The sequence below is a fragment of the Equus caballus genome, chromosome 5 (genome assembly GCF_041296265.1).
Source record: "Equus caballus isolate H_3958 breed thoroughbred chromosome 5, TB-T2T, whole genome shotgun sequence".
Lineage (NCBI taxonomy): Eukaryota > Metazoa > Chordata > Mammalia > Perissodactyla > Equidae > Equus > Equus caballus.
Genome location: NC_091688.1, coordinates 80,526,952 through 80,770,744, shown reverse-complemented (window position 1 = coordinate 80,770,744; position 243,793 = coordinate 80,526,952). Strand labels below are relative to the sequence as shown.

Below are 243,793 nucleotides of genomic sequence, written 5' to 3'. Positions count from 1 at the left end.
GTGGAATGAGTGTTTCCTCCTTTCTGATCCCCTTGGGCTGTATACACACCTCCATCTTATGCTTGTTTCATTGCATCAGTGCAGGGCATGCCTTATTCACCTCTTGTATCTTGTACCTTCAGACTCATCACAGTGGAGAATCAATGACTGGCCTGCTTTGCTCTATACAAAGACATTTAGAATAATATAAAATATAAAAAGTTTCTATTAGTGATTGAGATCCAACCTAAGATCCATTGTTGATATGAACTGCAGTTGGGCTCCAACATAACAAGGTGTCCCTCTGACAACCAGAAGAATCAGCCCTTTTCTAAGTTCAGCCCTTCCTAATCTACAGAGAACTTCCACACATGCCGTCACTTGAAACTTACAAGCATTTTGAAAATCAGCACATGGAGGCAGCAAGAGGCCTGGGCCTAGTCCTCATTTTGCTACTCACTAGTAGTGTGACCTTGGACAAGTCATTTCACCTCACTAGTGACATATGTACATTTCACCCTAATGGTCTCATCTGTAAAATGAAGGAGTTATAGTGTATCACTCATTTTTAACTTCCCTTTTCAAACAAAATCTTCCATGTTCTTCCAATGCATAACAATCAGAGCAGAAGCAGGCTGGCAGCCCAGTCTGTCACTCACTGGAGCTACTTCTGAGGTCTTCCATAGAAGCCCCTGGCACACAGTTTGATGTCCATGCTACTAGAGAACGCTTAAAATGCCTTTTTAGAGCTATCATTGAATATTCACTATCTGCAATATGCAGATAGAAAAAAAGGATGATAGACTCAAAGTCACAGCACTAAAATGTGATATCAGGGCCGAAACCCAGGCCCCTATTACATACTGAAGAGCAAACTACCCTTCGCGTTAACAGATTAGAGCAGTGAGGGGGCTGACTGCACAGCTGATCATCTTTATCGAGCCACAGCAGTGCAGAAGGGGGCCGAGAGTTCTGAGTCCATCAGTAAGTTTTCTAGTGTCTCACAGCCATGGAGCTGGAAGGAACCACAGAGGCGGTAAGGTGATTCCACAGAAATCTCTGACAGATCAACCAAGTCTCTGCTTAAATACCTTCAGTGAGGTCTTCCGCATAATTGACGTGTTCATCTCAAAGCTCCACGTAGCTTTTCCAGCCTAGACCTGTCTCTTGGAACAGGATAGAACAAAGCAGCCTTTCTAAAATTTCTAAGAGCACTAGACCCAATTCTTTGGTGGTTTTAACTTTGTCTCTTATGTCAATTTAAAGCAAAGTATCTTTTAGCAGAATCTTAAATTCAACATCACTTCAACTTGCTTTTTCTTACTCTTAAGGACTTTGCATGCCAGTGATCCTCCCTGTCTCAGATGTCTCAGAACATTTACCATTTCAAACAATGGCTGTGCCAGCCATATGCTGTTGCAGATCAGAGAGGGCATGAGAACGTCTGACACTGCAGAGGAAAAGAAAGCTTTACGGTCACCTTTTCCCTCCTCCTCTTTCACCAAGTGCGAGCTTGAGCCTCCCAGATTGGCAGAGTCCCTCCGGCTAGAGAAAAGCCAGTGAGGGTTGTGAGTGGAAGTTTACGCCTGTGAAAGATGCTGAGGCTTCTATGGCCTAGAGATCAGCCGCACAGTACTTTTGCAGTGACACTTTGAAATCTTGCGATCCTGATGAAAGGAGCGTGTATGTGTACATATCTGGGAGCAGGAGAGTGAGGAAGTGTTTAGGGGGCCAGGGAGTCTTCCAGTAGCTCCACAATTGGCAGATGAGATAAAAACTGCAGCAACATGAAAAGTCAGGGCCATTGACAATTGAAAATATTGGCATGGGACACAGAGGCCTCTTGGCTGGATTAGGACCAGATGGGTAATAGGCCTCCTCAGCTGTTCATCTTGATAATTAAAGTAAATCTTGCACCTGTGATACAAAATTAGCTCAGAAACCAAAGATAACTATGGGTAAAGTACGTTTGTTGCTTTGAACACAAAGGCTTACTATCAAGAGGAATCTAGTTAAGAAGCATTTAGTTCGGAGGAAAACTAAAGAACAATTTCTGGCTATTAACTCCTTGTCACCTGGGCTGATTTAAAAGTAGTTAAAAAACTCACTCTGAAAAGCTTTCCCCAAGAAGCCAGATCCAAGTACTGCACTGAATGATTCCGTTAATTTAGTAATTGAACGTATTTGAAAGCTACAACTAAAGCCCGTCCTGAAGCAGCCTCCTGTGAAATAAGCTTCAATAGTACGGCTCAGGGCATGAGAGCACTGGACTGAGCGACCAAGCGACCTTAGTTGGTCCTATCTCTGCTGCTAAGTGAACTTCGACAGATCCTTTGGTTTCTCTGATCTACAAAACGGGGAGATTGGACCAGGGCACTCAAACTCAGATTCCATGAAACTTCTAACCAAAGGTTTGAACTCACAGAGCCCTAGCAGAGAGTGTCAATGAAAAAGAGGCTTCCAGTGAGTCTTCGTTTTAAATACCTGGATGGAAGGGGCCACAATAACCAAAATTTCAACTGCTTAAAGATGCTGGCACACACAGGATGGATGCATTTTATCTTCACAGAAATTGCTTTGCATGGCTAATATTCCTAACTTGCTAAAATGTAGGCCCAAACAGAGGCTGGTTTCAACTTGTATGATCAGCTCTCAACAAGGTAGCTGTCCACCTACGTAGGGGGAGATTTTCACACCTCAAGTGAAAAAAAGTTATGCACAATTACTGGTTTAGAATGTATTCTTCTCAAGGTATGTTGGATTCCTTTCACTGGTTAGTAAGACCTGGGTGATTTTCTGAATTTCTAAGTATTAGTAATTTTGCCATATTAAATATGATCAAGTTGCTGAAATTGAACACTCCACATCTCAAGTGGATTTTAGTAGCAAATCAGCCAACCACAACCTCCATGTATGATATAAGAGCCTGGGAGGAGATGGACAAATAAGGACTAGGACTTGCTCAGGTGGCCAGAGAAGACTAGAGGGAGCTGAAGCCCAAATATGGCATTGCTGTGGATTCCCTCTTCCCTGCTAGGTGAAAATGTTCCAGTAGTCAGAATAAATGTCTCTCTGAAAGCGTCATTAACAACACATCCAATTCCAAACACACCTGTCCCTCTCAAGAACACCCAGACTGTGAGGCCAGGGGTGGGAGCAAAGAGGAGTAAACAGCACTGCCGCTCCTTCACTCTTCGGGCATTTCTCCTTATTTCAGTATCTGCAGTTGAGTTAAACTGATTAAACTACATGGGTGACTTAGGGAGAATCTGGAAAAACGAGCATTTTAATTCCTTTAGTTTTAATACTTACAAGAATATAAGCTCCATTCCCTTAAAAAAGCAAACATATCCTCTGCCCCAGATTAATCTTTAAAATCAGTTCTGCTGATCCAAGCTTTTTAAATGCATAGAAAACAAAAAATAAACCAAGATGTTGACATATCTGAGTGGCAGGGGCTAGGTGGGTTTTTTTTCCCCTTTATGCTTATCTGCATTTTTCTAGTTATCTAATGCATTTTTGTAACCAGGAAAGTGAAAAGATTAAGCAAATCATATTACTCTACCTGAACCACAACTATATTTAAATAATGAGCATAGCAAAATAGCAGGAAAGAAAAAATTACCAGTATACTGGTAGTTATTTTGGGGTGGCTTATGGGTATTTTCATTATGCATTTTCCAAATGTTCTACAGTTACTTGTACTGACCTTTGAAAATTGCAAAAACAACTATTTTAAGATCTAGTTAACTGGTTGCCGCTTGCAGATATTCTTTACCGAATGGGAAGTTTTGTGATCAATCACTAGAATCTGGGGAGCACAGAGGGGGAGGAGGACCGCTCTCAGTCCACACCTGGAAAGATGGAGAAGCGTGGCACTGGGGACCACTGATGGTGCCCAGGAGGTGCCAATGACCTAAGTTTTCTTCTTTCTGGGTCTCACTCTGGGTAGGATGGGTTCTGACTGCCTGGAGTATAAATTTCATCACTGGCCTTGGGATCTTGTATTTGGGTTATAGTATGCCTGTGATGCTCTCTCTGGTGTTCTCCCCCAGCTTTGAGGGTCATACATTTTGCACAAGGGAGAAATACCGTTTGTCTTCATGGTCCAATACCCACCCCCATTCCGTGGTCAATAGAAATGACAGTGGAGGTCTGATCTTCTAGAGGGAAAGTCTCTCTCTGGACCAGAGTCTGCATCTGCTCACCAAGCCACAATAAGAGATTGTTCTTCTCACCTAATGATAACCTCTTTATGTGTAAGAACCACGACATCTGTTTTAAACCAGTGCAGTTGACAGTGGTGACGGTTAGCATGGATTCAAGTCCCCTGCTCAAATACCTAGCTGGTAAAAGGGCAAAATTTTGTTGGTCTTCACTTACATTGCCTAACAGTCAAGAGAACTGAAATCAATGTTCTTCAAAGAGTGATATGCAAAACACCTACACATCACATTCACCTGGGGGGGGGGGGGGGCTGCTTGTTAAAAAAAATTCCTGGACATTCCCAAGCCCAATGACCTTCATTTCAAATATTCTTTATGAATATCCCAAAAAGTAAAAATAAGAATTGTAGATATGCAGATTCTATAAAATGAAATGTTAACATCCAAAAATTGAAATCTGTTGACCTACTGCTAATTATTTGCCAGCATCATCATCTCTGCTCAATAAGCTCACTGAGGAAAAACACATACATACTTAACATTTTTCTCTCTCTCAAGCCAGTGCCTTTCAAGGTCCAGTTCATCACTTCTTTTTTAATATATATATATAAATAAATCACACAGACACCCTTTCAAACTGCAAACTAAATATGTTCTTGATATCAAGAGTAGTTCTCAAAAGCTTTTCTATTGCCATGATTTTATTAACATAAAAAAACTAAATATATATATGAAAAAAACCCAGAAGACAAGGACCTCTATCAGCTTCATTAGCTGCAATATGTATTATTTGTAATTGTATATTATAAATTATAAATTACATATAACATGTAATTTACCTTAACAAAAACTTTAGTTTTAAAAAATGTTTTATTCAAGAATTACATAATTTCAAATATCTTCCAAAATACAGTTTCCTAGATTGCTACAAAAGAAAGCAAATTCAATAAGAAATTTAAATCATTAAATAGGTTTTGCTAGTATATACATACAGAATGCCAAGCCATTAACATTTAGCCCTGGAATGCGTACCACGTCTTCGTTCCCTTGTTAAAGGCTCCCTCCAGCACTTCGGAAAGGCTGTGGACAACAGGCCAAGTTCAGTGTGCGAGAGTCTGGCATTAGCTGCCTCGATTTATAGCTGTGGTAGTTTGTCCACAGGAGTGTCAAATTTGAAGTCTGTGGGAAACAGATCTGGGGCTCGAGGATAGATCAGTCTGTAGGACTGTCTGATTGTAACATCAGCAACACCAGCAATATCTCCAATTTCTAAAAGACAAAAATCAAAATAATAAGTATAACTTCCATCCTACCTCCCTTCTATTACCTGCATTCCAACTTGCGAGATATGGTAGTATAAAAATGCAAAAGTGAAAAAAACAAAAACACTGATTTTTAAAAACTGATAATGGAAATATACACAAAAAAGTAGAAAGCAGGGCTAAAGTTAGTAACAACAAGAATAAGGGCAATAGTACTTAATACCTCAAAGGGCTGCCATATTAGTATTAAAAGGTTCACTATCCGTAAAACATCTGAACAGTGCTCAGGGCAGAGCACTAAGAGTGATGACTATTAGACAGTCATGTGTCGCTTAACAACAGGGATACATTCTGAGAAAAGCATCATTAGGTGATTTTGTTGTTGTGTGAACATCAGAGTGTACTGAAGGGGAACAAAATTTGCCACCCCAAAATGTGTCTCCTTAACATGAGGATTATTTTAGGCTGAATATTTTTAAGAAACAAGACTCAAAGTTTTTCTTGTTACTTCCCCCTTAACTGCCTAAAAGAATTCAGATTAAAAAAGGACTGTCTCAGGAAGTGAGCTGTCACCTTAGCATAACATGGCCTAGGTGGCAGACAGGGAGGAACCTAGAAAGGCCAGTTTGTTGGGCTTCCCTCTGTGTTCTTCTGTTTCTGTGTGGCCAAACACTTGTTTTCCAAACATTTGCTCGTTTTCACCTACCTGTGAATTGCCTGCCTTCCCTTTGAAGTCCCTGACTCTCCCCACCCTCAAGGTCTTTTGTCTTTAGCTGAGAATGGTATTTAAGGTGAGGGTTTTAGCCATTTGGGTGAGTTACTCAGTTTTCCTGGGTTTCTCCCATGTGTTATTAAACTTTTGTTTTCTCCTGTTAATGTGCCACGTCAATTTAATTCTTAGACTGGCCAGAAGAACCTAGAAAGGTAGAAGAAAATTTCTTCCTCCCCTGCAGTACTTACACAAACCTAGATGGTATGGCTTATGACATAGCTAGGCTATGAGGCACGGATCTTATGGGACCACCATCACATATGCACAGTCCACTGTTGACCAAAATGTCATTATGCAGCACATGACTGTACTGGTCATCATACTTAGAACTGACTTCTTTTTCTTCACAGTAAATCTTCTTTATCCATGAATACATTCTTGTAAAGAAGTTCACTTTATTAGTTCTCTATTTAAAAGTTCCCCTGCAACATCTCCCCTAGCTAACTTCCACTAAAAGTTTCTTTTGTTAAGATGGTAAAACCAAAATGGGATGATACTATAAATATTGTTCTACAACCTCTTTTTTCTACTTAATACATCTGAGATCAAACAGCTGTACATTATAGCATAATATAGATGTTTTTCACTTACAAACACATACTTGAGCATATATATTGAGTTCATATGAGTATTTCTACAGACTATTATAAAATCCTAGGATCCACTTTTATCCTTCAAAGTCACTGTCACTTTTTTCCTTTTTTCAATTAAAAGAAGTCCCAAAGGGGCCGGCCTGGTGGTGCAGCGGTGGTTAAGTTCACACATTCCGCTTCTTGGCAGCCCTGTGTTTGCTGGTTCAGATCCTGTGCGCGGACATGGCACCACTTGGCAAAAGGCATGCTGTGGTAGGCATCCCACATACAAAGGAGAGGAAGATGGGCATGGATGTTACCTCAGGGCCAGTCTTCCTCAGCAAAAAGAGGAGGACTGGCAGTAGTTAGCTCAGGGTTAATCTTCCACACAAAAAAATAAAAGTCCCACAGGATTACCACTTAATAATTTGGTTAGTTATAAATACTTAACCAAAATGGACTTTAAAACACACCCTTTAGCACAAACTCATTTTACCACCTTTTCACAGTCAGTTCAAATCGGTGAGGTTTCATGGATTTTCGGTGTGGATGCCTGCCACCAGTGTGGAATTCGCTCATTTTACATTTTCTTATCTCATATTGCATTACACTATTCTAGACTATTCTAGACAGATACTGATGAACGTCAACTACGTGAAGGTCAACTGCCTGCTGGGGAGGGAAGAGAAAGGCCTTAAAATTTCAAGAAAACTCTTCACGTAAAACACAAGCTGCGGGAAGCGCCAAGAGAAACATTTCTGTGTTGCTGAAAAACTTTACAACTAGGAATGAAGGTAAGGATGACATGCCTAAGCTGCAACTTCTCAACTGCACCGGAAGACTCAAAATTTCCTTAAAAAATATGAACGGAGGCCAAAGTGAATAGATAACGGCACATTTAAATAACTAACGGGTGGCTTCTTTTTTGTAGTCTTTCTTCTACATATGAATAGGGTATCACAAAGTTATTGCAGCAAGTAATTTCACTACCTCACTTTTAAATTTAGAATTGACTGCTTTTTCTTTATAAATCATTTTGAGGATCACAGAATTAATGAATACATGCTTATAAAGAAATTCACTTAATACTTCTGTTTCAAAGTTCCCCTACAACACTAAATTAAAAAATGGCTTTAGATGGTCAAACTACTTATGTCAGTATTTTCATTAAGAAACTGTGACTCTGTACAAAAGAACAAAGAGAACAGCTTCTCAGCATGTTAAAGCTTGAGGGTCAACGTCTATGTACAGTGTGCCTATCTACAGGGTACCAGGTCAGGAGCTGAGAAGGCAAGCACAGCCCCCTCAAGTTTTAAAAGGTAAGTTTTGAGAAGAAAAGGACTATTCAAAATAACCAGGAACATTTAAGGGAAAAAATAAAAACAACTTCTAAAAATGAAAAATGTACAAAGTGAAATAATTCAAATGGAAAAAAGTCTGTACACAGGATTATGCCTCTATTTTTATTTCTGAGCCACTTAAAAGCAAAACACTGGATTTTCTTGTTCGGATGCGAAGGAAATACCTCTTACATGAGTTCTGGATATTAACCTGTTTTCTACTTAGAATGGAACTAGTCACATGCTCCAGCCTTCACAATCTCATCACCACTCTGCCTGAGGAAGATTCCTACCTTTTTGGGTCCTCTTCTCAGCTGATGCCTGTGAGGCCATGTAAATGGCTGCTGCCGCCACAGATATTGGGCTCCTTCCAGGAACCAAGTCCAATTCCACAGCTTTACGGGCTATATGTGTAGCTGCCATCTGCACTTGTTTAGGAAGACAAAGGTTGGAACAAAACCTGGACATGAAGTCCCCAGTTGTAATCAAATCCACACTGGTTTCTAAAGCTTTCAAAATAAGTTTAAAACATCGACCAATTTCTTTCTTAGAAATTCGTGATACAGCACATATTTCTAAAAGAAAAAAAAATTAAAATGAATAAATCCACATAAGCCATATAGTTCATTTTAAAATCTATCACTTCTGATTCTAATTGCAAAAAATTCCATCAGGCCTTACAGATGAAATCTCTAATTCTCTCAGTGATATTTATGATAGAGCTAATTTAAAATTTCTCAGTTAACATAAATTTTTTTAAAAATTTCTTTAAAGTTTGATAAACAAGTTAACTATGGTCCCAATATTTCAAAATTTTAACTTCTCTGAAGTTTCAACTCATGCAAGTAAGTTTCTTCAACTAATCAGAAACTCTGATATTTATATATTAATCTGCTGTAATGAGCATATCAAGGAGATGGAAGAAATACTCAAGCTAAAGAACACTCCTCAAGCTGCAGCCTGTCACGTGTACACGCAATCCCTGCAGTTACGGCTACAGCAAACAGGACCCAATCGTTGACTCTGTTCTTCTAAAAATTCAACTACCAAACACTTTCAGAATAAATGTAACAAAATCCTTAATTTTAGTTGTAATACCAAAAATGATGATGAAAGCCACTTCCTCTTCCCTTTGACATTAAGAAAACTTAAAAAAATAAATATTCATGGATGAATGGAGGGTAAGCTAAAATGCACTTTGGCAGTGAAAGTCAGTGTGAGTGTCACAGCAACGTGGCGTGAATAAGATGGTCATGGGTTCTTGGGTAAACTGCCAACTGGATGAAAAACAGTAATCCTCTCAAATCCTCCAACTTGAGTATGAAAGTGCAACCCATGTAACTCAAAAGAAAAAACGTCACTGATGCTTTCTAAAGCTTGACTCCCTCACTTACAGAGACCTGTGCTGGGAGCAGAAACTTTTCTGTGCATCAAGTGTACAGACTTACTACAAAGGCCTGCTCTGGCTTATGGTGCCAGGCCTCAAACTCAAAGCCCACAAAATACAGTCAGTGAAAAGATCTTACTAGCAAAGAACACAGGGCTTACATGAACTAAAATGACTTTACATGGGAAAACAGCCTGAAAAGAACATGGCCAACAAGATCACAGAATGATCAAAAGGAACAAAAATAAGTAGGCATTTGAAAATGAATGTAACCACAAAGACACAACTGAGCTGCTTAGTGTCAAAGCTGCTTGACTTTGGTCTGTGACTTTAAGGTGACACAGATAATGTTTTTACCTATGCAACTAAAAACTTACCTTTAAACGTCCTAGGAACCCCTTCTTGTCTACAGGCAATATAGAGACAAGCGGAAGCTATGGCATCATTAGCTCTTCCCTTCAGGCTCTTCTGCTCATACACTTGCTTGAATAAATTATTCGTTCGATCCTTCAAAGCAGAGAAACTAAGTTTAATAAACTCTAGGCCATTTAATTAGTTGCAATATCAAAATTTCATGTCTTCATTAAATTATGCTAAGTCAAAGCCAGAATGGCTTAAAGGAGAAGACAAGAACTTACAACTATATTTCGAGGGAGGTTGATTCTGTCTGCCATGGTAGTAATCTCCTTGAATGCATTCATCATTGCCCGATCAGAACTACTCATTGTTCTCCGATTTTGGTACTTAGAATTGCCAAATTCATCAAAACTTGCAGCTCCTGTGCCCTACAAAACAAAGTTTTATAATTTTGTGCAAAAAAATTTTGGAAGCCTGAATAAACAATTTCTAAGAAAATATACCTTATATGATCTGACTCCATGTGCTCAAGAAACCTACCCTGTGCATCTTCCCTATTCCTCAATAGAAAAAGTACCAGGTTAAGATGGTTTTAAACAGGTTTTTCTATCACATGCTTTACATGTAAGAATATCTACTATTAGAGAATCCAATAATATAAACTATCATATTAATAGACCTAAGGAGAAAAATCAACTGATCATCTCCAAACTCACTAAAAAAGACAAGTAAACAAAACTCACAATCCAGTTTTTGATAAAAACTCTTAAAGCACTACAAATGGGGACTTCATATCAGGAAATCGCTCTCCCAAGCCCAAAGCCAGCACAGTGATTAAAGGAGCGTGAGCAGCGCCACATTTCTCCACTGAAGCCAGAAGATGAAGGCGCCTCCTACCACTACCCCTTGTAACACAGTACTAGAAAAACTAGCCAATATAATGCAGTTATAACTACATGACATAATTCTATTATTTTAGTATAAGGATATTAAAATTAGGCAAGAGAAAAATTAGAAGTACAAATTTGGGAAGGAAGTGATAAACTCTTTGTAGATAATATCTTTGTATACCTAGACTACTCATGAAAATCACTGCAAAACTGCTATAGAAAGAGAACTGATTAGAGTGGCAAGGTCAAAACTGACAAATTAATAGCTTTCATGCGTATCATCAACCAGTTAGACAATGAAAGAAAACACTCCAATTACAATACATTGAAAAAAATAAAATATCTAGGAATCAACTTAAGAAACATGCAAGACCCTCGTGAAGAAAACTTTAAAACATCCCTTGAAGGACACGTACGACCTAAGGAGAAGGAAAGGCACGCTAGGTTTTTGGACAGGAAGTTCTATCATGAAGAAGCCGATCTTCCCTAACTCAATTTGCAAGTAAATCTAACCAAAATCTCAGTGAAAAAAACAGTAACAAAGTTTTTCTGGTATTTGTTTTTTTAACTAATCCAAGCAATCCTAACCCTAAAATGGAAAAGACCAGTGAAGAAAACGCTGAAAAAGAGGAGCCACGAAGGAGGACTGATGCTGCCTACAGGCTATTGAAACAGTGTGGTATGGCATCTGATTAAGCCGGGAGAGAGAAAGAAAACAAAGTCCAGAAATATTCCCAAAAACATACAGAAATTTACTATATAATAAACGTAGTATCCTAAAAAAATTCTTTTTTGCCATATAGGCATAAACTTTCAAAGGACACAGGAGAAACTAATAAGAACGGTTACCTGTTTTTGACAGGGAAAGGGGGTTGCAGTGGGAACTGAGAGTTTGGGGGTCAAGAGTGAGGAAGAGTTACTGTGTTCTTTTTACATTTTTGGTTTTGAGTCAAGTATTTCCTATTGAAAAAAATTAAACATTAAAAAAAGGTTGCAGTGTCAATTAGTTGCAATCTTACATTTAAAAACGTCCTTAAGTATACCTTTTTTCCAGCTTGGAAGGCTAAAGTGAACACGGAAATCACCTACTTAAAGATATTTCTGAATACTGTAAACTTTTTAACTTAGCCTACACGTTTTTCAAATTTGATATGTAATTTATAGAGCATGAAAAAATAAGTAATGACCTGTTTTTTAATGATACTTTCTTAAAAAGAGACTATGCAGTAGTATAGATTACGTCCTAAAATAGCATCCACTTCCTTGATTAGTCCTTTGGAATACTGCCACTACTACTGCCAATTCAGATAACAGCAAAACAGAGCCAGGCTGCCCAGAAGATGATGGTACTGCCGTACACAATAGCAGTAGCTACCATTTACTGAATATATACAACACATTACATGTTGTGTGATAAATACTTGACACACATTCCCATGTAACTCTCAATATCTCTATGAAGTACTATTAATCTCACTTTACTGATGAGGAATGTGAAGCTTAGATAAGTCATAAATTCACTGATATTAGAAAATAGGCTATACTGAGCCCAATTTATCTTAGGTGGTATGGAGGGAAAAGACAAGACATTCCCAATATTCAAGGAACATATCAATATAAACTCATAAAGACCATTTATACCCAACTTAATTTTTGTGCAAAATGTGCTTCTTGAAAACAAGGGCCTGAGATACAAAGGCTCGGTAATTTCGATATGTTGGTCTCCCCTTTAAGATGGAAGAAATGCCTAAGGCAACCATCATTCACAATTCTATTACTGGCAAATCTTATTCTCAGGTCAAGACTCCTCACCAGGACAGTGACTGATACTCTTCCCAAAATCCCAAACTCCCAGGTCTTTGGTCAGTCTGCACTTGGTATTTCCTGCAGAATGGATTCATTACCTTGCCAATCATGGTAGACAAATCTCCATCACTCAGAAGAGGATTCTGAGAATCTCCAACTCGAGACGGATCTTTTGTTGCTTTATCATTGCTGAAGGTTCTCCATTCAGATCCCACATCAATAACCCGGTCACCTAAGGATATAAGCACAAATCTAAATTGCCTTGTCAAGATAGGATTTACTTAACACTGTCTAATGCTCAACTCAGCCCTTTCATTCCCAGGAAATCTCAACATGGACATCTAGGCTCCAGCTTAAGCATCATGTCTCACAGAGATTGGACTGGTGGTTACCAGAGGGGAAGCAGGGAGGGAGGAGGACAAAGGGATGATCAGGCACATGCATGTGGGGATGGACTGTAATTAGTCCTTCAGTGGTGAACATGATGTAATCTACACAGAAATCAAAATATAATGATGTACACCCAAAATGTATATAATGTTACAAGTTAAAAAAAAAAGAGAGAGACAGTGAATTATCAAAGGTTAACCAATTGGCTAATCCCAGCAGTGGGATTTGAACTACAGACTTATTTTCTGTTATATGGAAGTCTGGAAATTTTTCCAGCATTTTGTATGGTTTTGCTCATTCTAGTACCATCTTTCAAGATGTCACTTAAAAATCTTCCCATTAAAAAAAAAGGATCACATCTCAGATTTGTCCTAAAGCGTTCCTTTAACTACTGTGCCAGTCCAATAATAACCCTCTTTATACCTTATGCTATGATTAGTCACAGTCTAACTCTTGGAAGAAAAAACAATTAGTCAAAATAAAGACAAATAGCACAATAAAGCTATTCACATGTGATGCAACGATAAAGTAATATAATGATTCATAACCAGGATTTGCACAAAATGTGCAACAGGCATGGAAAAAAACAGAAAACACGGTTCACAATGGTATTAATGCACATAGTGTAATATAAAAAAATTACCAAGTTTTCAAGGGAAATGCTTTACAAACAACTAAGTCTAAGTTTATGTTTTACTGTTTGATGAAAAAATATTTTTGGCCAAATAATTTATATAGAATAAACTAAGCCTAGAATCAGTGAGAAGAAAGCCAGGTAGGAAACTTTTCCATTTAGGTTACGAAGCAGTGGCTAAATATGCCAAGAAACCAGAGAGGAACAGACCTGGCTGACTGCTGCTTTGGGGGAACGCTCAATGGCCAGTCATATCTCCACAGGAGCCAAGAGTTAACACTGAGCACTTGCATGTGTTCGTCACTGCGCCCTTTGTAAATGTTCTCTCTCAATTATCACAGCCTTATAAAGGTAGGTACCACTTTTACTGCCACTTTAGCAATAAGATTCATTTGCCTAAGATCACACAGCTAGAACTGAAATGCGCACTGGATTCCAGCCTGTTCTATACTGTATTTGTAAAACATGAGCTTTCCACCAAAATGTGCTAAAATTGAAAGCAAGAACCAGACTGTTTTCATCTCTACCTATACACAACCAACAGAAAGGAGAAAGGAATGGCAGAAATCACTTACCTCAGCAATTACAAGTTCTGGTACTGACAAATCAATTAATATAATGGTCAAGACTGTGGAGTCGGCCATTTGCCACTCAGCCTTGGACAATGTACCTCATTTCTGTGCCTTCACTTCCTCAGCTTTAAATTTCCCCAATAACTTCATATTTTAAAGACTGTAAAAATTAAATAAGCTAACAGATACAGCACACATAAACTGCTTAAAAAGTGAGTGCTGAGTATTAGCTATTTATTGCTATGAAAATAAAAATAAGATGACAGATATTCTGACATTTCCCCCCTTTTGGTGGGGGGAATAAGGAGAGGCACCAGCTGTAAAACATAAATCTCCATATTAGACTTTAAAAGTATCAGTCTGCTGCAGGTAACTGATCAGTAAAAGACAGCAAAGGAGGCAGGGAGACAACAGAAGGAAGGCACTCCATGTAGACTATGTTAAATCTTCTAAACTGTTTTATATCTAGTACATTAATTAAAATGCTCATAAACACTAGCGTATAGTGATCATAATCTAATCTTAGCGTTATATTTAAGAAAGCAGGTAAATGCACAACGGGATGATTCATTCCTGATGATTTTGGAAAAATTCATTTTTCTCCAAACACTCGAATCACTTGGGAATAAACAGATTTCACTGGACTATCATGTCACAAGAGAACTGAGAGGAGAGGTAGGGCCCCTACTGGCCACACCTGTGTGCCACGAGAAGGGCCAAGGAAGGAAAATCAGAGAGGTCAGATATGTAAGGCAACCTCAGTAGATGAGAGATTGAGCAGGTGGCCCAAAATAAGGAGAAAAAGAACGTGAAACGGATGGGACTGTCATGGATTTCTCTGCTTCCTCCTCCTAACTAACATCACTAAACTTGGGAAGCAATTCTAATTACATAAATTAAGATTTTAAAAACTTACCTGAAAGTAACATTAAATCTGTAATTGTGCACTGAAGCCTTACTACAACACTAAATAAGACCCATCTCAAAGAGACCACTATATAGAGACGATTTTTCTTCCTTTTCATAAAAGAATAATACTTGTTTACAAAAAAAATAGATATATGAGCAAAACAAAATTACTTGTATTTCCAACACCCAGAGACAGCCACAGACAGTAAATACTTTGGTATATATTCTGCTGTTTTCATTCATGTGTATACATGCATTTTTTCCTAAAATTAAAATTAGATCATATCGTGCCTGTTCCATGACAAACTGACACTAAATTTGTATCATAAACACCAAAACAAGATTTTTAGACAAAGTTTAGCCCCTTTAATAATATCCACCAATTAAAGTGATACCACGATGTCTCCAAACACTTATGTTTTCAAAGGGAGAAAAGGGAATCTAACTTTCCTAGTCAGTGAAATAAACACACACATAACAAAAAACCACTGTAGCCTTCAAATTTGGAGTTATTTGCTAAATTCTAAGTTCACAAAAAATGTCAAATGTCATGATTAACTTGTAATATTTTAATTAACACCATGAATGTATTAAGAGGACACTGCAAATGAAAAGGCAGGTAGGTAGAATATACCTATTAGTAATCTAAAGATAAAGTACTAGTTAGCCAAGATGCTTCACTTCATAGCATTTTCCTTTTGGCCTCAAAGTAACTTACCATGAGTTTCTTTTACTGCTTGCTTTGTACTGCCTCAAAAAAAACAAGATGCATTATGGGGAAAAACAAAACAAAACAAAACGAAGCTGGCCTAGGATAGTATAAATAGAAAACCCCAAATTGGGTAGTGAGGTAATTTTTCCACATACGTGGGAGTGATCTACATGACTCATTCAATAATCTGTGGTTTGTGCTAAAAGCCATTCCTCTTTTCATATTTTACTGCTCAAAACACAGCATTCATAATAAATAAAATTTCCAAAATAACTCAAATAGCACATCATGAAACTATAACTAGACCATCAGATTAAGGGCATGAGTAACAAGAAATAGGGTGGACCATTCAGGAAGAAAGTCAGAATACATAAAGGATTTTCATTCGAAGAAAACCTAAACGAGGCAGCATTTTCAAAGTTGCTCTGGAAGGAAACTGCAATACAGAATCCTTTTAGGGGTTAAGAGCACAGGCAGCCATGTTTCGGTATAACCAACCTCTGACAAGGAAGAAGCCTGCCAATGAGCGCAGCACACACCACTTCACGTATCCTTTAATGTTCTAGAAACAGAGAAACATGCCAACTTTTACTAGTTTCTTTCTTAACCACACACTGATTTGTCTAAAATTAACACCAGACACAAAGTCTATATATGAATATTTATAAAACCAAAATAGTAGCACTACTGTAATATACATCATAGCCCTACTCCTCCATCTACCTATAGAGTATGCTCTCTAACACTCTGATCAAGTTCCTCACCCAAAAGTAAACATACTCAGTACATATGTATATTCACATATTACACACATGTACAGTTCTCAATCCATGTGAGTGGTATCTAAAGAATGTTAACTAAGACATTTAACCATATTCTAAAGAGAATGAGCTTCATCTCTTTATTTTTCAGGAAAAAATTGAGAACAGCCAAAATCATTTACACCAGTTTAAAATGGTTCCACTACTTTGGCACCTATGATTTGGCAATTCCACTCAAGTATTTACCTACAAAAGTCTCATACAAGAATGTTTATAGCAGCATTATGCATATCAGCTAAAAACTAGAAACAACCCAAATGTCTAGCAACAGGAAAATGTACACAATGGAATATCCCTCAGCAAATAAACTACTGATACATGCAGTAACATAAATGCATTTCAAAAGCACTATTTTGAGTCAAAAAAGCTCAGTCACAAAAAAGAACATACTATATGATTCTATTTATAGGAAGTTCAAAAACAGGCAAAATAATCTATGAGAACAGAAATCAGTACAGTGGTTGCTGTTGGGTGGAGGTGGAGGGCAGAGATGACTGACTAGAAACAGACACAAGGGGACTTCTGAGGTGAAGCAAACGGCCTAACCTTCTTGGTCAGTGTGCTGGTTACACCAGTATATACAACGTCAAGATTCAAACTGCACCATCTGGGATCTGTGCATTTTACTGCATGCAATTATACTGCAATCAATTAAAAATTAGAATTCACTCCCACCAAAATACCACTGATTTTGAATTAAACTGCGTCAAACCTATACATTATTTTGGGAACGAGAGAACAACTTTCATCAATCTTCTTGGACAAGGAATATACTCTTTCTCAAGGTCTTCTTTCAGATTATATGTATTTCACATTAAAGACTAGACCTAATTTTTTTCTGTTAAAAATCTCATTTTCTAACTAGTAATTGCTGTAATATTTTACATGCTTATATTCAGCCACTTTTAATAGACTATTAATTTTTAAAATTTGATCTGAATATTGTAGATATAGAATCCCATCAGTGGCAGAACTTGTTCCCTTTCCAATGCTTAACTCCCATTTCTATTTTATACCTAAAGCACTCGTCAGAACTTTCAAAACAATGCCTTCCATTTAAAACAGAAATGTCTCTAATATTTCAACATTATTTCATAAAAGTAACAGGTGAACTGAAATAGTCTTAAAACATAATTCTACTCTAATTCAGAGTATCTTATATTAGAAACAAGTGTTGAGTTAATTATCATCTTAGCAGACCATAGTGTTTCTTACACACCGTCTTCTTACATTATGAAAGCTAACCAGAGTCGTCTGTGGCTTATTCTTCTTCTAGTACCTTTGTGTTAGGATAAATTAAGTTATTCTGGGGTAATGAATAATTTCAAAAGTTCAGTGTCTTAAAACAAAGATTTCTTTCTTATTCATACTATACTTTCTTATTCATACTCTAAAAAGAGACAAGATGGCTTTTATGCAGTCCTTATTCAAGATGATGGAATTCCTACCACTTGACACATGCCAGTCACCATGCTAGGGAAAAGGGAATGTGGTGAATTATGCACTGACTTAATGGTTTCTAACAGTAACATTTCCACTCACCTCCCACTGGCCAAAGCCAGCCAAGGGTAATGCTTAACTTCAAAAGGGGTGGGGAAGTACAACTGTACCATGTAGCCCAAAGAAGAACCAGAAATACCAGTGAAGTGGTTCCACAAGACAATTAGCAAACAGATTTCAGTACCATAGTTTTGGGGATTTATGTATAAGTTCATTAAAAAAAGACTGTTCTATGGCTTCCTTTTTATGCCACATGACAAACTGAGGAAATCACAAATATTAGTTATTTTCTATAACTTTCTACTAGCAAACTATGTCAGGGGTAGAATTTTCTGTTAAGTCCATAGACTTAATCAGGATCACTATTCCTCTTCCTTGTAGTTTATATTCATAAGCCCCATGGTGATTTTTATGCTTATTCATCCTGTAATACAGAATTGTCAATGCAAGTCCAGTGATGGCAGTGACGCTGGAAAACCTTCCAACTCACCACCACCAGTGCTCTCAGTCTCTCCAGATACTCACAGTCCCTGGCAGATAATAGATGACCCAAACAAAATAAACTCCCCATACGATTCCAGAAATGTATCAGGAAGGAAACAGGTAGGTTTGTAATCAAAGCAAAAATTATAGTGATTTAAACAAGACACAACTTTCTCATGTTAACAGTCCACAGTTAATAGTTCTGGTCTAGTGTGACCCAGACTCCTCCTATCTTTGTGATAAGCCATCTTTATCATGGCTTGCATTTCGCAGCATAAGATGGCTGTTGGTAGGTCCCTCCATCATGTCTGCATTCTAACCAGTGGAAGGAGAAAAAGGGAGGGCACATCCCTTAGGGCAGGATCTAGAGTTGCCAACATCTCTTCTACTGACAACCTACCAGTTAGAACTTAATCACACAGCCATACCAAGCTACAAGGGAAGCTGGGTAATACAGTTACTAGGGCAGCCACATGCCCAGTTCCAACTTGGGGATTCTATGGGGCTGGCCCCATGGCTGAGTGGTTACGTTTGAGTGCTCCACTTGGGCAGCCCAGGGTTTTGCTGGTTTGTATCCTGGGTGCGGAGATGGCACTGCTGATCAAGCCACACTGAGGTGGCATCCCCCTTGCCACAAGTAGAAGGACCTACAACTAGAATATACAACTATGTACTGGTGGGCTTTGGGGAGTGAAGGAAAAAAAAGAAGATTGGCGACAGATGTTGGCTCAGGTGCCAATCTTTAAAAAACAAAAACAAACAGGGATTCTATTAGTGAAGAAAGGGGGAATAGACATTGGGGAAAAAAGCAGCAGCCTCTGCCACAGGAATAATGGGGCAGGGAGAGAGGAGATGAGAAAGAACATCCAGCAGAATCAAGGTACTGTGCCTTATAGTCTAAAGGAAATAGTACACAAAGACAAATTAAACACACATTAAACCTTATCATGCAAACTATAAACTGTAAATTCAACCAAAGGTATTTCATGGTACATTATTAAAACCAGAATGGCTTAAGGTAGCAATCCTAACAGTGCAGGGAAACACTGCAACATACCAAAAGCACCAGGAAGCCAATACTGGAGAGTGTGACTTTCTAGCCTGACCTAGACTTACAATGTTTTTGTTTTCTCTCTCTTACTGTAAATTAAGAAAGGAACTTTAAAAAGGGTATATGAGCAGGAATTGCCCCATATTTCAATTCTTTATGGCATCTTACCGAAAAATGATCTTATTTAAGCATTCTGGCATACAACCTGCAGTAGAGAATTCAGAAGCAGGGGGTCTTAGAAAAATATTGCCCAAATTACTTGTTTTTCTCAGGCTAGATTTGTCTAACACCATTTAGTTTAAAACTACAAAATTTTTCAAAATGGGCTAAGTCTAATAAAAGTTCAATAATCCGAATGTATTACTACTCAAGATGGACAAACCCCAAGCATCAAATTTTTGTAATTAAAGAAAACTTAAGGTGCTTTGAAAAATGTTTAAGCCAACACATTAGATTCATAAAAGCTACTGCTCGAGATGAAATGCATCATTAGCTTCCACAACTTCCTCAGTCATTTAACCCTTTCCCCCATTCCTTCTCATGATATTTCAAAGAATCCTGATTTTTAGCCTACGGTTACTATAGATTCTTAGAAATATGTGTTAAAGACAATTTTGAAGAGAACTTTGATCAAGAGATACTTTATGAAGATATACTATTAATAATATAGCCTGTCTCTAAATCACAGTTTATGTTCCCAAAACGTAAACTGGGTACAAACTCAAAACGAATTATCCCCTAGAAACAAACCACATCATGATTAATTTCCAAGACCAGCCCATAAAAGCCTACTTTACCCAGGATGCTTAGACTCCCCACCCCCTCAAAAATGTACAAGTTGACAGTGTAATTACCATTTGGAAAATAGTTTGTAAAGGAAAATGCATTGTAAGTTCCATCCCTGAATACCTGAATACATCTTGTTTTTCCTCAAAAACAGGCAAGTCTGCAGCAGCAGAATCTAAGCCAATGAGCTTCAGCTCTGAGGGAAGATGATCCTAACCTTGGTCACAGTAAACTTAGTCATTCAGGAACTAATACTTTCAGGCCTCTATCCTATGGTATATGTTTCTTTTCCCTCTACTTGGAATGACTTTCCCTCCATAAACCCTGACTCATTCTTAATGACCACGTTTCAATGTAAATTCAACAGTAATTTCCCCAGGAAGTCACCACTTCCTACCTTTGTGTTCTCCCCAAACTTGAAAGAACTGTAATAGAGCTTTTACCATGTTATGCTGTATTAATTTACCCTCATCCCTTCCACACACTAGCCAGAGGTGCTCCAGAGCTTGCTTATAGGGTTTCATCTTTCTATCACTCTCCCTGACCAGCACAGTCTTAAAAGAAACATGTAGTAGAAAGACCAAAGGCTTTTAACTCGTATAGATCTGGATTTAAGTGGCTCTGTCACTTACTAGATGTGGAATCTTGAGCTAATTACCTGAGCACTCCAAGCCTCAGTTTCCCTTTCAGTAAAATGGAAAAAACTACTGCAAACAGTGGTTGTGTTAAATGAGTAAAATTAGTAATTTTCCGATGCTTAAGAGAAAGTAGCATCTAAATTAAAAATTCTACATTAGGCAAGAAGGCTGTCTCTGAGGGCTTACAAGAGACGCCAAAGCAAGAACGTGAAAGGGAATACAAATAGTCCTTAATTTAAATATATAGATGGGCACATTAAACTAAACCTGAATTTTTTTCCTTTAGGAAATATTGCTAACGTAAATTTAAAGATGGTAGCACAGGAATCTTTAAAATACTACAACTGGAGCATTAAATATGCCAGACCCATTTAAACATTTTGCAATTGACTTGCTATGAAGAATGGCGTCTCATACTTAGAATCATCCTCTTTTACGACAAGGTTAAGGAAAAAGGAGTAACTTGTATCCCCAAAATATATTAACACTAAAATGTCATACTAAAGCCATACTATATACATTATCTCATTTACTTCTTAACAATTCCTAACAATTCTGAGATGTATGGTATCTGCCCTTTTTTTTGTGGGGTGGGGGAGGAAGACTTATTTTACACATGAAGAAATTACGTAACTTTACTATAGTTACATAGCCTATTACTAGTAGCCAAGCCAAGTATAACTAGGGCCACTGACTCCTAATTATACTAGGAGCTACGGAGACACATAGGATATGTACCCTATAGGAATTTGCAGTCTAGGTCTGGAGACAGAGAAAGTATGAAAACTCTACAAGTAGAGAAGATCTTAAAGAATGTGGTAAATTATAAAGATAACAGTACAGATATGTTTCTTAATGTATTATCAACGTATGACCTGAGCTAGAATTTCTGGACGTGAGGCCTGGAATCTTTTTAAACATATTTCCCAGCTGATTCTTAATGCACATTCATACACTCATGTGTCAGATTTAATACCAGATTCCATTCATGTTCAAATATCAGATACCAATAAATAATATCCAGAATGAGTTTAAGAGGAAGAGGTCAAATTGACTCATTTTTCCCTTTCAAATCCACCTAAACTATCTTCTGGTATTTTCCTTATATTGCTTTAAAGAACAATGAAAGAATTCAGTTTTAAATGGTACACGAAAAGTGGCTTTAACTAGAAATGATACCACTACTTCTAACCAACACCTCATTATGAAAATCCTAATTTATAGAAGTCTTGATAACCAATTTCATGTTTTAACAGCTATTACAGCAGCTTACTAACCTAACACTCTGCTGACTATAAGTCACTGTATAAACAATGAACAAAGTCAAATTTATGAACAAATTGACAATCTAAATATGATTATACTGCCACCTAGTGCTCACCCTTTAAAGTGACACACAATCACACAGGATTTGGGGGAAAAACCCCACAAAACAAGCTATTAGAGCCAATAGTTTCATGGTGGAAATGACAAAGCTTTGCTTTAAAAATTGGCTCTATTTTAGAGATCACTACCAATATCTTAAGGATCACTGATGAGACAGCCAACCACAAATCATAACATTTCATATGTTTAAAACACAAATCCTGTAATTCAAAGAGGAAAGTCAATTAGATAACTATTACATGTTAAACAGTATTAAAAAATAGCACAAAAAAATTGGAAACAACCTGAGTTACAAGAGAGACTAAATACTACACAACCATGTGGATACTGGGAAAAAAATTAGACGTTAAACATGTGACAAATTGTCTTTTCCAAAGATGGCTGCAATATCTCCCATCCACATGTTCTTCTGCAACATGACCCTATCACTCACATCAGGTGAAGCCTATTTCTCCAACTCCTCCAAACTAGGCAGGTCTCATGACTGCTAATAGAATACAGAAGCAATCCTGTTCCAGGCATAGCCTTTCACGACCCAAATCCAGCTTCTACTCTCTCTCAAAACACTTGCTCTTGAGAGGTTTCTCCTGGAAATCAACCACTATGTATGAAATAGGATTACTCTGAAACAACTATGGAGAAGACCTAGAGGATGACAGACCCATGTAGGGAGGCCAAGGAGCATAGAGGCACCAGAAATGCAGGTGACGAAGCCATCACAGCAGTGGATCCTCCAGGACCTGCCAGTACCATGTGGAAAGAAACAATACCCCAGATGAGTCCTTCCCAAATTACTGACCCATAAAATCAAGAGCAAAATAAAATGGCTGCTATAAGCGACTAAGTTTTGAGGGAGTTTGTCACGTAATTGAAACAAAAATTGGTTCCTGAAGGTATAATGTTGCTTTAAGAAAATCCTAAAACACGTGGCACTGGTTTTGAGACTGACTGGTGGGCCTCAAGGGGCCTATGAATGAAGGTTTAAAGGACAGTGAGAAAAGTGTTACTAGAGACTAAAGAAAAGACAGTTTATATAAGATAAATATATTTTTTGTATTATGAATTATTTCATTAAAAAAGGTGATAATAATGGACTCTCTTAGTGCCGACTCAGTTGAGGGGGTAGCACATGGCTCTGAAGATGACAATTGAGTGGTATCTAGTTTTAAGTTTGAGATTAAGGGGAGTTAGTGACAAGAGGCCGCCCTAAGTTTCAAGCACAAATTAAACGTTAATTAAGTACAGAGTTGTCCAAAAATAATTCTAGCAGAGTTTGTTTTTAAGTTGTCTGGTGATTAAACCAAAGGTTATTCAAAAATGCTTATTCAATAAATATGGTATAATCTAAAAAGTTTCAGAGAATGTGAAATTTTATGGCAAGCACAATCAAACCACATATACCAAGATTACTGGGAAACACATGATGATGATGTCCAGATTTAAATCTTTATGAACAGCAATATCTCGAATACGAGAAAAGGGACGAATTGTATGCCCTTAGTGGATTGCAGAATATTTGACCAGTTTAAGTTCTTCCTCTCTCCACAGCATAAGAGATAAAAGCTAAATTAAGCTGGCAACAAAGAGCACATGCCTTTAAACCAGCAAGATGATGCAAACCCAATAAAATATATAATACAATCTAAATTTATTATTGATAGATGACAGTGATATATGTTTGTGTATATATGTACATATGTATATGTATTTTTAAAATTTAGACTCATGGAGTGTCATGCTTAATTAAGCTATTTTCAACATTTGATTGATGATATCTTCAGCAAAACAGAAGTCTGTCAGCAGAGTCTTACCTGCCTGCACTTGTTTGGTCATGGAATAATTCTTCGTTTGCAAGACATCATATAACACATTTAACCACAAATATCTGTGAATGAGGCTACTGTATATTATAAGACAAGTATTTGTTATATTTTTCTCAGGAAAACCAGTATCACAAAGAGCTATTTCTATATATAGAAAGGAAGTTTAATCAGATTATATTTTCAAATTTCCAGGCCTTAAAATTCAGCCTAGTAGCTTTAGTTAGAATAAAATATACTTCTGATGCTGGTGTTCAAGACTAGTAATTAACTAAAGGAAAACTAAAAGAAAATATACTTTCTTTGGTTTGATACAGCAGAAAAATGCAAGTAAAAATTAGGGATTCCAAACACCAAAAAGCATATAAGGCCTGTGAATTCTATCCTCCTCCTCCAGTTGGTTAATCTTACCTATCTGTCTTGCTGGTCAAAGTGGAAGTGAAGCTGATGGAAAGGCTGGAAGTATAAGGCAACATTTTTGCACTCCTTCTTTTTAAATGCCTACAGAGGTTAGGACCTCCAAGAAGACGAATTACCTTCAATATTCCATCTCTGTCTCACTGTTACACATTATTGGTTTGATCTTAATACTATGGAAGAATTAGAATGCTCTCATTTAACTGAGGGGCCAGCAAACATTTTCCGTAAAGGGCCATACAGTAAACATTTTAGGTTTTGTGAGTCAAGAGGTCAAACTGATGATATTACATAGGTATTTACACCAAAAGAAAAAAAATCAACGAATAATTTTTATTGATGGAATGAAAAATATAACAATAATTAAGTATAATTTTTTGTAATACATATCTACTACTGAGAAGAATGATATTCTATTTTTGGGGGAAAAACTTCACTTAATTGAAATTCAAAGTTAGTGTTCCTTATCATCAAAATCAATTACAAATGTTCATCTGTCAATGCCGTGTTAACAAGACTTCATGCATTTCATTTTTTAAAATGTCTTTTTCACATAAGTAAGTACTGCCAAATAGTGATATTAATCTGCAAGCCTATGATTTAATTGAGCATATTCACTGCTTGGAAAGCATTTATGGAATTTTATTACATTCTCCTGATATTTGCCTTTTAACATGTCATTACATTGTAGATTAATCATTTCCAATTGAAGGTTAGGTGGAAGCTCCTTAACTACAGTTAAGCAAATCTTGAAATATGAAAATTTCATTTGCATTTGCATCCTGATCTGGAAAACACAGTTTGGGTTTAGAAAAATATACCTGCTGCAGATCTGTGCGGGGATGAAGATCTTAGTTTTTGTTTTAATTCTGACAGCAATGAAAGTACATAAAATATATAAAGCAATTTGATATTACTTGTGATTCAAATAAGGTTAGTTGTCAAATTGACTTTACTACCGTTTAACTAAGTTAAACACAGGCACTGCTTTGCCTTGAGATTCTAGGTTGAATTCAATTAAGACATATTAGCAAGTCTGCAGCAAAAGCTAATTTCTAAAGCTATTCCAAGTGCAGCAACAGTGGGTGAAAGCGGCACTGATTCATAGAACTGACTGATGACAGTTAAGTCCAGGAGAGTGAGTGAAATTCACTATTGACACTACTGAATCAATAACAAATGACAGATTCAAACTTTTTCCACAACGTATCTACTGGTAAATAACACGACGAATAACTATAGGCTTTAAAAATCTTAAAATTTTTCACAATCTTTGTAAATTTGTCTCACTAAGTCTTCCACTCCACACATATTTTTACCACCATCAGTTACAAAACATCTTAGCTGATTCCACTTCAGGTCGTACTGAATCAGTAATTTTGCACCTCTTTGAAAATATTTTCTCCTGTAGTTGTTCCATGCAGATGATTCAGTCACTTCCAACTGCACACTGCACTGACTTCTTGAATAAACAGCTCAGCAGTATCAGTAACATTTGCCTAGTCATCAAGAGTCCAGGAAAAATACTTGAAATAATTTGCCTTGATTGTTAATTGACTATTGCTGTTGCTCCCAATGTCCTCCACTCTTCAAGCAACTCTTCTTGCTGAGACGCTAACAGTCTTAAATAAGTGTATTTTCTCTGAACACATTTCTTTAGCTGCTATAATCAAACACGAATTAATTAACTCATCATGCTAAATGGCTTTCCTTGCTTGGCCTACCAAAAATGAGCCACTCAGAAACTTACTTTAGCTGCAGCCTTATTTCCATTCTTTTACATTTGCGAAGAAATTCTGCTGTGATGAGATACTCCACTTCACATTTTCCAAATGTTCTGACCATTGTTTTCCTGAGTTGGGAGTACTGTGATGAGTGCCTAGTCTGGTTATGTCAATGTTTACGGTATTCTTTTAGCATAGCTATAGTATCATTGCATAATAAACACAACGCTTTGCCATCTAATTCAATAACAAAATAACCCACACTCTGCTGTGCCTTTTAAGCATGACATTCAAAATTCACATTTTTTCGTGTTTTTGACATGATGGGTACGCAATGGTAACAAAATAAATAAAATGTTACACTGTGGAGATATGCTGGGCACTCCAAATGCTGTGTGGGGTTATAACTGCATCACTGGGACTCCTAGTGCACTGAGCAGCAGTACAAAGCAATGAGAGCACCACATATGGTTTCTGTTGCGGCTACTAAATTCTGCTGTTGCAATGTGAAAGCAACCACAGGCAACATGTAAATAAATGACTGTGGTTGTGTTCCAATAAAACTTTATTTATGGACATGGAAATCTGAATTTGATACTATTTTCGCATCTCAAAATATTCTTTTTTTTCAGCCATTTAAAAATGTAAAAGCCATTTTCAGCATTCAAGCCATATAAAAATAGGTGGTGTTAGTAATTTCCCAATCTCAGACTGAACTCATTTTATTATGAAAGGTAGGATAGAAATTTGGCTCCCATGCAGACCCTGGAGCTGGACTGCTAGACTTCCTAAACTTCAGTTTTCTCATCTCTAAAATGATATGCTAGTACTCACCTCATAGGTTTCTCTGAGGATAAACTGCACGAATATGTAAATCATTTAGAACAATCTCTAGCATACAATAAGTGTACTAGCTGTTAATATTTTTACGAGTAGAATACAGTTGCAAATGGATTTCTATTCCTATTAGCAACTCTGTATGATTTAAAACTCCCAGTGGAGGTCTGAGGCAAACATCCTACTTGGAGGAATATTACAGATGTCCTCCAAGTAAGATACTCCCACAGTACACCACCACCAATGTTTGTTATACTTCCCACAACCCCACTAGCATTTTCATTCCTAAGTATTTCAAACTGCTAAGCATTACTCCTTTTCTCAGATACTGGCTGCAACCTCACCATATGAATAAGTCTTGAACAGACCATCTCTAAAGTTCTGCTGCATATCTAGATTAGCGAGCAAGTAGGAATAAAAGTGAAATTTTAAGTAGCAGTATTTTTGGCAATAACAATTTTATATGAGAAATTAATAAATAAATCATTCTACATGAGCAAATGCAAATTACAATAAATCTTTTTGCTGACTAAAAGGACTCAGTTGAGACTCAGTACAAATACATCTTTACTACTCTGAAATAAATCATGTCTGCCTAGCTTTATATACTCTGAAATAAATCATGTTTAAATATATGAAAGCCACAAAAGTTGGATTACATTTATTAATTATTCCACACGCATAAACGTCATCCCCTTGTCCCAATGCCCCATCAAATATTTAAGACTAAGGACTCAAGAGATTAAGGACCGAGGGCCTTTTCTCTTGGATGAGCTGTCTCATTTAATGCTCCCTCCTACCCCACACTATGAAATATACACATTTGGATAGATAATAAAATATAGTTTCTCTGGATGATATTACTTTTACTTGTTTCTTTTTAATTATTTTTTTTTTTGTTTTACAACAAATGTAAATTACCTGTAAGGAAAAAATTCAAAATGTATTCACTAAAAGACAGTTTGGAAAATAAACAAAAGCAAAGTATCCCAAATAGTGATTTCAGTTAAAATCATAATAAGTGCTCACCTACAACCAGGCCACACTCAGGACAGATCATATCACCAGCTCTGTAGTCCTCCACTAAAATCGCATCTGGATGGTTTGGACATGTGACTCTTGGAAGAGCATCCAAACTAAATGAAAAAAAAATACATATGTATTCTTATATCCGCCCAACCAACATGTAACCAAGTAGACTTTATGGAGAAAAAAGAAATATTTGAACACTTTTCCAATACTATAAGTTTATAACACATTTAAGCTAAATTTTCAAAGTAAACATCCCAATTAGGTTACTTTAAAATTCTAGCTAGTAATTAACAGGTATACTCTATTGGAATTGTTTTTTATAAGAATACTTACTGGTGTGCAGACATGGAAGGCTTTAAAAACTCAAATGGAAAACAACTTTTCTCTCTTAACATACAAGCTACTAAGATTTTTAAAAATTTTCATTAGCATAGAAATGACTAGCTACCATAATAACCTGTGACATTTATATATAACCATCTGGCTTGTGCACCTTGCCACTTATTTCTCTGGTCAGAGAATAAATTTCAAGCCTGTGTCTTTCTACTTGCCAGTTACCTTAGTAACAGATTTAGAGTAGTACACTGAAAGGAACAGGTATGTAAATGAGGGCTGCAGATGTGGCTCTGCTGAACCTAAGATGTGACAATTTCATTTGCTCCACAATTGAGCTTGTTAGCATTCAAGAAACAGCTTCAAAAGCTACTTTTTACTCTACTTGTGATATTAATAATTTGCTCAATTATTTTATTTTGAAAATAAAGCAGTGTGGGGAAGACATGTTAGCATTAAATGACTTGATAGAATCAGTTTTTAAAAGCAACAAAGATATTTAACAGAGATTGAGTAATTATTTCTGGGAGTATGACTTCAAAATCACAAATGTTTGGTATCATTGAAAATAAGCCCTCTTTAAAAGTTCACTTGAGGTAACACAGTAAAAGGTTATTTTATGGCCATCTCAAATATACATCTAAAAGACTTCACCAACCATTCTTATAGCATGTAAATAGGTATTTGTGGTTTTGGATAAAGTTTCTCACGATAGCAAATATGATTCAGAATATTAACTCAACATAAAAGGTGATTCCCACCAAAAAACGGATAAAATAATCCATATTCCCCAAATTTATATATTCAAGTTAACCAGAACATGTCTTCGATCTTTTCATTGGAAAAATGGGGGCTGGGGCCTACTTTATACTCATGCTTATTCCATAAATTCCTATTGGGCAGCCACGTGGCACACAGCATACAAAGAAAAGGACTGATATATTTTGCACTCTTAAAAAAGTAGATAAAGTATCTTGTAGAGTGCGTGTGTATATACACAAACGATACGGAAACATCTCAAAGATACGCTAGGTGAAAAGAATAAGGTAGGGATTTTATACAAAACTGGAAAAAGTATGAACTACAGTTATATGCAATAACATGGATGAATCTCAAATGCTGATCAAAAGACACAGAGGAATATACATGCCATTTACAGAAACTTTAAAGCAGGCAGACAAATCTACGGTGCCAGAGCCACGATGTGGTTATCTTTGAGAAGGGGTAATGATTGAGCGCACAAAGCAGGCTTCAGGGTGCCAGCAGTATTTGATTCCTTGACCTGGGTGGGTGTTCTGTGTACGTGCTCACTGTGTAATTGAGCTGTGCACTTAAAACGGATGTGTTCACTTCATAAGAAAGGTAAAAAGCAAGGTAGCCAACAGTGTTTACATTAGACTACTTTTCTTGTTCAAGCACAGAATCACTAGGAAAACACGGAGAATCTGGTTACAATGTCTGTTTCGGGGGAGAATCAGATGGTTGGGAGCTAGGGAAGGAGGGAGAATGCTTTGTATTTTTCTTGTTTTTCTACTATTTGGATGTGTACCTATCCAAAATAAAATGAAGTCATGCTAAAGTAGTCAATTTTTAATCAAATTACCCACAAGAGTAATATTAAAGAGGCATCACAAGAGTGGGTGGTGAGGGAAATAGGGGAGAGAAACCATCAGGAAGGAACGGAGTAAACAACCACCACGGACAATACAACTTAGACTACTTAAGGAGCCAGCTATTCCCGACCTCATTTTAGAGCTATCACGTATTCGGGTGCCTACTACGTGTGTAGAGCCATACATATATTACTAACCTTCACAGCCACCCTGCAACAGAGGCATTCTCCCTATCTTAAAGATTATACTCAGAGAATGATTTGTCTGAGGTCACAGAACTACTAAGAGATGGAGCTTAGGTATGCACTCAGGACATCTGTGCTCTTCTCTGTAAAAACATCAGACATTTTCATAGTCTAGTAATTGTACACCTTCCTCAGGGAAAAAATTGCTAAAGGTAGACATACTAACATTTACATTTGTTCTCACTGGTAGAAAAACTCGAGATGGACAACATATATTTAAGAGCTGGATATGTTTAGAAAAAATTTATTTCAAACATTTTTTTTAACAAATGAGGAAAATAAAGGCATACAAAGCAAAGTACTTTTCGGGTAAAGAATCTATAAAGTCAATTTACTGTATTTTACTACTGCAACATTTCCTACAAACACAATTTCCTATTCTATTACATGCAAAAGCTGTGCCCAAATATGACCACATTTACCTTTCAGATCTAGGGTCGTGAGAGAATATGTCATATTTATGTGTCTTTGGGAAGGTGACATTTTCCATTTACCTACAAGGAAGCCTTACTTGACAGAGCCACACCCAGATAGAATGATTGAGCAGTCAATCATGGAATTAGAATCAGTAAACAAGAGTGTCACCGGCTTTGAGAGTTATTTTCAAACAGTCCATTAGCTAAAGCTGCCTCTCTCCCTACCCCGACCTTTTAAAAAACTACAGTTAACATAAGCAGTAAGTCTTGGCAGTAACCAGAAAGGGCCCGGACTTCTCTAGCTATTTTGTGATAATGGCTTTCTGTGGGAACTCAAATCCACAGAGGATAACAAGTTGAGAAAAATTATCCCAGACTTGCCTTCCAGGAGCTATAGAACTTGATACTTTTAATACATTATGAGTTAACTACAGGCCAATTGTATGATAACAGGAAATACATATCTGAGACTCTACACTCTAACACCAACTTTGGAAAAGTCAACACTGGCGTGACTCAGTTCACACTTATGCAAAAATACTAACATCTACCTCATAGTGGTAACGAGACAGATAATTAGGCTCTGCAAGCATTTTTCAGGTCACAGGATTAAAGGTTGTCTCTAAGGACATTCTGCATGCACTTCCTGTAGGTATGTATACATCACATTTTAAGAAGATATTAAAGAGTGACTTCCCAGCACATGTAAGTAATTTTCTGCCAGCAAGACTTCCTTTAGGAGTACGCAGAAGACAACATTTGTAAAGAACTCTATTAGAAAGGAACTGATCAGCTGTTCGGAAATGCCCCGCTTCCACCTTCAGAGGGCCTCTGGGATACCAGTTTCCATCAGGCTCAACAATGCTGCCGTCCCTAACTCCCTGTCAGATTGACAGGGGCCTGGAACTAACCCTCTCCTGCTCTTTGGACTCACAGACCCTCAAGATGACTGAGCCGTAGATGGAAAAACAAGCGCAGAAAGAAGTAACAAGAAAAAAAGACAGTTGAAACATCTTCAAAAGACGCGAGGCCGGGGCTGGGGACACAGAGACCCACAGGATGCTGCCTGCATAAGACGCCCTAGGACGCCGGGGCGGGGACGCCGAAGGCACGGTAGCCCCTGCGACAGCCCTGACAACCCGGCAATCTGGGAGGGCCTTTGTCCGCGCCGGCCAGCGAGCCCTGCCGCCTCTCCGCGCACCTCCGGGGCGCCCTGCCCGACGCAGCAGCCCCGGCGGCCGCCGAGCGAGCCCGGGCACTCCCGCCCGCCCCCAGCTCGCCGGGCTCGGCCGGCCGTACTAACCGGCTGGTAGACGCCATCTTCACGGCCACTGCGGTCCCAGCAAAAAGCAGCAACGAACGCTGCCGCAAACAGGAAGAGCTTGTGGCGACAAAACGCGCCGAGCTGGGCTTTTATAGGCGAACCGGGCACGTAGCCGTAATAGGGCGGGGCTACGGGTCGGGAGAAAGGCCAAGAAAGATGAGATCCTGTATGCCACGTGCTTTGCGTTTCCTTATTTTTGTATTCCGTGTCTGTAATTTGTTCTGTTGCTGGGAGAATCAACAAAACTACCCAGGAAACCTTTCAAGGGAGCCTTGAAAACGGGCCACACCAGAGATACCACCCACTTGACTGAATTAAAACATAAAAACAACCCGAGCTTCGTGGTAGGAGCAAAGCCCACATCCGCAAGGGCTAACTACCCCCTCCTCCGGGAGTCAGTGCCTCCAGTTTGAGGCAGTTCTTACTTGCCCAGAGGAGTGATTCTCCTAAGGAATTTTGGGCTAAAAAGAGAAATTCACTTAGGTCAGCTAGAACTGGTATCAATTCAGCCTCTGTCATCAGCTAGCAAGCTGTGTCTTCTGAAGCACGTCCCTTCGCCCTTCGGGGCAAAGGGTAATAGTATCTGCCTTGCATACCCTTTTAGAATTGGCAGGAGATGAAACAAAACCATATGAGAGCACGGTGCACCCGTGAGGCAGGGAGATGTGGGGCCCTACCCTGATTGTTTTTTTCCATGGCCTTTGCAAATTTGTCTGATAGTTGGAGAACTTAGCAGAACGTTTGGATACCGCAAAAGGTCCCTAGATTTATCCATTGGCCAAACGAACGTCAGAATAGTAATAATGATAATAACAATAATAACAATAACACTACCACCACTTTGCTGAAAACAGACCCCACCCTTGACCCTGTGGGGATCGGAGGAAAGAGGGTGCTTCTGGTTTCTGTGAGACTGAGGACTTAGACTCAGTGGCTGCTTGGTTCATTTGGGCATGGGACTTAAATGTCACTGAGCACTCTTTGTTTTCTTGAAAAGTGGGGAAGACTCGCTTCCATAGAAAGAATAAGGGGTGTAAGAGGCAGGAATTTTGGAACTGAAATCTAGATGGGGATGGGAGAAACTTTTTTTTCGGTCTTCCAATCTGTTGTATTATAATTTAAAATTTTAACTGTGCTCGTGTATGTGTGTGTGGGTAGGCCTCTTAATATTTGGAAAAGTTTTAGAAATCCCAGTTCATTTCAGCTGTGCCAAGTGCAACCACGAAAGGGCTTGGGGATGCTCCACCCCAATTCAGTAGGAAATTTTCCTACTAGAGCATCTTGGCTTGGGAGAGGAAAACGGAGAGAACGAAGAGGGCAACTGGGCACCTACCACCTAATGGATTCACGGTAGGCATTCAGTAATGTTTGTTGAGGGAAGAAACCATCAGAGAAATTGAAACCCCAGAGAAAGGTAGCCGGGCAACTGGTTAAATTACTCCTGCCCCACCTGGAGAGTCTCTTATCTGTCACAACCTAGTTAGATTTCTTTTATATTAAAATAGAAGCAGCTTAGGTAGGTCATTCCTTTTCTTTCGTTAATGCAGCATTGGCAATTTATAAAGCGTTTTTATCAACATTATCCCATTTAATGTTTATAGTTGATTCTGAGATTAAAACACACACACACACATTCATCAGTGGGTGATTAATTATCCTGCGCCTGCTTCTTGGTGGTTTGGTTTTACCAGGTGGCAGGGTAAGGCCCTGCTGAAGATGGCAGGGAGCTAGAGAAGGAAAAGGGAGGGACCCGCGTGGAGCTGCAAGAAGCAGGTGAGTTCTTGAAAGTAGGCCTGAGGTTCTTAGGCACTAGGCCATCTGTCAGGCACCTCACATTCATTATCCTATCTGCTTCTTGGCTATCTTGTCAGGCAAGTATTATTAGTCTCCTTCTAAAGGCTTAGAGAGGTTGCTAGGTAAATTGCCCAGGGTCACAAAATAAGCTACTGGTGGAGGCAGAATTCAAAGCCAGGAATGCCTCACTTTAAGAATTTCTCACTTTTATGTTTGCCTACTATGTGCTGTTATTGCAAGGCTGTATTTTTAGACCCAAATCACTGTGTCCTGGGAAATATAGGTTATATTTGTAGAAGCATTCACTATCATTTTGATTCTTTAATAAAGGCATAAAGCTTTATTTAAATTCAGATAGAAGTAGTAATAAAAATTAATAATCATGATGTTAATAATAGCACCAAACACTCATATATAGTGCTTACTATGTGCCAGGTACTATTTTAAGGCTTTGCATATATTCACTTATTTAATCTTTCTGACAACTCTATGAGTTGGATACCATTCTCGTCCCCATTTTATGGATGGAGAAATTGGGGCACAGAATGGTTAAGTAACTGGCCTGAAGTCATACAGGTAGTAAATGGCAGAGCTGGGATTTCGACCCCGGCAATTTGGCTCCAGAGTCCATGCCGTACGCCTCTTAATAGAAACTCAGTATACAGAAATTCACTTTCCAGACTCTAAGATCAAGGAGCGGGTTCAACAAGAATGTACCTGCAGCAGTCATGCGAGCTTGAGGTTGTGCTCGGAAGTATTCTGGCCAGCTGGCCGCATAAGGACACTTGTGTCTGTCAAAGCATGTGCTACCTAACCTGAAATGTGCCTGGCTCATGTCCCATCACCAAATGGACTTGCATATGTGAACCTGAATTTAACTTTTCCATTTGTTTGTTTGTGGATTTATTTGAAATCTTTGATTCCTACGTATTGGCAGCTTGTCCTCCATTTGAGAATAAATCCAGCTTTTCTCTGAGAAAAGCCAGCAGCTTCTTCAAGTGCTAGGAAGTAGAATAAAAGCTTAAAACATTAATAATCTAAATAGAAAATATTAACTGTCAGATTTCCTTATACATTCAGGGAGGAAGATTGCTAGCAATTAATTCACTTTTTAATTCAATGTTCAGTGAGCACTTTTCTCTTAAACTTCTAAATTACTCTGATAAAACAAAACAAAATATCTCTAATGGGCTCACGTGAATAGCTTGTGACTTTTGAAATTAATATTTTTTTCCAAAAAGATATCATTGGCATTAAGTATGTGACTTCAAAAGTTATGCTGCAGTATTTCTTGTTGTTTTATTATGTCTTGAAGTTAATATTTTTCCCAAAATAACTTTCTCATTTTATAATTAAAAACATGGAGAAATTGAATGATATATGAGACTATAATTTCCTAAAAATGTTTTCCAGTACATTTATTTTAGTGTAGATAAAGTTTGCCTCTAAAGTCCTATTGATGGTTTTCAAGTGCCCTCATGAACTATTAGGGAAAAACGAGAACATGAAACATGTTCATACTCATGTGACCTGTTACTTGACGCTTTCTTAAAGACTGAATTTTAATATTAGATGTTTATTGTTTCCATGAAAATCACATCCTAAAAACCTTCTTATGTAACATAAGTACCTATTTGCAAATACTCTCATACTATTTAAATATTATAACTCTGAAATTATTAATTATAAAGTATACCATGTGATGAGAATATAAAATTGCTTCTCTCCTTGCTGTCATGCATTGCTCACCGTGTTATAAATTGATACAATCCTTTTAGAAAGCAATTTAAAAATACTCCAAGAATGACTTAAATGTTAAAGCCTCTTGGGTCAGTAATCCCACTGCTGAGAACCAGAGTAAGGAAATAATCTAAAATGTGGAATCCTATGTTCATGAAGTTGTCCATTGTAGTGTTGTTTATAATAATATAACATTGAAAGCAAGATAAATGCTAAAAACAGGAAAATTGTAACTGGTTATAATGTTATCAAACAGGAAGCAACCTTTACTGTTGAAATAGCAGAATGAAATACAGAAGGTCCCTAAAGTCTTGGTGCAATTTAGGTGGTAAAACCAATGCACGTACCAAGGACCTTTTCTAAGCAACACTTTACCAGGGCCCATTCTGTTACTGCAGGGGCTTGAAGGGAGCTGCATTGCGCTCACTTAGGGCGGAAGCACCCTCATTTTCCTTTGCACCTTTGGTGACTGACTAAGCTTTTGTACACAGAATACATCCAATAAATGTTGGCTTGTGTGAGTTATTGGTTGATTGAATGAAAGAATGCATTTTAAAATATCATTATTCTGACCATTCTTCACAATAATCAGACCAAATTAGCGAGGCTTACCAAGAGGGTTTTCCGATTATAGCTAGCTTTCCTTTTTTTCTTAGTGCTTTCTTTCTTCTACAAAATTGTCCGTTAATACCTGCTCATTCTCACTAGTTTCTGACCTTTCCTACCTAGGATTTTGTTCTCTCACATTCACGAGATGAAAGGACTCTGCCCCACGCTTTCATCAAGTAAAGCATTTGTCACCAACTGACCTATCACTGATCTTAGCCAAAATGGGCAATCTCCGCTCAGTGTCTCATGTTCAGACATCACAAGAGTCCATGAGATCACTGCTAGTATTATTATTATCTGAGTATTAACAATGTACACACTACTAAACCAAGTTTCTTAGTGAGTGTTTTGAATGACAGAAGAGAGGCAATTCCCAAATATAGCTTAACAGAGGTGGTATTTGGTATACACCATCAGTTACATAGAATACTTTCATTGGGGTGGATCTATTCAAGTTAAAAAAAATTCAGTTAACTTGAACGTAGCTTTTCTATTAAAACCACAAACCCCACAATGGTTTAGCGATCTTTCACTGTTTTAATGACTTTATTCTATGGCATTTACATCAAGAAGCAGTATAAAAGCTGCATAAAGGGCCGGCCTGGTGGTGCAGCGGTTAAGTGCACACGTTCCCCATCGGCGGCCCAGGTTTGCCAGTTCAGATTCGGGGTGTGGACATGAAACCACTTGCCATGCCATGCTGTGGCAGGCATCCCACATATAAAGTAGAGGAAGATGGGCACAGATGTTAGCTCAGGGCCAGTCTTCCTCAGCAAAAAAGAGGAGGATTGGCAGCAGATGTTAGCTCAAGGCTCATCTTCCTAAAAAAATTAAAAATAAATAAATAAATAAAAGCTGCATAAAAAGCCCATGCCACTTTTTGCACTCATCTCTTCTAGCCCATTGTTTTGACCTCTCAAGCTAATTTTGTAGCATGCTGATCCAATGCTCACTCCTGACATGTCTATAGATTATCATCTTTACTCCCTCAGTTATGTTAAACTCTGGCTATAGTCTTACAAGATTGTCTATTTTGCGAATGAGGGATTTCTGCTTTCTTTTCTGTTATGTGGAAGCTGATGTTAAAGAAAATGATTCCACACAAACTCAAGGTCAATAGTTTGATTTTACAATAGAGATCCTGAGAATTTCCCACTAAACTAAATGGTCACAGATCTCTACATCTACAATAACTAGATTTTTTTGTTTCTTTCAAATTTTCATAAAATTGTTCTAGAGTAACATTACATGAGCTACACTCTAAGTTATTGAGAATTTGGTTATGGCTTGCTTTCAAACCACTAAACTACACTATGATAGATCATACGTTTGAGTACTTTTATTTGGAATTCAAAAGTATTTGGATCTATTAATATTCCATTTAACTGATTGTGAAATAAGGAAAGAGAAAGATTAAGTGACTTAAGATCCTTCGTGCAGAGCTGTAGACAGCTACTCCCATTTCCTGCACAAAATGCTGTGCCCAAAAACTGGGGGGTCGCACCACACTGGCAGTCATGCTGTTCCTCCAGCTTCCTGAGCTCCTTCCCACCTCAGCACCTTGGCCAAAAGAAGGTACCGTTTACAGCTCAGGTGACACTGCCATGTTGCAATGGTATAAGCACAGGGCCTGCCAGTCTTGAAATTATGTATTTTTTAAACAAATATTTTTATTTGGGGAAATTAAAATTATATAAAATTCTGAGCACAAGAAAGACTGTATTAATATTTTTACATGGTCCCATATCTGATGATTCAAATTCATGTATAGATGCAGCCATATTGTACCCATGCATATTAACCTATTGATGTATTTTTGTTTTATTTGCACAAACAGATCATATTCAATAGTCTATTCGTTTTTTTCAAGTCACAGAGGTGAACTGCCTTCTTTGACTGGATACCATAATTTATTTACCTAAACTGCCAATAACGGAGTTGGCTGTTTCCAGTGTTTTGGTATTATAAACAATGCTGTCATGAACATTTATGTTCATATTTGTGGGCGTACATTTGCATGTGCTAAGCATAAACCTAGCAATAGATTCAGGACAACAAAGGACACGCTTACACAACATTTTGATAGATATTGTGAAATTGCCCTCCAGAGATGTTGCACCGATTTGAGTACCCATTCCCCCATGTTTGGACAGCAGGGACTGAGACATCCTCTCGGTATTATTTTGGACCAAGAACCAGACCCTGACCAGAAATAACTGTTTGCCAGGCACAGGCAGATGGGTGTAATTCCAAGCTTTTGTGTGTGCGTGTGTGCACATGTGAGCTTATGCGCGTGTATGTATGCACTACACGGCTTAAAAATGCTTGCGGACCACTACTCTATTGAATCTAACTGTCTTGAAGCTAGGAGCCAAGTGCACCTTTGAGTCCTGGGATTGGGCTTCCTGAGGTCACACAGAGTCCCGCGTTATTGATCAGCTGAATCCCTCAGCACCGGTGGTGGAGAGCCTGGCTGAAGTGACTCGGAGACATCCAATCAGATCTGGGCAGTCTTAGGAACAGGCTTTGGCACTTCAGGAAATCATTAATAAGTGAAAGTCAGGGCCCAAGAGAGACCTGAGGTTAGAAATGAAACACCAATAAACCAACGATATTCTGAGGGCCAAATTCAATTTGAGAAATTCATTCATTCAACAAATGTTTGTTGAGTGCCTGCTATATGCAGACTCCACATTAGGTGCTGGGGATGCAGCAGTGAACAGAACGATAAAAATCCCCGGTCTCACAGAATGTATATTCGGAGGGGCTATGGATGATAAATTAAATGAGAGAAACATATTGTGGGTTCGATAGTGTAAGTGCTAAGGAAAAAAGTAAGGCAGGGAAGGGCATGGGGAGAGGCAGGATCTACAATTTTAAGCGGGAGGTCAGATAAATTCTCCCGAGGTGACGTTTGAGTGAAGATCTGAGGGAGCCAGACGGACAGTGGGGGGGACAGTATTCCAGGCAGAGGGAAGGCCCTAACCGGGAGGGGGCCTGGGGATCAGGGATCGGCAAGGAGCGCCTGGGGGCAAGGGAAGCAGCGGGAGATAAGGTTGGGGAAGAGCAGCTCAGGTTGTGCAGGGCTCCAAGGTCAGAGTGACGAATCTGGCTTTTACTCTGAGTGAGAGAGAGCGGCGTTGAGAGGTTTTCACCAGAGAAGTGTTGCGAGCTAACTCTCCTTTAAAATGGTCACTCCCCGCAGTAGAGCAGGCAGACAAGCGGTTACCAGGAGAAGGGCATTCTAGAGAGAAAAAACTTTGGAAAACTGAACAGTTTTCATGAGTTTTGTACTCTTTCAAGCGTCTGTTGGCCCGCACACTGCTTCAAGAATAATAATTATGAAAGTAGTGTTATTGTAAGTCATCTCAGGAATTGACACAGAAAGTGGAGTTTGGTGCTAGAGGATATAGCTCTAAGGTTTCAGCCAAAATATGATGTTTATACTTTCAGTGGATAATTAATGAGAGGAGTAAAGGAGTTTATGAAATTAATACTTCAGACAAGATAACCACGCTCATTGCTACAATTGAAAAGTTTTCCATATTATATGAAAAAAAATGCTGTATCTAAATGTAAAAGAAAGTAGCAGTTGTATAATATGATGAAGTTAATATTGATTAGAAAATCCAATTACTCCTACCATTTATTCTGATATATCCCAAGAGAGCTGTTTGTCAGCGGGTGAACTTCCCGTTGTTGGGCCTGGTTGAGTAACTGGATGGATTCTCAGAGCAGCAGTGAAATGGAATGCTCACGTTCGGGGAGCTTGGCGGAGGGTTTGGTTTGGTTTGGTTTGGTTTGGTTTGATCCTTCGGCTTATCCAACTGAGACCAAGGAGACTCGTTGTTTTATCTGGGAATGATTTTTGATTGAAAATATTTGATCATTGTGTGGTTATTTAATTGCTTTCATTATACGAATGATAGGAAAAATTCAAGACTTTGACAAAGATTTGTGATTTTTTGCCTTTCTCTCGTATTAAATCCTTCTGGCCTTCCCCATCTTGTCCTGGATTCCTGCAGGAGCCTTCTGATTAAAAGGCTTCCAGGTCTTTTCATCAGGTCAATTTATCTTCTAGAAGAAACATTTGATCTTTGTACCATATCCTTTATGTCAGGTAGTAATGCGCTCATCTGTAAATAACAGAAAAACCCTACTACAGTGGCTTAAACAGAGGTTTATTTGTCTCATGCATTACAAAGCCTGGGGGTAGGTACAGTGGCTCCAAATTGCTTCCAGAGTCCCCATCTCTTCCCATCTTTCTGCTCTGCCATCCTCATTATGTAGGCCTTTACTCTCATGCTAGTTGCTGCACAAATGCGAGATGGCTGCTGTACCTCCATACCTCACTTCTACATTCCAAGCAGAAAGACGGGAGAATGGTAAAGAGGACAAAAAAGTCTCAGAATGACCTTGCTTTATATCTTATTCCATGAAGGGAAGCTCTTCTCAGGCACTTTTGGCTAGTTGCAAGGAAAGCTGAGAAATTGAGAATTTTGGCTTTTAGCCTCTATGTAGTAGTAGTCAAAGGAGAAGGTGGATATAATTGGCTTTTGGATAGCCAAACCATAGTTGTTTCCGTACTCCCTCTCTTCCATAAAAATCTTCGGCAATTCACCATTGCTTCCTGTATGAAGTCGATATCTCTTATTACTGTGCAGTATAATGTCATAGGATGACCGTCTTACCTAACTTAGGGAATTTATAGACAACTCATCTTCACTTTTGCATATCCACCTGTATGCCTCAGACTTCTCCAGAGAAACAGAACTAATAGGATGTGTTTATATGTACATATATATGTATATATATATATATACATATATATATACACACACACACAAAGAGATTTATTTTAAGAAATTGGCTCAGGTGATTACAGAGGCTGGCAAGTCCAAAATCTGCAGAGTGGGCCAGCAGGCTGGAGACCGAAGGAGGCAATGCTGCAGTTCAAGTCTGAGTTCATCAGCTGCAGAATTCCCTCTTGCTCAGGGGAGATCAGTCTTTTGTTCTATTCAGGCCTTCAACTGATTGGATGAGGCCCACCCACACTATGAAAGGCAATTTGCTTTACTCAAAGTCCACCAATTTAAATGTTAATCTCATCCAAAAACACCCTTACAGATACATCCAGAATAATGTTTGACCACATATCTGGGCCCAGCCAAGTTGACACATAAAATTAAGCATTATACCACCTAAATTAAGCATGCTTGAACGTCAGGAAATGACATGCGCTAAAAGGCAGAGAGAAAAGGGCTCATTTAGGAATTGAAGGGAGCTCAGTCTGTCTAGACCTTTGAGTAGGAGAAAATGACTGGGCAAGGTGAGACGGGAAGAGTGACAGAGACTACATCATGCAGGGCATTGTAGGCCCTGATGAGGGGAGTAGCCTCTATGTTAAGAGTGATGGAGTAATTAAAGGGCTTTAAGTTACTCAAGATGTTTGCTGATCCATTTCCTCCCTTCTCCATTCTGTCCTCTGCCAATCAATGTAGTGCGTGTGGAGTGGACCTTGGATTGGCCTAAGTTATTTAGCATGTCCGATCCCCTTGGCCTCAGCAGGTAGCTCAGGGATGGGCCAGTACAACACAATATACTGTTTGCTGGAGCTTCGGAAAGAGAAAGTGTCCTCTTTTGCTGGATTTGCTGGTGTGACCATATGATACTTAGAAACTGCTGAAGCCATGTTGCTATCACAGGATGTGGCAATCTGAAGATAAAGCTGACACAGAGAGGACAGCACTGTGGGATGGAACTTTGTAACAGATTATATTCTGAGTCCTGGATCAAGCTGTAACTGAAACTAGGTTACTCCTCAAATGTGCAGTTGAGTCAGAAAATTCCTTTTTATTTGATTTAAACCCGTATGAGTTAGGCTTTTTGCAGCTGGCAACATGAGTATTCTTAGCTAATATACGTAACAGATCCCATTTGCATTTTATAAAGCTCATTTGGTCTACAAGGATAATGGCTTGCAAGGAGCAAGGCAGGGAGAAGTGTGAGGAAGTCAACTAGTAATCTAGCTGAGTGATGATGTTGGCTTGTCCCAGATTGGTTGCAGTTGGGGCAGAGGCGAGTGATGGATTTAAGAGGCATTGAGGATATACAGAGGACTTGGACATGGGGAGAAAAGTTAAGAATGGCTTCTAGGTTTTCTACTTGAGCACCTGGATTGGTGGTGTCATTCCTTGAGGTGAGGAGGCCAGACCGGATAGGGTTTGCCTGTGAAACGTCCACGTGAGATGACAAATGAGGTGTTGGATATATGGGTCTGAAATTCAATAGGAAGGACTAGGCTGGAGATACAGATTTGGGAGTCACTAGCATATAAAGAGTCAATGAAGTTATTTAGTAAGGAAGACAAAATACCATTATTCAAGGAACAGGTAAAGGAGACTGAGAAAGAGCAGCCAGAGAGGTGAGAGGCAAGTCATGGATGTGCAGTGTCACGGGAACAAGAAAGAATAGGGTTTAAGAAGGCTAGAGTGTCCGCAGTGATAAATACGGAGAGGTAAAGTCAGATGGGACTGAGAAGTTTCCTTTAAACTTAGGAACATGGAGGTCATCAGAGAACTTAGAGCAATATTGGGTGTAGAATCCAGATTGCAGAGGGCTAAGGGTAAGGAGGTGGGAGTGTGTGTGACAGTGGAGGCATCAAATGAGAAAACTCTTTCAAGAGTTATTCCACTTTGCAGTAAAGTTTCTCACAACTCCAGAGCTAAGTCATCAGCACTCTTCTTGTTGCTGTCACTGACATATTTGGTGCTCCTATCCAGTCTCACGTCCTTAACTGTTATCAACAGGCCACAGACTCTCAAGTGTGTTTATCTCCAGCCTCTTCCCTAAACTGCATACTTAACTCTCCAGCTGCCTACCCAACATCCCCACTGAAAGCTGAATGGGCATCTGAAACTTACCATGTTCAAAACTGACCTCCTGATCTTCCCCAAGCCTGCCCCTCCTGGAGCCTTGTTGACCTCACTGGTGGCACTCAATCTTTCCAGTTGCTCAGGCCAAAAATTGGACTCATTTTTGATGCCTCACTTTCTCTCATGTCTGTTATAAACTTTGTTAGCAAATCCCGTTGGCTCCACTTTCCAGATACATCCAGAATCTGATCATTTCTTACTTCCCACTGCCACTACTGTGATCTTTTACCTGAATTATTGTAATAGGTTTCCATACCTTGAGCTTTGCTGCCCCACAGTCTATTCCCAACATAGCAGCCAGAGGGATCCTTTGAAAAGATGCAAGAGCCTCAAGAGTCTGGGGGCCCCTCAAGAAGAGTGAGAGGAATATACTCTCAACAGCAGGAAAGAGGAAAAAAAGGATGAAGTCTCTGTTTGAGAAGACCAAGTACCCAATCTTCAATGAGGGAGGAAGAGGCTGGAAACTCCAGCCTAGATGAGTGCAAAGGCAGGTGTGATTTGCAAATTGAGGGGCGAAATACTTTAAGCAGCAGCAGCAACAACAGTGCTCACCAGGGGAACTAGTTGAAGACAAGGAGCTGGGTGCTAGTGGGGCCTGTCAGCCAGAGCTGATGCTGATGCTATTGTTCTGCGATTCTCAGGTTCTTGCAGACTCCTCTGTTCAACCCCTTTGCATTTTGCATTGTAGCAATTACAGTCTTTAACAATTAGGCCTGGATGTCTAGTTAGGCGTCTGGAAGCCCCAGGTCTGGCCTTGGTCTCCAAAGTCACAGGGACGTTAAGCCAGACTTTAAAATTTTCCTTGGTCCAATATTGCACTGTTCACCCACACCCTATATTTAAAATCCATACCTTGCTCCTCCCCAGGTCAGCTCTCCTCATCCCAGCCAAGTGGAAAGGATGGTAACTTCTGTCCCTTGGATCACTCAGAAATGGAGTTCACTATGGACCAGTCCTAGACCTGACTGTTGGACCAAAACATGGAAGCCCTTACTCCAGTGGGCACAGAAATTCCAGGACCCCCAAGATTGGGGCTGGCATGTGAGGCTTCAATGATCACAGTATCAGATTCTAGTATTATAGAACACTCTGCTGACTAAGAACTCCAGCTTATTCTTTGAAGATACTGTGAGGAAACCCTATGAAAAATGTTGATGAAGTTCATTCACGTTACGTGTGTGGCTGTATTTCTCGAATTTTCATTGCTGTATGCTATTCTATTGTATGAATATACCCCCAAATATTAGACTGTTGTTGGACATTTTGGTTGTTCCCAGTTTGGAGTAATTATAAACAATGCTGCAATAAACATTATTTTACATATTTAAAAAAAGTATGGATGGAGTGGCACCCTGATCCTCTGGATTAAACCATAATTCTTACACTAGTCCTTGAGGTCCTATGTTACTTCTCTGATCTAATACCTACTACTCTGTCCTTTGGTTATTCCATCCAGCCATCCCAGACTCTTGGTATCATCAAACATGCCAGGCACTCTCCTGTCATAGAGCCTTTGCACTGGCCGTTCCTTCTCTCTAGAATCTTCCTCTCTGGGATCTTTGCATGGCTTTCTCCCTCCCCTCCTCTAAGTCTGCTTCTATGCCCCCTCCATGAGACCTACCCTGGCCAAGTGTTTAAAATTCCAATGTGCTCCCTAACACTCTCATTCCTCTCTATCCCGCTCTACTTCTTTTCTTCATACAATTATCATGTATAAGTTTAACATACAATATATCTCATTATGTTTATGATGTAGTCTCACTCCCCTGGGGGTCAGAAGGAAAGCCCTGGAAGGCAGGGATCTTTATTTGTTGACTGATATATCCTAAGTGCCTAGGATAGTGTCTGGCATATAATAGGAATTCAATGAATATTTGTTAAAGGGAGAAATGAAGGAAGGAAGGAGGGAGGGAAGATGGAAGGAAGAAACCTGAACACGTCTCACTGAGGAAGGGAGCCAGTAGAGGCTGAAGATACAAGCAAATGGACTGAACCAAGCCCTTGAGAATATGAGAAGAAATGGGATCTAGAGCACAGGTGGTAGGATTAGTACCGGACAAGGCTGTGGCTGCAAAGAGCAGACTTACACCCTGGTGAAAATTTTATCAAGTCTCCAGCAAGAGCAGACAGGCTAAAAATCATACATGGGATTTATATTGCTATGCAATAGTTGGCTCCTGAGGTCCTGGGCCTCCTTCTGCATGGCTGGCTCTGGTTCTGTCTGCCCACCATCCTCCCCACTCTGCCCCCCAATCCCAAGAGGAAATGAAGAAAGGATGGATGTTGATGCAGTGAAGTCATAGGAGTATTGGGAAGATCCCAGTTGGGAGTGCTGTTCTGGTAGTTTGTTTTTTATTTTGTTTTGTTTTTCACAGAAGCGGGAGATGAGGTCATTTTCTAAGAATTAATTGGGTGGCAGTGGTGGGCTTTGAGGTGTGAGGAGAACGGAGAAGTTTGGATATTTTTATTGTGGAGAATGGGAGAATCTTAGGGATTGCTGCTGAGGTAAAAGGTAGAGAAAGGTCGTTAGGGTATCACAGAAGAATTGAGTTAAGGTCAATGATGTGCATTCATGGCTGTCAGAACCTGCCCAATTGTGCATTTTGCTACAGCAGTGCCCAGCAGCCCAGGTGCCAGCATGGAGCTGCAACCCCAGGGTTGAGTTCTCTTTTTTTGACCAGGCAGGTGAGATAGAACAATGGGCAAGTTGTTCAAGGCAGAAAAGTATCTTGGTTGAAGTGATCGATGATTGAATCTAAGCTGGATGAGGAAGGGAGTGAAGACGTAAAGGGACCAATAGGAATAAAATCGAGGGTTCTATGGATTACAGCAGTGCTTATCAAATTTAGTGGGTATAAGAACCACCTGGGAAGGGCCAGATCCTAAAATTATTATTCAGTGTGTCTGGGTGAAGACCAGAATATCTTCAACAAGGATCCTGGTTGATTCTGATGTAAGAAAGCCATGGACCATTTTTTTGGACAAATAGTGGATTTTAAGTTATAGTGAGTTTAAAGAAGTGATTTTTGAGAGGAGCTGAGAGAGAGAATACTGTAAGTGATGTGGATTAAGGCTGCCCCAGCTAGAGAAGCCCAAGGTGACCTGGCCTACATGCCAAACTATATGACCCAGTGGACTTTTTTTATGGTATGAATTAGGACTGCCCCAGGGAGAGAAGCCCGGGGCATCCTCAACTGCATGCCGATCTATATGGCCAGATTCGTATCTAAAGTTATATGACCGCACAATAACCAGACCCCATCTGCACTGAAATCATTTAATGACTTTTACATCATCTTTTCTTTTTTCCAGTAAAAATAAGTCACGTACCCATGCCTTATAAAATTAGCCCTAACCGTCAACTCAGGGCAGCAGAAGCTCTGACTGCTCATGGGTCCTGTCCCCATGCTATTCCACACTATTCTCTAAATAAAAAGCACTACTACCAGATCTTGAGAGTCTAAGAAATCTTTCTTTTGACTCCTCGGCTCACCGACCCCGCATCATGGTTACAGTGTGAGGTGACTAATTTATTATCTCAAAGGTGGAACAGCCTCGAATGATGAAAGGCTCAGGGTGTGCCCAAGAGAGTGGGTGGCTGAAGTGGAGGTGAATGTCACCACAGGTGAGGAGATCAAAGTACCGAAAGCCTAGATAATCCAAGTGGAGCTTAAAGCCAGCCCAGATGATGGCAGCACTTGGACAGAGGCAAAACTGTGAGCAAAGTTCAAAGTCATTGGTAAATGAAGGCGAGGGAACTGCAGGCGGGCAGACAAAACAAAGATGTGGGGCAAAGGCGGGTGTTACTGGCTAAGAGTTTTACACAATGGCTGAGAAGTGAAACTGGCTAATGTTAGTTGAGTGTTTACTGTTTGCGAGGCTTTACACACATCAGTCCACTTCACCTTCACAAACCACAACTCACAAATTTCACATAAAGTAGGTGCTATTTTTTATCTCCTTTTTATGATGAGGAAACTAAAGCACAGAGAAGTTAACTATCAAGAAGCATCTCACAGTTCTTATCCACAAATGCTACATTACCTGTCATAAAGTAACAGTGGCAGGTGTTTTAATACATTTCAACTGAAACAAACAAACACAAGATCTCCTGAATATTGTTAGGACTGGGGTTAATTCTTTGGGAAAATAATGGAAATATTTCTTTAAATTTCACTTGTTCAGAAACATTTATTCTGGCATGCGGTCCGCCTGGAGGGGTTGCCGCCGGGCCGGGCATCAGCCGCGCGCAGCCGTTTGGCGCACGTGGCTGCGCACCCGGCCCCCAGCACCCTGGAGCCGCCGGCCTCGGTTGGCCTCGGTTGTCGAGGCGGTGTCATCCCCGACCATCGTCGACGCGTTCACCGCGGGCCGGCGAGAGCCCCGCGGCGGCGGCCCCCGCGCTCCCCAGGAGGTTCATCTGCTCCTTCCCCGACTGCAGCGCCAGTTACAACAAGGCCTGGAAGCTCGAAGCGCACCTGTGCAAGCACACGGGGGAGAGACCATTTGTCTGTGACCGTGAAGGGTGTGGCAAAGCCTTTGTCAGGGACTACCGTCTGAGCCGCCACATCCTGATTCACACTGGAGAAAAGCCATTTGTTTGTGCAGCTAGTGGCTGTGATCAAAAATTCAACACAAAGTCAAACTTGAGGAAACATTTTGAACGCAAACATGAAAATCCGCAGAAACAGTATGTATGCAGTTTTGAAGGTTGTGAGAAGACCTTTAGGAAACAGCAGCAGCTGAACATCCATCAGTGCCAGCACACCAACGGACCACTGTTTAAGTGTACCCATGAAGGATGTGGAAAGCACTTCGCTTCTCCCCGTGGGCTGAAACGGCAGGGGAAGGTCCACGAGGGTTATATATGTCAAAAAGAATGTTCCTTCGTGGCAAAAACATGGACAGAGCTTCTGAAACATGTGAGAGAAGCCCATCAAGGGGAGATAAGATGTGAAGTATGCCAGAAAACATTTAAACGCAAAGATTATCTGAAGCAACATAAGAAAACTGATGCCCCGGAGTGGGATGTGTGTCGATGTCCAAGAGAAGGCTGTGATAGAACCTACACAACCGTGTCTAATCTCCAGAGCCATATTCTCTCTTTTCATGAGGAAAGGTGCCCGTTTACACGTGAACATGCTGGCTGTGGCAAGACGTTTGCAATGAAGCAAAGTCTCACTAGGCATGCCGTCGCACATGACCCTGACAAGAAAATGAAGCTCAAAGTAAAACCTACTCGAGAAAAGCGGAGTTTGGCCTCTCGTGTCAGTGGATATATCCCTCCTAAAAAGAAACAAGAACAAGGCGTATCTCTGCCAACAAACGGAGAGTCACTGCGCTGCCCTCCAGACCGGGCGCCCCTGACCATTGCAGTGCTCGCCCTCAGCCAGAGAGCATCTTGCTTTGTTTAAAAGGACTACACATCAGCCAGCTCAGTTATTTTTTTTCTTAGCAGCACATTTTTCTTTATTAAAATTACTGATGCAGAATATCTAAAAAAAAAAAAAAGAAACATTTATTCTTCACTATCCAGCAGGTGGCAGCACTAAATAACAATTGCATACTAATAGGTCATCTAAGAGAAAACAACACAGTCTGCACATATCAAGACTTCTGTCTACTCCATGCCTTGAAGATTTCTTCAGCAGCATCCAGTGTACTGTCTTTCTGTAAATAAATGAAATAATCATCGTTACATTTCAAAATAAATTCAAGATGAAGTAAAATTTAAATATCAAAAATACAACAAACTCAGTCTCTCGGGAAGAGTGGTGCAGTGATTTAGGAACCAAGTGCTCCTCGACCCTTGATAACCTGAGCCGGGCTGGGTCAGGCCCCAGCCTGTCCTTGGCCTCCGCAGTGATGACAGAGCCCAAGAGCACTCATTCAAGGGGCACATCTTCCCAGCGACTCAAGTCACTGGCGCCTTGCCTACATTAAGTGGGAAACCCAGCAGGGGCATGGACAGAGACTGGGAAATGGTGTCTGCAGCATCTTCCCTCACCTCAGGGGTCTAGGACACAGGTCCCAAGTGCTTTAAGAAGTCCAGAGGCAAATCAATCAATCCAATTATTTATAATGCTATATCCCATTGCCATCTGGCTGGAAAAGTGAATGAATTTCACAAGAATTCAGTATTAGAGGAGCTAGGAAGTGTGAGGCCAATCACTGTTCTTTACTGCTCCTCTCCTGACACTGAAGAAACATACAGATTAACCAGCATGGGACCAAAGAGCATCACCAAGAAAATGACTGACAAACTGTATAAACACAGTTTACAGTTTCAGTCTGAGTTTACAGCTCAGACTGAAAACGGTTTAACCTGATCCCAGCAAAAACCATGTCCATCAGTGTGGATGCTCTCATTATTCATAACCACTTGTGGCAGCCCAGGCGGTCCCCAGTGCCAAAGATGACCCACACTCATGAATGACACTAATGTGGCAGACAGCCTGAAGGATGTGTTGATGGGATTGATATTTATTATTTTCATCCATTTGGGTATGAGTGTGCAAAATCACTGACTTCCTTCAAAGAGGCTTCTAGACAACAAAAGAAAACCCCTCCCTTATCTTGCAACACATAGAGGATGCCAGGTGTAGCGAGAATGGAGGAATAAACTCCATGTTTTTAATGGTTCACAGCTGCTGTGGTCACTGCTATCTGTGAAAGCTTTCAGACGAGAGGTGCACATGTAGAAAGGTCTCTAGGCAGTGGATCCCTTTAAAGTTCTCCTTCAATATAAATCAAAAGTGATTTACTTTGCTTTCTTGCCTCTCACCTCACCCCCTTTTGCACATGACCTGACACCCTCAAGCAGGCCAGCTATAATCTCGTGAGATTGTAGGACTGAGACTCAATCTCGTGCCAGGGTGTTTGAATGTCTTTAGGAAAGGAATTTGTACTGGGGAAATCTTTTTCATTTGACAAATTGTATGACATTTATTGACTATGTCTATGGCCCACGTTGATATACAATTCCAAGATTTCTGAAAGAATCCCTATACCTTGCTGCTCAGAAAAAGTTTACTGAAAATGCTAGTTCAGTAAAATCACTGAAATCTGCAAAGCCTGTCTTCTGCTAAAATAATGTTTGTAGATATGGAGATGATTCTTTCTGACACAACTGTGGTGAATGGTACTGTTAACTGGCATTTGCTTAATTGAAAATAGGCAAGTTGAGCAAATTACAGCCATCATTCATTAAGTTTTGGATAGTACTCTAATAATTTGTTCCCTTTAATGAAGATAGATTTGAGGAGAGTAGAAAAAATAGAACGTAATAACTAAATGAAGATTTAAGTGAATATCTGATCTCAAGTGAAGAGAATTTTTCAAAGTAAGAATGCAAAGGGAGACTCCCAAAAGGAAAACAATCACAGTAATATATGCAGTAGTCTTGCCTTATCTCACGGGACACATTCCAAGACCCCCAGTGGATGCCTGCAACTGTAGATAGTATTGAATCCTATACATAACATGCTTTTTCCTATACATGCATACCTATGATAAAGTTTAATTTATAAATTAGGCCTAGTGAGAGATTAGCAACAACTAATAATAAAGTTGGCTTTGGGTCCATTATTAAGTAAAATAAGGGTTACTTAAACACAAGCATCGCAATACCACCAGTTAATCTGATAACCAAGACAGTTACTGAGCGACTATCTGGCGGGTAGCATATGCAGCGTGGATCTGCTGGACAAAGGGATGATTCAGGCCCTGGGAGGGATGGAGAGATTTCATCACACTGCTCAGAATGGCACAAAACTTAAAACTTATAAATTGTTTATTTCAGGAATTTTTCATTTAATATTCTTTGGGCCAAGGGTGATAGTGGGTAACTGAAACCATGGCAAGTGAATCTGTGGATAAGGAGGACTACCGTAACTGCAGAAACAAGTCAAACTGCAGCAGAACTTACACTGAAAAATAATTGTCTGCTCCTCCCCTCCTCAGCCTTCCTGTTACGCCCGCCATCCCCCAAGGCAAACTTTCATGGCAATTTCTAGTTTTAGTTCTAGCGCTTACCACTAATATCTAAATAATGCATATGTTTCTATTTCCTTACTTATCAACTTTAGACAATATTCACCATTCTCTGCTCTGAATAAGGAAAAATTAGTGCATTCACACTACTCTGTTCCCTCCCATCAAAGTTGCATAGTTACAATTACTGATAAAATTAATTTATTTTTTGAATAGGTAATACCTGCATATGGTATACAATTAAATTGATGGGTAAATAGTGAAAATCAAGCCTCCTGTTCTTCCTCTTCTACTTTCTCTATTTCTCCTTTTCCTTTCTCTTCCTTCTCTACAGAATTATTTAGTCCAAAAGCCATTGGGCGCAGCTGAGTGACGTAGGTGCCCATGTCCGGGGGCAGGGGAAGCCTTGGCAGCCTGGTACAGGACGTCAGAGTCAGAGTGGAGTGAGGAGGGTTTCCAATGTGCGTGGCACGAGGTGGAGATGATGGCAGTGGTGGTGCTTACCAGGAACAGCATATCAAAGTCCACGCAGGGTAAGCAAGCCATCTGTATGGCAGGGTGTTGGAGCCTGGATGGGGTGAGGCAGGCATCTGCCAAGGCAGACTGGCATGGGGTGTCAGAGCCCATGACAGGTCAGGGCTTCTATCCAGTGGGTGACAGGGGTGGCTTGGTGTGTGATGTTGGAGAGTTAGAGGAGGGCAGCTCTGCAGCAGGAGGGTGATGGCAGCAGCAGCCTGGTACAAAGTATCAAAGCCTGAGTAGGGTAAAGGGTGCCCGTCGGGGTGGTGGATGGAGGAGCAGTGGCATTGACACAAGACTGGTCACATACCAAGGTACTGATTAAAGAAATGATTACATGATGACAGCCAGGGTTTTCACTGTCAAAGAAGGGTGTTACAAATACGGAAAGGGAAAAAGCTAGAATAAACCCTGTGGTGGTTTTAATATAGTTAGACAGACATAGAAATAAATGCATGTGTAAATATGTGTATTTATGTATAGATGCGTGTGTAGGTATGTATATACTTTCATATATTCCCTATCTCTGTCCACTGGGAGGGCTTGGGAGCACCAATACCCCAATAGCAATGAGCACTCCTAATGCCCAGATCTTGGTTTGTAAATACCATTCTCCAGTAAAAGTTACTCATGATCGGGGTAGATAATGACAAGAAGAACCTGGTGCACCTTGCTATGCCAGTAAGTAAGGAAATGCTCAAGATGATGGAACATGTCAAAGGAAACAAAGGCCGGCCTGAAGGGGCTCCTCATGGTCAAATCTGGGAAAACCTGAGCATCAAAGTAAGTAATAAGAACAATAAATTATAACCCACTGAATAAAACAGGAATCCATAAATCTTTACATATATCAATCAATAAATGAATAAATTGCCTAATGAGATACAGAATATTTTCACAGTTTCAAAGTACCTCATCACAAAATATTGATTATTTATCAAGGGAAAAAGTGGAAGTTTACAGTAGAGAAGCCTGGCAGACACCACCTTAATCAGGTGATTAAAGTTGACATCATCAGTAATAGGAAAAACTAAAATCATGTGCTTCTTGATAGAATGCAACAAAATGAACATAGCATCAGTAGCATGGTTTCCTGCCAAAGGTGCACAACCTGAAAGTAATCATGAGGAAAAACAAACGTTGAGGGACTTTCTTCAAAATAATTGGCCAATAATTTTCGAAAGTATCAAGGTCATAAAAGTCAAAGGGGCCGGCCCAGTGGCATAGTGGTTAGGTTTATGCACTCTGTTTTGTGGCCCAGGGTTCGCCGGTTCAGATCCTGGATGCGGACCTACGCACTGCTTATCAAGCCATGCTGTGGCAGGTGTCCCACATATAAAGTAGAGGAAGACGGGCAGGGATGTCAGCTCACAGACATTCTTCCTCAGGAAAAAGAGGATTGCTGGTGGATGTTAGCTTAGGGCTAATCTTCCTCAAAAAAAGAAAAAAAGTCAAAGAAAACTGAGGAACCATTCCAGCTTGAAGGAGACATGACAACCAAATGCAACGCATGATTCTGGCCTAGATTGATTGATGATTGATTGACACAACTCTGGCCTGGATTTATTTATTTATTATAAAAAGGACATTATTGGGACAATTAGTTGAAATCTGAATTGGGTTGGATCTGAGGATTAGATAGAATGATACAGCAATGTTAACTCACGATTTGATGGTTATATTGTGGTTTTGTAGGAGAATGTTTTTATTTACGGGGAATATACATTAAAGCATTTGGGGGTGATAGAGGCATCATCAGTAATTAAGTCAACAATTTGCTCTAAAATGTTTCAGAAAAAAAGTTCTTGAACCATATATATTGAGAGTACTTTAAAAGTTTTTCTTTTTGTGAGGAAGATTCGCCCTGAGCTAACATCTGTTGCTACTCTTCCTCACTCAGTTCTCCTGAGGCAACGCTGGGATTTTATCACATATCCTTCCAGAGACAGTTCAGGCCTTCAAAAACAACTGTCTTCCTCCCTCGCTCCCTTCCTTCCTTTTCCTTCTCACACAAATGACAGAGTTCCATACCAACTGTTCTGCTCCTTGCTGTAAGCTTATGCTTTATCGCTACCTGGAGAGCTGCTTCATTCTTTTATCGATGTGAAGGTACCACAGTTTATTCAAGCAGCCCTCCCCGGTGAACATTTCGGTTGTTTATAATCCTTTGACATTACAAACAAAGATTCACTTAAAATCCTTGAATACAAGTCAATCCACAGACAAAAGCATCCTAGAAGTAGAATTGTTGAGTCAAAGGGTGTGTTTGTGCATTTACATTTGGATGGAAATTTTCAAACTAACCACTACAGAGATTTTACAAATTCTACTCCCACTCTCATCTATGTGAGTGCCATACAGAACTTTTTGGTTATTTTGGTGATTTCCAATCTAATGGATAATATACAATCTCAATGCAGGTTTGCATTTCTCTTCTTACGAGTGAAGTGGAGGAGCCTTTCATGTATTGACAGCTACTCAGGATTTTACCCATAACCAATGTAAAGTGCTGCCTTTTGGCTTATTTTGCCCTAAATTCAACTTCCTTTCTTTCGATTTCCATTTTCTTGGTATGTTTTGCCATCCTTTTATTTCTAGCCTCTCCAAGAGGTTGAGTTAGGTGTGCCAACTTTCCCTGGGGACTTCTCGGTATTGCTCTATCTTCCAACAGTGAATGTTGACGCAAAGGATCTGGGTTCACACTGATCCTCTTCTGCCCCCTGGAGGCCCGGATCTTTTTGTCTAGATGCCAAAGGATCATTCTTTATCTTTAAAGTCCAAAACAGTAAACAAAGTATAGCTCAGTGCTAATTATTCCGTGACAATTTTTCCTGTGATAAGGCATTCCCTTTCAATTTTTAGATTTGTTTGCTTGGTTTTTTAATGGAAAGCATTCTCAAAACAAAGCTATAAAATTCTTTCCTGTTTTTCCGATTTGTTCTGTTTTTGTTTTTCAGCGACTTCACGTTTCTTTCTTTCTTTTTTTCTTTTTGAGGAAGATTAGCCCTGAGCTAACATCCGCCACCAATCCTTCTCTTTTTGCTGAGGAAGAATGTACCTGAGCTAACATTTGTGCCCATCTTCCTCTACTTTATATGTGGGATGCCTGCCACAGCATGGCTTGATAAGTGGTGCATAGGTCTGCACCCGGGATGTGATCCAGTGAACCCCAGGCCACCAAAGTGGAGCGTGCCACCTTAACTGCTATGCCACTGGGCCAGCCTCTACTTATTTCATTTGTATTCTGCATCTATAATTTTTCTTTTTAATATTTTTAAATTCTTTGTTCCTTCCCACTTTTCTTTGCTCACTTTTCTCAATCCTTAACGTGTTTACCGAAGTATTTAGTACTCTTTGTGCAGTTTCCAATGTCACTACAATTACCAGTATCTTTATTTTGTGCCTTCAATTTCTTACCTGAGCTCTGAGAGCTGCTGTTTCATCTTCTTATATTATCTTACTCTATCTTCCCTGAACTTTAAAAATCTCTGCTTTAATTTCATTTTAAAGGTTTTGAATTTGAAATATCCTAATCTTTATTTGCTCTATGGCAACATTTTTCTGGTTGAATATTCTCTGATACTTGTTTTTCCTTGTACCTTTCAGCTTTTTTCCTCAGAGCATCTCTTTATAAATTCATAGGTGATTTCTTTTTATGACTTATTTTTGATTGAGTTCTCTTTGTAAGCTCCCACTGATGGTGCATCTAATGTTCCCATTGTTCTAGGTAATGAGTATGCTACCTGCTGGCTTTGTCTATGATTTGAAGATGTATTTGCAGGTCTGTATAAGGGAGGAGGCAGGACGGCAATAGAAGAGAGCAGATTCTCCTTGCCTCACAGTAAAGTTTAATATGATTGATGTAAAGTTCAGTGAGGGGGAGTTCCTTTAGATTCTGTTTCTTCCCAACTAATTTAATCGACTACTTCCAATTTAATACAACTTCTTCACATTGCCTCAACACAGCTTTTAGCAAAAATGGCAGGGGTGAATGAGCAAATCTACAGCCCAAACAGAATCTCCTTTCGACCCTGCCTCACATAGGTTTCTACCCTGCCTCTCTCATGACGCCAAATGGGTCTGGAGAAGCTCCCACTGCCAGTGCACTTACTGTTCCGATTGTTGTAGATAAAGAACAGGCTAACTCCTGGCTCTGTCGACAATGTGAAGACGCAGAAGCAGGAGCCTTTCCAGGCATATTTCTTCTACCATTACCTTCACTGTATTTGGCAACTCTTCCTCATCTACTGGGGAATTTGTTTTCCACTGTCCTAGTTATTTTTTAATAATTTCCAAGAAGAAAATGGGGGAAGGGTTGTATTTATCATTTTAAAACTGGAAGTCTTACATTACTTTTTCTTCTATTAGTTCTGTTTATTATGTCAAATAATATACCTATACCTCTATTTCTAGATCCACTGTAAGATGAGAATATTAATAGCCTTACTGTTTCTTCTACATTTTGGTCAACTAAATGTTGACATTGTTAGGTCATTAACATCTATATTCTATTCGGGATAAGTCTTCCATGGTTTGTCTCTAAAAGTTTAAAACAGTGTTTACACCATGTTGTCTAGGTTTATAGATGAGTATGTTGGTATAGAGTGCCATGATCTCAGCAAGATTGTTTTCAGTATCAATAACATCTTAAAACCAGCAATAATAAATTCAGTTCTTTTTAGTACAGATCTGATAGTGATGAATTTTCTCATTAATCAGAGATGTATATTTCACTTTCAGCTTTAAAGGATATTTTTCAGGATATAGAATTCTAGGCTGATATACCTTTTTATTTCAGCACTTTGAAGATGTCATTTCATTGTATTCTGGTCTCTGCTGTTTCTGATAAGAAGTTAGCTAACACTCATATAGTTGCTCCTATGCATGTGACGTATAGTTTTTCTCTGGCTGCTTTCAAGATCTTACTGATACTTTTGGTTTTCAGTAGTTTGATTATGATGTATCTAGGTGTGGTTTTCTTTATATCCTGTTGTAGTTCACTGAACTTTTAGATCTCTAGGTTACTTTTCACCAAATATGGGGAAATTTTGGCCATTATTTCTTAAGGTACTTTTTCCACTACATTCTTCTTTTTTTGGTACTCCAATTATATGTGTATTATACTTGATATTGTCTCATAGATCCGAGGCTCTATTCATTTTTCAAAAATAATTTTTTCTTGTTTTTCAGATTGAATAATTTCTACAGATCTGGATTCAAGTGGACCCTTTTTTCCCTAACATCTTCAATCCTCTGTGTGTTAAGCCCCATTTATTTTTCATATCAGATATCACACCTTAAGTTCTTGAATTTCCTCCCTTGATTCTCTCTTTTAGTTTTAATCTGTTCACTCACTATGACTATATTTTCCTTTAATTTCTTGAATATACGTAAAGTATCTGCTTTAAAGTCCTTGTCTGCTAATTCTACATCTGGGTCACCTTGAGTTTCTTTCCACTGACTGCTTTTTTCCTTTAGTAAAGGTCACATTTTCTTGGGTCTTCAGATGTCTAGTAATTTTTGATTGCAGGCTGGATATTGTAATGTTACACGGTAAGAAGACTGATTATGTTGTAGTCCAATAAACTCAACACCTCAAAGAGTGCTGAGTTTTGTTCTGATAGGCAGGTAATTTCATGGCAGCAAAGCCAAAATTTAAAACCTGCATATGAGCACATCATGTCTAGCAATAGAAAAAAAATTGTGCTTTTTAAATCAGAAGGAAGGATATTATAAACGTGTTTTTCAGTCGAACAGGGAACTTACCTTAATGAAACAAAATCGCACAAACTTCTCAAACTGTAATTTGGTCTCTGAATTACAGAATGCTGAAACTGGGATGGCTGACAGTTTCTGAAAAATAAATAGAAAGCTAAAATAAGAAAACTACTTACACTTCAAATATTAATTTTAGGACCATATAAATTAGAAACAGATACTTCTAAATATTCAATACAGTTTCCAAAAAGAAAAATGTTTTTAAAATCTTCCAAATAATCACAAGCGGAATATCACGCAACAAAACTACAGTTAACATTGTTCAAAGCATGTGAACAGGTTTCTTTCATAAATTAACTACAAAATACAGCACAATATCACAAAGGCCAATAAACATTACCTTATTTTTAGTCATCCATTTCACAAATTTATAGTCATAAGGTTCATTGTTGTTCTCCATGTCAGAGAGGTCTGCATCTAAAACAACAGTGAAAATCAGACTACCTATGCATTATATCTGAGGCAATATGTATTTCATTTAGGTCTATAAAGATTCAAGATTTTCTCAGAAGATATTCACAGAATCTGCTGGAGTCTTATACTGTATGGTGTGCTGGGAAGTGAGGAATTCACAGGTAAGCTTCACTGATAAGACACTACTCATAGATACATTTGGTTGATGATGCTTGTGCATACAGCTCTTAGCTCTTAAGACAGTAGGAAAGGGGAAGGAAAGAGAAGTGTTGCCTTTCCATTCAGAAATAATATAAGACTGTGATCATTATTTAGGAAGTAACACCTAAATTTATAAAATATTCACCAGTAATAATTATATCTCCAAACAGTCATTCATTATGATTGTAAGCTCCACAAGGGTAAAGTGTCTGTATCGCAAGCTATCATTATCCCCAACTCCTATGTCAGTGTCTAGCATACAAGTAATGAAAATTATATTTGTTGAATGAATAAATTAATATTATTCATTATTTATAAAAGGAGAATGTCTGTGTAGATCTTTCTTTCAAATATTATGCTTTTTAAAAAAAATTTTTAATTTGGGGAAAAACTTCAAATATGTATTTCTATTCTTATCTCTTGCTCCAATCTTGCTTTAAGGTCTGGGCAAGATATTTTTTCTCTGGCCTTCAGTTTCAGCAATCTACATTTAATATTGTTCTATTTTATTGACTCTTAGATCCTTTTGAATGTTGCAAAGCAACTGACAGTGATAGTGTAATCAAAGAAATTTTACTATTTATTCCTCAAAACAAATTGAGGCAGTTATCCTCTTTCTTTTATTCACGAAATACTACTGGGTCTCTTCATATTAACACCATAAAAACCTTGATGCTGAAGAAAGTTTCATCTGTATTTTTTCATCTGAAAATGTTCTTACTTAATGATTTTATTTATGTTCTCCCTTGTGCTTTAAGAATGTAAAATTTCCATATAATAATGCTAATAATTTACTACCTTTACTGAGCACTTACTATTTGTTAAGCATGTTACATGATTCTCTCATTTATTTGTCCTACAACACTGAGAGGTCATTAACAATCTTCACTTTATAGATGAGGAAGTTAAATTACTATTTAAGTTATATATATGCATGTGTTTTAATTCAGGTCTGGCTCTAACAAAAATTACAACTTAAAAAAGTCAGAGTCTAATTGTAAATTACGTGAAAATGCCATGTGACAAGTACATAATAGTAGTGTATTCAAGGGGAACCCAGAGAAAGGGTGATTATGTACAGCAGTGGAAGGAAGAATAGGAGGATATTAACTGTAATTGACACTGGCTATACAATTCATTTATTCTTTTAAAGCTTAGAAAAGAGGAGTTTATTGTCATGGTGCTCAGAAGGAAAGAAGGGAATAAACACAATTATAAAGATTTTATAGTTAGAAGAAAGTCTGAATCTATTTCTTTTGAATGCTTGAGTCAGAGATCCTCAAAGGAACTAAACAAAATATTTCTTTATGAAGGTAGGAGTTTGAGCCACATTATGATAGCATTAGCATATTTAAGCAACCTATGAAAGTCAAAATTGGTTGTCGCATTCCCTCTATCTCCTCCATAATTTTGGATCTTATTCTCTCGCTAGAACATCTATAATAATCTCCTTATTTGTCATCTTGTCTTCTATTCAGATGTTCCCCTTTTTAGTTCTAGAATGCAGCTCATTGGTCTGGAAAGTTGATTAGTGCAGGAGAAAAAAGATAAGTTCACTGGTTAGGACATAGATCTCTGGGTTCAGAGCCCAGTTCCACTACATATTAGTTGATTAACTTTAGTAAATTTCTTGATTCTCTCTCTATCTCATCTTTCCCATCTATCAATGGGGACATAGCATCAATCTAATAGGGCTTTTGTGAGAATGTGATCTTTGTAAAACTCTCAGCATAATACATGCTATATCATAAACACTGAAAAAATATTAACCAGTTAGTCATTGCTATGAATTGTAAAGGGAAGTAATCACTATGTTCATGAATCTTACGGTTTGTTTTTATTTTCAAGCTATCATCAAATGAGAATTGGGATTTTTGCGTTTGTCTTTAGCAAATGGTGGGACCAACCTCTACTATATGAAAGAATTGCCATATGCAACTTAATCTGAGCAGATGAAGGAGTAAAATAAAATGAGCTTGTCTTCACATGTAGGAGGGTCTTACAGACATTAACATTTTTCCCCCACAGGTGAAGGAGGACGATAAAAAGAGACATCTTTTTTTCCTATCATCACCAAAGCTTTTCTAATCAAAACCCTTTCTGCTCCTACTATTACACACTACTTCAAGATCTAAGACCTAAAATAGTATTGCAAGCAGGATGGATCAACTGAAGATAGAATGGGAAAGTATTTAAGAGCCTAATGCAATAATCCTAGCAAAAGTGGCATCACTGTCTTTTTGATATTAATGTCACAATGTGATAAATTCCTTTTAGAATTTACTATCTGGAAAATTTGGTTCCAGGAAAGAATTATTCTTATCTAAAAAGCTATTAGGTTTCCTTTTTTCCTTTTATCTAAGAATTATGTAACTAATTCCATTTTTCTATTTGCCTTTGCTGCCATGAAGTTTGGTTTCAAGTTAATGCTAATTACAATACTCTATGAACCTAGGTGACTGAAATATTTGCTTCCTCCCCCTTCTAATCTAAAATGGAAAATATTCCCTGAAGGCATCAACATTCTAGAAATCTTATTTTTCTCAAGCAAAAAGGAAACTAAAATTTTACTCAAAAGAACTCAGGGTCCATATATTATTTCATGTACCTGTGTTTTAAATTACACAGCAGAACAAGATGACAGCAAATTCTATGTTTAAAAGAACACCCAGAACAACTGACTCCATAACCATGTAACAACAGTCACATTTAAGGTCAAGGATGTAAAAGCCAAGATGACTGTAGAAAAACATCGACATTGTGAAAATTCATTTTTCCATAGATAAAATGCTTATATGGCTTTGACACTAATTTTTCTCCCTAATTCTGATATAATTTCACACATAAGTTTCCATATATTTGAAACAATAAAAATGTTTACAAACCCATCAAAGACACATCAGCAATGATGAAGTAGCCCCCATCAGGAACTATGGGTTTTAGGCCAATACTTTCAAGTAAATGTACCATCCGATCTCTTTTCAATTCTAACTCTTTTGGCAAAGAATTAAAGTAACACTCTGGGTCATCCATGCGCTTGATGTCAATCCAAAAAGCGTGAGCCAAGGCTTCCTGTATGTTAACATTGAAAAATGCAGAAAGGAAATATGATAATGTTATTTATTGCTGGATTTATTGGTATAATAAATAAACTGAGTAATTTTGAGTAAAATTGAGTAAACAATGTCTGAGTAAACATTGTCTTGACAAAAAAGTCATTCAGGGAATTATAGACAAATTCCCGTGAACCTATGTTAAACTCCATAGATTAATAGAAGAATCAGTTACATGTAAGTGATTAAAAATACTGTGAAGAACAGAGAATGAACCATGAAAATCCAACTTGAAAAAGAGGTATTATATAAAGATGGTTTCCTTGGAAACGAAAAGACATTAAGTTATGTTCTATTGAGGTAAGCTTAGAATGACTTGCTAGATGCAAGTGTGAAAGATGACCAGAGAAATGATGAACTAACCAGCCTTTCCTCATTACCTTGGAGGATGTAGTGGAAATGAAAGCTGACCTACTGTGTCATTCTCCATACGTGTGCAAATCCCTGCTCTAATCGTTCCTATTCCAGGAAGGCAGTCTGAGTGCCACAAGGATTAGAAAGGAGTTTCTGGGGCATGTGGAATTACTGCTCTACTGTTCTTCAGGAAAGGCAGATGAGACAGGAGAGAAATTGAGCAAAGGAAAAAAGCCAGTGTTGTTAAGGGTCAGGCAGGCGTCCGGGGAGGCAACAGGTCAGGAACAGGTAAACAAGTCCGAATCAGGGCAAACCTAGAGAACAAGGTCTGAACAAGCAGGAAGGCAGAAGCTTGGCAGACAAGTATGAGCTGGGACAACTCAGAAATACTGGTTCTCAGAGCAAACCAGGAGATCCAAGCAGATAATCAAGAACCTGGAATGGTTGCGATAGAGGGGCAGAGCAAAGTGGCCCAAGTTTAAGGAAATTAATCAGAATCAAGAGATATCAAGAATTAAAGGATAAATTGATTCACTCAGTAAATATCTATTGAGTGCCTATGTTAAATGTGGCATTGTGGGGATACAGTTAGGGATACAGCGATAAACAAGATTAATATGGTCCTTGTCTTTATGGAGCTTCCAATTAGTGTGTTTTGACAGGCGCAGGTGGGAGGGATGAGAAAGAAAACAATACGTGAAAAACGCAGGGTATAGTTTGTTCTGTCAGAAGAACTGAGAAGTCTGGTGTGGCTGAAGGGTAGCAGGAGACATCATGGCAAGAGATGACACCTAGAGACAGAGAAGGGCAAGATCGTAGAGAAGACTGCATGCCAAGAGACTTCAGTAGGAAAAAAGAGGTAATAATAATCCCCCAGCACTAAAAAAAATCTTGGATAAATAAGGATCTGTTGGTTCAGTCTAGGAATCTGTGGGTCTCCTGGAAGCACGGACCAATTTCAAAACATGAGTGTCTGAGGACATGGGAAAAAAACAGGCACTTAGCTGAAATGGAGAATAAGATGGTTCAGAAAAAGAGATGTTCCAGATTCTTAGCTGAATCTTTCTTTTTCTCAGCAACTTATTCATTCCCTGTAGTAGGAGACACTGCCTTGGAAAATTCAAAGCCCAGGAGACATAAACATGAATCCTAACTGTAGAATTATACTGGACTACCCTCTTTTTCTCCTACGTATGATTCATCTGCAAATACTGTCAGCTGTACCTTCAAAATATATTCAGAACCCAGTCACTCTCTACCACTTCTACCATCCCCATCTTGGTTCAGTCCACTGCTGTCATCACTTCAATAGTCTTCAACTCAACAAAGCAGCCAGGGTCCCTTTGGTAACACAAGTTGGGTCATGTCACCCCTGTGCTCAAAACTCTCCAGACGCTTCTTGCCTCACGCAGTGTTTACAGTGACAAACACGGCCCTGTTGGATCTGGCTCCCAGTTATCCCTGATTTATTTCCTCCTACTCTCCTCCCTTAATGAGCCCATCACAGCCTCTGTGCTTTTCACTGATATAAACGTGACAGCCAGGCTGCTTACCCCAGGACCTTTGCACTTGTTGTTCTCGCAGTCTGGAGGGTTCTTCTCCAGGTAACCATGTGACTGCTTAACCTCCTTCAGTTCATAGATCAAATGTCACCTTCCTCAGTGAGGCTTTCAAAGATCGCTCCATTTAACACTGTATATTCTCCCACTTAGCACTATGTACCCTTCCTCTTCCCTACTTTATTTTTCTCCAATGCATCTACCAAAATCTGACATATTGCATTATTAAAATATTTATTTGCTTATTATCTGTGTCCCCCTACTAGGCTATAAGCTCCACAAGGACAGGAATTTTTGTCTGCTGTATCTCCAATCTTCAGTAAATATTTGTGGAATAAGTGAATAGATTTATTTTGAGAGGATGAAATGAGTTTAATATATAATAAAACAATGTCAGAATGAGCCTTTATCATGATATTACTTTACAGAGTCACTGGAAAAAGAATTTTAAAATAGAACTTTTTCTCATTCAGTAGGTATTTTTCAGGAAGCAAAAAGGTAAGTTTACTGTAGTCAACATATTTCACTCTTCTAGCCTTTTAACTGCCTTCCAGAAAAATACATTTTTTTCAGTGTTCTGATTATTCACAGAATGACAGTACGTAGATCCCTGTTTTGTAATTTTTTTAAAATAGCAACAATATAAAAAAGGATACACATTAAAGTTTTGCACCCATCCCATCCCTATCTACTAATTTCACCTATTTCCCTTATTCCTAAAAATAGCCACTTTTACTAGTTTCTTATGGATCGTTCCAGAGATTCTTTAAGAAAATATAAGCAAACAGTTTCCCCCCTTTCTTATACAGAATATAGCATAAATATACACTGTCCTATATCTTGCTTCTTTTACTTTACAATATATTCTGGAAATCTTTCCATATCATTAATTATTATAGTACTTCCTCATTCTTTTCCTTTCCTTTCTTTTTTTTCCTTTTTAAACAGCCATGGTGATAGACAGAATAATGGCCCCTAAAGCTGTCCATGCCTTAAAACCCAGAATCGGTAAAGATGTTACCTTGCATGGTAAAACGAACTTTGCAAATGATTTAAGTTAAGGATCTTGAGAGGGAGAGATTATCTTGGATTATCCACGGGCCTAATGCAATCACAAGGACCTTTATAAGGGAAAGAAGGTGGCAGCAGAGTTAGGGTCACAGGAGGATATGTGTCAACAGAAGTAGAGGTTAGAGTGATGTGACCATGAGCCAAGGAATCAAAGCAGCCCCTGGAAGCTGGAAAAGACAAAGAACGGATTCTGCTTAGAGCCTCCAGAAGGAATAGCAATGCCAACACCTTTCTTTTTGCCTTGTAAGACCCATTTTGGATTGCTGAACTCCAGAACCATAAGATAAAAAATGTGTCATTTTAAACCACTAAGTTTGTGGTAATTTGTTACAAAGATATAGGAAACTAATATAGTCATATGATATTTAAATGTTTGGACAGACCATGGTTTATTTAACCGATTGTCTGCAGATGAATAACAACTATCTCTTATCTTCTGCAATGAATGGCCAAGTACCTACAGAGCTTCTTACATGTACAGTTAACAGTTACAGGGCAAATTCCCAGAAGATGGACTGCTGCTCCGTAGGACACACACATCCGTAACTTTGCTTGGTGCTACCACTGTCCTCCAGAGAGTCTACAATACTCTGTGATCCCACCAGCAATGTATGAATGTTCAAAGCTAAATCTTGACAGATGAAAAAAACCAGTGAACCATCCTTGATAGCAATGAATATGTATCTGCTCCTAAATTCCCAAACTATACTAGAAAGGCCTGGTGAAGAAAGACATGAAGGGAAGAACTAAGCCAATTCAAATATGAAATATAAAAATAGCACCTTCACCAAGAGGACTGTGCTCCAACCGCAAGTTACTGCCACACCTACCTGCAAAGGAGTTGCACAAGTATAAACAGTGTTTTGCTGAACTGTCTGTAAGTGTTTTATCAAATGATCAGGACCAATGGACCAGCCAAGCTGGGAAAGGAAAAGATAAAACAGATTTCAAAAAATGACTTTAATTTTATGTACTAAATCTGAGAGTAGTTAGAATAACTTCAGCACTGTCCTTTTTGTGGAAAAATTTCCAACTGGAGACATTAAACTCTGCCTTCAGAAGGTGAACGGTGCCTCCATTCATGATCTTTACCCATGCCTCATATTTGCTACTTCGCATATTCTTGGAGGTCTAAAAACCAGTAATGAAGCTTTTTTGAATTAGATATAAATAAATAAAAGCAACTCTAGGGGCTGGCCCAGTGGTAGAGTGGTTAAGTTCCCATGCTCCACTTCAGTGGCCCAGGGTTCACAGGCTCGGATCCTGGGCACGGACCTACACACCGCTTGACAAGCCACGCTATGGCAGCGTCGTCCCAAATACAAAACAGAGGAAGACTGGCACAGATGTTAGCTCAGGGCCAATCCTCCTCACCAAAAACCAAAACCAAGACCAAAAAAATCCCACAAAACTCTGAATGAGGGCCTAAGGGACTCTTCCATAATTTGGTTCTGCCAGCATCATTTCCGATAATCCCTGCTTCTTAGGCACATTCCACAGAGGTTAGGTTGGAAGCTAACCAAGTCTCAACCGGATAAACTGTTACTGTGTTACACAGTACAGGGTTACGTGCGTGCATGGACTCTGAAACTGGACTGCCTGCCCTGGCTGGAATTTATTAGCAGTGTAACCTCAGGTAAGTTACTTAACTTCTCTGTGCTTTAGTTTTATTTTCTGTAAAATGGGGACAATAAATTATACTCACCTCATAATGTGGTGAAGAGAATGAAAGGACTCAGTAGGCATAAAGTGCCGAGAGACTGGCACATGGCAAGTGACAAAACATTAGCTATTACTGTTTTTTCTACCTTTACATTAATATGCACTAATCTGACCATTCTTTTCAAAGAAAAAAGTATCATTAGTTGATGACTTATAAAATGAAAGATTACCTAATTTTTCTTATTTTTAAAGAAATAATTAGGTCTCAAAAAGGATAAAGACCAACATGAAAGCTGAATGAGTAAATAATAAGCCCAAATCAGTACATATAAAAACTTCTGTGAACTGAATATAAATTCATTTAAAACACAAAAAACTCTACAAAAAATAAAATACATACCTATTTTTAAGCAATTAAATTCTTACACATCTTACCTTCCAGCCAGTTACACTGAAAGTCTTTCCAGCACTTCCTATTGTTATTGTTCTCTCCCACATACCAGGAAAAGTGGCTAAACAGGAAAAAGAAAAAAAAAAAGCTTTCCAATCAATCTACTTTCAGTATAATCTAGAAACATAAAAAAGATACATGACTTCAAGGAAAGTAAATGTGTTATAGTCTAGTCAGTATAGTTATTTCAATAGGTTTTTTTAAGATAATGTAACTTTAACCCAAACACAGTTGAAAATGTTACAATGCTTTAAAACACTGCAATATCACACCAAAGTAATATGTAAATAGATCGAATAATTTTAAGTAGCAAAATTATTTCAAGGGGCAGGAGTGACAGAGGTGCCAGTAGGCAGTGTTCCACGCTGGTTCCGTGTGACACCCAGCGATCAGTGTTAGTAGTAGCTGTGTGTTCAATATAATTATCCTGCAGCACAGTTTTGGGTGTGGTCCTGGCTACGGTTTAGCCCACCTCTACCCATTTTCTGAATCCATTTCTACAGGATTCCTAGTGCAATGGTTCTTAAAATGTGTTCCCCACACCAGCAATGTCAGCATCACTGCGGACTTTGTAAGAAAGGCAAATTCTTTTTTTTTTTTTGAGGGAGATTAGCCCTGAGCTAACATCTGCTGCCAATCCTCCTCTTTTTGCTGAGGAAGACTGGCCCTGAGCTAACATCCATGCTCATCTTCCTCTACTTTATATGTGGGCCGCCTACCACAGCATGGCTTGCCAAGTGGCGCCATGTCTGGACCCAGGATGTAAACCAGTGAACCCCGGGCCGCCTGAAGTGGAACGTGTGAACTTAACCGCTGCGCCACTGGGCTGGCCCCCTAAACTACTGTTTTCTTAAAGTAAGCTGCTCATAAGCAAGTTAAGTGCTCGTTAAAATGTAAGGTAGCTAAAGAAATTCCCAGAGCGGATGCATACATAATTTCAGTCCATCACAAAATACCTGCCAATATTTGTAAAGGAAGGAAAACTATATAAATCAGACAAATTATAATTGTATTCTCTGTGAAGCATACCAAAAACCAAAACAATAAATGAAAAAAATATTTAGAGGGTCCATTTGAAGAAGGAATTTTCTAACATTTGATATAAGTCATTACATCCCTTCAAGTTTTGAAACTTTTCTAGTTTTCTAAAGTATTCCAAAAGAACACCATGACACATATTCCACTTTTCTGACTAGAGAAAATCTAAACTATGAATAATGCAGGGTAATAACATGTGTCCAAAGTCAGCAAGGCATATTAGTAAGAACATTTAGAAATCAATTCTTTGAAAATAAGAATTACCCAGAGAAACTAATACAATCTTAACCTGTTTTCACTAAAAGTTACATATGAAGGAAATCAAAACTATTCACATGTCAAACGTAGGTTTTGTTCACAAAATATCAAATCTAATTACCATACTTAAAAGGAGAGCTAAATAATTTGTTAATGACTATTTAAACCATATAAAAGTGGATGCCTTTTTTCAAGGAGTGAGCTGATCAGCTGAATAACTTACAAGGAATTTAATACTAATTTTCCAAATATCAATGTATTAGTATATCTCTCTCCTAGAAGAGGTTTTTTTGTTTTTTGTTTTTTGTTTTCAGCCCTCAATGAGCATGGTTGTCACATAGTTCTTACAAAAGGAGAGTTTTCTTCAGTATGGAGATCTCTCAAAAAGTTAAAAATAGAAATACCCTATGACCCAGCCATCCCACTACTGGGTATCTACCCTAAGAACCTGAAATCAGCAATCCCAAGAATCCCGTGCACCCCTATGTTCATCGCAGCATTATTCACAATAGCCAAGATGTGGAACCAACCTAAATGCCCAGAACCTGATGACTGGATAAAGAAGATATGGTATATATACACAATGGAATACTACTCAGCCATAAAAAAGGACCAAATTGTTCCATTTGCATCAACATGGATGGACCTTGAGGGTATTATGTTAAGCGAAATAAGCCAGACAGAGAAAGACGAACTCTATATGACCCCACTTACAGGTGGAGGTTAACATATAGACATGGAGAACTGATCGGTGGTTACCAGGGAAAAGGGGGGGTGGGGGGAGGGCACAAAGGGTGAAGTGGTGTACTCACAACATTACTAACAATAATGTACAACTGAAATCTCACAAGGTTGTAATCTATCATAATCTTAATAAAAAAATAAATAAATAAATAAAAAGGAGAGTTTTCTTTTTGTTGACTGAAATCTGGAGACATAATTTGAATCAAGAATTTGGTCCAATAAGAATAAATTCTACTATTTCAACAAAAAGGAACTTCAGTAATTTTAAAACATCTAGATGTTCATATCCTCTCAATCTCAGAGATTTGGAAAGCCACAGAAATTAATGCAAATGGATGACCACACCACTGCATAGGCCAAAAAACAATCTTTGCAGGTCTGATGCATTTACAAAACCATATCCAGTATATTGTCAGTTTAGCTTGCAGTTGTATCTGAAAGGCACCTGGTCTTTGCACTTCTCATTTGTGACCCATGAACCTTAAATCAGCCACAGCTGTAACAGTTATTCCTAAGTGACACAGGCTTCAATAGAAGTCAGACAGAAATTAGAGACATGACGAAAAGTGCGACACCAGCAAAAACTGCCTGTGCGACATGAAGATGATGCTAATTTCATGATGTATAGCTAGAAAGCCTCATTGTATTATATTAAAGAACTATTATTACACTCTGCAAATTGATGCAATAGCCATTTTGCATCTTTCATGTAACAAAGGCCACTGTATTTGATAGAATATCTAAGTTTTCACGCAACTGACTCATACTCTCTAAATAATGAAATACTGAATTCATTTTTTCTTCTTTTAACTTTATGGGCTGTTATAACAACTAAAAAGTCTGAGTTAAAAATATGTGTCTTGATATCTTCAGCAAATAATACTACAGTTACACTTTTATCATGAAAGGCTTATAAAACTAAAAGTTTAAACAATATACTAACAAAGGTTTAAACAATAAATTTCAAGATCATTTAAAGTAAGCTTTTGGAAAAAATATTGCTAAACTGAGTTAACTAAAATTCTAAAGCTTTGAGTCATATCACATAGACATAAATATATATAAAATAATATTTCTTCATTTGATAGATGCCTCTTCCTCTCTGGTTAATATAAAAAAATTACACAAGTAATTGTCCATGTTGGTCTGATTTTCAATTGGGGGATAGTTCAAATGACCAGAGACAGAGATCATCAACAAGACAGTGAAGGTGAACTCTGATGCAATTTTGACAGATAACCACAGTTTGCTGTGTTAAGGCACCATGCCATGCAAATTTCTGGACTTCTCTGTTTATACATTCTCCCTGAGAAAATTCATTCTCTTCCATGGGTTCCACTATTAACAAAAATTTTTTTTAAGGTTTTATTTTTCCTTTTTCTCCCCAAACCCCCCTGGTACATAGTTGTATTTTTAGTTGTGGGTCCTTCTAGTTGTGGCATGTGGGAAGCTGCCTCAGCGTGGCTTGATGAGCGGTGCCATGTCGGCGCCCAGGATACGAACCAGCGAAACCCTGGGCCACCGAAGCAGAGCGTGCAAACTTAACCACTCGGCCACAGGGACAGCACCATACTAACAAAATTTTGATGACTGGCAAAAATATATCCGCTCATAATTTGATGCTGAGTATCAAGCCTGTAATTTCACGTCTCCAGATGTCTCCTCCTCTCTCTCTCACAGACACTGAAACTTAGCAAGTCTAAAGCATGAGAAGCAGGAATTTCCTTTGCTCAGCTCTTCTCCACTTATCTGCTCCTCCTCTCTCCACACTTCTGTCTCTGGTTAAGGGCCTCATTACTGCTGAGTGGACAGGCCAGGATCCTAGAATCATACTTGCTTGTTCCCTTCCCACCTTCAAATGCTATACTCTGTGCCCTATCAAACACAGTGGCCTTTGTTATAGTTTCTACTTGCAAACAGCCCCCATGTATCATGTCCACTGCCAGGACATCTGACTTGCTTAAGATCCTCACCAGTAGCTGGCTCTGACCTTTATAAAACAAACCCAATCATGTAACCAATACCTCTGCCTTGTCAAACTTCTGTAGTAGTAGTACTCAAAGTATGCTCATTGGTAGTCTGGTGATCAAATTAATACACAGAACTTTTTTAAAAAAAATCAATTTTAAGTTTTCTTCCACAAAATCTTCTTAAGCCACAAAATTTTCTTAAGCATTTAAGGTAAGTGCTACCACTTATCTAATACTGAATGCTGCCAAGAGGGAAACAAATGAGCATTTAGTAAGTGAATATTAATGGCAAAATCAGAAACACTCAGATGTGTTTATTTCAATAGCTCTTGGTTACAGATAAATATGCACAGAATTGTGATCTTCTCCTACTTACTGGATTTCTGTTAGGAAAAACTGCTTCTAGTTTCAGAATGGAATGCAATCTATGACTATTTCATGATGTGAACATGATGGCTTCAAGGTGCTCTACCACTAAAATAAGTTTCAGAACCACTAACCTCCTCGATAAAGTTTAGACTCCTCATTCTCCTATCCAAAATCCTTCAGAATCACTCTACTTTTCCACCTCATCTGTGCCAGTTACTACAACACATCTTAGAGACCACTTACTTTTCTTAAGTGTATCTTGGTCTTTCATGCCTCCTTGCCTCAGAACATGCTGGTTTATATGATAGGAATTTTCTTTCTACTTCTCTGTCTACCTAATTCCATCTTTTGCCCACTTGTTTGCTGACCTCCTCAAGCATTTGCTTTCTCCTGTGTCTCTACAACAATATCTAATGTACCATTGGGGTAATTATGATATGCGCAACAACTATTTACACATAAGTGCACTAATTTTTTTATTTATTGGTTCCTACCACAGTGATTTTACTTATCCTTCCCTTATCCTTTTCATACTTCCTAGTCATTCATTCAACAATTACTTTCTGATTGTCTACCACGTACAGGATCCCAGTCTTGGAACTGGGGATTCAGAAGAGACCAAAACAAACAAAAATCCCTACCTTCTTGCAGGTTAGAAATAAAGTATGTTGATCCTGATGTTTGCTATAGAATAAAAAACAAAACAAAACAGAACAGAAAAAGGACAAAGCAAAAGCTGGAAGGAGAGGTGTAATTATCTTAAATGCTGTGGTCATAAAAACTGACCTCTGAATAAAGACCTGAGAAAGGTGAGAGACTGAGCCATGTGGATGTCTTGGGAAAAAGTGTTTCCAGGCAGGGAAGGGCAAGTGCAAAGGCCCAAGGTTGTACCCAGTTTATAATCCTATAGTTGAGATAAACATGGATTAATCCAGAAGACACCATGGCATTTATGAGATGGCCTGGTAGTAATGGTGAAATCTCAGGCAAGAGCCAAGCAGCAATAGCCTACTGTCCCTATAATCTTTCCCTGTTGACTTGCCATTTTGTCAACTTATTCAGCAGAGAGAGTCCAGCTGAGGAACAAGTAAGTCCCCTGTGTCCTATGTACCAAATAATAGCTGGTTTCTTGATAAAATCCCAAGGATATAGGCAAAAGTACTACTTCTCTGGTTTCATAGCTTTGTAGTGTGATCCAGAATCTCTTCCCCTAAGTTTGTACTATTTGTCCTTTAATGCGTTCATTAATCCACTCAGGCGTCATTTATTCAAATCCCATTTTTAAGTGCTCATATAGACAGATACCCATTACAAAGACTACTTTAAAGCTGTTCTGGGATCCTTTCCAATCAGTTGTTCAACACATGCCAAACACATTTCGATTTGTGACTCTATGTAATAATCAGTACCTATTTTTAAATGCTTATTTCCAGCATATACAAGCCATTCATAAACCTCATCACTGATGCAGAGCGTGTCATATTTGATGCAAAGGTCAGCGATTACTTGGAGCTCCTCTCTGGTATACACCTACACATATTAAAGGAAACAAAAGAGCAGAGCCAATTATGATTCAACATGTGGGAAAATGATGAGTGAGAAGGCTGTGTAAAGGCATCAAAGACTCACTTACCTTGCCTAAGGGGTTATGTGGGGTATTTAGTATAATGGCTTTGGTTTTGGAGTTAAATTTACTTGCCAATTCTTGAGGATCTAATGTCCAGTCAGAACTAGACCATTTTCTCCCATCAACAGGTTTCTAAGTATGAAGAATGAAGATGTGATTTAATTCAATTAATTCATGTTTGCTGTCTTACAAATAAATAACCTAATAAGGAAAAAAAATTAGAGAAAAACATAGCAAAGGTAACTTAATAAATGACTAACAAAGGAAACAAACAGAAATTACTAAGCTTTAGCTCTTCCTTCGGTGCCAAAGAGCACTTGAGTCTCATGCTCACACCTGTTAAATGGAAAAATGAACTCCATCAACAGTAACAGCTGTTAAAGGGCCTATGTTCCTTCAAAGGAGCCACCGATAACTATGGTTAACATGTCTGATACTGTAAGGCTAATAGAAGATTCTGTGATTCACCTTAGGGTATTACTTATTTTGATAAGATTTTTAAAAAGACAATGGTAGTAAACTTTATCATATTCCTCAAGATAATAGCAGAATAAAAAAAAAATCACTTCATTCAGAATTCAACAAGCATTTACTGAGCACGCAGCATATACCCTGCACTGTTTGTCACTGGGAAGCAGTGCTGTAAAAGTGCGTCAGAAATGGTCTCTGACCTGGCGGTGCTCACTGTCAGTGGGGGCGACATATAACCACAAAAGATGTTATATGCAGTGTGGATGCTGACATAACAGACACATGGCGAACGAGGACCAAGTAACAAAAGTTGTCTTCTTAAAGTTGTTGATGACCTTCAGTCACAGGAAAGATATACAGTAAATCCCAAAATGTAATCAAAGTAGAAACTTCATTGGTGACAAAGCAATTGGTAATTTCAAAACTTCTTAAAGCACGTGAGTCATATTGGCAAACTTACAGATCTCAGAGGAACAAAAACAGGAGTTGCTCCAGCCATTCTCACCATGGGCTCATAGCAGTCATAGAAAGGCACTATTATTATGACCTGAAAGAAAGCCAAATATGAACATAACATACCAATCATTAATTCATTTAACAAACATCAGGGGGCTGGCTCTGTGGTGGAGTGGTTAAGTTTGCGTGCTCCGCTTCGGCAGCCTGGGGTTCGCCAGTTCAGATCCTGGGTGCAGACCTAGCATCACTCATTGAGCCATGCTGTGGGGGCATCCCACATGGAAGAACTAGAATGACTTACAACTAGGATATATAACTATGTAGCAGGGCTTTGGGGAGAAAAAAAGGAAAAAAAAAAGAGAAAGATTGGTAACAGATGTTAGCTCAGGGCCAATTTTCCTCACCAAAAAGCATACCTTAAAAAGAAAAAGAAAAAGAAAACCCAAATATCATGCACCTACTATGTGCAAGGCACTATATTACATACTGAGATGCAGCAGTAAAAAAAGCAGGTTTTGCTTTCAAGGAGCTGACATCCAAGTGGTAGAGACCTTGAAGATAAACTTGTCCACGGAGAGTTACTGGAGTCCTTGGTCTCTTAGGGAGATCTACGGATGGGCTTGAGTGGAGACCCTTGAAATTGTATGCGAAATTTTATATGTGCATAGGTAGATTTTTCTGGAGAAAGGGGTGATAGCTCTCATCACATTTTCAAAGGGACGTTCCAGTCAAAAACGTTAAGATTTTCTTTAAATTTCAAATTAGAAAATAAAATATCACATAGCAGCAGAAGCAAGACTATAAGCGAAGAGAACACTGCAATGTTCTCTGTTATGGAGTACTAATTTATAAGTATTATCCTGAGAGTAAAGATGTTTCTCTTCTTAAAATCATCCTGAGGGGCCAGCCTGGTGGCGCAGTGGTTAAGTTCACACGTTCTGCTTTGGTGGCCTGGGGTTTGCTGGTTCGGATCCCAGGTGTGGACATGGCACCGCCTGGCAAAAGCCATACTGTGGTAGGCATCCCACATATAAAGTAGAGGAAGATGGGCATGGATGTTAGCTCAGGGCCAGTCTTCCTTAGCAAAAAGAGGAGGATTGGAGGCAGATGTTAGTTCAGGGCTAATCTTCCTCAAAAAAAAAAAAAAAAAAATCCTGAGACAAAGAATGGATGCTGGGAGACCAGTTGGGATGCTATTGTTATTGTCCAATACCCACAGTTTCCCTCCAGGTGACTTAGCACTGCATTCTGTCTTTTTTCCTAGTCCCTTGAGATGTACTCCTTGTCCCTTTGCCCCTGTGTGCTCTCTCTCAATCACTTGTGACCTGTTGGGTCAGTGAGCCAATCTAACCAGCCCAGTCAGTATCCCACCTGCAGTCCACAGCCTAGATCCAGCATCCCAGACCTTTTGCTTTTCTATAAGGAGAGCCTGAGCACATAATTTGTAACTATCAGAGACATTCAATTTTTCTATCTTTTTAAAACATAGCAATATGTCACAAAATTTCTAATTATTGTAGTTTTAATATTTATTATTTTAATGGCTGAGAGGCTACTGAATTCTAGAATAATTTTATCATTTGCTTGCATAAATAACAATGCTATGTTCTTTTGTGAGTATGTGTTGCTTCTCCATTTTTAAACAGTTTGCTGAATAAATTGACATGATTGCTATTACTAGATTAAAGGGTATAAACATATTTTTGGCACTCTATTTATATAGTCAAACTGCTTCTGAAAAACCTGACAACAATTTATATTTTCACAAGTCAACACTAAGTTGTCTCATTTAACTTTTTTTTCCCCTTTTTCTCCCAAAGCCCCCTGGTACATAGTTGTGTATTTTTAGTCGTGGGTCCTTTTAGTTGTGGCACGTGGGATGCAGCCTCAGCATGGCTCAACAAGCGGTGACATGTCTGCACCCAGGAGTCCAACCGGCGAAACCCCGGTTTCTGCTTCTGCGGAAGCAGAGCGTGTGAACTCAACCACTTGGCCACGGGGCCAGCCCTTCATTTAACTTTTTGTTAGTTAAATTAATGAAACCTAATTATTGTTTTAAATTTGTACTTTTTACTGTTTGTATTTCTTATGATGTGAAATACTTGTTCAAGGCCTTTCTCACTGGAGTCACATGAGGCCCTTCCATTCTAAAGCCCCTTTGTTTGTACTAGTCATTCAAGGCACGTTGAGTACCTACTATACAACGTGCTGTTAGGTGTTAGGTACCGTGGAGGACAAAGAAATGAACCAGGAACGGATCTTTCTGTCAAGTGGACTGTAAGTTCTTAATTAGTCTGTAACACTCTAGGGACTAAGATGACCTCTCTTTGCAACCCTGGTGAGAAACACACTGCCTGATATGAAGTGAGAGCTCAATAAAGGAAAATAAATTGGGGAGGCAGGGAGGTAAAACTGAAAGCTTATACTTGGCATTCTTTGCTGTAATTTCTTTATTTTTATAATGGGAATAATTCCCCTTTCTTTCTGAAGAGTATTTATTGTGCACTCAATATTTTAGATGCTGGCAGTACAGCAATAAATCAGTTCTCCTGGAACTTACATTCTACTGAGAGAGATAATAAAGAAAACAAGGAAGTAAATGAGATAATTTCAGATAGCAATAAATGTTACAAAGAAAATAAAATAGGTCAGTATGATAGAAAGTGCCATGTGTGTGGTTTCCAAATATTAGATAAGGTGATGAGGGAAGAAAGACTAGAGAAAAGAAGGCCAAGGGCTGAGCCTTGGGGTCTCTGACAGAGAGCAGAGGGGGAGGACGCAACAAAGGATTAACACCCAAAGGATGAGAGAAGACTTTCAACTACTTTATAGGATTAGAGGAGAGGATCTATATGACAGTAGAAGTGTACTTCCTTAAAACGTTTCCTTAAGTAGCTCATTGTCTGACAGAGTAGAGGGAACTAGAGACGTAAAAGAATAACGTAACACAGAGCAATGGGGTATCTGTTATAAAAGAGGTATAGGTAAAATGCACGAGCATTCAAAGAAAGAAATTCACAAAATAGACAAATATTCATTCCTCAGCCCCAGTGTAAGAATGCCTCTCTGGAGCTGTCCAGACCTACATTAGCAGACTGGTTCGCTTCTTTCCTTTGCCACCACCATAACTTATACACTCTCCACTGTTGACCATCGCCCCACATTCCTATTCATCTGTTTACAAGTCTGTCTCCTCTACTAGGCAGGGAACTTCCTCCAGGTAGAAACTGTCTTTTAAAAATCTTCTCTCCCACAGGACCTAGCACCTAGGAGATCCTCAGTAATTTCTGAACAAATGAAAGAGGTCAGGAAGTAGTGAAGCAGGGATACTGGAATGACAATGGGGAAGTAGGGGCAGAGCTGAATGAGCTCCGTGTCAAAGCGGGTCACAGTACTAAACAGCAGAAATCACTCAACCTTCTTGTTACACAGCCCCCACGTGGTGCTGCCAATAGTACTGGGCACAAAAAGACGCTGACCAAATACTTATGAATGCGTTCAGATGAAAGGTTATTCTAGCAGTGCAAACTAAAGATACATTTTCCCCATCATTGCTAGCCCTTCCACTTGCCCTTATCTAAATAAGCTATAAAAATAAGAACGAACTACACACAACAAAATGGATAACTCCCACAGATATAATGACAAACGAAAGAAGACAGACTCGAGCACATACTGTATGATTCTATTTATATCCAGTTAAAGAGCAGGCAAATGAACCTATGGTGACAGGAGACAAAAGAGTGGTTACTTCTGGGAGGGTAGGCTAGGAAGGGGCAAAATGGAGCCTTCTGGGGTGCTGGAAATGCACTGTATCTTCACCTGGTGTGTGGTTACATGGATACACACATGTAAAAACTTATCAAGCTGTACACTTAAGATTTGTGAATTTTATTGCATATGCATTCTACTTCAAAAGTAATTCAAAATAAAAAAGAGCATAAAACAAGTAAAAGATTCAGACAGGACAAATGATAATGATTAATACAGGTAACATGATGTTAAAATACTTACTTCATCTCCCTCATCAATTAATCCGTGTATGGCATTAAAAAGAGATCCATATGCTCCTACTGTCACAAGGATTTCTTTATCTGGATTGATTTGATTTTGATAAAGTTTTTCATAAAGGCAGGACAGAGCTTTCACAAGTGATGGATGACCCTGTTGAATAAAAAAGAAGAAAAAAAACCTTGAATTTGATTATGGGACCTCCTTCTTAAGGTAATTTGGCTCTAAAATGTAAGAATTGTTAAAGTTTGGGTTTTATAATTATCCAAAGAAAACTTGTATTTTTAAAAGGCAGTAAATTAAAAGATTTTTTTTCCTGCCTTTAGAGGGTTCCTCCCTGGATGGTCATGAAGACTTCCTCATGATTAAAAACTTCCTATTAACGACTGGTTTTGGAAGAAAACATTTTAAGGTATTTGCTTTGAATAAAAATTGATTTCAATACCAAATATATTGTTGACAGTATATTTTTTTTTGTTTTTTTTTTTTGAAGGTTTTATATATTTTTTTATTAAGGTTATGAAAGTTAACATCCTTGTGAAATTACAGTTGTACATCATTATTAGTCATGTTGTAGGTACACCACTTCACCCGTAGTGCCCTCCCCCCACCCCCCTTTCCCCTGGCCACCACCGATCAGTTCTCTTTGTTGACAGTATATTTTTTGATAGTAACTAAATCACATTTGATTATTTTTTGACAGTAATTAAATCATATTGAATAGTTGGATTTTTTCCCCAGTTAAAATAAGCCAAAAACCCTTCATTAACTGCATATCCCCTGAATTGGTTCCTCCAGTTGCTGAAGGGAAGGTTATGGCAACCAATGGACTATGGAGAGAGGACAAAAACAAATGCACCAAAGAAGCGCACATTAGCGTTGGTGTGGTAGTACATGGTAGGAGGGAGTGGAACGTTATTCACACTGACAGCCAAGAGAGCAGCAGTTACCTAGAACTTTCACCAGAGGAACAAGAGCTTGTAAAGTCACAAGGTCTGAGACGTGTGGGGAGTCTCAGGACTCCTTGATTAGCTTCCTCAATTCTTCTCTTCTTCTGTGTTCTCTACCCTTCCCTCCTCTTTCTTTTCCTTCCTTTTCCTCTCCCTGTCTTATTTGTTATCAAAGTCATTATTTCTTCTGTCCAGCATGTATTTCTTCTGTTTGCTTTTGAGGAACCACTCTGATTTTCTGTCAGTTGTGAGCGAGAGTCCAAGTGCAGGTCACGTGCCTTTGTTTGGAAAGCACATTGGGCTCTGGAGGAATAAAGCAGGTTAGGATGCAGAAGAGTGAGGCTGGGTGGACACACCCCAGGTTTGTGAGGTCAAAGAGCCTTCGGTTCCTTCAAACTTGTCCATCCCAGTTGAGGTGAAGAAAAAGAGGCACGTTGTGTCAAAGATGCATGTATTTGTCACCTTTTTATTCCTTTCAGAACATTGGCTAGTATGTCCCAGACACTCACCCAGATAAAATCAACAAAAACAAAGCTATAGCTCATTTTTCATATTTTGAAATTAGAAGATACTATAATATTAAAGAAACTGGGTACAATCAATAATTGAGGAGGCGACAGAATACAGCCAGCAAACTGAAAAATATCAGCAAAAGGAAAAGACCACTTAAATTCAAGCTCAAAAAATATATATGAATCGTGGAAAAAGCAAGAGAAGGTTGTCACCACTCCTAGAAATCCAAAATTGCCTTTGAATTTCATTTTCACACCAGGTCTAACAAATTCCAGCATAGGGTAATCTGAAAGCAACTATCAACATTATACATCTTTCCTTAGAATAAGGGTCTGTGTTTGTAAAATTTTTTAATTACAAAAATAATTCATGCTTCATATAATACGTAAAACTAGGCAAAGATTTGTAAAGAAAAATTATGATCTCTCCTCAACATCACTTCTTTCCCATTCCCCTGAGGTGACCAATGTCCACAGCCTGGTGACAGTGCAACACCACTCCCCGTGCTGATACCAACATAAAAACACATACACACTCACATACATTTACAAAAACTGGAACACACGGAAATGAATGGGCATGGTTACGTTCGAATAGAATTTTATACAGTATACAGGGGTGGGTCAGCTTTGGCCCAGAGGCCACAGCTTGCCAAACTCTGCTATAGATCAGTTTAGGGGAAAATGACATACTAACATTAGTCTCCCAATCATGAACCTTGTCTATCACTCCATTTACTTAGGTATTGTTCAATTCCTCTCAGCAATGTTTTGTAGTTTTCAGTGTACAGATCTTGTATATATTTAAAAAATTCAGTTCTAAACATTTCATGTTTTTGGATGCTATTGTAAATGGTATTCTAAAAAATTTTACTTTTTAGCATGTATATAAAAATATAATTGATTTTTGAATACTGGCTTGTGTCCTGCAACCTTGCTCAATTCACTAAGTTGGGGTAGTTTTTTTGTAGAATCTAGGAAATTTCTGGATATCCTAGGCATTTCATCATAGAAGGATGGGGGTTGGGCTGAGGTGGAGAGAAAGAAAGTACAGTCCTCCCTCAGTATCTGAGGGAGATTGGTTCCAGGACCTTTCCGGGATACCAAAATCCTCACGTGATCAAGTCCCTAATATAAAATGGGGTAGTATTTGCATATAACCTACACATATCCTCCCCTATAGTTTAAATCATCTCTAGATTACTTATAATATCCATACAGTGCAAATGCTATGGAAATCGTTGTTATACTGTATTGTTTAGGGAATAATCACAAGAAAAAAAAGTCTGTACACGTTCAGTACAGACACAGCCAGCATAGGTCTTTCCATCTGTGGACGGCTGACTCTGCGGATGCAGAAGTGTGGATATGGAGGGCCAACTGTAACCAGTTGGAAATAGAGGAGAATAATTAAGAGGCAAGTGCTGAGGCTGCATAAGTGTTAATGGGAGAGAAAACACACGATTCCAGAGAATATTCTCCCTCCCTTGTGTCCATAGGACCCCACCCTAGAACAACAGCCAAGATGAAGACAGGACAGTGGAGGGGCTAGAAGTAGAGGATGGCTTAACCTGGGAGAAAAGGGCAAGTTCCACTGGTTATCAGGTTGGATCAGCTGGTCCCAGAAGGTCAATTACATAGGAGTGACAGCAGTACATTCACATACAGCACAATATAAAATACAAGCTTATGGCCCACAGGGGCCTCATATACTTACAAAGCCCCGGGTGTACTGATTCAGGCTATCCGTTGTTGCAATCTTTGACAATTCTTCCTTTATGTACATAGGAAGGGATATATCTGGAAGGCCTTGGCCAAGATTCACAACAGAGGGGTCTGCAGCCAACTTGGTAAACTCAATCCTATGATAAAAAAAATACTAATATTAATAAGTACTACAATTACAAAATTAGCTTTTTAGACCTCATAGTCTTAGTACGAAACTGAAAAATAAGACCTAGTTGGGTCTTACAGATGAAAAAAAATGAGTTTTCAACAAAAATGTTACCATCTACAAAATGACTTTACCTAATAAAATGATGGCTGAACTAAAGCACTTAATGTTTCTTACAAATCTCAATTCCATGATGCCCATATTATAATCATAGATTTTTTTCCTCAACCATATGGGTTGTTAGGTTCTCTTATCAACCATTAGAGAGTAGAGCCGATCAGAAGAGTTCACAGATTAGAAGGTAAGTTCCATGAGGGCATCAACCAAATTCGTCCTTTTCTCTGCGTATTTCCAGTGCCTAGCACAGGGCTCAACACATTTGCTAAAGGAATAAATCAGTGTGTAGATTTTTAACTTCCTTCCATTTCCATTTAATGGATGAATTAAACTAAGCGCCTTTATTTATAGACTGTAGAAAAGGCTAAAAATTCCCAACTAAGGATATAAAAAATGTGTAGGAAGAAAACCTCACCAAATTATTATTGCTTATCCTAAGGTACTCACCACACATTACTATCAAGGCCTTCTATTCGTTTTGCATTTTTGAATTTCGAAGACATTTTCTGAAAGACATAAATATTGAAAGGGCCTATAAATCTCTTTAATCAAAATACAAAAATGCCAGAAAACCTTGGGTAATGCTTCCCTTTCCTTATTGTCACCATGGAAAAAGCAGTACCATAGAGGCAAATTCCAGACTCCAGTACAAAATTCTGTAGAAGAATTCATCTCCCACCGACTGCCCTAAGGAGGCTTTTTCTTACAAACTTTAGATGTTTATCTTCTCACATAAGAACAAAAATGTCATCCCAGACTAAAAAATAAATCAGTGTAAAGGCCTCAAAGGCACTAGAGAAAACAATAATGATACTAAAAAAATGTCAGTTTGAAAAAAATATCTTGAATTGTGCTCTGAAGATCACTTTAGGTAAGATGCTGAACAGTTCACAAGTGAATCCCTTGGATGCCATACAGGAAGCACTCAACAAATGGTTTTAAAACTACTCAATAAGGGGTTCCAAATAATAATACAGCTAACATTAATGAGTACTGAGAATGTACCAGGCACTGTTCTAAGTGTTTACATAACCCACTTAATGTTCACGCCACCCTCTGCAGTGGTTCTATTTTAGCCATAATTTTCATCTGAGGAAAGTGAGGGACAGAGAGGATAAGATAGCATAATGTTACAGATCTGCCCAAGTTTACAAAGTAGTAACATTTAAACCCAATAGATTCAACTCAGGATTTGAACCCAGGCAGTCTGACTCCAGAACACATACTCAGAACTATTTCCATATAGCCCTTCTAAAAAATATTATTGAAAGGCTGCCTCTTAAATAAGTATGTTAGACATTTAGATCAGGTCTAATTATATCAAGCAAGCCAGGGCTGTGGTAGAAAAGCATTAAAAGTTAAAATTATGGTACAGTATACAATTTTTTAGTTCTTTAGAATCCAAAATAAAGTTCATACTATTTCTCAAAAGCATTGAATTCGCTTCAAGTTCATTGTTAACAAGCTGCTGGAAATAAAGAAAATGATCGGCAGCATTTTTGTAAAGATTTCCTAATAGAATATTAAAGTCATTTTAATTTAATCTGGGAGGAAGATAATGATAATGGCTACAAAATAGACCATTGTTCTCATTCTATTACCCATAATGGAATCAAGAAAAACACCATTTTGCTCTCATATTTTTAATCTTTAAAACTCCAGTAAAGTGAATCACATTCAAATTCCCCAGAGGTGAATGTGCTTCCAGAACAGCATTAGGATTAATGCCCACCTGAACACAATGCTATTCCAGAGACCACAATTATAAAACTGAAAAGTCCCAGAATGACAGACAGAAAAAAGATATTTTACCAATTGTTCCTTTGCCATCTCTAGAAAAATGTTAAAAACTTAATGATTCATTCATATGTGACTAAAAACACAAAGAACAGATTCATATACAAAAAGGTGAGCACAGTCTGCAGTCAAGAATTTAGACATCCAATCCAAGTTTACTTAAAGTACTTAGATAATTGAGGTCACAATGCATTTTCAGATGTAATTTTAAAATTTGTGTCTAGAAGAGCCTCTTCTCTCGGTACTCTCCCTGCCTCTGCTCCCTCCCAACACTGTGCCTCAAACATTCTACTATTCCCAATACTCCATGCTCCCTCTCATTTCTGTAGCTTCACACGTGATCATTCCCTCTACCTTAGTGGTCTTTCTTTACCCATGTTTCTCAACCTCTTTTTCATCACTGCCCCCCAAGGAGACATTGTAGACTTTTTCCCTAATCATCCCCCATTAAATATTACAGGATAAAATTTTGTCAGATAAAGTTGAGCTCTGCATAGTCACAGAACATTGTAAAGTTAAGGTTCATTTCACCTGCCAAGCACAATTTTCTCCCCCTTGGGGGCAACACCGCCCCTGTTGACAATGCATGTTCTCTACTCAGTCTAATCCCTGGTCCCCACCACCCTGTCCCAGGCCTTGGCTAACCCCTAGTCCACCTGCCACCTGCAGTTCTCAAGTTAGCCCTGTTTCCTCCAGAAAGCCTTCTCTGATTCCCCATGACAGAGTTCGGTGCTCCTCCTTCCTATGTGCTCCTATTACATGTAATACTTTCCAGTATTTACTCCACATCATTGTAATTTCTCTGTTTGTCTGTATCCTCCCTTAGACCATAAGCTCTATGAGGACTTTGTCTAGTTTGTTCACTGATCTGTGTCTCTAGTAATCGGGTTTCTCCACAGAAACAGAACCAACAGGATGTGTATGTGTATATATAATATTTATATATTATATATAATAAAATGTATTCATATATATATACACACACTGATATATTTTAAGGAATTGGCTCCTGCGATTTACACGGGCTGGCATTTCAAGATCTGCAGAGCTGTCCAGTAGGCTGGAGACCCACGGAAGAGCTGATGCTGCAGCTTGAGTCTGAAGGCAGTCTGGAGGCAGAATTCCCTCTTCCTGGGGGAACCTCAGTCTCTTAAGGCCTTCAACTGATTGGATCAGGCCTACCCACATTACGGAGGGTAATTTGCTTAAAGTCTACTGATTTAAACGTTAATCTCATCTGAAAAATACCTTCACAGGGACATCTAAACTGGTGTTTGACCAAGTATCTGGGTATCATGGCCTAGCCAAGTTGACACATAAAATTAACCATTGCAGAGTAACACAGAGTATTACGTCTAGCACATGGCAAGTTTTCAACAAACATCTGATGAATAAGTGAAAAAACCACACACATTAGGAATGAAGTTATGGTGTTAATTAGCTTAAGTTATGTGAGGTACTTATTGTTTCAGTCAGCTTGAGTTACTTTATGCTTCAACAGCAAATGACCCTAAAATATTGGCAGCTTAAAATCATAAAAGTTTCTTTCTTTTTCATGCTACACATCCACTGAAGGTCAGCTGCTGCTGTGTTCCATGTCACTGTCACTCTGAGACATAGACTGATGAAACTGCCTTATCTGGAGCACTGCCAGTTTCATAGTAGAGGGAAAAAAATTCTTAAAAGTTTCTGCTTAGTTGTACACACCTCACTTCTACTCACATTGAGCAATTCCATGGCTAAGCCTGACATCGACATGGCAGAAATGAAGCCTAGAGGTATAATGAGATAGGTGGTTATTATGGGTTCAGTTCTGTTCCCCCAAAGTTCACATGGTGAACTGTTAACACCTAGTACCTCAGAATGTGACTTTATTTGGAAATAGGTTCACTGCAATGTTATAAGTTGAGGGTATTAGGGTGGGCCCTAATCCAAGACGACTGGTATACTTATAAAAAGGAGAAATTCAGAGACAGACTGCCATACAGGGAGAACGCCACTTGAAGATGAAGATGGAGGTGATGCTGCTACAAGTCAAGGAACGCCAAACATTGCAGCAAATCACCAGAAGTTAGGGGAGAGGTGACGAACAGATTCTTCCTCACTTCCCTCAGAAGGAACCAGCCCTGGCAACACCTTGATCTTGGACTTCTAGCATCCCAAACTGAGATAATACATTTTTGTTCTTTAAGCCACTTCGTTTGTGGTACTTTGTTAAGGCAGCCCGAGGAAATGAGTAAGTGGTGAAAATGTGTAAGACACCCTACAACGTCCAAAGATGTCAAGATTCTGCAGTAGGTGCAAATGCTCACTGTCTAAGAATTGCTTTTCAGAGTGGATCCAGTATTAGGAAATAAACCTGGAATCCCATGGGGAATTAAGTACGAGCCCAGGAGTCTAATTCTATAGGGTCCATACAATTTCTGGACCAGCTAACTCCATGAAGTGGCTTCTGCTCCCAGGTAGGCTAACGCCTGGCATTCATATACTGTCCTGCTATGTTACAAACACAAAACTGCTAGTGAAATAATCAGCACATCTGTTTTTTTTTGAGGCTGAAAAATGCAGTTCTACAGAATCAACAGTAGATGCCACTCCTGGTGGAGATGAGAAAAAGCTTATTGTTATTAAGTCTTTTAAAATGTTTACTGCAATGGTGCTGGAACAACGACAGTTTGGAAAGATGAAAAAAAGAAATACTCCCCAGTATCCTAGAACCCTAGCATACTAAGTTCCAATGGCATATATTTTGAGGACTCTGCCTGTGAGACCTGACGCATTCAGGTGGGATACGACAGTGCAGAACGTTTTCCCAAATGGCGGGTTGAAGCGGGGGAAATCGAGGCTGATAAATCAAGACAGGCTATAAGTCAGGTCTAAAAAAGATAAAAGACTGCAAGACGAGGCCAGAAACAGAAATAGCACAGCTAGTGCTTGGATATGTGAAGAATCGGGCGTGAGAAGCCAAAAGCCTCAGCTACTTCAAGACTAGGCTGGGGCAGAAAGTGAGCACCTGCATAATGGGCACTCCTTTAATATGGTGCCCGGCTGCTGGGGTAGCCAAGACATCCATTACCTTCTAGAGCTATGAGTTAGATATGTATAGTTGTAATCATTTGTAATGTTTTTATATATTTTGCCTTTTCTCTCCAGAGGATCAAACATTTTATGAGTTTTCTTAGTCATCATAAAATTTTCACTTTTAATTAGTAGGTAGTACTTCAGGTTGTTCATGATCACACTTTACTCATTCATTCCCTGATTGTTTGGGTATTCCTTAGCATTACACCACTTCCTAGATGTCTTTTTTGTTTAAATATAGATTTTAAAAAGAAACTTTGTGCATTTTCCCTTTGGAAAGGTAATTTATTGACCCATTACCAGTTTGAGAGTTTCCTAGAAATTTGATTGTTCCCAACATGACTAAAAAGAAACTGTTATACTCTTTCCCAGCTTTGAGGGTAAGAAACATTCCAGTGCATAGATCCTTTGAAGCTCCAAAGCTGTGTTAACCAGATCTCTTAGTCATACAGACAGAGACTCAATCTGAGAGTTTAGGTGAAAAGAACTTATTAGAAAGCTCATGTCAGCATGACAAGGAGAGAAGTACAGCCAGGCTCAAGAGTATGTGAAACCAGAGACCTGAATCTCACTAGGACTCTGCTTCATCTATGTTTCTACCCAATCTTAGCCTTTCTCCACATGAGGCAAGACACAGTCATTCTTCACACTTTCACCACCATAGAGGAATTAAGAGTTGCTTTCTCTGGGTCCAGCTTCAAAACTTCTACGGAAGAGCTCTGAATGGCCCAGCCTTGGCTAACAAACTGGCATTTCCTCCCAAATTTAAAAAGTGCTATATTAAAATGGTTATTAAGAGTATGATGAAAAAATATTACAGAAAACAGCGTAGAGTAAGACTGTCAGAAGTGTAGAGATGATTGACCAAATGATGATGTCTTTTTTTTTGATGATGTCTTTAACGTGCTCACCACCCAGTCAAAAAATGGTCCAGACCTGACTCCCCAAGCCCCGGCCCTTCCAGGTGTGCTCCCTGAGCTGGAACCTGTCAATGCCCCTGGAGAGTATCTCGATAAATATACCAGCACCTATTGAAACACATGGTTGGAATGAGGAAAAGAGTATCTTTCAGAAAAACAGGAGGAAATGCTGTCCTTAGAAGGAGGGAGCATCTCAGGCCACAGCAGTCTGTGAAAGTCTCTCTAAATGGGAAGTCTAATAGGGAGAGTGGTGTGGACACTCTGCCTCTACAGAGAGCTGAAGGTATGGAGCCCAAGCTCCTATTGCTTGAACAGAGTTGGGCGAAAAGCTGACTGGAGAACTAAATTCTAAGGTAAGGGTGAAATTAAGTTTCCTCTTACATGCCAACTCATTGATTACTAGTGACTGCAATCTCATGTCTCACTTATAGTCTAACCACACTGGCTTTCATTCATTCATGCAACACTTATTTACTGAATACTTACAATGTGGAAGGCACTTTTCTGCTTGGGATATATCAGTGAGCGAAACAGACCAAGATTCCCCATTCTCATCGAGCCTTTTTTCTTTCTATGCCTTAAATGCTACAGGTTTGTTCCCAAGTGTCGTAGATTATATTACTCTATATAATTATTCACCCCTCCTTTCCAGTAGGTGAGATTGGCCACGTGATTTGCTCTGGTCAATGGCATGTGAAGGAATGTGACATACACTATGTCAAGGAGAAGCTTTAAACGCTGTTGCGTGGTTTTGCCTGGTCTCTCATTCTTCTGTCTTCTACTAGGAGAAGACCATGTCTCATGTCGGGGCTACTCCTTTAGCCTGGATCCTGGGATAAGAAGACACATAGAGCAGAGCTGCGACCTGAAGCACAGCCACAACTGACTCGTAGCCTACAGGTAACATGAGTGAGAATGGAATGTTTACTGATATGAGCTAACTGACATAACAGCCTTTGCAATCACTGTGTCCTCTGCCTGGAATGCCCCTCTCTTAGATCTGCACACGGCTGGCTCCTTACGTTGTTCTATTCAATACGCTCTCTACTGAAACAGAACTTTCTCAGAGAGGGCTGCCTTAGCATTAGCCATCCCTTCTCTCCTACTAACACCACTGAGAATTTTAGCATGTTTGTCTATTGATGTTTCTTACGACATTCACTACTATTTGAAATTGTTGATCTTGTTAATTATCTGACTCTCTCACTAAAATGAGAACCTCAGAAAACAAGGACTTGTCTTCTTCAGAGCCGTATCTCCAGTCCCTACAATGGGGTATGGGAGGTAATGTGTTCAAAAGTATTTTCTGAACACGTGGATGAAATCCTACCTCTTAGATATCCTCATCTTGAATTACTTCAATGGTATACTGACTCTAATCCATCATTTGCAGTGCTCCCGAGTTATGTACGTAAAACACAGATTAGGGGTTGCTACTATCTTGCTCGCAAATCTCCAGTGACTCCTCAATCTATGGATTGGAATTCAAATTCCAGCCTGCCATTCAAGTCCCTGAATCTATGTCCAGCCTTCTCCCCGACCAGGCACCCTGTTACATAAAGTGATTCGATAGCAGAGGACCACCTGCCACTCTCTGATAGGGTGTGTCTAGTTCCCATAATTTTCGTTGAGTTCTTTCCTGTTTGATATGATCTTCTCCATCATCCCCAATGTAGTAGGCTCAGAAATGATCTCCCCAAAGATATCTGCATCCTAATCCCTGGAACCTGTGAAAGTGACCTTATATGGCAACACATACCCTCATATCCTAATGGATGTGATTAGATGAAGGATTTTTTTTTTTTAAAGATTGGCACCCGAGTCAACATCTGTTGCCAATCTTTTTTCTTCTTTTTTTAATTTCCCTTCTTCTTCTCCCCAAAGCCCCCCAGTACATAGTTGTATATTCTAGCTGTGAGTGCCTCTGGTTGTGCTATGTGGGACGCTGCCTCAGCATGGCCTGATGAGCAGTGCCATGTCCGCGCCCAGGATTCGAACCAGCAAAACCCTGGGCCACCGAAGCGGAGCACATGAACTTAACCACTCGGCCATGGGGCTGGCCCCTAAATCAAGGATCTTCAGATGGGGAGATTACTTTGAATTATCCAGGTGGGCCCTAAATGTAATAACAGGTACCCTTAAAAGAAGGAGGCAGAGGGAGCCTATACACACACAGAGAAGGCCCCTCGAAGACGGAGCAGAGAGAGATATGAAGATGCTGGCCATAAATAAAGATTAGAGTGATGTGACCATAAACCAAGGAATGCCTGCAGCCACCAGAAGCTGGAGCTGGAGGAGGAAAGGAATGGATTCGCCCCTAGAGCCTCTGGAGGGAGTGTGGCCCTCTGACGCCTTGATTTTGGATTCTGGTCTCCAGAACTGTGACAGAAGACATTTCTGTTGTTTTAAGCTGTCAAGTTTGTGGTAATTTTTTATAGCAGCCACAGCAAACTAATGCATCCACCTATTTAAGCACAGTCTACCCAACAAGATATACATTAGATCGAATGTCTAAGGAATGTTCTCAGATCCCCAGTTACAAGTAATCTTTTCTTCCCCTGTTCTCCCCTAGATCTCTTTCCTTCTACCTTCCCAGTTTCGATGGTACGTGTGCACGTCTGTGTTTAGGTTTTCTTTTAGAACCTGAACTTTGTCTCATTTCTCATATCTTTCAGGTAGCCTAGAAAAAAAGTATACATATATTTGCACATATATCTAAATCTTTATGTTCATATATTAGATTCTCAGTAAAATATATTTATTGAATTAACAATAATCTTGCTTAGGGACCTACAGTACAGTGATGAAAAGCATTAACAGTCTGAGTAAAGAAAATTACTAAACCCTTCTAAACCTACATTTCCTTATCGGTAAATTGGAGATAAAAATGGTACTTACAATATAGGACAGTTACAAGGATGAGATATCATAAAAACGCTTAGTGCAGTAGCACATGGTGAACACTCAAATATTGCTTGACTTAAAAAAATCTATTACGCTATTCTAAGAAATCAGCATAAGTCACCCCAAAATATGCCACTTTCATATAAGGACATTTTGAGCTGAAGGTAATAAGCAGCAGACACAAGAAAAACTCTGCCTCCTCCTCTCTACTAGGGTAGGCAGGACATTTTTAATCACCAAAGACATTTCTAGACTCTTATCAGCTGAGACAGCACCAGAGGAATCTATACAATCAAGCTTATTAAAACAACCCTACCTTTCACTCCTAAACTCCTTTTCCTTTGTCTTGTCACTTCTCTACAAATTTACTGCTCTTTGTTAAGTTGCTATAGAAGCCCAAGTTCTTACCACCCCTTTGAGTCACTCATAACTGAGTTCTCCTGTGTTTATTATGTGCAATGCACATGTTAATGAAATCTGTTTTTACTCTTGTTTTAATCTGTCTTTTTGTCAGTCTAATTCTCAAGGCCTCAGCTAGAAAACCTAGGAGGGTAGAGGAAAAAGTTGTCTATTTTCATCCTCCATAATACCATTCAGTGGGCTGAAATATCTCTTAAATAGTTGTCAGATGAGTCACAAAATGAGAGAAAGTATTTACAATACCTATATCTTACAAAAGACTTTTATTTATTTATTTCTGAGGAAGATTCACCCTGTGCTGACATCTGTTGACAATCTTCCTCTATTTTGTATGTGGGTCACTGCCACAGCATAGCCGCTGCTGAGGGGTGTAGGTCTGTGCCTGGGAAGTGAACCTGGGTTGCCAAAGCAGAGTGTGCCAAACTTACCACTAGGCCATGGGGCCAGCCCCAAGACTTTTATTTAGAAGATAACCTCTTGCTGTACAATCTGGCAATCAACTCCTTGGTATTTTACCCAAAAGAGTTGAAAAATTATGTCCATATAAAATCCTACACATGGATGTTTATAGCAGCTTTATTCGTAATTGCCAAAACTTGGAAGCAACCAAGAGGTCCTTCCGTAGGTGAATGGATAAATAAGCTGTCGTACATCCAGACAACGGAATATTATTCAGTGCTAAAAAGAAATGAGCTATCAAGCTTTGAAAAGACATGGAGGAACCTTAAATGCATATTCCAAAGTAAAAGAAGCCAATCTGAAAAGGCTACATACTTTATGACTCCAACTATATACATTCTAGAAAAGGCAAAATCATGGAGACAGTGAAAAGATCAGTGGTTTCCAGGAATTAGGGGGAGGAGGGATGAATACATAGACAGAGGACTTTTAGGGCAGTGAAACTATTCTGTATGATACTATAAAGGCAGATTCATGTCATTATACATTTCTCAAAACCCACAGAATGTACACCACCAACCGTGAACCCTAACATAAACTATAGACTTTGGGTGACAATGATGTGTCAGTGTAGGTTCAATGTTTGTAGCAAATGTACCAGTCTGGTGGGGGATGTGGATAACGGGGGAGGCTATGCATATGTAGGGGCAGTGAGTAAATGGGAACCGCTCAATTTTGCTCTGAACCTATAATGCTCCAAGAAAATAAACTCTATGAAAAAATTAAAGATTCTTTAAAAACTGAAAAAAAAGAGCTGCCAGGGTACTCGAAAATCATGTCTTTTTTCTCCCTTTGGACAAAATGCTCCTCAAGCAAGCAGATATTAACAGAACTATCTCATAGATTTTAGATGTTTTCCAAGGTGTGACTATATATCCAAAAAGCCAGACAAATTACATTCTTTCGCCACTAGATGGCATAGGAAAACAACAGAATGTACCTGTAATGGTAGAAGAACCGAAAGTAAAACTCAGAAGTGGACATGCAAAGTAGGGACAGAAAAATCCAATCATAATGAACTCAGAGGAGCACATATTTACCTGGAACTTTCCTCTCTTTTTTTTTAAATTTATTTATTTTTTTTTTGGAGGATTAGCCCTGAGCTAACATCTGCCACCAATCCTCCTCTTTTTTTGCTGAGGAAGACTGGCCCCGAGAGAACATCCATGCCCACCTTCCTCTACTTTATATGTGGGATGCCTGCCACAGCATGGCTTGACAAGCAGTGTGTACGTCCACACCTGGGATCCGAACCGGCAAACCCCCGGCTGCCGACGCGGAATGTGCGAACTTAACTGCTGCGCCACCAGGCGGGTCCCCTACCTGGAACTTTTAAGCGACACATGTTTAGTTGCTTTACTTTATAATTACTGTGCCTGATATGTTGTAGTTATTTGATACTTGTTGACTAAACAAATGAGTGAAGGGGAAGGAATTTTGATCCCCTCTGAGAGATATATTGTAGAAAAAAATGTGTACTTCAATGGAAAACTAAGCAGTGGCTATAGCACACCCTTACAGGGCTGATTCTGGCAGGGCTAGCACTGGTCTTTGACTCATTTGCACCTTTGTAAACCAAGGTAACTGACAGGCATGCAAACTCTGCTCCTAGAGTTTTGATGGACTTCCCTCCACCCTGTGCAAAAACCAGTTTTGACTTTATTTGCATTCAATTTCTCCACTGCATATAAATTTGTGCTTTTCAACTTTTCCTTTGAACTGGTTATAACTTCTGCTTTGTTCTCTCCTATCAATAAAATAAAAAGGTGACCTTGCCATAATCAATCCACTTTTTGCTCGTCTACCTTCTTTGTTCCCACTTCCTTCTGCCTATAAAAGTCTTTCATTTTGCACAGTTCCTCAGAGCTCCTTTCTACCTGCTAGATGGGACGCTGCCCGACTCCAGAATCACTGAATAAAGCCAACAAGATCTTTAAAATTTACTCAGATGAATTTTGTTTTTTAACATTGGAAACAAGGGTTTCTCTAACCTTGAGCTCTGACAGAACAGGTAAATATGCAGCCGGAATACCTGGAAAGAGAGTCAGGTCAAGAAAAAAACAGTCTGATTTATTCTCTTTGAAAACTGAGTTCAAGCAAAGATCTGATGTGAGTAAGCTGGTAGGCAGTGAGTTTACTGCCCCCACTCAAATTCATAGGAGTGAGCCCTTCTGGGTTTCTAGACTGTGTAATCCGATTCACCTTCCCCCACCCCCAAACCAATCAGAATAGCTCATAGAAATTAGGGTTGGAGACTGACAGGCAGGTACTTTCTGCCAGGCACTTAAACCAAGAAGAGGTGTAAAGCAAGATTTGGGGCGAGCCTGTACACAGTCCCTCACAGACCTGCCAAGCTCTGTGCTCTGTAATAGATGCCTACATTCTAATTAAAATTAAAATATTCAAGCTTGTTTAATGCAAAGAGCTTTCAAGCCAGGGAGATCTTAGTTCAAACTTAAATAACAAAACTCCTGTGTGATAGTAGGCAGGTTACTGAAACTGTTTCCTCATTTATTAAAAAGGAAAATGAATGCCTACTCCATGCAATTGTTATGATGATTAAATGAGTTAAATTCATAGTGGAAAAGATTCTCTCAGATACAAGAAGGTTGAAGACAATCGTGCACTGCATAATTATGTTTTGGACAACAACAGACCCCATATATGACAGGGGTCCCGTAAGATTAGTATCATATAACCTAGGTGTGTACTATGCTGTACCATCTAGGTTTGTGTAAGTACACTCTGATATTTGCACAAAGACAAAATCGCCTAACAGTTCTCAGAAGGTATCCCTGCTATTAAGGATGAATGACTGTAACTTTACACTGACGAGAGATTTTCACGTATGGAGGTATATGGGGTAACTATTCCCATTCAAAACTGATTCAATTAAAAAAGCCTGGCTTATGGCCTATCAAACATACATTGTACATCAGCTTAACCATTAAAGCAAAGAATGCATACTTCCCTTCCTCCCCTCTATTGGTAACGCCTGGATTAGTCCCTTTGTTGACATCATGGTCATGTTGACCTGCTAATTTGCAACTGAATATCTCTTTGAAAATTTGATGAAAACTTATCCTGGGTGTGTTTAATGTATGTTCTTCGTTCTACAAAGATATAAGACTGTACTGAAAACCAACCTCCTCCAGAATGCCTTCCAGGCCTTCCCAGGTTATAATTCTCACTCTGGCTCATAATAAACTCACCCCAATTTTGATTTATAGGTTGGTTATGGATTCTTTGTGTTGACAACACCAAAGCAGGTAAGAGGATGTGGGTATGGACTAAATCTACAACAGATAACGTTTTTCACATCAAAAAAGAGGGCTGTGATTTCTTTAGGGAAGGACAGATTGAAAGAGAAGGGAAAGTTTTTGTCCTAATTGCTATATAATAAATGTTTTTGTGCTTTTCTCGTGGGCATGTAAATTCAAGAAGACCTTTTTAAAAAAAAGAATAATAATAGGCAATTTTTTAGAACAGTTTTAGGTTCACGGCAAAATTGAGCATAAAGTTCAGAGAATTATTCCCATAATACCCCCCTGCCACCCCCACAGACTCCCCAGCCAACATCCCCTCAGAGTAGTCCATTTGTTAAAATAGATGAAGCAACACTGTCACATCATTATCACCCAGCACCCACAGTTTATATTTAGGTTTTGATGAGGATCAAGGCTGCCACAGGGAGAAAAGCTCAAGGCATCCTGCCCTACATACCAAACTATATCATCCTCCAGCCAGCATAGGATGTCCTGACCTGATCCGATCTGATTCTTATCCAAAGTTATAGGCCCACCCAATAATCAGACCCCACATGCGCGATTACCATTTTAATGACTTTTTTTTTAAAACATAATCTTTCCTTTATCTTGTAAAGAGATAACTCACATACCTATGCCTTATAAATTTAGCCCTACCTCAACCCATTGCAGCTCTTCACTGCCCATGGGTCCTGTCCCATGCTACTTCATGCTATTCTCTGAAAAAAAGAGCACTGGGGCTGGCCCCGTGGCTGAGTGGTTAAGTTCGTGCACTCAGCTGCAGGTGGCCCAGTGTTTTGTTGGTTCGAATCTTGGGCGCAGACGTGGCACTGCTCATCAAACCACGCTGAGGCAGCGTCCCACATGCCACAACTAGAAGGACCCACAACGAAGAATATACAACTATGTAGGAGGGGGCTTTGGGGAGAAAAAGGAAAAAAATAAAATCTTTAAAAAAAAAAAAAAGAAAAAGAAAAAAAGAGCACTACCATCAGACCTTGAGAGTCCAAGAAATCTTTCTTTGGACTCCTCGGCTTGCCAAGCCCGCATCACTTTTACTCTTGGTGTTCTATGTAAATGTGTTACATGTACCAACCATTATAGTATCACACATAATAGTTTCCCTGAGAATTCCTATTTAGGAAGGCTATTTTAAGGATAAGCAGACAGGAAGCTATTAATGGAAGAAGAGGAGAAAACCAAAGGGCTAAGAATTACAATCTGAATGACTAAACCTTAAATGAAGACTAGACCAAAAAAGGGTGACACTATCAGATAGTGGGAGTTGGCGCTCCATGAGATCTCTCGAAAACAATGACTCCTTCCTTCTTTCCATGCTTCTTCTTCCCTTCCTTCCTTCTATCTTTCTCTTCCTGTCTCTCTCTCATCTATCTATTAATTTGTTCTCTGGCTTTGTGGCACCAGAGGATTATATAAATTTTATCTCCCAGTTTCTATACCTTTAAGATCTAAGTGCTAAAATAGGGGATAGATAGTGATTTTCATCCTGGGTGCCTCTTATTCTTTTCTTGCTTTATAGCAGTAATTGTTTTCTTAACATTTAAAATATTATTTATTTAAAATTACAGAAGCAATAAAAATGAAACTTTTTTGGTAAGAAAAGCAAATGATCCAGATAAAGTGCAGCCATCCCCCATTATGTTCCCTTCCTCAGAGGTAACTTGTAGAGTAAGTTTTCAATTTTAATGATGGTATGGATGAGAAGAATTTTCCAGTGAAAAAACAGGTTTACAGTAAATAGTCTGGCTGGTTCTAGTAAGCCTTTCTTGATTTAAACTTATCACTACTACTCTTGATACACTGATCATCTGCTTTTATCATTTGCCCAACAGCAGGAAGAATACTTATTTACCTGCGTGACTATTTAACTGCAAAGACTCTGATAAATAGGAAAGTAGGGACTTTTCTGACGTGGTTGTCAAAGATGGACAGCGTTGAATTCTGTCTCAGACAATCTGCAGATTTGAATAATGAACTGTCAGTGGTTCTTACCCGGGATGTACATCCAGAATCACCTGCAATACACTCCAGATGAATCAGATTCTCTTATGATGGGTCCTGGGCATGTACATTCTAACAGAGCTCTGCAGCTAATGGTTCTGCACACAAGCAGCCTCAATTTTGTACTGTGGCTTCATGTGACAACCCTACGTGACTGCACCCACTGCCTGGCTTCAACCAACTTCTCTGCATGGAGGAGGACCTGGACCAAGGTAGTCAGGGTGGTATCAAGAGGAGACAGAATTCAAGGCGTTTACAAGGTAGAAGTTATAGTGTTTATGTGTACAGGAAGAAGTTGATGATGGTTTTTATAAAAATTTCAAACCTATATAAAAGTTGAGAGATTACAATTAGGTTGAACAATTTCAAACTGGCAACATTCACCCATTTTTGACCTACAAAAATAACAAGTTCATATGATTCAACATAATACAAAACACTCATATACATGTTACCTAGATTCAAATTATCAGGATTTTGCCTCTTTTGCTTAATCTCTCTCCTTTTTCTTTTTGTTTTTTATTGATGACTAGTTCTAAAGCAAATCTGAGAGCTTAAGTCATTTTACAGCAATATACTTGGTATACATATCTAAAAAATATTGACATTTTCTTATACAACTTCAATGTCATTATCATATCAATTAATAATAATTCCTTGGTATCATCTAATACTCAATCCACATTCATATTTCTCCAGTTGTCTTTAAAAATGTCTTTTTACACTTTGATTGGACCAAGTTCCTCAACAAGGTCCACACATCATGTTACTGGTTGTGGTTCTTAAGCCTCTTTTCGTCCCAGAGCAGTCCCTCTGAAACACTCCATCCCACTTTTCCCCCATGCCACTTGTTGAAGAAAACGGGTCAGTTACCCACCCTGTGGTTATGAACCACATTCTAGATTTGTTTGCTTTTCCATGTCACATAACCTGGTCCTCAATCTGCCATATTTCCTATAAACTGGAAGTCACGGGGCCTGCACTTATAGTCACTATACTATCCTTTCTTGAGTATACAGAGCCAGCTCTTTAGACCGCTCAAACTAGACAGAGGTGAGTGTAGTATTCTGGTTATGCCACTTACAAGCTGTGTGACCTTGAGCAAGTTACTAAACCTATCTAAGCTTCCACTCTCTCATTTGTGAAACAGAAAGATAACAATTCCTAACTTGAAAAGTTTTGTAAAGATAAGATAAGATAATGAATACACAATGCCCAGCACTAGTCCTGATACAGACAGGCAAGCAGTTGCTCAGTGAATGTCAGTTCTAGCCAATGAAAGAGACGACCTCAGTTTACATAACAGAAATATTCACTCCCACAAAATACTTATAAAGTATTTGAAAAATTCCATCTTTTTTTGACATAGCAGAATATGTACAATATGTAAGTGATTAAGCAATACCTACAGCAGAAGTAGAGAGTCCCAGGATTTTTGAAGAATAAATTGTCTTCAGGAATTTAGTTCTACTTTCAAGGGAGCCGAGTCTCCTCTGGGCCAAAACTATGCTACAGGATAAAGAAAAGTTTTTAAAAGGAGTAAATGTGTAATATTTACATCACTATCAGACACCTGCAGCTAACTGACAGATCACCAGCTTATATAAAATATATATATAAGTTTTTGATAGGTGTTTTCTGTGATATAATCTCATCACCAGAATCATTCAAATCATTCTAATAGACTCCTCATTACCTTATACAAATTTATGCATATGCCATTTTAAACTAGGGATCTGAAAGGATACTGTGAATTAAAAAAATTAGGCTCTATTTAGTCAACTGCACTAAACTACAGTAAGTAAAAGTTCCATTTCTCACAGCTGTAAAATCCAGAATATTTCAATCTAAGAAGTACTCAGATTTCAGAATTGTCTGGATAACAGTCACTAGTAAAAGCACAATTTGTAGTAGTAAATTAAAGTTTTTAGAAACAGATTATTTAGAAAATGAGGGGCTGGTCCCATGGCAAGTGGTTAAGTTCACGTGCTCTGCTTCAGCAGCCCAGGGTTCACCGGTTTGGATCCTGGGCACAGACCTACACACTGCTCACCAAGCCATGCTGTGGTGGCGTCCCACGTAGAAGAACTAGAATGACCTACAACTAGGATATACAACTATGTATTGGGGCTTTGAGGAGAAAAAAGAAAAAGAGGAAGATTGGCAACAGATGGTAACTCAGGACCAAGCTTCATCACTGAAAAAAAAAAAGAAAGAAAAGAAAATTATTTTAGAAGGATTATGGTAAGTCCTTGATAAATATAAAAAACATACGAAAGAATCTTAGGTTATTTTCTGAAATAATACTTCCCTCAACATTTCCATAGATAGCTAGGAAGCCATTTCAATAGATTCCAGTTACATAATAGGTGTGCATTCTGAATTACTTTTCCACCTGTAGGGATATCATCAATCATGGGTAAATGGAGGAAGATCAAAGCAATAGGAAATTCTATTATTATACTGCCACTTAGAAGTAGAAGAAAACTCAGCTTTCTAAAAATGTTCAGGTAAACAGAATCATCTCATAGGGTTTTACTCTGAGTGTTCTGTCAGTGAATGGCATTTCCTCTATCTCTAATAGTTAAACTTTAGAAAAAGAGCTATACTCTATGGATTCAAAGGGACCACTGAAGCTAGCTATGAATCTCTTTAAGTTCCCAAAATGTTAAGGCTTCAGAAAGCACTGGATGTGAAAAGCAATATATTGGAAGTTTATTAAAAAGTGAAATATAAAATCCTCACCTTGTCAATAAAACCTCAGCTTAATTGACAGCCTCTTACTCATTCTACATCACATCAGCCTTTTTGTGTGTGTGTGTGAGGAAGATTGGCATTGAGCTAACAATCTGTTGCCAATCTTGCTCTTTTGCTCAAGGAAGATTGCTGCTGAGCTAACATCTGTTGCCAGTCTTCCTCTATATGTATGTGGGTTGCCGCCATAGCATGGCCACTGACGAGTGGTGTATGTCTGCGCCTGGGAACCGAAGGGGCTGCCGAAGTTGAGTATGTCGAACTTAACCACTAGGCCACGGGGCCAGACCCTAAAAACAGGTTTCTATCCTCAGACAAGTCACTGACTCTTGTTGAACCTCAGTTTCCCCATGTTCCAAAACAAATGAATCATTAGTTTGAAGGCAATCTCAGAAGGTACTGTAAGTCACTGGGTGGTCAGCGTGACCTCAAACTGCAGCTCTTGGGAGATTTCACCCCACTGAGGGTGAGCCATGCCCTCTGGCCACCAGGCCATTCTCCTTAGGGAACTGACACTAAATCCACCTGCTTTCATCTGGAAATTCCAAAGCATTCTCTCCCCTACCTGTCTTCTACAGCACATTACCTCTGAATGCAATGTACTACCTGGCAACTGACCCAGCTCTTCACTTCTTTTCCACTTTCCAAACCTTCCACTGTGTCTTTTGAAACAGCTGCACCATAATCAGCAAATTCCATTATAACTTTATGTTCTCACAGGGTTCTTGCTTTACTCAAACCTTACTGTTCCCTGAAGATACCACATCCATCTTCTGCTGTGTTGGCTTTTTCTTATACGCCCCACCTACCTCTTGCTGTCCATTTCCCATTGCAAGATTATTAGTTCCCTCCTCTGCCTCACTGATGTTCTTTTGACCTGGTGATAACGCCTGGTCATTCATTAAGGACTGTGTCATTAGGCACACAGCTTTCTCCTCAACTCAAAGGACTGTGATCATCCCAGGTAATTTCAATGTCTTCAGAGATAACCCTTCCAACAACTGACACATCCCCATGTCCACTGAGCTTCTAATCCATTTCACCTTAGTCACTCTCTCCTACCGTCACACCCTGCACTTTGCCATAACCTCAATCTGGTCTAATTCCAAAGTAATTAACTGAAGCAATCTGCTCTTTGACCATAAACTACTGTCCTTTCAATTTGTGTAATTATTCCAACTATTGCTGTTCTTCAATATCACCAAGATCTCTAAGAGGTTGCCTCTCCTTTTCCCAATCAGCCCTCATCTTTTATTTTCCAGTTTAGATGCCAGTTCTACCATCCCAATAAGGTTCTTGACAATGCTCTAACCACCCCTCCCACCCCAAGTCTGTCTTTTCATCTGTTTTAAAAATCCTCACCCTGGATGAACTCAGTTAAAGTCTGTTTCTCCTACGGTCCAAGAAGCTGTGGACTGCTGGAGAAAGTCACGCAGGCTACGACTGGTTTCACCACAAGTTCATGGGCATTAATCTCAAACTGACCCCCAACACTCTCCAGCATTTCTACTATATTTTATAGGTGAAGGATGGCAGAATATGCATCTCAAAATATGCCACTTTGGCCTAATGATTAATTTGAGCTAAAGCAGCAGAGGCAAAAGGGGCAATCCTTATCTCCCCCTTTCTCCTGAAAACAGTAGATGAAATTCCCATGTGAAAGATGCCCTCCCTGTACCAGGAGAAAAGAGACATTCTTAGACAGGGAGTTGAGGCTGAGAAGGCTGTATAAACAGACTTTGTTAGAATAATTCTTATCCTCTTTAGCCTCCTCATACATTTCAGGTACTTTTCCACAATTGTCTCTCTTGGTTCAAGCTGGTATAAAAGCATTTGGTTTTGCCACTTCTTTGGGTCTTCATTTTCTTATGAAATCTTCTGTGTCACATAGAACTTATAATCAATTTGTGTGCTTTTCTCCTGTCTTATGTCACTTTAATTCTCAGGCCCAGTTGAAAACCCTAAGAGGACAGGCAATATTCTCTCTTATAGTCCAGGATGATTATTTTAATTTTTTTCCCCGCACCACTCTAACCTAAAACCCTCTTTAGTCAAAGCAGATGATCTTGTTTCCTCTCACAGAGAAAACAGAAGGCATCAGATGGGAACTCTCTCAAGGTAAACACCAAACCTAAAAAATCCTTTTATCTTCCTTCCTATTATAGGAAAGGAAGTGACCCTGCTACAAAAGGATGGTCCGCCCTCCCACACTCACAGCTCATTCTCGCCCACCTCTGCAGAGACCCTGCTCCACTGACTGTTACCTTTTTCTCCTATAGAGTCAGTCAGCTTCCCTTGCTCAAGACTCTGCCAGTTGAAAAAACAATAAAAACAAACAAAAAATACAGATAAAAAATAAAACTCTTGACTCTACCTTCTCCTCCCTGTTGCTCATCTCTTCAAATCAAAACTTTCCTTGTTACTTACTTTCTTTCGAAAGCAAAACTTTTAAAAAGATATCAATTTATGGACCACCCCAGTAGCCTAGTGGTTAAGTTTGGCACACTCCGCTTAGGCGGGCTGGGTTCGGTTCCCGGGCACAGATCTACATGACTCATCTGTCAGTGGCCATGCTGTGGTGGCACCTGAAATTAAAAAAACAAAGCAGGAAGACTGGCAACAGATGTTAGCTCAGGGTGAATCTTCCTCAGCAAAAAACGAAAAGGAAAAAGGTATCATTTTATTAGCTGTCTCCTTGTCCTCAATCTATACTCAACCTAGTACAATCTGACTTTTATACTCATTACTCCACAGAGGCAGCTCTTTCTCAAGTCGATTTTGACCTCTGTATTGTTAAATCCAGGAGACATTTCACAATTCTCACTTTCCTGGAGCAATCTGCAGCTTTAGATACCGCTGGACAAGCTGTGTCTCATCCCAGAAACAGCCCGTAGAAACAGTATGTAGAAACATCCTACAATCCCACATTTTCCTCTTCCTTCTCCCCCAACCTACCATGAAACGAGGGTACTCCTCAGCACCCAGATCTGGGCTCTCTTTCCTTCTCCCTCATTACTGTCTCACTAGGTAATCTCATCATGGAAGGCATTGTGGGGGCATCAGTGAAAAAACAGCTTCAGAGAAATCTAAGCAGGCTGCTAGATACAGATTCAGAACCTCTGCAGCTATTTTTCTTCTGTACTTTAAACAATTTTTTGAGCAGGACTTTCCTAACGCAATTAACGTCCCAAATGTATATTCACCAATAAGCTAAATAAAAAAAAAAATCTGGATGCCACTGAAAAGTTGGAAGAAAATCAAAAGGTAAATGGTTTTTAATTCTAAATAATATCTTCACTATAGTTTTCTAGTTTCTCCATAAAAACAATGTTCTGCGAAGAAAATCAGGCAACTGTGAATCAGGGTGACCTAGTAAACCTGATTATGGCATATTATACATAAGATAAACTCCATATTCAGATATGCATGATCAGTAGAACAATAAACTGCCTATTTATAATCATTGGAGTAGACTGTTTAAAGGATACGTGGCATATTTGGAGCGACCAGATATTGAGAAGACTGACGAACTGTTGCAGGCAGATTCAGAGTAAAAGGTAAGCAAAGCAAAGCGAGATGTAAAAGTTTGAACACTGGACTTAAGCCACAGGATCAACTTATAACCACTGCGCATACGGGGAGGAGGTGGGAGGGGCTTTCTCCGGAGGGAGGCAGGGCGGCCGAGGGGCGGAGGCCTGCAGGGCTCAGGTCCTGCGCACCGTGAGCGAAGCCTTCTGACGGCTGGTCTGCAGCCTGGCGAGAGCGGAGCCGGCTGCCCCAAGTCTCCTCGCGCAGCCCCGGGGCCGCGAGCCGGAGAGACGACTGCACGAGCCTGCAGCTGCTCGGACTCCAGAGGCAGATGGGACTGCTCTTCTCTTTTCTCTAAAAACTGCGGATTCCACTAAGCTTCACTTACGTGGCAAGTTAACAGCCTCTGTTTCCTCTTTTATTAAAAATCCTGTTAAGGATGAACTGGGGACGGCGTTACCTTCCCACACTGTCTTCAAAATGCCAAAACTGCCGAGGGGCAGACGATGACCGGGGTCCGGGGTCCGACCCTAGAAGGCCAGTCACCTCGGTGGCACTCTCTCCAGAGGACACGCTGTCATTCCCGCGCGGACCCTCTGCAGCCGCCGCCGCCGTCCGCCAGGGCTCGGGGCAGGGACCCCGCCCCAGGCCTCGGCCGAGGCCTGAAGGAAACGCGGCCCCGGCTCTGCTCCCGCCCCGCCCGGCGCGCCGCTCCAGCAGGGGCCCCTGCCCTCCTCGCTGCCTCGGGGCCGCGCTCCCCGGACTCCGCCCGCTCGCCCGCCCGGAACCCTCACCCCGCAGCGGAGCGCCCAGCCGCGCGCCCACTCACCTCCCTTACGCCGCAACTGGCACTCTGCTCACGAGGCCGCGTGGGCCGAGGGCTTGGCGCTCGGGATTCGGCCCAGGGGGCGGAGCCTGGGCGGGGATGGACCTGGCGTCTGGATTCAGAGCGCGGATTGGCTGCGGGGCCGGCCGGGATCGCGGACTGGATGGAACTGGGGGCGGGTTGCGGCAGGAGGCGGGGAAAGGTGCCAGGATGATGAAAGTAAGGGGACGGGATGAAGGTGGATGTTTGGATATGGCCTCGGGGCGCCATTGACTATGAGAATGTCCGCTATCCAGGACTGGACAGGGCTGGTGGAGGTGCTGGCCACTTAAACCGGTTAGGGCGGCGGAATGCAGGCGGACCTGGGTCAGGGGGCGGGGCGGGGCGTGGCTTCGGCTATGGCCGGGGATTGAGTATGAAATTCAGGCTCAAGGCTCTAATTGAATGTGTGTGACTGATCGGGTTGATGTAGATTATAGGACAAGGATTGGTTTGGAAGAAGGCAAGCTTTGGGGCCACAGAGTTTAGGCAAAGGGGGGGTTGTAGTTCGAATGTTGGAAGGTGCCGGACAGAGGGCAAGGCCACAGAGAGTGTGCAAAAGGGTTTGTAGTTGTATTTATCGCCTATGTTGGGGGTGAGAAAAAAAGCAGAGGAACTTTATATGCCTGAACCGTTAAATGAGTTTGATCAGAGAACTGAAAACAAAACGGGATGTGAAGCTGAAGGAGGGAAACAAGTGAGACATTAAAACTGAGGGATAAAAATCAGCTAAGAGAAAAAGGAAAACCATGAATTATTCCTTTGGGGAGAGCGGGGTTACCGAAAGGATAGCTTGCGTTAAGAAGCGAGTTTCGTAAATGGATTTTCTTCCTCTCCTGTTTTAAGAAGATGAGAGGATAGATGGAGTGGGAATGGCAGTAGCATTGTTAGTCTGGTTTAGAACAAAGAACAAAGATAACCTTTGGTTGAGGGAATATACTCTTCAACTAAGCACAAGGAGGTTCGGAAGAGGTTAAGTGAATGGAGAAATTATTGCGCACGATAGAGAATCTGCCCCTAGATTATGAGCTATTTCGAGTGGCATTCATTTGTCAGTATTCTCCTGGCCAAAGCCCACCAGGAACACACCCGTAGTCAGAAAGTTGGGTTTATCACTCATTGCAAACAGGGAGAACACACTTTGGGGAACCATGGGTCATTTTCAATAACAGCGTTAGAAATCTCTTCTTATACGATCTGGGCTTGTATTAGATGATTTGAGGGGAGGGTTCAAGGAAATGGAGATTCGTTCTGTTTTGGGTGCTGTCAGGAAGTGGAGGTAATTATAAGATTGGGTATCTTAATACATCTTATGTAGGAGAAGGGAAGGAAATTGCAAGGCTGTATCTGTGTTTGGTAAAAAAAAAGCACCAGTTTTACTTGTTGGGAGAGGAGAAAGTTTGGTATTTTTGTAGTTTGCATAGTGATCTTGTTTTTATCTGGAGAAGATTATTAAGTGATCTCGCCTGTTGTCTCACTTCATGATCACACAGCGACTTTGATGGCGGTATTCTGTCGGATTGTTATGTTTTACTGGGGAACTCCATGTCTAGTTCTTAACCACACTGAAGCCTTAAGGGTAAGTGTCAGATCAGTTTCCAATGCCAGGTGCTTCTTTTATTTCTCTCACATTTAACAAATATGAATGCAGGACATAGGTGCTGAGGCTACTCAGGAAAATGAGTCAGAAAAAGTGTTAGTCTTAAACCTTACATAGGGAGAAACAGACAACAGGTGGATAAATATATACAATGGCTTCAGAGGGTCATCAGTGTTATGAAGAAGCAATGAGGGGTGGACACAGCAGATAGTTTAAATGGAATGGTCAGGAAAGGCTTTTTTTGAGGAGGTGACACTTGAACCTAGAAGTGAATGATGAAGAGGCTACCTTGCAAAAAGTGATTCTAGAAAGGAAGACATCTGTTGAAAAGGTCCCAACGTGGGAACAAACTTGGCAAGTTCAAGGAGTGAGAGAGACGCCAGTGTGTCTAATAGTGATTCAGGGCAAAGTGCTTCCAGCTTAGGGTGGAGAGAAAGGCAGATGCCAGATCATGCAGAGCCTTGAAGACCTCAGAAAGGGGTATGATTTTATTCTGAAGCAGCCACTTAAAAATCTTAAGCAGAGGAATAGTGTAATCTTAATTACATTTTTTTAAAGATCCTCTAGCCGCTTGGAGAAGGGACTTGTGGGTAGGCAAGTGTAGAAGCAGGAAGATCTGTTAGGAGGTTTTTAGAGTGAGAGATGATGTTCCCTGAGACTAGGGTGGTGGCAGAGGAGAGAAAGAGGGCTTAGGAGGTCCACATCCGTTATGCCGACAGTCACTCATTTCCTCTGTTTCAGCACTCCACCATCAACTATGCCTGATTTCTCCTAAGTCAGACTCTCTGCTTGCCCTCTTCAGAGTACAAACTGCTAATCTGTTGCTGAGGTGAGGGGCGACAAATTGGTGGGGATGTGCAGACCAGGGTGGTAGTCTTGGGATGTAGTGGTTTCTTAGACAGGCCTTTAAATGGTCCTCCGGTTTTTAGTCCTGAGCTTTTGGAGAGTTGTGTGTGGGGGACAACATCTGGTTGCTTTTTTGGCTTTCTTCATGCCTGTCTAGGATTCAGCGTGTTTGAGTCTACCGTCAGCTATTCCCTGCCCATCTGCTTTATAACTTCGACCATTTAGTTACCACTGTCCTTCCCCTTGTTTTTGTTCTCGTGGGTTTATGGCTCACAAGAATCGCCTTACTGCTGTTTTAGTGGGGCTTGTAGAGAGAAAATGTAAATGTGTTTGATTTCCCATCTCTTGTTGTCGCTGTCAATAACAATCTCTGCCATACAAGAATTTAGTTAGGAAAGTTTTATTACTCATACAGTTTGCAAACTGGAGAGACGTGATCTCAGTAGCAAATCGCAAGTATGCTCCGGGAGAACAAAGGAAAGGGGACTGCCTTTATGGAAAAAGTTCCCGCCCAGGTTACCAGTTTCCACTCACATCTATTTATGCAAATGAGGGATTCAAGCCAGATCCACTGATACAAATCAGGGATGCAAGCCTGCTTAATCCTGATTGGTTGGCACAGGTCACAGTTTCATTGGTTAGGTCCACATGGCTGTTCTGCACTTTGTAAATTCAGGAACTTCAGCGGAGACTAGCTTAAGAGTGCATTCTGTGTTTTTTCTGAGAACAGGGTACCTGACTTCATCCAGTCCCATCATGGCTGTTTGACTCCATTTTGGTTTGAGGTCCCTGTTCACCACACAGAGTCCATCTTGTTCTCAGGTGTCTTTTTGTTTTTGAAACAGCACATAAAACATTGACCAACTTAAACTAGTTTTGCTTCCTTAAAACAATTTTTTGAAGAATCTAACCTTGCTCAATAACAGGGATAGCACTACGCATGTATCAGGTGTGAACCCATAGCGCAGGATGACCCTGGAACCAAGAATCTTCAGAAATGTTGCCACCTGAGCACTTGATGAAGCGAGATGGCCTTCAGTAAGGAAAATCTGGCTTCCAGCAGCCCAAGCAGCCTGATTATGGACTAATCCGAGACTAGCCAATCAGCTTACATGGCCCCAGCTGCAGCTTAGTAGCCCCTAACTCCTTAAATTTCACCCTGAACCTTGGATTGGAGAGGAAGATTTGAGGCTTTGCCTCCTAGCTCCTTGCTGGTTGACCTCGCAATAAAGCTCTTTGTTTTCTCAAAAGTTAGCCTCATGGTGTTGGCTTCTATATGTGTCTGGTAGTGAGCCCTTGCTTGGTTGGAATTTCATTTTATTCCACATTGTTATTAGTTTATATGCTTGTTCATTAAATGTTGGAATGACCAAATGCTGGGCATTTGAATCCTGTGTTCAGATATCAAGCTTTGTCTCACTCATTATACTCATGTTGGTGTTAAAAAAAGAAGTATAAGTGACTCCCTGGAATTATCAGTAGATGTATTTTCCTTATACCTTCTGCTCATTTGCTTTCTGAATAAAAACACAATATCTCCCTTATGTAGATAAAGCCTTTTCCATTGCCTCACATAGAGGACTGAAAATATTCTGAAGTAGAGTAGACAGAGAGCAGTATAGCATAGTGGATAAACCAGACTGTCTGGTTCAAATGCCAGCTCTGCCGTTTCCTAGCTGTGTAAACTTGGGCAAGTTACTTCACTTCTCTGTGCTTTGATTTCCTCATCTGTGAAATGTGGATAATAGAACCTTATTTATAGTGCTATTTTGAGGATTAAATGATTTAATCGACCTGAAAAAACTTAGAACAGTGCATGTTTCTTAATAAGTTCTGTGACATTGTTCCCTGAGAGGAAGGGAAAGAGAATCTTTAGGATTGGGCTGCTAGTTATTCCACAATATTTAGTTTTCTCTTCGCCTATAGTAATAGAACCCTCACATTTCAGCAGAGTATGTGGGTGCTTGGTGTAAAGACTGCATTTCCAGCTCCTGTTGTAGCTGAGTTGGCCATAAGACTAAATTCTGGCCAGTGGGATATAAGTGGAAACTGTATGTGCTTCTTCCAGGAAAAGTCTTAAAGGGGTAGTATGCCCTCCTTACTCTCTTGGTTTGTGGTTTCCCTGACAGTTTGAGTGCAGACATGATGGCTGCAGCCCTCTTGGATGACCTGGTGGAATCCTCAAGTTGAAGATGGTAGAGCAATAGGATGGGAGAGAAGGAGCCTTAGCCCTGACGTCATGGAGCCACCACTCCAGCTCCAGACCTACTATATTTACATGAGAGGGAAATGAGCTTCAATTTTGTTTCACTCTTTTATATGGACATTCTGATATGCAATCATAGTATGGCTGTGATGGTTTACTCACTCTTCTAGTTTGCTCCCCAAAGGCATCCCACTTTACTTTTACATGGGCCTTCCAGGTGACACCAGAGGAGTGGCAGGGAGGAGAAGCGATGCCTCATTATCTGGAAATGCTTCTCAAAAGGCATGTGTCCCTTCTAGGTAGTAAGAGTGAGGCAGGCAGAACTACCTTCTTCCTTTCTCTCATAATCCTAGAGCAGTTCTAAGGAAAACCTTCCCTAGGAAAAAAGACAAATCAGATGGATTTGTAAGTTCCTAAAGGCTTGTCCACCTTACATTCCTGCTATGAAGTGTTCTTGAAACTTGCTGAGAGTAGCTCATAAGCGTTCTCACACACACATACACAAACAGTTGACTATGTTAACTATGTGAGGTGATGGATGTGTTAATTATCTTGATCTTGTAACCATTCTACAATGTATATATCAAGTCACTGCATTGTATAATTTAAGTATATACAGTTATACTTGTCAAAAAAGAGTTATGTTCAGTTTTCAGTGTCACCTAGCTATTTTAAACGCAATATTTTGTGTGTATATGTAATATTCAGTAAATTAATGCTTTCCAGAGAGATAGTAATAGTTGTACAAACACAAGTTGAAATATATCAAAAACTGTAATAGAAAGTGTATTTTTTTTTAAGATTTTTTTTTCCTTTTTTCTCCCCAAAGCACACCAGTACATAGTTGTATATTCTTCGTTGTGGGCCCTTCTAGCTGTGGCGTGTGGGATGCTGCCTCAGCGTGGTTTGATGAGCAGTGCCATGTCCACGCCCAGGATTCGAACCAACGAAACACTGGGCCGCCTGCAGCGGAGCGCGTGGACCCAACCACTCGGCCACGGGGCCAGCCCCTAGAAAGTGTATTTTATCTGCAGAAAGAGCTGCTCAGGGTAACCTGTGTCTGTTTGTTTGTCTCTCTGCCTGTCTCTCTATCCACACACACATTTGGCAGGATTTATAACATTAACTCTTAGCATTGGTTACTCGAGCTGATCAGAAAGTCTTCACAGTCTTTGAACAACTTTTGAAAAGAGAAAATGAATTTTGACTTTACAAATCAGTTTGGTAGGAAAAAATTCATCCAAAACCTGAGGTCCATATGTAAGAAATAATAAAAATAAAAATTGTTCTTAGTGAAAACTTGGGCAAGTACTGTGCCCTTCAAGACATGGACTAGGTATGTGGCTTCTGGCTAATAGTGTTAGAGAATGCTGCGCCATAGGTAAATATCAGGGCATTAGAACTTGGTAGAAATTGTTCTTCTCGGGAATGTGCCATGTTTCCTTTCTCAGTCTGACTTCGGCTCTGGAATTCCTGGTTCACCCCTTCATGATGGAGCTCTTAAGCTTTCAGACGCCTCTCTCTTGCAGGCTATCTGTAGGTTCTCAGCTCCTGGAGAATTTCTATGGGGACTACCTTTTGCTCCCCCAGTTTGTCATAGTGTGCAGTGTCCTTTTGGCGCTGCTGTTCCAAAGCCGTACCACATGCTTTATGCTAGGTAGATCCGCAGAGCTAAAAGAGTTTCAGTATAATGTTGAACGGGAATGGTGTGAATAGACATCTTTGCTTTGTTCCTGAGTTAGGGGCAGATCATTTAGTTTTTCATCATTAAGTATTATCTTAGCTGTAGGTTTTTTGTAGATGCATTTTAGCAGCTTGAAGTAGTTCAGTTTTATTCCTAGTTTGCTGAGAGTTTTATCATAAATAGATGTCATATTTTGTCAAGAGTTTTCTGCCTTTATTTATATAATTAAGTGATTTTTCTTCTTCAGGATTTTAGTATGGTGAATTGCATTAATTGATTTTGAACTAGCCTTGCATTCATAGAATAAACCCGACTTGATTGAGGTGCAATATTTTTATACATTACTGGATTCAACTTGCTAATATTTTATTGAGGATTTTTGCATATATGTTCTTGAAGGATAATGATCTGTAGCTTTTTTTTATGCTGTTTTTCCCCCCCATTTAATTGTGGTATCAGGATAATGCTGCCCTTGTAGAATTAATTGGGAAATGTTCCCTGTTCTATTTTCTGTAAGAAATTGTGTTGAATTGATGTTATTTCTTCTTTAAATTCTTGGTAAAATTCATCAGTCAGTAGGTACCTTCAGGATCTGGAGAATTGTTTTCCAGAATTTTTCAAAATGGATTTATTGAGGTATAAGTGACATGCAAAGAATTGTATACATTTTATGTGTACAATTTGATGAATTGGGACTTATGCAAACACCCATGATATCGTCACCGTAATCAATGTAATAGACATATCCATTTCCCTAATTCTGTCTCCATTTTTGGTGGTAAGAACACCAAATATGAGTTCTACTCTCTTAACACATTTTGAGGTACACGATACCATATTTTTAAAAACAAGCTTCTGTCACATATCAATATTTTGCTCAATGACAGACCACATATACAATGATGGTCCGATAATTTATAATGGAGCTGAAAAATTCCTATCATCTAGTGACATCGTAGCCTTTGTAACATCATACAACAACACATTCCTCATGTTTGTGGTGATGCTGGTGTAAACAAACCTACTGTGCTGCCAATTGTATAAAAGCATATTACATACAATTATGTACAGTACATAATTTTATAATGATAATAAATGACTATGTTACTGACTTATGTATTTGCTATACTATATTTTAAATCATCATTTTAGAGTGTACTCTTTCCACTTATAAGAAAAAATTTTACTGTAAAACAATATGTTGTGTTCTGCTGACAGCAGCCTCATAACTCTCGCATTTACCATGTCTCTTGATTCCATCCTGTTCTCTTTTGCTTGATTTAATCTCGTGTTGTTTTGCTCATCATGGCCTGTAGACATACAAAATCCACTGCAAATGTTATCAGTAAGAGGTCATGTTGAGGGCTTGACCTGGAATGACATTAAAAGTGATTAAGGGCTATGGAGGTTGAAAATCAGTGATGGTTATTGCTCACTGAGCAAGCATCTCCCATTCTGCCATAGCTATGATCTTGAAGAACAAGAACAACGCGATGGAAGCCGTTAACGAATCTGCTTCATTGAACATAAGGAGACTAACAAAAATGCAAGAAGGGCCTGTATCAGACATGAGGAAACTTCTAAGGATCTGGATTGAAGACCAGACACAGAAGCACATCCCTCTCAGGACCATGATGATCATAGCCAAAGCAAAAAGTTTGTTTGCAGTATTGAAATAAAAGGCTGGACCCAACTATGATATTGAATTCACTGCTAGCTCCAGGTGGTTTAAGCCGTTCAAGAATTGTTATTCTTTATATAGTGTGAAAGTGAGTGGTGAGTCTGTGAGCGCTGATGTGAAGGCAGCTGAAACAGTTTTTGAAATTCTAGATAAGTTGATTGTGGAGGAAAACTCCTTACCAGAGCAAATATTCAATATGTTAAAACATGCCTGTTCTGGAAATGGATGCCTGAAAGGACTTTCATCCATTAGGAGGCCAAGTCAATGCCAAATTTTAAGGCATTTAAGGGCTGAATAACAGTTTTGTTCAGGGGCAATGCTGCAGGCTACAAATTGAAACCCTTTGTGATCTGGCACAGTGAGAAATCCTAGGCCTTCAAGCATATTAATAAGCACACACTGCCAGTGTACTACAGGATCAATAAGAAGCCATAGATGACCCGGCTTCTCCTCCAAGGTGTCCTCCTGAATTGCTATGCCAGTGAAATGGAGAAGTACTGTTTGGAGAATAACATATCTTTCAAGATTTTGGTCATTGTTCATAATGCTCCTAGACATCCTCATTTTATTGGTGGTCTTCGTTCCAATATGAAAGTGGTGTTTCTCCCTCCAAATACCACCTCTTTGATTTAATCAATGAATTAAGAAGTTATAGTAACTTTTGAGGTCTACTACCTGATGAGGACCTTTGCCCAGCCTATTGTTGCAACTGAGGAAGACACTGAGAAGAGTTGATGCAATTCTGGGAGGATTACAACACCTATGACTGCATCAAGAACCTCGCTGTGGCTTGGGGTGATGTCACCAAGGAATGTATGAATGGTGTCTGGAAGAAGACACTCAAGATGTTTTTTCATGACTTCAAAGGATTTACCAAGGATGAGGAGGTTGCAAAAGTCAACATACACTTACTTTTAAAGTAATAATTGATAGGTAAGGACTAACTCTTTCCATTTTAATTGTTTTCTGACTGTCTTGTAGTTCTTTTGTTTCTTTCTTCCTCTCTTGGTGTCTTCCTTTGTGATTTGTTGATTTTTTTTAGTGGTATGCTTTGATTCCTTTGTTTTTATCTTTTATGTATCTACTACAGGTTTTTTCTTTGTGGTTACCATGAGATTTGTATAAATCATCTTATATTTGTAACAGTCTATTTTGAGCTGATAACAAGTTAACTTTAATCGCATATAAAAACTCCACACTTTTACATCAGCCCCCGACACATTTTATGCTACTCATGTTACTCTGTATGTCTTTTTAAATTATCTATTAACAAATTAGTGCTACTATAGTTATTTTTAATAACTTTGTCTTTGAACTTTTATACTAGAGTTAAAATTGATTTACACACCACCATTACAGTATTAGAGTATTCTGAATTTGACTATATGTTTATCTTTATCAGTAAGATTTTTACTTTCATATGTTTCTATTTTGTTAGTTAGCATTCTTTTGTTTCAACTTGTAGAAGTCCCTGTAGCACTTCTTGTAAGGTAAGTCTTGTGGTGAAGAACTCCCTCAGCTTTTGTTTGTCTGGGAGTATCTTTACCTCTCCTTCATTTCTGGAAGCCAGTTTTGCTGGGCATAGTATTCTTGATTGGCATATTTTTCTTTCAGCACTGGAGGTTTCTGTTGAAAAATCTGCTGATAGCCTTATGGGGATTTCCTTGTATGTAACAAGTCACTTTTCCCTTGCTGCATTCAAATTTCTCTTTTTGTCTTTGAATTTTGAGCATTTGACTATAATGTTTCTTGGGGTAATCTTCTATCATTGATCTTGCTTGGGGTCCTTTGAGTTTTTTGAATATGGATGTCCATGTTCTTTTCAAGATTTGGGGAATTTTCAGCCATTATTTCTTTAAATAAGCTTTCTGCTCTTCTCTTTCTCTCTCCTCCTTCTAGGACTCTCATAATGAATCTATTTCTTTGCTTGGTGATATCCCATAGGTCCCATATGCTTTTCTTTTCTTTTTCTTTTTGTTTCTCTAAATGGCTAATTTCAAATGACCTGTCTTCAAGGTCATTGATTCCTTCTTCTGAATGATTGAGTCTGCTATTGAGACTCTCTATGGAATTCTTCAGTTTAGTTATTGTATTCTTCAGCTCCAGAATTTCCGTTTTGTTCTTTTTTATGGTTTCTTTTTCAATACTCTCTTTTGGTTGATATATTGTTTTCCTGATAGTTTTTAGTTGCCTATGTGTTCTCTTGTAGCTCACTGAGCTTCTTTAAGATGTTTATTTTGAATTCTTTTCAGGCAATCATAGTAAGCCATTTCTTTAGGGTCAGTTACAGGAGATTTAGTTTGTTCCTTTGATTGTGTTATATTTCCTTGCTTCTTCATATTCCTCATAGCCTTGTGTTGGTATCTATGCATCTGAAGAAGAATTCACCATTTCTAGTCTTTACAGACTGGTTTTGGCAGGGAAAGATATTCACCAACCAGCCTGGCTAGAGATTCTTGGAGTGTCTCAAACATTTTCTGTGGATGTATACTCTCTAGTAGTCTTCCCCCACTTTCTAGGGGGGAAGTTTCAGGGTTATGCATCTTTCAATTTCATAGAGTCTTGTTGGCTGCTGTAAGCTGGCTTCCCTCTTCCCTAGAGTAGTGCTCTGATAGGCTGGTATATTGGATACACACTTCAGTCCTCCCCCTCTATCCTGTGGGAGAAGTCTCAAGATTGTGCTTCTCCTGATCTCACAGAGCCATGCAGGCTACCATAAACCTCCTCCTTCTCCTTTTCCCCAGGTTAGTGTCCTGAAATGCTGAGTCCTTGGGTGCAAGCTCCACTTCTCTCTCCCCCTTCTGAAGGAGGTTCTGGATTGTGTGTCTTCTCCCTCTCCCAGAGTCATGCCAGCTGTTGAGACCCCCTGCTTCTTTTCCCTAGGGCAGTATGCTGAATGTATACTGTATGTATGCACTGAAATGGTAGGAGGCTGGGTGCAAGCTCTACTTCTCTCTCTTCTGAAAGGTAAGTCTCAGAGTTGTGCACTTTCTCTCAATCCAGTAGAGCTGTGCAGACTGCTGAGAGCTCCTGCCCCTTTTCTTTGTTTTCAGCTGCTCCTAGGCATCCTAACTATGCTGGTTGTGTCAGTGCTCTGAGTGAGAGGAGACAGAAGTAGGTGTTTTGGGCAGCACCCTGAAAGGTTAGGACTGTTGGATGTGTGCTTCACTCATTCTTTGTCCCCAGGGGAGAAATTGTGGGCCGAGTGGATTTCTCTAGGTGCTGAGCTGTTTCAGCTGAAGCGAGGGATTGACACGAGCACAGTGGAACTTCTCTTATTACCCATTTCAAAGAGGTTTCTCTCAGTTTGGTGCTTACTTTGGGTGTTGCAAATTCTAAACTGGATTCTGGAGGTCTCATAAAGGTATTTTGGCCAAAATAACACTGTTTTATTGGTATTTGTGTTGAGGGATGAGGGCTGGGACTTCATCCACTACCTTGCTGATGTCAATTCAGAGTTTATTTTACTGAAAATTAAATTTCCTTAGAAGTTATAGGACAATTCAGGTCACCTATTTCACCTTGTGTGAGTTTTGGTAGTTTGTGCTTTTTGAGAAATTGGTCCATTTCATCTAAGTCATTGAAATTATGCATGTACAGTGGTAATAAGGTTGATTTTTAGTTTATTAGTATGCCAAATATTTTAAAATTTCTCAAATTTCTATGCTTGTGTTTATTTCTCAGTGAATACGTTTTTACTTGTCTAGTTTATTCTTGACCTTGGACTTGTGTAGGGCCCTTTCACTGAGGGAGTTCTGCTATTTTGTCCGGATCCAAGTTTTTAGTGTGTTCCCTCCCTCTAAATCAAGGGAGCTTATATTTCCTTTCTCTAGACCTATAGAAGGAAAAGTAATAACCTGTCAGTTAAACAAGAGAAGACATACTTCTCTAGGTTGAAAAGAATTTTGACACAGGAACATCATAATGGTCAGCAAACGTAGGCCCTGACACGTGGTAGCCTCGGCAGACTGAAAGTGTGTCACTTCGAATTGCCCTTTTCCTGTGATTGTAGCACTCGGTGACTCATCTCAGATCTACTGTATCAGAAAGTCAGGAAAGGGTGGGATCCAGGGAAACTTTATGCTTAATAAATTGATTTTAACGCACAGCTGGATTGAACACCACTGGTGAAAGCAACATGCCTGCCTAGAGAGAGAGCTTTATTTTGTTCCTGGAAATAGGATTTGGAATCCGGTATAGACTCGTGCTACCAAGCTAGAAAAGAAGTTACTTAATTTTACTTAGTTTCGATTTTCCTATTATTAAATGGTTAATGAAGAAACCACTACTTGGTTTGAAAACAGAGTTATTCTTTTCTACCATGAAGTTTCTTCAAGTAACAAAAATGTATTTTATTTACTCCTTTGTTGCAGTGCAGCTTGGAAAAGAAAACACAAATCATATCTACATCTAAACACTCCATCTAAGACACTGTGGGTCTCACCTGGTCTCCTGTGAAGTTACAGTTCAAGTGAAGAAATACTGCTTAGCCACATGTACTCAACTGTGGAAGGAAGCATTCTCCGTGTCATGAGAGGGAAGGGGGTTCAATGGAGTGAAATGTCCCAACGCAATCTGGAAAAGCAGATTTATTAATATGGATTTAATGGCATTAGCTGCTTCCCTGCTTTTCTCTCATGATGCGGTATTTTGAAACACTGCATAATATTTTCTCAATCCTAACATATACAATCGAATCCATATGTCCCTTACAGATGTAAGCAACCTAAGGCAGATGCACAGAACTTTGACCAATGTTTCTATAAAGCAAGGAGCTGCAAACTATGGCTTGTGGGTACCATCTGTTTTTGAAAATAAAGTTATATTGCAGCACATCTATGCCCATCCATTTATGTTTTGTCTATGACTGCTTTTGCAGTCAACATAGCAGAGTTGAGCAGCCGAGACAGACTATATGGCCCATAAGACGATGAATAGTTACTATCTGGTCTTTTATAGAAACTCAGGCAACTATTGCTATGAAGCTAAAACCTTATTTTTCGGTGCAAACTGAAAAAAAACCCCATCAGAAATAAAAAAGCCTAGTGAAGCGTATTTTATTTCCATATTTTAATTTATTATTAAGTAAACAATTCTTAATTGCTTTAAGAAACACCAACGATTTACCCAGGACTTTTGGCAACTAGGATGAAGTCTACATATGCTGTGTAGTACCAAGAGCATTATTTTATTCGTCAAAAAAATAGTCGAAAAGATCCATATTCTCTGGGGAAAATCAGTAAGCTTTCAAGTACGACTGTTGAGAACTGGGAAAGATGGCCTAAGCTTTAGGATTATAAACAATCTAATAATTAAGTAGTTCAGTTTCCTAACGCATTATCCGTCATCATTCAAAGTCAATCTTTGTGAATTATACATTACTACAAATACAAAACGCGTAATTATCGTGTTACAATGTTTAGTCCAGTGTCAATTATTTAAAGTTCTAAAGTATCCCATTAAAGTTATAATCTGGTGAATTTAGCAAAGAGAGAAAGTTTCCTTATATAGCCCATTTGTTTATGACCCAACTCCTACTCATGCTAATGGTTTCTTCCATCTTCCTATGGAAATTCTGTAGAGATTCTAGATCGCTATATAAGATGATTGGCTTTAGCTTGGAACCCATCAGTGCAGATTGTCCATTCCCAGTGCTCAGGAATCACACCACTGCTCAGACTGTACAGTCTTGGTACAATGGAAAATTATACAGCATCTTCACTAAGCAGAAGCTAGGATGGTTCTTCCTGACATTGGACTCCATTGTACACTTGACCAAACTGATGCTCAACTATGTTCCAAGACTTTTACCTAAGGCTTTGTTCTTTATCCATTTGTCTACCAGTGGTCATCTGGAAGAATAAGCTTCTCCTGAGAGGAATCAGCTCATGATAGCTCCTATGTTGGTACAGAGGTAAAATCCTTGTAACACAATTAACAATATTGTTAGAAGGTGGACATGACTTCAATTATAGCACCACATGTCTTTGCAAGTTTTTTGTGTTATAAAAATTCAAGACCTAATATTAAGTGTAGTGACATTTTTCCAAATTCTACAAGTTTGAGTTATGCCTTGGGTAAGAGTGACCAGGAGAGCTCTATTCTTTAGGTCTTTAGCTTATGACACATCTCCTTCTTGGTTGTGCCATCCTCTTCTGGAGATTCTGTATCTCATTATGAAGTTGTCTGCTCTCATTTTGGAATCCTTCGTTTAGTAGTCGGGCCTGTTCCTACAAAGAGACAAATGGAGATAGAATAAAGTGTAGCATTAAGTAAATCTCTAATTTTATCTAGTTTCCACATTCATAGATTTTTTTAGTATTGAATTTCTTCTTGAAATTTATTCTATCCCTAGTTTTCATTGTACTTTCTCTTGGGCAGCCTAGCTCTATGATTACTTTTCCTAAATCTCTTTTAGCTAAGAGAAATTTTTGGCTTAGACCTCCTGATATATTGATGAACCTAATTACTGGTCTTGATCTTTTCTCCCATTAATTTTATACAAACTTTGTGAGCAAGCTTAATCATATGTTTGGTTCCAAATCTTATCTATGCATTAAAAACCTTTTATACACACATACACACATACATACATAATACAGAAATAAAGAATTCTCAAAATCTAATGGTTATGTGAGTCTTAGATAAGGGAATTTGATCTAAGTCTCCACAGCTTGGTGGCAGGTGTAGCAGAATATAGAGAAGGAAATCAGGGCCACAGACTGACATATGGAATTTCTGCACATAATTCCCAACTCAACACAAACTGGGAGCAGGGCCTAGAAAACAGGTAGGAGTGACAGACTGTCACGTAGATGTGAGAGTCAAGGCTTCCTTCTGATCACAAAGGTTCTCTTAGAGCTAAAGTAATACCAGGTGTCACGTAAAAGCAAAATCACTGTGGATCCCACTAAGTGGTGAAGACAGTTCAGACATCTTACCAAGCTGCGTAGCTCTATAAAAGTTATTTGATCTTTTCTGAACCTCTGTTTCTTCTCTTAAGTGATAGGGACATAGCAGTTCTTGCTTCAGGTAGTAGTAAGCAAGAGATACAGCTAAGACATTTTTATAATGCCAAGCAGACAATAGCTACCATTGATTGAAGGATACACTGATAAAGGACTGGATGTGACAAAGCTGCAAATAAAATCTTCTAATAACCAGACATAGGCAGGGGACAGGCCAGGCAGGCAGACAGAATTGAAAAGTACAAATGGCCAGCAAAGTCCTTCTTCTGGGCTTCATGTTCCCACCGCCACTCTAAGATGTGATCAGGGAGGGTGGAGGGAAACCCAGAAACCTAAAGGCGATATAATCAAATACCTCAAGTTTAAGAGCGAGAGTCCTCTCCTGCTCTGCCAGCAGCTGGGCCCTATCTCTCTCCATCTTCTCAGTCAATTGTTTCACGTGTTCCTGATAACTCTTTTCTTTCTGTTCCATCATCTGCTGATTCTTCTTTTGCATTTCCTCCAACATTTTTGCCGCAGCCTGTGCAGATTCAGCTTTCACACGTTCCACTGTCAAGAGGAAAAGGAAGAAGAAGAATTTATGTGGGTGACCATGTTGCTTCTTTCTTCCTTGTACACTCACCTGTCATTGCTGCTACTGACTGTATATGCCCTACTCAGAAATGACTTCTGCAAGGGAGAGGCATCTTTGCTCATCTTGCTGTAGTTTAAAGATCCCAGCCAAATTATTAAAACTTTTAAGAACTTTTGAGGTTATCTAGTCTCTTGACCCACTCCTCACCTTCAATCTCCTTTTCCTTTTCTGTGAGAGTCTGGTCTGTCTGTAGAATTGCATCAATAATAGACTCCTTGGACCTCAAGTATGTCTGAAGAGTCTCTTCAGCCTAGGACCCAGAAAAGAGAGAGTTAGTAACAGGAAATGACTGTGGGCACTTATTCCTATTTGCCCACCATCTTTTCCTCTAGAAATTGCTCCTTTTGGCCCTGGTGTGCCTGGTGGTCAAGATTTCCTGTCACAGGGGTGGAAACATGCTCCAGAATGGCCAATCATGGCACCCTACTAAGGAGAATCCTTTATAAGAGATTGATATAGATATAGATAAAGATTCTTTGTTCTTTAGACCGAGGGCCCTAATTTTGGAGCTGTTGGTGCTGTGGTTCCCTATGGGGTGAGCTTGTTGGCAAATGAAGCCATTAGGGAGAAAGCAGATCAGAGAAAAGGAGGTGGAGGGACAGAAGTGTGGGGTTGAGGGGAGCAACAGAGAGACAGATGATTACATTATTTGAAATCTTGGATCTAGTGCTGCTTAAAGCCAGTTTGAAGCCTAAACTGATGAATTACCATTTTTGTTTAAGTGACCATCATTGAGTTTCTGTCCCTTACAACATGAAGATCCAGCTGTAATAGTGGATTACAGTAACAACCTGGTGATTAATCTGAGAATCCAATTTATAACTCAATTTTTAATAGAATGCACTCTCTTGGATGGGCACATAGGATATATCTGGTATAACAGGCTCCCTGTATATGTTTATTGAATGAAAGCATGAATGCTGTTAGCCCTGTAATTGCACACAGATCACACTGGTGTTTCAGGGAGGCATGTCAACAGCTTCCAAGAATCAACCAATAAATCTTGATTACCTGTATTCCCTTCCTGGGTTCCTGAAGGTACTTTTCCTTCAGCTCTTGTGTCTTCTGGATGAGGAGACGATACCCTCCTGGTTTGGAATAAATCCCCTGCTTCACGTCCTCTTCTAGAGGACTGAAAAGATCCCTAAGTAAAGCTGAGCAACGATCTGATGATGCTTTCATGTTCTGTTTACAGAAGTCATCCCGCTTTTTTTCTAGCTGGTTCTTTAATGTAAAAATAGGAAGTGAAAAGAATAGGGAAAAGATGTTAGTTTGACCTCAGAATTTCTGGAAAGGCTCCTCCAAAAAACGCATCTATGACCCCTAGGCAAACTTACAGGCACCTCAGCAGGACCATACCCTTCTTCCTGATCCTGACTTTCTACTGAAGTCCCTTTCTCCTTGGAGATGAAGTTCAGAGCAGAGATTACTAGCTTTATGCCACACCTTTGGAGATAAACTTCTGCTTTGCTAATTGGACCAATGACTGCCTATGGAATAAAGGTGGCTCAGCCTAAGCCTGCTTGAGATAACTAAGACTACAATTTTCTTTGCTTTCGGCTAGAATATCAAATCAATCTGATAATAGTGGGCATGTAATTTGGTTAGAAGCTCTGATTGTTACTTATATCCATTTCATTAAATTATAGGGAAGATGATTAGTTTATTCATGAGACAAAAAATGTTTTAAAACTTTGTTATGATAAAATTGGTTCTTTTTATTATGATACTAACACAGCGGTTGTCACCATTTTAATGTCTAGTAAGAATTGCTTCTCTAAAAATAAATGTCCATTTCATTTTCTCATAATACTTTGCCTTTGGAGACCCTATCCATATAAACTTGAGAAAAAAATTACCGCCAATTCCTTTTGAAATAAATGGTCTTCATCTTTGAAAGAACTCTTGATGAAGATTTCAATGGCCTCTTTCTCACTGGCCCTGTGCAGGTCCAGCAGCTCCTGGAGGGTTTCCGTGGGCAGCTTCACCTTCTGGGTCATCTGCTGATCGTAGTGGGCAATGGCCTTTTGCACTGCAGCCGCATTCTCAATCTGGGCCAAGGCCAGGACTGCGTTCTCCATGCAGGGCAGATCCCCACTGCTGATGGCATCGAGATAGGTCAGCACCAGGTTCTCTAGACCTACAAATGGAAAACAAATGATGATGTTTGTTGTAGGTGGGGTGAGAAAATGTTCTATTGTGTGTAATTCTGATGATGTCTATTAACACTCATTTGCCTGACAGCACCAGTGTCCTCAGCATCACCCAGAAGCTTAATAGAAATGCAGACTCTCAGCCTCTCCCCCAGATCCAATTGAATTAGCTCTTTCCTTTTGACAAGATCCTCGGGTGATATGTATGCACATCAAAGGTTGAGAACCTCTGTTCTAGATAGCAGAGGCCTGTGTTTATTGAATATATCCACTTTATCCCCAAGCACCATTGGGACGGGAACTGTACCTCCTTCATTTATGTCTATATGATTAGCCCTGGTCCGTGGTAAGCATTTGACCAATATTTGTGGAGCAATTCAAAAGGAGTCTCCCATTTTGTTTATTCTAGCAGAGCATTGTCCAAGAGAACTTTCTGTGATGATGGAAGTGTTGCATATGTACTGTCTAGTATGGTAGCCACTAACCACATGTAGGTATGAGCCTTGAAATATAGCTGTGTGATCAGAATTTTAAGTTTTCTTTAATTAATTTACACTTCCATTTAGATAGCCACAATTTCCTGTTGGCTACCGTATTGCAGGTCCAGTTCACTAGGGCAATTTTAAGCAATAGAGCTTTTTTCTTTTGCCTTTCCTATCTTTTCTCACCCAAGAAATTTGACTAATAACGTCTATTAGACACGTTGTCGTCATCTAGAATTTAACACGATAATAGCAGTAGATTTGCATTTTTCAGAGCTGAAACTAGATAGACGTTATTCTACCTTCCTTTATTCTTAGCCATGAGAGTAAAGACTGGGAAGAGGACTCACGGGATCCGTTGACCTTGATGCCTCCTGAAAGAGTTTTTGTTTTGGAATTGCTGAAGATGTAGGAACAGAAGGCTGCAGCTTGTTGCACAAATTCGGAGTCCAGCTCATCATCATGCAGTGTCTCAAGCTGGCCTAGCTTCTTCCGGTGAGTGGGCCGATCAAAGATAAAGCATTTCTTCTTTGGGAAGAACTTCCGGATACAGAGTCGGGGCAGATTAAAATTTTTATCTTTTTGACTGGTACCTGGAGGAAGATAAAAAAGGACTTTGCCTAATATAGGGGCTTGCAAACTTTGTAAACGGCCAAATAGTAAACATTTTAGGCTTTGCAGGCCAGCTCTCTTTTCCAAGTACTCGGTTCTGCTATTGTAGCATGAAAGAAGACAATAGACAATCTATAAACACATGGGCATAGCATTATTCCAATAAAACATTATTTAGAAAGACAGCTGGCAGGCTGGATTGTCCATCATTTGCCCATGGGCTATAGTTTACCAACTCCTGGACCTGTCCACTCTTCATGTTTTAATCTATTTTTTTTTCAAGTAAATGCCCATTCTACTCCATATTCTTTGGCTAATTTTAGCATCACAAGCCCTAAGCAGGGAGTTAAAATCAATCTGATCATAGCCCAGGGAAAGGTGAAAGGAAAAGAAACTTCTTAGAACAGGGAGAAGATAACTTAAAATCAAATCTGTTAATTCAGATATTAAGAAAGCATTAATTCTTCGTAATAGCCAACTGAGAAGAAATAGAAAACTATAAATATGAGAAAACTGTAAATAGAAAACGAAAAAGTGATAGTTTCTGTGCTTTGTCATTCCCATTTATCAATTCTAAGTCCTCTTTACCTTGCTTAAGCTTGAGTGAATTCTCCAGGTACTCGTCTGCTGTGATGGGTTCTCCATCTGCTTTCAAGTCTAGGGAGAAATCTCTCAGCGTCCACACAAAGTCTGGAAAGAAGCTCACAAAGTCACCTGAATCCTCACCCACATTATTATCAGATGTGGATTTTGCCCTGATTCGATCTGTCAGCTCTGTCACGTAGCTGAGTAACGGACTAAGGAAAACTGGCAGAAAAGAACAGTGTGCCCCATCCCCTGTTAGTTCCACACTTTCCAAAACCTTCATTTCATCTGTTCTTAACCCAGGTCTCAATTCTTCATTAGCACATGGGATCTTTCCCATGCCCTTGAATTATTTTTTGTTTTCTCTTTTTGTGCTTGATTCACCAGGATTCAGTCAGGCAGCTGGCTTTTTAAAAGCAGTTCTCCCTCTGATTTGGTGCTGTTCTGGACCACTAAAAGGATACTGCAGTTGGTCCATGGCCTGCTGGTTGATGGTTCCCATGCTGTTGTACACGAAGGTGCTGCTCAGGAGGACTGCCAGGGCAAAGATCCAGGAGTCATTCTGGTTGTCACCCTGGAAGTCAGAACACATTTGGGCCTGGAGTATGTTTCATTCTCATGGCACTTTCCAGATCAGTAGTAGTAAAAGTATGTTCATTTAATTAGAATGTTTTTTAAAAATAATGACCCAAAAGAGGAACCCTAATCTAAATGAAAATGATCATTAGTAAAGGACTCGGACTTTGAATAGTTTTCCGATTGGTATTTTTGGTTTACATTGATTTTTACTAGGCCCTCTTATGATCATTGATAGATAATTGCAAAAAAATAGTCAAGGTTGGTGGGCAGTCTAAGACCTTAAATATAATTTAATGTTAAAATTTTCTCTTATTTTTCATAGCAAAATTTTGGCTTATCTAAGAGTAATAATACTTGTATTAATAATAATTAATTAATAATTGTAATTAATAATAGCTTTTTTTTTTTGATGAGGAAGACTGTCTTTGAGCTAACATCTCTGCCAGTCTCCCTCTACTTTTGTGTATGGGATGTCGCCACAGCATGGCTTGAAGGGCGATGTATAGGTCTGTGTCAGAGATCGGAACCTGCAAACCTGGGACTGCCAAGGCAGAGCACGCAAACTTAACCACTACGCAACCAGGCTGGCCCCCTTGTAGCTATTTTATTGAGCAATTATTATGCACCCAATACTTCCTATTACTTATCTTATTAAATATTTAAAACAATTCTATGGGGTGAATATAGATCTATTACATCCATTTCAGAGATCAGAAAGCTGACGTTAAAGAGGTCAAATAATTTGCAAAGGCCACTGAGTTAGGGACAGAGTTCAAATTTAAACACAAAGGTATGGAGCTTCAAAACCTAAATCTTTAACTAGAGTTCTGTGCAGGCTAAGACTCGTGATATTGATTTTATTTGTACTACATTTTGCATCTGGATTAACTGGCTTAGCTTATAGCTGTTCTTAATAATTAGAATGATGTCTTCTGACCACTATGCTCTTCTGCTAGGATTCTGCCTTATGAATATTTTCCTCACCCCTGGTTGCTAAACTTAGCCTCAGGACATGTAAACAGAAATGAAAATATATATCATGGTTAAGTACAGGCTCTTATTTACAGAAACATTAAATAGTGTAGAAAATATTCAGAGATGAGGGGCTTATTAAAAAATTGAATCCTCAATCTTTACCTTCTCTACATCTCCCAGACCCTCAGTGTCAAGCAGAACTAAGACATGGTTTGGCTTCTTGGGATGAGGCACACACCACATCCAGATTCCTTTGGTGTGAGACTGCACTGTGGAGCCCAGAGAGAAGCCTGCAAAGGGCAGTGGAGACAAGACAGGGTGGAGTTTTAATAGCAGATGGATCTGGAAGTTGAGATAAAAGTTAACATAATAAATAGTTAACATAAGTTAGGAGAGAGAACTGAAACCTCAACCAATATTAAATCTTACTTACAATCAGAGAAATAGAAAAATCAGCCTATCTGATACTTGAAAAAATTCAATACTTTTTCATGATAAAAACCATCAACAAACTAGAAATAGAAGGAAATTACCTTAACAACATAACTATCAAAAACACAGAAAATAACAAGTGTTGGCAAGGATGTGGAGAAATTAGAAACCTTGTGCATTTCTGATGGAAATGTAAAATGATACAGTTGCTATGGGAAAATGGTATGGCAGTTTCTAAAAAAATTAAACATAGCATTACCATATGATCCAGCAATTCCACCTCTTGGGTATATACCCCAAAGAAGTGACAGCAGAGACTTGAACAGATATTTGTACACCCATGTTCTTAACAACATTATTCATAATAGCCAAAAGGTGGCAGCAACCCAAGTGTCTATCAATGGGTGAGTGAATAAACAAATTGGTATACACATACAATTATTCAGACTTACAAATGAAAGGCATTTTGACACATACTACAACATTGATGAACCTTGAAGACATTAAGGTTAGTGAAACAAGCCAATCACAAAAGGACAAATAATGTATGGTTCCTCTTATATGAGAGTCCTGGAGTAGTCAAATTCATTGAGACAGAATGTAGAATGGTGGTTGCCAGGGGCTGGGGAGATGGAAGAATGGGGAGTTATTGTTTAATAGGCCCAGAGTTTCTGTTGGGCAAGATGAAAACTTCTGGTGATGGAAGTGGTGATGGTTGCACAACAATGTGAATTTACTTAATGCTATAGAACTGTACACTTAAAAATGGTTACAGTGGTAAATTTTGTGTTATGTATATTTTACAACAGTAAAAAAAAAAGAAGAGCCAATACAGATTTAAACATTTTTTTAAATCTTAAAGATCAGTGGAAACTTGCTGTTACTGCACGAACATTTTAGTAAATATCTTGTAGTTTATTATTATGTACATTAATTATTTTTATTACTGCCTTATTTCTTCTAGGAAAGGAACAATTCATGCTTATACAAGAGGAAACTAAGGCAAAGTAGGAAGAGAGAGAAGCTGACTCTTTCAGGTCATAGTGAAGATAAGAGCATAACTGGATTGAAAGTTAGCTTTCAATATTTCTCCTCATCTCCAACTTTCTCTCCTCACATCACTGTACTTGATGTTGGCATTGTATGTGGACAGAAGGGACTCGGCAGAGCTCTGCTGGTGCCACTCACCCTTTCTCTTCCCAGCCAGCTTGTTCATCAGGTAGGATTTGCCTGTGCGGTAGAGGCCCACGATAGCCACCACCACAACAGGCTGTGTAATGGCAGACAGGATCTTCAAAGCTTCCGGATTAGCCACTAGTTGCCCTTTAGTGTTCTCGATGAGGCACACTGGGCCTGGCATGTGGACCTCTGGGGCCATGTTCAGAGTGTTCCTATGTCTGCAAGGGAAGAGATGGGATGACAGAATTTCCGGTCTAAGTACGTCAAGAACTTTCACCAGTTTACTCTTCATTCAGAAAATGGAGTCATAAAATTCCCCAACGTAGCCAAAAGTTTTGTGTGCATTCGTGAGATAGATGAGGGGAGGCATCATTTTAGAAAGTTACTAAATTATTAACAGAGTAGTCCATTGAAAAAAATGTTGGTATGACAGTGACTTATCAACATTCAACCACTTTCACAATCAAGATTTTTTATTTAATTTAGCATGGAAAACTTTCCTTTTGGATTCTCTTTAAAAAATTTACACTAGATATTAAACAGAATAGAATAGGATTTAAAGAAATTTATTTTACATTTTGGCTATATGTTAGAAATCCAATATTGATTTATTTATTCATTAATTCTTAAAATCAATAAAGACTTACATGAATAAATGTTTCAATGTTTGGTGTATGCCCTTTGGAAAATTTCCAGATATTTTAAATGTGTGTGTGTGTGTTTCTGCTATTTATGCTCTTTTCACTGGAATGAGGGTCCACAGAACTCCTCACACTGCCATTCTGGAAGTGGAACCAGTATAACTTACTCTTGCAAATTTTATAAAACTATATGGCTATATGAAACATATGACTAGGGACCCTTACAGAGTTTTGGAATGGGCTCATGCAAGCAGCCCTGAAGCTTAATCTTCACTAGTTTCACAGTCAATTAGGCTCCAACTAAGTGGGGGGGGGGGGGGGGGTGGGTATGACTGCACACCTGCAAATACTGAATGTTGCTAAAAATCATGTGTGTTTGTTTGTGTGTGTGTAAGGGAACAAAAGACTAGGAAATAAGCATGAAGAGATCAGGAGGCAGATCAGGAGAGCTAGAGAGGAAGTTGTTCAAAGAAAATATCTATAATTTCCAGCTCTACAATTCTAGGTTTTCTGGGATGGGGGAGAGGGAGGGGGAGGGAGAGGGAGACAGGGAGGAGGAGCTGAAATGAAAGAGGAGAGCTGTCAGACAAGTGATGAATGAAGCTAATTCTATGCTAAGGAATTCAGGGGAGAAGTTTTCAGAAGGCAGGATCAAAACTGCTTGAGAGCCCAGAGAGGTCAAGGTAAACAAAGATGTTGCCTTTAGTGATAAAGAGGAAATTTTTAGTGAGATGCTGGGGCCCAATTGTCTTTAACAGTGTGAGATGGCTGTTTACACTGCATCTCATGTAGTATTCTTTTCTTCTCATGAAAATCATACACGTGGCCCTTTCAATTTCTTAGCTGCAGTTGGATCAGTATTGAGCAAGTTCCTTCAAAGCCAACGATAATTTAATTGTGTCCCCAGTCAACACAGACAGTATCAACACAGAAAAAGACAATCCTAATGCATTTCCAGCTCTCAGTTTAGCCCCATGTCTGCTGGTGCCTAATTCAACACAAGCACAATAGTGACATCTAGGGACGTGCTGCCATCTGATAGTGCCGGGATTTCATCTGCCCTCGTGTTCCACATCAGGCTCAGCTGCAGCTCATCTTGATGCTGGTCATTTTTTAGAAAACTAACTGACCCTTATAAACCCCTCCCCACCCCTGCCTCGAGCTTATCATGGGCTCCATTTCCCAGAGCAGAGCTCCTTTAGAGCTCCAGAGAAAGCTGCTTTGGTGAGAAAATAGAGTTCTTACCTGTTTTTCTCCTCAGTTTCTGTGGAGCAGTTACTTCTCCGTGTCTCACTGGATCGCTGGACTTATATTTCAACCGTCCAATGTTGTGGGGCTTTCCGGATTTCCTTTGGAGGCCAGACACTTAGAAGAAAGGAAACTTCTGTAATGGGTTTAGGAGAATATGAAACTGAAAGCACTGAGTACAGACCAGTGATTCAACAGAAAGAATTTCCGAAATTTGTGCTAGTAGGAGGGTACGTGAGTTTCACATGATTTCTCAACTAGAATCTTTATACGTATTTTTTGAAAGAGATCTTAGAGGTCATTTGCTGTTTTAAAAAGTGTCCATTAGATGTTTAAACATAGTAGAATGTATCTTAGGACTAGGGGTCAGTTTGAGAAGCCTAGGATGAGGAAGCATCATATTAATTTTTAGATCTAATTTCCTTTAATAATGGTCACTCTCAGAGTGGATCTGGTTCCTTATTTATATGTGCAGTAAGTGAGGAAAAGGACATGTCTTACACACTATATCATAAACACCCAGCACCTGGTACTTAATACCTAGTACACAGGTAGGAGGGGGCTCCAGGTATTGCACACATGTTCCAGGCTCAGTATTGACTTCTTCACATGGGTTGGATAACCTATATCTCATAACAAACATTTCCCCATGATTTTATAGAGACTGAGGCACAGAGAGATTTACTGTCTTGTCCAAAATCATAGGACCAAAAGTAATCTGAAGCGAATCACTCTTGATCCCAAACCCTCTTGTTAAGCCTCTTGCCTATATGTTCTGCCTTTCTATGTTTGCTGAGTGAATGGCAATAGCAGAAACGGCTTTATTTCTTGATCATTTTCCAAGAGCTAGATATGTTACAGGTCTAATTCAATCAGGACTACAAGTATGCAAAATAAGTGGCATTGTCTCTATTTTACCTTGAAAACGAGGCTGAGAGAGGGAGAACTAGAAATTGTGAGTGTTAATATAATAATCCCTATAAATTTATTCTTTCCCCTTCAGCTTCTTTAAAAGACATAAAATTGTATAAATCACTAGTTAGAGCAACAGTATAATATGCTTCAGGATCGTATTACGAGAATGATAACACATATATATGCACAAAAAGGGAGAAGAGAGAATAAAGTTATGGAGTTATAGAAGTAACATTTCTGTGTCTTACTGGAATTAGTTTAGCATAATTTTGAGACGGAGAAGTTATATATACGGTTAGCCCTGGAGCAACCACTAAGAAAATAATAGATCTCAACGTTCTTTCACTTTAAGACTTTGGTAAAAGAAGAGCAAACTAAATCTAAAGCAAGCAGAAGGAAGAAAATAATAAAGATTTTTGTAAATGAGAGAAAAATCAAGGACACCAAAAGCTGATTCTTTGAAAAGACTAACAAAATTGACAAACTTTTAGCTCAACTGGTCAAGAAAAAAAAAGACAGAAGACTCAAATTAGGAATGAAATAGAGGACTTTACTGGTGACTTTACAGAAGTAAAAAAGATTGTAAGGCAATACTGTGGACAACGCATGCCAGCAAATTAGTTAGAAAAAATGCACAAATTCCTAGAAAGACACAAACTACCGAAACTGTCTCAAGAAGAAATAGCCCATCTGAATAGACTTATAACAAATAAAGAGATTTAATTACTAATCAAAAAACCACCATCAAGAAAGGCTCAGGCCCAAATGGCTTCACTGGTGAATTCTACGAAATATTTGAAGAAGAATTAATACCAATTCCTCCCAAACTTGGCAAAAAATAGAAGAGGAAATTTACCCCAATTCCCCAAAATTATCTTACCACATTTCCTTTTTTCTCTGTCTGAACTGTTTGAGAGTTAGTTAGAGACATATTTCGTCTTTACTCCTAAATAATCCAGTGGGTTTTTTCTAAAACAGCAATTATCTTACAGAACCACAAGGTATTGACGTAATGTTCTTAGGTTATACACTTTTTTTGGTAGCTGCTTTTGTGAAAAGCTGGAATTCTGCCCCTTCCCCTTGGAAGGGAACCTTGAATGTCTGAACAGACATTTTAGGACAGTCATTGCAAATGTAAAACGGACATGTAGGTGTAAGAAGTGAGTAGTTAATATCTTTTATCTATCTGCCTATCTACGTTATTGTGAAATGACAGAAGTTTGAGTCAAGACTTCTGGCATCCTGTGGTGTCATTCTTTAAGCTTTTAAGGTGAGGGATTTAAGTCATTCTGTTAGGACTACTTAGGTCCTGACCTTGAGGTAATAAACAATATTCAAATTTTAAAAACTGTTCACACGATTATGATATCTTCACTAGTCTATTCCAGAACTAAAATTTGCGTATGGTGTTCAGTTAGTAAATTATTTTCACCAGGACAGACAGTACTTATAAAATATGGTTTTCAAACTGGGTGAATATATCAAAACCCCTCAAAATATGTTGAAGAATCCACAGAGCATAAAAAGGCTTGAATTTATTTGAATTCCATGTAAACCAAATATAAAAGCAATTGCCAATGTCTTAAAGAAAATTCACTATTATTTTGAGTGAGTTGTTGCAAATATTACATTTTAAAATGAGGATTGCTCTGCTGGAGGTCATGATGAAAAGTGACATTCTTCAAATAATGGAAATTTCATGGGAATCATTGAACTACTTGCTGAATTTCATCCATTTATGCATGACTACTTGAAGAAATGCCAAAGTTGAAAAAAACAAGTATAGTACCTGAATCTAAAAGAGATTATGATGAATTAGTCAAAATAAAAGGAAAACATGTATAAAGTGAAGAGTTAGAGTCCAAAAACTACCCCATTATTGTAGGTTTTTCATGATTTTGAGAAATACTCATCAATTGGCGATTATTGTGTGCTTCAGTAATTTCAGAAAACCATGAAAACTTTTTCTTTTTCCCAAAGGAAATCATTTATCTGTGACATTGTTCAGCAAAATGAAACATGTTCCGGATGATTGTAACTTGCCATTGAATAACATTTGTAGGCATTAGTATGACTACATCATGTGACAACGTAGCTATTATAAAAAGTAAAAACAAAGGGCTTCATGCACTCTTTAAAAAATATTAATAAATAAGTCAAATGTGCTATGTGGAGCTCACTCCCTTTCTCATCAGAGAATAAGCTGAGCTTCTAGTACCTGAAGTTATTGAATCCTTAAGTATCTTTCCAGTTATGTTTTCTCCTTGGGTTAGTCTTGTCTTGTAGAAGGAGTGTTTTAAGCACACAGCTCAACTTTTTAAAAATAGCATGAGTGGGATGCCCACTTTTGGCTCTGACAAGGAAAATCTAGAATGGGTGGTGGAGGAGGGAGTTGATGGACATCAATTATAGCCTGTGACAAGTTGCAGGAGCAAAGTCTATGGCATGTACCACTAGCTCATGTATATTAAGTCGTTTATACAATTGCAGATGGTCACCAACTTGAAGATATGGTGATGGATTGAGTTTAATGAAGGGCACAGTGATCCGAGAGGTGCAAGGGGTGAACCATTTTAGATGCATCTGGAGCACTGACTGGAATCCTCTCAGTCTCACCTCTGATCCCAGCTGTGGCTGCAGTGGGCAGTTCAAAGAAGGCCTAACTTATCTCAGGTGGGTAGCATCTTGCTTTATTAGGATGTGTAAAACCCACATCCTCACAAGAGATTACAGGGGTTATGAGATTGCAGTTTCCCGCTCAGTAACTTCCCTCTCTTGGCCTTTCTCGGACATGCTGGCCATGATCTTCGCCTAGGGCCTTTGCACTTGGTGTTTCTTCTGTGACTTATGCTGGTTCCCTAGATATCTAAGTGACCTACTCCCTTACAGCTTTAGGTGTTGCTGAAATGTCAGTTCATTGATGCTATTTTTGACCCCCTGTATAAAACTGGCGTACTCCAAATTGTCAGTACTTCAAACAGTGCCTGACCCATAAGGCTTTAATAAGTGTATGTTGATTGAATGAATCCAAGTTGTGGAAGTGAACATGTTGGTTAAAGATTATGCTCTTCTTTATTTTTATTTTTCTTCTGAGGAACATTTGCCCTGACCTAACATCTGTTGCCAATCTTCCACTTTTTTGCTTGAGGAAGATTAGCCCTGGGCTCACATCTATTGCCGATATTCCTCTACGTTATATGTGAGTAGCTGCCACAACATGGCTGCTGACAAGTGGTGTAGGTCCATGCCTGGGAACCTAACTCGGGATGCTGAAGTGGAGAGTGCCAAACTTAACCACTAGGCTATTGGGCCAGCCCCAAGGTTATGCTCTTTTTAAAAACTTTTGAGACATGTGAAATTTGCCTCTAGAAATATTTGCAGTCCCCCCCAACTTCTCCAAGTGTCTGTAAAAGCATCTGTCCTTTCACATCCTCCCAAATAGATGGAATCATGCTTTTTAGTCTTAGCTAAACTGAGAGGTAGAAAATGACATGCTGTTTTACTAGACAATTTTTCATGACTAGTGAAAAAAGCCATATAATTATATAATTATTTTTACCACATTTTCTTCTCATAGTTTGTAGGCTTTTTTGAGGCATTGAAGCCTGGGTTAGTGTTATAATAAGTAAAATGCACTTGCCTACTGTATGGCAGGCATTGTACTAAATTCTTTATAGGTGTTATTAATTAAACATAATTTTGCTTCTGATCTAGTTATTATTATTTTCATTTTACAGACCAGTAACTACAGTTTAAAGATGTTTAATGGCTTTTTCACAGCAGTTCACTGGACCGCAAGGCCTTGACAGTTAGTTGATTTGGAATTTACTCAAATGATGTGTCAGTTTAAAAGAAGAAGGTCAAATTTAGGTTCATCTATGGCTCTGTCCTGTATTTGCAAAAGTAGACTGAAATACTCTGGTACTGTATGTCCCTCCCTTTATCCTCACTAACTATGATGCCTGATTAGTTCTTTTATAAATGAAATGTCTGGGGCTGGCCCGGTGGCACAGCGGTTAAGTATGCACATTCTGCTTTGGTGGCCCGGGGTTCACTGGTTCAGATCCTGGGTGCGGACACGGCACAGCTTGGCAATCCATGCTGTGACAGGGGTCCCACATATAAAGTAGAGGAAGATGGGCATGGATGTTAGCTCAGGGCCGTGTGTTCAGTGGTTTTACTGAACACACGCCAGTTGAAAGTGAAAGCAGGGGCAAGCTCCTAGTTTCCCAGAAATAAGACTGGATGTTCAGAAAACAGCTACTTCCTGATTAGTAGAATGAATTGTGGGCAGTTTTCCTGCATTTTGTTTTTATATCAGCCTGCATGAAAAATTTTCTATGGACTTTTTCTTTAAGTGTTGAATACAAGGAAGCTGTATTTTTCTGACCTTCCATTTTACTTGGATTTGAAGTCTCTAGAATACTTATGTTATTCTAAAAGATAGTCACAGACCAAATTAATTTTCATGGTAGTATTATTAAATTAAGTATCCATATATATACATATATTTAGTCGTTTCAAATGTTGTCCAGAATCGTAGGTCCCAAGAAGAGACTCTGAATTTCAGAGTAGAATGTTTTTATATTAAGTGCTTTTCACAGGAAGAACTCCATGCAGCATGTTCCAGGGCGCTCAGCAGCAGAGATTCATTTGTTCAGCTGGGGTCACTGAGTCATATTCAACGGAGGCAAGACTAGCAAGTTTGAAAAACAATCTGAGTATGTGTGTGTACAGAGAGCATATGTACTGTGTGCACAGCTCTGTGCTAGGAGCTGAGGGGTGTATGAGGATTAATTACACACAGTCATTGCCCTGAACATGATTTAATCTGGTGGATGAGATTGACTTGCGCGCAAATCAAAGCAAAGGAGTGGATGGGAGGGGGAAGGAGGAGCACTGATTACTGAGGTAGCTAGTCTCAAGATCTTAAAATGCAAACATTTAAATCTTTTACTCATGAAGAATTTATTTTGATGTCAGTTATATGAAATGGATTGAATTTTAGTTTTTAAAAAAAATAGCCTGACAGTTGTTCTTTTTCAAATTTAAATTTATTTCCCAACCATCTATTCTGTTCTGTTCTCTGTCTATCCTGGTAAACTCAATATACACTTTAACTGACTATCAGTTATATTTTGTTTTAATAACATAGTGAAGTCTTTTCCAATGCACTGTTTCGGCTCCTCTTACCAACAAATTCTTCTCAGTGAAAATCAGGATTTCTTTGTGAAGTTCCTCCAGAATTGGGATTATATTAGATATAACAGGCAAATAAAAACTGATTTATAGATACTATATTTAGTTAATTGCTTTCATTTTGGAATTTGGATTTTTGCTCTATTTATTTAAAACCCATTTTTAGTCTTTCAGTGTTATTTGTTAGTTTTCTATATTTCTATGCAAATTCAAATTATTGATTGTCTATTGTTGCATCATTTTTCCATCTTTTCTTTTTTATTCTAGTTAAGAAACAACATAAAATTTAACTATTTTAAGTGTACAGATTAAATACACTTAAATGTTAATTATATTCACATTGCTGTGCAATAGATCTCTAGAGATTTTTCATCTTGCAAAACTGAAACTCTTCTTATCAAATAACTTCCTCTTACCCTGTCACCCCAGCCCTTGGCAACCGCCATCCTACTTTCTGTTTCTATGAGTTTAATTACCTTAGATACCTCATATAAGTGGAATTACAAAGTATTTGTCTTTTTGTAACTGGATTATTTCATTTAAAATATCTTCATGGTTAACACATGTTATAGCATGTGATAAATTTCCTTTTTTAAGGATGAGTAACATTCCATTGTATGTATATACAGCATTTTCTGTATCCATTCATCTGTCGATAGGGATATATAGTTGCTTTTACCACTTGACTATTGTGAATACTGCTGCAATGAACATGGTGTGCAAATATCTCTTCGAGATCTTGCTTTCAGTTCTTTTGGATATATACCCAGGAGTAGAGTTTCTGGATCATATGGTAATTCTATTTTTAATTTTGTGAGGAACCATGATACAGTTTTCCATGGCAGTTGCATCATTTTTCATTCCCACCCACATTGCACAAGAGTTGCAGTTTCTCCATATCCTCACCAATATTTGTTATTTTCTATTTTTTTAAATAGCAGTCATCCTAATAGGTGTGAGGTGATATCTCATTGTAGGTTTGATTTGCATTTGTTTGATGATTAGTGATATTGAGCATCTTTTCATCTGCTCATTGGTCATTTGTATGTGTTCTTTGGAGAAATGTCTCTGCAACTCCTTTGACCATGTTTTAACAGGGTTATTTGTTTTTCATTGCTGTGAATTGTAAGAGTTCTTTATATATTTTGAATATTTGTTCCACTATCAGATATATGATTTTCAAATATTTTCTCCTGTTATGTAGGTTGCCTTTTCACTCTTTTGGCTGTTTCCTTTGATGCAAAGAAGTTTTAAAGGTTGATGTAGTCCCATTTGTCTACTTTTGCTTTTGGTGCCATATCCAAGGAATCATTGTCAAATCAATGTCATGAAACTTTCCCTTATGTTTTCTTCTAGTTTTATAGTTATAAGTCTTATGTCTAGATCTTTAATATATTTTGAGTTAATTTTTATATACATTTTAAGGATCCTACTTCATTCTTTTGTATGTGGATATTCAGTCTTCCCAAAACGATTTGTTGAAGAGAGTGTCTTTTCCCCATTGTGTGGTTGTGAAGCTTGTTGAAGATCATTTGACCATATATGTGAGGGTTTATTTCTGAGCTGTCTATATGTCTGTCTTCATGCCAGTACTGTATTGTGTTGATTACTGTAGCATTATAGTATATTTTGAAATCAGAAAGTCTGAGGCCTCCAACTTTAATCTTCTTTTTGAGGATTATTGTGGCTATTCAGGGTCCCTTGAGAGTCCATATGAATTTTAGGGTGGTTTTTTATGTTTTTTCAAAAAATGCCGTTGGGATTTTGATAGGGATTGCATTGAATATGTAGATTGTGTTGGGTAGTATGAACATTTTAACAACTTTAAGTCTTATATTCCATGAACATGGGATGCCTTGCCATTTATTGGTGACTTCTTTAGCTTTTGGAAAGTTTTATAATTTTCAGTGTACAGATCTTTTGTCTTCATGGTTTAATTTTATTAATTATTTTTATAATTTATATATAATGATTCATTAATTATTTCATTCTTTTTGATACTATTGTAATGAAATTGTTTTCATAATTTCTTTTTTGGATTGCTTATTGCTAGTGTAGAGAAATGCAATTGATTTTTGTGTGTTGATTTTATATCCTGCAACCTTGTTGAATTCATTTATTAGTTCTGACATGTTTTTTTGTGAAGTCTTTAGGGTTTTCAATCACCTCATCTATAGACAGAAGTGATGTTACTTCTTCCTTTCTGATTTGGATGCCTTTCACTTATTTTTCTAATCTAATTGCTCAAGCTTGGAATTCTAGTTCCCTGTTGAATAGAAATGGCAAGAGCAGGCATTGTTGCCTTATTCCTGATCTCATAGGGAACGTTTCAGTTCTGCATCTTTGAGTATATTGTTAGCTGTGAGTTTTACATTTATAGCCTATATTATTTTGAGGTAGTTTCTTTCTATTCCTGTTTTATTGAATATTTTTATCATGAAAGGGTGCTGAATTTAGTCAAATGCTTTTTCTGCATCAGCCAAGATGATCATGTGGTTTTTGTCTTTTATTCTATTATGTGGTATAATATGTAGATTGACTTTCATGTGTTGAACAATCCTTTAATTCCAGGCATAATTCCCACTTTGCTGTGGTATATAGTCTTTTTAATATGCTGTTGAATTCTGTTGAATACTACTTTGTTGAGGATTTTTGCATCAACATTCATCAAGGGTACTGGTCTGTAGTTTTCTTTTTTTATAGTAGAATCATGTGCTGCATAGCAACGCATTGGTCAATGGCAGACTACATATGTGATAATGGTTCCATAAGACTATAATGGAGCTGAAAAATTTCTGCTGCTCATTGCTGTCATAGCTGTTGGAACATTGTAGTGTAATGAATTACTCACATGTTTGTGGTGATGCTGGTGTAAACAAAGCTACTGTGCTCCCCGTTATATAAAAGTATAGCACATATAGGGTGGTGTCAGCATCACAGTGGAGTGAGTTGTTCCCTTTGGAACGAGGGGTGCAGCCCCCTTCCTTTCCCCTGGCTGCAGCCATCTGGGGCTAGGATCCTCACAGTGGTGTGCAAGCTTTTAAGTGGTCACTGCAAGTGGAGCAGAAATGGCAGGTGCTGTGGCTTGTGTGACTGCAAGTGGAGCAGAAACAGTGGGCACTGCAGCTACTACTACTGTGAGTGGATGTGGGGAGCAATAGGCATCCCTGTCTGTCTCCAAGTGGATAAACCATACACACCCATCCCCCTTCCCTGGCAGTGGCCAGGTCTTTCCAGCAGTGGGGAAGAATACAAAACTTAGATTTTCCCCACTGGGGCGGGGTGGCCTGACTTGAGTTTTCAAAACACGCTTGCTAGCACCAGAGACCAGAGGCTTCAAAAGCAAGCAAAAAACCCAACCTCTCCCAGCTTATCTTCTGCTCACCCCCAGCAGTGGCAGATGGAACCTGAGACCATGGGCTTCAGGAACCACAACAGAACTGGTGGCACCACCTCCATTGGAGACACTCCCAATACCAACTCCAACAGCAGCAGGTGCTGGAAACAAGTTCCTGGGCCCCTGTCAGTGACAGCAACACCTGTGAACCCAGTGTCCCTGGCAGTGGTGCAATCATGACTTCCAGGCAACCCGGGAGCAGCAGCAGGGGTGGTGCATGGGGCAGCAGCATCCGAGCACATGGAGAACCTGTGGAGAGCCAGCAGAGGAACAAGAGACCCAGGTGATCCTGGAAACTCACAGCCTGTGGGAATCCTGTGAGAATTGCTCACAGCCTGGTGACCCTGGTGGCGACAACTGAGATTGCAGTGATATCATAAGCAGCAAGGACCCAGAAACCTCAAAGGCACAAGTGGCACAAGGAGGGCACTGATGATGCCTCTAGCAGAGGCAGTAGAGATAGGAAAGTGCAGGCTCTCAAATACAATCAGAAGCAGCTCAGAACCAAAGTAACCAAAGCTGTACCCAAATAAGAATGGTGTTTACTACCACAAATATACCAGCAGAGGATCAATTCATCAAATACTATGAAGAACTACAGTTAAATGGCAGAACAGAAAGAGAATGACAACTTTCCAGAAACCAAACTTGAAGTCACAGAAGATTACAATCTGACAGAGGATTCAAAATAACTGTCATGAAGAAACTCAGCAAGTTACAAGAAAACTCAGAAAGACACTTCACTGAGCTCAGGAATAAACTTAATGAACAGGAGTACTTCACCAAAGATATTGAAACTCTAAGAAAAACCAAACAGAAATTCTGGAGATAAAGAAAACAATTAATGAGATGAAAAATAATGTAGAAAGCATTAAAAATAGGGCAGACTATATGGAGGAGAGAATTGGTGAGCTGGAAGATAGAAACCTAGAAATGATTCAGGTCGGGGAGAGAGAACTAAGATTTTTTTTTAAATGAGGAAATTCTTTGAGAACTAACTGACTCAATTAGGAAAAGTAATATAAGGGTAATAGGTATACCAAAAGGAGAAGAGAGAGAAAAAAGAAGCAGAGAATTTATTCAAAGCAATAATAGCTGAGAACTTCCCAAACTTGGGGGAGGAATTGAAAATGCAAGCACATGATGCTAATAGAAGTCCTAATTACCTCAATGCAAAAAAGACCTTCTCCAAGGTGTATAATATTAAAACTGTCAAAAGCCAATGACAAAGAAAAAATATTAAGGACAGCAAGAAAGAAGAAAATAACCTACAAAGGAACCCCCATCAGGCTTTTAGCAGATTTTTCAGTAGAAACCCTACAGGTTAGGAGAGAGTGGAATAATATATTCAAAATACTGAAAGACAAAAATTATTTTCCAAGAGTACTCTACTCAGTGAAATTATCCTTCAGATACGATGGAGAAATAAAAGCCTGCCTAGTCAAACAAAAGCTGAGGGAGTTTATCACCACTAGACCTGTCTTATAAGAATTGTTGAAAGGAGCCCTCCTACCTGAAACAAAAAAGTCAAAGGTTTACAAAGTTTTGAGCAAGGAGGTAAATAGATAGAATCAGAAAATTGCAGCTGTCTATCAGCTATCAGCATAGGGTAGTCAACACTTAATTATAACATAAAGGGTAAAGGGAAAGAAAGTGTCAAGAATAACTATAACCACGTCAATCTGATCACAAACTCACAACACAAAAAAGAATAATCTGTGACAATAAAAACACAGAAGGGGAAGAGGAAAAGGCTGCATAGGCTAATGGAGATAAGAGACTATCAGAAAAAAGACTATCTCATCTATGAGATCTGTTATACAAGCCTCAGGGTAACCACAAAACAAAAAATCAGAGCAGAGTCACAAATCATGAATAAAGAGGAAACTGAGGAAACCATCACAGAAAACCACCAAACTCATATGGCAGACAGGGAAATATAAGGGAAAAGAAGCAATGGAAAGATAGAACACCAGGAAAAAAAAAGAAAGTGGCAGTATTAAGCCTTCATATATCAATAATCATTCTAAATATAAATGGGTTGAATTCACCAATCAAAAGACACCGAGAGGCTGCATGAATTAAAAAACAAGACTCGACAATATGCTGCCTCTAGGAAACATATATCGACTCTAAAGACAAACATAGGCTTAGAATGAAGGGACGGAAGATGATACTCCAAGCAAATGGCAACCAAAAGAAATCGGGTGTAGTTACACGTATATCAGACAAAATAGACTTCAGGATGAAAACAATAACAAGAGACAAAGACAGACATTATATAACAATATAAGGTACATTCCACCAGGAAGACATAACACATTAATTCATATGCACCTAACACAAGAACACGGAAGTATATAAAGCAACTATTAACAGACCTACAGGGAAAAATTGACAGCAGGAGAATAATTTTTGGGGACCTTAAACCCCACTTAGATCAATGGATAGATCATCCAGAGAGAAAGTCATAAGGAAACAGTGGCCTTAAATGAAATACTAAGCCAGATGAACTTAATAGACATATGTAGAATATGCCATCCCCAAAGAGCAGAATCTACACTATTCTAAAGTGCACATAGAATATTCTCAAAGATAGACCATAAGATGGGAAACAAAGCAAACCTCAGTAAATTTAAGAATACTGAAATCATATCAAGCATCTTTTCTGACCACAGTGCTATGAAGCCAGAAATCAACTACAAGAAAAAAGCTTGGAAAGTCACAAATACACAGAGACTAAACAACATGCTACTGAAAAACCATTGGATCAATCAAGAAATAAAAATAGAAACCAAGACAATATTTAGAGACAAATGAAAATGAAAACACAACACAGCAAGTCTTAGAGGATCCAGCAAAAGTGGTACTAAGGGGGAAGTTTATAGCAGTACAGGCCTACCTGAAGAAACAAGAAGAATCTCAAATAAGCAATCTTACACTATACCTAAAAGAACTAGAAAAAGAAGAAAAAAAAAAAGCCCAAAGTCAACAGAAGGAAGGAAATAATAAAACTCAGAGTAGAAATATATGTAATAGGGATTAAAAAAATTAGAAAGAATCAATGAAACTAAGAGCTCACCCTTTGAGAAGATAAACAAAATTGATAAACCCTTAGCCAGAATCAAAAAGAAAAAAAGAGAAGACTCAAGTACATAAAATAAGAAATGAAAGAGGAGAAATTACAGTGGATACCAGAGAAATGCAAAGGATTATAAGAGAATACTATGAAAAGTTACTTGCCAACAAATTGGATAACCTAGAAGAAATGGATGAATTCTTAGACTCATACAACCTCCCAAAACTGAATCAAGAAATAGAAAACAGAATAGACCAATCAGAAGTAAAGAGATTGAAATAGTAATAGTAAAACTTCTCAAAAAACAAAAGTCCAGGACCAGACAGCTTCTCTGGTGCATTTTACCAAACATTCAAAGAAGATTTAATATGTATCTTTCTCAAACTCTTCCAAAAAATTGAAGAGGAAAGGATGCTTCCTAACTCATTCTGACATCAAAATCAGACAAGGACAACTCAAAAAAGAAAAATTACAGGCCAATATAGCTAATGAACAGAGATGCAAAAGTCTTCAACAAAATATTAGCAAATCAAAAACAATACATTAAAAAGATCATGTGCCATGATCAAGTGGGATTTATTCCAGGAATGCAGGGATGGTTCAAGATTCACAAATCAATCAATGTGATACACAACATTAATAAAATAAATAATAAAAGTCATATGATCATGTCAACAAATGCAGAGAAAGTATTTGATAGGATCCAACATCCATTTATGATGAAAACTCTCAATAAAATGAGTATAGAAGGAATGTATATCAATCTAAATAAAGGCCATATATGACAAACCCACAGCCAACATCAAATTCAATGTTGAAAAATTGAAAGCTATTCCTCTGAGAACAGGAACAAGACAAGGATGCCCACACTTACCACTCTGATTCAACATAGTACTGGAAGTCCTACCCAGAGAAATTAGGCAAGAAAAAGAAATAAAAGGGATCCAAACTGGAAAGGAAAAAGTAAAATTTTCTCTATTTGTGGATGACATGAGTCTATATATGGAAAACCCTAAAGAATTCACCAAAAAACTAGTAGAAATAATCAATGTCTACAGTAAAGTTGCAAGGCATGAAACCAACATACAAAAATTGTTCGCATTTCTATACACTAACAATGAACTAGCATAATGAGAAATCAAGACTACGATCCCATTTACAATCATAAGCAAAAGAATAAGATATCTAGGAATAAATTTAACCAAGGAAATGAAAGACATATACATTGAAAACTATAAGACATTATAGAGTGAAATTGAAGATGACATAAAGCAATGGAATTATATTTTGTGCTCTTGGATTGGAAGAATAAAGATAGTGAAAAAGTCCATTTTACCTAAAGCAACCTATATATTCAATGCAATCCCAATGAGAATCCCATTGGCATTTTTCAGGGAAATAGAACAAGGAAGCCTACAATTTATATGGAACAGCAAAAGACCTTGAATAGCCAAAGCAATCCTGAGAAAAAGTACAAAGTTGGAGGTATCACAGTCCCTGAATTCCAAATACACCACAGAGCTATAGTAATCAAAACAACATGGTACTGGCAGAAAAACAGACACACAGATCAATGGTACAGAATTGAGAGCCCAGAAATAAAATCACACATCTGTGAACAGCTAATCTTTGACAAAGGAGCCAAGAATTTACAACGGAGAAAGGAAAGTCTCTTCAATAAACGGTGTTGGGAAAACTTGGTTACCATGTGCAAAAGAATGAAAGTAGACCATTATCTTATACCATACACAAAAATTAACTCAAAATGGATTAAAGGTTTGAATGTAAGACCTGAAACCATAAAACTCTTAGAAGAAAATATAGGCAGTACACTTTTTGACATCAGTCTTAGCACTATCTTTTTGAATATCATATCTAATCAGGCAAGGGAAATAAGAGAAGATAAACAAGTGGGACTACATCAGATTAAAAAACTCCTGCACAGCAAAGAAAATCATCAACAAAATGGAAAAATAACCCACTAACTGGAAGAAAATATTTGCAAATCATATATTTGACAAGGGGTTAATTTCCACAATATATGAAGAACTCATACAACTCAACAACAACAAAATGAACAACTCAATCAAAAAAAGGGGAGAGGATATGAACAGACATTTTTCCAAAGAAGATATACAGATGCTCAAGAGACACATGGACAGATGTTCAACATCACTAATTATTAGGGAAATCCAAATCAAAATTACAATAGGATATTACCTCACACCTGTCAGAATGGCTGTAATTAACAAGACAAGAAACAAGAAGTGTTGGAGAGGATGTGGAGAAAAGGGAGCCCTCATACACTGCTGGTGGGAATGCAAACAGGTACAACCACTATGGAAAACAGTATAGAAGTTTCTCAAAAAATTAAAAATAGTAATACCACATGGTCCAGCTGTCCCACTACTGGGTACTTATCCAAAGAACATGAAATCAGCATTTCAAAGAGATTTATGCACCCCTATGTTCATTGCAGCATTATTCACAATAGATAAGACATGGAAGCAAGCCAAGCGTCCATCAATGAATAAATGGATAAAGAAGATGTGGTATGTAGCTACAATGGAATACTTCTCAGTCATAAAAAAGACAAAATTCTGTCATTTGCAACAACACAAATGGACCTTGAGGGTATTATGCTAAGTGAAATAAGTCAGAGAGACAAAGAGAAACACCGTGTGATTTCACTCATGTGGAAAGATAAACAAACACATGGATAAAGAGAACAGAGTAGTGGTTACCAGAGGGAAGGGGATGGGGGGAGTACGTAAGAGGTAAAGAGGCACATACATATGGTGATGGATAAAAACTAGACTATTGGGAGTGAACATGACAGTCTATACAGACACTGAAATATAATAATGTACACCCAAAATTTATACTATGTAAGCCAATACAACCTCAAAAAATGAATAAATAGTAATAATAATAAAAGGAGAGTTATGAAGTCAAAAGAAATATCAGAGAGGTAGACACCTGGTCAAAACAAAAACAAATAAAAAAATGATCAAATATTTTCAACAAAATTATGAAATTAAATGCAATAAGAGAACTAATTCTTAAAAAGTGAAGTTTGCGATGTAGTCAAAGTTTAATAACAATCTGTAAGTCATAAAATATATCCATCAAACTAGAAAATTAGAGAAAGCAAGAAAACAGGCTAGACTTATATTACATAGGGGATGGGTAGACTATAGATATTTTGACACTAAAATTGAGAAAGTAGGCTTAAATACTTGTGTTGTGTATATATGTAATACTCAAACAATTCCTAGTGGAACAAAAATTTGATATTTAACTTTGAAGTTATTAGGACAACTAAAAGAAGTTCACCTATCTGGTTCTTATAGCAAATGAGAGAGAATAAAGAGAAATGGCAAGGAATGAATCTATCTCTTCTGCCAGAAATAAGCTCCCTCATGTTTGGGGCAGATCACTTTTATTAACTGATGTATTATGTTCTATTCAGTACACCTGAAATTTATACAATGTTATAAGCCAATATGACCTCAATAAAATAATTTTTAAAAAAGTATAGCAATACAGTTATGTACATAATACTTGATAATGGTAATAAATGACTATGTTACTGGTTTATGTATGTGCTATATTATACTTTTTATTGTTATTTTAGAATGTGCTTTTTCTTATTTATAAAGAAATGTTTATTGTAAAACATTATGCTGTGTTATTCTGGCAGAAGCCTCATATATCTCGTGTTCACCAAGTCACTTGATTGCATCATTTTCTCTTGTGCTTGCTTCAACCTCATGGTGTTATGTTCATCATGGCCCCTAAATATACAAAACCCACTGCTAATGTTGCCAGTAAGAGGCCACATCAAGTGATTGATCTGGAAATGAAATTAAAAGTGATAAAGGACCATGAAGATGGAAAATCAGTGATGGTTATTTCTCATCAGTCCCATTCTACCACAGCTACAATCTTGAAGAATAAGAACAAAGTGATGGAAGCTATTAACAGATCTGCTTCATTGAAGGCAACGGACTAACAAAAATTTGAGAAGGGTCTATAACAGACATGGAGAAACTTTTAATGATCTAGATTGAAGACCAGACACAGAAGCACATTCCTTTCAGCACCATGATGATCATGGCAAAGCAAAAGGCTGGAACTAACTATGCTGTTGAATTTACTGCTAGCTCTGGGTCGTTTAAACAATTCAAGAATTGTTATTCATTACATATTGTGAAAGTGAGTGTTGAGTCTGTGAGTGCTGATGTGAAGGCAGCTGAAGTATTTTTGGAAATTCTAAATAAACTGATTGTGGATGGAAATGACTTGCCAGAGCAAATATTCAATATGGATGAAAGCTCCCTATTCTATAAATGGATGCCTGAAAGGACTTTCAACCATAAAGAGATGAAGTCATTGCCAGATTTCAAGTCTTTTCAGGATATCAGTCTTTCTTTGGGGCAATATTGTAGGCTACAAATTGAAATCCTTTGTAATCTGGTGCAGTAGGAACCCCAGGACCTTCAACCATATCAATGAGCACACACTGGCAGTGTATTAAAGGAGCAAGAATAAGTCACGGGTGACCCAGTTCCTCTTCCAAGGTATCCTCCTGAATTACTATGCCAACAAAATGGAGAAGTACAGTTTGGAGAATAACATATCTTTCAAGATTTTGCTTATTGTTAATAGTGCTCCTAGACATCCTACTTTTATTGGCGATCTTCATCCCAATATCAAAGTGGTGCTTCTCCCTCCAAATACCACCTCTTCAATCCAATCTGTGGATTAAGAAGTTATAGTAGCTTTTAAGGCTTACTATCTGAGGAAGACCTTTGCCCAGGCTATTGTTGAAACTGAGAAAGACACAGAAGACACTGATACAATTTTGGAAGGATTACAAAATCTAGGACGCATCAAGAATCTTGCTTGGGTTTGGGGTGATATAATCAAGCAGTGTCTGACTGGTGTCTGGAAGACGTCACTCAAGAAATTTTTTCATGACTTCAAAGGATTTTCCAAGGATGAGGAGGTTGCAAAAATCAACAAGGCTGTGGTTGAGATGGCAAACAACTTTAACCTGGGAATGGATGAGGATGACACTGAAGAGCTCCTAGAAGAACTGACTAATGAAGAGTTATTGGAATTGGAAGAGGAATGCATAGCTGAAGAAGAGGCGAGAGAAAAGGAAACTGCAGGAGAAGAAAAAGAAGAACCCTCAAGAAAATTCACAGTGAAGGGTTTAGCAGAAGATTTGCAGACCTCAACAATCTCCTTAAAACGTTTGAAAACATGGACCGCCACACTGAAAGCTTTTCATTAATAGAGAGGAATGTTCATGGTGCATTTTCCGCTTACAAATCTGCTATGCAAATCTATGATGAAAAAAGAAACAAAGAAAGCAAACTACCATGGACATATTTCTAGAAAGAGTGACACCTCCTCAAGAAGAATCGCGGGCAGTTTCTTCAGGAGCTATTCCAGCAGAAGGCATTGTTATCATGGGAGATGACAGCTTTATGAGTGTTATTGCTCCTAAGGACCTTCCAGTGGGTCAAGATGTGGAGGTGTAAGACAGTGATATTAATGATCTTGACCCTGTGTTGGTCTACGCTAATGTACGCGTTTGTGCCTTAGTTTTCAACAAAAAAGCCTAAAAAGTAAAAAAAAAAAAACAAATGAAAATTTAAAAAAAATATTAAAAACCTTATGGAATAAGGATATAAAGAAAGAAAATATTTAGCTGATTCTGCATCATGATGTGAAGGGGCAGGGCTAGAGGCCACATGTGGGACTGCGTCTTAAGGTCCTCAGCACCAGTGGTATGTGAGTTGTGGATGCAAAGCAAGGTTTGGAATGTAAAGACCCAAAGATAGGCTGTGCAAAAATTTTCCCGTCATAAGTTTAATAACCTTTTAAATGAAGAATTCGGTTCTTACCAATGCTTGGTCACAAAATGGAAATTTGGTAAAAAAAATGTAAGTTTCTTGTCAGGAATATATTCAATAATGCACATATACAAATGTAAATTCACCACATATTATTCCTTTTTGAATGGCAACCATAGACTAGAACTCACCCTAATGCCTGTGTTTCTAATTCATAAACCTCTACTAGTTCCAGGAAAGCAAGTATGATTGTGTGTAAAGTAGTTTTATTCTTCCCGGCTAATTGGATTGTGTGTATTGCACGTGTAAAAATTTCACCAGGGAAGCGAAACCATCTGCCAAAGAAATGTTCCTAAGACAAGGTTTCTACACGTACCTTTGGGAAAATACTGAGGAGCATGGCTGCTGGATTACATTGTCAAGTATGTTTAGTTTTAGAACAAACTGCCTTCCAAAGTGGCTGTACATTTTGCATTCCCGCCAGCAATGGAGGAGAGTTCTTGATACTCCTCATCCTTGCCATCTTTTGGTGAAATCAGTGTTTTGGATTCTGTGAGTTCCAATAGGTGTTAGTGGTATCTCATTGTTTTAATTTGCAATTTCTTAATGACATCTGATGTTAACAATCTTTTCATATGCTTATTTACTGTCTATATCTTCTTTGGTGAGGTGTCCATTTGAATCTTTTGCTCAGTTTTGAATTGGGTGGCTCATGGTCTTATTGTTGACTTTTAAGAGTTATTTGTGTATTTTGGAAAATATTCTTTTATCAGATATGTCTTTTGGAAATATTTTCTTCCAGTCTGTGGCTTGTCTGCTCATTCTTTTGAAGCAATATCTTTTTATTTTTTTCATCATGCGGACGCCAACTTCCTTCAAATTTTTATAAGAATTTTAAAATGTGTTTAGCCACTGTCTTGAAGCAAATTGTGAATTATAAAAATAATGCAAGCACAAGCAAAACCAATAATTTGGGCTATGAAATTAGAAGACAACTTAAAATGGCCTATAATAGGACATCTATAACATATTTTTCAAGAAATCTGAAGGCAGGTCATGAAAGGTAGTGTTACATGTGCAGCTCAATGAGCCTCATTAATGATCCAAGTTTCTTTTTCCTTTATTCTCTGACTATGTCATTTTTATTTTCCTGGGACAGCAACCCTCATGTTCCCAAAATGATAGCTGTCATTCTAGGCATTGCATTTTTGCTCAGCATACTGATAATGAAAAGGTATTGTTTTTCCCAAGTTTTCTTTATTCTCCATGAAGAAAATATTTCCCCAGGAGCCCTTCAACAGGCCTGGACCTCAGTGCAGAGGGATAAAACAACCACAATGTCCATAAACCAAATCCAATTTGTTATTTTCTGAGTGTTTATTAACTTTAACAAAAGCAAATCCGGACTTAGATGAGGTGAGACTTTATTCAGATGTAAGACTATTGTAATCAAGAGAACACTTTGATCTCAGGAATCTGCAAATTTCTCAATATTAAACATACAAAGGTGTTTCTTTTATAAAGTAGAGAGGGGTAAGCAAAGCTTTAGAGAAACTTTTAAGGAATTTGGGTAAGCAACGGGAAATGACCAGCAGAGGCTGGCCGGAAGTGTTGTGCTGTGATTCTCAGAACCATCTGATAAGGTGACATGTTTCTGTTTTTAGTATTTGATCAGGCTTGGGGGCAGGCAGAGTGCAGGGACCTGTAGGGAGGAGTGAGGGCTGACTAAACTTGGGTTAAGACAAAGCAGAGGGTAAAAAATGGAAAATTTTGAACACTTGGTCCACTTCCCGACTCATTCCACTAACTCCAACATCCTCCTTTGTCTTTACATGAAGATAGTATTTAAGGTGGTGGCTTTGGCCATTCTTGCCAGTTACTCAGTTTTCCTGGGTTTCTCGCATGTAAACATGTTGCTAAATTAGTTTGATTTTCTCCTGTTATTCTGTCTCATGTCAATCTAATTCTTAGGTGAGCCAGTAGAACCTAGAAGGTAGAGGAATATTTCTTCCTTCTCTACATTCTCCTGCCTTTCTCTTCAATGATGCCAAAATTCAGCTTCACAATCAGAGAATATTATATTGTGAAAATGGGTTTATTCTTTTATTTTGGGAAGGAAGACCCAAGACTTTAAATCACTACTTTGCAAGGCCTGATTAAATTCTGAAAGAATTGAAGATACACCTCCAGCTCATTCCCTGGGTAGGTGGGTTGGGTCTTTGTCCAGTCACTTGTAAAAGCATCCGTCATCAACCTTGTCTTCTCTTTTCTCAGCATGTTTTGCTGTTTGAGTAGAACTATTCACTGCCTGACCGTAAGCTATACACCTACAGGCAGGATTCTCAATGTGTTCCAGTAGACTGATTGCTCTTTAGCAGGGGCTTTACACTGAGTTTTGTTTCTTATTGTTTTCCTCAGCAACTCATATGCTCTTCTAAACTGCATCTCACAAGCTTCTCAGTCCAACTTTCACTTTTGTCAAAACTGACTTTAGTGGAGCCATTTTAAAATGGAGTCAGAGCTGCCTTTCCAGAGAAACTGACTTAGTGTCTTGAATCTTGGACTGGGCCAAAATGGCAATTGTTTTACAAGGAATTGTTTGAGAAGTTAGTGGGAGGACGGGTATCCTGATCGCAAAGACTGAGGATTGTGGACATTCTGAAGGTAGAATCAATATTCAATCAATGTTTAGCCAAGACTAGCTCTCTGCCTCCAACTGCAATTAAAATTGTTTGTAATACAACCTCCCTAGTTTGCCCTTAAAAGCCCCTGACTTTTATTCCCTAGTGGAACACTATTTGAGTTTTCTGTCTGAGCTGTGCTGAATTGCAATTCTTTGATCCCAGATAAACCCTTTGCCTCTTAAACAGGTTTCTTTTTGGCAGGTTGACGGTTTGAGAGGCATGGTGACACAGGTATGAATGCTTAGTTCAGGCAAAAGTAAATTTGACTTATGGATCAGTATTTGGCAGTAGACCTATGAAGGGTTAGTTCCTCTTTGTAAGAACTATTGACAGAGGATCTCAAAGGCAAGAGATAAGAATTAGAGAGGACTTTAACTCTCTCCAAGAGAGGAGACCTGAGGCTCCTGCCTGTTGAATTCTCCATTTCCACCTTGGCTGTGCTGGGGTTCAGGGCAGGCCACCCCCAGATGCGCAAGATGTGGACTATTTCGATCTGAAGACAATAAAGGCTCAAAAGACTCAGGAAGAGCATCCGACCTTCTCCCACAAACTGCCTAAAAGACTTCAACATAGAAGGCCTGTTCCAGGAAGCAGCTCATACCATATGATAGCTATAGTAGGATGTAAAATAGATGTGATAAAAGGTGACCAACAAACCCAATTTTTTGGCCTAGCAAAACCTGTTTAACAAAGATTTGCATTCCATCTCTATGTAAATTGTCTTCGTCCCCTGTGAAGCCCCAAATCACTATCCCCAACATTCTCCTTGTCTGTAGCTGAAGATACTTAAACAGGCAGCCTCAGCCAGATGGCTGAGTTACTCACTTTCTTCCGCGTTTCTCCCAGGTATACATGCTATTAAATTTTGCTTGATTTTCTCCTGCTAACCTGCCTCTTTGATTATATGGCCAGACATAAGAACCTTAAGGAAAAGCGGCGGGGGGAAGGTGGTGAATTCTCCCACTTCCCTGACAGCTGTGATCTATTGCCACAGCTGCCTTTTTCCCACTGTTTCTCAGTGCGTACATCATCCTAATTCCTTCTTCTTCTGGAGTTCTACTTAAACAGGACAATTGTGTTTAAGTTTAAACTTTACTCAAAGTTTTGGTGATGGTGGGTGATTTTGTCAGTCTGACATCTTTTGAGGCCTCCTTTTTCTGTATTGGATCATCCTTTTCTCTACCTCCAATCCCCAAGTTACTGTTCACTGTTTTACATACAGCAGTTTACATAGTGATGAGGTGACTAGTCCATTACTCCAAACCAGGTTCCTACCCTACCTTTGTATACTCAAGAACTCATTCATGTATGCTGGTAAACTAAAGGTCATCTTCTCTGTATGATCAGACCTTATAAAAAATCTTTCCAAATTAGCATAGCTCTGCTTGCACAGTATAAGTCTCATCCTGCTGGATTTGGTCAGATTCTATGGTGATTTATTTGAGTAAAATAAATGGGATTGTTTGTGTACTTAAATGTATTCACTCACAAAATCCCTTTGCAAATATTGTGTCTGTCCTAGTAGGAACAGAACGTACTTACTTGACCAAGTGCATGACTCCTACCCCAAAGCCAAGGGATTAAAAGATTACTTACTCTCTATAAAATGGTGGAAGTAAGAAACTATCTTTCTTACTTTCATTCCTTTTTTCAACTTATTTTGTCTAAACGCATTTGATAATCATGCTGTAAATAATGGCAGGCTAGATATGGGGAAAAACCTTTCCACTACAGAACACCTATAAATGACGAAAGAAATGTTACTAACATTTTTAAATGTATAGCTGAGTTCACAAGAACACAAGCTCCCAGGAATCCAATATGAAAAAATAGGAAGAAAACCACGGGAGTAAGTGGAATCTGAAGCTGTGACTTCCCTGAGGCCATGCACCATCTTGGTGTTAGCATCCTTGACTCTTACTGACCATAAGAAAAGCAAAGGATGGGGCCTTGGAGCTGAGATAGGTAGGTTTTGGTAACTCCAAACTCAGAATAAGTTGGAGATCTTTAAGGACTTCCGGGAAAGGATTACTCAATAAATATCCATCTATGGCAGAGGAAATCATGCCTGTTTTGGCCGACCTTAGAATTTAAAAATAAAAACTTCCTTCAGTGTTTTGGATTGAGTTTACATTCCCAGTTTGGTTTAGGAAAGTAGTTAAATTGGGCTGAACTTGGTAGGGCTCCAGGGCACCTGGCAGCAGCACATCATTTTTGTCAGGCCATCTTCAACTTGGACCCGGAGGGTTCCCACAGATATAGTCCAGAGGCACATGGGGTCAAAGTGCAAATTTGAACAGGTAGCCATCCCCCACAGCAAAAGTCATTGAAGGAGCAAACAACAGAAAGAACTTTGAGGATTCTGGACACTAACTTTGAATTCACATTATAAAATAAAATGTCTACACTGTTTAAAAATATAAGAGAGAGCATAAAAATAAGCAAGAAATGAAATGCTGTAGGGGAGAAAGACAATACCTCTACCTTCTAGGTCCTTCTGGCTGGTCTAAGTATTAAGTTACCATGTGACAGAATAACAAGGGGAAATCCAACAAAGTTTAATAACAGGTATGCTTGAGAGAAATCCAGGAAAACTGAGTAACTGGCCAGAATGGCTGAAGCTGCCACCTTAAGTACTATCTTCAGCTAAAGACAAAGGAGGTTGTTAGGGGTCATAGTTTGCGACTTCAAAGAGGAGGAAGGCAATTCACATGGAGATGGAAAAGCAAATGTTTGATAAGCAAGTGTTTGCTGGGTCATCTATAGACAATGATACCAGAATGAAATCTTTTGATAAAATGGCCCTTGCTGGGTGCCTTCCTGTCTACCACATCTAGAATTATCTATGGTGATAGCCCCTTCCTGGGGCAGGACCTTCTATCCTGAATTCTTTTAGGTGATTAAGGGGAAGTTCAAAGTCTCTTTCAGAGTCTTTTGTCCTTAAAAATAATCAAGGCAAAGAGACATATTATGGGGTGGTCAATTTTGATGCCCCACAGCACCATAAAATACTACTATGCAGATGTTGAGAAAGTATTAAAACATTTCTCTTGAATGGATAATATAGTTAACCTTGACAGTTGAATCAGAAAACAAGGTAATTCTGGAAAAAGCAACTGTGAAGATAGTTCTGGATAAACTATCAAGAATACAGTACAGAGAGACAAAGATCTGGTAAATATGAAAAGGCATGGGGACTAGATCAGGAAACCTAAGTAGCATTCCAAAGAGAAAGGGAGGAATAGTATGCAAAGAAATAATAACTGGAATTTTCCAGAATTGACAAATGACATGAATATTCAGCTGAAACAGTTACTGTGAATCTTAAAAGCAAATAAAAAGAAATTCATACATAACTACTTCATAGTGATGCAGGGACAGTGATGTGATGTCCAAGCAGCCATAGACAAATGATACATTCCTTAGTAAAGAGTGAATCGTACTTTAGTGAGGCTTTTAACAACAATATGAGGTCAGAATATCTTTGAAGTGTTGGGAAAAAATAGCCATCAACCTGGATTTTATATCCAGGCAAACTAAACCATCATGGGGCTGTTAGGGCAAAATAAAGGCATTTTCAGATATGCAAAACCAGAACCAGTTACTTCTAGCAAGAAATTCTCAGTAAAGCTGCTTTCCAAAGGCAAACTTCAAGATCAAACAGATGATCCTAAAAGGAAGGCGGGGGTGCAGTAAGTAACCAAGAAGAAAGATAATGGCAAACATATGGGTACACATAGACAGATATAATAGGACTTGAAGTGCAATTTTTCCCCCATTTCCTTTAGTTTTAATAAAGGGAGCTTACAAAAAGTATAAACCATAGATGCAATACCACTATGCTTAATCTTCAAAGACTGTGAAACATTTATGTATCCTTGTGAGATGGTAGAAAATATATATTGGTCTCTGCTCCTGGCTCCTGACGCAGGGCTCTCAATACCCTTGTAATTTCCTGAGTGATAGGAGCGTCTTTTGTTCTAGTGAGGAAACTCTGGGTGGGGCCCCAGATGGCTCCTGGATGAGGGCTGGTCACCAGAAAGACCAAGCAATGATTAGAAGCTTGGAATTTTCAGCTCTGCCCCCATTGTTTTGAGAAGGGAGAAGGGCTGAAAGTGGAGTTAATGATGGATCGTGCCTACATGATGAAACCGTCATAAAAATCCCAAAAGTGCAGGGTTCAGAGAGCTCTCAGGTTGATGAACGTGTGGAGATACAGGGAGAGCGGCATGCCCAGAGAGGGCGGGGAAGCTCTGTACCCTTTTCCATATACCTTGCCCTACTCACCTCTTCCATCTGGATGTTCATCTATGTTGTGTATCTTATTGTTTTATAATAAACTGGTAATTGTAAGTAAATGTTTTTCTGAGTTGTTTGAGCTGCTCTAGCAAATTAATTGAACCCAAAGAGGGAGTCATTGGGACCTCTGATCTATAACTGGTTGGTCAGAATCGCAAGTGATAACCTGAGCTTGCTACTGGCATCTGAAGTGTGTGTTGGGGGAAGGAGGTGAGATCTTGTGCGACTGAGCCCTTAACCTGTGGGATCTGATGTTGTCTCTGGATAGATAGTGTCAGAATCAAGTTAAACTGTAGGACACTCAGCTGCTGCCACAGAGAATTGCTTGTGTGGGGAAAAATCTCCACCCTTTTGGTGACCAGAAGTGAAGTGTTCTCTGTGAAAGTAAAGACACACACAGGGAGGAAACACACAGCAGGAAGAACCAGCTTTTTTATACACAGAGAAAGGAAAAAACTGAGTTTTCCCAATTTAATCTTTTAGACCAAATTCCAACTTTAGTGTATATAAAAGGAGATGAAGAGGCTAATCAGAGGTAATTAGTGGTGGAAAATTCCATTGAAGAGAGTTATTGGTGTGTTCCCCATCCTCCTGCCTTTCTTCTTGTACTTTCCCCATGGCGTGATGAGGAATATTGTTTTCCTTCCCCCTCCATAGCTAAGTAGAGTTGGAACTTCAAAGTCGTCTTGAAAGCTGACATGTGTTCCCTGGAGTTAACAGACACTGAGATTTGTGCCTGAGTCAAGTCTAAAATCATCTAAAGCTCAGAGGCTTGCTGAAGTGGTTTGTTGCCATGGAGGGAAGGGAGAGGGTTAGAGCTGGGAGCAGCCTGCCTTTCCAGGCTAGGTAGGCGTGCATACATTTTTCTCCCGGGTGGATCACTGGGAGTTGTCTAGACTGGAGTCATCTTTTTTTTTTTATAAAACTGTTTTTTATTACAGTTTGTAGTTGTTCTTGTACTGGCAATGGCTTTGATTAAGCACTGTATTAGGGTCATATCCTAGAATAATTACATTTTCAAAATTCCTGGATTTTTTCCCTTTTTTCTCCTAGTTTTATTGAGACAAAATTGTTATATAACATTGTATTGTTTTATGTACAACATAATGATTTGATGTGTAATATTGTGAAATGATTATCACAATAAGTTTAGTTAACATCCATCACCTCACATAATTCCAAACGTTTTTTCTTATGATGAGAACTTTTAAGAGCTATTCTTTTAGCAACTTTCAAGTATACAATACATATTGTTAACTATAGTTGCCATGCTATACATTACATCCCCAGAACTTATTTATCTTATAACTTGAAGTTCATACCTATTGCTCACCCCTCTAGACTTGAGTCATCTTGAAAGTAACCCTGCCTTAGACATCTACATGACAAGGTACATTAACCTCAACACAGAGAGTGCAGGGGTTGAGTGGATTCCTAGAAGACAGGGTTAGAAGAGAGGAGCCAAAGTGGACCACAGTAAGAAACTGCTGGTGGGACGATCCGGCGGGGGGATCTGTAAAGAATTCAGTAATCATTCCATGGAGGAAAAGGACCTAAGTCACCACCAGCAGGCTCCAACATCATACCATGAATGTATCCTGTCAGAGGGTTTCTTTTTCCCTGATGTACTGCATATCATGGACACAATGGAAGGTATCATGAATATGAGCTAGTGTGCCAAGGGGGAAGGAGAGCTGGGAATGAGAAGAAAAAAACATTCTTCTTCCTCACTATGTGCCTGTAAAGCTGAGTCAGGCCTTGGCTGTATGAAAGGTGGGGGTGGGGGGACAAGGGGTAAGGCAGAAGCATCGACGGTAGGTCAAATCTGAGAGAGGGCTTTTAAATTCTAGTTAGATATAAAGTTTCTTTTTTATCTTGAAAAATATACTATTCATTTTCCTTGAGTTACTAATGAACTAGTGGCAGCATAGGCTGATCTCATAATGTAAGTTAAAAGGACAGTTATTGAGAAATAATAAAGTTGCTTTCTGCTTAGGCAGAAGAAGATACAGAATACTAACTGCATAAAAAGTAAGAAAACGCCCAATTCGAGGAGTAAAAATAAGAAGACGGTTAAATGCAGAGAAAAATAATATGTTAGATGGAGATGGGAGTGTACTTATATAAACATTAAAAGTTAAGAATAACATGAAGGATGTTAATAATGTGTGTAATTTACAAACTCAAACAGGAAAAAATTAAAAGAATTATTGTGATACCATGGCAAAGAGAAAAAGCAAAAAAGAATGGTACATTGTGTGAGTGAAAATATTAAGAAGACCCTTATATTATTCCCAATTTAAAGTGGACATGCTGACTTAGTGCTCTACATGGCTGGATTATATATCTTAACGCAGATGGAAATTTCCCACATTATCAGTCTTTCTTTCCAAAAGCAGGATACAGATAACTCTCATTCCCAGAATTTCCCATGCGGAAGCATAGGATTTAGATTCTGTCAAGTAGATCCACCTCTGTTAGAGTTAGTTGAAGATCTGAGCCACCCAGAGATGGTATTTTTCATTGGGTGGCTGATTTTCTACAAATATGAAGGTGGAAGCATCCAGTTCCTCAGAGCTGACAGTGGTAGAGCTTCAGGCATTTTATATGGAGACCTTGGTTCCAGGTGGCAGGTGCTGTGGTATTTTCTCTTGGGATGTCTTCATTGTAGTATGGGTAGTATTACCCCTTGCTGAATAGTTGTATAGGCTAGCTTTCTCCCCATCCTAGGGAATCTGTGTACTAGCTAACAGTCTTAAAAGTCAAATTCCTTTTTACTATAAAATCTGTATGAATTTTCTTGTAATTTTGAGTATACAAATTCTGAGTAATATATATTCTGAAACAGTTGGGTTTGTTAACAGTTTTGTATTCATAAATTGTTCTTGTTTTTTCCTTCTATTGTACTTGTCCTTCTTAACTAAGCATTTTGTCCTCTATGGCTTCCAGGAAACAATGTCATAGCAGAAAGACAGAGAGAAAACGGAATCAAATTATAGGTTTTTAGGGGTTCATAACACTCCAATCCCATTACATGACAAGAGTAAAGACTTGAGTAAGAGCATGGGCTGAGGCTATCTGGAAGGGTGATGTGGATGAGGAAGAAAAATCTACCCTGAATAAAACCTGTTTGATACATCTCCACTGTAAAATGCATCCCAATTACACAACAATCTCTCCAGAGTAAATGTGAAAGATTTAAAACATATAGTCTTAATAAATTTAAGAAGATTGAAATCATATCAAGCAGCTTTTCCAACCACAAGGTATGAAAATAAAAATCAATCACAAGAAGGAAACCGGAAAAATCACAAATATGCAGAGATTAAACAATAACCGACTCAACAACTATGGGTCAGATAAGAAATCAAAAAATATCTTAACACAAATGAAAATGGAAACAAAACACATCAAAACTTATGGGATGTGGCAAAAGCAGTTCTAAGAGGGATGTTCATGGAGATAATTGCCAACATCAAGAAACAAGAAAGACCTCAAATAAACAACCTAACTTTATACCTATAGTAACTAGGAAAAGAAGAACAAATGAGCCCAGAATTAGTAAATGAAGGAAATAACAAAGATCAGAATAGAAATAAATGAAACAGGGACTAAAAAGATAATAGAAGAGATCAATGAAACTAAGAGCTGGTTTTTGAAAAGATAAACAAAATTGTCAGAACTTTAGCTAGACTCATCAAGAAAAAAAGAGAAAGGACTCAAATAAATAAAATGAGAAATGAAAGAGGAGACATGACAACTGTTACTACAGAATATAAAGGATCATGAGAGACTACTATGAACAAGTATACACTAACAATTTGTACAACCTAGAAGACATGGAGAAATTCCTAGAAGACACACCCTACCAAGACTCACTCAGGGAGAAATAAAAAATCTGAACAGACTGATTACCAGTAAAAAGATTGAATTGTTAATCAAAACCTCCCAACAATCCCACTTGCATCAAATAGAATAAAATACCTAGGAATAAATTAAACCAAGGAGATAAAAGACCTATATACTGAAAACTGTAAGATGTTGATGAAAGAAATTGAAGATACAAATAAATGGACCGATATCCAATGTGCCTGGACTGGAAGAATTAATATTGTTAAAACGTTCATACTACCCAAAGCAATCTACAGAGTCAATGCAATCCCAATCAAAATTCCAATGGCATTTTTCACAGAAATAGAACAATCTTAAAATCTGAATGGAACTACAAAAGACCCCAAATAGCCAAAGTAATCCTGTGAAAGAAGAACAAAGCTAGAGGCATCACACTCTCTTATTTCAAACTATATGACAAAGCGATAGTCATCAAAATAGTATGATACTGGCATGGAAACAGACACATAGATGAGTGAAACAGAATAAAGAGTCCAGAATTAAACCCATGCATATACAGTCAATTAATTTATGACAAAGAAATCAAGAATATACAATGGGGAAAAGACAGTTTCTTCAATAAATGGTGTTTAAAAAATTGGACAGCCACATGCAAAAGAATAAAATTGGGCCACTATCTTACACCATACACAAAAATTAACTCAAAATGGATTAAAGACTGGAATATAAGACCTGACACCATAAAAATCCTAGAAGAAATCATAGGCAATAAGCTCCTTACATCAGTTTGGGCGATGAATTTTTGGATTTGACACCAAAAGCAAAAATAAAGAAAAGGGACTACATCAAACTAACAAGCTTCTGCACAGCAAAAGAAACTATTAACAAAATGAAAAGACAACCAATGGAATGGGAGAAAATATTTGCAAGTCATATATAAGATAAAGGGGTACCATCCAAAACATAGTTAGAATGGCTATTATCTAAAAGATGAGAAATTAGAAGTGTTGGCAAGGTTGTGGAGAAAGGGAACTCCTGTGCACTGTTGTTAGGAATGTAAATTGGTGCAGCCACTATGGAAAATAGCATGGAGGTTACTAAAAATATTAAAAATAGAGCTACCGTATGGTCCACCAATTCTACTTCTGGGTATTTATATGAAGAAAACACAATGCTAACTTGAAAAGATTTATGCACCCCTATGTTCAATGCAATATTATTTGTAATACTCAAGACATGGAAGTAAGCTAAGTGCCCATTGATGGATGAATGGATAAAGAAAATATATACACATAGATATGTATATGTACACATATACATATACATGTACATACATATATATGTATACATATATATACTAATATTCTAATAGTAGATATATTCTAATGTATACATTAGAATACTATTCAGTCACTAAAAAGAAGAACATCTTGCCATTTGCTACAGGATTGATGGAACTTGGGGACATTATGCTCAGTGAAATAAGTGAGACAGAGAATGACAAATACCATGTGATGTCACTTATGCATGGAATTTAAAAACAAAACCAAACAAACAACCTGCATTCAGAGATACAGAGAACAGGTTGGTGGTTGCCAGAGACAAGGGGTGAGGGGTGTGTCAAATGGGCGAAGGTCAAAAGGTATGAAGTTCCATTTATAAAATAAAGAAGTCAGGGGGTGTAATGTATAGCATAGCCTCTATGTTATTAATACTGTACTGCATATTTGAAGGCCATGAGAGAGTAGATCTTAAAAGTTTCATCACAAGAAAAAAATTGCAACTACGTTGGTGACGGATGTTAACTAGATTTATTGTGGTGATCGTTTCACAGTATATACAAATATCGAATCATTATGTTGTATGCAACTATGTTAATTATAGCTCAATTTATAAAAAGATCTTGATTTCAATTATTTTGGCCAAATACCTAGAAGTGGGGTGGTTGTACAACATGGTAGTTCTATTTTTAATTTTTCGAAGAGCCTACGTACTGTTTTCTATAGTGGCTACACCATTTTACATTTTCATCAACAGTGCACAAAGGTTCCAATTTCTTCATATCCTTGCCAACACTTATCTTTTGTTTTTTAATAATGACCATCCTAACAGATATGATGTTGTATCTCACTGAGGTTTCATTTGCATTTCCTTGATGGTTAGTGATGTTGAGCATCTTTTCATTTACCTGTTGGTCACTTCTGTCTCCTTTGGAGAAATGTCTATTGAAGTCCTTTGCCCATGTTCTAATGGTGTTACTTGTTTTTTTGGCCTTTAGTTGTAGGACTTTATATATTTTTGAAATTAACTCCTTATCAGATATATGGTATGCAAATATTTTCTCTCATTCTTTAGGATGCCTTTTCACTCTATTTCCTTTGCTGTGCAGAAGCTTTTTAGTTTGATTTGGTCCCACTAGTCTATTTTTGCTCTTGTTGCCTGTGATAGAATAATTATTGAAATAGGATTTTAACATTGATACGATACTATTAACTAATCTATGCTACCCAATCGCATTTCACTACTTTTCCCCGTAATATACTTCACTACTCCACAATCCACTCCAGGATCCCGCATTGCATCTCATTATGTTTCCTTAGTCCCCTCTCATCTTTGATCATTCCTCACTTTTTCTTTGTTTTCCATGACCTTGACATTTCAAAAGAGTAACGGTCATTTTGCAGAGTATCCCTTAATTTGGGCTTTTCTGATTTTTCCTCATGATTAGATTGAAGTTGTGCATTTTTGTCAAAAATGACATGGAAGTGATGTTCTGCCATTCTCAGTGCATCATACAAATAATTTGTGATGTTAATATGACTTATTCTAAAGTTATGACTCTAACTTTAATCCCAAATTAACGTGGTGTCTCTCAGGTTTCTCTACTGTAAAGTTACTATTTACTTCTTTGTAATTAACAAGTACCATTTTGGGAGATACTTTTGAGATTATGCAAATATATTCTTATCATACTTTCATGTCATTTTTTTAAGTTGCTAATGTTAGCATCTATTGATGATTCCTGCTTGAAAAATTCCTTCTATGGTGTTTGTGTAAAAGTGATTTTCTATTTTCATCATTCCTTTTACATTTATTATTTCGAGTTCTACTGTAAGCAAGAGGTGTCCCTTCTCTGCCATTTATGCTTTTATTCACTCATTTATTTAGTTATATCAGTATGGACTCAGAGATATTTGTTTTATTCTATAGGGTTTAATATGCTATTATCATTATTTTTTTTTGCTCAACATGTCCTGGATTTATTCATTTAGAGCTCCTTCAAACTGACTCCTGGATCTTTTTGGATTCCATCATTTTCTGAGCACTTCCTTACTGTCTGGTACCACAAGATATCCAATGCCTATCTTGAATTTACCGCTCTTCAATACTAGACTTGACTATTTCTCCAAAAAGGCCTGATTCCTTTCATTGAAAGACAACACTTCAATATGAAGATATCATACCAAGCGTGTGCATTACTTCTAGATTCTCCCAGGGGCAGAGTTAAGAAGAAATGCACATATGTATACTAACACATGCATACACACATCTATAGTTATTTCTTTATCTATCCATTTCCATATCTAATCATGAGTTCCTGCTAATATTTCCAATTTCAATCCAACACAACAGGGTTTAGCTAAGGTTTCTCCTTTTTTTAATTTTTAACTTCTTTTTCTGTCTATGAGAGACCTATCATTATCCATAATAAATTTATTTATTTACTCAAACCCAGGATACACAAAAAGCAGTTTCACAATTGCTAATCTATGATCGTTCATAAATAAATTCACTAAGTACAGTACTATATTAGTATACAGTTCTTTTGGTCTTTCCCCTATGTATACAGTCAGAACCCTGTATTCCAAAGTTGCTTATTAGTTCTTTCCTTCTCCACCTTCTTCAGTGTGGTTAAATTATTCATTTATAGCACAGTTAGATTCATTTGTTCCTGCTTCTGCTCCATTTTGTCCTCCATTACATTGATTGATTTTGAGTGTATACTTACTTTGTATGCAAAACTTCTCATGGTTCTAAGAGTCACAGCTTTCCAAAAAGGTGGACTCAGAGAAATGTCACTTCTTCATCTTACTGCCCTATTCCAATTCTACCTTTCCTTTTATTCTACTCACTCCATTCCCACTCATGCTCTGTAAGTACCCAATCTTGTTAGTTTTTAGTTTATCCTCCTTGTATTTCCTTCCCACAGATGAATAGATACGTGTATATTTTCTTATACACTTTTCCTAATATGATATTTCTCATAGTACAGATACATGGAAATCTATACATATAAATTTATGAAAAGCTTTTGTATCCTTTTTATAGCTGCTCACATCATTGTGTGGATATGCCATAGTTTATTCAACCACTTTCCTATGTATAGACATTTAGATTGTTTCCAGTATTTTGTAATTGTAAACAATGCTGCCATGAGTAAACCTGCAAACCTTGTGTATATTTATTTTTATATTGTTGCGGCTGTTTCTTCAGGATAGATGCCTGGAAATGCAATTGCTGGGTCAAAAGACAAGATCATATAGATTTACTAGATATTGCAAAATTCCTCTCCAGAAGGATGTACTAGAATGCATTCCCACCAACTCATCTTGCACCTCGTCTTCCAGAAAATGTATATTTTTCCGAGGTGCTTACATCTTCTGACTTCATTACAAAATTTCCTTTGGAAGCTTTTTACCTTCACATTTAGATCTTTGGAATAAAAAAGCTGAGCTCTTTGAGCTCAGGTATACAGTAGTAGGTAGCCTTTGTCTGGAGAAGTGTCTCAAACACATCTATGAACTCTGAACAGATATCATCGTAACCCAGGTTTGGTCCTAGTTTCTCCCAAGTCTGTTCCTGGGCTGCCGGGAGCTGCCCACCAGTCAGCTAAGCCTCTACCCAAGGACAACGGTCTGGGAGAGAGATGAGGGAACGCACGGCCGACCCTCAGAAGATGGCGGTCGGCCGCTCCTGATCCTACTCATGCTACTAATCTTAGCAGTATTGCTCTTGCTGTTCTTTTTCTGTACATGGGGATATCTTGGGGAAAATCTCTCCAAGCAGGGGAAAGAAGCTGATGCAACCTGGCCTTCTAGGGAGGGTTCAGGGGAAAAACAGCCTGAAGGGAAAAAACGTTCTGACCCCCTCCTGGAAAGGCGGTAAAGGAGCTTGGACAGCCCTCAAGGAGGAAGCCTTCTAATAATCAGCCTCTAAGGAGAACATTCCCTCCTCAGATCCTTCTATGAGGTAGATATTATCCTAGGCCTGTTAGAACAGGAAGTAAATGATGGCACCCACCCAGGAACAGAGGCATACAAAAACTACCCCTTCCTAAGGCAACTCACGATCCTGATAAAGTTGCAGAAAAATATCATAATATATTGACACAGGGGAAATGGGATTATGATGAGGATTGGGAACCCTACAATATAGTTAATGGCAAAAGAGAAACCCAAGCACTGTGCCTGTGTGGCTTGCGATCAGATGGAGCTGGGGGCCTGTGTGTATTTTGGTCCCCTTACACTTTGCAATACTTCTGCTTTCATTATTATAGGAATAAAGATAGAGGCTTAGGGCCATTCGACTCATGGGGAACTGAGTCTAGACGTTACACCCCGTTTTGTAATCAGTCTTAAACATCTAGACGCCTAGTAGACATACAGAAAAAGTCAATATCTATAATTAACAAAGGTTGCTTGCTTCTCACAGACACACTGTGCTAATATTGTAACAAGATATGCTTATGTCTCCATTTTGTTTGCCAAAATTATGTACTGAGACAATTCCATGAAATCATAAGCGCGTGACCTGGACCCTATATAAGTGCTTGAATGCTTTGAATAAATCAGGCTTGGAAACCTCACTTCCAGTCTCACTGTAACTTCTTTTTTCGCCGACGCCGTTCATCCCTCAGGAACCCTACCGGCTGGAGCTGGACTCCGGCACTGGGCAGGGTCTGGGTCAGACGGATGGCTTCAGATTGGCCAGTGATTTCCTCAGCTGACTGTGCAGGAAGCCCCTGAGGTGTCGCCCTCTCACTGGTTTTAAATCTATGCTTCAGATCTGCATTTACAATTTTTTCACTCAAGACTGATACCTCAAATCTGACTCTGACTTTATTGATTTAACTCATTTACGTTATTATATTTTGACCTTCCTGTATTTTTAGACTGATTCTTTATCTCCGTTATATCAGTTTGCCTATTGCTTTAAAATCTTTTGGATAATGAAATCTACCATCATGAACATTCTCTGATGAATCATGGTTTGTTTTTTTCTGTGACTTCTGCTCTATATAGTATATTTATTTACATAATTATAGACCCGACTTCTTTAACCAGCGCTAGATGACTTGATAATTTTGTAGAGTTAAAAGGAGTGAGAAGACTTCCTTTAATAATGTCTTTACTTTCTGTTTTTAATTTCAGCCTTAATCCTTATACCTTGAGGTAATCGTGATGTAATATTTGTTAGCTCTTTGAGATACAAATAAACACAGACTATAGACACCCCAGTTCTCAATCTTATCCTACAATAAAGAACCATTTGCTCACTTTAGAGATGATTACTTCTGATTGCTGTCACTGAGGACTGACATCTAATAGAATGCCACTCCTGCCCCCTATTGGGCTTCCCAACTCGCCAAAGGAAGATGGCAAAAAAAGCTAGTTTTTTTCTATGATCACAATACGTTTCTTCTTACAACAGTCCCACAGAATCTGCTGGCCAAGCTGAAATTTTATATCTGTTCAATTTTATAGCATGAAGTATACTACGATAAAATGAAAATCCATCAATGATTGATTCAGAAAATATGGGCTAGACTGCTGAATGATGAAGCTTCGTGCAAAGAGAGTGGTCCCAGTCTTCCAGACATTCCACTAAGGCCCCAGACATGTGGATGAGGCTGTGCAAGACCCTCCATTTCCTACTGATTTCCCCAATAGCATACAGACACATGAGTCAAGCCAGGCAAGTCCAGGAAAAAACCCACTCGCCTAACTCACAAAACAGAGAGTGAGAAATAAAATAATTGTTTCTTTAAGCCCGTGGATTTTTGGTGTTTATTATGTAGCAATAGATAATGGATTCAACCACTTTGGAAGACTCTTTGGCCTTATATACTAGAGTGTAATATAAGTACTTCATGACTTGACCATTTCACTCCTAAGTATATTACTATCAGAAATGTATGCACAAGTACACTAAAGAGAACACAGGATGATCGCATCAGCAATATTTATAATACGTCAACACTGAAAATAACCTAAATGTCCATCAACAGTAAATGGATAAGCAGATTGTGGTGCATTTGTACAAAGGAAAGCCTTACAGCAGTGAAAATGACCAAGTTACATTTGTACCCCATGACATGGACATTGACAAATGTCACTCAGGAAGTAAAGAAAGCTTTATAATATCAGAGTAAAAGAAGCACACACCATAAATATGCTTGCAATTCCTTTAGCAGACACGACTAAATAGTAAGGTTCACCTAAATATAACTTGGAGACCTCACCAGTTCTCCATATCAGAGAGTCCAAGATATTATCTTGGACTTGACAACGTCATATAGAGCGACTCTGGGCATATATCAGTTATTCAATAAATATTTGTTGAAAGAATGAAGAAGTGATTAAATAAAGAAAAAAGGATATCACTTCTGTGTTACCACTCATTATCCTCTCTGCTAAAAATGATCTGTGTAATGAATTTATTACGTGAACATTACGACATATTGTGTAAGGCTGTAGAATGAAGAGAGTGATGTTATGAGAAAGACCAAATGAATGATTTCACAGTCTTACTGGAATGACATGTCAATGCTTTTTTCTGAACCATATGGCATATAAATATCCTGTCTATGAAGGATGTAACTATGTAGGCTAGTAAAATACAGTGTGCGAAATGTATTTCAAATATTGGTCATTTGATTACTTTGTGATTCTGTGTCTAGCAGCTTCCAATCTGATAGATTATTTTTCTCGAAACAGGAGAAGAGGAGGAGCGCTTAAACTTAATAAATAATACAAGTATTGAGCCTTTTTTAAAAAAATAGCATCTATTTTTCTAAAGTCATTTGGTCCAATATTGTATCCTAAATTCCCTCTGTGATCTTCAACTAGAGATTTAGATCTAGATCTTGCTAGAGATTGTCAAGTAATAATAATGACTGAAGCCACACCCACCTGTGAATCACCAATCAGCATTAGCATGGGCCTCAATCCAATCTCAAATAAGGACTGACGTCAAGTGCTGAATGACATGGATTAGTTGATCCTCCTCCCTCCTGAACCTTCCACCACCCAGGCCATGCTCTGATACCTGGTATCAACTTCAAGGCATTCTCCAGATACTCATCATCAGTGATGGGGTGTCCATCTAAATGCAGTTCCAGTGTGAAATCCCAAACGAAGTCTGGAAAGAAACTCACACACTCAGCTGAGTCATCCACTTCACCAGAGATGGGAGAGGATCTGGTCCTGATTAGTTTTGTTAGTTCAGTCACATCTCTGGGATCTTAGCTAAGGAATGAGAAGTGCTCTACCCCACAGTTTGCAGATCTCACCCTGAAACAAGTTTCATAAACATTCCCATTTTTCTGTGTCTCCTTCTCCACCACCATAAGAACTGAATCACAGGAAAGAGGAGATTGTCTCAGTTGTCATGCCCATAAACTCAATGAAACATGGTGGTTTGGTTCCTGGAAGGATACTGCAGCTGCTCGAGGGCCTGGTGGTTGATGGTGCCCATGCTGTTGTAGACAAATACGCTGCTCAGAAGCACGGCCAGTGAAAAGGTCCACATGTCACTATTACAGTCACCCTAGGAAGGACATTACAGCAGGGACTTACGAGTCTGCTCTTCCTTCACTCATTCAGTTGTTCATTCACTATGTCAGCTGTACTACAACTGAACAGTAGGGTTGACAACATAAATTTTGAAGACAATGCTAAATTCAAACCTTGTTTTTGGTATTGACAGTGACCCTTCTCAGAGACTCAGTTTCTTTAGCTATTAGCAGAAGTAAGTATCACTGCAAATGTCTATCAAATGTTTAATACAGCACCTAGAACATAGAAGTTTTGCGATAATAAGTGGGCAATGATTCCTTTGCAAATTTTTCTTGATCATGGGCTATATTAGGGACACAAATGCTCTTCACTTAAATTCACCAACTATTCATTGTGCGTGTGCAAATGCCATACACTGCATTTGGTTGTGTGGATAAGGAGTTCCACACTACATTCCCTGCCCTTGAAGAGATCATTTTTCGGAGGGGCCGATATACATGGTAACATAATGCATCCAAGATTATAAATGCTGCCAGGAGTAGAACCAAATGTTACAATGTAAAAGACAAGTTGGGGATGATAATAAACCAGAAAAGTACTCTGTGAATTCAGAGCAAGATATTTAACAGTAAAACAGTAGCATCGTGTGGAAAATAGCTGGGCTTTAAAGATTTGAGAGAATGTGGAATTGTGAAGATAAAGGGACCATGCAGGTGGAAGGACAGATAGAAGCCAATCAGAATTGTCGGAAAGTGCAGTCATGTGAAGGTATTACATTGTTATTTTATCTGACTGAAGTAGTGGGTATGTGTGTGGGAATAGAAGAAGAGCCAGAAAATGAGAGTCAGGGTAACTCATGAGTAAATTGTTAATAGAATTAGATACCTCTCAAATATACTACAGGTTGTAAGAGCAACAAGCATTTTTACTGCTGTTAGTTTACAATTTGGTGTGTTTTGGTTCTTTGACAAATGCAATTAGATAAAATGAAGAAGGTTTATGCAAACTGTAATCTATTAGGTAGCAGTAGACCATCTTGAGTTTACACTGAGGTTATCATTGAGTACTTTAACCTGAATTTTTAAATTCAGAATTTGTGAATTCATGACCCAAGTCTTTTTTTGCACTAATGGAAGTCAAATATCCACTGCTTCTACTTTCACTTTAGACTCCAACTAATATATATAAGGAGACAAGATTGACTGCCACTAACACTATGAAGACAAATATCTAAAATTATCTCATTTACAATGCTTTTGGTGGGTCTAGCTCACGTTTTTATAGAAGTCAGTGAGGAATTCATCTTTGAAGCTCAGAGACTTGAAACAAAACCTTAATGAACGTTCCTGGTGTAGCTGAGCTTTTCTGGAGATTATTTAAATAGATTATTTTTCTGTGGATTACTTAAATAGATTATCTCATGGAAACCCTATTAATTGTCTGTACCTCCAACTCCATCAATCCAACACATCTTCACTAGTAGAGCCCACTGATCCCATGACTTATAGCTTCCTCCAGAATCTTTTCCTTAACCTGAAAGAGTAACTTAGGTTTTCAATTTTCATATGCATGGTACCCTGTTCTGGTAACACTCCATCTTTCTTATCTCCCCAAATGGACCTTTAGCTCATTCACTACGATATCTGTAGGACTTACCACAATGCCCCGCAATTCAGCTTTCCAATAAGTATTTAATTTGTATCTTTCACTCCAGTGTTAAAAACGTGAAAAAGATTTATCCCTAATGACCAAAGTATTGAGCTTATGAAAGAAGTAAATTCAAAGAACGCACTTTAGCCTCATTATTCAGAAATGGATTTGCAGTTTACAGGAATGTGTCATAAAAGTTGAACTGAGGTGGTAAATTAAAATGTAAGGGCAATATCAAGAGCAAAGATGACTCTCAGCCTTACCTTTTCCACATCATCCAGGCCTTCAGTGTCCAGAAGGACCAGAGTGTCGTTGGGCATGGAAGGGTGGGGTACACATCACATCCAAATGCCCTTGGTTTCAGATCTCATGTGGATCCCAGATGGAAACTTGCAAAGGAAGAGGAGAAAGCAACATATGGTCACAGCAGATAGTCCGGGCTGCCCATGGATTACATTGTTTCAACTTGTCCCAATGTGAGTGCAAGGCTGGGAGGAGTGTGGCTTCCATTTCAGCAAGGACAGAGGATCCAACGTTTACACGTATTAAGGACTTTCTCAAAAAGTTCTTTGTGTCCTCTATTCACCTCATACCATCAAGGTCTGAAATTATGTCACATTATAGAATTAACATAAACTCTATTAACCTTCTATTTTTATCTGACACTGACAAGCTCTGTTGTCCTCCAGTTTCTGATGGAGTTCAACCAGTGGGAGGCACCAGCAGGAGACCGGAAGTCAGGCATGTGTTCTCCTAGTTTCCACCCTGGTGAGCCACAGTATCCCAGTGCCTCTGCTCCTCTATCTTGAGTCACAGCTCCTTTCATTGTCTCCACCCAATGGCTCTGGTCTTTGCCACATTCTGGTGTCCACTCACTGCTTGTCTCCTCAGGCTATTGAGAGTTATAAAAACTACTGGGCCATTGCTGTTGGCACTCTCTGGGTACTTCCTCCTTTCTCATTGGTTCCCTTTGCTCTGCTTATGCTCTTAGAAACAGTCCCTCTATTAAACTCTCTTCAATTACCCCTTGACTAGGTCATTTGTGTCCTGCCAGAAGTTGGCCTGATACATCAGATTTTGTTGAAATTTTTTCTTCCCTTCATCCCTGTATTTTCCTCATTTGTTTTCACCTCTTTAAGCAAATGATGAGTTCTTTGTTCATTGCCTCTGGAGGGGGATACAAAAGAAGGGAGAGCAGAGAAAACCTGTGAAACTTGCTTGCCCTCCTTTCCAAAGCCTTAAACACACAGCGGGAGAAGATGTGAGGTATATGCCTGGGAACCTGTGGGTGATATATCTTGTCAAGAGTCCAAGATTTTGACTAACTGCCATATCCCAACGCTTCCTTCAACTGGGAATAGAAATGAAAAGGATGAATTACCAAGGGTAGCATGGTTCAGCATGACTCAGGCCATTTAATTTTCACATCCTGTGTGTTCTTCCCAGAGAGGATACAAAGCCTGAAATAGTCTGCGTTCTTCTACGTCTTCGTGGTATGCAATTGCTTGCTCATTAATATAAAGTGATCTGAACTCCCAGTTCCTATGGAGAAAAGACAAAGTGTAATTGGATGTCATCACTCTTAGCCATGAGAGGTAGAAACATGCAAAGTAAGTCATCAGCCAGGAGAGGAGTAGTGACCCGGCCCTGCTCATGGACCTTGACTACGTGTGAGTCTCTTTCTTTTTGTTCTTCCTGTGATACGAGTGAGGTAGCAGAGTCACAATTCAGGTGTTTTAAAGAATTTTGAGGGTAGGCACTTTCTCAGAAATGGGAAAGCACCTCAATATTATCTGATTTTATCTAGAGTAGAGTAAAAAAGGACATCGTCAAAACTCCTTTACTGCTATCTCTCTCTCATGGTTCACAAATCCTTAATCCTTAAAAAAAAGTTCTACTAATTAATTTAGGCCAGGTAAGGAAAAGTGTCCTCTCCTGATTGTTGGCCAAGAATTCCTCTAAAAGAAAGACAAAGACAAAAAGTTTTGTTGAAAGCCAATGTGAGATTGGGAACCAAAAGGAGAGAGAGAGAAAGAAAGGAAAGGGAAAGAGGGAGAGAGACAGAAAGAGAGAGACTGAGGAAGTGGGAAGTACTCCTGGGATCCTTAGAGTTTAGTGGACTGAGGTTCAATCGCTAATGGTATCGAACCGCTGAGCCACAGGGGAAGACATTAGAGAATAAACGATGTATGGTCTTCATAGACAGAAAGGCCTATCAGGACATAGGCGGATTGTCCTAAAAATCAATGAGAAGCAAAAGACGCAACTGGTAGGAAAAAAGACTTCATAAAAAAGGAAATACAAATAGCAAATAAACACGTGAAAAGCTCCAGCTAATTGGAGTGAGTCAAATAATATGCAACTATACAGTCACCAGATCAGAAAAAGCTAAAAAGTCTTTCACTGAAATTTTGTGAGGATGTGGAGAATCTCAATTATTGCTAATAATAATATAAACTTTACATGAAGTTTGAAAGGCTGCTCGATATTATCTAGAAAGGCTGAAGATGTATATACTCTGTGACCAAGCATTTCCACTTCTGGGTACATCACACAGGGGAAGTTTGTGTACATGTGCACCAGAATATAAACACAAGAATATTCATGACAGCATCATTCATAAAGGATAAAAACTAGAAATAATACCAGTGTTCATCAAGAATGAATGGATAAAATAATTGTGGTTTCCTCTCACAATAACACACTATAAAGTTGTGAAAATAAATAAATTACAGATGCATATGACAAACCAGATGAATCTTATAAACTTCTCATTGAGCAAAAGAAGCAAGATGCCAAAGGAATATAATTCCCTTTATATAAAGTTTAATCCATTTTTTGGAAGTGCATACACAGGTTGCAAAACCGTTTGCAAAAAAAGAATGCACCAAAACCCAAAACATTGCTGAGCTCTAGTGAGGGTGAGAAAGTGTGATTTTGGCTTTTGGGTACTGGTGAGTTTTTTTTCTTGACCTGGGAGGTAATTACACAGATGATCACTTTATATTTATTAACTTTATTGTATATATATGTTTTATGCACTCTTCTGTGTATATTATAGTTCACATATTAGAAAAGACTAACTAGAGAAAGAGAATGGGATATAATTTATCAAAGTTTTGCCATGAATTGAAGCAGAAAAATGGAGGGTAGCCCCACTGAGATATGTGACATACAGAGATTCTGCTGTCTGTTCTTCCTTCCATCCCTTTTTAAAAATGGCACATATTGAGCAATATTTGTGTGCTACTTGAAATAACCCTGTAGTTTAGGGCAAAAGTGGTATAGGAGAAAGGAAAGGAGTAATAGTTGGAGCTGAGCTCCTGAGCAGATGAGAGTGGATGGGGGCAAGACTAATAGGATGGATCTTTTGATAGCATTGGGGCACTCTTTATTATGGGACTAAACTGTGATATTTTGTAGACAGATGGGGTTGAAGTTATAAATTTGGTGGTGAGAATTAGAAGTTCTTTTCAGTGGGAGGGGTTAGGTTCTTCCTTAAGATGACCCTGAAGGAGGTGTGATCAGCTTGTGTTATCACTGCTCCCAAGCATATGGCCCCTGCCCCAGGACAACACTCGCCATGGCTCTGTCTTGCCAGGTGGTTCATTAGGTAGGATTTTCCTGTCCCATTGCAGGGCCCTCAATGGCCGCCACCACCACAGGCTAAGATATGTTGTCAAGAATCTTCAGTGCTTCTGAATTTATTGTCAGTTGATTTTTCTGGTTTTCCACAAGACAAATAGGGCCCTTCATGGTGGATCCAGATGTCATGGTAAGCTATAACCGAGAGAAACAACTCAGTAGAATATAAGATCTGAAAGTCATCTCTAATGGTTACAAAAGTCACATGCTTATCAGCTTTCTACTTGTGGAACTTATCTATCAATTTCCCATGTTTTGTGCATCTAAAAGATAAGCATTTAGTCTGGTGTGTCAAGACCAGTACAGATACCTAATGTATATTACCTTATTGATCTTTAAGTGAACTCTAAAACAACATTGAGCATTGCCTACATGCGATTCATGAAATGGATAGAATGAGAAAAACAAAGCACTGACGACGGAGCCGTGAGAACAGTAACATTATGGGGGTAAGTAAAGGCAGAATGGGACATGAAGGAGACAAGAAGTGTGCAGAGATTTCAAGAGGTCCAAAATGATTTGGTCTCTCATTAACTGCACAAACATTTGTTGAACATGTACCATGTGCTGGGCACCGTTCTAGGTGTTCACTAAGGAAAAACCACTGCAATATACACAACAGATATTTATTTGAGCAATTTGATTTGCAATTCAGGAGACAAAGATTTAGGCAGAAACCCAAAATGTGCTCTGGAGAAGACTAAGAAGGCAAGGGTTTATGAAGACAGAAAGAGATAACTCATATGGGTTGTTTTGCAACATGTATTACTGGTGCTGGCAATAACTGTTATTCCCTGGCTATCCATTATTGGTTGCTAAGGGCATCCCTAAGGCAAAAAGTTCTAAGCTATGAGAAAGCATTGTTTTTTTTTAGGAAAGTTCAAGAAAACAATAGTGAGGCAAGGTTCAAACAATTACACTGCATCTGGGTAGAGACCTGGTGTACTTGCATAAGCCTCACTTCCTTAATGGCCTGCCAGCTCCATTTTAGAAGCCGGACACGTGTTACTCAATTTTCTTGTCCCTGCCCACAGAGGTGCTCGATGTCAAGCAATGAACAAAATGGATACCAATTCCTGCCTCCTGGAGCTCTATACTAGTGGAAGGAGACAGGTAATAAAGAAAGCAAAGAAGCAAACACATATATGTCTATTAGATGATGGTAAATACTGGGTAGAAAATAAGCAGGGAATTGGGATAGGGAGTGTGAGGGCTGAATTTATATAGAGGACAATCAGGGCAGGTCTCTCTGAGAAAGAGAAGATGAGTGTGATCAGTGACCTTGCTGAGGACGGGTTTAGTGAACGGTGGGCGCAGGAGCAGGCTGGGGGAGAAGTGACTGTGAGAGAGAGAAGAAGAGAGAAGGGATGTAGCTGTGTCAAAGCACAAGGGGACAATCCTTACAGAACCGAGACAGCGTTATGGGGGCGGGAACTAATTTGTTTAACTGGAAAAGGATGTTTCTTATTCATAGGCTGTCAGGGAAGAGAAACAGTAGTCAGGGTGTTTTAGCCAGAGTCTCACCTGGGTGAGGCTGTATTTTCAATGTTTTCATCACAATGACTGGGTGTTTCATGAAATCAAGAGCAGGACAGCAGTCAAAGAGCTTTGTCCCTTTATTTTCTCAAGGCCAGTGCTAAGCAACAGTCACATGTTCCCATATTTACAAGCTGTGTGACCACTGGAAAGATTGTTAATTTTTCTGTGCCTCAGTTTTTTCTTCGGTAAAATGGCAACACTAAAAATAATCTATTGGTCATTAGGGTCTTTAGGAGGATTAAAGATCTCATGACATTTATAACGTTCTTAAAATCACTGTGGTACATAGTAAATCCTATATAAGTATTGCTTAAAAGTTGAGCGTCTAAGAAGGCAGGGAGGGTAATTTCTGAATGAAGGTGAAGGATTGGCGTTGGACTGAAACAGTAACAGTTCTCTCCCAGGTTGCAAGCAAGTGGGGCACACATCCCAGGAGGAGGATGAGCAGGTGGGAGAGGACCAGCAGTCACAGCTGAGCAGGAGGACACTGATGGAGGATGAGTCAGGCTGGAGGAACCCAGAGCTGCCCTGGGATGTCAGAGCACAGATTCTGGACTCAGGCTGCCAGGGTCCAAACCAGAGAGTTTAAGTCAATTATTTTCTGTGAGACCTTGAAAAAGGAGCTATCTCTGTAAGCCTCCATTTTCTTATCAGTGTTATAGATAAAACAGTAATTCCTGCCTGGTTCATTACCGTACAGGCTAGTAATAGGCGGAAGACCATCGACAGTTTGTAAGGGTTACTGTTCACCAGAGTCACCTGGAGTGATGATTAAAAATAAACTGACGCCTGTATTTTCTGCAAGTACCAGAAGTTATGCTGATCAGTTCTTGTATGGACCACACATTAAAAACAGTACATGATAAAGAAACAGGATTAGACCTTATGGTTATTATTTATAGCTGATTAGCGAGAGTGAGATGGAATTATTCCATATAATACAGCGTTGTAGTATTTGGAATATTAAACGTTGTTAGTACAAAAGTAATCTAGAGTCGACCCTTTAGAATTTAAATTTTCTGTATGTTAGTAACCATCTTTTTTTCTGTTTCTCTAATGCCTGGCAGAGAGCAGTCTGGAAATGTCTGAGTAATGGTGAGTGAGGGAGGTGGAGGAAGCGACCCCACTCAGTGCCTCTGCGGTCCTAACTGTTCCATCAGACCAAGAAGGGATCTCAGCCCCTTCTCCGCAGATGAGGCAGGGTGCACTCCTCCTTCTCCCACGCAGGGCCCTTTGCTGCAGGCCTGGGTGGATGCTGAAGGGAGGAGAGGCTGTCGCCTCGCTGCCTCCTCTGGTCCAAAAGGAGAAGATGAGGCAAAGCGCCCCACAGACCACACACTCTCTGGCACCGCGCCGGCCTCCCGCGGCCTCCCCCCTGCCGGGGTGGAGTGTGCGCTTGGGAATTTGTGGTTGGTAGTTTGTTAACGCAAATGTGCCTGGAAGACCAAGTTTAGGAGCGAACTTACGTGGCGCGGTGCTGCAGTCCGGGAACAAGTCCTCAGGAGCCCTCGCTCCCCCCTCGCGCGCTCCTCCTGCGTCTGGCTCCTGTGGGTACCAACTCTTCTCTTGAGAAGCTGAAAATCGAGCCGGATAATACAGCCAACCAGATATGGGGTGGGGTCGAGGAGAACCGAAATCGAAAGGACATGCGCTTTTTTTGGCAGGTTAACCTCTGGGTTTTCACTGTTCTCCCCCGAGGCAGGACACCTGATGAGGCGGGAGGAAAGTTCGCGCTTCCTCCACGCCTGGCTTTGGAAACGCGGGCGCCTCCGTCCTTCGCAGTTGGCTTAGGTTTCCTGACCCCACAATAAATGCAGGGCAGCGGGAGTGAATGTGGGCGAAGCAACGGCTGTGAGAGAGTTCTGCGCCCTGTCTCTCAGGGGTACTGTTGTGAAGCTAGGGATTTGATTATTAGTTTTTATTTTCTTTTGACAAATTTTGTACTTAATTTCTTTTCTCTAGTTCAACAGTGATTTTTTCATTAGCAATAAAAATCCCAGAGTGTGTGTGTGCGTGCGTGCGTGTGTATAGAATCCCTCATTTTGTAGCCCAGACATATTCAGTATTATTTTGTTGCATGTGCTTCCAGATTTTTCTTTGCTTGTACCAGGGTGGATCAAGAGTTGGTGGGGGAGAGGGAGGACTGAAAATAATTTGAAGATCCACTTCAAATAAAATAATAAAAAAATGCGAAAATGAATATTCAAAATGAGCAAAAACATATAACCATTACTTTTCAAAAGCCAACAAATGCTACCAGCGTTTTTTCTCATCAATTTCTTTTCTTTCTGTTAAGATACTTCTATGATATTCGAATTTCAGTATAAGCAAGAATTCTGGCGTATATATTTGAGTTATATGCCAGGGAAATTTTAATTCACTTTAAAACATTGCATTCCACTATAGTGAACTACAGAACAAGAATTGTGTCAATTAATTAACTGAGTGTCAATTCTATTTTGCATAATATGTTTCTGTGAAATGGGCTCTGATAATAACAGTGAGAAAAATAGAAAACAGATGTTAGAGACAACTTTTATAGCACTGTCAAAAATAGATTTCTAATATATAACATAAAACAGAAGACATATAGAATAAAGTGTTGGAAAATATTTCTTTTTGAAAAATTTTAACCCTTTTTTCTTTGATATGATGTATTTCCCATCACATTTTCATCAGAAAGCTTTATTTTTATATGAGTTTATATTTTAAATGTTAAAATGTACTCTGCATGAAATTAGATGATGAGTCTTTTAAATTGTCTTCTTTTTGTATACAAAATTGGCCAATGCTGTTTTTTTCCCAATTATTTTACTGAGGTAATAATGGTGTATAACATTGTGTAATTTCAGGTGTGCATTATTATTTATCAGTTTCTGTATAGACTGCATCGTGCTCACCACCAATATTGTAATTTTTATCCATCACCCTATATATATGTCCCTTTACCCCTTTTGCCCACTCTCCAACCTCCTTCCACTCTGGTAGCCCCTAAGCTGTTCTCTTTATCCATGTGTTTATCTTCCACATATGAGTGAAATCATGTGGTGTTTCTCTTTCTCTGTCTGGCCTATTTTGCTTAACATAATACCCTCATAGCCCATCCATATTATTGCAAACGGGATGATTTTGTCTCTTCTTATGGCTGAGTAGTATTCCATTGCGTATATTTATACCACATATTCTTTATCCATTCATCCATTGATGGGTACTGGGGTTGCTTCCACGTCTTAGCTATTGTGAATAATGCTACAGTGAACATAGGGGCGCGTGAGTCTCTGAATTGTTGCTTTCACGTGCTTTGGATAAATACCCAGTAGTGAGATTGCTGGATGCTATGGTATTTCTATTTTTAATTTTTTTTTTTGTTTTTTAGATTTTTTTTTTTTATTTTTTCCTTTTCCTCCCCAAAGCCCCCCAGTACATAGTTGCGTATTCTTCGCTGTGGGTTCTTCTAGTTGTGGCATGTGGGACGCTGCCTCAACGTGGTCTGATGAGCAGTGCCATGTCCGCGCCCAGGATTCGAACTAACGAAACACTGGGCCGTCTGCAGCAGAGCGAGGGAACTTAACCACTTGGCCACGGGGCCAGCCCCTCTATTTTTAATTTTTTGAGAAATCTCCATAATGTTTTCCATAGTGCCTGTACCAATTTGCATTCCCATTAGTAGTGTATGAGAGTTCCCTTTTCTCCACATCCTCTCCAACATTTGTTATTTTTTGTCTTGGTTATTATAGCCATCTAACAGATGTAAGGTGATAGCGCATTGCAGTTTTGATTTACATTTCCCTAATGATTAGTGATGTTGAACATCTTTTCATGTGCCTATTGGCCATCTGTATATCTTCTTTGGAGAAATGTCTCTCCATATCTTCTGCCCACTTTTGGATTGAGTTGTTTGTTTTTTTGTTGTTGAGTTGTATTAGATCTTTATATGTTTTGGAAATTCATCCCTTGTCAGATATATGATGTGCAAATATTTTCTCCCAGTTGGTGGGTTGTCTTTTCATTTTGTTGATCGTTTCCTTTGCCTTGCAGAAGATTTTTAGGCTGATGAAGTAACATTTGTTTATTTTGTTTGTTTGTTTCCTTTGCCTGAGGAGACATGGTATTCAAAAAAATGTGCTAAGACTAATGTCAAAGAGTGTACTGCCTATATTTCATTCTAGGAGTTTTATAGTTTCAGGTCTTACATTCAAGTCTTTAATCCACTTTGAGTTAATTTTTGTGTATGGTATAAGATGATGGTCTAATTTCTTTTTTTTCTATATGACTGTCCAGTTTTCTCAACACCAATAATTGAAGAGACATTCCTTTCTCCATTGTATGTTCTTGGCTCCTTTGTCAAAGATTAGCTGTCCATAGATGTGTGGTTTAATTTCTGGTCTTTCAATTATTTTCCATTGATCTGTGTGTCTGTTTTTGTGCTAGTACCACTCTGTTTTGATCACTATGGCTTTGTAGTTAAATTTTGAAGTCGGGCGTTGTGATACCTCCAGCTTTGTTCTTTTTTCTCAGGATTGCTTTAGCTACTCAGGGTCTTTTGTTGTTCCATATAAATTTTAGGATTCTTTGTTCTGTTTCCGTGAAGAATGTCATTGGGATTCTGACTGAGATTGCACTGAATCTGTAGATTGCTTTTGGTAATATGGACATTTTAGCTATGTTTGTTCTTCCAATCCATGTGCACGGAATATCATTTATTTCTTTATGTCATCTTCGATTTCTTTCAGTAATGTCATATAGTTTTCTGTATATAGGTCTTTCACCTCCTTGGTTAAATTTATTCCTAGATATTTTATTCTTTTTGTTGTGATTATAATTGGAATTGTGTTCTTGAGTTCTCTTTCTGTAAGTTCTTTATTAGAGTATAAAAATGCAACTGATTTTTTTTTTAAAGATTGGCACCTGAGCTAACAACTGTTGCCAATCTATTTTTTTTCCTTTCTGTTTTTTCTCCCCAAACCCCCCCAGTACATAGTTGTATATTTTAGTTGTGGATCCTTCCAGTTGTGGCACGTGGGACGCCACCTCAACATGACCTGATGAGTGGTGCCATGTCCGTGCCCAGGATTCGAACCAGCAAAACCCTGGGCCGCCGCAGCAGAGCGCATGAACTTAACCACTCGGCCATGGGGCTGGCCCCCCTCAACTGATTTTTGTAAGTTGATTTTGTACTTGCAACTTTGCTGTAGTTGTTGACTATTTCTAATAGTTTTCTGTAGTTTCAGGTCTTACCTTTAGGTCTTTGATCCATTTTGAGTTTATTTTTGTGAATGATGAAAAAGAATGGTCAATTTTCATTCTTTTATATATGGCTTTCTAGTTTTCCCAGCACCATTTGTTGAAAAGACTTTCTTTTCTCCATTGTGTGCCCTCAGCTCCTTTGTTGAAGATCAGCTGTCCATAGATGTGTGGTTTTATTTCTGGGCTTTCAATTCTGTTCCATTGATCTGTGCCCCTGTTTTTGTACCAGTACCATGCTGTAGCTTTGTAGCGTGTTTTGAAGTCAGGGATTGTGATGCCTCCAGCATTGTTCTTTTTTCTCAGAATTGCTTTAGCAATTCAGGATCTTTTATTGCCCCACATGAATTTTAGGATTCTTTGTTCTAATTCTGTGAAGAATGTCATTGGGATTCTGATTGGGATTGCATTGAATCTGTAGATTGCTTTAGGTAGTATGGACATTTTAACTATGTTTATTCTTCCAATCCATGTGCATGGAATGTCTTTACATCTCTTTATGTTATCATAAATTTCTTTCAGGAAAGTTTTGTAGTTTTCTTGTATAGGTCTTTCACTTCCTTAAATTCACCCCAAGGTATTTTATTCTTTTTGTTGTGATTGTGAATGGTAATGTGTTCTTGAGTTCTTTTTCTGTTAGTTCATTATCAGAGTATAGAAGTGCTACTAATTTATGTAAGTTGATTTTATACCCTGAAACTTTGCTGTACTTGTTGATTATTTCTAAAAGTTTTCCAATGGATTCTTTGAGGGTTTCTATCTATAAGATCTTGTTATCTGCAAACAGCGAGAATCTCACTTCTTCACTCCCTATTTGGATTCCTTTTATTCCTTTCTCTTGTCTAATTGGTCTGGCCAAAACCTCCAGTACTATGTTGAATAAGAGTGGTGATAGAGGGCATCCTTGTCTCGTTCCTGTTCTCAGGGGGATGGCGTTCATTTTTTGCCCATCGAATATGATGTTGGCTGTGGGTTTGTCATATATGGCTTTTATTATGTTGAGGTAATTTCCTTCTATCCCCATTTTGTTCAGAGTTTTTTTTAAGATTTTATTTTTTCCTTTTTCTCCCCAAATCCCCCCGGTACATAGTTGTATATTCTTCGTTGTGGGTCCTTCTAGTTGTGGCATGTGGGACGCTGCCTCAGTGTGGTTTGATGAGCAGTGCCATGTCCGCGCCCAGGTTTCGAACCAATGAAACACTGGGCTTCCTGCAGCGGAATGTGCGAACTTAACCACTCGGCCATGGGGCCAGCCCCCAGAGTTTTTATCATGAATGGCTGTTGGATCTTGTCAAATGCTTTCTCTGCATCTATTGAAATGATCATGTGTTTTTTATTCCTCAATTTGTTGATGTGGGTATCATGTTGATTGATTTGTGGATGTTGAACCATCCCTGTGTCCCTGGTATGTATCCCACTTGATCATGATGTATGATCCTTTTGATGTATTGCTGTATTTGAGTTGCCAAAATTTCGTTGAGAATTTTTGCATCTCTGTTCATCAGCGATATTCGCCTGTAGTTCTCATTTTTTGTGATGTCCTTGTCACACTTTGGTATCACAGTGATGTTGGCCTCATAGAATGTATTAGGATGTGTTCCATCCTCCCTAATTTTTTGGAATAGTACTTGAAAAGTATAAGTATTAAATCTCTGAAATTTTCATAGAATTCCCCAGGAAAGCCGTCTTGTCCTGGAGTTTTATTGTTTGGGATGATTTTGATTGCTGTTTCAATCTCTTTCCTTGTGATTGGTCTGTTCAGCTTTCTGCGTCTTCTTGACTTAGCTTTGGGAGATTGTAAAAGTCTAAGAATGTATCCATTTCCTCTAGGTTAACCATTTTGCTGGCATATAGTTTTTCGTAGTATTCTCTTATAGTCTGTTGTATTTCTGTGAAGTCTGTTGTTATTTCTCCTCTTCCATTTCTGCTTTTGTTTATTTGAGCTTTCTCTCTTTTTTTCTTTCTAAGTGTGACTAGGGGTTTGCCAATTTTATTTATCTTCTCAAATAACCAGCTCTTTGTTTCATTCATCCTTTCTACTGCCTTTTTTGTTTCAATAGCATTTATTTCTGCTCTGATTTTTATTATTTCTCTCCTGCTGACTTTGGTCTTTGTTTGTTCTTCTTCCTCTAATTCAGCTAGGTGTAATTTAAGATTGCGTATGTGGGATTGTTCTTGTTTGTTAAGGTGTGCCTGTATTGCAATGAATTTCCCTCTTAATACAGCTTTTGCTGTATCCCACATGAGGTGGTATGGCATATTATCATTTTCATTTTTCTCCAGATATTTCTTGATTTCTTCTTTAATTACTTCAATGATCCATTGCTTGTTATTGTTTAGTCTCCACATCTTTGTCCCTTTCTCGGCTTTTTTCTTGTAATTAATTTCTAGATTTATAGCATTATGATCGGAGAAGAGGCTTGTTATTATTTCAAATTTTTTAAATTTATAGAGGCTTGCCTTCTTTCCCAACATATGGTTTATCTTTGAGAATGTTCTGTGCACACTTGAGAAGAATGCATATTCTGCTGTTTTTGGATGGAGTGTTCTATATATGTCTATTAAGTCCAACTGTTTTAGCTTTTTGTTTAATTCCACTGTTTCCTGGTTGATTGTCTGTCTGGATGATCTGTCCAATGATGTGAGTGGGGTGTTGAGGCCCCCTACTATTATTGTGTTATTTTTGATGTCTTCTTTTAGGTTTGTTAATAGTTGCTTTATGAACTTTGGTGCTCCTGTGTGGGGTGCATAGATATTTATAAGCATTATTTCTTCTTGATGTAGTGTCCCTTTGATCATTATATACTGCCCCCTATGTCTCTCTTTACCTGCCTTATCTTGAAATCTACTTTGTCTGATATAAGTATTGTGACACCTGCTTTCTTTTGTTTGCTATTAGCTTGGAGTATCATCTTCCACCCCTTCACTCTGAGCCTGTATTTATCATTGGAGCTGAGGTGTGTTTCCTGGAGGCAACAAATTGTTGGATCTTGTTCTTTAATCCATCTTGAAACTCTATGTCTTTTTATTGGAGAGTTCAATCCGTTTACATTGAGGGTGATTATTGATGTATGAGGGCTTAATGCTGTCATTCTGTCACTTGTTTTCTGGTTTTCCTGCATTTCCTTTGTTTCTCATCCTGTGTGTTTTGGTCTAGTCATTGACTTCTGCAATTTCTTATGCTATGTTTCTTAGTTTTTTCCTTACTTATTTTTTGTGTCTCTGTTCTCTTTTTTAGTTTAGTGGCTACCCTGAAGTTTGTATTCAGAATCTCATGCATAACATACTCCATTTTCTGATGGCCTCTTATTTCCTTAGTCTAAAATGATTCAGTCCCTTTCCTCCTCCCCTCTTAAGTTATTATTTTCATCTCTTATTCCAACTTGTGTTGTGAGTTTGTGGTTAAAGTGACAGGATTGTTTTTTGTTTTTGGTGTTTTCCTTCCCTTTACATTAATGCTATAGTTGAATATTTGCTATCCTATTCTGATTCTATTTGTCTCCTTGCTCTGTGTTTTGTGACCCCTTTCTCCCTTTTTTTTGCTTTCTTCAGGTATGAGGGCCTTCTTGAGGATTTCTTGTAGGGGGTTTCTCATGGCTATGAAGTCTGTTAGCTTTTGTTTGTCTGGGAAAGATTTAATTTCTCCCTCATATCTGAAGGATGTTTTTGCTGGATAGAGTGTTCTTGGCTGAAGAATTTTATCTTTTAAAGTTTTGTATAGGTCATTCCAATCTCTCCTTGCTTGTAAGGTTTCCACAGAGAAATCCACTGAAAGTCTGATAGGGGTTCCTTTGTAGGTTATTTTCTTCTGCCTTGCTTCCCTGATTCCCTGAGTATTCTTTCTTTGTCATTCATTTTTGCCAGTTTTACCACTATATGCCTTGCAGTAGGTCTTTTTACATTGACATATCTAGGAGATCTGAAAGTTCCCTCCACACACATTTCTCTCTCATTCCCTAGATTTGGGAAGTTCTCTGCTATTATTTCTTTGAGCACACTTTCTTCTCCATTCTCTTTCTCTTAACCTTCTTGGATGCCTATAATTCTTATGTTGCGTTTCCTAATTGAGTCAGCTATTTCTTGGAGATTTTCTTCATTTATTTTTAGTCTTAATTCTCTCTCTTCCTCTTTCTGGAACCATTCAACATGTCTATCTTCGATTATGCTGATTTGCTCCTTTATGGTGTCCACATGAGCATTCAGGGAATCAGTATTTTGTTTTATCTGTTCCATTGTATTTTTCATCTCTAGTATTTCTGATTGATTCTTCTTTATAGTTTCAATCTCTTTTGTGAAGTAACTCCAGAACTTGTTGAATTGTTTCTCTATATTTTCTTTTACCTCATTGAGTTTTTTGACCATAGCTATTCTGAATTCATTGTCGTTTAGTTTACTTATTTCTGAGTTCTCAGGACATAATTCTGTGTACTTATTGTTTTCCTTCTGGTCTGGAGCTTTTTTGAACTGTTTGATGCTGGAAGAACGATTTTTCTGAAAAGTGATATTATTCGGTTGCAGTTACAGTCTATTGCCGCTAGAGGGGGTAGAGAGTCACGTATTCTGAGCCCTCTGTGTTCAGCCGTGATGCTGCAGCACAGCAGCGTGGGTTGGGGAGGGCACTTTCTCTTGTGTGCAGACCCAGGTTTCCCGATCAGCTCTGTCTCTGTCTGGTCTCCTGGGGTCTTGGTTTGATGAGATCACCCTGCATGAAAGCTTTCACCCCCGTTAGAGGGCTTCCCTCTAGGCTGCAAGGGTTCTAGGGAGTCCTAAGTGATCCTGTGGATGTGTGACCCCTCCCCCACTCCTTCCCTCATGGAGCCTCCTGTGGTAGCGACCACAGTCTTTAGGGGAGGGAGCAAAGTTCTCTCTTACCCTGTTCCAGCTCCTCCGACGGGGACTCCAGCCTCTCTTCCCTCCATCATTTGGCTACTGTGGGTCTCTGAGTATTCCTGCACTATTAGGATATTTTGTGTTGGAATATAGTTGCTCCTTTTTGTTGTATGTTGGAGAGGAGAGAGTCCGGAGCAAGCTCAGTCCACCATGATACTGACGTCATTCCCACCAGTATTTTTTTTTTTTTAAAGAATTGTTCATCTATATTCATCAGGAATATTGGCCTGTACTTTTTGTTCCTTGTAGTGCCTTTTCCTGGCTTTGGTATCAGTGTAATGCTGGCTTTGTAAAATGATTTTGAGAGTGTTCTCTTCTCTTTGATTTTTTGAAGAACTTGAGAAGGATTGGCATTGATTCTTTTTTTAAATGTTTGGTAAAATTCACCAGTGAAGCCATCTGGTCCTGGGCTTTTCTTCCTTTGGAGATGTCTGAGTACTGATTCAATCTCCTTACTGGTAATTAGTTGTTCAGATTTTCTATTTCTTCCTGATTGATTATTAGTAGGTTGTGTGTTTTTCAGAACTTTTCCATTTCTTCCATGCTGTTCAGTGTGTTGGTGTGGAGTTGTTGTTAGTAGGTTTTGTGATCCTTAGCATTTCTGTGGTATCAGTTGTAATGTATCCTCTTTAATTTATACATTTATTGACTTGGGGCCTCTGCCTTTTTTCCTTGGTTAATCTAGTAATGGTTGTCTATTGTGTTAATCTTTTAAAAGAAATAAATCTTAGTTTTGTTAATCTTCTCTGTTGTTTTCCTATTCTCTATTTCATTTATTTCTATGTTAATCATTATTAATTTCTTTCTTTCTGCTATCTTTGGGCTCAGTTTCTTCTTCTTTTTCTAGTTCTATGAGGCATTGAGTTAGGTTGTTTTTGTTTGAGATCTTTCTTGTTACTTAATGTGGGTATTAATTGCTATAAATGTCCCTCTTAGATCTGGTTTTGCAGCATCCCATATATTTTGGTATGTTCTGTTTCCAATTCATTAGTCTCAGTATACTTTTTATTTCCCTTTGAATTTCCCCTTTGATCCATTGGTTGTTCAGGACAGTGGTATTTAACTTCCATTTACTCATGAGTTTTCCAGTTTTCCTCCTGTTATTTCTTTCTAGTTTCATACCATTGTGGTAAAAGAAGATAATGGTATGATTCCTGTCTTCTTGAGTTTAGTAAGACTTGTTTGGTGGCCAAAATAATGTCTGTTCTACAAAATGTTCCCTGTATGCTGGAGAAAAATGTGTGTTCTTCCATTGTCATATAGAATGCTGTGTATATGTCTTTTATGTCCATTTGGTCTATTTTTTGTTAGTGCCTTTGAGTCAATTCTGACTCCTAGTAATGCAGCGTACAACATAGCAGAGCCCTTCTCACTCTTTTTGTGCCTTTTCTCATCTTCTGGGGCTGTATAAGACAATACTCTGCTGCTATTCATAGTGTTTGCATGGCCAGTTTTTTTTAGAATGGGTGGCCAGGTCCTTCTTGCTAGTCTGTCTTAGTCTGGAAGCTCCACTGAAACTTGCACACCATGGGTGACTCTGCTGGTATTTAAAATCAACATCAGAACAACTCACAACCACCGCACTATGATAACAAACAGATGCATGGGGGGGTTCCCTGCTAGAGAAAGAAACCTGGGCTTTGACAGTGAGAGCATCGAATCCTATCTGTTAGATCACTAGGGCTTGCTATAGCACACCATTCGGTTGATAGCATTCAAATCTGCTTTTTCCTTATTGGTTCTCTGTCTGTATCTATCTTTATCCAGTACTGAAAGTGGGGTATTAAGGTCCCCAACTATTATTGTATTGTTTTTTATTACTCCTTTTAGTTCTGTTAGTTATTGCTATATATATTTAGGTGCTCCAATGTTCGGTGCATAAGTATTTATAATTGTTATATCCTCTTGATGGATCGACTCCTTTATCATTATATAATTACCTTCTTTGTCTCTTTTTTCCATTTTTATGTTAAAGTCTATTTTGTCTGAGATAAGTATAGATACTCCTCTTTTTTGGCTAATTCATATATCCATTGTTCCTTGCTTCTTATCCTGCTGTCTTTGTTTTTAGTTTTTATATCTTTTCATATCAGTATGCTTTGCCTTCTTTATTTTTTTTGCATTTGTGTTTTCCCCTGTTTATTATGAGGCTTACATAAAATACATTAAAATTAAAACACTCTATTTTAAACTGATAATAACAACTTAGATAGCATTCCTGAACTTTACACTTTTACTTCCCCTCTATCTCATATTTTAGGTTATTGATGTTTTCAGTTTACATATTTTTAATATTGTGTGTCCAATGACAGATGATTGCAGTCATGGTTATTTTTCATGTTTGATATTTTAACTTTTAAACTAAAGTTGGAAGTGAACTATGCACCACTATTGTATTACAGAGTCTAATTTTGACTATATATTTACCATTGTCAATGAGTTTTATACTGGCTTTTGATGTCTTTATGGTGTTAATTAACATCCTTTTACTTCAACTCAAAACTCCCTTTAGCATTTCTTGTAAGGCAGATCTTGTGGTGATCGGTTCCCTCAGGTTTTGTTTGCTTGGGAAAGTCTTTTATCTCTCCTTCATTTGTGAAGGAAAACGTGCCAGATATGGAACTCTTGGTTGACAATTTTACTTTTTCAATATTTTGAATATATTATCCCACTCTCTCCTGGCCTGAAAAGTTTCTTGTGAGAAGCTAATTGACAGTCTTATGGGGCTTTCCTTGTATGTAACTTCTCTCTTTTCTCTTGCTGCATTCAAAATTCTATCTTGTATTTGACTTTTCAGCCATTATTGATTTAAATATACTTTCTATTTCTCTTTTACTTCTTGAAGTCCCATAATGTGTATATTTTTCTTTTGATTGTGTCCCATAAATCCCTTAGTCTGTCTTCACCCTTTTTCATTCCTTTTTTTTAAGTCTTTTGGATAATTTCAAATATCCTGTCTTCTTGGTCACTGATTCTTCTGCATGGTTGATTCTGCTTTTGGTGCTCTATTGAATTCTTTAGTTCAGATTTTGTATTTTTCAGCCCTAGGATTTCTGTTTCTTTTTTGATAGTTTCTATTTCTTTGTTGAACTTCTCATTTTATTCAAGAATTTTTAAAAGAATTTGTTTAGTTCTCTCTGTGTTCTTGTAGTTTACTAAACATTTTTAGGAAAAACTTTCCTTATTCTTTGTACGACAGTTCATGGATCAACATTTTTTTAGCATCAGTTATTGGAACTTTATTAGTTTCCTTTGATGGTGTCATATTTACCTATTTTTCTTGATCCTGGATTCCTTACATTGGTATTTGCACATTTGAGTAAGCAGTCTTCTTTTCCAGACACTACCAGGTTCACTTTGGCAGAGAAACTTCTTCACTAGTCATCTCAGTCTGGGTTTCTGGATGTGTCTACCAGTAACAACCTTGGGTAAATATGGCTTGCTATGAGGGTCTATTGTTTGAGGTCACTGCCCAAGCTCTGAGGTTGAGGGGGTTGCTGCTGGCTCAGAAGAGTTGGATAGGACTGCTGGCTTGGTTCCCTGTCCAAACTATGCATAGAATAGGCTCTGTGGATTACTGGGTTCTCTGGTCAGGCTTCCTATATGGTCAAGATTGGGTAACATAGTCAGTAGTAGGCAGTATAGTCAGTAGTGAATTAGCTTCCCTGCTCTAGCGGGTCAACAGAACAGGCCCCAAGGCCTGAATGGCCCATTTTTTAGGGAACTGAGTCAGACAAGACTATGCACTTAATTTCCTGGCCAGACCAGGCCACTGATTTTGCTCTATAGATGGTGAAAGTCCTGGCTTGTGCTCTCTATTCAAGTGGCAATGAAAGCAGGTGTGTTGAATGGGCTCTGCTGCTTCCCATGTGCTGCAGTTAGGTTCCCTGGTTACCTGGGCTAAGGCTGTATTCAACAATGCGCAGGGCTATGGATTACTTTTCTTTCCAAGACAGAGCAGGAGAATTGGTGTCAATGCAAGCAAGCCTCATTGTTTGAGGTCTTGACTCTTAACCTGTTCTCCAAGTTCCCTGGTTGAATAATCACTGCCACTGCTGTGTGGGCAATCGACTCTGCATGCTGTACTTTCTGCCCGAGTGTAAATTGGTTACACAGCTCTCCAGGTGTTCTGGCCAGGCTTTCTGGTTGGGTGGAGCATGAGGTACACTCAGCAGGGGGTTGGGTTATGAATTAGCTCTCTTGCCCAGGCTGAGTGGGAGGGCCAGCTCCAATCAGCCGCTCACGTGTCCTGGTCAGGCTTTCTGGTCAGGATGGGCTGGGAGCTATGCTCAGCAGTGGGTGGGGCTATGACTTGGTTCCATTTGGGCAGAGGAGGAAAAACAGCTCTAAGCCTGGCAGTGCTCTTTATTTGTGATTTTAACTCAAGCTGACCTGCATCCCAAGTTTCCTGGCTGAATTGTGCCACTGGATTTGCTCTGCTGACCATTAGTTCTGCCTGCTGGACTCTCTGCTTGGGATTTTCTGGGCTACACAGCTTCCAGATCTTCTGGACAGGCTTTCTAGTTGCGTGGAGCTGGGAACTCTAATCATAAGTGGTCCAGGCTATGACTCAGCTCTCCTGCCTGGGCAGAGGTGGGAAGACCAGGCTCCAGGACCCACAAGGCTCTTTGAGGACCCAGATCAGGCATACCTGTGCCTTGGCAAGTTCTCTCATCAGACTGCATCACTGCCTTGGCTCTGCAAATGATCAAAGCCAGTGGTTGGGACTACTAGTTGGATGCTGCAGGTAGAAAATTTGTCTGGCAAGATCCAAGCACTGGTTGTTGCAAGCCCCTCTCCGTTCCTTCATAATCAGATTTCCAGTGGTCAATGCATATTTCCTTACCATCTCTGTGAGGCAAGACTACAGTGGGAAATCCAAGAATAGACCCACAATGCTATGGGAGTTGGATGATCACCCTTGGTTCTCATTTCCCACTGGAGGAAATGTAGGCTCAAGGAAGACCTCTTAGTACGGTGTTGTGCTGGCCTCGGGGAGGAGCAATGTGGTCAGTGTGTAGCTGCTTCTTTCACCCTTCTAATGCAGTCTGTCTTGGTCTTGGTGGTTCAGAGGGTTGCTACAGCCTCTCCTCCATATTCTTTCTCAGTGGCATCTTGTCCATGAAGAATTGTTAGTTCTTCTTCTTGTGAGGGTGAGAAAAGTTGGAAATGTCCTATGCCATCATCTGGGAGACTCCACTTCCCAAACCTTTTCTTCCTTTTTAGGATTGTTTTAACAATTTGGGGTCCCTTGAGACTCTGTATGAATTTTAGAATTTTTTTTTATTTATGCAAAAAATGTCTGGGATTTTGATTGCATTCAACCTGCAGATCACTTTTCATAATACTGACATTTTAACAATATCAAATCGTCCAATTCACGAACAGGACATGTGTTTCCATTTACTTATGCTGTCATTAATTTCTTTCAGTAATTTTTGTAGTTTTCCTTATATAAGACTTTCACCTCCTTGATTAAGTCAATTTCTGTTTTTATTTTATTTGATGCTATTATAAATGGAATTGTTTTTGTAATTTCCTTTTCAGATTGTTCATTGTTTGTGTATAGAAACACAACTAATTTTTGTGTGTTGGGTGTATCCTGATACTTTGCTGAATTCATTTATTAGTTCCAACAGTTTTTTTGGTGGAGAGTTTAGGGTCTCTATGTATAAGATTATAGCATCCACAAAATGGGATAATTTTACTTCTTTCTTACCAATTTGGAAAGCTTTTGTTTCATTTTCTTGCCTTATTGCTCTGGCTAGAATTTCCACTACTATGTTGAATAGAAGTGGTGACTGTGGGCACATTTGCCTTGTTCCTGATCTTAGAGGAGAAGCTTCCAGCCTTTCATCATTGAGTATGATGTTTGCAATGTGATTTTACATATGCGTTTTATTTTGTTAAAGTAGTTTTCTCTATTCAAGTTTATTTAGTTATTTTATCATGAAAGGTGTTGAATTTTGTCAAATATTTTTTCTATGTCAATTTAGATGATCATTTGGGTTTTTTCCTTTCGTTCTGTTGATATCACGCATTACATCCATCGTTTTACCTATGTTAACCATCCTTGCTTTCTGGAAATAAATCCCTGTTGGTCATGGTGTATAAGCCTTTTACTATGCTGCTGAATTCAGTTTGCTAGGATTTTGTTGAGGATTTTGGCATCATGTTCATAAGGATTAACTTTAATTTTTGGTATTGTTCTATAGTTTGATTTTCTTGTAGTGTCTCTTTTTGGTTTAAGGGTAATACATATCCTTGTTCTATGAGTTAGGAAGTATTTCTTCCTCTTCCATTTTCTGTATAAGTTTGATTAGAATTGGTGATAGTTCTTTTTTTAAATATTTGGTAGAATTCACTGGTGAAGTCATCAGGCCCAGGGCTTTTCTCTGTTGAGGACCTTTTAATTACCAATTCCATATCCTTACTAGTTTTAGGTCTATTCAGGCTTTTTATTTCTTTGCAATTTAGTCTTGGTAGGTTTGACATTTCTAGGAATTTGTCCGTTTCATCTTGATTATCCAATTTATTGCCATATAATTGTTCATAGTACTTTTATAATCCTTTTTATTTCTGTAAAATCAGCAACAATGTCCTCACTTTGACGCCTGATTTTAATACTTGGAGTCTTCTCCCTTTTATTCTTAGTTCATGTAGCTAAAAGTTTGTTGATTTTTGTTGATCTTTTTCTAAGAATCAACTTTTGGTTTCATCAATTTTTTCCTATAGTTTTTCTACTCTGTGTTTCTTTGATCTCTGCTCTAATATTGTTTTCTTCCTTCTGCTAGATTTGGATTTAGTTTATTCTTCTTTCTAATTCCTTAAGTGGTAAAATTAGATTGTTGATTTGAGATCTTTCTTGTTTTTTTTTTTAATATAAGTGCTCATAACTATAAATTTTCCTGTTAAATTGCTTTTGCTGAGTTTAATAAGTTTTGATATGTTGTGTTTTTCTTTTCATTTGTCTCTAAATATTTTCTAACTTCTCTTGTAATTTCATTTTTCATCCATTCATTGTTTAAAAGCATGTTGTTTAATTTCTAGATATTGTGAATTTTCCAGTTACCTTTTTTAAATTGATTTGTAACTTAATCTCATTTTGGTCAGAGGAGATACTTGTATGATATGTATCTTTTTAAATCTACTGAAACTGAATTTGTGGCCTAAAATATGATCTATCTTGGAAGATGTCCCCCTTGGAAAATGAACTTGAGAAGAATATGTATTCTCTTGTTGTTGAGTAGAATGTTCTGTATATATCTTTTAGATCTAGTTGGTTTATTGTGTTTTTTATGTCCTCTATTGCCTTTCTTATCTTCTGTCTGGCTGGTCTATTATTGTGAGTGGGTCATTGAAGTCTGCAAATATTCTTGTAGAATTGTATGTTTCTCCCTTCACTTCTGTCAGGTTTTGCTTCCTATATATATATATATATATTTTTTTTTTTTTTGAGGAAGATTAGCCCTGACTAACATCTGCCACCAATCCTCCTCTATTTTTGCTGAGGAAGACTGGCCCTGAGCTAGCATCCGAAACCATCTTCCTCTACTTTATATATGGGATGCCTGTCACATCATGGCTTGACAAGTGGTGCATAGGTCTGCACCTGGGATCCGAACCAGTGAACCCCAGGCCGCTGAAGTGAAATGTGTGAACTTAACTGCTGCGTCATGCATGGGCCCCAATTCCTATATTTTGATGGACTCTTAAGTGCATAAATGTTTATAATCATTATGCCTTCTTCCTATATTGAACCTGGTAATATAGAATGTCCTTTATGGTGTGTTAATGCAAACAACCCATGATCAATCTATAAGTCAAAATTGGGGAGAGTTTATTATATGAGCCAGTTTTGAGGACTGTAGCCCAGGGGAACACTTTCACCATCAAAGGTTGAAAGATTTCAAGTATAAATTGATAACTTTATCTCTCTGTGCAAAATCCATTAATAGTTCCCCATTTAGTTAGATTAAACTCTAAACACCTTGAAGTCATCTACCAGGTCTTTCAAAGCCTGCCCCACTGCCTCCTTTGCAAGTCATGGTGCCATTCTTATTCACTCTACTTTTGTCCAAATCCACTGTGTTTCCATTATTTTCCTGAAGTTGTAGAGTTTGTTTATGCCTCAGACCTTCTCACAAAATATTCACTCTGTCTGAATACAGTATTTCTCCCTATTCTATTTAACTCCAATCCATTTTTAAATCCTCATCTTTCAAAAACTTTCACAGGCAGATATTGTGTATCATGAAGTCTAAATTATATCTTATCTACGTAGGCCCCTTACTTATACATAGCAGCCTTTTATTTTGATTTATTGTTCATATAGCTGTTTATCATTATGGAGTTTTTAAATTTTCTCTTTCTCCAATGGGGAACACTTTGGGAAGAATTTTCAAAGGCTGGAATGAGGATAGAAATCACATTTTTAAAATCTACCATTTAACTAGTGGTTGGTACATTGCAGGTATTCCCTTAATATTTTTGAATTGAAGAACAAGAGAATTGTCCCATGGTTACTGGCAAAGCCTTACACATGTACAACATTTGCCTATCTTTGTTGCTCGGTATAGATCTCCAGGAAGGATATTTCATGAGTCAGGAATTGAGAAATTGGCAGAGAAGATTACTGTAGGATAACAGGATTTTGGTTCTTTTCTTTTTCTTTGCCTTGCTGTTATGAATATTAGATGTCATTTGAAATCATTTTAGTTCCCATGTGTGTGTTTTCCTTGGTAAGATTGGACTGTGCATTTTTCAGGAGCAATCCTTATGCCTTCCTCTTTTAATCTTAACAATGGCCAGGTAAGAAGTGGGAGTGAGAAAGGTTCATGAGGCCCATTGACTATGATTCTGCCTCAGTCTGGGCCTTGGAATGACTGAGGATATAGAAGCAGAAGTCTGCAGTTTGATCTATGAATTCACAGTGAAGTTCCTCTTCCTATAGCTGCCCAAGGTAGGCATAGTACTTCTTATGTTGGGGTGGTCAAAGATTAAGCATGTTTTCTTTGGGAAGAATGTTCAGATACTCAACTGAGGGTCATTAAAGTTTTTACATTTTTGGTCATACCTGGAAGAATAAAAATTAGAGATAGTACAACTTCAAAATAGTACCTCAAATATAAGACTCCTTCAACTTCGTAATTTTCACAGAAGCTATCTAAGGAGATAAAAGTTAACTAGTAATGGGTCATAAATAAAAAATTTAAAGGAGTAGAGAAAAAAGAAGATTTCTCCAACAACAGATAGGTAGTGCAATTTAAAATTAGATCCATTTGATTCTGCTGAGGAATGTTTTCATTTCCTGTAACAGAACAGCCAGGGTAGCACAGTTGCAAAATTATATTTTTCAGCACCTACACAGAAATGGCCAGTGTGATATTATTTTCACTTTATTTGTTACCTAACCATAGGTCCCAGTAACCTTGATTTAAGTTCACCTAAAGTTCCAGATACCAATCAGCAGCGATGGGCTGTTCATTAGCTTCCAGCTCTAGGAAGAAATTTCTCAGAGTCCACACAAAAGCTGGGAGGAAGCTCACAAAGTCAGCTGCATCTTCAGTCACACAGTTACCAGGTGAGGCTTTTACCCAGATTCCATGTGTCAACTCGGTCCTGTAGTGAGACGATACTACAGGAAAACTGCAGCAAATAGGAACACTTTTTGTGCTATATCTCCTTCCAATGCATAAATAATACTTATCTAATTCTGGGTAATGCTTATACAAAACAATTTTCCTTTTCACTGGCCCAATCATTTACTCATTTTAAGGTGATTTTAAGGAAAGCTAATTCAGTGCTGTGTTTGAAATATGTCTGGAAATTTTGGAGTAGTTGACAATGACCAAGTCTAGGTAATGCAGAAGGGGGAGGATAAAGATATGAGAAAATGATGGAACTTAGAGTTTTGAGTGAGTGTCTATTGGTTGCTGAAGTCTCTAAAAAGACAGTGAACTAGGAAGGAACTAAAGTCTTTAAGAAATGAAGGGAATGCTTTTTGGGAAGTTAGTAATGACTGCAACAAGAAGAGTGGTATAGTCTGAAAGCATGTCCTTCAAAGGAGCTTCCTTCTCCACAGGGGAAGAATGAGAAGTGTCTGGAAACTGTAATAAGGAGGAAGGAGGTTATCCAACTCTTCTCTGGGGCCCCTGATATGGGAGAAAAAATAGTAATCACTTAACACCACTTGACAGGTCTGTAGAGGAAACAATGTCCACAGGGTATAGACAGAACTCAGTTAGAAGGAAACATTTAGTGAAGATGATAAGGATATAGGGATTTGCTGAAAAGAGTTCTAGAGAATACTGTGAGTTTGGAGATGGAGGGGAGATTAAGCCAAAAAGTGGATGTACAGAGCCTTGTGCAGCTAAATGTCTGAGGATGCTGTGTGACCAGAAAGGCTTGGACTTCCGGGGGTGACTCAGGTAAACTGGGATGTTGAGTAAAATGGGACCTGTTAAGGAGGCAACTTATGAATTCATCTGAAGTTGCACACCTCTGTACCTGGTGAAAAAATAAAGCTATTTTTTCGATATTAAGAGTTGTTCTGGATCACAAACAAGATAGTACATTTGGTCCATGACCTGCTGGTTGATGGTTCCCATATTGTTGTACATAAAGGTACAGCAAAGGAGACTTGCCAGGACACTGATCCAGGAGTCATTCTAGTTGTCTCCCTAGAAGTCATTGTAGAAGCCACATAGAGAAGAAGAGCATGTGCTTACAATTCAGATAGACAAAGTCTGAATCGCAGCTCTGTCTCTGTTTAGCTGTGGATACTTTGGCAAGCCATTTCTCTATGCAATTTTTTCCCATCTGTACAAAAATTTAGAAACATTCAATTCATGGTGTAGTGAATTTTAAATAGGGCTTTTTATAGCCTTTATTTTCTGTTATCTTTTTGATGATAGTCATTCCAACATGTATGAGGTGATATCTCATTGTGGTTTTGATTTGCATTTCTCTGATAATTATTGATGTGGAACACCTTTTCATGTACCCATTGGCCATTTATATATCTTCTTTGGAAAATATCTGTCCAAGTCCTTTGCACATATTTTAATCAGAGGATGATGATTTTTTTTGGCGTTGAGCTGTAGGGGCCTCTCATATATTTGGATATTACTGCTTATCAGATACACGATTTGCATCACTTCTTGGCCTTTTGGCTAAGATCAAGTACAGGTATATGCTTTGCAAATATTTTCTCCCATTCTGTAGGTTGCCTTTCATTTTGTTGATCACTTTTTTTTGCCATGCAGCCACTGTTTAGTTTTAAGTAGTCTCACTTTATTTTTGCTTTTGTTGCCTGTGATTTTGGTGTTATATCCAAAAAATTGTTGCCAACGTTAATGTTAAGGTGCTTACTGCCTATGTTTTCTTCCAGCAGTTTTATGGTTTCAGGTGTTACGTTGATGTTTTTAACTCATTTGATATTAATTTTTGTGAGTGGTCTAAGATAGGGGTTCAATTTCAATCATTTGAATGTGATTACCCAGTTTTCCGAACACCATTCATTGAAGAGACTATCTTTTCCCTGTTGATTGTTCTTGGCTCCCTTGTCAAAGATTCATTGACCATACTTGTGGGTTTATTTCCGGGCTCTTGATTCCTTTCAATTGCTTTATGTGTCTATTTCTATGTCAGTACCATACTGTTTTGATTGCAATATCATTGTAATATAGTTTGAAATCAGAAATGATTTTACTTCTTGCCTCTCATTTGGGATATCTTTTCATTCTTTTTCTTGCTTGACTGCTCTGGCTAGACTTCAGTACTGTGCTGAATAGGAGGGGCGAGAGTGGGCACACTTGTCTTATTCCTGATCTTAGAGGGAAAGCTTTCAAACTTTGACCATTAAGTATGATATTAGCTGTGGGCTTGTCATATATGACCTTTATTGTGCTGAGGCATGGTCCTTTCATATTCAATTTAGTGAGAGCTTGTATCACGAAAGGATATTTAATTTTGTCAAATGATTCTTCTGCATCTATTGAGATGGTCATACGGTTTTATCCTTCATTCTATTAATGCGATGTATCACATTTGTAGATTTGAAGAGTTAAACCATCATTGCATCCCAGGGATGACTCCCACTTGATCATGTATATGATCCTTTCACTGTGCTGGCTGGCCTCTGGCTTCAACTGGGACGGCTAGGTAGGCTCCCTGGTCCAGCAGAGCTGCTGACTGTGTTCTACAGTCAAGTGTGGCCACTAGCTGGGCTCTGCAATAACCTCTGGTTGGGTGAAGTTGCAGGTCATGTTTCCTGGCAGGGTGGTGACACTGGTTGGACCACCTGATTCGGCAGAGGTGTGGGCTGGGGTCCACAATTTTTCCTGGTTGGGTGGGGCCTCAGGCTGTTTTCCCTGATGAGATGGTGCTGCTTGTTGGACTTCATGTTCAGGTGGGGCTGTAAGCTGGGCTTTCTGGTTAGACATGGCTTCAGGCTGAGCTCTATGATCAGGAGAGGCTACAGGCTGAGTACCAAAGTTGGGCGGGGCCACAAGCTGGGCCTTACATTTGAGTACACTGCTGGCTATAGCCAACTATTGAGTGAGGTCACTGGCCATAGTCTGGTTGGTTGTGGCCCCCAGCTCTATCCTGCAGTTGGATTTGGATGAAGAATATGATCTGTGGTGGGGCAGGGTTGATATCTGGGCTTACAGGTCAGGTGGTGCTGAAGACTTCTCTCTGTGTTTGGTGGGGTCAGTGATTTAGCTCGCTGCCTGGGCAAGGCTGCAGAGTCTTTTAAGCAATCAGGAAGGGATGTATATTGGGCTATGTTGGTGTGCAGGGCTATAGGCTAGGCTCCATGTTTGGGTGGTATTGTAGGCTGGGCTCCAAGGTTCCCCTATTTCCTAATCAGGCTTCCTGGTCATGTGGGACTGGAGGCTATTTTCTTCAGGGGGCAGGTTTGCTGGCTAGGCTCCCTGCCTTAGTGGGACTGTAGGATTGGCTCCATGGCTGCTCAAGTTCTCTGGCCAAGTGTCCTGGTTGGGCAGGACTGAAGGCTGTGCTCGGCAGTGGGGTGGGTTGCTGCTTTGTTTTCCTGCCCTGCTATACCACAGGATATGCTCTTGGGCTGCCTGGCATCTCAGGGCAGACTTCCTCTTCAGGCGGTGATTGAGACTCTACTCACCAGCTTTTCAGGGCTGCAAATTTGCTTCCCTGCCTGGACGGCCCTTGAGTTGTGTTTCATGCTGCTGGGCGTCTGTAGCTACACTTCCCAGTGGGACAGGATGGGATATTATGATCATTAGTTGGGCAGGGCTGTGAATTTGATTCCTTTTCCAGGTGAGGCCATAGAATGGGTTCAGTGGGTACTACGACCCAGTGGTTGGGGACCCAAATCAGGCAGAACTGCAAATTAAACTGTGGAAATAGATTCTCATTGTACTTACATGTGATTTTATTCAGCTGCTTCTTTTAGCATCCATTGATGATTGTGTTAATAATAATTATTACTGTGAACTTTGTCTAAAGGTGATTTTGTATTTTCACCATTCCTTAAACATTTATTTGAGTTCTACTGTAAGCAAGAGCTGTCCCTTCTCCTCTATTTATTGATGTACGTATTCAATCTTTTAATTATCTGTATGGACTCATAGGTATTTGTTTTATTCTGTGGGCTTTAATATTTTACTATCATTATTTATTTTTTTGCTCCATTTACCCTATATTTGTTCATTTAGTGCTTTTCAAGCTGGCTCTGGGTCTTTTTGGCATGCTTCCATCATATTTTGAGCACTTGCTTACTTTCCAGCACAATCAAATATTCCTAGTTCATCTTGCATTTTCTCTGCTTAAACCCTAATATCAATCATTCCTCCAATAAGCCTTGATTCCTTTCATTGGATAATGGTACTTAGAAACCAAGATGTCACACTAGGTGTGTGCATTACTTCTAGATCTCTCAGGTGGCACAGCTGATAAATATATGTATGCATAGTAGTACATGCATATACACATCTGTATTTCTTTCTCTTTATTTTAACTTTTTTTAATTAATTTTTTTGCTGGGAGAGATTTGCCCTGAGCTAACATCCGTTGCCAGTCTTCCTCTTTTTATGTGAGCTACAGCCACAGCTTGGCTGCTGACAGATGAGTGGTGTAGTTCCATGCCCGGGAACCAAACCCGGGCCACCGAAGTGGAACATGCCAAACTTTAACCACTAGACCATTAAGGCTGACCCTGTATTTATTTCTTATGTATCCATTTCTCTATATTACCAGGAGTTCCTGCTGATATTTTCAATTCCAGTCCACTACAACAGGATTTTTTCAAACTTCCCTCTCCCTTTATTAAAACTACTTTTCCTGACTATGGTTGACTTACCTTTCATTATCCATAATAAATTTACCTACCTGCTCAATCCCAGTATACACATCAAGTTTCAACATTGCTAATCCGTACTGTGTGATAAATAAATTGATGAACTAGAGTACAATAATAGTGTGCAATTCTTTTTATCTTTAGCCTTATGTATACAGTCAGAACCCCGTATTTCAAAGATGCTTATTAGTTCTTTCCTTCTCCATCTTCTTCAGTATGGTTAAATTATTCATTTATAACGTACTTAGGTTCATTTGTTCCTGCGTATCTTCCATTTTGTCCGCCATCTCATCTTGATTGATTTTAAGTAGGTATTCAGATTTTGAGTATGTGAAACATTATGTGGTTCTAAGATTCAGAGCTTTCCAAAAAGGTGTACTCAGAGAAACAGCACTTCTCCTTCATCTTGCTTCTCCATTCTCATTCCATCTTTCATTCTTTTCTTTCCATACCACTCCCATTCATGCTCTGTAGATACACAATCTTCAGAGTTTCTAGTTTCTCTCTCTTGTATTTCCTTTTCACAAATAAACAGATCCATGTACGTTTTCTTATACACGTAGCCTAACATAAAATTTCACATAGTATAGATATATGGAAATCACTGCATATTCATTCACATAAAGCTTTTGCACTGTTTTCTTACAGCTATTTACACAATTGTGTGGATGTGCCATAGTTTATTTCTACTCACGCTGATGGGAGATGTTTGATTAGTCTTTCAGATGAGGGCAATTAACCAAACAATGGCTACTTCAGTTCCCGAGTGAGCATGGGGTGAACTATATGAAAGAAGGTAAAGGAAGTTCAGGATCTAACAGCAAACTGTACTGTCCAGTCGTCTTATGGGAAAACAGGATACCATTGATCCTCAGGAAAAATGTTATATATTGTGTTATATACTCAAATTTTAGTTGTGCCATGTGAAAGAATCTCATTTGCTTGTAAACACTGTGAAAGTTCATCTCTTCTGGTCACTTACGGTCTACCTATATGCATGTACAAATTTCTTATTCAATACTATAACAGTTTTCTTTTTACATGTTTAAGGAAAGGACTTTGCTGATAAGACTTTCAATTCACTTTATAATATGAAAGAGTGAATTTCTTGTCTATGCTCCAAACCTCTTTGAAGATGATGAATGTTACTGTCTGTTGATAAATTTGGGCATTTTGGTTGTGAATAATTCAATTCATGATAGGTACAAAATTATTCTATCTATGAAAACATTTATAAATCCAAAATAAATAGGGAGGTGCCTTGAATATTATATACTCTAATATTAACAGCATTTCTAGCTCATCAATAGGATTGTAATTTATTTATTTATTTAAGATTTTACTTTTTTCCTTTTTCTCCCCAAAGCCCCCCGGTACATAGTTGTATATTCTTCATTCTGGGTCCTTCTAGTTGTGGCATGTGGGACGCTGCCTCAGCGTGGTTTGATGAGCAGTGCCATGTCCGCACCCAGCATTCGAACCAACGAAACACTGGGCCACCTGCAGTGGAGCGCGTGAACTTAACCACTCCGCCATGGGGGCAGCCCCGATTGTAACTTATTTTTTATACTTTTCTATCAATAGTGTTTTTTTAAGAATGTGAATTATTTTATCATCACAGAAAAAAAACACACAAAAGTAAAGCATTTTCTATTTGGAAAACAAAAATCATTTATTTCAAGAAACATTTTGTGTTAGGTGTTGGATATTGAAATTCATTTGTCATTCATTTGTTAGACAAGTATTTAGTAATCCTTGACGATATATAAACCCTGTAAAAGATTACTGTTTAACTCTGCATAGATGAATTACTATATTAAGGTAGGTCAGTTAGGAAATGTGGCTCCAAAGAGAGATTTTATCAATCCTCTTGGTTTGGACAGAAAGCACAGGCAACTGATAAAGTTTCAGGGTGCAATAAAGATATTTTATTCTGGCGAGCAAGTAGGACACAAAGATTCAAACAATAGCAGTTTGGAAATGAGAATTAATTTATGCATGTTGTAATTAAGTTTAAAATGTTTCAGAATAAACAATATACTGTGTGTGTTTAGATGCTGACTCCAATTTACAATCATAGGGTGGTTAACAAGCATGTGAGTTGACCAAGCCTGGGATAACTACCTTAAGAATTGGTGATTTAGTACAGGAAGCATTCTTTTCTGAATTTACAATAATGAATGTGTTCATTGGCATAAGAGTCATAGGAATAATAAAGTGAGTGGGATTTAAAATATGTGATGGGTTAGGAGAATTGAACAGGTCCCAGTAGCTAGTTTGAACAAGACACACTGTACGGCAGGCCCACCTGCTCCTGCCAGCTGTGTATGTTCCAGGGCTTGCACCTCTTGCCCTGCTTCTCCCCACTCCAGAGAGGACCCTGACCCTGATATAACTTCAGGGCCAGAGAACCTGTCACAGATGCTCCTGCACCCCCCCATGGAGTGAGCCTTTGCTTCAGAGAGAAGGACATCCGCAGGCTGCAGACCAGTTGTTTAAATGTTCTTACTCTTTGTTATATTCAAAGTACACATATCGGCAAAATTTAACCTGAGTCCGAAGAGGCCAGAGGATCTGACAAGACACTGTCTTGTCAGATCATCTGCTCCCTTATTTCCTGTATTCTTGAAGCGAAGTCTTCCTTATTTTTCCTTGCATTTCTACTGAGTTCCTGCATCCCATCCTCTCTATGATGCTGAAGAGTTTCCTTTATAAATACATTCTGTGAGGACTATACAGTAACAAGCTAACAGGTGAGAGTAGCACTCCTGAGGCAGGCTACGGCCAAATCCGAGGGAATGGAGAAAGGTATGTAGATGTGTCCACAGCAGCTCACTTCTTACTGGACCGACACCACATGGAAGAATGGCTGTGAAACTGCCTTCCCACAGAAATGTTGAAAAAGTGCTTGTATGGATCTTTGATTCTTTCAATTATTTAACAATTATTTATTAATATTCACGTATGGGAGAGGCCTTTTGACTGGAGCCTTATGTGGAGATGTATATAAATCTTATTCCAATGGATGACACTTTATGACTGAACTTAAAAGTGAATGAGGATTCCTCTTACTCTGCTTTTATCTTCTACCTCACTCTTGATCCCTTCTTTCATCTAAACCATGATCATTTCGTGTCAACATTCACCTGTTGACTGTTTCTGATTTGTCTTGCTGGTCATGTGTGTTGGGGAGAATTGAACAAGCAGCAGAACTCATCACTGCTCCCTCATCCCCTTTACCAGATCGACCAGACACGCAGGATTCAGCACACTTCTCTGATGATACCAAAGGGTCTGTGGGGACTGGCTCAGTTGCAGCAATCCTCATTCCAGTGACTTAGGTTGGGGAAAATGTAAGCAACTGACCATTAGCTCACTACCCTCAAGAAAGTACAGCTGTGCCTGTAGATTGAACAGTCTGTCAGCCTGTGGGTATCATGTTCAATGAGAAATTGAGGCTCAAATCAAAAGCGTAGTCTTATTTTGACAGAAGCTCCTTGAATGGATACAAGAATTATGGTGAAAATGAGAGGTTTGCAAGACAATGGTTCTTTCTTTACTATTTTAGCAATTATAATTTTGCTGTGAGGCAAAAGAGGTGGCTGGATAATTGTCATGGGAGAGAAGCTTGAGGAACCAGAGCATGTGGAGTGTCCAGTCCCTCAGAGAGGACAGAGCAGCAGGTTTAGTCAAGTGTGCATGTCCTTTTTGCCTCTGAGTCCCTTCTGCCCTGGTTCCTAAAACTGTGTCCTTTATTTTGAGAGACCTACAGAGCAGTCAATATAGTAAGGAAATGGTAACTTGACCCCTGTTGGATGGCAGTTCATATAATTTATTCAGTCATATTTTTTGAACACCTGGTGTTTATGTGGTGGACTTTGTGTTAGGAGCTAAATATGTGATGATGGAGATCATCAAGTAGATGAGATCATGAGGTGGTAGGGGAGACAGCTGTACATATGTCATTTGAATTTCCATTTATATGAAACGTGCTATGGTAGGAGGGAAAACATAGCACAATGGTAGCACAAAGAAGACACCCAACCAGTCTCTGGAAGTCAGGAAACAGGAGTCTGTGAGGTTAACACATAAAGGGTACAGGGTGAAGAAGCCAGAGTATTTAAGCAAGTCTGTGTCCTGTGTGCACAGGCTGAGCCAAGAGAAAGAGAATATGTATAGCCTGTGGAACTACAAGCCGTTCATTCTAAACACAAGAATCTTAAACTCTAGACAACTGAAAAGAATTCCCCAAATGTTGAGCTGATCCTGAAAACACTTTGCTTCTCATTCACCATCTTTATAAATGTTGGGTGGGAATTTGGAGACCATTCCACCTGACATCCCTGTAGATTTTATATCTGAAAATAACTTAGGGACTAGGATTTCAAGACCTTCTTCAGAGACCCAAATGATAACAAAATGAAGATGCACATCCTGTAGTGTCTGTTTCTTGATGTAATAAGTAGACTATTCCTGTTGAACTGACCTATGCATTTTCTACCAGTGTTACGTAGAACTTCCCCATTCTTTGTATTATTGTTTTAATTTTAATAATCGTATTTATTTATGTTTGAGTAAGTAAGAATTCATGCCAGATATGAAAGGCACAGAAGAATAAACTATGTAAAGTTAGTCATCCGCTTGTGTCTTACCTCAACTGTCTAGGTCTATTCCTATTGTGTCCATGGATACTAGTTTATTTTGTATTTTCCAGAGACAGATGACAATACAAATACATTTTCATTATTTTCTAAATTCAGTGGTGCAACTATACACACTTTCTGCATCTTTTTTTTTCACTTATGATCAACTTTGGAGATTTCTTCCTGTTAGTAGAAACAGAGTTTCCCCTTTCATTTAGTGACTGTAGAGTGTTCCATTGTAAATACGTCTCCAGATTTACCTCACAAGTCTCTGACAGAGGGACTTTAAAATTGTTTCCAGTCTTTAGGAATTACAATAATCCAGCAACAGATATACTACTATATATGTCATTTTGAACTTGGGTAAATCAATCTAGAAGATAAATTCCTAAATGTGGACTTACTGGCTCAACCATTTTTGCGTTTAAACTTTTGACGTATATTTGCACCAACTTGCACTCTCACTAGCAAATATGAGAGATTGCCAGTTTCCTGAAACTTGCCAATCTGGTGTCCTATCACAACTGTCCTTTCTGGCCCACTTAACAGGTGACACAGGTACCTCCTAGTTTTACTTTGCATATCTTTTATAATCAGTAAAGTTAAATATTTTTATTCTCTTATGATATTTTTGCTCATTCAAAAAATGTGGTATTTGATCTTCCTTCGCTGATTAATAAGGGCTCATTATAGCTTAAGGAAATGATCTCCGTGACAGTAATAGACATTGCAAATGTTTTATTCATCTTACCATTTGTCTTTTTGTTTTGCTTAAAACTTTTCTATGGATATATCATTATCTTCTAACTTTTTCATTTCTCTAAATTAATCAGTTCAATCAAAATTGTTTTTTTGGATATCAGACCTTGATATTCTTTGGTTGTCAGTTTTTATTTTAAAAATTTTCTTGGATGAAACTACCGTGACACATATATTTCAAAAATGGGCCACATCATTATGCTATTAAAACATAAGAAGCCTTTTATAATATACCTAGGATTTCTTCACACTTTTGATAAGCATACTGAGACATTTCATCCCAGAAGCAATTAGCCGCGTGGGTGGGGGTAGTGCCATTATAAGCCCCATGGTAGCCACATCAAGGATATTTGAAAGGTCAATGTTTTTAGATCTTTCAGTCTCTTTTTTTAGTTTATTTATCTCTTCATTCATCTTCTCAGATTTCTTTTTAAATCCTTCAGTAAGTAATTCTTCTTGGATCTGTGAAAAGAAGAGAGTGTACTTTTGGAAATCCCCATTTATCAGCACTTTATTTTTAACAACTGCCGCGGCTAAGCACGTGCCTCTTTCTTTACTGCCTTCGATGCTCTTTGATGAGTCTGTCCAATATTTCCAAATGATTGGACCTAAATAGTGGGAGTCTCCATGGTTTACACCTTCCTATGATCCCTCAGCACGATCTCACTGGGATGGGGAGGATTTGGCAGTACGTCAGGCCTGACAACTGCCCAGTAATGCGTTCCAGTTCTAAGAATGCACTTTGGGAGGGAATGTGGATTTAAGCCTACTTATTTCTAGTTCCACTGAAGTAGGAATGCATGTAACAAATAATGAAAACTGCTGACTCTATAGAGCACTGGCTATCAAACTCCAGGTTGGGACAAAGAATGCATTTTACACTAGGCGTCTAGAATGAATCAGGCAGATCTGGAAGCAACTGCAGCAAGTCTTGGAACATTCAGCATCCCATATTTCATATCAGGCTCAATCTGACACTCTCAAGCCCAGATGGATCTAATTCAGGTCTCTTTGATGATGGTACCTAGTGTGCTAAGGACTATAGGACTAAGGTCCTATTCACCTAGGGGCACAATGAGACCCTATATCACCACAAACAGCAGTCAAGGAGCCTGTGGCATGTTATTTGTACCCTCCAAACTCTTAACGCTAGAGAAGGTGTTGGGGTCTTATAGATTTAGGGCTTTAGCATGATCTAGGTTTATTGATGTTTCAGTGATTCATATGCCTTTTGGATTTCCCTCCAGTATCAGGATTTGGTTAAAACTTTTGTTCTTCCCTTCCTGAGTACTAGGGTTTGTCCATCAGGCACTGCCCACGGCCCATCCAGACTTACCTTCAGCTTGTGCTCCAGCATAATTTCCTGCTCTCTCAGAAGGATTTCTCTTTCCCTCTCCGACTTCTTTTTCAGTTGGGCCATGTTTTCCTGGAAGCTTCTCTCTAGAGCCTGCATTATTTCCTGCTGTTCCTTCTGTTTCTGTCTTAGCAGCTCCTTTTCCTTCTCAGCTGCCTGATTCCTGGCACGCTCAGCTGTTGCACAACAGTTTTACAGAGGGAAGCAAATAACAGTTATGCCGAGCTGTACCCTTTTGAGCTCAGAGACTAGAACGACTTTTAAATGGCAGGGAGCAATCTCTGAATTCTCCCACGAGCCACACCAGGAAAAGCAAATTTCAGAATGTGATGGAAAGGCACTGATTGGCTGGATGAGCAGCCCAAACACCCCCGGTTATTTGCAGATATAGCAGACTGTGCATTCCAGAGGAGAGGAAGCTCCTTGTTTCAGGAAGGGTTTGCTCCCACACCTGTCAGAGGGCACAGCAGGAACCTACCCACCCCGCTGTGAGCCACGCCCTCTCCGGTACCTGCTAAGGCCTTCTCCCCATCGGTGAGGGTTTTGTCGGCCTGAAGGATGGATGCCTCTACTGCTGCCTGTGACCGCAGGAAGATCTGGAGGACCTCGTTTCCCTGAGGACAAAACAAGGAGGAAAGACTCATCAGGTAACAAAGATCTAGCCTCTTGCTGGGGAAATTATTGTTCAATGAAACCCCAAATCAGACCCTATGAATTCTGCATCTTTCTTAGGATCCCACAGTGGCTTCTTTCCATCAGTGGCCTAAACTAAGTCCAAGATTTCTAGTAAGTTATGAGAACCCTCTATAGCAGCCTTTCCCAGCTCTCCAGCTTCCTGTCCTAATGAGGCCACTTACCCCGCACCACGGATTATAGACAACCACATTTATGTGCAGTTCTACAAACACATATCCTGTATTGTTTGCAGTATCAGGACATTCTTTTCTTCTGACTGGATGCTTGTCTTCCTTTCTGTACTAGAATATCATTTATTAATAATTCTACTTGTAACTCCTACCTCCTCTTCAAGGGAGCTTTCCTAAACTTCCTTCTGAGTTTTGAATGGCTGCCAAGTACACAGAGCTGCCCACCAGCTCTACCACTCGCTGTGTGTTTGTAGGCAACTTATTAACTTCTCGGTACATCACATTTCTCAGTTATAATGGCGATGACAGTAGCACCTAATTCATATTATTCTGAGGATTATGTTGATAACCTAAACACAGCAGCTAAGAATACAGTTAATTTAGGAAGTGTGTTCAATATACGTCACACATCACCATTACCATCACCAACCTTGCCATCACCATCACCAGCATCAGCATCACTGTCCGTGTATACCTGTATGACAACCATCATCCCACCATATCCAATTGACTATTTATATCTCCTTCTCAGGTACGATCATATGCTTCTTGAGAACAACACTGTTTCTTTAATTATGTATCCCTTGTATTTTGTACAAAAACAATTACATTGTTGGCTAAACGAAAAGAATGTTCTCTTCTAGATTCCTGATAATAAATCTTATACTTGGGAAGAAGTATTTCTGCTTTATTTAAGAGTATCTAACTAATTGTGGATAAAAAAGCTAAAAATGTAGAGATATCACCATGCTCTGCTTTCTCTCCACAAATGGTGCTGTGGTCTGAGGTTTTCAAAACAGCCACCAAAGAACTTCTGACTCCACTCTGCTGTTCTCTCCCCCTCCCTTATTTCTCACCTTAACTCCTTTCCTGGGCACCAGCTCGTAGTCCTGTTTGACCTTGTTCAAAGCTTCTAAGTAGAGCTTGTGTCCTCCAGGTACAGAGAAAGTTCCTCCTGAAATACTTTCCATCAGGGGCTCTGAAAGCCGCTGAAGCTCATCCTGGCAATATTTGACAGATGCCTCTTCATTCTGCAGTAAGAAATCCTCCTTATTTTTCTCTATGATGCCCTGCCAGGGAAATGTGGAGAAATCCAATAGAAAGAAGCTGTTAGAAGGGAAGGTCCAACTGTGATCCTTTTGGTAAAATTAGTCTGACAGCGTCAGGGAGGCCTGGGACCTGCAGTAACAGACCAGGAGTCAGGAGACTTGTTTTATTCTCAGTTCAGATCCATTCTCTGTGTGACCTGTGGAAAGTCGCTTAATTCCCTTGGGCTCAGGCTCAATGTCTGTGAAATGTTGGGGTTTGTAGACATGATATTCATGGTTCCTTTTCATTGTTTTAATTGAGGTATAATTGACTTATAACTTTATATTAGTTTCAGGTGTATAATGTAATGATTTGATATTTGTATACAATGCAAAAGGTCACCACAATAAGTGTAATTAACATCCATCACCTTACATAGTTAGAAAATTTTTTCTTTTGATCAGAACTTTCAAGAACTACTCTCTAACATCTTTCAATATGAAACATAGTATGGTTCCTTTAACAGTAGTTGGATTAACAGGGATCCCTCTATGGACAATAAGCAATGCAAAGTTCAAGATGAGTAGAAGTTGACTTGGCTCTGCAAACTTGGGTTGCTATGGATAAAAATGTATAAATACAAATCACCAACCCAGCCCTGGGTTTTCTGGGGTTAAGATTCAGTGTTCTCACTGCTGTGGCCTAGCTTCACTTCCCAGTCAGGAAAACACACCATGCATTTGTGGGTTATAATACTGTGGTGGCTGTATGTTGTGGTGATGCTGAAAGTCATTCCTCCAGTATTTCAAATAGAGCAGAGTCAGCCATGGTGGACAGGATTCAGTGGAGCTTCCAGATTAGACAGACTAGAAAGAAGCACTTAGCCAACACTTTCAAAGAAATGGGCCATGACAGCCCTACGAATAGCAGTGGAGTATTGGGTGATACAGTGCTGGAACGTGAGAGGACGGCACCAAAAAGTGGGCAGAGTTCTGCTCTGCTGTACACAGGGTTGCTAGGAGTTGGAATCCAGTGGACAGCACTAACAACAAAGCGAATCACCTGCCCTGTGATGAGTTAAGTGGTCTCTGAACAGAGTTTTAAATCCTTCATGAATTGTTTCAATGAGTATTTGAGTGTGCCAAAATACAAAACCAGAATTTTTTCTGCTGCACTTGTAAATTACAATCCAGTTGGCTCTCTTCTATATGAACTGAGGGATTTTCGAAACTTGCGGGATGGGCAAAGACGGACTCAAAGACTAACTTTTGGCGAAAGTGCCTACACTAAGCAGAATTGCGATGTCCTCAAAGAATTCTCTGCGCTGGTGTCCACACTCTGCATAGTCCCTGGGTTTGTGAATATGAGGAATATTAATCCTGTGATTAGATTATGTTATAGGGCACAGGTTGACTTTAAGAAATGGAGATTACCCAGGTAAACATTACCTAATCTCGTGAGCCCTTTAAAAGCAATTTTCTCCAACTGGTGGCAGAGAAGGTGATATCGACCCTGATATAAGTTTCCCCACGTTAAACCTAGCATATATGGAGTTAAAACCAAAACACTCATTCCCTGCTACTCCCGGCTTCCTGGCTCCAGAATCCACTATCTTCCATGGAGACAGACACTGTGAAGGACAAGCACCTGGACTATCTCCTCCTGCAAAGAGATACGGGCTGGTGGGAAAGCTACTGACCAGCAAGGTCATGGGCTGCCTCCTCTCTGCAAGTGTCTCAAGGCCAAAGACAGGCTGGTGGGAAAGCTCCGACCAGCAAGGCCATATGCTCCCCCTCCCCTACCTAAAACTCCAAATAAAAATGCTTCCTTTTAGCTTTTCGGGGAGTTTGGGATTTCAGCGTTAGCTGCCCTCTCTCCTTGCTCAGCGCTGTGCAAAAATAAAATTCCTACTTTCTTCCACCACACCCAGTTTCAGAGATTAGCTTGCTGCGCAACAGGTGAGCAAACTCACTTCAGATTCGGTTAACAAAGGTAGTCAGAGAGATTAGAAACAAGAGAAGGATACAATACAGCATTGCTGGCTTGAAGATGTAGCGCAAGTTCCCCAGAGTCTCCATATGATAATATAAGCCCATATGAACCTTGTTTTCAGCTTGTGGTACACTGAGCAGAGCACCCATATACGTTGTGCTGGGATCTGACCTGAAGAACTGTGTTCTAACGTGTGTGTTGTTTTAAGCTGCTTGCACTAAGAAAGACTAGGAAGAAGCACCTGGCCACTCACTTTCAAAACAAAGAAAATTGGCCATGAAAACCCTAGGAATAGCAGTGGAGCATTGCCTGATAACTGTGTTATCCATTGTGTTGTAACCATTGTGTTACAAGACTTAGAGATCAGCATTCTTAAAACAACAAAAACTTTTTTGAATATGAACTTTTCTTTACTTCTCTTTCTTCTCCTCCTCCTCATCTTCATCCTTGTCCTCATCCTGATTTCTTCCTGCTTCCTCTTTTATGAATCCTCCTCCTTGTAATAAAATCACTGTATATCCTATCTACTCTATCTTTTATGGTTCTCAAATTTGTCACAACACAATATTTAGTTAAGGATCTCAACTAATATGGTCAAAGGTTTCTTAGAACATTTTTGCATTACAATCAAAGTAAAAAGATCCTATTATACACGGAAGTAAACTACATAATTTGTGGGCAATATTTCCAATGAAAATGTGGGGGCCCATAAAAAAATTCATCAAAGATTCAAGTCAGTGACATAAACATTAAACCAAGCATGGGCCCCTCTCAGTACCAGGCACTGGGTGACTGTCGAGGTCAGAGGACCATGAAGCCAGCCCTGTACATAAGATTAAACTTAAATTTGTTTCTCAAACTCTGAATGAGCTTGCTGGGATTCACGCCCTACTATTAATTTTCTAACTGGTGTAAATGCACAAAATATTTTGTATTTTCTCCTTGAGAAACACTCACTTATCCCATCTAATTACTTCTAATCACCATGCAGATTTCTATCCTTAACAGCAGCTTGTGCTTGTACCATTAGTGCATTCATTTCATGGGATATATTGGATCTCAATAAACCTCCATACAGGGAGACAAACGAAGAAACATGCATTTCTACATATGGTGTGAACGTCTACTTTTCCACAATACATACAGAAGGAAACAAAATTACTGACACACCCAGAGAGCAATCACAGCTTCATCACACAGTAAACCCCAGAGAGGCACCTGTAACAAAAGGGACTCACGATTCCCGGTGACAGTGATTCCCTCTCTTAGGGTCTTGGTTTTTGCCTTGGCAAAGATGTATGAACAGAAATTTTTGGATTGCTCCCGGAAATCCAATTCTAGTTGGTATTCGGATGCTTCCTCAATATGTTGCAATAATTTTTTGTCATTTATAGGCCGGTCAAAGACAAAGCACTTTCGTTCTGGAAAGAACTTCCTGATACACTCTCTAGGCACGTTGGAATTTTGGATTCGGGGATCCTCACCTGCAGAAGTGGAAAAAGATCATTGAAGGGACAGCCTTCAGGCAAGGAGACTGGGGCCTTTCGTTTCCAGTGATCTTTGCATCACTGGAACTCCTGTGCCTGTAAATCTCCTTTTTTTAATCATGCAAGTCAACCTTATGCTCATCTACTCCAGGCATGGAAAATCCTTTTATTGTACAAGGCCAAGAGTGAAGGAAGTACTTCTGGGGGCAAGGGGAGGGATCCATGCCACGTGAGGAAACTTATGACTGTTTTCCTTAGCCCTTGCTTGGTGTGCAGTGGATCAACTACATATTAGATGTTTGTTGAATAGTAGATTAATCCAACAAATTGTCAGAAATACTTTTTTGATATTATGGTCCTCATCTCAGAAATGAAATGTGGCCTCTAAAGTAAAGTAATGGTAGAAATAAGGGTATTTATGATATTGCTGGGAAAAATCTTATGGGGGACAAATGATACTCAGGAAGGAAAGAAAAGCTTTATAAAATCAGATTAAAAAAAAGAGACACTATAAACATGTTTGTGATTCCTATAGCACACATGACTGAATAGTAAGGTTCACCTGAATATAACTTGAAGACCTCAACAGTTCTCCATATCAGAGAGTCCAACATATTATATTAGACTTCACAACATCATATAGAGTGATTCTGGGCACATATCCGCTGTTCAACAAATATTTGTTGAAAAAATGAAGCAGTGAGTAAATAAATAAAAATGGATGTTGCTCCTAGCTCACCACTCATTATCCTCTCCACTAAATGTAATCCTTGTAATGAATTTATTATATGATGTGACGACATACTGCGTAAGGCTGTAGAATGAAGAGGGTGATGTCGTGAGAAAGAACACATGAATGCTTTGACAATCTAACTGGAACGACATGTCAATGCTTTTTATCTGAACTATTTGGTATGTAAATATCCTGTGTATGAAGGGTATAATTATATAGGCTAGTAAAATATAGCGTGTGAAATATATTTCAAACATTAGTTCATTTGATTCTCTGTGATTCAGTGCCTACCAATCGCCAGTTTGATGCTAGTTTTCTTGAAACAGGAGAAGAGGAGGAGCACTTAGACTTAATAAATAATGCGAGTATGTGAGCTGTTTTTTCATGGTATCCATTTTTCTAAAATCATTTCATTCAGTATTGTATCCTAAATTTTCTCCATGATCTTAAACTCAGTTTGCAGGAGACTTTCAAGTAATAATGATGACTGAAACCATACCCTCCTGTCAATCACTCTTAGCACGGGCCTCAGTCCAATCCCAAATGAAGATTGACATCAAGTGCTGAATGACAGGGGTAAGTTGATCCCATCCCCTACTGAAACTTCTACCGCTCAAGCTATGTGCTGATACCTGGAATCAACTTCAAGGCATTCTCCAGGTACTGATCAGAAGTGATGGGGCGTCCATCTAACTGCAGCTCCAATGTGAAATCCCGTACAGTCCAAACAAAGTCTGGAAAGAAACTCACAAACTCAGCTGAGTCATCCACTTCACCAAAGCTGGGAGAGGATCTCGTCCTGATTAGCTTTGTTAGTTCAGTCACATAGCTGGGATCTTAGCTAAGGAATGCGAAGTGCTGTACACCACAGTTTCCAGATCTCACCCAGAGACAAGCTTTATAAACATTCCCCTTTGCCCTGTGTCCCCTTCTCCTCCACCATGAGAACTGAGTCACAGGAAAGAAGAAACTGTCTCAGTTGTCATTCTCATAAATTCAACACGACATGGTGGTTTGGTTCCTGGAAGGATACTGCAGCTGCTCGAGGGCCTGGCGGTTGATGGTGCCCATGCTGTTGTAGACAAATACACTGCTCAGAAGTATGGCCAGTGTGAAGATCCACAAGTCATTTTTAGAGTCACCCTAGAAAGTACATTACAGCAAGGGAATTAGGAGTCTACTCTTCATTCACTCTTTCAGTTGGTCCTTCACTATGCCAGCTGTACTATAACTGAACAGTAGGACAAATAGCATAAATTTCGAAGCCACTGCTAAATTCTAACCTCATTTTTGGTATTGACATTGACCTCTCTCAGGGCCTTAGTTTCTTTAGCTACTAAGAGAAGTGAACAGTACTGTAAATGTATGCCAAATGTTTAATATAGTGTCTAGAATATGGTGTTGTACAATGATAAGTGTGCAATGATTCCTTTGCAAATTTTTCTCCATCATGGGCTACATTAGGGACATAAACACTATTCATTTAACTCGTCATGGTGCATCTACAAAATGCCAGACCTGCGTTTGGTGGATATAAAGTTGCATACGTTGGTCCCCACCCTCGAGACATGACTTCTGGAGGGGCAGATGCAGTCGGCAACATGTAAATGCCTCCAAGATGATAAACTTTGACAGGAATGGAACCAAGTATTATAATGTAAAAGACAAAGGGAGAATGACAATAAACCAGAAAAAGTACTCTGTGAATTAAGGGCAAGAAGTGATTCTGTTTGACAGCAATACGATGGCATTAGGCCCAAAATAGATAGGCTTTTAAGAATTGAGAGAATATGGAATTCTGGAGATAAGGGGACCATGGAAGTGGAAGGACAACAGAAGCCAATCAGAATTGTCAGACAGCGTAGTCATATAAAGGTATTGTACGGTGATTTTATCTGACTAGGGTAGTGGTTATGTGTTTTGGAGTAGGAGAAGAGGCAGAAGACGAGAGTCAGGGCAACTCACGAGTGCCTTGGTAATAGAATTAGATATGACCTAGATACACTACAAGTTCTAAGGGCAGCAAGTATTTCCTCTGCTATCAGTTTACAACTTGATGTGTTTTGGTTCTTTGACAAATGCAATTAGATAAAAAGAAGAAGGTTTATGCAAACTGCAATCTATTAGGCAGCAGCAGACCATCTTGGGTTTACATTGAGTACTTTAACCTGAATTTTTAAATTCAGAATTTGTGAATTCATGCCCCAACTCTTTTTGGCACTAATGGAAGTCAAATATCCACCGCCACTACTTTCAATTTAGACTCCGACTAGTAGAAATAAGGAGACAAGATTGACTGCAACTAACACTATGAAGACAAAATACCTAAACTTACACCATTTACAATGCTTTTGGTGGGTGTAGCTCAAGTTTTGCTAGAAGTCAGTAAAGAATTCACCTTTGAAGCTCAGGGAGTTGAAGTAAAACCTTAATGAATGTTTTTGGTATAGCTGAAGTTTTCCTGGAGATTATGTAATTAGATGGTTTCCCTGAAACTCTATTTTTATGGTTTCTACTTTCAAGTCCATCAGCCTCAGACATCTTAACTTGTAGAGATCATTGACTGCATGTGTTATTGCATCCTCCAGGATTTTCCCCTAACCTCAAAGACTGGGTTAGATTTTCACTTTTTGTATCCACTGTTCCCTGTACTGATAACAGTGCATATTTCTTATTTTCCCAACTAGGCTCTGAGTCTTTACCTCATTCACTGTGCTATCTGTAGGACTTAACACAAAGCCCTGGAATTCAGCCGCCCAAGAATTATTTGTTAACTAATATCTTTCACCCCAGTGTTAAAAATGAGAATATGTATCACTAATAACCAAAGTATTGAACTTACCAAGGAAGTAAATTCAAGGAGCAGAATTTAGCCTCATTATTCAGAAATGGATTTGCAGTTTGTAGGCATGTGTCATAAAAGTTGAACTGAGGTGGCAAATTAAAATGTAAGTGGAGTATCAAGAGCAAAGAAGACTCTCTGCCTTACCTTTTCCACATCGCCCAGGCCCTCAGTGTCTAGTAGGACCAGGGTGTGTTTCGCCTTGGAAGGGTGGGGTATACACCACATCCAGATACCCTTGGTTTCAGACCTCACTGTAGAGCCCAGAGGGAAACCTGCAAGAGAAGAGGAGAAAGCAACATCCAGTCATAGCAGACAGTTCAGGCTACTCATGGGTTGCATTGATTCAACTTGTGGAATGTGAGTGCCTGTCTGGAAGGAGTGTGGCTTCCATTTCAGGAAGGACAGCTGACCCAACCTTTATGCACAGTAAGAACTTTCTCAAGAAACGCTTCGTGTCCCTTATTTACCTCATACCATCAACAGCTCAAACTATGTCATATTACAGAATTAATGTAAACTCTGTTAACCTTTGTATTTTTATCTGACAGTGAAGAGCTCCCTTGTCCTCCAGTAACTGATGGAGTTCAAACAGTGGGAGGCACCAACTCTGGTGTCCACTAACTGACTGCCTCTTCAGGCTGCAGGATTTATAACAGCCACCTGGTGCTTCCTCATTCCTCAGGTTCCCTTTCCTCTGCTTATGCCCTTGTAAATAGTCCACCATTAAAACTCCTCAATTACCCCTTGAGTGGCTCATCTGTGTCCTGTCAGGAGCTGGCCTCATATATCACCTTTTGTTGGATTTTTTCCTTCCCTTCATCCCTGTATTTTCCTCTATTGTTTTCTCCTCTTCAAGCAAAAGATAAGTTCTTTGTTCGTTTCCTCAGAAGGGGGATATAACAGAAGGGAGAGCAGAGAAGACCTGTGAGTCTTGCCTGCTCCTCTTTCCCAAGGGAGAGGATGTTAGGTATATGCCCAGGAACCTGTGGGTGACATATCTTGTCCATCAGTCCAAGATTATGACCTTGTGCCATTTGTCAATGCTTCTTTCAACTGAGAACAGAAATGTAGCTGATGAATTACCAAGGGGAGCAGGGTTTATCATGATTGAGGCCATTCAATTCCCACACCCTGTGAGTTCTCCACAGAGAGGGTATAAAGCCTGAGATGGTCTGTACTCTTCTCTATTGTAATGGTGTTTGAGTGCTTGCTGATTAATACAAAGTAATCTGAACTCCCAGTCCCTCCAGGAGAAAAGACAAAGTGTAATTGGCTGTCATCACTCTCAGTCACGAGAGGCAAAAAACACGCAAAGCAAGTCATCCCCGGGAGAGAGTAATGACCTGGCCCTGCTCGTGGACCTTGTCGAGGTGCAAGTCTCTTTTTTCTGTTCTTCTTGTGATACGAGTGGGGTGGTAAAGTCACAATTCAGGTGTTTTAAAACATTTTGAGGTTAGGAACTTTCTCAGCATTGGGAAATCACCTCATTTAACCTGATGTTATCTTCAGTAGAATAAAAAAAGATATTTTTGAAACTCCTTGACTGATGTCTCTGTCTTAGTGTTCCCAAATCTTTAATCCTTAGATAAAAAGTTCTGTTAATTAATTTAGGTCAGGCAAGGAAATGTGTCCTCCCCTCACTGTTGATCAAGAATTCCTCTAAGAGAAAGACAAAGGGAAAATGTTTTGTTAGGAGCCAACGGGAGATTGGGAAGCAAAAGGAGAGAGAGAGAAAGGAAGGAACGGAGGAGGGGAAACAGATCGAAAGAAAGAGACAGAGACAATGAGATATTCCTGGGATCCTTAGAGTTCAGTGGACTGAGGTCAACCCTTAATGGTGCTGAGCCTCTGAGCCACAGAGGAAAACATTAGAGAATAAATGGTGTGTGGTCTTCATTGACAGAAAGGCTTAACAGGACCTAGGCAGATTGTCCTCAAAATCGATAAGAACCAAGAAAGGCAACCTGGTAAAGAAACCAAACCAAAACCAAACCAAAAACAAAACCAAACAAGAGGTCATGAGAAAGGAAATGCAAATAGCAAATAAACATGGGAAAAAGTGCTCCAGCTATTTGGAATGAGCCAAATAACACGCAACTATACAGTCACCAGATCAGAAAAAGTTAAAAAGACTTTTACCAAAGCTTTTTGAGGAGTGCAGAATTCTCAATTACTGCTAATAAGCATATAAATTGCACAAAGAGTTTGAAAAGCTGTTTGATATTATCTAGAAAGGCTGAAGATGTGCATAATCTGTGACGGAGCATTTCCACTTCTGGCTACATCACACAAGGGAAGTTTGCGTACATGTGCACCAGAATATAAACACAAGAGTATCCATGACAGCCTCATTCATAAAGGATAAAAACTAGAAATACCAACTCATCAAAACAAATGGATAATTAGATTGTGGTGTCCTCTGACAATAGCACACTATAATATAGTTAAATGAACTACACAGGCATATCATAAACCAGATGATTCTCATAAAATCTTGTTGAACAAAAGAAGCAAGATCCCAAAGAGTCCACAGACTGTCATTCCCTTTACATAAAGTTTAATCTATTCTTTAGAAATGCAAACACAGGTTGTAAAGCCCTTTACAAAGGAAGAGTGAAAGTATGCACCATGAAAATCGAAACATTGGTGAGCTCTAGTGAGGGTGAGAGGGTGTGAGTTGGGTTTCTTGGTGTTGATGATGTTTTATTTCTTGCTCTGCACAGTGATTACACAGACGATCACTTTATATTTATTAACTTTATTGTACATGTATGTTTTATGCATTTCTCTGTATGTATCAGAGGTCACAAATTAGAAAAGACTAAATAGAGAAAGTGAAGGGGGCATAATTTATCAAAGTTTTGCTGTGAATTGAAGCAAAAAAATGGATGGTAGCCCCGTTGAGATAGGGGCCATACAGGGTTCTTGTGTCTGTTCTTCCTTCCATCCCTTTTTAAAAATGGGCCATACTGAGCAATTTGTGTGCTACTTGAAATGACCCTGCAGTTTAGGGCAAAAGTGATGTAGGAGAAAGGAGGGGAATAATTGCTGGAGCTGAACTCCTGAGCAGATGAGAGTGGATGGGATCAATACCAGTGGGGTGGATCTTTTGGTAGGGTTGGGGAACTTTTTATTACTGGACTAAAGAGTGAGACTTTGCAGACAGATGGGGTTGAAGTTATAAATTTGGTGGGGAGAATTAGAAGTTTTCCTCAGTGGGAGGGGTCAGGCTCTTCCTTAAGATGACTCTAAAGGAGGTGTGATCAGCTCGTGTTATCACTGCTCCCAAGCACGTCACCCCTTCCCGAGGACAACACTCACCACGGCTCTGTCCTGCCAGGCGGTTCATTAGGTAGGATTTTCCTGTCCGATAGGGCCCTGCAATGGCCACCACCACCACAGGCTGAGATATGTTGCCAAGAATTTTCAGTGCTTCTGGATTGACCATCAGGAGATTTTTCTGGTTTTCCACAAGACAAATGGGGGCCGTCATGGTGCATACAGATGCCATGGTAAGCTGTAACCCAGAGGAACAATTCAGTAGAATGCAAGATCTCAAAGTCATCTCTAACGATTACACAAGTCACATGCTCATCAGCTTTCTGCGTGGGGAACTTATATGTTAATTTTCTACATTCTGCATGTGTCTAAAATAAAAGTGTTTAGCCTATTCTGTCAAGGCCTGGTACAGATACTTAGTGTACATTATCTTATTGGTTTTTAAATGAATCCTAAAACAACCTTGCCTACATGTGATGCATGAAAAGACAGAATGAGAAAAACAAAGCACTGATGATGGAGCCTTGAGAGCAGTAACATTGTGGGGGTAAGTAGAGGCAGAATGGGACATGAAGGAGATGAGTGTGCAGAGAAGATCTCAGGAGTTCCAGAAGGATTTGCTATTTCATTAATTGCACAAACATTTATTGAATACCAGCCAAGTGCTGGGCTCTGTTCCAGGTGTCACTGAGGAAAAACCATTGTAATTTAAGCGATAGACATTGAGTTGGGCAATTAGATTTGCAATTCGGGATACAAAGATTTAGGCAGAAACCCAAAATGCGCCCTGGAGAAGCAAAAGAAGGCAAGGGTTTATAAAGACAGAAAGAGATAAATCACACAGGTTGTTCTGCAAGACGTGTGATTGGTGCTGGTGACAACAGTTATTCCCTGGCTACCTTGATTGGTTGTGTAAGGCCATCTCTAAGGCAAAAAGTTCTTATCTCTCAGAGTAAGCGGTTTTTTTTTTTTTTTAAATGGAAGTTCACGGAAACAACAGTGAGGCACAGTTCAAAAACTGACACTCCATCTGGGCAGACTCCTGGTGTACTTGCATAAGCCTCACTTCCTTAATGGCCTCGCAGCTCCATTTTAGAAGCTGGACATGTGTTACTCCATTTTGTTATGATTCCCCACAGAGGTGCTCAGTATCAAGCAGTGAACAAGATGGATACAAATTCCCGCCTCCTGGAGCTCCATCCTGGTGGGAGGAGACAGATAATAAAGAAAGCAAAGTAGCAAAATACATGTATGTATCTTAGATGATGGTAAACCCTCAGAAGAAAATAAGCAGGGAATAGGGATAGGGAGCCTTGGGGGATGAATTTGTATAGAGGCTAGTCGGGGAAGGCATCTCCTAGAAAGAGAAGAAGAAAGTGATCAGTGACCTTGCTGAGGACCGGTTTAGTGAATGGTGGGCGCAGGAGCAGGCGGCGGGGAGGAGTGACTGAGAGAGAGAGAAGAAGAGATAAGGGATGTAGCTGTGTCAAAGCACAACGGGACAATCCTTACAGAACCGAGACAGAGTTATGGGGGCGGGAATTAATTTATTTACCTGGAATGAAAGGATATTTCTTGTTTATAGGCTGCCAGGGAAGAGAAACAGTAGCCAGGGTGTTGTAGGGTCTGCCTGGATCGGCCAGAGTGCCACATCTGGGTGAGCTTCTACTTTCAATGTTTTTGTCACAAGGGCTGGGTGTTTCAAGAAATCTAGAGCAGGACAGCAGTCAAAGAGCTTCGTCCTTTTATTTTCTCAAAGCCAACGCTAGGCAACAGTCACATGTTTCCCTACTTTGCAAGTTATGTGACCACTGGAAAAATCATTAATTTCTCTGTGCCTCAGTTTCTTCTTCCGTAAAATAGCAACACTAAAACTCACAATCTATTGGTCATTAGGGTGTTTAACAGGATTAAATATCTCATAACATTTATAATGTTCTTTAATCCTGGTGGTACATAGTAAATCCAAATAAAAACTGAGTGTCTAAGAAGACAAGGAGGGTAGTTTCTAAATGAAGGTGAAGGATTGGCATTGGACTGAAACAGTAACAGTTCTCTCCCAGGTTGCAAGCAAGTGGGGGACACATCCGATGAGGAGGATGAGCAGGTGGGAGAGGGCCAGCAGTCAGAGCTGAGCAGGAAGACACTGATGGAGGATGAGTCGGGCCGGAGGAACCTGCAGCTGCCCTGGGAGGTCAGAGCACACATTCTAGATTCATGCTGCCAGGGTCCAAACCTGAGAGTTCAAGTTACTTATTTTCTGTGAGATCTTGAAAAAGGAACTACCTCTGTTAGTTTCCATTGTCTCATCAGTGTTATAGGTAAGACAATAATTCCTGCCTGATTCATGACTGTACAGGCTGGTAACAGGCTCTCAATAATTAAAAAAATTTTTCCAGGATTAATGTACTTTTTGAACAATAAACAAGTTAGGCAACATGTTAAAATATGTCAATATGTTCAGTGAGCTGTAAATTGCCAAGAAATAATAAGTTATCTAAGATCTTTTTGTCAGAAAATAACATCAATTTGTTTAACAGACTTCCGCTGTATAATTTCTCTTCTTTTTCTATAGCTGACTGGGAACAGAGTTGCGGGAGAAAAAACATAAGCTTTTTATGGCGTATCATAAGCAGGAGGAATTGTAGAGTTTATTTGTTAGATTGAATATTTAAAAAGCTATGGGTAGGAGAAGTTAACCAAAGTATACTGAGGAACCCAAACAAGAAGGTTTTAACTTCAAAGTTAAACAGGTAAATGAAATAGCTCTATTGGATGGCAGAAAACCATCAACCGTTTGCAAAGGTTTCTGTTCACCAGAGTCATCTGGAGTGATGGTTAAAAATTTCTCAAACCCTGTATTTTCAGCAAGTACCAGAAGTTATTCTGATGCAGTTCTTGTATGCACCACACATTAAAACTGGTGCATGATAAAGAAACATGATTAGACTTTACAGTTATTATTTATAGTTGATTAGTGAGAGATGGAATTATTCCATATAATACAGTGTTGTATTTGGAATATTAAATGTAAATACAAAAATAATCAAGAGTCAATCATTTAAGATTTAAATTTTCTGTTAATCACCTTTTTTTTGGTTTCTCTAATGCCTGGCCGGGAGCTGTCAGGAAATGTCTGAGGAAGGGTGAGGGAGGTGGAGGAAGCGACCCCACCCAGCGCCTTTATGAGGGGGTAGGACTGTTCCATCAGTCAAGTAAGGACTTCAGCCCCCTTTCCGCAGATGAGGCAGGGTGCACGCCTCCTTCTCCCACGCAGGGCTCTTTGCTGCAGGCCTGGGTGAATTCTAGAGGGGAGACCTTCGCCTCGCTGCCTCCTCTGGTGCAAAGGGAGTAGCTGAGGCAAAGCGCCCCCCAGGCCACACAGCATCCGGCACCGCGGCCTCCCCCTTGCCGGGGTGGAGTGTGCGCTTGGGAATTTGCGGTTGTTGGTCTGTTAACGCAAATGTGCCTGGAAGACCAAGTTTAGGAGCGAACTTACGTGGCGCGGTGCTGCAGTCCGGGAAGAAGTCCTCAGGGGCCCTCGCTCGCTCCTCCTGCGTCCGGCTCCTGTGGGTACGAACTCTTCTCTTGAGAAGCTGAAAATCGAGCCGGATGTTGCACCGAACCAGTCATAGGGTGGGGTCGAGGAGAACGAAATCGAAAGGATCTACTTTTGGGCGAAGTTAACCGTTGGGTTTTCACTGTTTTTCCCCCGAGGCAGGACACCTGATGAGGCGGGAGGAAAGTTCGCGCTTCCTCCACGCCTGGCTTTGGAAACGCGGGCGCCTGCCTCCTTCGCAGTTGGCTTTGGTTTCCTGACCCCACAATAAATGCAGGGCAGCGGGAGTGAATGTGGGCAAAGTAACGTGTGTGAGAGAGTTCTGCGCCCTGTCTCTCAGGGGTACTGTTGTGAGGTTAGGGGTTTGATATTAATTTTTTTCTTTTGAAAAATTTTGTGCTTCATTTTATATCTCTTTCCCTTTTTAGAGGACATTTTGTTTTTACCTCAGTGATTTTTTTCATCAGCAATAAAGTTACCCTTGTGTGTGTGTGTGTGTGTGTGTGTGTGTATAGAATCCCTGATTTTATAGCCCAGATGTATTCGCTGTTATTTCGTTGCATGTGCTTCCAGTTTTTTTCCTTGCTCCTACGAGAGTGGATCCTGGTTTGGTGGTCGTGCTGGTGTGAGGGATACTGAATATAATTTGAGGGTCCTTATGAAATAAAATAATAGAAAAATACAAATTCAAATGAGTATTCAGAATGAGCAAAAGACGTAACCAATAATTTTAAAAAGCAGACAAATGCTACCAACATTTTCTCTCTTCAGTTTTTTCTTCTATTAAGATATTTCTATCATATTTGAATTTCAGTATGAGCAAGCATTCTGTCATATATATTTGAATTATGTATCAGGGATATTTTAACTCACTTAAAAAAGTTCATTCCATTATATTAAGCTAAGAGAAGAAAAATGAGTCAATTGAATGAATTAACTCATAACGGAGTGTCAGTTTCATCTTGGTCAAAATATTTCTGTAGAATGAGTAAGAAAAGTGATAAAAACAAAAAGACAGCTGTTGGAGACAATTTTTATAGTACTGTCAAAAACAGATTCTAATAGATAACATATGAAAAAGAAGACTTACATAGAATAAAACATCAGAAAATAAAATTTCATTTTGAAAATTTTTAATCTTCCTTTTTCCTTTGATGTGTGATGTGAATCTACCAATCACATTTTCATCAGAAATTTGTGTTTTGTTGAATTTGTATCCTATCGTTCCCAATAGTAAATATTAAAATGTACTCTGGATGAAATTATTGTGAAGTGAGAACATCAGTTTCAAAAATGTCTTCAATTGTGTTTAACAGTAGGCAATGCTAGTTTTTCCATCCACAGTTGGGGGTACATTTTACTGGTACGTGGAATCTGAATGTGGGAATCATTGCTGTTGGATACTTAGAGAGAAACAAGTCTAAGATCTCACCCTTGGTGAATCTATTATCCTGGAGAAAATAATATAAAATAGAGAAGTGATGCTTATCAAATACTGTTGCAAATGCAGTACTTATTTGTAGGTAAAGTGCTTGTGATAACTAGTAATACAATTAATTATATTTGGAAGTTTTTCTAAATGTCCTCACAGAGGAGGTGCCCTCACTGCTGGAATTTGGGGGATGACGCATATTTTAGCAAGAGGACATTGGAAGAAATGTATTTTATTTTATTTTATTTTTCTGAGGAAGATCAGCCCTGAGCTAACATCTCTATTTGTTTGCATGTGGGTCACCTCGACGGTGTGGCTGGTGAGTGAAGTAGATCCGTGCCCAGACTGGAATCCATGAACCCAGGCTGCCAAGCTGAGTGAGGGCAATGAGGTCGCCCGGAAGAAATGTATTTGAGAGAAAGGAAGAGAATGAGTACATACTCAATGGTAGACAGTAACTACTAGGAATCAGCCAGTTCCACCGTGGCCAGCATAACAAGTTGATTGAGGATGAGTTTGAAAGATAATTTGGTACCTGGGTCCTGGACTTCTCCCACAGGAAGAGTCTTGAAGGTGATGAAGCATGCACAGAGCTGTGCTTGAGTTCCATTGATGGCAGGAGAGGAGAGAGGATAAAGTGGGAGAGACAGCAGATGCCCAGATAGAGATCTGGAGATAGGGATCTTTTAGGAGGTGTGCTACAACTTGGAAGACATGTTACAGTCCCACCACTCTAGGCTTGAGGGGAGGCAGTGCTGTACAGCATCATTCAGTGATTCAGATTCCTTCCATCCTGATGCTGTGTATCCTTTAAGGCATTGGACTTACCTGCAAGTTAAAAAAAAGCTTGACTGTGGGCACAGCTGTGAGTCAGATAGTAATAAAGGAAAGGAAGGACACGTGGAGTATAGTCTCAAAGCTCTATGGCCCAGACTCACAGGGGACGAGTGCTTTAGCACAGATTCCACACGCAGACTTAATCACATGGCCGCACCTAGCTGCATGAGCAGCTAGATAAATGTAATCCTTAGCTAGATTGCCATAAGCTTATCTTGTGAAAGAGCCTGATACCATATTTAGAGCTGCGAGGTATGTTATAATTCTAAAAGTGCATGCAGAAATATCAGGGAGAAAGTTTTGTAAAATCGCAAAATTAAATCTGGCAGGTTGAAGACTTGAACCCAAGCTGGGAAAATAATTCCTGAACCATAGAGATTGATTCAAGGGAAAGGTGGGCACAAGACCTAAGTCCAAATAAAGGTTTGTCCTTTCTCAGTTACCTGGATCCAGGTGATTTCCTGGATCCAGGAATTTTTCCCTCTCTCCCTCTTGTTCTCACTCTGGCTTTTGCTCTCCTCTCTTTTGTTTTCATTAATTTTTTGTGTTTGTCAATGAAATATAAAGATGGGAGTCTAGAGGTGAAGAATGTCAGGTCACTTGGATATGTTTTGCTCTAAAACATGATATATATTATTGTTTACAATGGAGGAAAGTGAACTTGGAGTCCAACTTTCAGCTTCCGTGGTTTATAATTATTTCAGGAAAAATATTTTTAAAACTTCGATTCCATGAGTCTAATTAACAAAAGTATAATATTGGAAAAGGGAGAAAGATTAAAATGAGTTCCTAAACTGATGGCAGTCAATGAGGCTGGATTTAACTGAAATGAAGCTTTTTCCTTTTCTATTAATTCAGCTCCAGAAAATATGGTCTAGCCTCTTGTCTTAGAAATTATGCTTATTTGTCACTTTGTGTACTCAGCTTTGTATCTGGTGAAAGTTCTGAGAGGAAGACTCTCATTTTAACATCCTGCTGCTCAGAGTTTAGTGAAAGACCACAGCTGTGAAGGACCAGCATCTTAAGAAGCTCAAACTTGAACCACTTGATCAGTTCAGGAATCTGTTGAGTGCAATTCTTCAGCTGAGAGAAATCTGGATACAGAGATATAATGACCCTCTGGGGATATGATTCAAAGGCTTGGAGAATTCTAGAATCAGAGAGAGTAGGCACTTTGACAAAATGGTAAAAACAAGGCAAAACTAAAAGTACTTTGGATATTGCTGGGCATAGAAATAAACAAGATGAAAGAACAGGCATTCAGAACTACAGAAAATGGAAGGCAATAGACCTTGCTTGCTGAGTTGGCTGTAATGAATGTGTCATCTTGCTCACAAGCTGGAGTGGAGGTGTATCACTGGGGAAATGACACCCTCCATTCAGTCTTAGTGAACCTGGAACACGAGGCTTAAAGGGAAAGTTGAAATTGCAGTTGCATCTGGTTTGGTGTGGTGAAGACATATGTATGTGTATATCTCCTTGTACATTTCTAGCAATTGCCAGGGGAGCTCCACTTTAAGTTGGGGAATGTTTAATTTCTGAGTCAGCACTGAAATGATGGACTCTTAGTTCACAACTTCTAAACAAACAGAAGACAAATGGAGGAATAAATATATTCGGTTTATCTGAAAGGAAACAGAAGAGAGAAAAAGTAACACACACTAGGCAGAAAACAAGGAAAGCACAAAACAATGTAACATACGAAGCAAATAAATCAGTAATTGTAGTAAATGAAATTAATGTAACAGAAATAATGCATGTTCAGTGGATAAAGTCAGTTAAAGCATATGTGATTTATAAGAGATACATCTAAAATATAAGGCTATGGAAAAGTTGAACATAAAGAATGGGGATTCGATACACTAACAAATACTAAACAAACTGAAATAGAAAACAAAGTTTTAGCATAAGTACAAAAACATTATACAAGTGTTATATGGAAACAGAAATTATAGTGTGTGTGTATATATGTAGTGGCATATGAAATAAAAAACTTCAAGAACAAAAGAACCTGTTAATAGTCATATAGTAAATTGATCAAAGTTCCCGATTTCCAGAAAGATATAATATTGTCATCTCTGTATCTACCTTATAACATAGCCTCTAGTAAGTTGAGAAGAAATGGACAAAACTAAAAGAATAGGTAAGACCACATTTTTAAAGACAGAGTTAGCACACCTCTGTGACTAATTGATAGAACAAACACACAAAATCAGCATGGATAGTTCAGAATTGAATATGATAATTAACAAATTTGAACAAATGGATATTTAGTATGTCCATAACTGTGATCGAACACTATAGAAAACGTTTTTTTCAGGCTTAAGGTCAAGTGGAGTATGTCAATTTACCACAATGTAATGTTAAAAAACGTGACAAAAACACAACTAGAAATTTCTCATATGTATATAAATTAAAAATTATACTTCTAAATAACCTATAGTTCAAAGAAAACTTCATATTGAAAAATACAAATTATTTTAAAATGAGCAATACTGATAATAATATATTTTAAACTTGCAGGATGCAGCTAAATCACTAATTACAGTGAAGTCTGTAACCTCAAATCACATGCTAGTATAGAGTTAAAGGAGAAAACAAGCTAAATATCCATCTCATTAAGTGATACAAATACAGCAAAACAAACAAAACAACATAAAAATGAAAGCACACTTACTGAGATGGAAAACCAATGTATAATAAGAGGATCAAAGCATCCAAAATGTTAGTCCTTTATAAAATTGGTTAAGCTAGAATGACTAATCAAGAGAAATGAGATCCATGTTCCTCAATTGCTAAGAATGTGAAATGTCTCAAGGGAATGCTGCTCCAGACCCCCAAACAAGAAAGGAGCAAAACTCTCTAAAGTCGTGTGTTTTAATATCCGTGAGAGATGAGGGTCACAAGCCAAGAAGTAAACTGAATTCCAAAGGGTGATGATCTTCTTTGAGAAGACAGTCTACCTAAACTTTTAACCTTTGGCAGACTATGGAGATTAGAATAAATTAAACAAAATTTTAATGAATTTCTTAAAGACTGAGTGAGGGAGGGATAGCCTGAAAATTTAGAATGCCCAAGAAACCCCCATGAAAGAGGAAGCCACACCTGCTCACAAACAATTTTCCACTGGTCTCCATCAGGCGCTCACAAGATAGTAGATGTAGGACAGGAGGCATGTGATAGCTTTGATTGGGCAGGCTGACTGGGCCTTCCAAAGTCTGAGGTGCAGCAGGGGTTCCTGGAAAACCTAGAGGTGTGTAGACATTCACCAGAGCCTTGTGCTGAGTAACCAATAACAGCAGTCTACCACTGGACTAGATCAAGAGCACAGAAAGAGCCTGCCTATGTAAGAGGCATACAAGGTCTGCTGAAAGCTGAGGGAGGAAAAGGAATACTGAGAAAATCTTCTGGTGCTTCAGGCCTTTCACTAAAGGATGTAATGACAGAATTCTGCTGGAGGAAGGTGAAGCTTGTAGTGTACTTAAGGCAGGTATATCAACAACAAAACCCACCACAGCTGAATTACAACTACATTGCATCAATTCCCCCCACAAGCATCCTAACTGAAAGACAGATGTGCCAATAAAAAAATGAAGCCATGCAGAAAAAGTAACAAAACAACCAAGTAAAAACTGGGCATTATACTGAGATAAAATAAGGAACAGAACCAGAATCAGACATAGAACAAATATTGGAACAATTAGACAGGGCCTTTAAAATCACTATCATTATTATGTTAAAGGATCAAGGGGAAAGGTCAATAATGCACATGAACATGTGTGAAATCTTGTAAAGGCATGGAAACCATGAATAGGGTTAAAAGGAAATCCTATAAAAGTAAAACATGCTATCAGTGATTAAGATTAGAAATCAAGTATTCAAAAAGATTTATGCACCCCTATGTTCATCACAGCATTATTCACAATAGCCAAAATGGAGATACAACTCAAGTACACATCAATGGATGAGTACACACACACACACACACATATACATACACACACAATGGAATGCTACTCTGCCATGAAAAAGACAAAATTGTGCCATTTGCAAGAAGATGGACGGACTTTGAGAGTATTATGCTAAGCAAAATAAGTCAGAGAAAGATAAATACCATATGATTATATTCATATGTGGAGGAAAAACAAACACATAGATAAGGAGAACAGATTAGTGGTTACCAGAGAAAAAGTGGGTTGGGGGAAGGCAAAACGGATAAAGGGGCACATGGGCACGGTGATAGATAAAAACTAGACTGTAAGTGCAGAAAAAAATTTTTTAATTAAATAAATAAAAAAAATTGTTTGAATGGGATTAACAGAAAATCATCTGGACAGATTGGTGGGAAGAATCAGAGAACTTGAGATAGATTAATAGATATTAACCACATGGAAACGCCAAGAGATAAGGAGAAAAAAGTTATAACTGACCATCCAACAGCTTAGGACATCCCCCAGGACAATATCCAAAGTTTTATTGTCATGTAATTGGAATAAGAAAAGCAGAAGTAAAGAAAGAAGCTGAAAAAATTATTGAAGAGAAAATGGTCAGAAAATTTCCAAAATTAGTGAAAGACTGAGAGCAGATCAGGAATTCATAGAACCACAAGCAGAACAAATACAAGATAAATGCGGCCATGTACCACATAGACTAAGCAATAAAAACCAAGTATAAAGAGACAATTTTGAAGGCAACTAGAGAAAAAAGAACGACATACAGAGGAACAAAAAATCAAATTGTAAATAAACATTGCTAGAAACTGTATAAGCCAGGAGAACATACAATAACATCTCTAAAGTCTTGAATGAAAAATGTCAACCAGAATTATCTATGCAGTAACAGTGTTTTCAAAGTGAATACAAGATAGACTTTTTGCGAGTAAAGCTGACTGTACTGTCAGCAGGCTTTAAAAGAAGTTCTTCAAGAAGGAGAGAAATAACAGCAGGAAGAAATTTAGACTTACTCAAAGGAATGAAAGCACTGGAAATGGTAAAATTGTCAGCAAATATAAAAATAAAAGAGAAGGCACAATCTATCAGAAATGAGGAACAATGTATCAGAAATGCAAGTGTCAATTTGCTGTTAAAATCCTGTGACTATTAAACATTAAGAAGATATTATAAAGAACTTATGCAAATAACTTAAAAGTTGCATAAACTCCTTGAAATATAAATTACGACAACTTATTCAAGAATTTCATAAAAAGCTGGAAACAACAGCTATTACAAATTTAATCTGAGAGAACTTTTCCTTAGAAATCTCATTGACTACATGTTTCAACTGTGATTTCTACAAACACTCGATAGCAATAATTTCAGTGTTAGCCAAATTTTTGTTAAGCACAAAAAACAAGATGCATAATCCAACTCATTCTTAGAGACTTGGAAATATCTGATACCGAAATATGACTAAAACGGTGCACAAAAAGTAAAAGCTTATGTCAGTTACAAACTTAGAGGTAAGCAGCTCTACATTTGACATTCAAGGAGCTTGGAAGTCATTACTCCCATCCCCACAACAACAACAAAAAAACCGTTGAACAGCCTGAAATCAATAACTCTTCATAGATACATCGGAGCACTGAGGTCATAGGGGAAATTGCTGTCCCTCAATCTAAAGGGATAGGTAGGTGGATAGAGAGAATCACAGTTTACCGGAAGCAGAATCCACTCCTGGAACCAGTAGTGGTGGGAAGAGTTTAACTGTACTTGATAACTTGCTGGAACCTCAGTGTGGACTAATCAGAGAGTTAAAAACGTGGAGAATGGCAGTCTTAGCTGATCCCCCATTCTTTCTTGAGCTTCACTTCTAGGTGACCTCTGGGTTCTCACTGTGAAGATTGGGGAAAAATTTCCTTATGCTTCCTGCGGGGGTGGGGGGGTGGGGGGAGAGTTGTGGGGAATGTAATCATTTAAAAATATGCCCAGGGCTCTCTGTTCTCCTTAACAAAGCCTGCTGTCAAGGGAAACTATTTTACCAGAGCAAAACTGCCTTCGGTTTTACAAAAGTCTAACCAACTTGGGGGAAGGGAATTATGCAACTCCAGTCTCCCAACATTCCCCACCAGCTTTCAATGATGGGGAAAGGAAATGGTCAACTCTGGTTCACTTAAAGACTGAGACTTAGTCATAGGACTACAGGACACTTCCCCTCCCCACGCCTTACCGCTACATCAATAGGACTCCTATATATAGACAGGGGACTACAGCTAAAAGAACTGTATGAATCAGACTCTATTTAAGGTGTCTTAGTCTATTCAGGCTGCCTTAACAAAATATCACAGATCAGGTAGCTTATAAACAACAGAAATTTATTTCTCACAGTTCTGGAGGCTGGAAGCCTGAGGTCAGGGTGTTAGCATGCTTGGGTTCTGGTGAAGCTTCTCTTCTGGGTTAGAGATTACTGACTTCTTGCTCCCCCACGTGGTGAAGGTGCAAGGGAGCTCTCTTGGACCTCATTTATAAGGGCATTGAACTCATTCTTGAGGGTTTCACACTCATGAACTGATTACCTCCTACATGCCCCACCTCCAAATACCATCCCGTCGGGCATTAGATTTTTCAATATATGTATTTTGGGGGACACAGACATTCAGATGATAGCAGAAGGGTTCTCTAGGGAAGCCAAAAGACAACAGGGAGACAAAAGCAAGACCAGTGGAAGAAATTTTAGCCCCTGACACCACAGTTACAGTATGCAGTAAGCACAGCTTGACTCCTAGCCAGATAACATAAAACCTCACACTAAAGGCCTACTTACCTCAGTTCCTTTAACCTAATAAATGATGCCAGCTCTCAACAAAAGATTACAAGGCATGGTAAAATGCAAGAAAACAAAGTCTGAAGAAACAAATCAAGCATTAGGACCAGACTTAGATATGGCAGAAACTTTGAAATTGTCAGATGGAATATTTAAAATAACTATGATTAATGTGCTAAGAGCTCTAATGTTAAAAGGGGACTACATGAAGGAACAAATGAGTGCTGTAAGGAGACAGAAACTCTGAGAATCAGAAGGAAATGCTAGAAGCCAAAAGCACCAAACTGAATGAAGAATGCCTTTGGTGGGCTCATCAATAGACTGAACATTGCCGGGAAGGACTCAGTAAGCTTGAAGATGTGCCAATAGAAACTTCTACAATTGAAAGGCTCATCGTATTCAAATTGCAGACAGTCAAAGACAAAGAGAAAATCTTGAAAGAAGCCAGAGGGTGAAACTATCTTAGCTACAGAGCCACCAGGGGAAGAATTACATCAGAATTTTCTTTTGAAAACATGCAAGCAAGAACAGAATGGAGTAACATATTTAAAGTGTTGGAAAACCCACCTCCAACTTAGAATTCTGTACCCAGTGAAATTATCTTTCAAAATAAAGGAGAAATAAATACTTCTCAGACAAACAAAAATTGAGGGAATTGTCACCAATAGTCCTGCCTTGCAGGAAATATGAAAGGAAGTTCATCAGAGAAGGGAAATGATATGTTGGAAATTTAGATCTGCGTAAAGGAAGGAAGAGCATTGGAAAAGGAATAAACAAAGATGAAATAAAAACTTTTATTGTTCTTACTCTAAGTCGATCTAGTATATAACACTTTATTCAAAATAATAATATAACTGATTTACTTGAAGATTACAGCTCATGTATAAGTGAAATGAACTACAGCAATGATATAGGAGACCAGAGGAAAGAATTGCAAATATTTTGTTATTATAAGGTACTTGCACCACTAGTGAAGTGGTACAGTGTTATTTGACAGTGGACATGGTTTGGTTGTAAATGTATATTGCAATCTCCAGCACAAACACTTAAGAAAAGTGAAAAAAAAGGGAGTATAATTTCTATAGTAAGAAAGGAGAGAAAATGGAACTATATAAAATGCATAATGTAAATAAAACATGGCAGAAAATCAGTGGAAGACATAATAGGAACAAAGACAATGGATAATAAACAGGAACAAATATGGTTGATATTAATCCGGCTATATCGGTAATCACTTTAAATGTCAATGGTCTAAATACACCACTTAGAAGAGATTGTCACAGTGGATTCAAAACGCAAGCCTCAACTATGTGTTGTGTACAAGACACCCCGCTTCAAATATACAAACACATACAGATTAAAAGCAAAGGGATGGAGAATGATATACCAGGCTAAGACTAAACAAAATAACACTGGAGAAGCTATGTTAATTTCAGACACAGTAGAATTCAGAACAAGGAAAATAATTAGGGATAAAGAGGGCAATTACATAAGGATAAAGGGGTCAATTCTCTTAGAAAAATAACATCCTTAATGTGTGCAAGCCTAACAACGAGTGTCAAAATATGTGAGCCACAAGCTGACAGAACTGCAAGGAGGAGTAGATGAATCCCTTATTATAGGTGCAGACTTCAACACCTCTCTGTCAGAAATGGACAGATACAGCAGGCAGAAAATCAGTAACGATATAGTAGAAATCAAGAGAATAATCAATCAACTGTATGTAATTGACATCTTACACACTACTTCATCCAACTAGATAGACATTCCTCTCAAGCTCACATGGAATATACACCAAGACAGATCACATCGTTGGTCATAAATCACACTTCAACAAATTAAAAGAATAGAAATCATACAATATCTCCTATCAGGTCATAAAGGAATAAACTAGAAATCTATAACAAAAAGATAGCTGGCAAATCCCCAAATACTTAGAGATTAAATAAAACGCTTCTACATAACACGTGGGTTTAAGAAGAAATCTCAAGAGAAATTCAAAACTATTTTGAAGTAAATGAAAATGAAAAGAACACATCAAAATTTGTGAAATACAATGAAAGCAGTGCTTAAAGAGATATTTATAGCACTGAAGACATGTATCAGAAAAGAAGATCTAAAAATCAAAAACTTAAACTTCCATATTAGGAAACTAGAAAGACAAAAGTAAACTGAATTCAAAGTAAGCAGAAGAAAAGAAATAATTAAAATTAGGGTAGAAATTCACGAAATGGAAAACAAGAAATCCATAGAAAAATCAATGAAAGCAAAAGCTTGTTCTTTGAAAAGATTAATAAAATCAGTAAGCCTCTAGCCAGACTAACAAGAAAACAAAAGAGATGACACAAATTACTAATATCATAAATTAAAGAAGGGCCAAAGTATAGATGCCAAGGACATTAGAACAACAATCAAGAAATAATGTGAACAACACTATGCCCACAGATTTGATAACCTAGATGAAACTGACAAATTTCTTGAAAAACAGTCCCTGCTAAAACCACACAAGAAGAAACAGATAATCTGAATAGGCCTACATATTTTTTTAAAAATTAATAAATAATTAATAACCTTTCAGAGCAGAAAGTGCCAGGCCCAGATGGGTTCACTGGTGAATTGTACCCAACATTTAAGCAGGAAAATACATTAATTATCCACACGCTCAGAAAACAGAAGCAGAGGGAATACTAACTCATTCTATGAGGCCAGTATTACCCTAATACCAAAACCAGGCAAAGTCATGACAAGAAAAGCAAACTATAGACTAATATCACTCATGAACATAAACGCAAAAGTCTTCAAAGAAACCTTAGCAAATCAAACCCAGCAACATATACAAAGAATAATACATCACCACCACGTGGGATTTATCCATGGAATGCAAGGCTGACTCAACATTTGGAAATCAATTAATCCGTCACATCCACAGGCTAAAGAAGAAAAACCACATGGTCATGGGAATAGATAGAGAAAAAGCACTTGTCCAAATCCAGCACATATTCATGATTGAAAAGGAGCATTAAACTAGGAATGGTGGGAAACTTCCTCAACTCGATAAGAATATCTACAAAAGAACTATAGCTAACATCATTCTTAATGGTGGGAAATGACAAAAAAAAAAAACCCAAAACAAAAACCAAACTCCTGGAAGTAATAAGTGATTGCATCAAGGTTGCATGATGCAAGGTTAATATGCAGAAGTGAATTACTTTCCTAAATACCTGCAATGAAAAGTGGAATTTGAAATTAGAAACACATTATCACTTACATTGGCACCCTCCACAATGAAACACTTAGATATAAATCTAACAAAATATGTATAAGATCTATATGAGGAAAACTATAAAACTATGATGACTGAATTCCAAGAAAATCTAATAAGTGGAATGTTGTTCCATGTTTATGCATGGTATGATTCAATATTGTCAAGATGTCAGTTCTTCCCAAATTGATCTATACACTCAATGCAATCCCCATCAGAATTCCAGTGAGTTATTTTGTGGATATTGACAAACTGATTCTAAAGTTTATATGGAGAGGCTAAAGACCCAAAATAGTCAATGCAACAGTGAAAGAGAACAAAGTTGGAAGACTCACGCTACTGGACTTCAACTTATTATAAAGCTATGGTAATCAAAACAATGTGGCATTGGAGAAAGAAGGGGCATATAGATCAATGGAACACAAAAGATCCCAGAAATAGACTCATATAAACATAGTCAACTGATCTTGACGACGGGGCAAAGGCAATACAATGGAGCAAAGATAGTCTATTCCACAAATGGTGCTGTAACAATAGGATATCCGTATGCAAAAAAAGGAACATGAATCTAGAGAAAGATCTTACACCCGTCACAAAAATTATCTCAAAATATATCATTATCCTATATCTAACACGCAAAACTCTAAAACTCCTATGTGATAATATAGAGAAAATCTAGATAATCTTGTGTATGGTGATGACTTTTTAGATGTAACACAAAAGGCACGATCCCTGAAAGAAAGAATTGATAAGTTGAATTACATTAAAATTAAAAGCTTCTCCTCTGCAGAAGACAATGTCAAGAGAATTCAAAGAGAAGCCACACATTTGGAGAAAATATTTTCAAAAAACAAATCTGATAAAGGGTTATTATCCAAAACATACAAAGAACTTTTAAAGCTTAACTTTAAGGAAACAAACCAGTCAATTAAAAATGGGAAAAAGATCTAACAGATACCTGATCAACGTAGATATACAAGTAACAGATAAGGAAAAGCATAGGAAAAGATGGTCCACCTTGGATATTGTTAGGAAAATGTAAATGAAAACAATGAGACGGTACTCTACAGCTAACAGAATGGCCAAAATAGAGGACACTGAAAATAGCAAATTCTGGCTAGAATGTGAAGCAACAGAAACTCTCATTCATTGCTGGTGGGAATGCAAAGTGGTACAGCCACTTTGGAAGACAGGATGGCAGTTGTTTACAAAACTAATCATGCCCTTCCCATATGACCCAGCATTCCCACTCTTTGGTATTTACTCAAAGGAAGTGAAAACTTATGGCCACACAGAAACCTGCATACGTATGTTTATAGCAGCTTTATTCTAAATTACTATAACTTGGAAGCAACCAAGATGTTCTTCAGTATGTGAACAGAGAAATAATCTGCGACACATTGGAACACTGGAATAGTACTTGGAGTTAAAAATAAATGACCTTTCAAGTCACGAAAAGATCAGAGGAAGCTTAAATGCATATTACCAAGTGAGAGAAGCCAAGCTGGACAGTCTACATACTGTACAATTCCAACTACATGACTTTCTGGAAAGACAAAACTATGGATTCAGTGAAAAGATCAGTGGTTGCCAAAATTAGGGCAGAGGGAGGGGCGAATAGGTAGAGCACAGGGGATTTTTCGGGTAGTGAAACTATTCTTATGATACCGTAATAGTGGATATGTGTCATTACACATTTGCTAAAATCCATGGGATGTACAATAGCAAGAGTTAACCCTCAGGTAAACTTTGGACTTTGGGTGATAGTGGTGTGTCACTACAAATTCATCGACTGTAACAAATGTACCACTCTCGTGGGAAATGTTGACAGTTAGTGAGGTTGTACATAGATCTGGAAGGGGATATATGGGAACCCTCTGTACTTTATACTCAATATTGCTGTGAACCTAAAACTGCTCTAAAAAATAATGTCCGTTTATTTCTTTTTCTTTCTTTCTTTCTTTCTTTTTTTTTTTTGAGGAAGATTAGCCCTGAGCCAACTATTGCCAGTCCTCCTCTTTTTGCTGAGGAAGCCTGGCCCTGAACTAACATCCGTGCCCATCTTCCTCTACTTTCTATGTGGGATGCCTACCACAGCATGACATGCCAAGCAGTGCCATGTCCTCACCCGGCATCCAAACCGGCAAACCCCAGGCCGCAGAAGCGGAATGTGCACACTTAACTGCTGCGCCACTGGGCCGGCCCCATAATGTCCACTTAAAGTGGGGAGGGATGTAATGTCATAAAGAGACATGACAACTAAATGCAAGATATGATCATTGACTTGATCCTGGAACAGGAAAAACAACAGTTTCGAAGAAAAATATTGGGACATTCAATGAAACTTAATTGTGGTCAGTGGATGAGATAATATCATACTGATGTTAAATTTTCTAATTTAGATCACTGTAGTGTGGTTATGTAAGAGAATGTCATTGTTCTTAGGAAGTACACATTAAAGCTTTTGGGGATAAATGTGCAACATTCCTCCAACTGACTAGAATTTTTTAAAGGGTTAAAAATGTGTATTTATATAACTCAGAGTTGTCCAGTAGAGCGTTCTCTAATGATAGAAATATTCTATATCTTCTTTGACAATATTGGCAACCAATAGCCACATGTGACTACCGAGCATTTGAAACACAGTTAATTGGACTGAGGAACTGAAATATTAATTTTGCTCAATTTCATTTTAAGTGGTTAGTGGCTACCATATTGGACAACACAGATATAAACATACACAGAGAAGAAGAAAAAGAATGCAAATAAGATAAAGAATGGGTGAACCCGTGTAAAAGAAATGTGGGAATTCTTTGGATTATTCTTGTAATTTTGGTTTAAGTTTGAGTTATTTGTATGTGTATATTTAATTACAAAAGAAATATTACATAATATTCCTATGTTGATGAGACTTCTGCTTTCAGAAAGACGATATAGAAGTACTTTTCCTTATTTCTCCCACTAAGTGAAACTAAAAAATTCTGAAAATTATAAGTAAACCAAATATTGGAAAATTTCGTATAAATCAAAACACATCTTGAAGTTGGGGAGAGTAGTGAAGACCGGCAAAGCACTTTGGGAGCCAAGGAATGACATGTTGTTAAGTTCCCTGAGTTTCTTTCTGACTCATCTACCTGACTTGATGAGGAAATAGCTGACAATTCGGAAGCGCCAACAGGTGGGAAACAAAATACAGTAGTCACCCCTTATGTGTGGAGTATATGTTCCAAGACTCCCCAGTAGAGCCCTGAAACAGTGGTTGGTATCGAACCCTCTGTAACTATGTTTGTTCCTGATATATATATGCATACCTATGGTAAAGGTTATTTTATAAATTAGGCACAGTAAGAGATTAACAACAACAATACTGAAATAGAACAATTAATACAATATGTATGCACTTACGCACTGTGGCCATAACTTTTGCACTTTGAGGTGCGACAGCAAAACTAGCACAATCTGTTTTTCTTTCTTCACAATTTCTCAAATAGATTTGTTCTCGTCATAGATCTTAGCAACCTCTGCTTACGATTTTTTTTCTTTCCTCGTTAAGTTGAGAATTTTCACCTTTTCACTTAAAGGAAGCACTATATGGCTTCTCTTTGGCGTATCTGAATTGCCAAGGTCGCTACTCTTGTGCTGGGGAGCCGTTGTTAAGTTAAAATAAGGCTTTCTTGAACACAACCACTGCCACAGTCAGTCTGAAAACGAAGAAGACTACTCAGTGCCTAATGCGCAGGTAGTGTATACAGCATGCATACACTGGACAAAGAGACAATTCACATCCTGGGCCAGACGGTGCCAAATTTCATCCTGCCACTTAGAACGGCACACAATTTAAAACTTATGAATTGTTTACTTCTAGAATTTTAATTTAATCTTTTCAGACCTTGGTTATTCGCAGATAACTGAAGCCAAGGAAAGGAAAAGCACGGATAATGGGGGACTACTGTACCCCAATGAAAGCATACTTTCTTCAGCCAAAGGATCAGGAAAGAGGTAGTCTAGTTGACAGCAAGGAAAGTTTAGACAAAAACCGCTTTCCCTTGACCAAACAGAAAAATTGTGGGCCTGCCCCCTTTGGCCATGAAAGGCTCAGTAGAGGGCCTAGATTTCCATCCTCACCAGGCTGTAAGGGAGGCACTCCAACTATCTACCTCCTGAGGTGTTGTCAAAGAAGGTCTGACAGGGAGGTGGGACTTTCATCCTTACTGCTTGGTAACACGGTGTCCCTCCTCTCATTGTTGGCTTGGTATCAGAAGATGCGTGGTGGAGAGGCAACACTTTTCACCACCATGTAGCAGGAAAGAGGCCATCTCCCACTGGGTGTCGGGGGTGGGTACGTGGGACAAAGTGATTCCCAGCCTTTCCAGCCAAGTTGGTATCGGTGCAGGACTAAAGGGGCCCACCGCTGCCTAGCAGTAACAAGGAACCCCTCCATCCCAGGTGTCAAGAGAGGCTGAAGGGGGAATTCTACAGTCACCTCGCAGTAATGACATGGTGCTCTGCCCTTCCTTTGCCAGCAAATAGAATTTGGTCTCTTTTAAAGAGAATTTAAAGCCTGGCCTAAAATTGAGATTATTACCCAAGCTATCAGGAATGGAAGCTCAGATTCTAAAATGACCAATCAGTGTGTAAATAGCATTTGAGGCTATATTCAACTCTGAAGTGAGACAAATTGGGCAAGGACTCAAGAATTCTTTCCTCCTGCCTTCTGTAACTAGCTCAGTCTCTCTGATTAATGTTTCTATAAATGATAAGGCATAAATTTTATCTTCACTTTCTTCATGAATGTAAAATTCTAGTGTCAATTTCAGGAAAATATTGGAAATTTTATTTCCTATTGCTATAAGTGAAATTGAAAGTGAAAATAGGGCAAGGCTACTTTGAAATAGGAGTAATATTGAGAATCAGCTGCTCTATCTCCACCCGATAAAATCCAGTTATATCAGGGAACAAAAACTAGTTCCAGGGACAATTGAACCTGTAACATTTTGTATATTAAACAACTGAACTTCCTCCTTATCTTCTATATTAGTCTGCTTGGAAGGTGAAGACACCATCGCAAAATACCACGTACTGGGTGACTTAACCAACAGACATTTATTTTCTCACAGTTCTGGAGGGGAGAAGGCCGAGATCAAAATGCCATCGGAGTTGGTTTCCGATGAGGCCCCACTTCCTGGCTTGTAGGCTGTCACTTTCTTGCTGGGTCCTCACATGGCCTTTCCTATGAGTGTGCCGAGAGAGAGAGAGCTCCAGGATCTCTTCTGCTTCTTATAAGGACACTACTGCTATCAGACTGGGGCCCCATGCCTGTGACCTCGTTTAACCTTATCTCCCTAAAGGCCCTATTTCCAAATACAATCACGTTGGGAGTTGGGACTTCAACATATGAATTTTGGGAGGGACACACTTCATTCCATAACACTTTCTAAACTCATTTCCAAAAAACCAAATGATATTCTCCATAAATAAATTAGGAAATGCTGATTCAGAGTAATTTAATTTCAGGTATATATAGAATGATTCTATTCTGACATAAAAGTTATACATCCATAATTTAAGAATAAAACCCTAGAAGAATATATGTCAAAATTAACACCATTTATAGCTCCTTGAGGGATTAGGGGTTATTTTTTGCATCGTTTTCTGTATATTATGAATTTCTTTTTAGTGATGGGGAATTATTATTTTTTACATCAAATAAAATTTTATTAATACTTAAGCACTACAAGATATGTCACGCTGCTTATTCTACTCTATTCCATTTTTTAAAAAATTTACATTATTGTGATAGGAACCGTTAACGTGAGGTTCTCTACCCTCTTCACAATTCCTTACGTGTACCCTATTCTTGACTAAAGGTACGGTGCTGTGCAGCACATCTCTGGAGTTTCTTCATCTTGCTTAACTGAAGCTTTGTGCCAATTGATTGGTCACTGTTGATTTCCCCTTCCCTACAGAACATGGCGCCATCATTCTACTCTTTGATTCTATGAATTTGAGTATTTTAGATACTTCATATAAGTGGAATCGTGCGATATTTGTCTTACTGTGACTGGATTATTTCCGTTAGCGTAATATACTCAAGATTCCTCCATCTTGCTGCACATTACAAAATTTCCTTCTTTTTTTAAGGCTAAATAGTATTTTATTGTATAATGCACCATCTTTTCTTTATCCATTTATCTGTTGGTGGCCATTTAGATTGTTTCCACATCTTGGCTATTGTGAATAGTGCTGAATGAACATGGGAGTCTTAATATCTCTTCGATGTCCTTATTTCAGTCCTTTTGGAAAAATAGCATGTAGTGGGATTGTTGGGTCATATGGCAGTTCGACTTTGAATTTTCTGAAGGCATTCCCTACTGTTTTCCACAGCAGCTGTGACATTTTCCATTCCCACCCACAGTGTGCAAGTGTTCCCTTTTCTCCACATCCTCGCCAACACCTGTCTTGTGTTTTTTGATGGTAGCCGTTCTGACAGGTGTGAGGTGATAGCTCATTGTGTTTTTGATTTGCATTTCCTTGACAATTAGTGATACTGTGTATTTTTTTGTATAACTATTGGCCATTTGTATATCTTCTTTGAAGAAATGTCTGTTCAAGTTCTTAACCCAATTTTTCATTGGGTTACTGGTTTTTTGAATTGAGTTGTAAGAGTTCCTTATATATTTTCGAGGTTAACCCCTTATCAGATATATGGGTTGCAAATATTTTCTCCCCTTCTGTAGCTTACCTTTCACTGTGTTGATTATTTCCTTTACTGTGCAGAAATTTTTCATTTGATGTACTCCCAATTGTTTATTTTTGAGTTTTTTTGGCCTGTGATTTGGGTGTCACATCTATGAAATCTTGCCAAGACCAGTGTTTTAAAGCTTTCCCCCTATGTTTTACTTTAGGAGTTTAATGATTTCAAGTGTTAATTTTAAGTCTTTAATCCATTTTGAGTTGATTTTTGTTTGTGGTATAAGATAAAGGTCCAAATTCATCCCTTTAAATATGGCTATCCATTATTGCAAACATCATTTGTTGAAGAGACTATCCTTTTCTTATTGTATATTCTTGGCAACCTTGTTGAACATCAGTTGACGGTATACACATGAATTTATTTCTGGGGTCTCTCTGCAGTGGGCTCTGGAGTGGCTGAGTCCATATATAGGAGCCCTGTGAGAACTATTTCTGTTTGTTATAGCCCTGTTGTTCTCATGGACACGAGCTGCGTTGGGTTTCAAAGCTAGATGTTTTGGGGCTCCTCTCTCTGGTACAGGTCTTAAAAGTTGAGGTGCCAGATGTGGGGTTCAAACCCTTTGGTTCTCAAGGAGAAGCTCGGGGTGTTGAGTTCCTTCCTGATTAGGGATCACTGCTCTGGGGGCAGGGTTTACGGCAAGATGAAGATGTTAAACGTCAACCATAAGGTCAGAAGACAATGGAATGTAAAATTGCTAGAAAAAATAACTGTCAGCTTGGATTGTACACCAGGCTAAATTAAATCATCATGCTACTATTTAGGGTAAAATACATTTTCAAACATTCAAATATAGGGAGAGTGTTTCCTACTAAGAAATCTTCACTAAAGATATTTCTAAAAGCCAAACTTTAGCATCAAGAAAAATGATCTGAGAAGAAATGTCTGAGATACAACAAGTCACTGGAAAAAAAGATAACGGGGAACATATGGGTATTCTCAACCAATATAAGAGGACTTTAAATGCAATTTTCCTGTTTCATGGAGTTTTGACAGACCCCAAAGGGTATATACAATAGTTGCAGTACCTTCTATGGTGAGTTTCCTAAGAGATTTAAACAGTTTCTCATAGGTCTTCGACCAAGTTTCAGCTAAGGGTCATATAAGAGGAAATGTTGAGACAGATCAGAAGAGATTAGTAGTGGAGAAATCCAGTGGAGAGAGTTATTGGTGTGTGTTGATATCCCCTCCCCTTCTTCTCTCCTCACCCTTCCCATGGGGCAATGAGGGCTGTTGTTTCTCACTCCCTCCACAAATTAAGTAGAGTTAAGGACTTCAAAGGTCCTATTGGAAAGCTGGCATGTGCTCCTTGGAGTTTGGGGACATTAGCATTGCTGCTTCTATTGGTCAGAGGCTGGCTGAAGCGGTTGTGGCAACAGAGAGAAGGGAGAAGATTAGAGCTGGGAGCAGCCTACCTTTTCAGTGTTTGGTCAAGCAGATGCATATGAGGTTTTCTCCTGGGTGGATTCACTGGGTGAGGGAAGGTGTCTCTGGACTTGGACCATCTTGAAAGAAACCCAGCCCAAGATGTCTAAACGGCAGGTGCATTGACCTCAACACAGACAGCAAATCTGTGGAAAATTGAACCACAAGAGGAAAGTGCTACTGGGAGGTCTCAGCAGGGGGATCAGCAAAGAACTCAAGTCATCCTTCAGGAAAAAGACCTAAATCACACCCAGAGGACACCAAAGCCAGATTCCTAATGTATTATATAAGAGGGTTTCCTTTTCCCTAATTCCCTGGACTCCAACATCACAAGTTGAAGGTCTCATAAACATGAACTAGCATGCCCAGGGGAGGTAGAGCTGGGAAATGAGCAAGAAGCAAATATATTTCTTCTGCGGCCTGAGGGGGAGTTGGAAGCCAGAGGAAAATCTCTGAATCAAATTTGAGAGAAATTTTTTTTTTCGAGGAAGATTAGCCCTGAGCTAACATCTGCCAATCCTCCTCTTTTTTTCTGAGGAAGACTGGCCCTGAGCTCACATCCATGCCCATCTTCCTCTACTTTCTATGTGGGTTGCCTACCACAGCATGGCTGGCCATACGGTGCCATGTCCGCACCCGGGATCCGAACCTGTGAACCCCAGGCCGCCGAAGCAGAACGTGCGAACTTAACTGCTGCGCCACCGGGCCAGCCCCCGAGGGGAAGATTTCTAAATTTACATCAAGTTGAACTTTTTATTTTATTTTGAAAAAAAGACTGTTCATCAATCTGAGAGTGACTAATAAACTAATGCAGGAAAGAATGATCCAAGAAAGTAATTGAAAGGGGCATTTTTGAGAAAGAATAAAGTTGTTTTCTGCTTATGGAGAACTAGATACAAAATATTAACTGTTTAAAAGTAGTAGCAACATCTAATGTAAGGAGTAAAAATAAGATACAACTTAAGTACAAACAAAATGATATGTTAGATGGTGTGTGTCGGGGGCATTTGTTCTAAAGTCTTTTAAGGTTTTGTTAAGAATGACTGTTAAAAGATAAGAATAACCCAAAGAACGTTAATAAAGTGGATGACTTAATAGTGGAAAAGTTAAAAAGAATATTGAGATATCATGGTACAGAGGAAAGATGAAAGCGTTATATGTGATGTACATGAAATACATTTAAAAGCATTTGTCTAATTCTAACATAAGATGTATTTCCAGAGATCTGCCTGGAACAATTAGTTGACTTTAACACAGATGGAAATTTCTCACCTTTGGAGTCTCTGCTTTGCAAACTAGAAGGTAGACAACTTTCACTGCTAGATTCTTCAACGAGGAGGCATGCGATTTAGATTCTGTCAAGCAGATGCTCTTCTGTGAGACAGATGATGTGAGCAACCCACAGACGGAGCTTTTCCTGGGGGAGTTTGTTTACTACAAATGTGAAGGTGGAGGCATCCATTTACCCAGAGCCGACACGGGTGGAGCTTCTGCCATTTGATGTGCAGATCACCGTGCCAGGTATTAATGGATGTGGTGTTTTCTCTCAAGTTGCCTTCGCTATGTGGTTGGTATTGTTCCTGGTGAAATAGGAGGAAAGTTTGACCTTCTTGCTGTCCTGGAGAATCTGGCTGCTACCTAGTAGTCTTAAAAATTAATTTTCTATTATTGAAATTACCAAGAAGATTCTGTTGGTTTCAATAAGGAACTCCTAACTGATAAATATCCTGACACAGTTATGGCAAGTTGATATTTTTGTATTAATGAAATATTCTTGATTTTTCCTCTGTTTCTTGTCCTTCCAAGCTAGACATTCACCCTGAGTGGCTCCCAAGACGTGATGTCATAGCAGAGGGGAAGAAAGAAACATGGAGTCAAGTTTTAGTCTTTGAAGGATTATTGTTTTGATTCTCAGAGGAATGAAAAGGAAAGAGTTTGAGCTTGAGTTAAAATTCTCTTTCTGTGACTGCAGAAGCTATTCTCTGAACTAAGGGACGGGGGAAAACTAAGGAAAGCAGAGTAGAAGAGAATGACGTAGAGTGGCCTGGAAATGGGACAGTAATTACCTAGAGGGATGCTATAAACAGACAAAGAGAAGCATCCACTCACAAATCCATTTTGCACAGAGGCGAACGCTTCCCTTACTAGAGTCCAGGAGTGCCATCAGTGCCCACAGACTGTACAGCCTCTGCCCAGTTGAGAACTACACATTATCCGCACCCTGAAGCTACCTATCCCAGATCTCCCTTATTGGAAGCCAGCATATGACCCCCTGACCACGTGGCAGGAGTGATGCTCAACTATGCCTCATGGCTTTGTTCAGTCCCATCACATTTGTATTGTGTTCACAACACTCCAGCCCTATCCTAGGACCAAAGTAAATCCTTGAGTAATAGCATGGGGCTGAGGATATCTAGAAGGGTCGTGTATGTGTGGGAAAAAAGTCTAGCCTGAGTAGAACCTGCCTGATACCTCCCCATTGTACAATGCATCCCAATTATACAATTTAAAGTCTCTCCAGAGTCAATATGCATGAGTTCAAATATAAGATCCAGTAAGGGAAGATACCACTCATAGTACTATGATTAAGCGTGAATTGAATCACTCTAGGCAAAACAGTGTCTTCATACTTAATTTCATCTTTGCAAATTTTATGGCTCCATGAAAATGCAAGCGTCATGATTTCAAATTTAGTTTAGCGGCAATTGTTTGCTGGTCTAAGTTGCTCAGCCAACTTATTGCTGGTGGGGAAGAGCTGGTTAGAAGATTATGTTCCTTGGACTTTTAGAGTATGTTACATACTCCAGGTGGTTCTCTGCTTCTCATTCGGATAGCCTGCATCTCCTGCCCAAGTTTCCTTCTCTCGTTCTGGAATCCCTCCTTGAGAAGTCCTTCCTGTTCCTAAAAGGGAAAGTGGAGACTGAATTCACACAACTTCAAACATTTCCCGTGTTTGCCAAAGTATTTCCCTGTCAGTACCCACATTAATCCCTTCTGAGCTTTTGAAACTTGTTTTTGAAGTCCTTTCCTCCTTTACCTTCCATTATATCAATCTCTCCTCAGTCTCCTATGCCTGCCAATAATTTTTCTGAGCTTTCTTTAGGTAGTCGAAAGGTTCTTTTCTTACATTTTCTAAAATATTAGCGATCCAGAATTACATTCTCAGCTCCCATCACCTACATGCAGCACAGTCTTTCTAGAAATAAAATCATGCTTCTTACCTTCGACTGTCATCTACGTAGTGTGAACTCATAATCTAAGAAGGTAAGGAAGATAGGTGAACTCCAGTGGGAAGGTTACTATGTGATTCAGAATCATGGAAGATGTTTGATAGGGAAGTCAGTACAAGTCTCCAAAATTTGGTGGCAGAAGTAATAGAAATAAGTAGAAGAAAACAGGGCCTGCACTGGCCCATACTATATTCCTGGGTGTACATGCAGACTCAAGATAGACTCGGAGTAGGGCCTGGAGAACCGGAAGGAACTGGTGGCCTGGGTATCTAATTAAGGGGTTAACTGTGTAGATGGTCATAGAGTCTTTCTACTCACTAGGGTGCCTCTAGAGATAGTCACACCAGGTATGGCAGAAACAAAGTCACTGTCGATTCCACTCAGGAGGAAAGGCAGGCCAGATATTTTTCCACAAAGTAGGACCCAGAAAAGTTACTTATCTCTCATGAAATTACAATTTCCTCATTTGAAAAATGAGAATGTAATAGGACCTGTAACATAGCATGAGGATTTGATCCCAGACTGTCTGTGAAGCCATTCTGCAGTGCCTGGCAACGAATAGCTACTGTTTATTAGTGATTTAGTCATGAAGGATTCCATGAGATTTTATGCTGCAAATCAATAGCCTTTAGTTACCAGAGATTGTCGGGGACAGAACAGTAAGAGAATAAAACATCTCCTAGTCTTTTGGCCAGAAAAGTCCTTAATCTGACGTAACGCTCTGAACTTCGTAGCAGTGTTTTCGAGTCAGCACAGTGGAAGATAAAGTGGAGATGACACAGTCCAATGTCTGAAGTTCAAGAGCCAAAGTCCTTACCCCTTATCCCGAAGAGGGCCTTATCCCTGTC

At 38.9% G+C, this 243,793-nt stretch overlaps 5 protein-coding genes and 1 pseudogene across 20 annotated transcripts; 2 read left to right on the top strand and 4 right to left on the bottom strand.

Moving 5' to 3' along the window:
* Nucleotides 1-5,000: 5,000 nt before the first annotated feature.
* GTF2B (general transcription factor IIB) lies at nucleotides 5,001-32,236 on the bottom strand. The gene is made up of 7 exons (NM_001309309.1): nucleotides 32,154-32,236; nucleotides 28,241-28,347; nucleotides 12,630-12,763; nucleotides 10,117-10,263; nucleotides 9,856-9,985; nucleotides 8,385-8,666; nucleotides 5,001-5,414 (listed from the first exon to the last, which is right to left on the bottom strand). Exons 1-7 carry the CDS (start codon nucleotides 32,168-32,170, stop codon nucleotides 5,281-5,283), a joined length of 951 nt encoding a protein of 316 aa, NP_001296238.1. The 5' UTR covers nucleotides 32,171-32,236; the 3' UTR covers nucleotides 5,001-5,280.
* Nucleotides 32,237-47,453: 15,217 nt separating this feature from the next.
* LOC100062159 (transcription factor IIIA pseudogene) lies at nucleotides 47,454-48,666 on the top strand (annotated as a pseudogene).
* A 28-nt stretch (nucleotides 48,667-48,694) lies between these two features.
* Nucleotides 48,695-103,064, bottom strand: KYAT3 (kynurenine aminotransferase 3). 13 transcript variants are annotated; one of them, XM_070267336.1, is made up of 16 exons: nucleotides 102,764-102,840; nucleotides 97,706-98,047; nucleotides 97,062-97,161; nucleotides 81,231-81,289; nucleotides 80,490-80,634; nucleotides 78,261-78,563; nucleotides 77,314-77,463; nucleotides 73,304-73,390; nucleotides 72,379-72,504; nucleotides 72,155-72,275; nucleotides 66,351-66,427; nucleotides 65,084-65,173; nucleotides 61,042-61,228; nucleotides 57,882-57,958; nucleotides 57,530-57,616; nucleotides 48,695-48,922 (listed from the first exon to the last, which is right to left on the bottom strand). In XM_070267336.1, the coding sequence occupies exons 8-16, from the start codon at nucleotides 73,349-73,351 to the stop codon at nucleotides 48,860-48,862; spliced, it is 876 nt and encodes a 291-aa protein (XP_070123437.1). In that variant the 5' UTR covers nucleotides 73,352-73,390; nucleotides 77,314-77,463; nucleotides 78,261-78,563; nucleotides 80,490-80,634; nucleotides 81,231-81,289; nucleotides 97,062-97,161; nucleotides 97,706-98,047; nucleotides 102,764-102,840; the 3' UTR covers nucleotides 48,695-48,859. The 13 variants fall into 13 exon arrangements, with proteins under 13 accessions (XP_070123437.1, XP_070123427.1, XP_070123435.1 ...); XM_070267326.1 differs by lacking the exon at nucleotides 78,261-78,563 and having other exon boundaries at nucleotides 97,706-97,849; nucleotides 102,764-102,861; XM_070267334.1 differs by lacking the exons at nucleotides 78,261-78,563; nucleotides 97,706-98,047 and adding an exon at nucleotides 100,781-100,991 and having other exon boundaries at nucleotides 102,764-102,839.
* On the top strand, nucleotides 102,857-125,425 carry LOC106783229 (uncharacterized). 4 transcript variants are annotated; one of them, XR_011438824.1, is made up of 7 exons: nucleotides 104,267-104,378; nucleotides 105,141-105,228; nucleotides 108,281-108,500; nucleotides 110,600-111,749; nucleotides 120,368-120,536; nucleotides 121,372-121,548; nucleotides 125,201-125,425. XR_011438824.1 is itself a non-coding variant. In XM_070267337.1 (3 exons), exons 1-3 carry the CDS (start codon nucleotides 102,993-102,995, stop codon nucleotides 115,241-115,243), a joined length of 378 nt encoding a protein of 125 aa, XP_070123438.1. In that variant the 5' UTR covers nucleotides 102,857-102,992; the 3' UTR covers nucleotides 115,244-115,384. The 4 variants fall into 4 exon arrangements, 1 of the variants encoding a protein (XP_070123438.1); XR_011438825.1 differs by lacking the exons at nucleotides 104,267-104,378; nucleotides 105,141-105,228; nucleotides 108,281-108,500; nucleotides 110,600-111,749 and adding an exon at nucleotides 122,638-122,853 and having other exon boundaries at nucleotides 120,400-120,536; XM_070267337.1 differs by lacking the exons at nucleotides 104,267-104,378; nucleotides 105,141-105,228; nucleotides 110,600-111,749; ... (1 more) ...; nucleotides 121,372-121,548; nucleotides 125,201-125,425 and adding exons at nucleotides 102,857-103,096; nucleotides 115,190-115,384.
* LOC100052081 (guanylate-binding protein 1) lies at nucleotides 115,872-127,421 on the bottom strand. The gene is made up of 11 exons (XM_005610445.4): nucleotides 127,302-127,421; nucleotides 125,425-125,633; nucleotides 123,967-124,094; nucleotides 122,715-122,824; nucleotides 122,254-122,450; nucleotides 121,404-121,646; nucleotides 120,278-120,558; nucleotides 119,430-119,642; nucleotides 118,566-118,668; nucleotides 118,140-118,333; nucleotides 115,872-117,046 (listed from the first exon to the last, which is right to left on the bottom strand). The coding sequence occupies exons 2-11, from the start codon at nucleotides 125,612-125,614 to the stop codon at nucleotides 116,930-116,932; spliced, it is 1,776 nt and encodes a 591-aa protein (XP_005610502.1). The 5' UTR covers nucleotides 125,615-125,633; nucleotides 127,302-127,421; the 3' UTR covers nucleotides 115,872-116,929.
* A 74,648-nt stretch (nucleotides 127,422-202,069) lies between these two features.
* LOC100146267 (guanylate-binding protein 7) lies at nucleotides 202,070-219,507 on the bottom strand. Its single transcript, XM_023641708.2, has 10 exons — nucleotides 219,190-219,507; nucleotides 215,733-215,928; nucleotides 212,556-212,683; nucleotides 210,600-210,709; nucleotides 210,199-210,395; nucleotides 208,565-208,830; nucleotides 205,183-205,395; nucleotides 203,971-204,073; nucleotides 203,442-203,635; nucleotides 202,070-202,567 (listed from the first exon to the last, which is right to left on the bottom strand). Exons 2-10 carry the CDS (start codon nucleotides 215,920-215,922, stop codon nucleotides 202,340-202,342), a joined length of 1,629 nt encoding a protein of 542 aa, XP_023497476.1. The 5' UTR covers nucleotides 215,923-215,928; nucleotides 219,190-219,507; the 3' UTR covers nucleotides 202,070-202,339.
* Between the last annotated feature and the right edge of the window lie 24,286 nt (nucleotides 219,508-243,793).

Coding starts and splice junctions, on each gene's coding strand:
- KYAT3 (XM_023641713.2), bottom strand. CDS start 103,030: ATGGCGCCCCGAGGCCATATCCAAACATCCACCTTCATCCCGTCCCCT. Junction 66,428..72,154: donor AAATAAGCATTTAAAAATAG/GTACTGATTATT, acceptor TTTCCTGTTTAG/CCACTTTTCCTGGTATGTGG. Junction 65,174..66,350: donor TCAGTGTAACTGGCTGGAAG/GTAAGATGTGTA, acceptor TTCCTTTCCCAG/CTTGGCTGGTCCATTGGTCC.
- LOC100146267 (XM_023641708.2), bottom strand. CDS start 215,922: ATGGCATCTGTATGCACCATGACGGCCCCCATTTGTCTTGTGGAAAAC. Junction 210,710..212,555: donor GCCTGGGCGATGTGGAAAAG/GTAAGGCAGAGA, acceptor TGTACTTTCTAG/GGTGACTCTAAAAATGACTT. Junction 203,636..203,970: donor TGGGGAGAAGGCCTTAGCAG/GTACCGGAGAGG, acceptor GTTGTGCAACAG/CTGAGCGTGCCAGGAATCAG.
- LOC106783229 (XM_070267337.1), top strand. CDS start 102,993: ATGAAGGTGGATGTTTGGATATGGCCTCGGGGCGCCATTGACTATGAG. Junction 103,097..108,280: donor GGTGCTGGCCACTTAAACCG/GTTAGGGCGGCG, acceptor TTCTCCCCAAAG/CACACCAGTACATAGTTGTA. Junction 108,501..115,189: donor TGCAGAAAGAGCTGCTCAGG/GTAACCTGTGTC, acceptor CCTTTGTTGCAG/TGCAGCTTGGAAAAGAAAAC.
- LOC100052081 (XM_005610445.4), bottom strand. CDS start 125,614: ATGGCCCCAGAGGTCCACATGCCAGGCCCAGTGTGCCTCATCGAGAAC. Junction 122,825..123,966: donor GTCTGGGAGATGTAGAGAAG/GTAAAGATTGAG, acceptor TCTGACTTCCAG/GGTGACAACCAGAATGACTC. Junction 117,047..118,139: donor CTCTCGCTCTTAAACTTGAG/GTATTTGATTAT, acceptor GTCTCTTTGTAG/GAACAGGCCCGACTACTAAA.
- GTF2B (NM_001309309.1), bottom strand. Junction 10,264..12,629: donor TGTCTACCATGATTGGCAAG/GTAATGAATCCA, acceptor TTTGTTTTGTAG/GGCACAGGAGCTGCAAGTTT. Junction 9,986..10,116: donor ACCTCCCTCGAAATATAGTT/GTAAGTTCTTGT, acceptor TCTGCTTTGAAG/GATCGAACGAATAATTTATT.